This window comes from Malaclemys terrapin, chromosome 16 (genome assembly GCF_027887155.1).
Source record: "Malaclemys terrapin pileata isolate rMalTer1 chromosome 16, rMalTer1.hap1, whole genome shotgun sequence".
Lineage (NCBI taxonomy): Eukaryota > Metazoa > Chordata > Testudines > Emydidae > Malaclemys > Malaclemys terrapin.
This window is the reverse complement of record NC_071520.1, coordinates 33,278,920-33,567,277: the sequence shown is the minus strand read 5'-3', so window position 1 is coordinate 33,567,277 and position 288,358 is coordinate 33,278,920. Positions and strand designations below refer to the sequence as shown.

The 288,358-nt window shown below is 44.3% G+C and overlaps 2 protein-coding genes across 2 annotated transcripts in view; one reads left to right on the top strand and one right to left on the bottom strand.

Annotated features, from left to right (window-relative positions):
* KREMEN1 (kringle containing transmembrane protein 1) overlaps positions 1-65,653 on the top strand; it is a 74,294-nt gene extending 8,641 nt beyond the window's left edge. Inside the window, exons 2-9 of the mRNA XM_054005998.1 lie at positions 5,291-5,453; positions 27,097-27,188; positions 41,285-41,406; positions 43,604-43,757; positions 51,024-51,356; positions 53,351-53,509; positions 55,976-56,060; positions 65,127-65,653. Coding sequence (XP_053861973.1) covers positions 5,291-5,453; positions 27,097-27,188; positions 41,285-41,406; positions 43,604-43,757; positions 51,024-51,356; positions 53,351-53,509; positions 55,976-56,060; positions 65,127-65,289 — 1,271 coding nt within the window. The 3' untranslated portion in view covers positions 65,290-65,653. The remainder of the gene's footprint in view (positions 1-5,290; positions 5,454-27,096; positions 27,189-41,284; positions 41,407-43,603; positions 43,758-51,023; positions 51,357-53,350; positions 53,510-55,975; positions 56,061-65,126) is intronic.
* An 18,768-nt stretch (positions 65,654-84,421) lies between these two features.
* On the bottom strand, positions 84,422-287,945 carry ZNRF3 (zinc and ring finger 3). The gene is made up of 9 exons (XM_054005955.1): positions 287,756-287,945; positions 141,893-142,018; positions 101,332-101,406; positions 96,531-96,662; positions 95,033-95,143; positions 90,782-90,949; positions 87,820-87,922; positions 85,291-87,033; positions 84,422-84,580 (listed from the first exon to the last, which is right to left on the bottom strand). Exons 2-9 carry the CDS (start codon positions 142,016-142,018, stop codon positions 84,537-84,539), a joined length of 2,502 nt encoding a protein of 833 aa, XP_053861930.1. The 5' UTR covers positions 287,756-287,945; the 3' UTR covers positions 84,422-84,536.
* Between the last annotated feature and the right edge of the window lie 413 nt (positions 287,946-288,358).

Genomic DNA, 288,358 nt, shown 5'->3' with positions numbered 1-288,358 from the left:
CATCTTGTCTCTCTAGTTACATTTAATAAAGTTAAGTACAGTATGTAACTAAGTTTTTTGTTTTAGTTTGGTTTGGGGTTTTTGCAGGATTGGGGCTTTGATTAAAAATGTTAAAATAAGATTTGTTTGAAAAATCTGTACGATATTGCTATGGCAAAAATAGAGTTTTTCACTAGCAAAAATTAAACTCTTATTTTAGAAAGTCTCTGCTGTGCAACAAAATGAGTGTACCATTATTTTAACTTGGTAAAAAATTGCTAAATTTTATTAAATTTGTAACTTAAATTTTGCTGGAATAATCTGTTTATTGCATGCAGTTTTCCTGCCTGTAGCATTCATCATCTAGATGCTAATGAAGACCTTGAGTTGTACCAAACTGCAGATTTTCTATGAAATTGCCCCAAATCTCTTTTTAGTGTGAAACAAAAGGAGAGAATCTGTCACAGCTCTCAAGGGCATAGGCTCACATTATTTGGATAATATCTTGCTGCAGCTATAATAGCATGGAGGGATGGTGACAGTTCTGACTCTCCCTCCCCTGTAAGAGGATGTCCTGCAAATTCTGATGCAATGGAATTTAAAGCCAGGGGAGAACTAATACAGACTGAGGTGGGAAAATGTTAAAATGAAATTAGCTAATAATGTGAGTTAAAATGTGAGGCAGTTTTAGCAAATCTATGACAGGCTGGTATTTATCTTTAGTTTAATCTTTGTGTCAGTTTATAGTCAGATAGTGCTAATAGTGCAGCATTCCTTTAATTTCTGAGCAGTCTTCAGCTAATGTACCTTCTGATTTAAAACAAATGTTAAAGCACTAAATTGCAGGAAAGACCTTTCTGGGGGGGGGGTGCACATTATTCCTGGTAGTTGCCTTTATTCAACTTGCTTCTATATTATTTTGTCTGTCGTTTTTGGCTCTGCATTTTTCCTCTCTCTTTTCTGTCAAATTTATCTCCTTATCCTTCTCTAAGATTATATGGAAAAGTTATCAGTAAGATGGAAGGGGGAATTGAAGGAGAAGGCAACATTCTGGTGACCTTAAATCTATTTCACATGATTATACAAATCTTTGTGGCTTGTTTGAATGCTGGAAAAACCTGATTTGCATTTTTAGGTGTATCCAAAAGGTTCACCTGCAACACTGAAATATTCAGGTAACCTAAAATGTGCTGAGCAGGTGATATTTTGGACTGATAACCACTCTGATCTTAGAGGAGGTGTTTGTCTCCTGCTGTCCACAAAGGGACATGTAAACTAGTTTGGGGAAATGACAATTTTTGCCCATTTCTGGAACTGAACCCAAATCAAATTTTGTTGAAGGCTATGAAATGCCTGATTAACTTTTTCCATTGCTTTTAATTTGTACCAATAAAAGCTTGAAAAGATTGTCTAAATCAAATGATAAGTTACTTGGACCTGAAGTCTGGCAGTTGCCAAACTTGTAGGTGCCCTGCCACCTGGTGGAATTCACAACCCTGAGTTAGGCACTGACAGGCTCTATACAATATATAGGGAGAGCAGGGCACTTAAACAAGGGATTCACAGAAGCCAGCAAGCTGAGCAGAGAGCTGCCATAAGACAATGAAAACCCCTCTTCAGTGTGCAGTGACAATGAGAAAAGGAAATAAAGTGTCAGTCTGCATAAGGAATCAGACACAAAATAATGCTGCAAGTATTAAAAGGCCATTATAATGAAGGCAGTAGTTGTGGTTCCATATTTAAGGCCCAATTAAGATTTGCACCTAATCTGGGGATTCGCTTCTTTGTTATGTATGAAATACACCTCTACCCCGATATAACTCTGTCCTTGGGAGCCAAAATTTTTTACTGCGTTATAGGTGAAACTGTGTTATATCGAACTTGCTTTGATCCGCCGGAGTGCGCAGCTCCACCCCCCTGGAGTGCTGCTTTACCGCGTTATATCTGAATTTGTGTTATATTGTGTCGTGTTATATCGGGGTAGAGGTGTATATAGTTTATCATCCCCTGAAATTACAGCATGTACTCTAAGTATAAAATGACTTTTCTGAGAGCTAACAAGTAAAGCTGTTAATTAGTTTAGGAATTAAGAATAATTAAACATGGATCCATTAAGATATTTAACATGCAGTGCCAGAGGGTGTTTTTCCACCCTTAATGATCTCAGTAACAGAATACAGTATTACAGACTTTTCAAACTTCCTGTATAGCTAAAATGCACTAAAATCTTATGCATCAGCTAGATCTGAAGAATTTGTTTTAGGATTATTGCTCAGGTTTCTCCATTACTCTTCATAGTTTAAGTTCCTCTTCACCAGAGGCTGAAGAATAGTCTATTACAGAAGATTCTATAAAGAGCTGCCTTCTTTTAATATGTCTGCCATCTCCCATTATTCTCAGTGGGAGAGAAGCCCCAACTCCATTCAGCTGGAGGACATTTTGAGAAAGCTCTTCATATGACTGAGTGTTTCTGCCTCCTCACAGCATAGGGACCAACATCTTCCCTGAGGGCAACTGTCCATATTTTTCCATGACATTTCCATACTTTTCATAGATTCCAAGGTCGGAAGGGGCCACTTTGATCATCTAGTCTGACATCCTGTGTAGCACAGACCTCAGAACTTCCTCCAAAACTTTGACATGTTTGGATTCCTTTTATGTTTAACTCTGAATTTCCTGGGTTTTTAATTCTTCGGTTTTGGTTACTGATATATACTCTTAACATAGTTTTTCTCTGGGAATATCAAATGCTGTAATACATCACATTGAATTCAATGTACAGTTCTGGTTGCTCCATCTCTCAAAAGGAGGAAGCCAGAGATGGGCAGTGAAAATTACTAGAGGCCTGGAAAGCATATGATTGGAGACTAAGTAATCCAAAATGCTTGTGATGGGTTCGGTCACAGAAACCCCCTTGGGGCTGTCACCTGATGTGCTGAGACTACCTCTGAGCCCATTTTCTCTGCCAGTTTGGGCCTCCAGAACCCTGCCTTTTTGAGCCAGACACACCAGTCTGCTCCAACACAGACCCATGGTCTGAACCACGCACCCCAAAGCTTCAGACTTAACTGAAAACAGCTTAAGAAGTGTTCCTGTCTCTAGCACCCAGACACCCAGCTGCCAATGGAATCCAAACCCCAAATAAATCCGTTTTACTCCGTATAAAGATTATACAGGTTAAACTCATAAATTATCTGCCCCATAACACTGATAGAGAGATATGCACAGCTGTTTGCTCCCCTAGGTATTAATTACTTTGAGTTAATGTATAAGCAAAAGTGATTTTATTAAATATAAAAAGGAGGATTTAAGTGGTTCCAAGTAATAACAGACATAAGAACATAAGAAAGGCCGTACCGGGTCAGACCAAAGGTCCATCTAGCCCAGTATCCTGTCTACCGACAGTGGCCAATGCCAGGTGCCCCAGAGGGAGTGAACCTAACAGGCAATGATCAAGTGATCTCTCTCCTGCCATCCATCTCCACCCTCTAACAGACAGAGGCTAGGGACACCATTCCTTACCTGTCCTGGCTAATAGCCATTAATGGACTTAACCACCATGAATTTATCCAGTTCTCTTTTAAACTCTGTTATAGTCCTAGCCTTCACAACCTCCTCAGGTAAGGAGTTCCACAAGTTGACTGTGCGCTGCGTGAAGAAGAACTTCCTTTTATTTGTTTTAAACCTGCTGCCTATTAATTTCATTTGATGACCCCTAGTTCTTGTATTATGGGAATAAGTAAATAACTTTTCCTTATCCACTTTCTCCACATCACTCATGATTTTATATACCTCTATCATATCCCCCCTTAGTCTCCTCTTTTCCAAGCTGAAGAGTCCTGGCCTCTAATCTCTCCTCATATGGGACCCATTCCAAACCCTTAATCATTTTAGTTGCCCTTTTCTGAACCTTTTCTAGTGCCAGTATATCTTTTTTGAGATGAGGAGACCACATCTGTACGCAGTATTCGAGATGAGGGCCTACCGTCGATTTATATAAGGGCAATAATATATTCTCAGTCTTATTCTCTATCCCTATCTCTATCTCTATCTTATTCTTACAGAAAGTAAGTTACCAAGCAAAATAAAACAAAAACATGCAAGTCTAAGCCTAATACATTAAGAAACTGATTACAGATAAATCTCACCCTCAGAGATGTTCCCATAAGCTTCTTTCACAGACTAGACTCCTTTCTAGTCTGGGCCCAATCCTTTCCCCTGGTACAGTACTTGTTCCAGCTCAGGTGCTAGCTAGAGGATTTCTCATGACTGCAGCCCCTTTGTTCTGTTCCACTCCCTTATATAGCTTTGGCAAAAGGCAGGAATCTTTTGTCTCTCTGGATCCCCACCCCTCCTTCTAAATGGAAAAGCACCAGATTTAAGGTGGATTCCAGTCCCAGGTGACATGGTCACATGTACTGTGAGACCCCAAACCTTCATTCTTCCTGGCCTGACTCACTGGAAGGCTTGCAAGTAAACGGAGCCATTTACAACCAATTGTCCTAGTTGATGGGAGCCATCAAGACTCCAAACCACCATTAATGGCCCGCACTCTTTGCATAATTACAATAGGACCTCAGAGTTATATTTCATATTTCTAGTTTCAGATACAAGAATGATACATTTATACAAATCGGATGACCACACTCAGTAGATTATAAGCTTTGTAATGATATATTATATTTAACCAACAAAACAGTACAAAGGGATCCTTGAAATGATATCAACATTTGCTGGCAGCCTGACTCTTGTTCCCTCCTGCTGCCCATCCTCCACACTGCCACCCATCCCAACTCCCTGCTAATGCTCAGCCCAGCCTCCAGCATCTTCTGTGGCACTTTCCCTGGCCCCACAGAATCTTTTTCACTCACACAGTGATTAAGGATTTAAAAAAAAAAAAACCCTAATCAATTTAGTCAAAATGCAATCAAAACTCAGTAATGTGAACAGATAAGTGGGAGCCCCATAGCATCACTGAATTTCACACATTTTGCAAAAATTATCAAGTAAGGGTTTAAATTCATTTACAAAACAAGAGTACATCACAAAATGTAGCCTGGTCATTTAATTAACAAGTGTAGTTTGGTTTCAGGATACATCAGAGCATACTAACGCATAGCGTATAGAATATTTAGTAAAAGTACTTGTCATTAATATGAAAGCCAATCAAGCTAAATTTAACTCAAAGGAACACTTACATCTTGGACAGTGTCTTTAACAGCCTGAACTGATGCAAGAAAGCTTTGATTAAAAGAAAAATGGGGCAAACCTTTGCAGAAAATGACATACATGCTCTCTCTCCATTTTCTAGAATGTTACACAGCAAATGGGGCGGACTATCGGGGCACTCAGAACCAAACCTCCTTGCATGCGGGGAGACCTTGTCTCTTTTGGAATGAGACTTTTCAGCATCCTTACAATACCCTGAAATACCCCAATGGAGAGGGAGGGCTTGGAGAGCACAACTACTGCAGGTAAGGAGTGGTCTCAGTGCTACCAACGTTGTACGCCCAATGTTTCTTTAGCCCTTTGACATAAAACTTAAAAGCTGATGGAATACAATGGTGGGTGCCCTGACTGTCAAAGTAATGGCAATTAAATAGACATGTTTACATCCAGCCATCAGAATTGTTGGGGTTGGTGCTGCTTTGAGCAGGGGGGTTGGACTAGATGACCTCCTGAGGTCTCTTCCAAACCTAATCTTCTATGATTCTGTGATCAGTTCCCTTTACCCTGGCCTCAGCATGAAAGTGCAAGCAGCTTTAGCATAAAGATGCATGTCAGCATAGCTCTTCAGTCCACATCACAAACCAACTACAGTCTGGCATAAGAGAGAATGATTGGCCATCTCTTCAGAAAGGTGTCTAAAATAACAGAGCTTGCTTCATGTCCGGCATAAAGAGCATGGGGTGGATGGTTTGAACATCACTCCTGGTTCTCTTTATGCCTGGATCCCTTAGACACGATACCTCAGTCCCTTGTGTTTATGAAAACTAAATCATTCTCAATGAATTAGAATTGTGATTAAATTTCATTTTAAAATCTAAAGTCCAGTATTTAGAGTGCTGGTCTGGGGTTCAGGAGACCCACATTCAATTTCCTGCACTTCCACAGATTTCCTGAGTGCCCTTGGGCAAGTTACTTTGTGCATGTATGCCTCAGTTCCCTATCTCTAAAAGGGGGTTAATAGCACTGCCCTCCCTCACAGGAGTGGGGGTGGAGGATAAATACAGTAAAGACTGCGAGGCACTCCGAGACTATGGTAATAGGGGCCATATTAAGTGCCTTTGATATCTATAGATAAGCTAAGTATGGTGTAGTCTGAAATGTGCAAGTACCAGTACTACTGGAATGGTGTGACCACACACACACACAGTGGGTGTGAGGTCACAGACAAAGTCAGTTTGTAGTGCAAAATGCAGGGGTGAAAGTAACTTAAAGGACTTACTGGTACGCTGGAGTCCTGAGCGGGGGCGTGGCCTCAACCGGAAGAGGCACTTTAAAGGGCCTGAGGCTCTGGCTGCGGCTGGGAGCTCCGGGGCCTTTAAATCACCCCCGGAGCTACCAGCTGCAGAGGCAGCTGGGAGCCCCAGGGATCTGGCCACCACTATCGCAGCGGAGCTCTGAGCCCTTTAAATTGCTGCCCGAGCCCAGCTGCCTGAGCCCTGGGGTAGTGGCGGCAGGACTAGGGGGGTGCTTTAAAGGGCCAGGAGGAGCCCCAGGCCCTTTAGAGCGCTGCCCGAGCCCTGTTATCTGAGCCCCAGGGTAGGCGGCAGGGCTCCGGTGGCGCTTTAAAGGGCTCCCCACAGCAGCAGGAGCCTCAGGCCCTTTAAAGTGCCACCTGAGCCCGGCTGCCTGAGTCCCGGTGTAGCGGCAGCAGGGCTCGGGGGAGGGGACTTTAAAGGGCCTGGGGCTCCCCGCAGCGGCAGGAGCCCCGGGCCCTTTAAATCACTGCCCCAGCCCGGCTGCCGGAGCCCCGGGGCTCGGGAGGCAATTTAAAGTGCCCGGGGCTCCAACCACTGCAGGGAGCCCCAGGCCCTTTAAAGCGCCAGCCTGGGGAAGCCAGTCTGGTCGGGCACGGTGTACCAGCTCTTGCTGGTACGCCATACCGGACCGGACTGTCTTACTTTCACCTCTGGCAAAATGGCATCCTCCGCACAGTATGATCTTGCAAAAGTGCTGAAATGGCATTCTGGCTGCACTACACCCAATGTACTATATAGTAGAGCATACAGCTATACAAAAGCTTCCCCGTCAACACAATCCTGAAACACCTTCTGACGCCTGGTTTCAGAGACATACCAGTGGAGCAGAGCCAGTTGACTGAAAGAGAAAAAAAATATTTTTAGACTGTCTGAGACCGCTGGATGCTCAGTGAATGTAAAACATTTTTTCCAAAAATGACTAAGGTCCAAAGTCGGTGGTCCTCACTCATTAATTTAGTATGTGAGCTATAGAGCTGATGTTTAAAATGAGACTCTTGGCTAGGGATTTGGTATGTTTGTTTTTGGCTTCTTAAATGCAAAAGATATTCTTTTTATTTGTGACGCCATAGTTGTTGAGATTTTGTTTGTTTTTTAAGATTTTCAATGCTTTTAATACTGATCAGTACTGAGACAATTCCCTGCATGATGTTAGGGATCTTAGAGGTAAGATGTAAAGCCAAGAGCTTGGCTACTTGAAAGTTGTGGGGGCTGTTAGTCCCAATATCCTCACCAAATGTCACCTTGGGTAATTACATTCTGCTAACTTCAAGTCAATCCCTTTTCTAAATAGCCATTATATGTGTCTGCTGCATTCCCATCCCTCCAATAGTGATTGCATTTCAGTGGTGGGGGAAGTTACCTATATTTTTCTTACCTATCTCATATCTGCTATTTAGACTGGTGAGGCTTAATTCATTATTATTTACTATTTTGTAGCACCCTGAACACTTTTGGGGACTACACAGACAAATAGAAAGACAGTTCGCTCTCTGAAAGAGCTTATAATTTTAATAAGACCAAGTTGTGACAAGGGAACAAAAAACATAGGGAGAAGGCACATGAACAGGGTTATGAATACAGGATAGTGGCATTACTTGAGGTTGTGTATGTGTCTTTGAACAAAAAAAATTAATACAAAATGAAAAAAATTTAAATAATTTTATGTTGAATAGGGATGTGGGTAGACAAGGAGTGGATTAGACCTAGGGGAAAGAGAAAAGGTGTGGGGAGAAGAATCAGGCCTGGTCTACACTATGACTTTAATTCGGATTTAGCAGCGTTAAATTGAATTAACCCTGCACCCGTCCACACAACGAAGCCATTTATTTCGAAATAAAGGGCTCTTAAAATCAATTTCTGTACTCCACCCCAACGAGGGGAGTAGCGCCAAAATCGATATTGTCATTTCGAATTAGGGTTAGTGTGGCCGCAATTCGATGGTATTGGCCTCCAGGAGCTATCCCACAGTGCACCATTGTGACCGCTCTGGACAGCAGTCTGAACTCGGATGCACTGGCCAGGTAGACAGGAAAAGCCCCGCGAACATTTGAATTTTATTTCCTGTTTGCCCAGCGTGGAGAGCACAGGTAACCATGCAGGCCGATAATCGAAAAAGAGCACCAGCATGGACCGTGAGGGAGGTACTGGATCTGATCGCTATATGGGGAGAGGATTCAGTGCTAGCAGAACTTCGTTCGAAAAGACGAAATGCCAAAACTTTTGAAAAAATCTCCAAGGGCACGATGGAGAGAGGCCACAATAGGGACTCAGATCAGTGCCGTGTGAAAGTCAAGGAGCTCAGACAAGCCTATCAAAAAACAAAGGAGGCAAACGGTCGCTCCGGGTCAGAGCCGCGGACATGCCGCTTCTACACCGAGCTGCATGCAGATCTGGGGGGGCCACCACCACTACCCCACCTCTGACCATAGATTCCAAGGTGGGGATAATCTCATCAGCTACACCTGAGGATTCTGTGGACGGGGAAGAGGAGGAGGAGGAGGAGGACGAGCTTGCGGAGAGCATCCAGCATTCCGTTCTCCCCAACGGGCAGGATCTTTTTCTCAGCCTGACTGAAGTACCCTCCCAAGCCAGTATCCAAGACCATGACCCCATGGAAGGGACCTCAGGTGAGTTTACCTTTTAAAATATAAAACTTGTTTTAAAAGCAAGCGTTTTTTAATTATTACTTTGCCCTGAGGACTTGGGATGCATTCGCGGCCAGTACAGCTACTGGAAAAGTCTGTTAACGTGTCTGGGGATGGAGCGGAAATCCTCCAGGGACATCTCCATGAAGCTCTCCTGGAGGTACTCCAAAAGCCTTGCCACAAGGTTTCTGGGCAGTGCAGCCTTATTCCGTCCTCCATGGTAGGACACTTGACTTGCAGCAAGTAATCTGGTATCATTGCATGACAAAGCCTGGCAGCATATGGTCCCGGTGTTTGCTGGCATTCAAGCAACATCCGTTCTTTATCTTGCTGTGTAATCCTCAAGAGAGCGATATCGCTCATGGTAACCTGGTTGAAATACGGGAATTTAATTAAGGGGACAGAGGTGGCCATTCCTACTGGGCTGTTTGCCTGTGGCTGAAAAGAAATCCTTCCCTGCAGTTAGCCAAGCGCAGGGGGGGGAGGGGAAGTGAATTGGCCCAGAGCTTTTCGCGTTTGGCTAGCAGGGATCTTCCCTGATACCAGCCATGCGGTGGGGGGAGGGATAAAACAATCATCCAGAGAATTGGATGCGGGGGGGGAGGGGGTTAGTTTGTTTTGTGCTGCTGAAGGTTAACAGGAAAACCGCAGCACTCAACGGGCTTTGCTTGGTATGTGGAAAAGGAGGGCACAGAAGCCGAAAGACAATGGCTTACCATGGCCGCATGCAAGCCAAATTCTCTTGCCTGGACCTGCGTCTGTGATCTCTAGCAGCAAAGCCACAGGCACTCAATATTAAGAGGCAAAATGCGACCTTGCACAGAAATCGCACGTGCTATGTAATGTGAATAGTGTTGGTCACCGTGAAAGAGTATAAGCATTGTTCTGCAAAATGTATCTTTTTAAAAAATTCTCTCCTTTTTTCCCTCCCTCTAGCAGCTGCAAATTCTTCAAGCCTCCCTCCTCCGTCCCAAAGGCTATCTCAGATAAGGCGTCAGAAAAAGAAGGCACGAGACGAGATGTTCGCAGAAATCATGGAATCCACCCGCAGTGAAAGAGCTCATCTGAATGAGTGGAAGGACACGGTTTCAAAGTATAGGAAAGAAGCCAGTGAACGTGAGGACAGGAGGGACCAACGTGAGGACAGGAGGGATGCTCGAGATGAGAGGTGGTGGCAGGAAGATCAGAGGAGGCAGGATGCAACGCTAGGGCTGCTGCGTGAGCAAACAGACATGCTCCAGCGTCTGGTGGAGCTTCAGGAATGGCAGCAGGATAACAGAGTGCCGCTACAGCTCCTGTATTACCCCTCTCCCCCCTCACCATGTTCCATAGCCTCCTCACCCAGACGTGTAAGAACGTGTTGGGGGGGGAGGCTCCGTACACCCTCCCATTCCACCCCAGTGGACAGCCCAAGCAAAAGGCTGTCATTTTTTAAACCATTTTTTAGTGGCCTTTTCCTTCCCGCCGAGCCTCCTCCCAACCCCACCCGGGTTCTCTCCCTCTTTTTATAATCAATTAATAAAGAACAGATGATTTTTAAACAATAGTGACTTTATTTCCTTTGAAAGCAAGCTGGGGGAAGGGGGGGGGTTCCTTACAGAGAATGAGTCAATAAAGGGGGCGGGTTTTCATGAAGGAGAAACAAACAGAAATTTCACACTGTAGCCTGGCCAGTCATGAAACTGGTTTTCAAAGCGTCTCTGATGCGCAGCGCTTCCTGGTGTTCTCTTTTAATCGCCCTGGTGTCTGGCTGTGCGTAATCAGCAGCCAGGCGATTTACCTCAGCCTCCCACCCCGCCATAAAGGTCTCCCCCTTACTTTCACAGAGATTGTTATTTCTGCTTGCTGTGTGCTCCACAATGGGGATATTGGTTTGGCTGAGGTCTCAGCGAGTCAGTAACGATCGCCAGCAACCTTTTAAATGGCCAAATGCACATTCTACCACCATTCTGCATTTGCTCAGCCTGTAGTTGAAGAGCTCCTGACTCCTGTCCAGGCTTCCTGTGTATGGCTTCATGAGCCATGGCATTAAGGGGTAGGCTGGGTCCCCAAGAATAACTATTGGCGTTTCAACATCCCCAACGGTTATTTTCTGGTCCGGAAAGTAAGTCCCTTGCTGCAGCTGTTTAAACAGAGTAGTGTTCCTGAAGACGCAAGCATCATGAACCCTTCCCGGCCAGCCCACGTTGATGTTGGTGAAACGTCCCTTGTGATCCACAAGTGCTTGCAGCACCATTGAAAAGTACCCCTTGCGGTTTATGTACTGGGTACCCTGGTGCTCCGGTGCCAAAATAGGGATATGGGTTCCATCTATCGCCCCACCACAGTTAGGGAATCCCATTGCAGCAAAGCCATCCACTATGACCTGCACATTTCCCAGAGTCACTACCTTTCGTAGCAGCACCTCAGTGATTGCTTTGGCTACTTGCATCACAGCAGCCCCCACAGTAGATTTGCCCACTCCAAATTGATTCCCAACTGACCGGTAGCTGTCTGGCATTGCAAGCTTCCACAGGGCTATCGCCACTCGCTTCTCCACTGTGAGGGCTGCTCTCATCTTGGTATTCTGGCATTTCAGAGCAGGGGACAGAAAGTCACAAAGTTCCATGAAAGTGCCCTTACGCATGTGAAAGTTTCGCAGCCACTGGGAATCGTCCCACACCTGCAACACTATGTGGTCCCACCAGTCTGTGCTTGTTTCCCAGGCCCAGAATCGGCGTTCCACAGATAGAACCTGCCCCATTAACAACATGATCTCCAAAACACCGGGGCCCGCAGTTTGAGAGAATTCTGTGTCCATGTCCATGTCCTCATCACGCTTGTTGCTGCGCTGCCGTCGCCGCTGCCTCCTCGCCTCGTTTTTCTGGTCCTGGCTCAGCATAAACTGCACGAGAATGCGCAAGGTGTTTACAATGTTCATGACTGCTGTCTTGAGCTGAGCAGGCTCCATGCTTGCCGTGGTATGGAGTCTGCAGTGTTCACCCAGGAAAAAAGGCGCGAAATGGTTGTCTGCCGTTGCTTTCATGGAGGGAGGGGTGAGGCTGTACCCAGAACCACCTGCGACAATGTTTTTTGCCCCATCAGGCACTGGGATCTCAATCCAGAATTCCAATGGGTGGGGGAGACTGCAGGAACTATGGGATAGCTATGGGATAGCTACCCACAGTGCAACGCTCCGGAAATCAACGCTAGCCCCGGTACATGGACGCACACCTCCGAATTAATGTGCTTAGTGTGGCCGCATACATTCGACTTTATACAATCTGTTTCCAAAATTCGAATTATATAAATTCAGATTAATCCTGTAGTGTAGACATACCCTCAGACTGAGTGATGGGAAAGGAGAAGGGTGGGATGGGGCAGTGGGAAGCTGAGGATAGAAAGGCACAGATAAGAGAAATGGTGACACACATAGCAGAGATAAGTAAAGATTGAAGAAATAAATCCATGATATTAGGAATGGGAGTATGTGAAAGCTCAATGGGTTGTGGTTGGAGATTCCCAAGAGAGGCTGGGGAGGGGCGGTAGCCACACTCACATCCAATACCTTTGTCTAGGGCAGAGGTAGCACCACGAGGTAGGTCTTTTTTGTGTTGCCATGAGTACTTGTTTCATAGATTACAAGCCCAGACGGGACGACTGTGATCTTCTACTCTAACCAACTGTATAATACAGGCCATAGACTTCACTGAATTAATTCCTGTTTGAACTAGAGCATAGCTTTAAAAAACATCCTGTCTTGATTTTAAAATGGCCAGTGATGGAGAATCCACCACACCCTTGGTAAATCCTTCTATTGGCTAATTACCCTCACTGTTAAAAATGTGTGCCTTATTTCACATCTGAATTTGTCTAGCTTCAACTTCCAGCTGTTGGACTGTGTTATACCTTTTTCTGCTAGAGAGAAGAGCCCATTATTAAATATTTGTTCCCCATATAGGTACTTATAGACTGTAATCAAGTTTATCCGTTCACCTTCTCTTTCTTAAACTAAATAGATTGAGCTCCTTGAGTCTATCCTATAATGCAGGTTTGCTAATCCATCAATTATTCTCATGGGTCTTCTTTGAACTCTCTTCAATTTTTCAGCATCTTTCTAGAATGGTGGACACCATAACTGCACACAGTATTCCAGTAGCAGTAATACCAGTGCCCAATATAGAGGTAATATAACCTCCTTACTCCTACTTGAGATTCCCGTTTATACATTCAAGAATCACGTTACCTTCTCAGCCCCATCACTGCACTGGGAGCTCCTGTTTAGCTGGTTATCCGCAAATCTTTTTCAGCATGACTATGTCCTGTGATAGAATCCCCCACCCTGTAAGTTTGGCCTACATCCTTTGTTCCTAGATATATACATTTAAATTTAGCCGTATTAAAACACACATATTTGTTTTCACCCAGTTTAATAAGTGATGCAGATTGCTCTTTATCAGGGGCCTGTTCTCATCATTAATTACCACTCCCCCAATTTCTTTGTCATCTGCAAATTTTATCAGTGATAATTTTATGCTTTCTTCCGGGTCATTGATAAAAATGTTAAAAAGCATATCATAGGGTCAAGAACTGATCTATTCAGGACCTCTCTAGAAACATACCTGCTAAATGATGATTCCATGTTTACAATTACATTTTGAGACCTATCAGTTAGCCAGCTTTTTAATCCTTTTAATGTATACTGTTGATTTTATATCGTTCTAGATTTTAATCAGAAAGTTGTGCAGTACCAAGTCAAATGCCTTGCAGAAGTCTTAGTATGTTGCAGCAACACTATTACCTTTATCAACCAAACTGGTAATCTCATTTTGTTTGCCTTTTTAAAATATTGGCACAACATTAGAGAAGTTCCAGAAGACTGGAAGAAAGCTAATGTTCCAAGAGTTGTGGAAAATCAACATGAATGGTTCAGAGAAATCTATGGCCAACTCTTCTAAACCTCTTAAATGCAAGTCATCTGTTATCTGTGAAGTGTTCTGACCACTTCTGAGAGAAGCACTGTTGAAGTGGAAAGCATTATTGTTACATTATGCATTTACTCATTTTTATATCACCTCAGCATCTCACAAGAATTGGGGGGGGGGGGGAGAGAAATAACAAAAAGACTCCATAAAAACCTGGATGTTCTGTCCCCAAAACAGTCCAAAAACCCCTTAAACATAGGTACCGTCAAGCTCACTAATGTCAGACTAGTGTACTATCAGGGGCGTGGCCTCTAAAGGCTTTGAGTATTCACCAGAAACTCCATGTGGCATCCTCGTAGTCCTCTCCATGACATACAGGGCGAGAGGCAACTTCTCAGATTACTACACAGCCAAAAAGGGTGATAGGCTATTGAAAAATCTGCAGTGCAAAGGTTTGGTATATTGTTGGAATTGTAGGCTATCATTTTAAAAGGGGGTGGGCTCTTTGGTCTTATATGCTAGGGGGCTGTGTAATGAAGTATGCTATGGTAGTCAGTTTGCATTGGTGAGTTGTGACTCAATTTTAGGAAGCAGCCTCTCTCTCACACTCTATGTTGCATCCTTTCAGCAGGCATCATTTATGTTTTTATCTAATTTCTCTGTATGCCATGAAATATAACAGAAACAATCGGAAACTATGCCCTGGTCTACACTATGAGTTTAGGTCGAATTTAGCAGCGTTAGATCAATTGAACCCTACACCCGTCCACACGACGAAGCCATTTTTGTCGACTGAAAGGATTCTTAAAATCCATTTCTGTACTCCTCCCCGGCGAGGGGATTAGCGCTGAAATAGACATCGCCAGGTCAAATTTGGGGTAGTGTGGACGCAATTCGACAGTATTGGCCTCCGGGAGCTATCCCAGAGTGCTCCATTGTGACTGCTCTGGATAGCACTCTCAACTCAGATGCACTAGCCAGGTAGACAGGAAAAGCCCCGCGAACTTTTGAATTTCATTTCCTGTTTGGCTAGCATGGCAAGCTGATCAGCACAGGTGACCATGCAGAGCTCATCAGCGGAGGTGACCATGGAGTCCCAGAATCTCAAAAGAGCTACAGCATGGACCGACCAGAGGTACTGGATCTGATCGATGTGTGGGGAGACAAATCTGTGCTATCAGAACTCCGTTCCAAAAGACGAAATGCCAAAATATTTGAAAAAAATCTCCAAGGGCATGAAGGACAGAGGCTATAACAGGGACCTGCAGCAGTGCCGTGTGAAACTTAAGGAGCTCAGGCAAGCCTACCAAAAAAACGAAGAGGCAAACGGCTGCTCTGGATCAGACCCCCTGACATAGCGCTTCTATGATGAGCTGCATGCAATTCTAGAGGGTGCCCTCACCACTACCCCACCCCTGTTCGGGGACTCCTGCAAGTGGGGAGTCTCACACAACAGGGATGAGGATTTTGTGGACGAGGAAGATGAGGAGGAAGAGGAGGGTAGCACACAGCAGGCAAGCAGAGAAACTGTTCTCCCCGACAGCCAGGAACTGTTTATCACCCTGGAGCCAACACCCTCCCAAGGCGGGCTCCCAAACTTTGAAGGCAGAGAAGGCACCTCTGGTGAGTGTACCTTTGTAAATATAATATATGGTTTAAAAGCAAGCATGTATAATGATTAATTTGCCCTGAAGACTTGGGATGCATTTGCGGCCAGTACAGCTACTGGAATGCATTCAAGCAACATCTGTTCTTTATCTCTCTGTGTTATCCTGAGGAGAGTGCTATCATTCATGGTCACCTGGTTGAAATAGGGGAATTTTATTAAGGGGACATTCAGAGGTGGCCATTCCTGCTGGGCTGTGTGCCTGTGGCTGAAAAGAAATCATCCCTGCTGTTAGCCAAGTGGTGGGGGGGAGGGGTGAAGAGATCATCCTTGAGAATTGGGTGTGTGCGGGGGTTAGTTGGGTTTGTGCTGCACGTTAACCTGAAAACCGCAGCCCCTCCAAAAACTGGCAGGCCTTCAATATAAGAGGCAAAATGTGACCTTGTGCTGAAAGCACATGTGCTATGTAATGTTAACAGCTTGGTTCACTGTGAAAGAGTCTACCCATTGTTCTCTAAAACGTGTCTTTTTAAAGAATACTCTCCCTTTTTTTCCCTCCTGCAGCTGCAAATGTTTCAATGCTCCCCCTATCATCTCCGTCCCAGAGGCTAGCACAGATAAGAAGTAAAAAAAAAAAAAAAAAAAAAAACACGCACTCGCGCTGAAATGGTCTCTGAGCTCATGCAGTCCTCCCGCACTGAAAGAGCTCAGCAGAATGTGTGGAGGCAAACAATGGCAGAGTCCAGGAAAGCAGAAAACAAACGCGAGGACAGGAGGGATGAGCAAGAGGAGAGGTGGCGGAAGCAAGAGGAGAGGTGGCAGGATGCAATGCTGAGGCTACTGGAGGATCAAACTGATATGCTCCGGTGTATGGTTCAGCTGCAGGAAAGGCAGCAGGAGCACATACCGCCGCCGCAGCCCCTGTGTAACCGCCTGCCCTCCTCCCCAAGTTCCATAGCCTCCTCACCCAAACGCCCAAGAACGCCGTGGGGGGGCCCCTCCGGGCATCCAACCACTCCACCCCAGAGGACTGCCCAAGCAACAGAAGGCTGTCATTCAATAAGTTGTGAAGTGCAGTGTGGCCTTGTCTTTCCCTCCTCCACCACCCCACCCGCTGCTTCCCTCCTCCCCCACCCCTCCTGGGTTACCTTGGCAGTTATCCTCCTATTTGTGTGATGAATTAATAAAGAATGCATGATTTTGAAACAACAATGACTTTATTGCCTCTGCAAGCAGTGATCAAAGCGGGGAGGTTGCTTGGCTTACAGGGAAGTAGAGTGAATCAAAGGGGCGAGTTATCATCAAGGAGAAACAATCAGAACTCTCACACCGTAGCCTAGCCAGTCATGAAACTGGTTTTCAAAGCTTCTCTGATGCGCAGCATGCCCTGCTGTGCAATTCTAATCGCCCTGGTGTCTGGCTGCGCGTAATCAGCGGCTAGGCAATTTGCCTCAACCTCCCACCCCACCATAGACATTTCCCCCTTACTCTCACAGATATTGTGGAGCACATGGCAAGCAGCAATAACAATGGGAATATTGTTCTCTAACCGAGTCAGTAAACTGCGCCAGTGTGCTTTTAAATGTCCAAATGCACATTCTACCACCATTCTGCACTTGCTCAGCCTATAGTTGAACTGCTCCTTACTACTGTCCAGGGTGCCTGTGTATGGTTTCATGAGCCATGGCATTAAGGGGTAGGCTAGGTCCCCAAGGATAACTATAGGCATTTCAACATCCCCCAACAGTTATTTTCTGGTCTGGGAAGTAAGTCCCTTCCTGCAGCTGTTCAAACAGACCAGAGTTCCTGAAGATGCAAGCGTCATGTACCTTTCCCAGCCATCCCACATTGATGTCAGTGAAATGTCCCTTGTGATCCACCAGTGCTTGTAGCACCATTGAAAAGTACCCCTTGCGTTTTATGTACTGGCTGCCAAGGTGGTCCGGTCCCAAGATAGGGATATGCGTTCCGTCTATCGCCCCACCATAGTTAGGGAATCCCATTGCAGCAAAGTCATCCACTATGACCTGCACATTTCCCAGAGTCACTACCCTTGATAGCAGCAGCTCAGTGATTGCGTTGGCTACTTGGATCACAGCAGCCCCCACAGTAGATTTGCCCACTCCAAATTGATTCCCGACTGACCGGTAGCTGTCTGGCATTGCAAGCTTCCAAAGGGCTATTGCTACTTGCTTGTGAACTGTGAGGGCAGCTCTCATCTTGGTATTCTTGTGCTTCAGGGCAGGGGAAAGCAAGTCACAAAGTTCCATGAAAGTGCCCTTACGCATGCGAAAGTTTCACAGCCACTGGGAATCATCCCAGACCTGCAACACTATGCGGTCACACCAGTCTGTGCTTGTTTCCCAGGCCCAGAATCGGCGTTCCACGGCATGAGCCTGCCCCATTGCCACCAGGATGTCCAAATTGCCGGGGCCCGTACTTTGAGAGAAGTCTGGTCCATGTCCTCACCACTCCCGTCACCGCGCTGCCGTTGCCTCCTTGCCTGCTTTTGCTGGTTCTGAACATACTGCAGGATAATACACGAGGTGTTTACAATGCTCATAACTGCCACGGTGATCTGAGCAGGCTCCATGCTTTCCGTGGTATGGCGTCTGCAGGAGATCAGAGTAGCAGCAGAAGTGGTGGCTGACAATGGATGCCACGAGAATAGATATTTATAGAGAGATGCCATGAGAATAGAGAACGACGAGCGGGCCTGTGAGGTGGATTCATGAGAGCAGAGTTGCAGCGGAAGCTGGAGCCCATGACAGCCAACATGGAGAAATTCGCTATCTATTGAGACAAGAGCAGGAGAGCAGAGTGGCAGCGGAAGCAATCGTTTGATGACGAAGGTTAACAGTCCTACTGCATCGTCTGTTGAAAGCAGTATGGTGCCCTGTAGTGAGTCGGTGTGGCTCCCCGCTGCCCCGGAAGGGGAAGAGCCCATCCGGAGGCCGGAGTGGGCGGAGCTAGGGAGTTCTGAGCCCACCCCTCAGAGGGTCAGGCAGCGACCCGGAAGTATAGAGCCGGGCCCTCAGAACTCAGTCTGGCCCCAGCCGCCGGAGAGACCAGACGTCTCCAGCCTAGCTTGGGGCTGGGAAACCTCTGCGGACCGGAGTGACTGCCAGGAGCCACCGGGCCTGCCCGGCGCCTGCTACCCAGAGGAACCGCCGAGCCTGCCCGGCGCCTGCTACCCAGAGGAACCGCCGAGCCTGCCCGGCGCCTGCTACCCAGAGGAGCTCCCAGACTTGCCAAATGATCCCTGGCCAGATGAACCCATGCTCCAGGATCCCCCCCGAGGCCGACACCAGCATCCAGGTAGGCCCAGAGGGGGAGTCTGGAAGTAGCCCGGGGGCAGCTGACCCCAGTCTGGCTGCAGCACTGCCAGAGCCGACGTCAGTGTGTTGCAGCCAGGATCCCCACTGACGAAGCAGTGGGTCTTCTGCCGCTGCTAGGGCCCCCGGCTGGGACGCAGTGGAGTGGAAGGACCTGCGTCCCCCCTGCCACCCAACCTGTGGGTGGCAGTCTCCCTCTCTCCCAGGCCTGTTGAGGCTCAGGCCTATTACTGTGGCTCAGCCCTGCCTGAGGGCCTGAGCTCTGCCTCAGTGTTTGTTGCCCCGCCCTGACCCAGGGCCTGGGCTTAAGTACTTTGTTTACTGTTGCTCAACCCTGACTAAGGGTCTGAGCCCTGACCTAACGCTGGTGCCCGCCCTGAGCTGGGGTCGGGCATCCTGTATTTTTCAGGACTGCAAGGGCTGCCGGGCGAGACCCGACCACCAGACAAAGCACTCAAGCCCCAGCAGGTAGTGAGTCGGTGTGGCTCCCCGCTGCCCCAGAGCGGGTCAAGCCCTGGCCAACTTCTGTACACGCCCGCAAGGAAAAAAGGCATGAAACGATTGTCTAACGTTGTTTTCATGAGAGAAGGGCGACTGACGACATGTACCCAAAACCACCCACGACAATGTTTTTGCCCCATCAGGCATTGGGAGCTCAACCCAGAATTCCAATGGGCAGCGGAGACTGTGGGAACCGTGGGATAGCTACCCACAGTGCAATACTCCGAAAGTCGACATTAGCCTCGGTACTGTGAATGCACTCCGCCGACTTAATGCACTTAGTGGGGACACACACAATCGACTGTATAAAATTGCTTTCTAAAAAAATCGACTTCTATAAATTCAACCTAATTTCATAGTGTAGACATACCCTATGACACTGCTATAGGCCCCACTCAGTGTATTCTTATTAACAGCTTTGGCAGTCACCTTTGGCCATAGGACATGGATGCTAATGGTGAGACCTTTGTCCTGTAATGTACAAAGTAAGGTTGTGAATGTTTTAAAACCTCTCGGAGAGCTTAGAAGAGTACAGGCGATACACTGATGGGGCAAGATTCTAATAATCAATTGCTATCTCACCTTACTCACCAAAATAGCTTCTGGTGATTGTTAGAGCCCTGTGATCTCATAGACTCATAGACTTTAAGGTCAGAAGGGACCATTATGATCATCTGGTCTGACCTCCCGCATGATGCAGGCCACAAAGCCGTCCCTACCCTTTCCCTTGACTCTGCTGTTGAAGTCCCCAAATCCTGTGGCTTAGAGACTTCAATTAGCAGAGAATCCTCCTGCTAGCGATCCCTGCCCCATGCTGCGGGGGAAGGCGAAAAACCTCCAGGGCCTCTGCCAATCTACCCTGGAGGAAAATTCCTTCCCGACCCCAAATATGGCGATCAGTAAAACCCCGAGCACGTAGGCAAGATTCTCCAGCCTGACCCTCATTAGCCATTATACTATTTACCTGCCATGGCACGCTGTTCCTTTGACTAAAATCATGTTATCCCATTAAACCATTCCCTCCATAAACTTATCTAGCTTAATCTTAAAACCAGACAGGTCCTTCGCCCCCACTGTTTCCCTCGGAAGGCTGTTCCAATATTTCACCCCTCTGACGGTCAGAAACCTTCGTCTAATTTCAAGCCTAAACTTCCCCACGGCCAGTTTATATCCATTCGTTCTTGTGTCCACATTAGTACTGAGCTGGAATAATTCCTCTCCCTCCCTGGTATTTATCCCTCTGATATATTTAAAGAGAGCAATCATATCCCCCCTCAGCCTTCGTTTGGTCAGGCTAAACAACCCGAGCTCCTCTAGTCTCCTTTCATACGACAGGTTTTCCATTCCTCTGATCATCCTAGTGGCCCTTCTCTGCACCCGTTCCAGTTTGAGTTCATCTTTTTTAAACATGGGAGACCAGAACTGCACACAGTACTCCAAATGAGGTCTCACCAGCGCCTTGTACAACGGAAGCATCACCTCCTTATCCCTACTAGATATACCTCGCCTAATGCATCCCAAGACTGCATTGGCTTTTTTCACCGCCACATCACATTGTCGACTCAGTCATCCTGCGGTCTACAAGGACCCCGAGGTCTTTCTCCTCCTCCGTTACTTCTAACCGATGCGTCCCCAGCTTGTAACTAAAATTGTTGTTAGTCATCCCTAAATGCATCACCTTACACTTTTCACTATTAAATTTCATCCTATTTCTGATACTCCAATTCACAAGGTCATTCAAGTCTCCCTGCAGAATATCCCTATCCTCCTCCGAATTGGCAATACTTCCCAGCTTGGTGTCATCCGCAAACTTTATCAGCCCACTCCTACAATCGGTTCCGAGGTCAGTAATAAATAGATTAAATAAAATGGGTCCCAAAACCGAACCTTGAGGAACTCCACTGGTGACCTCCCTCCAACCTGACAGTTCACCCTTCAATACCACCCGCTGCAATCTCCCCATTAACCAGTTCCTTATCCACCTCTGGATTTTCATATCGATCCCCATCTTTTCCAGTTTAACCAGTAATTCCTTGTGTGGTACAGTATCAAACGCTTTACTGAAATCAAGGTATATTAGGTCCACCGCATTTCCCTTATCTAATAAGTCCGTTACTTTCTCGAAGAAGAAGGATCTAGAACGTGAGCCGCAGGAATTTGACTAAGTTGCCAACTACAGCCTTTTCTTATGAAAGCCTGCTCAGCTGCTGGCTTTCCTCCTCACAATGGAGTGTGACTGGAATATCAGAGCCATTTTTCTTCACTGGTTAGATCACTATGCTGAGAAATAGCCTTTCAGGTATGTTGAAGGAGGATTGATGGAATCTTTTGAAAACTATAGTCTCTTGGTAAATAGCTTTGACAATCACTGTGATGCAGGATACCTGAGTGCTCTTCCTTGCTCTGTCACTTATTTGCTGGGTGACAATGGATAAATCACTTCTCTCCCCTCCCCCCCCCCCCCCACTAACCTACCTCATGTGAGTGTTTTGAGGTTACTTTTGTTAATGTTTGGGAAGTGTTTTGAGTTCTTTGGATGGGAGATGCTGTAAAAGTGAAAAGGTTTATTATATCCTTAGTCAGAAAGATGCTAGGTCCCACAATCATACCCTAGCTGGAATATTTGTCATACTTTATTTGTATACCAAGAGAGAAGAGGTTTCATTGCACAGTATCCTTATAACATGGAAATTCTTGGATTCCAAGGCTAGAAGGGACCATTGTGGTCATCTAGTCTGACCAACTATATTGCACAGGCCACACAACTTCCCCCAAATAATTCCTAGGTCATAACTTCTGATCTGAATTTAAAAACTCATCACTGATGAAGAATCCACCATGCCCCTTAGTAGAGTGTTCCAGTGATTAATTACTCTCTGTTAAAAAAGTATCCCATATTTCCAGTCTGAATTTGTCTAGCTCAGTGGTTCTCAAACTGTGGGTCGAGACCCCTAAGGAGGTCACAACCCCATTTTAAAGGGGTCGTCAGGGCTGGGGTCAGGGGACAAAGACCAAGACCAAGCCCCACTGTCAGGGGTTGAAGACCAAGCCCCATTGCCCAGGGTCAAAGCTGAAGCCTAAATCCCATCATCTGGGTCCGAAGCCCAAGGCCTTCATCCCTTAGTGGTGGGGCTCAGATCACAGCCCCCCCACCTGGGGCTGAAGCCCTTGGGCTTGGGTCCCTCCACCTGGGGTCGTGAAGCAATTTTTGTTATCAGAAGAAGGGTCGCAGTGCAATGAAGTTTGAGAACCCCGATCTAGCTTCAACTTCCAGCCACTGGATCACATTTCTTTGCTTGACTGAAGAGCCCTCTTATCAGAGATCTGTTCTCCAGGTAGATATGAGTTCAATGGAGAGCTGGTCTGAATCAGAGCACTAAAGAGAGGCAGATGTCATCTAGAGGCCAAATTGTGTTTTATCTCAATCAGTTGGGGTAAAGTGGAAATTAGTTAAGTGATGAGTAATCACAAGCATATCAGATAGTTGTTGTAGGAGGAACTACTACTTAACCTTACTAGTTTACAGTGTAAGATTATCTACTGTATATTAACTACTATTATCCTAATTAAATTCACTTTCTAGGTAACAATTTACATGTATGAAATAAAAGTATTTTGAATTAGAAAATACAATGCACTAGAACATAAACCCTGTCATTGTATGTTCCTGTAGCGAAGTGAGACTCACTGGCGTGGCACCTCCTGCTGGTCATCCTGGGAATTAGCTCAACTCCAGCTTTGGAGCACCCTCTGCTGGCCAGTGTGTCACCTGCCACTGGCCCCATGTCCCTCCTGCATTCCAGTGCCCTTTACCTCAGGGTTCTGCCCCAGCAATACCCCCATGCTCTGGGTCTCCCCTTCCAGGGGAACCCCCAACCCTCTAAACCCATCTTACCTCAGTGGCTACTTCCAGTCATCATCTAGCCCCCGCTCTCTGGGGCAGACTGCAGTCTGTAATGGCCATTCATGATTGGCAAGGGGGTTGGACCAGATCCCTCTGCCTAAGCCCGGGCTGCACCTCTGCAACCCCTGTACTGGCTTTGGCCTTTAGCAAGGCCCACATCCTGGGGATTTGCCAGGCTGGAGCTCCCCAGCTCCTCTTGCCTTTCCCCAGCCCTGTTCTACTCAGTATCCTGAGCTCCCCGGCAGCCAGGTCCTTCTCTCTCCACAGCTAGAGAGAGACTCCCCTGCCTTCTCCCCAGGAGTTCTTCTTATACTGGCCCAGCCAGGCCCTGATTGGCTGCCTCAAGCCCGCCCATGATTGGCTCCCTGGAGCAGTCCTTTCCCAGGGTTGTTTTAACCCCTTCAGGGTCGGAGTGGGGTGACTGCCCCGCTACAGTTCCCGTTTCAGTTTCTTGGTTGCCAACCTCTGTAAGCGCAGAGTTTGGAGGGAAAGTTCTTAGGATGTTTAGTTACTCTTGAGCGACTCTGGTGCAACCTTTGTTTACTGTTTTGATTTCCAGCATAAGTACACACATCTATTCCTTGATGTGATCTGTTGGCTTCTTGACTGAACAATTATCCTTCTGCGCCTTTCTGGTTTACAGTCCCTTTGTTCTTTGGCAATTTCTCTATTCCTGTCACTTCACCTTGTATACCTTAAGATGCTGTCCAGATGTTCTTACAGATCTTACTATTTTTCTCTGAAAACATCCACTCAATGTGCAGTGGCAGTCAAAAAAGTGAACAGAATGTTGGGAATCATTAAAAGAAGAACAGGAGTACTTGTGGCACCTTAGAGACTAACAAATTTATTAGAGCATAAGCTTTCGTGGATCCGAAGAAGTGGGCTGTAGTCCACGAAAGCTTATGCTCTAATAAATTTGTTAGTCTCTAAGGTGCCACAAGTACTCCTGTTCTTCTTTTTGCGGATACAGACTAACACGGCTGTTAAAAGGGAATCATTAAGAAAGGGATAAATAATAAGACAGAAAATATCATATTGCTGCTATATAAATCCATGGTTCGCCCACATCTTGAATACCGCATGCAGATGTGGTCGCCCCATCTCAAAAAATATATTAGAATTGGAAAAAGTTCAGAAAAGGGCAACAAAAATGATTAGGGGTATGGAGCATCTGCCATGTGAGGAGAGATTAATAAGACTGGGACTTTTCAGCTTGGAGAAAAGACGACTAAGGAGGGAAACTTCTCCTTAGTGTCCGTAACTCTGTTTGCTATGGAGTTCGCCTTTTTCCCTTTGCTTTCTTTATCAATTTTCTACAATTCCTAGTTTCTGATTTATATTCATCACTTTCAATTTCCCCATCTCCCACACACAATTCCCCATTATCATTCAGATTTTTTTGATTGAATTCTTTTGCCACACTGATTTGGCTCATAGTTGTTTTGAGCTTTGTAAAATTGGAACTTTTAAAGCACCTAAGCTATGTATTATTGGTTTGGACTGTATTCTCTTTGCACATTACAAATGTGATCAAGTCATGATCATTTGTACCTAATCTACCATTAATTTTTAGTTCTGTGATCAATTCCTCTTTATCTGTCAAGACAAGGTCTAATATAGAATTCCCCTGTGTTGGTTGCAACACTTTTTGTGTTAGGAAATTGAAATATCTCATAATGCTCTAAAACCTCATTTCTGCTATAACAGAATTAGGCAGACTGTGGAGTTGAAGACCTGAGGGACACTCATTTCTTCTTTGTCTCCATGCAACCACTGGGAACCAAGGCAAGATTTCCAAAGCTATTAACAACCATCTGTCTACACTTTCCTTGCATTTTAAGATGTTTCTGCATTAAATCCTATTAGCATGATTTAATTTAAACTATTTGATGTCCAGATAGCAGGTACAACAGAAACACTTCCCAAAACTGCTAAGATGAGAAAAAGACTATTATCACAATACAAGCTTCTCTCTCACAGCTCCACCAATGGACCTCCTTTATCAACTAGAACAGCCCCTTGCTGATATATTTCCACATCCACCAGCCTCCAGCAAGCTCTGCCACCATACCTCAGTCCTGACAAAAAATAACCTCTGCTATCCTATTCTTAGGCCTTCCTTCCCCAATACCTCTACCAATGCATCTCAGATCCTGACTGGAAGCAACCCTGCTATTACTATCATGCTCCCCTAATTCTGGCAATTGTTTCTAGCTCCTCATTCTTTAGCTGCAATATCCTTTGCAGTTCTAATGCTGGATCTCCCACAAAGCTTTGCTAGTTCACCCTAACCTTACCATGCAACATATGTGCTCCTTCAGTCCAGCGTGTCTCAGACACAGAAGGCAGGTCATGGCAAATTGTAGGATAATTTTGACAGTGACAAATGTTCTCCAAGAAGAGATAAGTAGCTGGCTTTGGTTTTGGACAGAGGGCAAGTCTGAACTTAACCCTCCAGAAGTGAAAGGCTAATGCCTGATGAACTTATTCTGTTAGTCTTCTCTTATTTCATTTAGATTAAAATAATTTTTAAAATGCCCAAACAGAAAGCTAACAATTAATTAGATTTGCAATTGTAAGTGATACCATACAGCAGCAAAAATATCGTATACAAATAATTAATTAGCCCAACCAGGCAATAAATCAAAGCTGCAAAACAGACCCCTTCCCTAACCCACTCAAACATTCCCCCAAACGCTGTAAAATAAATTTATTTTGCAGCATGCCGAGAAAGTCATCAAGTTTGGGCTGTTTTATATTAATGCAGGAACCATGTTCCAGAGTCCCAGAACTCTCACAGAGGATACCCTGCTGGCAGCACCCTCTCTTTCAGTAGCATCCAGTAATAGTACTGCATCTTTAAGAGTTCAAGAATCAGTCGATCATTTTTAGGAAGTTAGCTGGACAAGTACCTTTTTTGGTGGTGTAAATTCTCAATAGTCCTACAGTCCCTTTGGACTTCCCTGCATAGTGTGTAAAAAGGCCCTTTTTGTTTTCTTTCATAAAGATTTGCCGACAGGGTTGTCCTCTCAATCACTCCTGAAGAATCTCCTGTGCTTGAGCATTATAGCTGAATTCATTAATACTTTTGACCCAACAAAGGCACAGAAACCCTCAGAAGTGTGGAATTTTACTGTATTGCCTTGGGCTATAGTGTGGTCAGTGGTTTGGCAGTGAGTGTAAAATAGTATTGAGCATTTCCATGGTTTGTACCATTAAGCTCAGACTTTACCAGGAATTTGAGGATCTTACTGTAATACTATGACTTTTTTCTGATTTACCAAAAATCAGCCAGTGCAAATTCTTTTGGTTTACCCAATACACCATTATCTCAGTAAACAACAAGGAGTCTGGTGGCACCTTAAAGACTAACAGATTTATTTGGGCATAAGCTTTCATGGGTAAAAACCTCACTTCTTCAGATGCAGATGAGGTTTTTACCCACGAAAGCTTATGTCCAAATAAATCTGTTAGTCTTTAAGGTGCCACCAGACTCCTTGTTGTTTTTGTAGATACAGACTAACACAGCTACCCCCTGATACTTGATGTTAGCTCAGTAGTTCTTACCATTCTATTTTCCACTATTTTCTTCTTGGAAAGACAGACCAGCTGAAACACTGCAGTACAAATTAAAATGATAGCAATGAAGCCTTAGATTTAAAATAAAAATGAAGGATCTGTATGTGGTTCACAAAAATGTTTGACAAATTTTTGGTGTCTCCTTCCCTTGATAGGAACCCTGATGGAGATGTCAGCCCCTGGTGCTACATTGCAGAGTGTGAGGATGGAGTGTATTGGAAATACTGTGAGATTCCGTCTTGCCGAAGTAAGAGAAAACATTTACTCTTCTGTAGAGATTGACAGTCACGTGACAGTAGGTGATGGTTTAGTAACATTCACTAATGGGAACTAGAATAAAATCAAACAGCTTTTTTTATCTACTTGTGACCTAAGCAAGATTTTCAATGCTGTGCTGCAGAGATAAAGGCAAACTCACTACATCCTCCATACCCCATCCACGGGCATAACTACTGAATTGTTATTTACAGTAAAATACAGTACAGGGATTAGCTCCAAATTTATGAAGTGCTACTAGTTTCCTATAAATGTAGAATTTATTAAAAATAAAAAGTGACTAAATAACAAATAGGAAAGTATAAAAGTTCAAAAAACAAAAAAATTAAAAAGACAGCTGTTCATTATCAGTCCTTAATGTAGTGTACTTATCTTAGAGAGAGTGTTTCCATAGTGCCTGTCAACACACGCCAACATTTTCATACCTGAGTGCCTAAAGTTATGTGCCTAAGAGCCAAATTTTCAAAACTCTCTGGCTAAATTATGAACTGAAATCCCCTAGATGCATTTATTAACAAGTACTTACAGCCAAATCCTTAAGCACCAATCCTGCGTATATGTTTTAACTTTACATGTGAGCAATCTCACTGATTTCAAGGGGACTACTTATGTGTGTATGTTAAGCATGTGCATTATGTATTTGCAGGCTCAGAGCTTTTGTCCTTACTCAGACACACTTCCAGTTTGAGACTGAGTAAAAATTGTGAGTAAACTATGATTTGGATCTTGCTCACCACTACCTCTTATAGGTACGAGAGGATAGTATATGCAGGTTAGACAACTAAATTTAAAAATTCGCCCTTAAGGTAAAAGGGCATTTTTATTTAGATGACTACGTTTGGATTTAGGAACCTAACTTCAGAAAAGTAGGAATGAAAGTTGTGTTCTTAGTTTCTAATTTAGAGTCACGATGTATGATCCATAGTGGATTTTACTCATCACCTATCCAAGATACCAGAAGCTCTTTCAGCTCAAAGTGACTCTGAATTTTAGGGTACTTTCTTGATTTAAAGTGGGACATCTGTTTTCTTTAAAGCCCATAGATCTTAGCAAATTATCTGGATTTGGCTCTAATAAAAAAAGTTGGAAAGCAAATTTTCTGCCCATTTGTTCCACACAAAGAAAGCTTTTCAGTACTAGACCTAGTCATTTTCTCTGTGGTGGGGAACAGAGGGTTTAAATTTGGACATTTTTATTTGCACAGATAATCCCAGATTTACATTTACAAAATGTCCTTTTGACCAGTAGTAGCTGCTCAAGCTTTGCATTGAAACCAGATACTAGAAAAAGGAATTGCAGCAATTTAGAACAAACCGTACATTGCAAGCCCCTCCAAGTCTTAATGCAAACCTGATGATTTGTACAGTTGTTTAAGGAGGAAGAGCTTGTTTCTTCCCTCCTTTTTCTGTTTTGAGCAGGCCTGAAGATAAGTCTCAGGCACACTGCAACTAGGTTTGAAAAATACACCGTCAGGATTTGGATACCTTGGTGGGGGGGGATAGAGAAATTGGATGTGGAAATTCTTATTGATTGATAATTCTGTTCTAAAAATTGACCAGACACATAGATGAACATGTTTTGTTGGGACACAGTCACCACAGCTATAACAGGATTCAAAAAAGAATTAAGTAAGTTCATGGATGATAGGTCCATCAGTGGCTATTAACCAATATGGTCAGGGATGCAACCCCATGCTCTGGGTGTCCCTAAGCCTCTGATTGCCAGATACTGGGACTGAATGATAGGGGACGGATCATTTGATAATTGCTCTGTTTTGTTCATTCCCTCTGAAGCATCTGGCATTGGCCACTGTCGGAAGACGAGATACGGGGCTGGATGCTCAGTTCACTCTAAGCTGCACGGCCATGCAGCTGCCTATTAAGCGCTGCACAGACGCTCAGGGCTGTGGCAGGGAGAGATGCCGCTCCCCACGCTCCAGACCTGCCATGGTGCCCCTCTCCCCATCCCCGACCTAGCTCAGCTGTGGCTGGGGGACAAGCGCCCCTACTCCGACCCAGCCCAGCACCGAACCTCCCATGGCCAGGGGCCAGGCGCCTATCCCCCAACCCAGCCTGACCTAGACCTGCCACAGCAGGGAGAGGCGCCTTACCCCTCAGGTGCTGCTGCGAGGAGAGTGAGCTGGGGAGGAGTCCTCTCTCCCCATTGTAGCCCCAGGGAGCCCCACTGCACCCCAATTCCTTCATGCCTAGCCGCACCCCCAGAGCCCACACCCCAAGCCAGAGCCCTCACCCCTCTGCACCCCAACTCTCAGTTCCAGCCCTGAGCCCCCTCCAACACTCCAAATCTCTCGGCCCCACCCCGCCACATGAATTTTGTTATGTGCACCAATATGAAAGTAATGTGTCACACATCACCTCCATATTGGTGCACATAACAAAATTCATTCTGCACATAGGTGAGAAAAATTAGAGGGACACTGGCTGGATGGACCATTGGTTTGACCCAGTATGACCATTCTTATGTTTTTAGGGGTCAGGGTAGATAGTTAATTGAACATGAGCTCCAAGTCCAATGCTGTGGCTAAAAGGATCATTGCAGTCCTGAAATCATGGAAACTAGACAAATTGAAACTAAAAATAGATGCAAATTTTTAATGGTGAGGGTAAATAACCCATGGAACCTACCTAGGAACATGATGAATTTTGTATCACTTTAAATCAAGACTGACTATCTTTCTAAAAGTTATGCTCCTGCTCTAACAGGAGTTATGGCCCTGATGCAGACTTTCTGTAGCCTGTGTTATGCAGGAGGTCACATTAGATTAGCATAATGGTCCTGTCTGGCCTTAAAAATCTATGAATCTTTATCTGATGGTCTTGTACCACCAGTAATACCTACTGTGAATGAGCCTGACCACAAATCCCAAAAGTCAAGGCTCTGTAGTCTGTATGTCATTTTATCAACCACATTTGCTTTTTAGCTAGCACTGTTTGGTTGTTGTCTGTTGTGATGTCCCAATTAATTCTTATGTAAAAGAAGTGGACCAGTTTGACCTCCCATTACATTTATTAGCTTCTCTAATTGGTAGAGACACAAATTCATGCTGGAAGAACTAAGAATGACACTTGTTTAACATCTGAAATTGAGTTGCTTTAGTCATTCAGGCCCTGTCTACACTAGGGCAATGGTGCAAAGTTTCCACCCATTCCCTAATGTAGCTAGGGCCTCACAGTGCAGGGATGGTCTTCATTAATGATGCATAACTTTACAGTGTTTCTCAATATGAGCAATTCTTTGCATTATGCTTGCAGCTGTCAGTGCATGTTAGATCATCAGAAAAACTGTCACATATTGGTGTTAAGCTTGGAGTCTCACACCACTTCATCCCAATACAATATAAACAAGTGTATATTAAAAAAGGTACTGTCAAACAATTGCAATTTGCTAAAATGGAGACACTGTACTAAGAACCACGTTCTGTGATCTGTCACTTAGCCACTACAGATTTGGTAAAAAAAACATTGTTTCCAAATCAGAGTCCCCTGGGGAAAACACACAGCCTTGTGTGTTATTTCCATATCAAACACTCTGTGGTGACCCTACCACAGCAATTCAGTGGTAGCCTATGGCTGGGGGGGAACCCCAATGACAACCATAGATTGGATGGTCATACTAAAATGATATGACACGTAGTGCTCTGTTCTTCAAAGGGCCGAGCACTGAGATCCCAAAGCATTTCAGTGTACGAGAAGCAAATGATAGTCCCAATGAATTCAGTAAGACTCCTCACATGCTTCTAGTTAAGAATATGCTTAAGTGGTTTGCTGGATTGGGGCCAGAATGCTCAGCACCTTGAGGAATTGAAGCCTCATTTAGGATTAACTGCCCAGTCCTAGACTAGATTGATGCCTCTCAATGAGCCACAGTTGGCTCCAAATCCATCACATTCCTTTTGTTTGTCAGAGATTGGAGTGCTGAGGTATGATAGGACCCTACAGAGGCTCACTAGCTATACAATGTTACCCTAGTGGCATGTTTGTTTGTTGTTTTTTAGTTAGAGAATTTAATAATTTACCAACCGGGAGGGTCCCACCATTAAAGCTAACTCAAAGCATATTTTTAATATGCTGTTTTAGGAATTCCCAAAGTCTCATGGGTGAAGTGGGCTAGGATGGTATTACAGGAAGTAGTTGTTGGACAATGTAATAATGCACCCTAAGAAATTTGAGCGGTCTCTGCAGGTGTTCTGTCAATCTGGACTCAGGTGGAGAAGAGCTCCAGGTGAAAATTACCTATGATACATTCATTCAGACAGTATCTTGAAGTCTCAGTAATTATATGTTCATTGCTGCAAGCTTGATTGGTGCATAGTACTTCATAGCCCTAGCTAGAGTACTTATCTATATACAGTATTAACACTGGAAACTTTAGCTGTATTTTAAGACTTAACAGTATTTTTTTATGAACCCTAGACCAGAGCAGCATTAGTTACTCAAACAAAACTACACATACTAGAATGTTCTCCTCCCCAAATCTCCTGTTTTCTTAATGTCTCACCTATAGTGAGATATACTAGACATAGACATAATTGTTTTTGTGAATAATATGGCAATATAAAATTCAGTATATTAATTAATCACTAATGGCTACACTAAACCAGCCCCTAAAAATTAAGAGGTGTTCATCCTTTGCCTTCTGTTTTTTACTTGTATTAATCCCTTTCTGCCTTACTGTCATGTAGCTTTGCTCTGCTTGTGTCAGCATTAAACTTATCATATACTGCCTCTTTTGTGTCTGGTGTTTGATCAGGTCCAAAAATTATAAAGTTTCAATGTTTTGTTACCTGAATCATTACTGGATTGACATGCTCTTGTAAATTTTTGTGGGACCTGGAATGTTTTAATTTTTTTTTTTTTTTTTTGCTTTTACTAATGAATATTAAAAACTCCATGAAGAAACCAGGCATCAATCTGTATTATAGCTGCATCCTAAAACTATATTGTTCCCAGTTTGGCCTGTTATAAGGGATTTGTAAAGTAGATGAATCAGTGTTTCTTTGGACTCATTGAGATGGCAACAAGAAAACTAGAATAAAAATGTCTTATTGTCTGCACATTATGCAAACAACAAACGAGGGTTCCACTCTTCAGCAGAGAGAACTCTGCACCATGGACACTGGGGCTCAGTCTAACTTATGTATCTATTTATCTCTATCAGCATCCTTAAAGCATAGAAAGCTATTGTGCAGCCCAGCACTGACATTTTTTACCATTAATCTGATAGTACTGGTAGGTCTGGGCCTTGTGTCAGGAATGTCAGACTCCTGGCATTAAGGGGTTAAACAAAAACACCTGCACTTATGAGCCCTTCAGAAAGACAAATTGAACTGACTGGTCTCCATTCTACTCCGGCTTTGTCTCTCTTTAGTATATTACTCTTGCAACACTGGCTCCAGCTGCAATGGAAACTCATGTTACCATTTCCCCAAGTCATGGAAGGGCTCAAAGGCCTCTACTCTCAGGGGCGGCACTAGGCACCGGCAAAGCAAGCAGGTGCTTGGGGCAGCCCATTTGCAGGGGCAGCTGCCGGCAGGGATCCAGCATGGGAGCGGAGAACCAGCAGGGGGCCCTCGGAGCTGTAGTTCCTTGGTTAGCTCACTGCCTATAGAGCCAGCCCTGGAGCAGGGAAAGAACTACATTTCCCAGCATTGCCTTGGCCGCTATCAACAGGAAAAGGAGGGGGAGGGAGTATTGTAGGTGAAACCTCATGCTGCAGCTTGCTGTGAATGGAGAGCTCACTGCTAGAAAGGGGTTGGACTGTCAATAGGGAACAAGTGCCAAGGAGTAGAAGGCTTTTGGCCCAGATATCCCCTTCAGAAGACATCCCCAGCCTGGATTAGGGATACTGCTGAGACCTCACCTTGCAGCCCCCAAAGAAATAATTGGGTGGACTAAATGGACAGTGCCCCTCTCTATCTGAAGCCTAGCAAGGGAGGAACATAGATCCCACTAGAATTTAAAATGAAAAGTAAGGGAGGGGAGGCTCTACTGGACCTGGGCAGCTTTAGATACAGTACCAGGCACATAGGAGGATTTCTACTTCTGAGCCATGGAAGCAGAAATTAACTTCTCCTTTCCAGATTTAGCTAATATTCAGAAAGGGAATCTAGCACCTGCCTTCCAGATTTGAACACCCTCAAAATTCAGGAGTGCTCAAACTCAGTTTGGGCAGCTGTTACCTCATTTCTCCCAAATCAAATTATGGTGACCAGATGTCCCGATTTTATAGGGACAGTCCAGATTTTTGGATCTTTTTCTTATAGGCTCCTATTACCCCTGTCCCGCTTTTTCACATTCGCTGTCTGGTCACCCTAAATCAAGTATACTGATCCATTGTAACTTGCTGTAGAGAAAGTAGGCTAAAATTGAGCAAGAAATGCTTCCCAGTGGTTATTAGGACTGGAATTGCTATTTTCAACAGCCATTGCCTTTTTCTTTTCTTTTTTTTAAGTTTTATTTGTTTAAAAGGAAGACAGTGATATTGCATTGGCAAATTCCCCATAGAAACAAAGAGTGGAACAAAAAAAAATAATAATAAAGGCACCTCAACCTTTCCTCATTTATGGAGGAGTCTTATAATATGCATCCAGATATCCTCCAATCACACAAGCTGAAAATTGTTCCACTTTACTGCAGTTCTGTAACCATATGGGAACCAATCCTGTTTGTGTTCTGTGCACATCTAAAATTCCTGCTGAATGACCTGCCCTGGGAGCGAGTTACCAGTGACCCAGGGCTGGGGTGGAAGGAGGGTGCAGTTGGCGGGGGAGAGCCCAGAGCTGGGGCAGCAGGGGTGTGTGGGTGGTATGGGGGGGGGGAAGAGGGAGCCCAGGGCTGGGGCAACATGGGGGTGCAGGTGGGGGGAGGCCCAGAGCTGGGGCAGCAGGGTGTGTGTGGGGGGGAGCCCAGGGCTGGGGTGGGGGTCAGCCAAACATTTTTTTGCATGGGGCAGCAAAAAACCTAGAGCTGGCCCTGGCTACTCTACTGTATTACTCTGCCAATACTGTGGGCGTGATTAGGTCTGAGTACTGCTGTACTCTACTGAAGTCAGTACCAGCTAAAGATTTACCTTTTGAAAAGTCACATTTAAAGATGTGGATTGAATAGAAACTATCTGGAGTAAGAGGCATTAGAATCAGGGTCAGTATAAATCAGACACTGAAATCCAGTTTGGATTCTTCTCCCAAAGGACTAATTGGCTGAAGGGAGGTGTCTTACTTGTGATGCTCCATCTCAGTTCTGTGTGAACTGTCAGAGAAAGGACATTGCTACAAAAAGAAGAACAGGAGTACTTGTGGCACCTTAGAGACTAACAAATTTATTAGAGCATAAGCTTTCGTGGACTACAGCCCACTTCTTCGGATGCATATAGAATGGAACATATATTGAGGAGATATATATACACACATACAGAGAGCATAAACAGGTGGGAGTTGTCTTACCAACTCTGAGAGGCCAATTAATTAAGAGAAAAAAAACTTTTGAAGTGATAATCAAGCTAGCCCAGTACAGACAGTTTGATAATAAGTGTGAGAGTACTTACAAGGGGAGATAGAGTCAATGTTTGTAATGGCTCAGCCATTCCCAGTCCTTATTCAAACCGGAGTTGATTGTGTCTAGTTTGCATATCAATTCTAGCTCAGCAGTCTCTCTTTGGAGTCTGTTTTTGAAGTTTTTCTGTTGTAATATAGCCACCCGCAGGTCTGTCACTGAATGACCAGACAGGTTAAAGTGTTCTCCCACTGGTTTTTGATATGTTCCATTCTATATGCATCCGAAGAAGTGGGCTGTAGTCCACGAAAGCTTATGCTCTAATAAATTTGTTAGTCTCTAAGGTGCCACAAGTACTCCTGTTCTTCTTTTTGCGGATACAGACTAACACGGCTGTTACTCTGAAACCTGTCATTATGCAAGGCACTGCATTTAGCCGTATGGAATGGAAATCCATCAACCTCATGAAAAAACTCGTACAGATACAGACAGACATCATCTTCCTTTCCAAATGCAAGCAGATGGACATCATACCAAAAGGACTAAAGGTAAAAAATCCATTACAATCTACATATCACACAGACTATGCTGAGAGACTGTGTCACACACTCTCAAAGAAACTGCGAAACCACCTGATCAGCATCCTATACAGCAAACAGGGAAAGATTAAGAATGAGCTCTCAGAACTGGATACTCTTATAAGAAACCAACCTTCCACACAAACTTCCTCATGGATAGACTTTACAAAAACTAGACAAGCCATTTACAAGACAAACTTTGCCTCTCTACAAAGGAAAAAGGACACTAAACTATCTAAACTGCTACATGCCACAAGCAGCCACAACAGTAGTTCCCTTAACCCACCCAGCAATATTGTTAATCTTTCCAGCTATACTCTTAGCCCAGCAGAAGAGTCTGTCCTATCTCGGGGCCTCTCCTTTTGTCCCTCCAGACCCATGAATATGATACAGTTCTGCGGTGACCTAGAATCCTACTTTCGACGTCTCCGACTCAAAGAATATTTCCAACATACCTCTGAACAGCATACTAACCCACAGAATCCTCCCTACCAGCACTACAAAAAAAAAGGATTCTGCATGGACTCCTCCGGACGGTCGAAACAACAGACTGGATTTCTACATAGATTGCTTCCGTCGACGTGCAAAGGCTGAAATTGTGGAAAAGCAACATCACTTGCCACATAACCTCAGCCATGCAGAACACAACGCCATCTACAGCCTCAGAAACAACCCTGACATCATAATCAAAAAGGCTGACAAAGGAGGTGCTGTCGTCATCATGAATAAATTGGAATATGACCAGGAGGCTGCTAGACAGCTCTCTAACACCACATTCTACAGGCCATTATCCTCTGATCCCACTGAGGATTACCTAAAGAAACTACACCATCTGCTAAAAAAACTCCCTGACAAAGCACAGGAACAAATCCGTACAGACACATGCCTAGAACCCCAACCTGGGGTATTCTATTTGCTACCCAAGATCCATAAACCTGGATATCCTGGACGCCCCATCATCTCAGGCATTGGCACCCTAACATCAGGCTTGTCTGGTTATGTAGACTCTGTCCTAGGACCCTACGCTACCAGCACTCCCAGCTATCTTCGAGACACCACTGACTTCCTGAGGAAACTACAATCCATCGGTGATCTTCCAGAAAACACCATCCTGGCCACTATGGACGTAGAAGCCCTCTACACCAATATTCCACACAAAGATGGACTACAAGCTATCAGGAACAGTATCCCCGATAATGTCACAGCTAACCTGGTGGCTGAACTTTGTGATTTTGTCCTCACCCACAACTATTTCACATTTGGGGACAATATATACCTTCAAGTCAGCGGCACTGCTATGGGTACCCGCATGGCCCCACAATATGCCAACATTTTTATGGCTGACTTAGAACAACGCTTCCTTAGCTCTCGTCCCCTAACGCCCCTACTCTACTTGCGCTACATTGATGACATCTTCATCATCTGGACCCATGGAAAAGAAGCCCTTGAGGAATTTCACCATGATTTCAATAATTTCCATCCCACCATCAACCTCAGCCTAGATCAATCCACACAAGCGGTCCATTTCCTGGACACTACTGTGCTAATAAGCGATGGTCACATCAATACCACCCTATACCGGAAACCTACTGACCGCTACACTTACCTACATGCCTCCAGCTTCCATCCAGGACACACCACACGATCCATTGTCTACAGCCAAGCTCTAAGATATAACCGCATTTGCTCCAATCCCTCAGATAGAGACAAGCACCTACAAGATCTCTATCAAGCATTCTTAAAACTACAATACCCACCTGCTGAAGTGAAAAAACAGATTGACAGAGCCAGACGAGTACCCAGAAGTCACCTCCTACAAGACAGGCCCAACAAAGAAAATAACAGAACACCACTAGCTGTCACCTTCAGCCCCCAACTAAAACCTCTCCAGCGTATCATCAGAGATCTACAACCTATCCTGAAAGATGATCCTTTACTCTCACAGATCTTGGGAGACAGACCTGTCCTCGCTTACAGACAACCCCCCAACCTAAAGCAAATACTCACCAGCAACCACACATCACTGAACAAAACCACTAACCCAGGAACCTATCCTTGTAACAAACCCCGATGCCAACTCTGTCCACATATCTATTCAAGTGACATCATCATAGGACCTAATCACATCAGCCATACCATCAGGGGCTCGTTCACCTGCACATCTGCCAATGTGATATATGCCATCATGTGCCAGCAATGCCCCTCTGCCATGTACATTGGCCAAACCGGACAGTCTCTACGCAAAAGAATTAATGGACACAAATCTGACATCAGGAATCAAAATACTCAAAAACCAGTGGGAGAACACTTTAACCTGTCTGGTCATTCAGTGACAGACCTGCGGGTGGCTATATTACAACAGAAAAACTTCAAAAACAGACTCCAAAGAGAGACTGCTGAGCTAGAATTGATATGCAAACTAGACACAATCAACTCCGGTTTGAATAAGGACTGGGAATGGCTGAGCCATTACAAACATTGAATCTCCCCTTGTAAGTACTCTCACACTTATTATCAAACTGTCTGTACTGGGCTAGCTTGATTATCACTTCAAAAGTTTTTTTTCCTCTTAATTAATTGGCCTCTCAGAGTTGGTAAGACAACTCCCACCTGTTTATGCTCTCTGTATGTGTGTATATATATCTCCTCAATATATGTTCCATTCTATATGCATCCGAAGAAGTGGGCTGTAGTCCACGAAAGCTTATGCTCTAATAAATTTGTTAGTCTCTAAGGTGCCACAAGTACTCCGGTTCTTCTTTTTGCGGATACAGACTAACACGGCTGTTACTCTGAGACATTGCTACATCCACTCCTGCTAGTTCCTCTATAGTGGGAGTAGCACTTCACAATAGACAGTGTTGAAGGCTGCTAAGATATCAAGGGTGTGAACATGGAGGTGTGGCCCCCAGATCAAGGCCATCAGTACAGTCATCCATCAGAGCAGAGGGCCAGCCTTTTGCCAGGTCTTGACTTCAAGCCTGACCTGAGGGGCTCAGGATGCTGGAGGAAGTTAAATGCTGCTGGAGTTTGACTGATACTACCTTTTCCATAACTTTGTTCAGGCAGGGGGCTGGAAACAGAGTGGTGGTTTGCAAGGCCCCCTGCATAAAGTGCAGACTTGTGCAGAATCAGCCAGACTATTGCAGGTTTCCAGGTGGCTAATAAGGAGCCATTGACTGAAGCATTGATGATGCCAGTTACAGGGCCCTATTGCACTTTGCTTGCCTTCATATGAGATGTGATTAGAGAACTCTCAGTTTTCCAGTGGTAGAAATAAAAGCCTGGATGGATGAAGAGCAGTGGTTGTAACGGAGTATGGGGAAAACTAGTGGTGCTGCTAGGAGAATGGAACATAATTAAAAAACTTGCAGGTGCACTGATTTTACACTTTACTGAAGACATCTGACCATTGATTGTCAAGGCAATATAAAGCCTCAGGGTCTTGTTGGACTCCTCACTGCTCCTGGACACATTTGCATCAATGATGAGGAATGATTTAGACCATCTTCAAGTGGCCAGAAAACTGCATTTTTTCTTCTCAGATGATATATCACTATGTTTATCACCTCAAGATTAGACTACTGCCACCTTTTGATTGTGTACTCTCCAGGGCAGTAACCGGGGTCAGAAAGCATCCTGCAACTATTGGGTCCTAATGCAGCACAGATAATTAATAACAGTAGACACTCTGATGTGCATAGGAATGTGGTTCAGATGAAACAAGAACAGGAAGCAACCCAGCAGTGAATGATCAGCTGGGGTTTATACCTGGGACTTCTCATAAACGTAACATACTAAGCCATCTGGCCGACTACAGACACTGCTACTTGCATTTGCTACTACAGATATCAAGCAAGTCTCTCAAAGAAGCATTTTCACAAATATGTTGTGAACCACATTAATTCTCCCTGAGCTATACGGTTTGTAAATGATGCAGGGAAGGATAGGGCTTTGAGTTAGCAGAGGGAGAGTTCTCTGCATGAGTAAGGGGAGATGGAGGAAGAGGAATTTAGGTTAGCAGAAGGCTACCTTCCAAACTACTTAGAAAACCAAGTAACTTGTTCTGTAGCTTGATACCCTTCTTAGTGCCACTCATGCAGCTTGATAAATCTTCAGAGTATTAGACAGCTACATTGCTAATTTAACAGCCAAATGGCTAGAATGGCCATGACTGTGGGCATGGATCTGTATGAAGAGGTCTTATTCAAATCTAAAGATCTTCAATATTTTGGCTATAAGACATCTTAGGCCTGATTTTCAGAGGTGGTGGACACCATTACCTCCAATTGATTTCAATGAGTGCATTCTGATAAATAGATTTTACTGTATTTTAAGCTGGATTCCCTGAAATTGAGGCAATCAAAAATAGTTAGGACCTCTGAAAATTTGGTCCAAACTAGTTATAGAAAGGAAATAATGAAGGTATAAACTGACCCCTTTAGCACCAAAGGGCACAAACAGAATGGCATTTGGAGCAGGGCACTTGGATTTACAAGCTCTATTACTATCAGCAGGGGAATGATTTATCCCACTGTGCCAGCTAGCCTTTAGCTGTTATTTTGGTATCTAGAACTGCTAATTGATGGTCATGTGCACTATGTTGAGCATGTCTTGGAAAATAAAGTATGTTCTCCCCAGACACACAAGTTGTCTGGGTTCTCTATGCCTCCTTCAGACAACTGCAAAAGGATCATACAGGGGGAATCCCAGGTGGAGGGACTCCTCTCTCTGTTGGGCACCAGCACAAACTCTTTTAGCAAATGTTACTCACCTTGAATAGATGCGAGGGAATTAAAAGGGAAACAGTGTCGCAGGGTTTGTCCCTTGTCCACCCCACGTTGACATGATCCATAATCTCAATTACTAGGATGAGTTTTGTGCTCATGCATTAGGCTCTAACTATACTGGAGCTACAGCCAGGTCTAATGCTGGCAGGTGCTATTCAGCTTTCTGCCATGTGCAACATCCCTCAATCCTGAATTCAACCAGATCTCAGACAGAATCTGGTGCTATTATTCCAGTCCTGGGCCTGCCTGGGTGAAGAGTAGTGTATAGTGCTAAGCTAACTCCAATGTGATGTTCACTATACAGTACTGCAGATAAGAATGAAATCTTTGCTGATGTTAGATGAAAAGAAGTCCCTATTAGCTTAGATCTTCTACATGGGATAGTCACACTGGAGCCACAAAAATAAAGATACATCTCATTTGCCAATGAATCACACACGTCATATGGGGAATGTAACTTTTTTCTTACAAAAACACTAGTGTCTATTATTAAACTAATATCTGTACTATTAAAGGTTTTAGTCTTTGAGTGATAAGGACTAGGAGGTTCTATCCTCTGAACCTCCCCTCCCCACCCCCCGCCAACTGCATTATAACAAGGTATCAACTTTAATTCTTTGTACTCCCAGCACCCGCTTATGATTACTGGCAATGAAGTATCCTGGCAAATAGCATAGATCCAATGGCTCCATGGACTCCACTTTGGAAGACAGCTATTTTATGTCCATACTCAATAAAATAGTTTGAATAGAAGCCATATTTCTTAACAATGCCTCATTACAACATACATCATTCATTCCAAATCCAAATTTACCCTGATCTGACTCAAACCTAGTGTAATCTTCCTGTTTATTATTGCTGACATCAGGAATGCTGAATAATGAAATTATCTATCTTAGGTACTTATGTGGCCCCATTACCATATCATCAGAACCTTATTATAAAATATGGTGTGTATGTATTCAGGAATGAAGCCGACCTCACTTCCTGCCTCCTTGTCCTCTGCTATGTTTGCTGAGTCTTTTTCATATTTTCTAAAGGCCAGTGTCGTACAGCTGGAGCTTGCTAATATGAGATCTACGCTAAAAGCTGTGCAGGGGCCTCAAGGTTACACTTGAAATTCTTTGTATCATAGTGTACACTCATGGGCACAGGTCTAGAATATTTGTTCTCCATAATTCTTTCCAGTGCCTGGGAATCTTGGCTGTTACAAGGACTATGGAGATCCACCTCTTACTGGCATCAGTGAGACCTCAAACAAACTCACTATCCAAACCTGCATCAGCTTCTGCCGAAATCAGCAGTTCAAGGTAATTTCTTTGCTCGCCATTTACAGAGAGGTGGTTTTTTTTTTTAAACGGGACAGGATGACACACACACAGATCTCTGCTGTATTTCTGGTGCCTTCTTTTCTTGCCCCAGGAAACCCAGCCTCTCACTCCCTCCCACTCTAGGGAGTCCAGCCTTTCTCCTGCTATCCAAGATAGCTTGGGTATAAGTCAAAAAAAAGTTATATTTTAACTACTAGGAGGAGGTGCCTGCAGACATGTGAATGCTTTTGTATACTTCATTAATGAAACAACCCTTCTGTAGAAGGTTGGACTCACCCTGCGGCACCTCCTGCTGGTCATCTCAGGAATTAGCTCTTCCAGCATCCGGGAGCACTCCCTGCAGGCCGGTGATCTGCCTGTCCTCTGGCCCCATGTCCCTCCCAGACCCCGGTGCCCTTTTATCTGGGATGCTGCCCCCTGGCAGTACACCCCTCAGTACTAGGGTCTCCCCTTCCCAGAGAACCCCCACCCACTATCCCTACCTTGCCTCAGAATAAGGCCACTGCCAGTCACCAACTAGCCCCCACTCCCTGGGGCAGACTGCAGTACAGGCCACTCATCACAGGCAATGTTGGGTTTGGACCTGCTGCCTTGGCCTAGCTCTGGGCTGCCCTCTGCAACCCCCAGTACCCCTTAGCCTTCTGCTAGGCCGCAGCCTCAGGCTTTCCAGGCTGGAGCTCCCCAGCTCCTCAGCCTGTCCCCAGCCCTGCTCCACTCAGGTACCCTGTCTCTAGCTTGCTACAGCCAGATCCTTCTCTCTGAACACAGAGACAGAGAGAGAGAGAGAGAGAGAGAGAGAGAGATACTGTTTGGGGTCGTGGCTCCCAGCCTTCTTATACAGGCCAGCTGTGGCCTGATTGGGGCGTGGCCCAGCTGTGGCTGCTTCCCCAATCAGCCCAGCTTTTAGAGCTGCAGCCTCCACCAGGGCTGTTTTAAGCCCTTCCAGGCAGGAGCAGGGTAACCACCCTACTACACCTTCCCTCCCTCTGCACAGGCTTTCTCACTAGCCTTAAATGGCATCCCTGCAGCTCAGTCATCTGCAGAACACCCTGCCAGCTTTCTCCTGGCCCTGCTCCTAATCATTCTCCAAATGGTTAGGGTTACCATACGTCCGGATTTTCCCGGACATGTCCAGCTTTTGGGGGCTCAAATCCCCGTCCGGGGGGAAATCCCCAAAAGCCGGGCATGTCCGGGAAAATCGGGAGGGCTCGGTGGTGCTCGGCCCGGGCTGGCGGTGCGGGGCCGGGGCCATGGTGCGGGGCCGGGAACCAGGGGCGCAGTGCCGGGCCAGGGTCACAGTGCCGGGCCGGGGATCCGGGCCGGGAGCCGGGGCCGGGGAGCCGGTCAGCCGGGCCCGCGGGGAGCCGGTCAGCCGGGGAGCCGAGCCCGCGGGGCGGGGAGCCGGGGAGCCGAGCCCGCGGGGAGCCGGTCAGCCGGTCAGCCGGGCCCGCGGGGCGGGGAGCCGGTCAGCCGGGCCCGCGGGGAGCCGGTCAGCCGGGGAGCCGGGCCCGCGGGGCGCCGGTCAGCCGGGGAGCCGAGCCCGCGGGGCGGGGAGCCGGGGAGCCGAGCCCGCGGGGAGCCGGTCAGCCGGGGAGCCGAGCCCGCGGGGCGGGGAGCCGGGCCGGCGGGGAGCCGGTCAGCCGGGGAGCCGAGCCCGCGGGGCGGGGAGCCGGGGAGCCGAGCCCGCGGGGAGCCGGTCAGCCGGGGAGCCGAGCCCGCGGGGCGGGGAGCCGGGCCGGCGGGGCCGGGAGCCAGGGGGTGCGCCGGGCCGCCGGGGGCCGGCAGTGCTGGGCGGGCCGGGGGTGGTCGGCCGGGGCCGGCACCCCAGGGCCCGAGCCGACCCAGGCTGGAAACGCCGGGGGGCCAACCTGGGCCGCGCCTCCTCCCCCCACACCTCCCTTACCTGCTTCAGGCTTCCCGCGAATCAAATATTCGCGGGAAGCAGGGGAGGGGGCGGAGACTTTGGGGAGGGGGCGGGGTTGGGGCGGGGGTGTGGGCGGGGCTGGGGACGGGGCCGGGGGCCGTGGGCCGTGGAGTGTCCTCCATTTGGAGGCACAAAATATGGTAACCCTACAAATGGTACACTCCTTTGCTGTCCTCTTTATGCCCTGACAACTTGCTATCTGTGTTCCCCCAATGTCAGCCCTTCCTGTCTAAAGTCTCTTTGTTATCACAGTTGGCAGGCATGGAGTCAGGCTATGCCTGTTTCTGTGGGAATAACCCTGACTATTGGCGCTATGGGGAGGCAGTCAGCACAGAATGCAACAGTGTCTGTTTTGGCGACCATACCCAACCCTGTGGTGGCGATGGCAGGGTTATCCTCTTTGACAGTAAGTATTGAAATGGCCTGAGCATCTCTGAAAGGGAGGCTTCAAATCAGGGGAAAGAGTCTTCAAGGAATTTGGGCACTACTGAACACAAAACAATGTAAGACTCACAATATGGCTCAACTGTAGGGCAGCTGAGGTCCTGTCTGGCTTAGAACAATGAGAACCTGAATTCAGAGTAAAATTAATTAACCTTCATTCCAATTCTGTGAATGGAGTGGCATATCTCTTCCAATAAATGATACTTGTTCAGACAACTGCTTCATGCTCCAGATACTATGGTGCCCTTTTCCACAAAGGGCTCTCAAGTGGCAGTCATCCACGACACAGCAACACAGCACTGAAGGGCACTTTCAGATCTGCTCTTAACTGATGAATGTATGTGCAACTAAGGTAAGTGATCATCTTCAGTCATCCCATCAGACATCATAATTGGTACACATCAGCTCAACTTTTAATAAATAGTGTTATGTTCAGTCTGGTAAAGGAGAAAGGGGAACCCAGCTGAGATTTACCTGGAGCTGTGGGAAGAGGAGGGAGTTCCACCTTTTACACTAAAAATAATTAGATGTAATTATAAATCTAGTTACTAATTTTTGAGTAAAGGAAAAACAGAATAGTTGACCATAGACCTTATTTTCTTACCTACATAGTAAAAGAGGATGTCAAATATACAAGACAACAAAACGTAGAAGACCTGTCAGTGGAGCAGCATGTTACATCAAAGGAATGAGTTATATTCAGGGGTGAAAGTAACTGAGGACACTTACCGGTACGGGGGGTTGGCTCTGGCCCCCGGAAGGGGCGGGGCCTCAAGCAGTAGGGGCAGGGCTGGGGGTCAGCATCCCCCAGCCAACCCTTGGACCGCGCCGCCCAGGGCTCCCATGTTGATTTAAAGGGCCCAGAGCTCCGGACACTGCTGCTGTGGTAGGAGCCCTTTTAAATCACCAGCTCCAGGGCAGCTGCTCCTTTTGCCCCCTCCCCTCTGCCCGTCAGTGGCCGGGGGAGGCAATAGGGTTTAAAGCACTGCAGGGTCCTTTGCCACAGCAGTGCTTTAACGTTGCTTCCTCCCCCCCCCCGTCCATCGGCAACCCCACCAACTGGGGGGCGCAGCAACATTAAAGCACTGCTGCAGCAACGGACCATCCTTAAAGAGTTGCCACAGCAGCGCTTTAATGTTGCTGCCCCTCCGCCCCCCCCCCTCGCACTATCGGTGGCCCTGACGGTACGGACCCTACCGGCAGGGCCCCCAACAGGGGAGGCAAAAGGGGCAGGGACATTAAAGCGCTGCCACGGCAGCAATTTAATGTGGGCTGATTATGGGCTGGTGCAGGTTCTTACCGGTACAGAGTACCGGCCTGTACCGGCTCACTTTCACCCCTGGTTATATTTCCTTAACACTCTACACACCCAGAGGACTCCTCGCTTGCACTCTCTCCCTATAAATACCAGTTCCAGTTGCGTAACCTTACAGACTAAGAGTGAAATAAAGACCTGTAGTATGTAGTGTAGTATCATTGACTTCAGTGGAGTTGCACCAATTAAACAAGGTCTGAATTCTGTCCTGAATACATGACCCTTCAATTTGTGTATAACTGCAGTATAAGGTACAACCTTTTTCTTCATCTACACACTGACACCAAACCTTAGGACAAACTTCCACACAGTTGCTTCTCTTCAGAGTATGGGTTTGAAAAATTACTAAGTCCACAGTTTGCTCTAACACTGAATGTAGGGGTGGTGTTAACTATCATAGAAGATTAGGGTTGGAAGAGACCTCAGGAGGTCATCTAGTCCAACCCCCTGCTCAAATCAGGACCAACCCCAACTAAACCAACCCTGCCAGGGCTTTGTCAAGGAGATTCCACCAACTCCCTAGGTAACCCATTCCAGTGCTTCATCACCCTCCTAGTGAAATAGTTTTTCCTAGTATCCAACCTAAACCTCCCCCACTGCAACTTGAGACCATTGCTTCTTGTTCTGTCATCTGTCACCAATGAGAACAGCTTAGCTCCATCCTCTTTGGAACTCCTCTTCAGGTAGTTGAAGGCTACTATCAAATCCCCCCTCACTCTTCTCTTCTGCAGACTAAATAAGCCCAGTTCCCTCAGCCTCTCCTCATAAATCATGTGCTCCAGCCCCCTAATCATTTTCATTGCCCTCCGCTGGACTGTTTCCAGTTTGTCCACATCCTTTCTGTAGTGGAGGGCCCAAAACTGGATGCAATACTCCAGATGTGGCCTCATCAGTGCCAAATAGAGGGGAATAATCACTTCTCTTGATCTGCTGGCAATGCTTCTACTAATGCAGCCCAATATGTCGTTAGCCTTCTTGGCAACAAAGGCACACTGTTCACTCATATTCAGCTTCTCGTCCACTGTAATTCCCAGGTCCTTTTCTGCCACTTCACCAGTCAGTCCCCAGCCTGTAGCAGTGCATGGGATTCTTCCATCCTAAGTGCAGGGCTCTGCACGTGTCCTTGTTGAACCTTGTCAGATTTATTTTGGTCCAATCCTCCAATTTGTCTAGGTCTCTCTGGACCCTATCCCTACCCTCCAGCATATCTACCTCTCCCTCCCACCCAGCTTAGTGTCATCCACAAACTTGCTGAGGGTGCAATCCATCCCATCATACAGATCATTAATGAAGAGGTTGAACAAAACCCGCCCCAGGACCGATCCCTGGGGCATTCCGTTTGATACCAGCTGCCAACTAGACATTGAGCCGTTGATCACTACCCATTGAGCCCGACAATCTAGCCAGCTTTCTATCCACCTTATAGTCCATCATCCAATCCATACTTCTTTAACTTGCTGGCAAGAATACTGCTAACATCATGGTATATCACATCCACCGCTTTCCCTTTATCCACAGAGCCAGCTATCGCATCATAGAAGGCAATCAAGTTGGTCAGACATGACTTGGCCTTGGTGAATTCATGTTGACTGTTCCTGATCACCTTCCTCTCCTCCAAGTGATTCAAAATGAATGCTATGGGAGATCTAGCTCCAGGAGGCAAAGGTGCTCAGCCATGAGTCAAATATCATGAGTCAGATGTAACCCCTCCAAAATCATGAGATTAGCTCAACTATAATGAGATCTTGTTTTTAAAATTGAATGTGTTTTTGGTTTGTCTTCTGATTTTTGAACTCCCCCCTCCCTTCAATGTGCTCATACAATTAGTGTTACCAACTCTCTTATATTTATAGTGAGTGAGACAATTTTGGCACCTGCTGCAGGAGCCTTCACTAGAGGGTCCAATGCACATTGGGACCTCTTTATGATAGACAAGCTTTAAGTGTTTAAGTCTATATGAACAGTTAGTCCAGGGGCACTTGCCAGCTGCGTATTAACTGTCCATGTGGACCTTGCGTCTGTGCACTAAAAGTTCACTAAGATGCGCTTAGACCTAACAACAATCCTGGGGTTTGCGGGACTGTCCCACTTTGAACCTCAAAAACCTCTTGTCACGATTGAGCAGAACATTTCCTGCATTCAGGACAGCCCAGGGTTTGGTCTGTCTGCCCTTCTGTCTCCAGCTATGGAGAGGCAGACAGGCCAAACCTGAGTGGCACTGTGTCCTGCTTTAGTCACTTGAAATGTTGGGAAGTATGTGCTTTGATCTACTCCCGTTTCAAAGTGGGGTAGATCGAAGTGCACTACGGAGCTTTTAGCGTGTGGAAGCAGGGTCTGGACGGACAGTTAGTGCCTGGCTGGCTAATGTGAGGTAGATTTAGACCCTATCTTGACGCACACTAACTGTTCATATAGAGAAATGCTTAGTGAGGGACAGTCTCTGCTCTGTGTAGATTACAATTAGTGCAAAGCAAGGTAGTGAGTTTGTGATGTGGGAACTGGAACTGGGAATCATACTCATCTCATACAGGGGCCATCAAACTTCCATGAGATGGGAACAAATCTTAATCCCTGTTGAGCCGGGCAAGATTCATACTGCTGCCCAACAGGGGAGAAGCTCTGTAGCTCCTTTGCAAGTCTCTGAGACAGCTAATCCTGCACAGGTGCTGATGTTACATTTTTGAAAATGAGACTGCTTTCTGGGAAGATAAATTTATTAAATCAGGTCTGACCTTTTGGAGCTTGCACAGGCATGCTCTCCCACCCTCTGGAACACAGGCAACATCTCCCACATTGCTCAGGCTGAAAACCACTCAGTCTGCTACACCTATTCTTACAAATACAAATAATAAAAATGCAATGGTAAAACAAATATTAGCACAACATCTGAATTCACTTCTAAATACAATGTTTTGCAATTTCAGATCATTCCAACTATTGCATCAAGATCTGTACATCAACTTTTATAATTTGTAAATTTTCCCACTCCCACATGGGTCATCAACCCTCAATCTTCAGCTCCACAACACAGACAGCTCTAGGAGCAACTGAGAGGACAAAAGCATGCTTTTGTCCTCTAAGTCAGTGGCTCTCAACCTTTCCAGACTACTGTACCCCTTTCAGGAGTCTGATTTGTCTTGCATACTCAAAGTTTCACCCCACTTAAAAACTACTTGCTTACAAAAATCAGACATAAAAATACAAAAGTGTCACTGCACATTATTGAAAAATTGCTTACATTCTCATTTTTACCATATAATTATAAAATACATCAATTGGAATACAAATATTGTGCTTACATTTCAGTGTATAGGCTATACAGCAATATAAACAAGTAATTGTCTGTATGAAATTTTAGTTTGTACTGACTTCGCTAGTGTTTTTTTATGGTTTTCAGAGTAGCAGCCGTGTTAGTCTGTATCCACAAAAAGAACAGGAGTTCTTTCGTGGGCTACGCATCCGAAGAAGTGGGCTGTAGCCCACGAAAGCTTATGCTCTAATAAATTTGTTAGTCTCTAAGGTGCCACAAGTACTCCTGTTCTTTTTGAGTGTTTTTTATGTATCCTGTTGTAAAACTAGGCAAATATCTAGATGAGTTGACTTACCCCCTGTGTTGAGAACCACTGCTCTAAGTGGACCAGCCTATACAGGGAGACACCATAGTTTCTGAAACAGCCATGGAACACTGGGCATCAGGACCCTTTGGTTTATACTGTACGGCGTGGGAGCACATTGTGGTTACAGCCAGCATAGCTGTATGAGACCATGTATGAGACCCTGAACCTGGGATCTCTGGATGTAAAAATGTGAAAAGCTACCACTTGAGCTAAAGAACCCTTAGAGTGTCATGGTGGGTTACAGAATCACTTAAACTGATATGTCCCTTGGAAAGAGTTTGGCAAAGTGGATGAGACTTGATGCTGTTATATCAGCAATTCTATTCTATTCCCAGTTCTACTAGTGACCATGGGTAAGTTCTTGGTTACATGTGTGAGATCTTGTTCATAATATGGGTTATGAAGGACACAGAAGTATTGTCAGTCGAAGAGCTGGGACTAGAATTCGTGGTATCTCGGCTTGTAATTCATTGGACTTTCCACTAGGCTACAGGGCATTATATGTAAACAGAGCCCTCCCCCTCCCAACACACACCAATAGAGCTTTTAGTATCATCATGAGACTCTTCGCAGCCAGAGCCAAAGTCACATTAATCTCAATAAAGCTGAATTGGCAACACTGCTCTGCAGTTTAGTGTTGAGTAGTTCTCTGTTGGGCTGTGCTAGCCAATTGTCCTTTAACATGGGAAATGCCTAATGGCCACAGACAAGAGCTGAGTTAGAGGGACCAAGGTGACAGTAAGGTTCTATTTTATTAATAGGGTGCAGTATAACACTATTTACATATCTGCCTCCCAGGGCATTTGTGCAGATTAATTGTTTATACATGGCTTTAAACATGTGAAGCAACACATACACGCACAACCATTAAAAGCATTAGTGTATCTGATTGTAATGTTACCAACAATAATGCTGGAACAGTATAGCTGAGCTATTTTGCAAATTTTATCTTCTGTTTTTTTTTTCTCCAAAGTCATTTAAGTTGTTGGCGTTAGTCTGAAAGGTCTGATTTCTACAAACTAAAAGGACTCGTGCTAGGGTTGCCAACCCTCCAGGATTGTCCTGGAGTCTCCAGGAATTGAAGATTAATTTTTCATTAAATATTGTCATGTGATTAAATCTCCAGAATTGGTCCAACCAAAGTTGGCAAACCTAGACTATGCTCAGACCTATGAGCATTCACCATCACCACTTTCTGCATAAATGTATTTTAGTCTCCTCTCCACTCCATGTTCTAAAGGGTTAAACCGTGATGTAAAATCTGATAATAATACCTGATCTTTAAGTTGGCATCAGGACACAATGGCTGAGCTGATGATAGTCTCTCAACAGCCCAAGAAAGGGCGTTTGAAATAATGCAAACCAGAAAGATAATGATTAAGCACTGATGGTAGCAGTATACATCAGAGATGCTGCATTAATGTCTTTGAAAATCAGCCAATATACTGTCCATGGACTCTTTCTGTACAAAATCACGTACCAGCAGGATGTATTAGTTTACATAAATGATAGCAGTGAGCACCAGAGCAGCACTGAACAAAAGATAATAAAGTAGCCTCAAGCATTACTGCATACAAAACATATGTTGGAAACTTTTCAGCTTGATGGATAAGGTGTTTGCAAAGGACCCTGTGATAGGGCATTATTCTTAGCCAAGTAATTCCACTTATCCATGTGTCAAACTTACTTATTAATTGTACAAAAACAAAACACTTGAAATTTTAAAACAATTACATAAAAAAGATAAAACTCTGCTAAGAATGCTTTAATTATAGGGAAGTGGAGAAATATCCCATAAGCAAGAGTCGTTATTACACGTACCGCCCTCACAGGGGTAGGAAGGGAGTTGGTGAGGCTTAGTGGTTAGCTCATTATGACCAGATTATCCCCAGCCCTGCTGCTCAAGGGAGGAGAGGGTACAAATTTCTGGCTACAATTGTGCACAAGATCTAGGCACAATTGCAGCCTAGACTGGCATTAGGCTTTCTGAAAGAAATGAGAGTGGTTGATGGCCCCTCCCACTTCTGCACCATATCAATGGAGTTGGCCTCCTGTGAAAGAAGCGCACATTGCACGCTGGAAGAGGGTAGCACAACGGCTATGCTCCCAGGTACTCACATAGGCATCTTGCTTTGGTCTGAGACATAGTACCTCCTGGATCTTCCCTGTAGCTTAAAGCCACAATTGAGCCCTTGATGTTTGTAGCGTGTGAGATTTATTCTTAGATGAAACATGCTGTGGAAGTACAGCCTATACAAATTTGATTTTCACTCCTTTTTCTTCTTTTTCCCCACAGCCCTCATTGGTGCCTGTGGAGGGAACTACACCTCCCCAACATCTGTGATCTATTCCCCAGATTTCCCTGACACGTATGCCACAGGCAGGGTCTGCTACTGGACCATACAAATTCCAGGAGCATCTCAGATCCAGTTCGACTTCACTCTCTTTGACATCAAGGACTCCACAGACATGGTGGAGGTGCTGGATGGCTACACCTATCATGTGCTGGCTCGTTTTGATGGCAGGAACCAGCCTCCCATCTCTTTTAATGTCTCTTTGGATTTTGTCATTTTGTATTTTTTCTCAGATCAAATCAATCAGGCCCAGGGATTTGCTGTCGTGTACAGAGGTAAGAGGCTAATGCTCCATACCTAGCTCCCAATGGGTCATTTTTCTAAGGTGTTTAGACCACATAAAGACTTGCCCTACAGACACAGAGAAAGCACATATTTTAACTGATGTTGTACATCTAAGGGTCCTCCATTTAGTGTAGTCTGAGTTCCGGGGGTAAGGCCTCCCACCCAAACTTCTGTCTTGATTTAGTAGTCTGCCCTTCAGCTGTTTCTCAAATAACTATGTGCTAACCCAAAAGCCCATTCCCCTTGTCCCCCTCCCCCACACCTGACATGGTGGAGCTGAAAGAAAGACTGAAGTTTAAATAAAATGGTGCCAGTAGTCTAGCTGCACCTTCTGTTTTTTCTTAGCTTTTTCCAACTCCCTGTATGTTCCACTCAGACTGAAAGTGTCCTGGGATTCTGTGACTGTACCAATTACATTCAAGTCATTTTGCTCAGATCATTTTCATCTTGTCTATGCTAGAACACTCAACATTGCTCGTGCCAGCAAAGCTGTATTGGTGTAAGAAAATTTTAGGGAAAAAGGCATAGGTGCTGGAGGCGTTGTGGTACCCGCTCGCTCAAAGTGGCTTCCATCATGTACAGTTTGGTTCAAGGGCTCTTTGCACCCCTGCTATACAAATTGTTCCAGCACCTCTGGAAAATGATAGTGTAGACACAGCCTTTGTTGTTCTGTGTATCTCTTGTATCTTCAGAGTTTCTAATTGTATGTCTTGTAGATAGAGACCTGTCCCTCTCCTCAGTAACAGCCGGTGGACAGATGGTCACTCGTACTAATTTTACCAGTCCGCAATGAAACTACCATAGAATGCTTCAACTCTTCAAGCAATGTGTTGTCCCCAAAACAGATTAACTAGAGCCATGACTAAGTTTCACTAAGCAAACTAGATTTTTTAATAGCAAGTAGGTTGTACAAAAAGAAAACACATGCTAAACAAAAGACGCTGAATATTTAACTGCAATCCTTAGCATTGTCTCCTGAGATCTGGAGAAGCCATTATGTTGTCCTAATTACAAAACAATGTATATTATCCCTCTGAGACACAGTGCAGCTGCTTTTCTCTGATCCTTCAAGATAAGCAAGGTCTCTCTCCTTTTTCTGACACTCCCACTCCCTGCTGCTTAGCCTCAGTTTATAGACCGGTAGAAGAGTCTCCTTTTCAGCATCGTAGGGAGCAAGCATGAGATAGTATTCTAACTGATATGGATCTTCCTGTCTTTTTCTGGGCCACAGCCTTTTTCTTCAAAACAATTCAATAACCCTAAGGAGGCACCTGGCGAGAGTTTGGCTTTTTCATGTACCTGTGATTATTGGAGAAACTCCCTCTGGAATTATTAGGCTAGATTTAGAGTTGTGCCTCCTGAGCAGCACAGTCTAAAAGGAGAGTCTGTCTCTGCTGGGAGCTGCTTTGGCCCCCTAGGGCTGCTCTAATGTATGGTAGCTTCCCTACAGCTGCTAATGGGCTGCTGTATAGCCCAGAAAGACTGTATCACTGAGTGCTTATTGCTACTCTCTCTCCTACTTTGGCGAGCTCCCCTACAGTTGGTGCTGCAAAGGGGATGGGCACAAGGCCGCATATGCCAGCTTCACATAGCTCCTGTGCTGGAGAAAATTGCCCCTGGGCTGTTGCAGCCCTTTTATGGCCCTTATATGCCTCCAAAGCAGAGTATATGGGTTGGGTCCAGAATCTGGCCCATTCTCCTTTATATATGTCTCTATTTATCATCTAAGATTTTAGAAGGAAAACATTTTGGTCCTTGAATAGGTCCAATAGAGTTCTTATGAACAATTAACATTCAGAAAATCCATGCTGTTTGCAGCATAGTGACTGATAAGACTTTCCTAGCATCAGCCATTAAATAATAGTATATGTTCCCAGTATAAGACAGACAGAGTCGCAGTTCTTGTGTAACAAAATACAAAGTCAAAAACTATGCCCAAATAAGTAAATTAAGGTCTTGTTTGTATAACTTCTTGTATTTTCAGCTACCAAAGAAAAGCTACACCAGAACATTACTACAGTCGATCAGAAATTTACTGAGGTGATAACTGAACAAGCAAATCTCCGCATCAATGCAGCCCAGTCTTCAAAGATACTTTATGTCATCACAACCAGCCCGAGTCATCCCCCTAGCATCATGCCTGGTAATATCCAAAGGGAATTGATGGGCAGAAACAACAGGGAAAATGCACTGATATACAGATTATGAAATGGCTTACTTTGTCTTTTCATTCTCTGTGTGCTGCATTAGCGATGTACATTTACTGTATGGGACAGTGCATTGAACAAATAAGAGTAGGCTAGATCAGAGTGACACAAAGTGGTGCTAAATGCACATGGGGAGAAGCAGAAGGTCATTAGGTGGTTTTACTCTACCTCTGTGTTACCCTGATACTTGAGACTGCTGAGAGCCTCAGAGCTTCTCTAACTTGCATTTTCAAATACAAGACCCCCCTTGGGGCTGTTCTATCAGCCATGATGGCCAGAGCATGTTGCACCATACTATCCCACCCATGACATGCTGAAGCCTGAGTGTGGAGGAGAGGCCAGGAGGCACTTGTGCTGCACTAGTTTAGAACTCTTTTGTTCTAGGAGTATCTTCAGCTGCTGCTGTTGAGCAATAGTCAACATGGTTTCTGTAAAGGGAAATCATGTCTTACTAATCTATTAGAGTTCTTTGAAGGGGTCAACAAACATGTGGACAAGGGGGATCCAGTGGACATAGTGTACTTAGATTTCCAGAAAGCCTTTGACAAGGTCCCTCACCAAAGGCTCTTATGTAAATTAAGCTGCCATGGGATAAAAGGGAAGGTCCTTTCATGGATTGAGAACTGGTTAAAAGAGAGGGAACAAAGGGTAGGAATAAATGGTAAATTCTCAGAATGGAGAGGGGTAACTAGTGGTGTTCCCCAAGGGTCAGTCCTCGGACCAATCCTATTCAACTTATTCATAAATGATCTGGAGAAAGGGGTAAACAGTGAGGTGGCAAAGTTTGCAGATGATACTAAACTGCTAAAGATAGTTAAGACCAAAGCAGACTGTGAAGAACTTCAAAAAGATCTCACAAAACTAAGTGATTGGGCAACAAAATGGCAAATGAAATTTAATGTGGATAAATGTAAAGTAATGCACATTGGAAAAAATAACCCCAACTATACATACAATATGATGGGGGCTAATTTAGCTACAACAAGTCAGGAAAAAGATCTTGGAGTCATCGTGGATAGTTCTCTGAAAATGTCCATGCAGTGTGCAGAGGCGGTCAAAAAAGCAAACAGGATGTTAGGAATCATTAAAAAGGGGATAGAGAATAAGACTGAGAATATATTATTGCCCTTATATAAATCGACGGTACGCCCTCATCTCAAATACTGCGTACACATGTGGTCTCCTCATCTCAAAAAAGATATACTGGCACTAGAAAAGGTTCAGAAAAGGGCAACTAAAATGATTAAGGGTTTGGAACGGGTCCCATATGAGGAGAGATTAAAGAGGCAAGGACTCTTCAGCTTGGAAAAGAGGAGACTAAGGCGGGATATGATAGAGGTACATAAAATCATGAGTGATGTGGAGAAAGTGGATAAGGAAAAGTTATTTACTTATTCCCATAATACAAGAACTAGGGGTCATCAAATGAAATTAATAGGCAGCAGGTTTAAAACAAATAAAAGGAAGTTCTTCTTCACGCAGCGCACAGTCAACTTGTGGAACTCCTTGCCTGAGGAGGTTGTGAAGGCTAGGACTATAACAGAGTTTAAAAGAGAACTGGATAAATTCATGGTGGTTAAGTCCATTAATGGCTATTAGCCAGGACAGGTAAGGAATGGTGTCCCTAGCCTCTGTCTGTCAGAGGATGGAGATGGATGGCAGGAGAGAGATCACTTGATCATTGCCTATTAGGTTCACTCCCTCTGGGGCACCTGGCATTGGCCACTGTCGGTAGACAGGATACTGGGCTAGATGGACCTTTGGTCTGACCCGGTACAGCCTTTCTTATGTTCTTATGCTTCAAGGCATTTTTGAATCCCCTTTGTGCTGCTGGAATGATGAAGGGAACTAAAGAGGGGTCAAGGATCTGGTGCAATGTCTAAGAGCCAACAATCTAAAGGAATGCAATGAGACCGAGCAGGACAGTACAACACAGATCAAACACTGAGCAGAATCTGCAATGGGAAAAGAACAGGGCAAATGCTAATGTGAGATCAGGCAATCTCCTTGCAAATGGAGAATTGCTTCTTATGGTACATTCCCATAAGCATTGTTCAGTTTATTTTTAAAATTCCCTAGGAATGTGCTTCCATCCTTTTCAAAGATGGACAATTGCACAGCTTTAAAATCTCTGTAAGGAAATAGTTCCTGATATTTACTCTAAAATTTCTGAAGTTTGAAATTTTATAACGAACTGTCTTGCACTAGCCAAGTGGGAATGGGCTGGTTGGAATGTAAAAGATCTCTTTCAGCTTGAATAGCTCTAATTTAAACATTGCTTGAAATGGAAGCTTTCAATTGAGTGTCCAAGAGTAAGTGTGTTAAAACGGAAAGCACATACATTATTTTAAAACTATAAGCAAATTAATGTGCTAGAAGATATGCCTTTTTCTTTTCCATAGAGTGGATAGTATATGGCCTCACAGCTCTCCTCATCCTAACTGTCTCAGCCATATTGGCAAAGATACTTCTGCATTTCATAATGAAGTAAGTATATGATTAAGGTTTACCTGTGACATATTGATTCAGGCTCATGCATTGAATTCTTTGTGTCCTGGAGGGAACCACTCTCACCTTCTTATACTGTGTGGCTAGTTATGTTCAATAACATGGGTTATATATTGTTTTCAGTGTCTCCTCAATCACTTGCCAGATAAAGCACATCTCTACCTTTCCACTCTTTGTAGAATGAAATTTGCAATTGAAGGATCCCTTTTGTTTTTATTTTATGGACATTCATGTTACCAGAGGTGAGAGGATTCTCATACAGACTAAAATTACAGAGGAGAAGAAATTAAACAAAGATTTTCAGCATTGTTGGGAGGAAGGCTGATTATTTTAATATCTAATGCAAAAAGTATTAATGAAATGTTAAAGAGCAGCCCACTCTGTCAGCGATGAATCAGCTAGTCTATATTCTCTCTCTTCTGTACCCATTCTAATTTTTCAGCAGCAAAGAGCCACAAAAGTGATTCAAAGTCTTGAAAATCTGTGTTATAGCAAGAGATTTAAGATGCTCAATCTATTTACCTAATTGACAGAGAAGGTTAAGCAGTGACTTGATTTTAGTCTACAAGTACCTACCCATGGAAGAGGTTTCTGATAGTAGACAGTTCTTTAAATCTAACAGAAAAAGGCAAACTAATTCCAATAGTTGGAAGCTGAAACTAGACACATTCAGACTAAAAATAAATTGTAATTCCGTAACAGTGAGGGTAATTAACCATTGGAATGACCTATCTAGGGACATTGTGGATTCGCCATCATTTGAAGATTTTAAATGATTTTATGTCTGTCTAAAAGATATTAATAAATGCATACTCTCAGCCAACGATTTTGAGGCTAGCAGGGCCATTGTGAGATAATCTAATCTGGCCCCCTGTATAACACAGGCCATAGAACAGGGGCAGGCAAACTTCTTGGCCTGAGGGCCGCATCGGGTTTTGTAAATTGTATGGAGGGCTGGTTAGGGGAGGGGGATCATGGCCCGGGCCCCCCCCCCCGGACTCCTGCCCCATCCAACCCCCCTGTTCCCCGACGGCCCCTCTGGGACCCGTGCCCCATCCACACACCCCCACTCCCTGTCCCCTGACTGCCCCCTGCCCAGTTGTGGCCCGTGAGCCGTAGTTTGCCCACCTCTGCCATAGAACGTCTCTGAAATAATTTGTGTATGACTTAGAGCATATCATGCTTTTAAAATTGCCAGTGAGGGAGACACCGCCACAGCTGATAAATTGTTCCAATTAATTACCTCACTGTTAAAAATGTGTGCCTTATTTCAGCCATTCATAGATTCTAAGGCCAGAAGGCACCACTATGATCATCTCATTTGACCCTAGTATAACATAGGCCAGAGAACTGCCCCAAAATAATTCCTAGAGCAGATCTTTTAGAGAAAACATCCAATCTAGATTTTAAAATTGTCAGTAAGGCAGACTCCACCATGACCTTGGTAAATTATGTCAATTAATGGTTTATTACTCTCACTGTTAAAAATATATACCTTATTTCCATTCTGAATTTGTCAAACTTGAAGCCATTGGATTGTATTACACCTTTCTCTGCTAGACTGAAGAGTCCATTATTAAATATTTGTTCCCCATGTAGGTACTTATGGACTGTAATCAAATCACCCCTTAATCTTCTCTTTGATAAACTCAATATATTGAGGTCCTTGAGTCTTTCACTTTAAGGCATGTTTTCCAATCTTTTAAGCATACTTAGGGCTCTTCTCTGAGCCCTTGTCAAGTATTTCCAACATCCTTCCTGAATGGTGGGCACCAGATCTGGACACAACATTCTAGCAGAGGTCCCACCAGTATCAAATACAGAGGTGAAATCACCTTCCTACTCCTATTTGAGGTTCCCCTATTTATGCATCCCAGGATTGCATTAGCTCTTTTGGCCACAGCATGACTTTGGAGCTCATAGAACCATAGAAATGTAGGACTGGTAATCTAGTTCAATCCCCTGCACTGAGGCAGGACTAAGTATTATCTAGACCATCCCTGACAGGTGTTTGTCCAACCTGCTCTTAAAAACCTCCAATGGTGGAGATTCCACAACGTCACTTGGTAATTTGTTCCATTGCTTAACTACCCGGACAGGTAGGACATTTTTCCTAATGTCTAAACTAAATCTCCCTTGCTGCAATTTAAACCCATTACTTGTTCTGTCCTCAGTGGCGAAGGAGAACAATTTTCACCCTCCTCTTTATGACAAGCTTTCATGTACTCGAAGACTGTAATGTCTCCTCTCAGTCCTCTCTTCTCCAGCATGTCACAAGCCCAATTTTTTCAATCTTTCCTTGTAGGTCATGTTTTCTAGACCTTTAATCATTTTTGTTGCTCTCTTCTGGACTTTCTGTAATTTGCCCACATGTTTTCCTGAAGTGTGGTGTCCAGAATTAGACACAATATTCCGGATGAGGCCTTATCAGTGCTTAGTAGAGTGAAATAATTACTTCTTGTGTCTCACTTTTTTTTTTTTTTTTTTTTGCAAGAGTCTTATGTTGTTGACCCCATATCCTTTTCTGCAGTACTCCATCATAGGCAATCAATACCTATTGTGCAGTTGATTATTCCCGACCAAGTATAGTATTTTGTATTTGTCCTTATTGAATTTCATCCTATTTAATTCAGACTATTTCTTCAGTTTGTCAAGATCATTTGGAATTTTAATCCTGTCCTCCAAAGAGCTTGCAAACCTTCCCAGATTGGTATCATTCACAAGCTTTATAAGTGTACTCTATATGCCATTATCCAAATCATTTATGAAGATATTCAATAGAACTGGACTCAGGACCGATCCCTGCAGGACCCCACTTGATGTGCCTTCTAGCTTAATTGTGAGCCAATGATAACTACTCTCTGAACAGTTTTCCAGCCAGTTGTGTACTCACCTTATTGTAGCTCCATCTAGGCTGCATTTTTCTTGTATGTTTACGAGAAGGTCATGTGAGACAGTAGTAAAAGCATTATTAAAGTCAAACTATATCACATTCACTGCTTCCCCCTATTGACAAGGCTTGTCACCCTGTCAAAGAAGGATATTAGGTTGATTCGATATGATTTGTTCTTGACAAATCCATGTTGACTGCTACTTATTATCTTCTAAGTGCTTATAAATTAATTGTTTGATTATTTTCTCCATTATCTTTCCGGTACCAAAGTTATGCTGACTGGTCTACAATTCCCTGGGTTGTCCTTATTCCCTTTTTTGTAGAAAGGTACTATGTTTGTCTCTTTTCCAGCCCTATGGTATGTCTCCCATCCTCCATACGTTCGCAAAGATAATCACTAATGGCTCAGAGATGTCTTCAGTTAGTTCTTTAAGTATTCTAGGACATATTTCATCAGGCCCTACCGATGTGAAGACATCTAACTTGTCTGAGTCATTCTTAACTTATTCTTTTCTTATTTTAGCCTCAGATTCTACCCCATTTACACTGTTCTCTATGTTAGTCGTCAGATCCCTGCAAACTTTTTGGTGAAAACTTGAAACAAAAAAGGCATTTAATACTTCGGCCATTGCTATATTATTTGGTAATGGGCCTACCTGATCCTTGGTCTGCCTCTTGCTTCCCACATATTTGTAAAATGCTCTGTTACCATTTTTTATCCCTAGGTTATGTAATCTCATTTTGTGCCTTAACCTTTCTAATTTTGTCCTTACATGCTTGTGTTGATATTTTAAATATATTCATCCTTTGTAATTTAACCTATGACTCTTTTTTGGGGTCTGGGGTCATTGAAGATCTCTTGGCAAATCCAGGGTGGCCTCTTATCATACTTTTTATCTTTCCTACACATTGGAATAATTTGCTCTTTTGCCCTTAATAATGTCTCTCTAAAAAACTGCCAGCTCTCCTGAACTCTTTTTTCCCTTAGGCTTGGTCTACACTAGGAGGGATCAATCTAAGTTACACAACTTCAGCTATGTGAATAATGTAGCTGAAGTCGACCTACTTAGAACTACTTACCGCGGTGTCTTCACTGCGGTAAGTCAACTGCTGACGCTCCCCCGTAGACTCCGCCTGCGCCTCTCGCTCCAGTGGAGTACCGGAGTCAACGGGAGAGCGCTCGGCAGTCGATTTAGTGCGTCTTCACTAGACGCGATAAATCGACCCCTGCTGGATTGATCACTCCAGAGATAAATATAAACATGCTCTTAGACTTGCTTCCCACAGGATCTTACCTACCAATTGTCTGAGTTTGCTAAAGTCTGCCTTCTTCAAGTTCATTGCCTTTACTCTGCTGTTTTCCCTCCTATTATTCCTTAGAATCATGAACTCTATCATTTCATGGTCACTTCATCCAAGCTGCCTTCCACTTTCAGATTCTTAACTAGCTCCTCCCTGTTTGTCAGAATTAAATGCAGAATACCCTCTCCTCTACTCTCTTTCTCGACCTTCTATAATAAAAGCTGTCTCCAATGCATTTCAAGAACTTGTTGGATAATCTGTGCCCTGCTGTATTATCATCATGTTCAGCTGATTATCCACCACAATCCTCATGTCTTTTTCAGAGTCACTGAAGTCTTCCTACTGGGTAGTGGTCATTAGTACAAGAAAGAGCGCTCTTCGTTTGTGTTCTCACTAGCAATAGGGGCATGAAAAGAATTAGTGCACCAGGCTGAGAACATGGTTATTATTTTTGACCACCACTCACTATTGATGCAAAGATTTTTTTTATGCCTAAAAGATACTATTATAATCATCTAGTCTGTCCTCCTGAAGAACACAAGCCATAGAATTTTGTCCATTAATTCCTGCATCAAGCTTTTAATTTATGGCTTAACTAGAATATACCTTTTAGAAAGACATCTGGTCTTGAGCTGAAGCCTTCAAGTGAGCAAGGGTTTATCACACACCTGGTTAATCTGCTGTGATTGTTAATTACCCTCTTGGTTAAAAATGTGCACCTTATTTCTAGTTTTAATTTTTCTAGACTCAAATTTCAGCCAGTGGACCTTTTTATGCTTATGTCGGCTAGATTAAAGAAGCCTCCACTGTCCGATACATTCTACATATGTAGGTAGAACTAGATTGCAATCGAGACACCTCTTAAACTTCTCTTCAGTGAGCTAAACAGATTGATCTTAAGTTTCTCACCATAATGTGTGTTTTTCCCAGAGTCAAATCAATCTTGTAGCACTTCTTTGAATCTTCTCCAATTTTTCAACATCCTTTTTCAATGTGTGGCAACCAGAACTGAACACAGAATTCCAGTTGCGGTCTTACCAAACCACGAAGCAATGTTATCCCTTCCCTACTCCCATTTGATATTCCTCTATTTATATAGTCAAAGCTCATGGTAACTTTTTTAGCAATAAGTATCACACCGAGAGTGCATTTTTAACTGATCATTTACCATAACCCCAATGTTCTTTATGGATCCACCATCCTGTAAGTATGTCCTACATCTTTGGCTATATTAAAATAGGAAAGTCCTGTGTGTCTCAGAAGCAACAAGAAAATTTTTCAGTTGCAGTTTGCTTTATGTGCTCTCATCATCACTTTGCAAAAGCAACACCTGTCCTTGTGCCAATGAGGCACAATTGTTGTAATTTACCTTCTGTTAGGGTTCACTAGCACTTGCAACTAGTACAAAAAACAGGTTGGAGCACCGAGGATCACAATGTACTACCCTTTTTACATTATCTGCCTGTAAAGTGGCAGATTGATTTTTAAGTTTGCATTGTTAGCTTTTAATGCCCTGAATATGTGACTTCCTATCTGAGCCTCATCCTGACAGGTATTAGCACTCTGACACTTTATTGATAGGTGTTCCACTTTTGCACATGGATCACTGGATGACTGCACTTTGGCTGTGGCAGCTCATGGCATGTAGAACTTATTCTACATTCCAGAAAGCATCTGTAAATACACTTTTTTTTAAAGAGGCATTTTCATTATTACCATTGATTAGCTCCTGAATAGAACCCTCTCCCCATTTTTAAATAGTCCCAAAATAGCTAGCCTTTTAGCAATTTTATAGCGTTGTTTTAATGGTGCTTTAATTATATTTCAGATCATTGTTTAGTAATAATGCAGCACGGTTGAGTGGACAAGGCAGTGGCTTTGGACTCAGAAGACCTTGGGTCTTTTCCCAGCTCTTGCTGTGACCTTTTTATGTCACTTCTTTGTGCCTTCTGTTTCTCCTCTCATCCTGTTCTGTCTAGTTTATTTAGATTGTAAACCATATGGGGCAGGGGATGGTTTCTTACTATGTGGTGTATAGTGCCTAGCATAATGCTGCCCCAGTCTCATTCTCAACATGGAATGTTGGTGTGGATGGATAGACAGGGGGAAAAGGGAGGAGGTGTTGCCTTATATATTAAAAATGTACACACTTGGACTGAGGTGGAGATAGACATAGGAGACAGAAGTGTTGAGAGTCTCTGGGTTAGGCTAAGAGGGGTAAAAAAAGAAGGGTGATGTCATGCTAGGAGTCTATTACAGGCCACCTAACCAGCTGGAAGAGGTGGATGAGGCTTTTTTTAAACAACTAACAAAATCATCTAAAGCCCAAGATTTGGTGGTGATGGGGGACTTCAACTATCCAAATATATGTTGGGAAAATAACACAGCGGGTCACAGACTATCCAACAAATTCTTGGACTGCATTGCAGACAATTTTTTATTTCAGAAGATTGAAAAAGCTACTGGGGGGAAGCTGTTTTAGACTTGATTTTAACAAATAGGGAGGAACTCATTGAGAATTTGAAAGTAGAAGGCAGCTTGAGTGAAAGTGATCATGAAATCATAGCGTTTGCAATTCTAAGGAAGGGTAGAAGGGAGTACAGCAAAATAGAGACAATGGATTTCAGGAAGGCGGATTTTGGTAAGCTCAGAGAGCTGATAGGTAAGGTCCCATGGAAATCAAGACTGAGGGGAAAAACAACTGAGGAGAGTTGGCAGTTTTTCAAAGGGACACTATTAAGGGCCCAAAAGCAAGCTATTCCGCTGGTTAGGAAAGATAGAAAATGTGGCAAAAGACCACCGTGGCTTAACCACGAGATCTTGCATGATCTAAAAAATAAAAAGGAGTCATATAAAAAATGGAAACTAGGACAGATTACAAAGGATGAATATAGGCAAACAACACAGGAATGCCGGGGCAAGATTAGAAAGGCAAAGGCACAAAATGAGCTCAAACTAGCTACAGGAATAAAGGGAAACAAGACAACTTTTTATCAATACATTAGAAGCAAGAGGAAGACCAAAGACAGGGTAGGCCCACTGCTCGGTGAAGAGGGAGAAACAGTAATAGGGAACTTGGAAATGGCAGAGATGCTTAATGACTTCTTTGTTTCGGCCTTCACCGAGAAGTTTGAAGGAATGCCTAACATAGTGAATGCTAATGGGAAGGGGGTAGGTTTAGCAGATAAAATAAAAAAAGAACAAGTTAAAAATCACTTAGAAAAGTTAGATGCCTGCAAGTCCCCAGGGCCTGATGAAATGCATCGTAGAATACTCAAGGAGCTAATAGAGGAGGTATCTGAGCCTCTAGCTATTATCTTTGGAAAATCATGGGAGACGGGAGAGATTCCAGAAGACTGGAAAAGGGCAAATATAGTGCCCATCTATAAAAAGGGAAAAACAATCCAGGAAACTACAGACCAGTTAGTTTAACTTCTGTGCCAGGGAAAATAATGGAGCAAGTAATTAAGGAAATCATCTGCAAACACTTGGAAGGTGGTAGGGTGATAGGGAATAGCCAGAATGGATTTGTAAAGAACAAATTGTGTCAAAGCAATCTGATAGCTTTCTTCGATAGGATAATGAGTCTTGTGCATAAGGGAGAAGCTGTGGATGTGGTATACCTAGACTTTAGTAAGGCATTTGATACAGTCTCGCATGATATTCTTATCGATAAACTAGGCAAATACAATTTAGATGGGGCTACTATAAGGTGGGTGCATAACTGGCTGGATAACCATACTCAGAGAGTTGTTATTAATGGTTCCCAATCCTGCTGGAAAGGCATAACGAGTGGGGTTCCGCAGGGGTCTGTTTTGGGACCGGCTCTGTTCAATATCTTCATTAACAACTTAGATATTGGCATAGAAAGTATGCTTATTAAGTTTGCAGATGATACCAAACTGGGAGGGATTGGAGGACAGAGTCATAATTCAAAATGATCTGGACAAATTGGAGAAATGATCTGAGTTAAACAGGATGAAGTTTAACAAAGACAAATGCAAAGTGCTCCACTTAGGAAGGAAAAAATCAGCTTCACACATACAGAATGGGAAGAGACTGTCTAGGAAGGAGTACGGCAGAAAGGGATCTAGGGGTTATAGTGGACCACAAGCTAAATGTGAGTCAACAGTATGATGCTGTTGCAAAAAAAGCAAACATGATTCTGGGATGTATTAACAGGTGTGTTGTGAGCAAGACATGAGAAGTCATTCTTCTGCTCTACTCTGCGCTGGTTAGGCCTCAACTGGAGTATTGTGTCCAGTTCTGGGCACCGCATTTCAAGAAAGATGTGGAGAAATTGGAGAGGGTCCAGAGAAGAGCAACAAGAATGATTAAAGGTCTTGAGAACATGACCTATGAAGGAAGGCTGAACGAATTGGGTTTGTTTAGTTTGGAAAAGAGAAGACTCGGAGGGGACAGGATAGCAGTTTTCAGGTATCTAAAAGGGTGTCATAAGGAGGAGGAAGAAAACTTGTTCACCTTAGCCTCTAAGGATAGAACAAGAAGCAATGGGCTTAAACTGCAAGGGAGGTTTAGGTTGGACATTAGGAAAAAGTTCTTAACTGTCAGGGTGGTTAAACACTGGAATAAATTGCCTAGGGAGGTTGTGGAATCTCCATCTCTGGAGATATTTAAGAGTAGGTTAGATAAATGTCTATCAGGGATGGTCTAGACAGTATTTGGTCCTGCCATGAGGGCAGGGGACTGGACTTGATGACCTCTCGAGGTCCCTTTGGGGCCTGCAGACATACTGTAATACACATAAGATAATAGTGATAATAAATAGCAGCTCGCCAAACAATTTAGCATGTTATTAAGACTATAATTGTAAAATAACTGTTTCTTAGATCTCATCAGGCACCTCCTTCAGTTGAGATAGGGGATTCTCACCAAGCAACTACTGCAGGAGAGATCTGGAGTATTTTTTACAAGCCATCCACCTCCATCTCCATCTTCAAGAAAAAATTTAAGAGCCAACAAGATGATTGCAACCTCCTTGTGGGAAACTAAAGTGCCAGTTACGCCATGAGACACAATATTCTCCTGCAATTCAAAGTGTATTGGGGATAATCCTTTTCCTCTATCTTCTCCTGGTTTTCCAAAGGATCTGGACAGACCTTTTCTGGAGTTCCATGGTGCACACCAGACATGGGAAAACCAGCTGCTATAACCATTTTGAAGTATCTGGAGCTTGTCAGCTCTCATATCCTTCTAAATATGGTCTTAAACCACTTCGCTTAAAATAGGAACAGAATCTCTAAAACAGTAGGTGTCCCGCACACCACAAAACGAGATGAATGTGGGAACCTTATGGAGATCAGGGCTTTGGGTCTGCTTTGACTGCTGTAATAGTTTAGGGCATTTTAAGCTCAAAGTTAAGCACAAATATAAATGACACCATCTTTTCAGCTGCTGCAGCAGCAGGTGCTGAGTTGCCTCTGCTGTAGATGTTTCTAGCTGGCAATGTACAAAGGTGAGGGAGTCACAGACTTTGAAAAGGTATCTGCCTAATAGCCAGTGTTCTGTTATTTTTGGATGGTCTCTTTTCAGAAGTACAAATTTGGAGAATCAATCAGGTCTCAAAGGTAAAATTAGGAGAAAAATGCTCAACAAAGCCTGCGCTACAAACAAATTAAATAGGTGGTGCTCATTGGTTCAGAGTCGACATGGGATGTTTAGAGTTTAAAGTTTGTGTGTCCGAGCCACCATGCCTACTAATTGTTTTCTAAGAGGTCACTTATAGTAGCAAGAGACATGTCATGACAAACCTATACCATTCTTATGCCCTGCATCGAGTCTGGATGTGAACATCGGGCTGCCTAACAAAGCTATGACCTTTCAGTCAAACTGTTAAGTCAGTGAGCTTCAGATGGTAAGGCTGACAATCAAGATTGCATACAACAAAAGTTAAAGATATCCCTGACAGCAGCAAAAGGTGGGGATGAAACAATGGATCTGTAATAGTTGGTAAATGACTGCATGGCATTATCAGTATCAATTGACTAGAAGGTTGGAAGGAACAGTAAGGGGCATGTGTATGTGTGAGTGAGAGAGAGGTGACCAAATAGAAATGTATCTGACAGAGAGACAAACCTGCTGTCCTCAAGATGCCTGAATATATATGTGCAGCTGTAACCTCTGGGACACTTGTACTGCAACCTGAGGGTTGGGAGGGTGTGTTTAACCTGGAGTGTTTGAGGTTTGTGGGCTTAAGCATTATAAATGCTTCAGCAACTCATCTGCCATTTAAAAATGGAGTTGCTGCAATGAGAGCAGCTGAAAAAAGCAGCAGTAGTTTCCATAGCTCAGGGCTTGAGACTCCCACACATTCCTGTGCTAGTATCTGGACAGCAGGCTCCACTTCCCTGTACAGGGGACTCCTTGATGCTTCCAGCCTTTGCACCTGTTTCTATTGTGACCTTGTCAACATCATATTTCAAGTGCACCACATAGTTCCCAGCAATCATGAGGCCAGGATTAGGATAGTGGCAGTCAATCCTTACCCCAACGCTAAATCAAGCTGCCTTGCTGTGCATTCCAGACTGCAGAACTACACAAGGAAGTGATGGGACAGCTGGATTTTGTCTCCATTAAGAGGTGACAGTGTATAAATGTGAGTAATCAAAGCAAAGAAAAGCTCCAGTTAGACAACAGAATGAGGAGGAGAAACACTGGAGACAAACACCAATCCCTCAGGAAATCTACCCCAACAAAAGCAAAACTGAGGCCAAGACAAGTGACAGCTGCTGCTTTCGGTTAAAGGTGGTTTTGAATGTTCTTGCCAACAATATCAAAGCCAAGAGTGTTCTCACTCCAATTTTTTTGATCCAGGAGAGGGGATTACACCAGTTCAGCTGTCTTCATACCCTGCAGTATTGGAGAAAGTATCTTGTTCCAGAAGCCTTTGGACTTGTATCAACATATGCTCATCCTCCACCACGGGCGGTTCGACGCTGCCATAGAATCCATGCTCTAACCTCAGAGCCAGGTGAATGACAAAGACATGGCCAAGAATAGTCTTCAGGAGAGTTACAAAAGGGACACTGGGTTTCTCACTAGAACAGCCAGAATGATGCTTTCATACAAACAAGGTTTTAGCACCAGCCACAAGAAGACCAGCCTGTGTCCTCTTGATAATGAGGCTCTTTTGTGGAATCATTTGTTACATGATTTCCTACACCATGAAAAGTCTGAACATGGCGGGGCAGAGCCTCAATAAGTGTGTTACCATAGCTTCATTGACTTTACTGGTTCTATGACAATTTACAGTAGCTGAGAGAGAGGGCTCATTTCACTAAGGCTTGGTCCACACTGGGGTGGGGGATCGAGCTAGGAAACGCAACTTCAGCTATGAGAATAGCGTAGCTGAAGTCGACGTTTCCTAGATCAAACTAAGTTTACTTACTGCGGGTCCACGCGGCGCAGGCAAGCTCCCCCGTCGACAGCACTTCCTCCTCTCGGCGAGCAGGAGTTCAGCAGTCGACAGGGGAGCGCTTCTGGGATCGATTTATCGCATCCAGATGAGATGCGATAAATCGATCCCAAAAGATAAATCTCTACCTGCTGAATCAGGCAGGTAGTGTGGACCTAGCCTAAGAGTTCTGTGCTGAGCAGCCTTGCCTTGGGTAATTAATTTTGATCTTTTGCTTCCAAACAGAGCAAAGTGGACCTAAGGACTCTAGTATATGGTGGAAACAGGCCTTTCCTGTGCATTCCCCAAAATATTTTCACACTGCAAGCCAAATAATATGACACGTCTCCTACTAAATTCAGGTACCAATCCACTTACAAGGAGGGAAAAAAACAACTCAAAATACCCCCAAAAGAAACTACGACTCACAACAGTGAAGTCTATTGAACAAACAGCAGCTCAAACCGAAACAAAATTCAGTGAGTCCCTTCTAAATTAATCTCCAGTTAGAAGAAAAGAATAATTGCTCCAGGGTTCACAAAAAGAAAATATCATAAAAATTGACATGTTCACAGATGGTCCCTTAAAAAGAATTTCTATCTGCATCAACCAACTGCTGCAAAAAGGAGGGGAAGAGGTAGTCTGCAGAGAGATATGGTGAACGGGGATGGCAAGAGATCACCTAATCAAACCAGAAGGTACCTTAATTAGAAAAAAAGCTGAAGTCCCAGACAGGCTGATGCGCTCAGGCTTGTATTTGAGGGATGGGGGAAAGAAAAGGATCAGTTATGCTACTCAGGGCTTCCTAGTGAATGTTTGGATTTTTCTTTTTTTTAATTAATGAAGCTACTGAGGAGCAGCATTTGTTCAGATCTCCAGGGACTAGGAGTGTAAGAGAATAGGGCTATAGAACTTCAGAAAGCCAGAAAAATGAGGTACACTTAAACCTGAAGTCCCAGCCCTAGCTCTTCTATATTGGCTGTTAGTTTAGGTCACTCCTTATGGGGACTGCTACCTTGGTATACTTTATGTCCTTGATGTAATCATCTGAGGAATGGAGACAATATGCTGGAGAGCCCTGTAACATCAGCCAAAAAGGAAAACAAACTGGAAGCTAAGGAGATATCAGAAATGTGGTTTTGCCAATTTCATCTACTTCACCCAACTGGCAAAGCTAAAATGGTTTCTGTCTCTGATCTGAAGCTGTTGGGCATGCACAGTCACTTTGTATCTTGGTAAATAAAGAATTTAAGATGGAAAAATCAACTAGAATAGTTGCTTTTCAGAGCATAGCAGGAGCTAGAAAACAAGAGAGAGAGAGCAACACAAAGTCTCCATTACTCAGTTGACAGTGGAGAGGAAATTCCTCTTTACTCAGTCCTAGTCGCAGTCTGTTCCCGAATCTGAGGGAGATTTACATTTCACTGTTCTGCAGGGTGGACAAAAGATATAACCTGCAGATGATGCCATAAGAGCGATGTTTATTTGCCATAGATGGATCTCAGAGGTGTCATAATAATTCTATAATAAATATACTGTGCCAAAAGACTTTCCTAAGACAGTAATTACCAGATTGTTTCTAGTAAAAGGGAAATGCAATGAGCCCAGTTGGTACCTTCTTGAGTGAGCCAGCTAGAAGGTCTCTGGAAAAGGCAGTTTAAGTACCTGAAAAATTAACGAGAGGGAGAAGGTTGGTAATTGCATCTGTTAACTCTTAAACATCAACAGCTTGGATAAAAGCAAGCATCTGTTTTCCAAATAAAATAATTTGAATAGTCAGTGCTTGTGCCTTGAGTAGAGAGGTTCCTCTTGAACAGATGCATAGCAAAACAATGGAGTTTCTCCTCATCCCTAATCCCAGCCAAGATAGGAAACAAATTATCACATTTTAGTATAGAACAATACTGGAGAGTAAAGCAGTAGGAAGTCAGAGACTGGCAGTAGAAGGTAAAGCTAGTGACCCAGATGTTACAGTGTAAGTAGGTCATGCAGAAGCTCCATTTTCTTGTCCTAGCAAATACTCTTGAGCAGTTAAACATATTGATCTATGATAATGAGTATTTCCTTCCACGTGGAAAGTGCTTCAGAGGCAAGCTTTTTCTTTTATTTTATTCTGAACAAGTGTACCAATTTCAAGTGGGTTTTTTAAACCTTGGTTTACATATTTTCCTCCCCTCCATCAGTCTAGTTTCTCATTATTAAGATGCTTCATGTACCATTCCCTTCCCCCCTCCGCTGTTTCCGTAAGGTTGCTGTCCTGATTTTCAAAGCACTGCATAAAATTTGGTCTCTCAATGGTTGAGACCATCTCTCGCTTTTTCTCCATAACCATGACTTCCCATGATAGTTTCTTCTCACTGGAACAATGAAAATCTTGACCTGGAAGGGAGGCCAGTGACTACAGGAGAAAGAACTTTCTTAGGAGCAGACCCAGAAGAAATAAGAATGGTACAGCATCCCTGTTTTCTGAGCTAACTGCAAGCCCCACTTCTTCACCCAGGATTTCCTGAAGAACACTCACTTTCATACTGACATGTTAAAAACCAACCAGCCAACCCACCCTAAGCCTGCTATGTGCCAGCAAGGGAATAAAAGCACTGTCAGCACTCAGATTCTATGGTGATGGGGGGGGGGGGTGTCACATATAAGGATAAACAGAAACAGACAAATAGCTAGCACTAGGCCAGGCACAACAAGGCAAAAGCACCATAAGAAACTGGGATGATGGATGGACAGTCTCATGACCAAAGAATCAGTGAGGATGTTCTCTTGTCCTGGCCATAAAACCTGAGGAAAATATGAAAAAAAAAAAAAAAAAAAGCATGTCAGAGCAGGGATTTAACTTGCCTCTTCTCAGGTTAAGTATAGAGTAGCTAAATCTTTCCTTGCCAGTAGTTCCCAAGCCAGAGCAGTGGATGCACTGATTCAGCAGAGAAATCAAAGGGTTTCCTAGAATCTTTAGCTTATCAAGAAGACACCAATCGAACTCCAAAGTGAGCATAAAATCCATTTTAAGACTTACTCTTGACTAGCAGATTACACAAAATGGTGCAGCCAAAGAACAACTAAAATGGTATAGCACTGAGTCTGAGGAAAGACTAAATCCCCACTCTCATGCAGCTGGTCGGGTAGAATGTATTGGCTACCATGTAGATGCCTATTATGGTAACATCGAGAACGTGTGGTCTCTTGCCACTAGAGCCTAGTTCTGGATTATTTAATGATAAATAATACTACCTCACTAGTCTCAGACATGGATCGGACACCCTCAAGCTTTTAATTCCCTTGAAGTAAGGAGAAGAACCTAACCTATATTTCCGTATCTGCTTGGACTGCAGCCACCAGAAATGCAGGTATTCCTCATTAGGCTGTGACAAAAAAAATTAGATTTTGGCCTGGTCAGTACTTAGCTGGAAAACACTAATGGAAAACCTAGCAGGCTGCAGTAAGTAGCGGTGGTGACTCTGTATGTTACACACTCTCTTTTGAATTACAGTGAAGTGCTCCCTCAGCATGGTGCAATGCTGTTTCTTTCAGAGGAAATGTAAAACTAAACTTCTGACTGCTTGTGGCCCTGAAACTTTCATAACATTGTTAGTGTTAGCTATAAATGTCCTGGTCTAACTCCAATTTGGCTAATCGCATTCTACCTATCTAAATTCCACCTGCATTCAACTGAAAATGACATTCAACTTCACTTGCTGGTTTAAACTGTTGTAGAGCATGCATGCACCACCCCAAAGCTAGCCACATTGCATTGATGGAGGGGGTGGTTTCTATATCCAGAACATGCTCAGATCTTTCATTACAACGAGCGCTAGAGAAATGGGTAGGATTTATTCATTATTAAGGGGCTATTGGTGTAGGCCCTGAAAGGATTTTTGTATTCAGCAGGCATGGATTTAGCTACATTACCTGTATTCATGCTTTGGGCCTAATGAGGTGCCAGACCCACCGCTTCCTTGGTGGATGTCCCCTTGTGTCCTGTTAACCATGCTGATGTATTGCTTCTAACCAGCCCTTAAAAAAAATCAGCTTTGGAGGGTTAGATTTTCAGAGGACTATGCAATTAAAAGAAAAAAAAATCAAAAGAAAACCAATACCAAAGCTATAAGCTGAGTTGCCACTCATGTCCAGTTGGGCATTAATTCCATCACTGTGGCTAGTTGGATGTGTGAGCAGTTTAAGGCCATGAGTTCAGTAACTACAGCTGGAATTTATTTGGTTTTAGCCATCCCTTTCTCTCTCCAACATGGGTTCTCCACACTGTGCTTCATCCATTCATTATTCTCTTTAGCTCTCTCTTTCAAGGTAGCTGTAAAGTGCTATTTCTCTGCCCATCCAAGCTTACAAGACCATAGACTGGCTAGTTCATGAAGGAAGCAGCTACTACCTCTGAACTGAAACACAGTAAGAGTGCCAGCTTACTGATTTTCACTTGCCTGTGGAGGTTGAAAATTGCATTCCTTTTTAGTCTCTTTTCTAATTTATAGAAACCTTGTTTTCTTAAAGAAACTGACACTATCAATATTAGCTCTAGTCAGTTTCCACAACTGTGTTTAAATTGTTTGTAGTGTGACACCTGTTCCTAAGCATACTTACCAATTTTTACATTTTGAAATCATGCTTCACTGTTTTGTTTTTTTAATGTTATCCCCTTTTGCTGTACAAGAGACCCAGACAAGCAACAGGCAAAACTGACTGACTGTCCAGGATAACAATGAACATGACTACACACTGTAAACACACTAATGAAAGGACGTTGCTTATTTTCTCTAATGTCTTTTAGTGATTCTAGGGTTATTGCTTGTAACAACAGTAGGTAAGATGATGTCAGATTGAAGTGAAATGGACAGTGTCCCTCTTAACCTCGCCTCTCATTTATAACTGTGAGACCATTTATATCGCATTAGCTGCCTGTGATATGGTTCTCAGGATTATGCCAGTACTTTCAGTCATTGTCCCCCAAAATGCAGGCATCCAGTGACGTGGAGGGTGTTTGATCCAACATACAAGTTATGAATGGGTATGGCACATGATGGGAATGTCCTCTGATGTATGGATTCAGTAGTAAAATGATCTGACACACTTTCTGTGACAGATTTCCACATGATGCAGCATAATAGGAGCTCCTACTGCAATGCTGGCACCTTAGCATCTGATAGGCATTCCTCCTTAGGGCAACCTTCCAAGTGTGACATTGCTAGCTGCTTAGCCATATAAGAACTAATTGCAGTGTCAGAATTTGTTTGGAATTTCCCCCACAGTGCCTTTTTGTCCTCTTTCCCTAATAACTCCTTCAAAGGGATCAGCAGCTCTTTAGGGCTCTAAGTGTGACGTACTGTGTTTGTAAAGATATGTGTAAGTTTACATTATGCTGTAGCTCATTTATTATAATCAAAGGGTCTCATATTCTAGGGGGCAAAAGTACAGGTGCCTCTTGCTTGAAAAACTAGTTTAATTTGTTAATTAAATGGTTTTAAGTACATGTTCCGACTTTGAGGAAAAATAGAGACTGTATTATTTAAAAACACGGTAGAACCTCAGAGTTACAAACATCTTGGGAATGGAGGTTGGTCGTAACTGAAATGTTTGTAACTCTCAATAAAATGTTATGGTGGTTCTTTCAAAAGTTTACAGCTGAACATTGACTTAATACAGCGTTGAAACTTTACTATGCAGAAGAAAAATGCTGCTTTTAACCATCTTAATTTAAATTAACCAAGCACTAAAAGCATTTCCTTACCTTGTCAAATCTTTTTTTAAACTGTCCCTTTATTTTTTTAATAGTTTACATTTGACACAGTACTGTATTTGTTTGTTTGGGGGAGGGGTTGGTCTCTGCTGCTGCCTGATTACGTATTTCCTGTTACAAATGAGGTGTGCATAACTCTGAGGTTCACTGTATATTAAAATATAAGAAATTGTAATATGCTATCTACAGTAATATATTTTTTAGGATGTGCGTTTTTTAAAAATAACGCACTATGCCTGTACATCATGAAGATTTCAAAGCATGAAAAGATGTTAGTTTTTATTCTGGGAAAAATAAATGTTCTTTATAGTGTAACAAAAGAACTATGTTAATTTAACCTGACCCCAGATGCTCCATGCAGGGGAAAAGAAAGTCCCATCCTCCCTCGCTCCCAGCCCAGGGACTGGCAGCTGATTCCGGCACAGGATAGACACATCCCCAGCCCCCCCACCAATTTACTTCTCTGCCAGCTGCTCTGGGCACCTGAAATGCCACGCCCATACTACAGGGGTGGGGCATGTGACTGCTCTTGAGGCTTCCTTTTGTTTCCCTATCAGGAAGTCATTTTTTTGCAGGGAAGCAAAGAAATCTGTGGGCGGCGTGAATTCTGCACATGCACAGTGGCACAGAATTCTCCCAGGAGTAAGCATTGCATATAAATGATGAGCTAAGCCTGTAAAGAAATTAGAAGTGATGGAAAGGATTACATTTAATCTGTTTGTTAGCTTTCTTCCCCAAAGTGATTTTAACCCAGAGGCTCCCCTGGAACAGTGCATGGGGTTTACAATAGATCCCCTGGATCCAATTTGGATATGGCACGAAACCTCATTAATATTTATAATAAAATTAATGCTACTGGAAATTGTGTGATTATGGGAGACTAATTTTCCAGGTATAGAATGGAGCACAACTGCTAATAATAATGGTAGGCCAACATCCTGGATGTGATAGCTGACAGATTTTTCTCACCAAATAATCAATGAACCAACAAGTACTGATGCCATTTTAGATTTGGTATTACTAAGTAGTGAGAACCTAATAGATTACCTTGTTGTAAAGGACCACCTTGGTTCACATGATGATAAATTAATTCAGGTTCACCTAAATGGAGCTAATTCAGTTTAAACTAAATGGAAGGCTAAACAAAAATAGGTCTGCAACTAGCATCCTTGATTTCAAAAGGGCAAACTTTAAAAAAATTACAGGCATTAGTTAGGGAAGTTGATAGGTCTGAGGAACTCAAGGATCTGAATGTGGAAGAGGCTTGGAATTACTTTAAGTCAAAGCTCCATACTGAGGTGGGGGGGGGGGGGAGACTCAGAAGTGTTGCAGACCAAACCAGCTGAACAAGCATCTCAAACACTTTGTAAAGAAAAAGACAGCACACAAGGAACGGAAGGAATAGCTCTGCAAGGAAAGCTACCTACCTCTTGCAGGTCAGAAAGTACAGGGATAAAGTGAGAACTTCCAAAAGCCAGGCAGAGGTGGACATTGCAAAGGAAAGTAAAACCAATAGTATAAGGTTCTTCAGCCATATAAATAAAAAGAAAACAAGGAAACAAGAAGTGAGCCCACAGAGGACCTAAGTTTCCTGTAAGCTGCACGGTTGGATGGTTGCCCAGGATAGATTCAAGTGCCGCCCACTTGATTAGCAGAGCCACACCCATCTGGCAGCATATGTTCAGCTGCCCCTCCCACTGTTTTGCAGCCGCATTGCTCCTACAGCTGCTCCCAGGACCCTCCTGCTGGCTGTGCAGAGCAGGTGTTTGTGTGTGCTGATGTCAGGGTCTCCCCCATCTCTGCAGAGCAGGGGAGAGGGGACAGACTAGCTCAGGACTCAAGAAGGAGAGAGCTGCTGCAGTCTGAAGGAGCCTCCAGGCAGTGACTGAGTGCCTTGCTCACACAATCTCTCTCTCCCCCCTCCTGCCCATGTACCCCATCTACACAGAGCAGGTGAGGGGAAACAGGGCTCAGGACACAGGAGAGCTTTTAGTGCATGCCTTAAAGAAACTTTCCCAGCAGCCAGCACACACACCCAGTCTCTCTCTCTCTCTCTCTCACTCACACTCACACACAGAGTCTGTGTCACACTCACGTCCCAACACATATTTGTGGTGGTGGTGTTACTACTTGATAGTTACTGCAATGCACATATATTCTCTGTCATTTTATTCTTTCAAAGTGTGTTATTTTAGTGTTTTGACTAGGCCATCATTTCATAATTTTTATTTCTCTTACACAAATATAATTTGAGTAGTGAGTTCTAAAATGACTAACCTGTCCCAGCTGGAGTAATTATCCCTATGGTAACTTTTTAAAGATATATATTATATCTAGGTTTTTTTGTTTCTACTGGTAGTGCACATCCACACATACCTCGGTGCACATAAAATGTATTTTGCACATGATGGAAAAAATTAGCAGGAACATTGATGAGGACATGGTGGAGATTAAAGATAATCTAGGTATGGCCCAACACTTAAACACACACTTTGCCTCCATTTTTAATGAGGAGCTGAGGGGCAGTGGCAGCATGGCTAATGGGAACAAAGCTATAGCAACAGAAATTGGCTTACACCTCAGATGTGGCAAACTCAAGCAGCTTAATGGGACCAAATGCAGGGGGAGGAAGGAGCTCAGATAATCACCAGCCAAGCATATTAAAGGAACTGGCACATTAAATTGCTAGCCCAATAGGCAGGATTTTTAATGAATCCATAAACGTGGAGATCATGCCTTATGACTGCAGAATTGCAAATTTCAGAAAGTTAAAGAAAAAAAAAAGGGATCTGGGAAACTACAGACCCGTTAGTTTAACCTCAGCTGTATGCCAGGTCTTAGAACAAATTTTGAAAGAAAGAGTAAATAAAGTCAGAGGTAAACAGTAACTGTGATAAAATACAAAATGCTTTTACAAAAGGTAGATTGTGCCAGCCCAACTTGACCTCTTTCTTTGAGATAACTGATTTTCTAGACAAAGGAGATGCATAGACCCAATCTGTCTGGATTTCAGTAAAGCTTTTGATACAGTTCCACATGGGAAATTAAAGTAGATGGGAATCAAAAGGTTGTTAACGTACTCATTAATGGAGTCATACTGAAAAGCAAACTGTCAGGCTTGTGGGAAGTTACAAGTAGAGTTCCTCAGGGATTGGTCTTGGGATCAGTCTTACTCAACATTTTAATTACTGACCTTGGCACAAAAAATGGGAGTGTGCTAATAAAATTTGTGATGACACAAAGTTGGGAGGTATTGCCAACCACAGGAGGACTGGAATATCATACATTTGGCCAACCTTGAAAACTGGGGTAATAGAAATAGGATGAAATTTAATAGTGCAAAATGCAAATTCATGCACTTAGGGACTAAGAACAAGAATTTTTGCTATAAATTGGGAGCTTACCAATTGGAAGCAACAGAGTAGGAGAAAAACTTGGGTGTACTGGTCAAACACAGGATGACTATGAGTGACTAATGTGATGTGACCAGGAAAAAGGCTAATGCAATCCTAGGATGTATTAGGCAAGGTATTTCCAGTAGAGAGGTTTACCACCATTTGTGACTAAAGGGCCAGCATTCTAGTCACTTTTAGTACTAATTAGGTTCTCCCTAGAGAAGGTCTAACTGGACAGATGTGTACCTGATTACAAGCCAGATTGGGGCTGGTGCATCAATTAAGCCCATTAACAGTGAACCTGTATAAAAGGGCACAGGAAGGAGTGTTTGGGGAAAAGGTGGCTAGAAGAGTCCTTTGAGTAGAGCCACTTGTTCCCCCCCCACCACCACCCCTTTTGGGGAATGGGTTGGAAACCTGAGACACAGTGTAAAGGTATAGAGACATTGCTATGTATTGGTGGAGGATTAAAACACTGTACATAAAATTACAGAGGGGTATTTGACAAGCAAGGTCTCAGCACGGTCTGTGTTTGTGGAAGAGCCATGCATGTGGCATGATACTCTGTCACAACTTAGGGGCTTGTCTGGAAGTTGCCTGTATCCTTGCGAATGGAGAACCTGTCAGAGAGGTTTGGCAGTCTGGATGCTGGAGGGAACGCTGCAATGGCTGGCGGAGCAGCAAAGATCTGTAGAAGATCCTGTAGCCTTCCAACAATCCCACCACGTAGAGAAAGTCTTTGCTTGCCTGGCAGGCAAAGCAGCAAAAGAGCCTGCAGGAATTTATAAAGGAGCAAGCCCAGGTTCAGCAACAACTCCAGTAAAGCTTTGAGAGTCCTGCAACTGGAAACAGAAACTGGGCACAAGGGACAGGTCTCTGCAGAATGGAACCTGTGGACGAGACTGATATGTTTTTAGTACTTTCAAAAAGGTGACAGCAGGAGCTGGTTAGGACAGAACAATGTGGGCCCTTGGGCTGGCACGCTGCTTAACTGGGGAAGCATAGGGAGCATATATGGCTCTCAGTAATGTACCAGCAAGAGACTATGATGTGATTAAGGCAGCCATTTTGGATGGGTTGGGCCTGTACATAGAAAAATACCACCAGAAATTCAGAGCAGGAAGATGGACTGCGGGATTATAGCCCTCTGCATTTGTACAAAAATTAACAGACTGGGCTGCTTGTTGGCTAAGGCAGAAACCCAGACTCTGGGGGGAGAGTATAGACTGAGTGTGGGCTAATTTCTCCAGAGTCTCCTTGGCACCAGAACAAATGGATATAAATTGGCCATCAGCAAGCTTAGGCTTGAAATTAGATGAAGATTCTGGAACAGCCTTCCAAAGGGAGTTTTGAAGGCAAAATATCTTAACTTGTTTCAGGACTGAGCTTAAGTTTTTGGAGAGGATAACATGAGGTTACCACCTCTAAAGGCATATGTCTCACCCTTTCCTTCAGTTGTTTGGGGAATCTCAAGAATTTTTTTAACCTGTGCAAAATGTATGTCTCACTGGCCTTATTCTTGAAAATGTTGGAACTGTTCTGGCTGAAGTTTTCCAAAATAAATTCAAGTTGAGGCAAACACTTCGTATTGAAAACTTCAGCCTAAACAGTTAAAGTTGGCAAAGATCAGGCCTAACATGTCTCTCTCCCTTTATCCCCACCCAAGATTATCATTGCCCTTTGATCATGGTCCAGTATAGCTAATTTAAGACTGTTTTAACCTAATTTTTATGTAGTTAGACTACAGTGAGACAAGGAGGAAAAATGAACAAAAAGGAGCTGGAAAATATCAGAAGTCAGTGAATGTTTCCAGGACAGATACACTGATAAAACGTTTTAGCTATTGTTTTTAGTTTAATTTTGGAATAACTGCTCTGTTTTCATATTGAAAGTTGGCTTTATACTGTGGGTAAGCGTGTGCCAGGGTTAAACATTAACTACTATTTTAGAGTACGCAAAAATATGCTAGGCACTTTACAGTAAGGTAGACTGACAGTTCTTGCCTCAAAGAGCTTATAAATCTAATACCAGATAAGGCCCATGAATAGGGGCACCAAACAGTGAGAGGAAGGGTTAGAGGGAGGAAGGTTGAAAAGATCACTTTTACTCTATCTAGTCATATCTACATCCTAGTGGGTCAATGAAAACAGTTTTTATTCACTTACAATAGTTCATAGTAGTTATGATCAGGTCACTTCTTACAGACATCATGAAAAGTGAGTCTAAGAAAGGAATTCGGTTAGGAGAGTTTAATGGTGGATGGACAGCTTGGAAAGAGGCATTAACACACACTTCTACTGAGATACATGCTTCTAAGTGTTGTACTACTAAACCAGTCTTCACCTGGGTCCAGCAGAACTGTCACAAGAGGCCTGTGCAAGCTGAGTTTATTTTAAAGTAATTCACCTGCAGGCCCCCAGGATTTTCTTTAGAGACACAATACTGCATCAGCTTCTTTCCCCACAAAACACGACAACTTTCAAAATATACTCGATAAAACTGTATTTTGTTTTGTTTTTGTTTTTTTTAACAGACATTTGTACACTTTGTTACAAAACTGTAGAGAACTACGACTTGCTTTAAATCATTTTTTGGTCGGCAAATATTGTAAAATCTTTGTGTGCAATTATCATGTATTTACAGGGCCTCATGTTAGTGATTTTCAATGATTATTCCAATGTCACACTCTCAACATAAGACATGGCTTAAGATAAATATATTAGTAAATAAATATTCTGAGAACATATTTCCATAAATGAAATGTGCTGCTATACATATACAGAATATACACAAGTAGTTTCCTAGCCTTTAAAACAGTAAAAAAAAATGGTAATGGAGAAAGAGCCCTTTGACTATATTATTACAAATCTTTACACCAAAGTTTATACAAAACCATTTTTAAGTGCTACAGAATAAATTTTAATTAAACATTTTAAATAGTGCCTCCTGAGCCCAACACAACGGCAACAGTTTATTTAAGCAATAGAAAGGCATTTTTGTTTTAAAATAGTCTCTATGTGGCTAATCAGCCTGTGTGTCATTTCAGACACATTAGTCCCAATGGGCTTTCCGCAGGGAAAATGAGCAAATGCAGACGGTAACAAGATCAGAAATGGGAACTAAGGAGAATGTATTTCTACAAAATGGCTTGCAGGGAGGGAGTGGCATGATTGGTTGGCATTTCCAGGTCTTCTGAGTAAGACCATATCCATATGGCTGGGAACACATGAGCCAAAACATTCAGACAGACATTTTACACCATGTTTTACCATACCTCAATCTATGCTAGTTACAGTATGCCAAGTATTTTGAGTGGCCAAAGACTTGGTGGTTCTCAAATACAAGATTATAACCATACCTCCTCTAGTGCATTTCTTTGGGGGTGGGGGAAGTAGAGTGTATTCAAAGTGGAAAATTTGATAAAATCCCACGGCTTCATTCCCACAAACATACCATGTCACTGGTACTCAGAGAAGATATTGCTTGGTTTCTGCATCTTTATATGTAGGAAATATATTTATTGTAATGGGTTTTAATTTTATAGCACAGCTCCTGTATCTTGTTGTAAGACACACCAAGTCTCTGAAATGCTTCATTCATGGTTACTCATTTAGAGAGACACATTTATCTTTAAATATATTTATCCTTCCTAGTGGGTTTTTTTGGAACACTGTAGAGTATTAGAAGTGAAAAGAAATGTAAAAATCCAAATTATTTTGTATTACTTAAGCTCTGTTCCCCCCCTCCCCCCTGCCATTCATCCAGGATATCCATCAAGACTGATTAGAATCCTTTTCCTGGTTCCCATGACTAGCCCAATGCTGTCCCATAAAGGGCAATGTTTCAGTAAAAATAAACATCACTAATTTTTTTATTTTTAATGTAATAAAAACATTTCCAATCATATTTTACAAGACCTACATTGTGGGCACAAACTAGTTCGGGTCCCTTTAAGAAAATCCCTGCTGTGTGAATACACCAGACAGACAGAAAAGTGCATACTGTGTTCTCAGTCACACAGCATGACAGCCATGGCCTCTTATCCAGAAGCCAGTTTCCACAGGAAACGATTGCTATTGGAAGGGATGATGTGCATTATCTCATGATAACAAAACTTCCCCACTATAAGAAAAACAGGAACAGATCTATGTGCCCAAACTTAAGGGTATGCAGTGCTCTCTGTACGCAAAGGCATGAACACAGGCAAGGCTGGATAGGCCAAAGAATCCTGTAAGATAGACTGATCTATGGAAGCTACATCATCCATATCTCTTCCAGCAAAGAAAAAGAGAATGACTAAAGCAAGTTTACCCAGTCTTTACTCTGGGAACTAAAACTCTATGCATGTGCATACATGCAAGATGTGCTAGTTGACGGAAAGCACTAATTCTATTATCATCCATGTGCAGTCTCCAAGGAAACAAAACAGTAACCCCCATCCAAGTGTTTTCTCAATTGACCCAAAACAAGTCACAAATATCATACAAGCAATACATCACTACATGTGCCAGTTTCTCTTGCTACAGTTTCTCCAGAAGAACTGCAGTAGGAATGCTGGGGTTCTCTATGGGTAGCTGTTATCCCCTCAGCCTTTCGATGTGGTAGCAAGTCACTTGTTCCCTATTGCTCCACAGGCCTGAAGGCGCAAAAGGTCCTAACTTTGTCAGCAGGTGACAGTGAAAGTATTCACATGAGCTCACATATGCACTCCTTCAGGAAAGCTGACCTTGTCTGCAGACCCCTAGCAACCACGCTGTTTGAGGAGTGAGAGATGGGGCAAAAATACTTCCGTATCCCAATCTTCCACCCACCCCTTAAAGATTCTAAAACCTGCTTGCCACTGAGATTTGCCACAAGGAGGACAGGGCAGCCTCCAAGAATGGATTTATCATTTGTATCCACCTGGACTAGTTTTGACTCAAGGTGCTGACTTGTTTTCTAAGGCAGGTATAGCCCTGAGCTCATCAAAGGCCTGCACTTGTTTAGGGAGAGATTAGTATCTATTAGGGCTGTCAAGCGATTAAAAAAATTAATCACAATTAATCGTACTGTTAAACAATAATAGAATACAATATAATTTAAATATTTTTGGATGTTTTCTACATTTTCAAATATATTGATTTAAATTACAAAGTGTACAGTCCTCACTTTATTTTTTATTACAAAAATATTTTCACTGTAAATAAACAGGAAATAGTATTTTTCAATTCACCTAACAAAAGTACTATAGTGCAATCTCTTTATCATGAAAGCTGAACTTACAAATGTAGAATTATGTACAAAAAACCTGCATTGAAAAATAAAACAATGTAAAACTTTAGTGCCTACAAGTCCACACAGTCCTATTTCTTACTCAGCCAATCACTCAGATAAACAAGTTTGTTTACATTTGCAGGAGATAATACTGCCCGCTTCTATTCTGTTATGTATATACATTATGATTCATATATCCATGTAATATGTTATACATCATTGAGGCCTGGTATGAATGACGTGTGCTTGACATGAATGCGTGCATTGCAAGCTGGCTTCCGAAGAAAGAACTTAAGGTCAAGAACTATTAGAACTATTTGTGCAAAAACAAATAAATTAGTAAAAACAATCTTGTTATGTTCCGAGAAAAATACGGAGAATCAGCAGAAAAGGAAACACCACCAGCCGGACTGATATAAAATTGTGTAAGAATTGGAGGAAATGGCACGTCTTGGATCATGGCAGCCCACCCAGGATTGTCTCTTTGGAACTGTGTGGGTAGAAGGCAAAGAAGACGATGACGCGATTGAATGGACTAGAAATGGTTGCCTATGATTTCTGCAAATCGGAGTCATTTATTGATCCAGAGCCCTGTGTGGATATAGATGTGGTTTTTGCCGGCTCCCCGCATCTTATGATCATATGGATGGAAGGAATCTCGATTGGCTATCGGGACCATTCTGACCTTTAGACTCTGGTATAGTATGTTTGGGATGTGAATGTGGAGTGAATAAGGTTTGTGAGCATTTAGAGTATTCTATACCAACAGTGTGTCCGGTATCTGCCTGCTCCCCATCCCATAGGGAGACCTCTATTGCGGGTCTAACACTTCTTGTTTACAGTGTCAACAGAAAGTGAGAACAGGTGTTCGCATGGCACTGTTGTAGCCGGTGTTGCAAGATATTTACATGCTAGATGAGCTAAAAATTCATGTGTCTCTTCATGCTTCAACCACCATTCTAGAGGGCATGCCTCCATGCTGCTGATGGGATCTGCTTGATAACACAAAGCAGTGCGGACCGATACATGTTCATTTTCATCATCTGAGTCAGATGCCACCAGCAAAAGGTTGATTTTCTCTTTTGGTGGTTCGGTTTCTGTAGTTTCCGCATCGGAGTGTTGCTCTTTTAAGCCTTCTGAAAGCATGCTCCACACCTCATCCCTCTGAGCTTTTGGAAGGCACTTCAGATTCTTAAACCTTGGGTTGAGTGCTGTAGCTATCTTTAGAAATCGCACATTGGTACCTTCTTTGCATTGTGTCAATTCTGCAGTGAAAGTGTTCTTAAAATGAACATGTGCTGAGTCATCATCCGAGACTACTAGAACATGAAATATATGGCAGAATGTGGGTAAAACAAAGCCGGAGAAGTACGATTCTCCTCCAAAAAGTTCAAGTTCAGTCACAAATTTAATTAACGCTTTTTTTTTTTTTTTAAATGAGCATCATCAGCATGGAAGCATGTCCTCTGGAATGGTGGCCGAGGCATGAAGGGGCATACAAATGTTTAGCATATATGGCACATAAATAGTTTGCAATGCCGGCTACAAAAGTCCCATGCGAACACCTTTTCTCACTTTCTGGTGACATTGTAAATAAGAATTGGGCAGCATTATCTCCTGTAAATGTAAACATATGTTTGTCTTAACGATTGGCTGAACAAGAAATAGGACTGAATGGACTTGTAGGCTCTAAAGTTTTGCATTGTTTTGTTTTTCAGTGCAGTTATGTAACAAACAAAAAATCTACATTTGTTAGTTGCACTTTCACAATAAAGAGATCACACTACAGTATTTATATGAGGTGAATGGAAAAATACTATTTCTTGTGGTTTTTACAGTGAAAATATTTGTAATAAAAATAAATATGAAGTGAGGACTGTACACTTCATATTCTGTGTTGTAATTGAAATCCATATATTTGAAAATGTAGAAAAACATCCAAAATATTTAATACATTTCAATAGGTATTCTATTAACAGTGTGATTAAAGCTGCAATTAATCGCGATTAATATTTTTGAGTTAATCACGTGAGTTAACTGTGATTAACTGACAGCCCTAGTATCTATACATGCTGTGCCTTGTTTAATGCAGCAGTGTCACCTGCCCCAGCAAGAGCTGGCACAATGGTTTTAAAAAAATATATATTTAAAGAACACTTTTTGTCACTAGTATAAAAATAGCACTAGAGCTCAGAGCTGCTCTGCGTGGGTTTTGTTCACTTACATAAACCCAGGACTGAAGGAGGCATCAAGCTAGCAAGGAATGGAGGGGAGGCTCGGTCCAGCTGGGGGGGGGGGGGGGGGGGGGGGGGGGGGGGGGGGCTTCTCTACATTACCACTTTTGTGTGTTTGTCAAAGCTAAAAAAGTTTGAAAGAAAGTCCAGCATAATTTGAAGCCTCCATAAAAAGCTCTCCTTGTCTATCTGTGGCAGTCTGGCCAGGTCTAGTCACCCATTTGGCTTCTTTCCAGGGGGTGAGATCCAGAGCCTGAAGGGATAAAAGAAATTATTAGACATAATGCAGGCACATCCAAGAAAGAGGTCTGGGGAAGAAGAAGGAGCAGCCCAAGTGATGATTCTTCCTCTGCCACTAATTACTTTGTCACCAGTCCAGACTCACTCCCACACACACTTCTGACGCATCAGGGGGGCCTGCACCACCCTCCCTTTCCATGCACTCTCCTCTGAGGCTATCCCAGACTTTCCATCACCCCTTTTCATCCTCCTCAGGGTCACCAGTCTCCTCACCTACACCCCATGCATGGCACTTTGGCCTTTTCTGCACTGGCCATTTTTCTTGAGTTTCCCTGCTTCTAACACTGGTTCAGCGCCACTGGCTGTGGCAATGGTGGGAGCCCAAGTTTAGATTAGGTGCCAGCAGCCACTTGTGTTTTCACCATTGGTGTCTAGAGCTGCTACGAGCATGGCTAGATGGCACATTAGCACTCCCACCAATGAAACTGCAGCAGGGGAGCAATGGAGGACATTTTCTGAGGAGAAGAGGCTAATATAGGCAGTTTTTGTAAAAATTTATATTATAGGGTGGAACCATGCGCAGTTCCACTTCTCCAGAGCATGAGCTGTAATTTTCATAATGTGTGGACCATCTCTGTGAACACTAGTGCAGCCGATATGATGCTCTCTTCACCATACTCTGAGACTGAAAGGTGCAGGGAAAAAACCATGTCTGACTCTTACCTGCAGTTTTTGTGGTTGCTACTGCCTCCTGGGAGCTCAGGGTGGGGTTGTGAAAGAGCATCCTTGTTTCTTCGTCCTGAGAGCAGTTCTGCTGCAGGAAGGACATTGCCTGGTAGCACACCTCCCTCTCTTCCTGTAGCTCTCCTAGACCTTGGCGATGTAGATGAGCGTCCATTTCAGGTGTCCCATCCCAGGAACTACAGCCTTCATGGGTCCCTCGGCACTCTATTGGCAGGACTAGCTCACAGTCTCTGTCCTCAGGAATGATAGGAATGCGTTGACTTAGGTCACGCACCCCCCTATAGCAGCTTGGCAAGGTCTCATCAGGAAGTGTGTACTGTACACTCACCGCATAGTCCTCTGTGTAGCAGCCACCACCTCCACTGCTACCAGTGCCACCACAGGCAACCTGCTTCTCTTCATAGAAGCAGCAGGGCAAGCCCTCATATTTCACCCCATCTGTCCTATGCAAGTGGTCTGAGTTAATACTGTACAAACCTGGGGAACTACCTGGCTGCTGCTCCAGCCCCGGGCCACACCCTCCCCAAAGCGGGGAGCCCAAGAAGAGTGCACCACAGTCTGTTGTCCCACTGCTGGGCTCCAGGGCAGAGTGCTGGAGCTCAAAGCAGCAAGCACATGCTTGCTCCATCAGAGGTCCTGCTACTTCTGGACCTTTCCAGTTCCTTTTAACATCCAAGGCAGCACTGGGAGTAGCCTCGAGGCCTCCCTCTGAGGTAGTGCCATTTGAATCCCTGTGCTCTAGTGAGGAATTACTGCTGTAGTTCATCTCCATGCTGCAGTTAGAAAGTTGGTCCCCTGAGGAAGAAGCTGGCACAGGTCGACAGTCAGCACCCATCAGAGCATGCCCATGTGCCAGAAGCTCGTCCTGATGGGGGCCCTCCAGGAGAACGATCGTCCCTCGATTTGTGCCACCAGCATCCCCCACTCGGCAGGGGCTCTTGCTGCGGTAAATGTAAGGGTCATAGTCACTGCTCAGAGAACTACGGAAGGTGGAACAGCTCCCATAGACCCCCTGGTTGCTGACCTCTGTACAGTCAACCATGGAATCACTGGAGGAGCAGTGGCATTGACCAGAACTACTGCTGCTGCTGTCACTGCCTGGGCAGTCAGCCAGGTAACCACTGCACACTGAGCGGTGACCATGATAGCAGCTGAAACTGGAGGTGCTGCCACTCTCCAAGCGGGAGGAGGGCATTACATGTACCACAGGAGGGAACAGCATGCTGCCACCAGGCTGGAAGGCACGGGAGGGACCCTTTGCGGCAATGCCAGCTGGAGACTGTCCATCTTGCTCAGGGTAGCTAAGGCCTTGGAAGTAGTAGTGCTGGTACATGGTCTCATACTGGGAAAAACAAGCTGCTTTGGAGAAGTTACGTCCATTGAACTTGGCCCTTCGGAAGGTATGAGCTGGAGAATAAGCTCTGTGCTCCAGGCCACAGCGATGTGTGTTCAAGGCATGATCCAAGTGAACAGGCTGGTAACTTTGGATGTAAGCAGGGGACTGTGCTGGGTACAGGCTCTGCTCACCATGCCGGTCCACTGTAAGTACCGTGATGGGATTTCCATGGGAGTCCATGCTAGTCCGGGTGGGATATGCAGTTATCTGGCTGGTCCTGTGCACTCGGCCAGGATAATGAACTGGCAGAATCACCCTCTGCTGCCGGCTGCGCACTGGGTTGGTGGATTCCAAACATACTGGGCCTGGATTTCCCTTCTTTTGTTCTGGATGGAGAGAAAAACAAACAGTGTGTTCTGGAAATGCAGCCACTCTGCTGAGGGGTTGTTACCTGGCAGACTGCAACAGTGAGTAAAAGTGCCAGCCTGCTCCAGAGAAGTGACACAACCAACACAAGCACACTTGCCCAGAAGTTCTTTGAAACACCTGGGTCTATTGACCAGGGGAGGAAGAGCAGTGACTTCAGCTCCTTCCTCTGCATAAGCAAAAGATGCTGCCTACTCAGCATTCCCAGCCCTCTGGGTTAGTAACACTCATCTCTGCCCAACTTTTTCCATTCTTCTTACAAATTATTTAGATGGAAAATGTTTTAAAAAGTCAATGAAAGAACCACATTCTATGTTGCTGCACAGAGGAATCCAGGAATTTTACAACTCCCTCCCACATACCAGCTGCTTTTAATTAATTTGCTTTTCTTTGTATTTCCCCATATAAATACAGTGAACTTGGGTGAATTTTATTTATGCTTCTTTTCTACACAGGCTGAAGATGCTGCCCTCTGGTGGGCATATGCCCAGGATAAGAGATATGGTAGGAAAGTGTTTTGCCTGTTTTAGGACATGGGGTCACTCTCAAAGAAACTTATTTAATTGACCTCTATTACCGGCTGGCATCATTGAAGGAAGTCCCAGGATTGTATTACAATACAGACCAATCACCAAAGAGATTTTCCTACGAGTGTACAGAAATATACAATTTACCCTCCATCCAGAGAGCTGAGAAGTCCAGAAATGGCACTATTTGGGTGTGTGCATTTGAGGGGCAACACTTACCTATAATGTTATGGCGGCAGTGGGGGCAAGTATGATGCTGCAGCAGCCAGGGATCCACACATTTTTTGTGGAATCTGTGAGTGCAGGGAATCACCCGCAACTCCTGTTGGGGAGAAAGAAGAAAATTAGAGGACTCTCCCTAAAAGGCGCGAATACTCGCAACCCACACTTAGCTCTTCTGGCTTAGCTACATATCAGGTCAATTCCCAGCCTCTTGCTAGAAGAGGGGTGGAAAAGCCACCAACCTCTGTTAACAAATAACTAAGAGCATAGTGGCTGGAGAGAGTTTGTGTTCATTCATATGGTGAGCATCTCTATGCTCAGCAACCCTGTTGAGCTCGTTTCCCCGTTGCATCCTGTCCTCCTCTCAAGCTACTCTTCCCTCTGAAGCCTCAGCCTACCTCCAGCAGCACCCAACAGTTCTAGCTAGTTTTGTGCTTTGTCTGGCAGTGTTCCCGAGGGCCACATTCAGTGCATTCTTGACTGTTGTGCACGTGCAGCACTGAGTTACAGCAGCAGTTATTTTATTTTTTCATGTCTGACAAAGGATGTAGTTTTTATTTGAGGGGAGGAAATTTTTAAAAAGGAAGTGTCTCTTTTTTTTTTTTTTTTTTTTTTTTTTAAATCCAGTGTCTTCTAACTTCACACTGAGATTTTAGATTGCCCCTTCCCTTGGGGCAATGCTCTTTGATTCATTCCCCTCCTTAGTTCCTCTGAGTGTTGTTGTAGGGGAGATGGCAGCCGGGCACCTTTCACTATGGCACTAACACGGATGGAGGCTGAGGTTAGAAGTCATTTTCTGGAACTTTGAGCTTCTTCCAAAGGATTTCCTCTGTAAGGAGGTGAGACAAAGGTTCACCGAATCAATCTCATGTAAAATGGTTAGGGCCTAAGTGTATTTAATGGATCATACATACACATGTTTCACATATTAGCTAGTAATATATATAAGCAAATGCATACTCAATATAAATGTGGGCCTAGTTTAGTTTGGTTCAGAAGATCTTTGAATAATCCTTTTTTGGGAAGAAGTGCAAAACAAGGTTTTTGGCTTACTAAGTATCCTGTTATTTCACTCCTTAGAATGCCTCTTATTTGGGTATGAGGTTCCAAGGATGAAGGAAGATGCAAGATTACGATGACCCAGCCAAATATAATCAGGGTAAACACAGGAAGTCCCCAAAGTCTCTATCAAACATTAAGACTGATAGTTTTGTTACTGTTAATAAATAGATAAGTTATATAATTAACGGTGTAAAGCAGAATCTTGTATTTGGTCATAAAACATCGGATCAGAGGAGAGGGGTGTTTGATACAAGCTCTCATCTTGGGTATAAAAGAATGTACTCAGACTTAAGTCTTTACCTTTGTTTGTGTACAGCCAAGGCTGTATATACTCAGTCAGTTCATTGGCTGGCCATCTTCAACTGATTACTGAGGTGTGGCACTTTGTACCTATTCTGACATAACCCTGTTCCTTGGATGGGAACTATGGAATTAGCAGTGGTTTTGCCTGCAACAGCAAGCAGTGGTTTTCTGCTTTGCTAGATTTGTAAAGTAACCTATGGATCTGAAAACATCCTTACATCCTGATCTTATTTCATATCTCACTCTTTAAAAGCAGCCCACGCATCAAGAATGCAGTTCCTAGAGCAACACTTTACTGCTTTCTGGCAAGGACTTCGCCTTTGACGGCACATTCTGAAGCAGCACAACAAGATCTTACAAACTGCTTTGCTGAGGCTGCTTATACTTTGGCCTTACCTTCAGCCAAACAAAAATTGAAGCTATGTACCAGCCAGCTCCTCAACAACTTTCCCAAGAACCATCAATAAGCTTGGAAGATACCACACTCCAAGCTGCCAAACAGTTTACTTATCTTGGCAGCATGTTAAACGATGAAGTGCAAATCAATCACAGAGTGGATATGTGAATTAAGAAAGCCAGTGCATCATGTGGTTGCCTTTATCACTGAATCTGGAAGCAACATGGAATCTGTTTACAGATGCAAATCTAAATCTATAATGCTGTTGTCCTCATGATATTGCTCTACAGGTGTGAAACATGGACCTGTTATCAACGGCACATTAAAAAGCTTGGAAGTTTCCACTTGTGACACCTACAATGACTGCTGGGCACCAAATGGCAGGACCAGGTGTCCCACACAGAAGTCTTAGTGCAAGCTGGTTTGGCTGGTATTGAGGGTCATTAGATTTTGATTTGTTGCCAACTGAGATGGACTGATTATGTAATTTGTATACCTGAGACCCATTTATCAAAACAAATTCTATATATGAATTAAGATCTAGCAACTACAGGCATGGAGTGCAGATGAAACACTTCTAAAGATACTCAAACAAAATCTGCACCCAAGAAATATTTGTGACTCGATCTTTGAGCATTACATGGTGCCATGCTGTCAGGGTGGATGTCCATGACTTTGATAAGAACTGCATTGCACAGCTGGGAGCACAGTGCCATGTACAAAAACATGCAGCTCAATCAACACAACTAGACAAATAGCTCTGTGGTCAGTGCGGTCATTGTTGTTCTTCCTGAATGAGTCTACGGAGCTATGAGATGACCCATTCATACAAAATGTAATTGCTGACATAGTTCTTGAAATCAGGGTGACCAAGGTCCAGACTCCAGAGAAAATCATAATAAAAAATAACAATAATGATAAGTAAATAAAGAGATTTCGGGGTCCACTCAAAAGCATCTAGCAGTCCACATTTGGCCCATGGTGCATCCATTAAACTACCCCTGGTCTATCAGATCCAGTTTTGGAGAGGGAGACCTCCCTACATTTTCAGCTGCATTCAACCAACACTGCCACACCTCCTACCCACTGATCCCCACTCTTAGTTCATGTGCCACCAAATACTCATCAGGTGACAACTGTGCCAAAACTGGCCCAGCAGCATCAGCCAACCAGGTTAGAGAAACTGCTTTCTTTTACCTCCCCATCAATGTATTTCTCCAGGCAGATGGCACAGTCAGAGGTTGAACTGCTGCTTAGTGTGTCCAGAGCTCCACAGCTTCCTTCACGATGACCCTTATTTTTGGACTTGAACTTCTTGGTTTCCATCTTTTCCAGTGCCTGCACTGCAAGCCTGTTCATGGAATTCTACAATATAAAACACAATGTTGCTGCTTGAGGCAATTGGAATTGCAGAAAAATAATGCTGTTCCTAACAATTAACATCTGTAACCATATCTCCTCAGACTGAGATGGGTGTCAAGTCTCATAAGCTAAGCAGATCCTGATTAGGCTTCTCTCTATGCGGGAGACCCTCTGGAAATGACATGCGCTACAGGGAGGAGTGTGTGTGATCAACTTATCACTGAACTAAACATTCTCTGTGCAAACAGAACACAGTCCTAACCAGTTAAAAAACAGAAACAAAAAACCAACTAAACAAAAGCTATGAGTGTGTGAGCACGCACACACGCGGCACTTGGAGAGAAGTAGTTTTCCAAATCTGAAAAAAAAAAAAAAAATGAGCAAAACTGATTGAGAGGAAAAATTTAAACAGAAAAATGTGAGTGATAATTGGGAATAGTTTAAGAATATTTTATTTTGCTAGATCCCCAAAACACCTACAGCTCTACAATCACAAAAGAAGACTTCTTAAATTAAAAAGCCATTCTGACTAAAAAGAGGAATGAAAGCACCGCTACAAAATAAAAAATATATTTAGCAAATGAGGAAATTGATAGCAATAACTATAAAATAGAAATTGATAAAGGAAGTCAAAAGTGCCAAGGAAAAGTCTTTGGATAGTAGGGTTAAGGACAATAAAAAAGGAATAATGAAACAGAAAAAACAACAACCCAGTAATAAGTCTGTTAGTAGAAATGGTAAAATTGTCAACAATCAATCAGAAAAGGCAAGTATTCAAGACGAACTTTTGTTCTCTATTTGGAGAAAAAGACCAATGACAAAATACTTTCTATTTCTACAGTAACTACGTAAGATGTTATACAGCATCTATTAAAAGACAGACAGACACAGGTCATTTAGACCTAGTGGTCTCAATTCCTTGGTAAGCTAGGCTGTGACCTCTGCAGCGGCCAGTGCGGCTGGCTCCGGGGCTGGGGCAGTCTCAGGCTACCACACACCCACCCCCTGCAGCAGCAGTAGTTTGGGTGTGGGAGGGGGCACAGGACTGGGTAATGGGAGCTGCGGAGCCATCGCTCATGGCAGGGGTAGCGCGCAGAGCCCCCTTAGGAGCTGCAGGGACATGCCACTTCTGAGGAGCCATGTGGAGCCGGGTAGGGAGCCTGCCAGCCCTGCCAACCCTCCCACCCCAGCACCAGCGGGGGTTCCAGGCCGCACGCCCCACCCTCCAGCACCCGTGGCCCCCCAGCCCAAGTTTTAGTTAGGGGTATATAGTACAAGTCATGAACAGGTCATGGGCAGTGAATTTTTGCTTACTGCCCATGACCTGTCTATGACTTTTACTAAAAATACCTGTGACTAAAACGTAGCCTTATTTGAAGTATATGTAGAAGTTCATATATCTAGAAAGAAATAATGTAGGTTATACACACAGGATGGAAGAATGTTTTCTGGAAAGCATGGACTCTGAGAAGAACTTAGGGGTCAAATGGACAACCAATTGAACTGTGTCCCTGTGTGATGCAGTGGCTAAGAGAGCTAAGATGATCTTTGCATGTATAAAAGCAAAGGAATGATGCCTAGGAGCAGGAAGGTGGTACCACCTGAGTATATGGAATTAGTGAAACCATTACTGAAAATGGTGTCTGGTTCCGGATCCACCTTTCAAAAAGGATGTTGAAAAACTGGAAAGCAGTCAGAAAAGAGTTTCAAGAATGATCTGCGGTCTGGAAAATCTGCCTTAGATAGTGAGAAGGTAAGAAGATCAGTCTGTTTGGTTGACCCAAGAGAAGATAAAAGCTGACATGATTGCGGTTTATAAGCACTTATGTGGGGAGAAAATTTTAGATAGTACAGGGCTTTTCAATCTCACATACAAAGGCATAACAGGATCCAATGGCTGGAAGCTGAAGCTAGAAAACAAATGTGTACCTTATTTCCAGTCTGAATTTAACTGTGAGGGTAATTACCATTAAAACATGTTAAGGGATGTGGTGGATTCTCCATCATGTGAAATATTTAAATCAAGACTGAATGTCTTTCTAAAAGACCTGCTTTAGCTCATCCAGATGATATGGCCATGATACAGGAATTAATGGGTAAAATTCTATGGCCTGTGTTGTGCAGGAAGTTGTACTAGATGATCATATGGTTCCTTATGGCTTTTAAATCTCTGAATCTGTGACCCAATATGGGATATACTCTTTTATAGGTCAGCACAGACCTAAGTTCCCACTAAGCTGCGCAGCAGGCTATCAAGGGTCACGCAGGTGGGTGGGAGTGGAACCTCTCCCCCAGCCCCAGAGCGGCTGTGGTGAGAGAGGGCTGGGGGAAACCCTCTCTCCATGTTGCAGCCCTGGGGCAGCCTGCATCCCAAATTGCTCATCCACGGCCCCACCCCAGAGCCTGCACCCCCGCTGGAGCCCTCCCCCCCCCCAACTCTGTGCCCCAGCCCTGAGCCCCCTCCAGCAACCAAAACCCCTCATCCCCAGCCCCACTCCAGAGCCTGACCCCCAGCCGGAGCCCTTCCCTTCCCCCTCCACACTCCAATCTTCTGCCCCAGCCCCTGGCCCCACCCCCACCACACATCATCTTCCTATTGGTGCACATAAAGTTCATTCCACACATGGATGTAAAAAATTAGAGGAAACATTGATGCAGACCCCAACGCCCCAACATAGTGCTAACAAGATGACTCAGCAGAGAGAACTTTCCAACGTGGGTCAGTACTGACTTTAATGGTCATCAGGGTGCTATAGGTCAACAGTTCTCAACCAGGGGTACGCATACCCCTGGGGGTACATCAACTCATCTAGATATTTGCCTAGTTTTACACAGGCTACATGAAAAGCACTAACGAAGTCAGTACAAACTAAAATTTCATACAAGGACTTATTTATACCACTCTATATACCAAGCAGTGAAATGTAAGTACAATATTTATACTCCCATCAATTTATGTTATAATTATATGGTAAAAATCAGCAAGTAAGCAATTTTTCAATAATAGTATGCTGTGACACTTTTGTATGTTTATCTCTGACTTTGTAAGCAAGTAGTTCTTAAGTGAGGTGAAACTTGGGGGTATGCAAGACAAGTCAGACTCCTGAAAAGGGAACTGTAATCTGGAAAGGTTGAGAGGCGAGCCACTGCTCTAGGCCCTGTGATCTGAAAGACTGTGCCTCGAGCATAAGATGTAAAATGAATGTGGTGATTAAATATCCTTTGGCACTCTTTATGAGGTTTGGAATGCTGGACAACGCCAACTCAGATAATTACATGCTGCTTCCCTACAATTCAAATTGTAGGTTTATTTTGAATACAGGATTTATCATTTTCCTTTCTAGTATCCCTGCTTTGCAGTGTTGTAGGTCCAGAATGCCTGGCGAGTCCCATCACAGAGGTGAGGGTTAAAGGAGTTCTATGAGTACACAATTGTTTGGCCTCCTTCCAGATGAAAGACCCTATATGCATGCAGGGGAATTACAGGACAGATGACAAATGCAAACTGCAGGGAACTTTAGCATCTGATTGTTACACTGTTCTCCTACTCAGCCTTCCCATCAGATAGCTTTAATCCTCTGAATCTCTCTGTTCCCGGGATGATTCCTAACCAGGCTTCTTTTCTTGAAATCTTTTCCCTCTAGGAATCAAGGGAAATTTTCATTAAAAGGAAGTTGCCTCTCCTTTGGATTCTCAAGATTTCCATTTGGAATTACATACTATACACCCAACAAGCTTGGAACCTGCTTTGAAGCCACTATCCCTTGTTAGAATCCATCAACACCACTCCAATCAGCTTCTCTCCCTTCTCCACTTGGGAATAACTACAGTTTCTGTAGCACTCCCAACCCAAGGATCAACTGATCGAGCACAGCAGAGTATAGCAGGTCTCTTAATAAAGTTCCACACCTTTTCAAAGTGCCGTGCATCTTTGGATAATACCTTTTTCACAAAGATTGTTTTTCCAGACAGTGAACCCTTCTCTCTCTTCAACAGCACTGACCCAACTCTCTAGAAGAAGGTAGAAGCAGCAGTCAGAGTGCAACGAAAGTATCATTATTGATCCCGAGCTCAGGCAGCTCTTACCTGACTACGTCGCTGCTTCAGTTTGATCTTGACGAGAAGAATGAGGCAAACGAGAGAGACCACCACAAAAAAGGCAAGGAAAATCCCCATGTCAAAGTACTCTGTGGGTTGCTGAAGAAGACAGAAGAAATTTAACTTATCTCCCCAGGCAGATCACATTCAAATCCATTGCTATTCCTTTCCAATCCATTTCCCCCTTCTCTAATTTCTTGATAATTATGATTCTATGAATGCCCTGTGGGCATGAACCACATTGGTGGAAAAAGCCACTGCATATGTTAGCCTCTCTCTTGACCAGTTGCTCGTGAGCCCTGATGCATGAGCCAGAATCTGAAGTCAATATCACTGAGCGAGGTCAATTAATATTATTTTATAAAATTCCATGTACTTAATAGCGAATAGTCAGGGGTGTCCTTTACACGCAGGGATATGGCAAACAATCTGAAATAAAAAAAATGGGAGGAAGTCACATTTATCACAGGAAAGTAAGTGTGTGATGGGACACAGTTATGGCCAGCCTTACAGTATAAGGTTTACAGCAGCTCCGAACTCAATGCTGGTTCTACAAGCAACAGGTTTCACCAGAGTGAATCACAGTTACCAACAGCTCCAGTGGGTTTTTGGTATAATTCTATTTTTGAAGCAAGTAAAATCAACATGTCTGAGTCCTCAGCAAAGTACTGATTGCTCAAATGAGTCATGCTTTCTAATACAGCTGGTGCTTTAGGAATACAGTAACAATGAACTAGAAATCTGGTCTACACAGATTTTTATAAAAACGAGGAGTCCGGTGGCACCTTAAAGACTAAGATTTATTTGGGCATAAACTTTCATGGATAAAAACCCACTTCTTCAGATGCATCAGGCTGTCAGATGCATTTTGTTTTTTACCCACAAAAGCTTATGCCCAAATAAATCTGTTAGTCTTTAAGGTGCCACTGGACTCCTAGTTGTTTTTGTGGATACAGACTAACACGCCTCTGATATTTGGCACTGATTTTTATGTTCGCTTTTCTCATATAAACTACATGTAGGAAGTGTTCAAGATGTCTTGGGAACATCCATTCTAGATTGGAAAGAGAATAAAGTCTCAAATTTCTTTGTTAATCCATGTGTTAAAAATGCAGTCAAGAAATGTTCACTAACATCAGACAGCCTGCTTTCCTGGGGGTAGAATACAATTAGCCGCCCGCCCCCCCCCCTTTTTTTTTAAATTTAAATGTTTTGTTTTCTTTATTAATGGACCATTATAATACAAAAAAAAAAATCCCTGTGTAATAAATATAGGGCCCAGACTGTGAACCTCCTCCTTAACACTGGTGAGATGTTACTCACTTAGGAAATCCATGGAAGTCAATGATACTTTCTGAGTGAGTAACTAACTGTTCTCCAGTCAGCACTCATGGAAAGCATCACACTACATGTTATCAATCAATGCTATTATCAGGTGCTGCATGAAGCAACAGCAACACAATCCCCACTGAACATTAAGTCTCACCCGTGGGGGCCGGTGCTGAATCCTTGCTCGTGCCACTTTCTGCTTGTTAACTATGTTCATCAGTTTGACAGCATCAGCCCCCTTCACATACACCACTGGCCTCTTCAAAGGGTCTTCTGAGCCCTGGTTCAGCTAGACAAGAACACAGTAAAATTCCATTAAATAGATTTATTTCAGATCAGCAACTCTCTTTTCAAGAGAAGGAGAGGAGACCATGGGTGAATGAAGATAGCACTAGATACACCACCACTTGTCCTTTTGTAGTGCATCCTTTCATCCGAGAATTTCAAAACACTTTACAAACATAAAATTAAGTTAAAAACTTGAGTTAAAATTAGGTCTGTCTTTTAATCACAGTTAACTCATGTGACACGGTGCGGGCTGTTTCCGGGAGCGGTGCAGGGCCAAGGTAGGCAGGGAACCTGCCTTAGCACGGGGCGCTGCTGCCACCCCAGAGCCGCTCCAGTTAAGCGGCGCTGGGCTGGAGCCTGCACCCCAACCCCCTGCCCTGAGCCCCCTCCCGCACTCTGAGCCCCCTCCCTGAACCCCAACCCCCTGCCCTGAGCCCCCTCCTGCACCCCAACCCCTTGCCCTGAGCACCTTCCTGCACACCACATCCCCTCCCGAACCCAGATGTTTTCCCCACCCAGATGTGGCCCTCGGGCCAAAAAGTTTGCCCACCACTGCTGTAGAACATTTATGCAGCACATATTTAAATCAGCAAAATTCAAGTTCCTAGCTTATGAGCCCTTTGACTTATGAGCTAATAAGTTCTTCTGTCTTCAACAGCAGAGCTTGTAAACTCACTGATAGTGTTATTTGGCTTCTAATGCTTATTTGAACCAACAGGTACACACCTGGGTCTTAATCTGCAAAGAATTATTCACGTGTGTAGTCAATTTGACAATTTGAATTTACCATAAATGTCTTCATGTAATGGAGGAATCCTCTCTAATCTAGAGACTAACTTGAAGTGTCAACCACAGCCACAAGCATAGCTGAAACTCAGAATTTTGGCACACAAACTGCTTCCCCTATAAGTGTTCTGGGACCCTTGCACAGACCTACTTGAGATCCTTTCAAAGTATTAAACCTTAGCAACCTCTAAGCATATATTATGTACCAGAGTGGGAAAAAGTCTAGACTAGAGGATTCCTCTGTTACAAGACATATATGCAGTAAATTCAAATGGTCTAATCTGACACAGAACCACCATGGGATAGGTAAAGCCACAAGGCATGACCAGAAGGGGACAGAGATGCAGCTGTCCTTGTAACTGCTACACCCTTACACACTTATTTTCCCCTCAAAGGAAATTTTCTGGGCCTGACTCACCCTGGAAATTGTCCCCTAGGAATTCAAGTATTCTCTTGAACTTTAAAGATGAGGGAACAAAATCTATAACACTGATTCTCAGCCTGAGGGTCACAACCCTCCGAGAGCCTCAAACTGGTCAAAAGGTTATAGCCATCCTCCATTTTTTTATGACTGGATGGGAGTGGGTCCCAAAATTTTCTTCTGTTGTAACAAGGGTTCACAGTCCAGATAGGTCAGGTGTTCCCAGCCTATCCACGGTCACGCAGCCTAGTGCCAGGAAGAAGCACTCATGTGACAAATCACAGGTCAAGGAGAACACTTGCTTAGCCTTGAAGGATGATAAGCAATTTGGTCTCAGAACCTGTGACTTTTGCTCATTGGTACAAAAATAACTTGGTCGTCAGGCATAAAAAGCTTGCTAATGTCTTCAAGAACTTCAGACTGCTTCTGTCCAACAATGCCTGGGACACGGGAGCTCTGGAGGTGATCACCACCTCCCATGACAGCAATCACATCGGTTTCCTAGCTATAGTAATACCAAGGAGAAAAAAAACCCATGGTCTAGAACAAAAGGAGTCTCATATACATGAAGGGTAATGCTCATGAAAGGATAGGCAAACTCAGAGTGATAACCATCCCAAAATCCCCACTTACAGGATTTTAGTTCAGGGTCTTAACCTGTGTCAAGAGGTGACACAGAAATGGCTACATGCAGAGTTGCACAGGCCAAATCGTAGTTCCCTTTAAGTGACTGCTAGGAGCAGGAGGTAAGCTTGTAACAAATAGCGGGACAGAAAAAAAATGTGGCCATTCTCTTCTATACATAATGTGCAGACTGTGACAGAATAAAATGGCTGATCAACTTAGCAGGTGTTTGTCTGCACAGCAGGATTCTTTGTTTAAAGTTTGCAGGCTCTGACATTGAGAGCTTATCCATTAAATCTAGCCTTGCAGGATATGATCAAAGGAAGCCTTAGGATAGTAAAAGAGAGACCTTTGCGGCAAGCTCTCCTTTTTCTTTTCTCTCAGGATGGGGGGATGGAAGAGGGAGTTCTCTTCCTTAGATTACTGCTGCAAACCTGGGTCATGGCTTTTAGTCAGGACAAGGAGGCTTTAGATGTGAAGGCACAGGATGCACAGGGTGTCAAAGTTCCTTTTAAGTAACCGCTGTAAATACATTCTTTCACTAAGTATCTGAGACTACTGTATGGGCAGAGCCAAATTTATCCCACTTTTCATTGATTAAAAGAGAGAGAGAGAGAGAGTGTGTAGCATATATGCTGGCATGTTTCTACCAGGCATTTTGCACTCACTACCTCGTCCTTGCTTTCCCCTTTCTTAAGAGAGGAATACTAGCAGGGAAGTCAGGGCACTGAGTTCTCTCTTAATGCCAACACCTTATCTACTTTCAGGACAAGATAATTAATATCCCTTATGCCAAGCGCTCCAGAGTATGAGCCCAAGTCTGCAGGAGAGAAGTCAGAGGAAGAAGGGGATTCGTTTTTCTACAAAGACGACTACTTATCTGGAGGCTCTCAGAAGTTTTCCTAGAGAATTTATCAGGATGTATTGGAAGTCACCTTTTTCCTAGGAGAGTAGCTCAAGGAGGACAGGGAAGAATTTGGGGGAGGGGGGGCACTTAGATCCATGCTCAGGAGCTATTCCCAGGGATCACCAGAGTGGCTTGATGAGAAAGTGGGTGGCTCAACAAAGAAGTGGCAGGTGCAGACTCACCTTATAATATCTTTAAAGCACTGACCAGGGGCTGTAACGTGACCACACATGAAGCACCACATTAAGAAAACCAGTGCCTTCAGGTGGAATAATATCCCTGAAAGGAACGATTCCAAGGCACTGGGGGGGGTCACAGTTGTCAAGGGTAGTAGTGCTGAATTTGGTGATGGGCATTTGGGACAGTGGATTTGATGGCCCAGCCATCTTGCAAGAATAGGGCAGATTCCCTTTGAGCAGATTCTGAGCACACGTCCCACAGGCCCTAGTTCTGTCCATGTCCGTACTCGATACTGTGCCATTTTCTCCTGGAACTTTGCCTGCAGTGAAGCACTGACTTCAGTCCATCATCCACCCCTGCAGGACTCTTCCTGGTCAACAGTGACCTCCCACAGGGCCATTGCTCACTATTTTTGTGCTACCATGTCTGCATCCAGGTCACACCACTGCACCTGCTGGCCCAGGAACAGACTAATGATAGGGAAAAACGAGAAGATCAGGAGGGTAGAGAAAGGAGGGCTGTCAACAGAACCCAAGGGTGGGGGGCTAAATCCTCAAGATCAGAGTGGAGCTAGTGAGAAGCTGTGTGCTGTGGCACAGAAGCAGCAGACTGGGCCTATGAGGAGGCAGTCGAAAGGTTTATTTAGGGAGAGCGGTTTAGGCATCAACATTCTGAGAGTTTCACTTGCTCCTGTAGCCAGTAAGTTTCCACACTAGAGGATTCCTTCCATGTGTGAAAAATCAAGAATTACTCACGCAAGTAAATGTTGCAGAATCAGAGCCTAAGTTACATGTAAGTGATCTGTTTTAAGATTTTACACCTCCACTTGTAGATAGTCTCTAATATACATGCTCTGTACTCAATTTTCAAACACGTTTCTTCCAGAATTGAAGCCAGTTCTTTCAAACCTAATCATGCAGGCTTTCACCCATGAGGACTACACACAGGCCCAATTTAAACTTTCATACTTGAGCTATTTTTGTCGTAGCCCTGTTCAAAAAAGCATAGTTAGAATTCTTTTCCACACTTGTGAAAGTATTTTCCTGCTCCCATAACTCAGAACTGGCTGAAGGGATTTTGCTCAAACTTCCCACAAAAACACAACCCCACTCTCCCAAAGTGAATAAAAGTGACACACACAAAACTGACTCCACTAGCAAGAGGCAAAGCCTGGAAAATGTCAGTCCAAAAAGTGAAAAAATAGGGGTGTAAAAACAGAAAACATTTTGCAACCTGAACTGCAGTGGCTGCTGCTAGTGGGCACTACACTGAAGCATCCCCTCCACTCTGTACACCAAATACTCTCCCTTTGAGATGAGGGAGGTAAAGGGAGCATCCTGGACAACACAGTGCTGGATTACAACAGGAGTGAAAAGGCTGAGGTGGAACTCAGTGCGTGTGTGTGCTGGGCAAAGGGGAGTGTTCACATCCCCCTTTTCCTGGGACCTTACCGCCGCCATCGGAAAAAGAATAAATAGAAATGCAGCAAATTAAAAAGTAGGAAACCAGACAGACTTCTCTGGCTTTACCATTCCCCATCACCCTCTGTCAGGGTACTTGTTTGAAGAGGGGGAGGGAAAAACCCAAACACCACATCCCCAGAGAGAAGAGGAGGTGTGTCTATTCTAGGACAGCTCTATTATGAGAGCAAAGAACACAGCTCACGATTCACAGAGTTTGGTGTATAGCAGCCCTCACAGTGAGGGAATAGCTCACAGAGACTGGGATAAGCCTGGGCTCCCTGCTTTGTACCTGGTCAATGGCATCTGGGTTTTCAGACACATCAAAGATGACAGCTGTGGCTCCTCGCTGCACTGCCCGCTTTGCCTGCAATGAGAAAAAGATAATGCCCCTTTAACACCTCCCAAAAGAGAAATGTCCCCCCTGCCCCTACCTCTTCCCACCCCAGCAACCAGTGCCGCTGCTAGGCATAAGCAGACTAAGGGTACGTCTACACTTACCTCCGGGTCCGGCAGCAGGCAATCGATGTTCTGGGATCGATCCCGGAAGTGCTCGCCGTCGACGCTGGTACTCCAGCTCGGCGAGAGGAGTACGCGGCATCAACGGGGGAGCCTCCCTGCCGCGTCTGGACCCGCGGTAAGTTCGGACTATGGTACTTCGAATTCAGCTACGTTATTAACGTAGCTGAATTTGCATACCTTAGTCCGAAGTGGGGGGTTAGTGTGGACCAGGCCTAAGCATGCTTAGGGCCCTGAGCAGCTCAGGGGACCCTCTATTTGTGAGTGCGCACACATCCGTGTGTTCCTGCTTTGGGCCCCGAAGGGGCTGGCACTGCCTCTGCCAGCAGCAGCCTGCTCTTTCCCACTTTCACATGCCAGGGAGGAAGTAAACAGGATTAAAATGGTTTTTATTTCCATATAATCAATACAGAAGGCAACTGCAAATGCAGGGATAACTGAATCTCTAGTGCAGAGAGGAGCCAACCGCTCCAGGGCATCCATGGTGCCCTTCCCAGCCCCACTCAGTCTCAGATGACAGTTAAACTTTTACCACTTTTTAAAACATTTCTTAGAACTGAAAGAATTAAGTAACCTGGAGAGAAAAGCCCCCTCCACAAACCACATAGGAAGGAGGGAGTGCTGTGGGGCTTCATTAGAAAACCTTTTCTGCGGCAAGGAAGAGGAAAAAGGGTTCACCTTTGGCAGATGCATAAGGAGACTCAAGGCCATTACACATGCCATCTTTAAAGTCTCCTAAATCCATTATTTCGCTGCAGTCATGACAAATTCTGTCCAGTGAGACTCAGACTGTGTTCCTCAGATGTTTTGAAAAGACATTGCTATGTCTGTCCACTAGAGGTCATTCTTACTGCATGCAGCATCTCCACTCAGAGAAGATCAATTCTATTTGATTTGTGAAGGATTTTATACTAAGGGACCATAATTCAGAACTGGAGTGACCAAGAGCCAGCCGGGGACACTGGTATGTATTAAAATCCTCTGGGATAGTGAAATGGGAGCAGCAGGCACCTTTCACTGCAGCTTCTGTAAGTGTCTCTGCAACCTCTACCAAAATGCTGTCCTGTAACTTCCTACAGCAAACAATTGTCACGGAATCATCACAACTAGCGCTACACCTCCAATTAAAAAAGAACGAGGAGTACTTGTGGCACCTTAGAGACTAACAAATGTATTTGGGCATAAGCTTTCGTGGGCTAAAACCCACTTCATCGGATGCATGCAGTGGAAAATACAATAGGAAGATATATATATACACACAGAGAACATGAAAAAATGGGTGTTGCCATACCAACTCTAACGAGACTAATCAATTAAGGTGGGCTATTATCAGCAGGAGAAAAAAAAACCTTTCGTAGTGATAATCAGGATGGCCCATTTCATATAGTTGACAAGAAGGTGTGAGTAACAGTAGGGGAAAAATCATCATGGGGAAATAGTTTTTACTTTGTGTAATGTCCCATCCACTCCCAGTCTTTATTCAAGCCTAATTTAATTGTGGACAGTTTGCAAATTAATTCTAGTTCTACAGTTTCTCATTGGAGTCTGTTTTTGAAGTTTTTTTTGCTGGAGAATTGCAACTTTTAGGTCTGTAATTGAGTGACCAGGGAGGTTGAAGTGTTCTCCGACTGGTTTTTGAATGTTATAATTCTTGACATCTGATTTGTGTCCGTTTATTCTTTTGCGTAGCGACTGTCCAGTTTGGCCAATGTACATGGCAGAGGGGCACTGCTGGCACATGATGGCGTATATCACATTGATAGATGTGCAGGTGAACGAGCCCCTGATGGCATGGCTGATGTGATTAGGTCCTATGATGGTGACCCTTAATAGCTATATGGACAGAGTTGGCAACGGGCTTTGTTGCAAGGATAGGTTCCCGGGTTAGTGTTTTTGTTGTGTGGTTGCTGGTGAATATTTGCTTCAGGTTGGGGGGCTGTCTGTAAGCAAGGACTGGCCTGTCTCCCAAGATCTGTGAGAATGAGGGATCATCCTTCAGGATAGGTTGTAGATCTTTGATGATGCGAGGGAGAGATTTTAGTTGGGGGCTGAAGATGATGGCTAGTGGCGTTCTGTTACTTTCTTTGTTGGAACTGTCATGGAGTAGGTGACTTCCGGGTATTCTTCTGGCTCTGTCAATCTGTTTCTTCACTTCAGCAGGTGGTATTGTAGTTTTAAGAACGTTTGCTAGAGATCTTGTAGGTGCTTGTCTCTATCCGAGGGATTGGAGCAAATGTGGTTATATCTTAGAGCTTGGCTGTAGACAATGGATCGTGTGGTGTGTCCTGGATGGAAGCTGGAGGCATGTAGGTAAGTATAGGGCTCAGTAGGTTTCCGGTATAGGGTGGTGTTTATGTGACCATCGCTTATTGGCACTGTAGTGTTCAGGAAATTGATTTCTTGTGTGGACTGGTCCAGGCTGAGGTTGATGGTGGGATGGAAATTGTTGAAATCATGGTGGAATTCCTCAAGGGCTTCTTTTCCCTGGGTCCAGATGATGAAGATGTCATCAATGTAGCGCAAGTAGAGTAGGGGCATTAGGGGATGCATCCATGAAGGACTAGATTTCCCCCAGCTTCCTCCAGAAAACAACAATCACTGTAACAGAGAGAAATCACAGGGCCCTGACCCTTTGTAGAGAGAACAATGGAGCATGTGGTTTAAATCCAATAGGAAATAAATAGATGGTACAAACATGCCTGTTATGGAGTAATACTGAGGTTTTACTACAAGAGAAAAATTGGCTGCAAGTGTGAAGGACTAACTGGTCATTTTCTCTGCTCCATTCTCTCTTTATTGTGTTTTCATTTAAAACCTAATAAAGCACATCAGACAGCACCTGAGGGAAAGCAGCTCCCAGAAAGGGTCTCTGCCTTAACCCAGAAAATATTTATCTCCTTTGAAGTCAGAACACCTGGCTAATCGCTAATAGCTGTTGGGAATGAAGAGCTAAAAGGAATCTGATCTAGTAAAGCTCTTCTTCTCTGCCATGGAGATGTGCCAGTGAAGTGTTGCCCAGAAGGGTTCTCTCACAGATGCCCAGCACTTGCTCAAGTGTTTCAGGCATGTAGACTTTAGAGCCTGTTAGAGAGCAGTTCTTTCTCAGTGGGCAGTGGGGTCAGATGTGAAGAGCTTTTGATCTCTGGAGATGATTATACTTTTGAAGCCTGTCTGGGTTTGGTTCATTTTGCATAGAATGGTGAACAAGCAGGTTTACAGTAGATAACCCCAAAATTACCAAAAACAAAGTTTGGACACTCATTACTACCTTGTAGCACAGAATCATAGAAGTTAGAGACCACTTTGACTCTGAAAGAGAGCATCCACACAGAGGTTCAATGCAGTTTCATTAATCCACTTTAAATTCACTGCTTTAGCTAATTTGAATTACATTTCCTGAGGTCCCTGTGTAGACAAGCTCTTATTCATAGGTTTTTCTCTATAACAATTTAGTTAAAAGGAGTATTCCGCAGACTTGAGAAATTTATAATTATTTGATCCTGAGACTCATTAGGTATAATTTTGGGTTGCCTCATCTTGACTTGTTCTCCCCCAATACATGCTAAAGAACAAAAAGGCCCAGCAGCTCTTGAATGTCAAACTCTTACACCTATATTTTCTGTAAGCTGAAGATGACAAAGAACTACAATGCCTCTAGCTACTATCATCGGGGTACCTGTGGGGTACCACACAACCTTGTGGCATATTTCCAGATAGCATGTTACAATATCCACTGCGTGTTGCAGCATTAGAGCACCACTGCAATTGCAAGCTCCTCTTCCATAGACAAATGAGAGGTTCAGCCCAGCACCCAACTGGTATTTTCTAGGCTGGCTGGCACGAGGCTTGGGGGAATCAAGGGATGTTACAGCTACATGAAGAGTAACTGTCATATTGCAAAGGAAGCTGAGAAATGCTGCTGTATTAGTCCACAAAGCAGCACCTACTGACAGAGCTGCTGAGCAATGGTACCGTAAGTCCTACCACTTTGCCAAGAACAAGATTAGAACAGCTGACATCCTGTCTTGAGTGCCCCCCACCCCAGTTCCAACTTCTCTGCATAAACTTTAATGCACTCAGCTCAGTAAAGAAAGCGGGTCCCAGAAACATATTACAATACCAGCTTTAATTCCTAACCTTAATAGTGGTATCAGGGGCATAAGTAGCATAGGACCACAGCCCTGATTCAGGAGATATTACCGCATTTTACATGCCCTAAGCATTTCACAGACTTGATAGATAACATACAACATTATGTTGCAACTACAGCAGAAGAGAGCAGGCCCACTGGTCCCAGTAAAATACAAAATGTAGGATATTATACCAGAGGGATCTGGTTGTAGACAAGCCAATCATGGAAACTGGGGTTAAAGAAATGCCATTACCTGTTTCTGCAGCAAACTTGCTTGGCTAGTTTCACTTTAGCCAATTACAACCAGGCAAGGCAGGATTTTGCTAGGCCCCAAGTAAAGGCAGAAAAGTAAACTTCACTTTTAATTCTCACTTGTCACTTTTTCCCTTTCTCCTCCCTTGTTATTCCTATTTCCATAAAACTGGCCACCCAAGCACAAGGCTAACAAGCATGCTGGTCAGCTACTGTTCCCTGAAGCATGAGTCAAAAGTATGACACAAGTAACCCTCCATCAGTCTACGGACTCAGGATTGGAAGCCCTGTCTCAAAAAGTGCCCTGTTTTCAAACTGAAACTTTTCATTCCAAAGGAAATTACCTCTCTCTCTCTCTCTCTCTCTAACTCCCCCCGCCCCCCAACACACACACATACATACACACACACAAAAGGCTGAAAAGGTGAGGGGCAGCACAGCAGTCACTTCAAAGACTGGACATTGTTTTCTTTGCCTGGGTTTAGATTCTGATCATAAGGGTGAAAACAGACCAAATGTGTAAACTAAGCTATTACAGAGTCTGACTCATTACACCTTCACAGATGCTAAAATCAAGTCTCTGACCAAGTTACCAACTTAATATAACCACAATAAGCAGATTAGAAAGGGGAGCTCTCCTCAGAGTAAATATAAAGGAAGTGTAATTCAGTTCGACAATGAAATATGAAAGCTTCAGATGTGGAGATATAAGCGGGTGTTATAGCGGACTTGGATGGGGACTGAGTGCTTTACACATACAATACACATGCATACGCTATGGATCCCATTCCAGCATTCCGCTCAGCTCCACTCTCCATAATTTAGTTGCAGCTTGGCCTGACCTTCCAGGTTTCCCTGGCAAGAGATCAAAGAGCAGAAGCCACAAACACACCACAGAATGCAGTCTCTCTCTCTCCCTCCCCCCCCCCACCCCACCGCAGCCTCTCCCCTTCTGGTCCCTCCCCCCCCAGTTTTTAAAACCACAGCACTTTGTTGAGAAGCAAGCGAGTGTGAGCAGGCTGGGGCCTGAACACAGGCATTTTCTTCATCTGATTTTCAGCTCTTTCCCTTAGCTCTGTGAAGGTAACTCAGCAAGAGAAACCTTCGCACCTGCACTGTAGGAGAGGGAGGAACAGGCAGCTGCATGTCTTCCACCCCACAATAATAAAGAGAACTCTTTAAAGTTGTGGTGCAAAGCCTCATTGCTTCCTCAAAGGCCTCTCTCCCTCCTCCTCAAAAACATCTTGTTGGATAATTAAAGTCATTAAACCTTTGAAAGTTTCCTATCTGCTGCTTACTTAGAGCCCTTCTGCTTACTGAAGATGCAATTTAAGCCTCACTTTATGAAGTAGTGTCTTCTTAAGTGCCTTTCGTCATTAAAAATAAATAAAATATCAGTTAATGTTTAAAAACTACTTGCCACTCTTAAAAAAAAAAAATGTAGCAGCCAACAAGCTCAACAGGTAGGCGGTTGGGAGGCTACTGCACAGAGGTTATAATATGCAGAGTCAAACAGCAACACATTTCCTTAAGTCTCAATTCCCACACAAATGACTTTTGGCAAAGTGAAGCTACGTTGCAGATACATAGCAATGTTTGAAACTATGCTACTTTTTAAGAGCATTAGAGTTAAAAACAAGAAAGAAATAGCCCCCCTTTCCTCCTCCCAAAAGTTAGAACCCTCAGAAACAGAACAGGTCATCATATGAATAAAATTTAGGAATTATCTACCTGGCAAAGTCAGGTCACTTGGTGTCTTGCTTGAGAAATTGAACCTTAAATTCACCATTTCCTGGGATTTGAACATGGGGGGCGGGGTGGAGAGGAGGGGAAGAGGACGTTTTTTTTTGTTTGTTTGTTTTTTTTTTTAACTCCAATATTCTTGTAAGATAATACATATTCACACAACTGGTTTGGGCTTGCAACCCTAACTCCACCACAAAACTTAGTTCTGGGTGTGGAAATTGTCTTAGTATCATTACAAAAAAAATCCACCAAGGCCCACTGGACTGGAGCCATTTCCAGCAAACCCAAGGGAGCTAACAAGAGGGGAGGCCTAACCCAGCAAAGGTCTGGGATAGGGAGGGTGAGGAAGTGGGGCAGAAGTCTCCTCTTCACCACAGTTCCTACCTTCCATTTTTTGGCAGAGTCATCTCCAGATAATCTCTGTAGGCCCTTGGATCAAAGTTGGCAGATGCTGGGATCTGTGGAAGGGCAGGGCCATCTATACAGAGGCCCTGTACTCCTGCCACTGGCTCTGGCAACTAGTCAGACTCAACTCCCTGATGGTGGCTGACTTGGGTCCCCAAAAAGGGGGAGGGTCTGCAGAACAGTTGATATAGCCTGCAAGCTGGTATTACTTTTCCCAGGAACTTCCACAGAGCTTGAATGGGGGTAATGTGCCTGCTCTCCAACCCTGTCAACCCTATCTCTCTACCCCTCCCCAGCACTGACCCCAGTCCACATTGAGGAGGGGGCCCTCTACAAGGTCTGTGCTGGAATGCTGCTGCAAAAGGAGCTGAAGACCTGCACATGGATTCAGAGGGGTGTAATGTGGCATGTGATAATTTTCTTGCTACATTCACATACAGCAAGTGCATTTCTATGCACCATCTTAGTTGAGTAGGGCACAGTCATACCTCAGGATGGGGTCCAGAAGCTTAGGGACCATTTACACAGCTGTTCCTATGCTTGTCCTATACCTGTATAAATTAAGTTGAGCATACTGTTCTCTAATTCCCTCCCCCCCCTTATTGACACCTCAATTAATTGTACGAATGCAGCCCCAGTGAGGAAGACGAAGTCAGAACCCAGACACAGAGGAAAAGCCATTAGGTCTGATTTTCAGAGATGCCAAGTACTTATGGCCACTCTCTGGCCAGTTGGTTTCAGCAGAATCCCATTTATAACTGTGTTTATTGATCACAAGTTCACACAATGAATAGGGCGGAGGTAGCAGAGAGCATCTCTGATAGTCACAGATGATATCAATCTGCCATGCAGAAATAGCTTACGCCAGGGGTAGTCAATAGGCAGACCACGGGCCAAATCCATATCGCCAGACACTGTTGAAGGACCCCGAAATCTTTTTATTTACTTATTATTGTTTTTTTTATTATTATTTTCTTGAGCAAGAAATTTGGACCTTGACAAAAAATAATTGACTATCTGTGGCCTATACTTTTCACAATCTGACTGGGAAAAGCATGGTCTTTGGGAGCGTTTAGAGTAGAGTAGGTAGAGTGCAGGTTTGAGTCCATTCACAGCACTGTAATATTACAGAGTGATTCAGGTAGCGTGAACAGCCTGCTAAGGAAGAAAAAAACCTATTTTATTAATTAGCAATAATGGCAAGGGAAATGCATATGACATTGTTCACAAGAGTTTAATGATGATTTTGTAGCAATGTTGTGAAGCTTCTGCCAGCAGCTAGTGATATAGGTTGCATTCCAACATCCTTCCTAACCCTTCTTTTTTCAGTTGCTTATAAACAGATTCAACAAATTCCATTTGGATTGAAATTTTCTCTATTCTTGCTTCCAACCACCACGAGTTTTTCTGAAAGTATGAGCAAAATCAGTGCAGCTATTCTGCACTGTGACAATGTGTAAGCCTCTCTTCCCCTACCCCCCATACTTCCCCCTTTTCTGAGAAAATATTTGTATTCCTCATGAATTAAAAAAAAAGTAAAATTAAGCTAGTTTAGTACTTTCAATATTAGGACCATTTAAAGTGGTATTTTCACATCTGTACAGTAGATTCTTTACTTTTTTTTTTTTTTTGCCTTTGTTGAAGTCCATCAACAGCTCAATGGTTAAAGATGCCTCAGATAATGCCACTCCAGTTTAGCATGAGCCTGGCAACTGTACGCTGCAATTTAGCAATACTTTTCTCCAGAAAAAGAACAAAAGAAAATTAAATGTAAAAATCCACTGTCTTGTTCGTTAATGGTACTATATAAAACACAATAATAGCTGGCAATGCTGGAAAGTTAAGGGTGAGAAATCAAGCACTCAAATGTCAAATTGTAAAATCTAAAGGTTCTACTGCAATCCATTAGAACTCATCTCATATGAAACCCAGACCAGTAAAAATGTGGCCATGTATCAATTAACTTAAAGCCAAAACATACTCCAAAATAAAACCATCTTCTAGATCAGTGATACTCAGACCCCAGTGGTTCAGGAGTCAAATTAACGATCTCCATTACCCAGAAGAGCCACAGTAGTGTGAATTAATTGTTTCATTTATTATAGTACTTTTATATATTTTAATTCCCCCATCAAATAAGTTAATAACTTAGTGCAAGATGATAACTTAATTGGTTAATAACATAGTAACAGCATCCCGATTGGTTAATAATTAAATTACACAGTGTTTTAATATTGTGCTACTAAGAGACACAGGAAACACATTAAAGAGCCACTTGCAGCTCGCAAGATGCAGTCTGAGTATCACTGCTCTAGGTCATTTAGTACATTCTTCCTGATTATTACTGTATATTTAAGGTAAGATTCGGTTTTCAACTACACTGGTGTAAATCCAGAGTAACTCCTTTGATTTCAATGGAACGACTGTGGATTTACACAAGTATATCTGAACAGACTCCATCCCTTAAAACTGTAAGATCCCGGGGACAAACTTCTTTATTCCTTTGTGTTGGGAAGAACAAACACATTGTCAGTATGTAAACAAATTACTAACAACATTAACTAAGCCACTTTACACAGCTGTATAATTTTCTATTCCTGTTTTCCATTGTAACTGAACATGTCAGCCCCTTTAAGGAGACTCACTGCTGCCGCGTCACTCTGCCCTTTAAGGAAAGGGAATTGTAGGTCATTCACTTTCCAGGCAGGGACTGATGGCAGGTGTAATCCTAGATGGGTCACACGACAGAGGTATCATTCTGCTTAGACTCAATAATAGGGAGGAACTGGCAGGCGAACTAGCTGAGAAGAACCAGAGGTATAGCTGAGAGAAATCTGCAAGGAGTGGGACGGGCTGGAAAGCTCTCCAGTCATACAGCCCTGGTCTAGGACTGACTGACCCCACAGGAAGCGGACCAGAAAAGGAAGAAAAGGGGTTTGGAGTGAAGGGGACATGTTGCTCCACCATTCACACCTGGAACCCAGAGATAAGTGACGGGCCAGAATCCCCTAAGATGGAGCAGCACCATCAAGAGGGACAAGCAGATGCCTCCAGTAGAAGGAGAAAGGGATATTGTGTCTGAGAGCCTAGTGATGGCCGACAGGTCTGAGTCCAACCAGGGCTGAAGGACCAGAGAGAGCAAAGTGAGACTGTTTTGTTTGGACTAGTGATTTTGTTGATCCCAGAAGGAGGGCAGGGGGAGCAAGCCACACGTTGTTTCATATTATTGATACAGAACAGTTCACCTCTAGACGTCTGGTTTAAATCCAGCCAAGTTTGGTAGTGAGTGAAAGTTATATCTGATGGTGGTTCAGTGTTCCATGTAAAGAGAGTTAATGAGTCTCAGTCCAGGTCCTGGTGAACAGAATTGCTGGTAGTGTGAAGACCAGACTAAAAAGACCTGATAATCAGTTCAGCATAATGTGCTAGGAAGATTTTAAGCTGATCCTTAAAGAAGTTGGTAAATGTAACAGCTGCCTAAGGCAGTGTGACATTAGTTTTGTTAGAGCTGAATATCAGTAACTATTTTTAGAGGGAACAGAAATAAAAAAGATGCCAAGGGCCAATAGAACACAAAGAGGAATTAGATAGAATCTTCTAAGCTAAACATTTAATATTCTATGTTTCGCTGAAGGATGAAAATTGGCAGTCCCAGATTCATAGACAAACATATGCAGAGGGTGCAGTGCATGTGTTGCATAAACCTTTACAGTGGTCTTAAACCTTAGCTGCAAATGAAAATCATCCTGGTCCAGTTAAGGTTTTAGAATGTTTTCATTCCCATGTAGGATCTCACACCATGGGACCTGAAGGGGACTGAAATAATGAAGGCATTTTAGAGTTCTGGGTCAGAGAGGCCTATTTGCTCCGTTGGTGATCATCACTTGAAGAATAAAAAGGAAATCATGTCACGTTAAGGTGGAAAGGCATTTACCAGCCAGCTTAATCTAGAGGAAAGGAAGAAGTTGGGGGGGGGGGGGGGAACCCACAAGACAGAAGCATAGGGAGGGTCTCAGAAATTAGATCTTCAATGTTATTGAATCTCCTCCCCAAATCTCCAATGCTTGGGAAACTTCCAGGAATATTTTTGGAAAGTAAAGGAAACCAGGGAAAGTGCTGCACACAGTGATGCAGCTGCACCGCTGTAGCATGTCTGGTGTAGACAAGTTATGCCATTGGGAGACTGCTCTCCTGTCAGCATAACTCAACCTCCGTGAGAGGCAGAAGCTACGTCAGTGGGAGAGCGTCTCCTGCCGACATAACGCCAGTGTGGACAGCACTTAAATCAATGTAACTTATGTCACTCAGGAGGGTGTCTTTTTCACACCCCTATGCGATGTAAATTACTCCAGTTTAAGCGGTAGTGTAGACCACTCCTAAATTACTAGACTTAAAGGGGGGGGAGGGTCCACAGGACATAAGAAAGCAACAAAAAGCCTGTGATTGACCAACATCAACACAGCACTCCGTACGAGGGCCCTAAAAGCTTGCAGGATATAAATAATTATATCAGAGGCAATCTCCTCCGCCTTCCACCTTCTGGCACCGCTTCACCCTGCCAAGTATGTCTTTAATTATGCAACACTGGTGAAACCAAGTTAAGAAGAAAAGTTGCCTAATGGAGTCTCCATTAGAAATTATACCAACCTTCATTCATTTGATTTAAGTCCTCAGTCAGACAAACTTTGAGAGTCAAAACTCCCTCACATTATGCAGTCATATTTGTATCAGAGCCTAGGACACCCTGATCTGGAGAGCTGTAGGGAAATAAGCATGTTACAAATTGAGAGAGGGACTGCGCCCTGGGAACAGGAGGTGGGGCAAGCAAGGCAGATAGTTAATAGCTCTGCATGTTTAGTCTTACATTCATATAGAAATAGCAACACATTTCAAATTAATAAGAGGGCAATAGTAAGACTTCGTTATTAGAAGTGGCTATTTGGTAACAGAGCGATGTAGCCAGTGGAAGAGGACCGAAGTATAGGAGTTTGCACATTATGCAATATGATTGCATTTTAAAAAATGGACTGTGTCTCCTTGAACCTGACACAGATTAGCGGAAGAAAAACTCATCCGCCATCCTTCAGTCTACCTCAACATACTGTTTTCTTTGCATTTGTTGGGTCCTATACAACTCTGACAATCAATTACCAAAAGCTCTGGTGAGCCAGAGGGTCTGCCAACATGGAGATAGATGGAATAGCAGTTTAATGCATTTGTCTTTGATGCTATCGCAGCATTTCTGGTTCAGAAGACAATTAAGGAGTGTGATGCTCTATTCCCTTGAGGACACTGCCCACAGCACAAACTCAGCCAGCTAACATCCACGCCATCAGGTACAGAGACAATAGGTCTGGATATAGAACCAGATCTTGGTTCTGTGATATGTCTGGAATGACTGGAACTAATTGATAGGTACTTCAGTTCCATGTACCAAAATTGGCATACCCATGCCAGAGCTATTAAGCCGACCTGGGACATGTTCAGTTTTATCTTTCACAGATCTCTGGTGATTAGAGGGATCAGCAGAAATGCACAGAGAACATTATTGTTCCACTGAATGAGATATGCCTCAGAGAGAGCCTGAGTTCATTCCTCTCCTGGAACAAAGTATGACTTTTGTTGTTGAGAATGGTTGTGAATAGGTCCATGGTGGGAGCATCCCACTTCTGACAAATTTCTAAAGAACAACCAGTGAGAGACCTTCCTTGTAGAGAAGAGCATTTTTTGATGAGTGGATCTACTAAGTTATTTTGAATCTCTGGCAAGTGCAGGACTACTAGAATGATGCAATGCTGTACACACCATTCCCATAGGAGAATGGCCTCTTGACCCAGATGCAATCTTGTGCTATGTAAACAGACCAAGAGGAGCATCATTATAGTATTTTCAGTTAAAATATGGATTGTTGTGCCATGAATTAGTGGTCGAAAGGACCTGAAAGCTAGAAGAATAGCTCTGCGTTCTAGTTGAAAACCCGCTGGAAGGACTTCAGACCCTGTCAGCAGATGAGCAAGATGTGCCCCCAATCCTGTTTGGAGGAGTCTGTCACAAGAATGTTTGCTGGAACTGGAGACATGGACATCACACCCTGGCAGACACTTGGCCAACCAGAGTAGGGTTGACATGGCATTTCTTGGGAACAACTACTTCCCAATTTTGCTGTGTCTGTTTGGCTGATAGAGACTGACTTCAGCCATCCCTGAAGTGGATGAGATGCAACCTGACATGGCATCACATAAGTGCAAGAGGCCATATGACCCAGGAGACAGAGGCTCTCTCTGTCCTTGGTTGAGTCTGAAAATCTGATACAAGATAACTTCTGGTGCTGAACCTGTCTTGAGGGAGATAAGCCCTTGCTAGCTTCGAAATGAGAAGTGTCCCAATAGACTATTGATTGAGGACTGATTTGTCTCAATTTATCTTGAATCCTACTAAGAAATTTGGAGAACCAACTGAACTGCCTCCCTCACCTGGTTGGCTAGAATGAGGGAAGTCACCACAGGTAAGGATACATTGTGCAAGCTTTGTCTCCGCAGATGAGCCACAACAACCGATAGGCATTTGGTGAACACCTTTCTTGCTATCAAAAGACTAAAAAACAACACTCTGAATTTGTAATGAATGTCCTTCACTATGAAATGCAGGTATTTCCTGTGAGATGCGAGGGTGAAAATGTGAAAGTTCAGTTCTTGCAAGTCGAGAGTCACAAACTAATTTACAGGATCTAGGGAGGGGATTATAGAAGCACGGGTGACTGTTCTGAACCAAAACTGATGAATGAACCTCTTCAGCCATCTGAAATCCAGGATAGGATGCCATCCTCCTTTCTTCTAGTAAAAATAATTTCAGATGAGCACCTCTAGCCTTCTGGGCACTCTTTGAAAAATATCTACAAATTGAGCATTTTTCAAGCACATATTGCTCGTCAAGGCAAAAAAATAATTGAACATACCCACTATTTAAGGACATGTCCAGCCTGTGAGGTAGCTAAGTTTTAAATCATGGAGGTGCTTAGCTTGCACCATTGGGACAGTGCCATGTTACTGAGGTAAACCTACTAAGGGAACAAAAATGTTTTTCTTTTAAAGCCAGGGTACTAAATAACTATAGGAACTAACACTAACAGGGAGAATAAAAAAAGCTATAGCTATAGGGTAGCCGAGGAAATTGTCTTGCTGCCACAGGTGGCAAGAAGGAAGTGAGTGATCTATGTGGCTGCTCCACCCTTTACACCCTTGAGTGAAGGGTGTGAGACTATGCAGGGAGCATGTGTCCTGCTCCAATGGACACTGTTGACCAAAATAATTCAAATCTCATATGCATGCGTGCTTAGAGTGGGATCCATGCAGACTTTCTCTTTCTTCTTCGTGCCTTCCTTCTGGTGAGAGAGTAGCAAGTACCACCACTAGAGAACAGTGAACAAAGAAGTTCTTTAATTAAGGACCGAAGCACTGCTTACCCAAATCAGGCATCTGAATGACAGGCAAGGTCTAATGCACACTATTCCAAGAGACTATGTTATCAGCTTGGTTGACTGATGCTGAGGTTGGAGATTTTACTGCCTCCCTGGCAAAGTGAAGTTTAATTGGCGAATGCTGGCAGGATTTGGCATGAAAGTCCAGTCAGATAGATTTGGGCCTTGTCCAAACACGCGAACCACCACACAAGTCTCCAGTTCTGCAAACATGGAAGAGCAGATCCCACATCACTTACAGCCCTTCTTAGATTGGGCTGGCCATGCCACCTGTGTAGCCTCAGCACCTGAGACTGTGAATGGGAAAGAGTTCTCTTCTGTCTTCAGAAGAAGGGAGTTACCTAAAGGAAAACACTACATTAAACTAAGTACAGGACTAAGATCTGCTAATTAGAGTGGTAGTGAGATTCCTTAAACTTTTCACTGTGAAAGAAGAGAAACGGAGGTGAGCAGGGGAAGCATACCGATTATACACTCAGATGTTGGTCATAAACATCACATGGGGCACCTGTGCATCCCCAATGATACAGATTTGGTTTGGCAGAGGTTCCATGACTAACAAGAGTTACCATATCCCACAAGTGAGAATGTACCAGAACAGAAGAAGAAAAAGAGATTCATGCTTCTGGCTTGGAATAGGGGTATCTCTTATTTCCAAGCAATATGTTCCTTTTAGGACCCAGCGTGCACATGATGACTTTAAACCGTTTTCCACAAATTAGTCTTTTGTTTTTATTCTACAGCTTGGCACCAGCGAGCTCTAGTGTGCTGTATCTACACCTGGGAAAAGAAAGAAAGATGATTTTCTCTGAGACAGTTACCAGCACCTTTCCATTAACTTGATGGTTGGTACATGTAATAGGTACCTCCTATTTGGAAAAAAACAGAAGCAGCCCAGCAAAATCTGTTTATTTGTTTAAAAAGGCATCACTGGATTGTTTGATACTGCATTTGGTTTAAAGCAAAGCAAAACTTTAAAATACATCCTATGAGCTAACTGTTTAAGTAGGCAAGAATTTATTGTCTCTATATCCCTTTCACTATCCATAATAAATACAGTTAGCAGCTGCTACTATTAGGGGAAAAACTGCACAAAGATTTGTTTAATGAACAGAAGAAATCCTATTCCCAATTCCATCAGATTTACAGTTAAATCTGTAAAAAGGGTGGTGTGTCAGCCACAGGCTAAGACATTCCAGTATAGTAACCTGCTGCATACTGTTTAGCTGTGAATCCTGCATGAAACCCACAATGTTATGTCACATATACTACATCATTAAGGGATAAACCCTGAAGCTTTTCTTGTCCCTCAAAGCTACCAAGGGTACAAGAATGTGAGAGAGATTTGGACAATATAGTCATACGTACTAATCCTGTGTTGAAATCAGTCTCCGTATCACTGAGATTTCTCTGTCCCACAATTCTCTGGCAGGATTTGAAAGCCAGACCACAGGTCAATTTTTCATCTGAAAGTGGGGAATGGAAAGGGATGATATCTAAACTGCTAATGGCTGAAGTTACAAATTAACCTGCTGACCTGAACACTCAGCTCTGCTACCCTGAGCACTAAAGATTCATCTTCTGTACATATGCTATAGATATTGTATATGTGGTGGTGATAGCCAGTACTGGGTAAATGCAGTGTACAGCAGTTTTCTATAAAAATATGAAGCCATGGACCATTTATCAGATTCACAATCTCCAAAACCAATCTTGAAACAGGCACTTAAGACATAAGTAGTCTAAAAAGGATGTTTGTTTGTAGTTCTGTCTAGATATGTAATCATGTTTACTATGGTATATACCAGTGTTTCCCAAACTTGGGACGCCGCTTGTGTAGGGAAAGCCCCTGGCGGGCCGGGTCAGTTTGTTTACCTGCCGCGTCCGCAGGTCCGGCCAATTGCGGCTCCCACTGGCCGCGGTTCACTGCTCCAGGCCAATGGGAGCTGCTGGAAGCAGCAGCCAGTATGTCCCTCGGCCTGCGCCGCTTCCAGCAGTTCCCATTGGCCAGTGGGAGCCGAGATCAGCTGGACCTGCGGACGCGGCAGGTAAACAAACCGACCCGGCCAACCAACAGCCCACCTACGATCAATACATTCACACATCAAGTAGTTCTGGACACCCTGAGGGAGTCTTGGTCCAAGACTTGTGAATTTGACCTATGCCATTCCTGGCCTGTGAAAGAGTCATGAGCAACTGGTGCCACTCCTCACTGAAACAGCCAGCACCTCATTCAAAGAAAGAGCTCTCCGTTCGTCCTTCAAAACACATATGAAACCCACCTTGGATACATCTGGCCAGCTATCACCCGGTGTTAACCTCTCCCCCTTCCTGAGCACACTCAAAGAAAGTAGCCAAAGGCCAACTGCAAGCTCATTTAATTGAAGGCAACATTCTAAGCCCAGCACAATCTGAATTCAGCCCATGGCATGTAACTGAAACCACTTCAGTGGCACTGATGGATGATATCCCGCTGTCAGTGGACAGAAGCCAGACACCTATTCTCGTCCTCCTGGACTTCTGTGCAGCCATCAACAACACTGTTGACCATGAGATACAGCTGTTTTGTCTGAGAAGGGTGACAGGGGTCCAAGGGAATGTGCTAAAATGATGCGAGTCTTTCCTAGATGGACTCACCCCATGAGTAGTAATGGGACACAGCACCTCCGCTACTAGACCTCGCACTGGTGAGGCTCCACAAGGATCAATTCTCCCCCCAGTCCTTTTCAATATTTACATGCAGCCACTAGGTAAACTGGTCAGACAACATGAACTTAAGCATCAGCAATATGCAGGGAAGCACTCTACCTACCCTTTACCACACACAACCACACCACTACCACCAGGACAGCCCAGTGCTTGGATGAGATCGGCTCATGGATGAAGAATAGCTGGTTGAAGCTGAACCTGAGCAAAACAGAGGTGATACAGTTGGGCACAAGAAAGCATTTTGAAGAGTTTGCTGTGACAGTGACAGCTCCTTTTGTGGAAGGTTCACAACCACAATTAGTCAATTCAGTCCGTAGTTTAGGAGTACTCATGGATTCCTTGATGATGGCAATCTCTCATGTAGAAGAATCCATGCATAATGCTTCCTGTCATCTCTAGCCAGCTAGAAGACCTTGTCCTATCCTGGCAGAGAATGACCTAACCTCAGTTATTCACGTCATCATCACTTCTCAGTTGGCCTAAAGCCGTCAGCTCTTAGGAACTTCAACTAATACAGAGTGCTGCAGCTCCTCAACAACACAGGCTACTGTGAGCAAACAAATCCTCTTTTCCCTGCACTGTATTTCAAGTTACGTTTACGGTCTAGCCTGATATCGTCATCGTCTCCATGGCCCAGTCCTGGGATACCTAAAAGACCCCCTAAAGATTCAGGATGAAGTCCAGGATAAAAACTACACTCATTTGGCACAGAAGAACTCTCTACAATAAAAGTAAAGTTCACTTGTGTAGGAAACAAATTTCTGAGGGGTCAGTTGGAGACTGTGGTATGAATTCCCTGAGGAACTAAGGATATCACAAACCTCACCACCTTCTGCAGCAAGCGAAAGATGCATTTCTTTGAAAAATGGTTACCTATCTTTCGTAACTGTTGTTCTTCGAGATGTGTTGTTCACATCCATTACACATTAGGTGTGCGCGCGTTGCGTGCACAGACGTTGGAAACTTTTTCCCCTCAGCTCCCGTCGGGCCGGCAGGGGTCCCCCCCCACCAGAGCGGCACCCCACTCCAGCATATATATATCCCTGCGGGCCCGACCCTCCCTCGGTTCCTTCTTGCCGGTGACTCCGACAGAGGGGAAGGAGGGTGGGAAGTGTAATGGACGTGAACACATCTCGAAGAACAACAGTTATGAAAGGTAGGTAACCCTTTTTTCTTCTTCGAGTGATTGTTCACGTCTATTACACATTAGGTGATTCACAAGCTTACCGTTGGAGGAGGGTAGGAGTCAAGTAACAATTGATTGGAGCACAGCCCTGCCGACCACCGCGTCTTCCCTGGTCTGATGATAGACTGCATAATTGGCTGTGAATGTATGTACCGATGACCAGGTGGCCGCTTTACAGATTTCCTGGAGTGGAACCTGCGCCAAGAAAGCCGCCGAGGATGCTTGGGCCCTAGTTGAGTGAGCCCTGATCGCCGGGGCTGGCACTTTGGGGAGCTCATAACATGTGTGGATGCAAAGCACAATCCATGCTGATAATCGTTGAGCCGAAATAGGCTGGCCTTTCATTCTTTCCGCAATGGCAATGAACAGCTGTGTCGACTTGCGGAATGGCCTGGTCCGTTCCAGATAGAATGCCAACGCTCTACGGCCATCAAGGGTATGCAGGCTGTGGTGGCTTGGGTCCGTATGGGGTTTGGGGAAGAACACCAGTAAACAAACGTCCTGCCCCATATGAAATTGTGTGACCACCTTAGGGAGGAATTTGGGGTGCGGTCTCAGCTGCACCTTGTCCTTATAAAAAAACTGTATAAGGGGGTTCCGAAGTGAGGGCTCTCAATTCCGATACCCTCCTAGCCGATGTAATGGCCACTAGAAACGCTACCTTCCATGAGAGGTGCATGAGAGAGCACGAGGCTAGGGGTTCAAAGGGTGGTCCCATGAGTTTAGTTAGAACCAGGTTAAGGTTCCATGTAGGGACCGGCGCGCGTGAGTAGAGAAACACCCTTTCCAGCCCCTTGAGGAATCGGAGTACCGTGGGGTTGGAAAATACCGAAAACCCCAACTCTCCCGGGTGGAACGCCGATATGGCGGCCAAATGCACTTTAATTAAGGAGGAAGCAAGCCCTTGATGCTTGAGGTGCAGCAAGTAGTCCAGTATTGATGGGATGGAGGCCTGCAGAGGCTGTATGTGATTAGGCTCGCACCAGTGGGAAAACCTCTTCCCTCTTAGGTCTGAAAGGGACCTCTTCCACCGCCCTTACTGTGAGGAGGGCCTGCACCTCCTGTATAAGGAATTGCTCATGAGAGGGGTCCCTGAAGAGGGACGGGGCGAGGAGAACTGAGATCCCATCTCCACTGTGCGAAGGACACAACGGTCCGATGTTATACGGGACCAAGCACGGTAGAAATGGGACAAGCGGTCCCTGAAACATAGGGGAGGGTCCGGCATGAGGGTCGGTACGCTGTCCTCGATCGCAACTTCAAAATCCTTCCTTGTTGCCGGGCTGCGGCTTGCCTTGGCCTTGGTTAGGCGTGTTGTTTCACCTACACCTGTTGTCCCTGCCCCTTCTGCGGTACGGTTCCTGCCTGGGGCGAGGGTGGTACTGTCTCTGCTGCGGCGGTTGGGGCTAAAAGGTTTCCTCTGTGTTGCTGGGGTGTGCATTCCCAACGACTTGAGGGTTGCTCGGGAGTCTTTGAGGCTATGTAGTCTGGCATCCGTTTGGTCCAAGAACAAGCCTGACCCTTCGAACGGGAGGTCTTGCAAGGTGTTTTGCACCTCTGGTGGAAGGCCTGAAGCCTGCAGTGATGCCGAGCGCCTCATCACCACTCCTGACGCGATTGTCCTGGCAGCTGCGTCCGCGGAGTCAAGGGAGGCCTGCAGAGAGGTTTTGGCTACCGCCTTCCCTTCGTCCACTATGGCTACGAACTTGGGTTATGAACCCTGGGGAAGGGAATCCTTGAACTTGGAGACTGATGCCCAAGAATTGAAATTGTGCCTGCAAGCGATTCTGAACTGGAGGCCACCGGACGATTAGACCTTTCTACCGAACAAGTACAAGTGCTTTGCCTCCTTGGGCTTGGAGGCCGGGGCTTGCTGGCCATGTCGCTCTCATTCGCTGACCGCAGATACGACCAGCGAACAGGGTGTCGGATGACAAAAGAGGATGTCGAATCCCTTGGAGGGGGCGAAGTACTTCCTCTCTATGCCCTTCACAGTTGGTGCACTGGAGGCCGGTGTTTGCCATACTGTCTTATAGTTAGACTGCACCGTTTTTATGAGCAGGAGCGCGATTCTGGAGGGCCCTTCAGGGCTTAGGATGTCCACCATGGGATCCTCCTGCTCTACCGTCTCTTCCGCCTGCAACCCCAAATTGAGGACTACTCAGCAGAGTAGTTCCTGGTGCGCCCGATGGTCAATCGGGGGAGGGCCTGACACTGTCGTGCCTGCCACGGCTTCATCAGGCGAGGAGGAAGAGGTGAAGGCCTTTTGTGCTTCCTCCAACCCTTCCTGCAACTCCTCGCCAGCTGCGAGCTCCTCTGGAGTCTGTCCAGTTTAGTGGGCCTGAGACAATACCGGGCTCGGTGCCGTGTCGGCTCTCTTGCTTCGGTGGTCTGGAGACCGTGGCCTCCTTACGAGAGGAGCAAAATCGTAATGTGTAATGGACGTGAACAATCACTTGAAGAACCACCTTGCCTTCTCTAACAAATACACAGAAATATGCAGATTTCAAAAAACCCTACCAAAACAAGACACTCCAGTGCATATGTGCTCCAGACTCTGTTTACCTCTCTCCATTATGAAAACTGACCCTTTATTCCTACTCTGTTTCCTTTACTGATCCAAAGGTGGGGCTTCCCTCTTATCACATGACCACATAGCTTCCTTAAGAGCTTTTGGTGATGGACCTTGTCAAAGGCTTTCTGAAAGTCCAAGTACACTATATATCCACTGGATCACCTTTATCTGGGATGGGAGGGTTGTAGAATCCCTGGCATTGAAGGTTTTTAAAGAACAAATTAGATAAACACTTGTCAGAGATGGTCTAGGTATTCTTGGTTCTGCCTCAGCACAGGCAACTATATTAGATGACCTCTTGAGGTTCCTTCCAGCCCTACATTTCTATGATTCTATGGTGAATGCGTGTTACCACTCTATACAGACACAGAGTTAGCAGCAGTATTGCGGTCCAGTTTTGAAGTACAAGTACCTTCAGCTATGTGATTAACATCTGTCATATGTGGTTCATTCTTGCACATGGGGGGAAAATGTTATGTGCAGTGTTTTGTAGGGGTTTGTTTAATATATACAAGCTGATCTATGTTTATATTAGAGAAAAGCAAGAGAAACGGAAGTACGCTTTCCACTGGGACTGGAAGGTGGAGAGGTTTATTATGGTCCTTAATTCCTGAGACAGAGTTCATTCCACAGACTGAGACTGGCCCCCTTAGAAAAAACTGTCTCCCGCATAGATGAGCTTTAACCTTGTGATAGAGAGTTCCATAGTACCCAAGAAGCACAGTCATGAACCATGGGTCCCATCCCAGAGTTTTAGGTGATCTTTTAGATATAATGGGCCCGGGGTCTTAAATATAAAAGACAAAGAGCTTAAACTGGACTCAATATTCTATGGAAAACGAGTGCAGAGAGCAGAGGACAGGCCTGATATGTTCATGGTAGCCCAGGTTGCTGAGAAGGCATGCTGCTGCACTCTGTACTAGCTGAAGTTTCCCAAGGGCTGATGGTTCATGACCAGCATGACCAGCATTACTGTAGTCAAGCTGGAAGTTAACCAATCATGTTCAACTGAGGCCAGGTCAACACCTCACAGGATGGGATGGAGTCTCTTAGTCTAAGGGATCTGGGGGGAGGAAGCACAAGCAGCAGCCACGAGTATGGCAGAGCTTAGCATCAGTGAGGCCCACAGGAAACTGTGGACTGATTTGACCAATTTTGGACGTGTACCTTCAACACAAGGAGGCTCATCCATCGCTGCAAATTCCTCAATGTGCTTTTTTCTAACTACCACCACAGCTTCCATCTTACTTGGGTTTAGGTTCAATCAGCTGATCTTCATACAGGAGCTGATCTTGTTCAAGCACGGGTCATCTTTGTAGTATTGGTATGGTCATATCAGGTGAAAGATAGACATAACTGTATGTTGTCTGCATATTGCTGGCATTCGAGCCCATGTCATTTCACCAGTTCTAATGGCTGAATGTAGAAGTGTAATTTCTCCAAGATTAATCTTTGGACTTCTCTATTTTAGTGCATGCTCTTGGCACTCTGCCACCTTCTTCAGGTGGGACAGCAGTATCTCATGGTCGACAGCACTAAATGCAGCAGAGCGAACCAGGAGGATGAGAATACATGTCAGATGAGACATTTCTTCATAGAAAAAAGAGACGAATAATTTCCATGGGCTACACTAGCAATGCCAGAATTCAAACTCCTAGTTTGCTCATAACTTATGCTTTGTTCTCTCCCATTTTTCTTTTGGATTTGGCAAACTATCTACCAGGCAGCACCTGTTCGGGTGATAAGTTCCCTGGGTGTACTAAGGATAAAGATGCACTGCCTATACTGGGTCCAGGAAGTACTCTCATTTGGTCAGCAACTTTGCATTAGTGGCTAATGAAAGATGACATGATCATCTTTGCAAAACATAATGGTGCTTGGTTTTGGATTAGGATAGTTTCAGGGACCCAAAGGATGGTGGGCCCATGTTGTTAGTTTGTTGCTTTTTCCCCCCCCAGAAAAAGGGTTCTTGTTACAAAGGGAAACTGGAAACTTCTTTCCACACAAGCAGAGACATGGCTGTATTGCAAAGGCCTCAGGGTAAGGATTAAAGAAAAACAAAATAGAAACCCGTCCTTCTCTAATTAGGGTCTTCATTTGCCAAAGAGCCATTCCACAGCGGGAGGAATTACATTCAGGCCGTTGCTTGGATAACGTCTCCCAGCAGGTTGGCTCCTCAGAGCCAACAATTTCTGGTTACTTGGAGGCAAGCTGCCTATATACTGTTTTAACTGGCCTGGCTTTTGCAGCCGATTTTGCTGAGGAACAGTTTTCTGTTCAGAATGCAGAGATAAAAGCTTGGTTTGGTTTGAAATTCTCCCCACTTTCTTTCTCCCTTTCCTTTTTTAAACTTGGGAATTACAGGTTTGGAGTTTGTGTTATTTCTCTTGTAGACATCAGTGTTTTCCCCCTTAGCCACTTGATTCTCTGCCAGTGAAGGCTGCTGTCTGGAGTCCAGCCATTCAATCAGCCCCTACCTCATCATTAACACTGTGGTGCTGGCGGTCACTGTCCATTGCTGGTGACAGGAAATCCTAACTTGCAAGAGGTTAACCACAGCCCATAAACAGCCAGGCTGGCTCATTAGTCCCTTAGAGTCGGCCCAAAGGAGCTTTTGGTTGTTTCAACACTGTTCATGGGCTTAAAAGTCTATGTCTTTGGAGCTCTGAGGAACCAACTTGTCTTCCCCAAAAACAGTAAGAAAAAAAAAAGGTAACTATCTGTCCCATCAGCCAAGCACATGTCTCCCTGTTCAAATGCCTGGAGACTAAGGTCAGTTCTCTCCAAGTCTTTTGGCACTCTCCTCAAGTATCCAGGGCTTGGCAGCTAGAAAATCTCTGGGGTATTTTTAAAGATTTGTTGGGAATCAAACTTCCAGATACAGACCTATTCACCAGAAAAACCTGCGTACCCATGTCCAGATGCTTGCCGACGCACCAGAAGATGCACATGCATTCTTTTTACTTTCATTAAATGTCTCAGTGTGAATCTCGTGCTGGTAACTTAGCACAGCTCACCGCTCACAAACACACCTCAGTCCTGAGCTAGTGGGACCATCCTATAGGATAATAAGGGAAGTTCAATCCATGCTCTCTGCTGACGAAGGGGACATCTTAGTGCTAATTTTTCTTCATTTGGGAAATGGATACCTATCCCACTTGGAATTAGACCTTTGAACTACACAAAACACAAAATTGTCACATGCTACAGATGCAGATACCCTTAAGTACATCTGTGCAGCCATTGAGAAGACATTCAGAGATGACGTTCAGAGGGGAGCAATAGCTTCTAGAAAGTCATCTTTCTGGGAGTGGAAAGGGAGGTTCAACCTCATAATTTTTGAGTTGTATTAAACTCCTCTTCCGCCAAGCCCTATGTCCCTGAAGTTTCTTGCAAAATGCTCCTAACTTCTTTCTTTGCAACATCTCTAAAAATCTATTTCTTTTTCATCACTACTGCTAAAACTTGTCTGTCTCTTACTGTGAATACTGGAACCCCTCCCCCTCTAATCTCCCTGCCAATCTATCCAAAACTCCACTGCACTTCTGATTATATCACCCCATTCTCATTTTTAGTGCACTGAATTCTGGGTCTTCACTCGCCTCTGCAAAACCCTGAACAATCCTATTCCCTGCCTCCACGTCTGCTTCCTGCTCTCTTCATCTTACTGCTCCTTTATCTCACTCTGCTTGCCAGCTTTCCTTTGTTATCATTCCTGTGCTTCATGCAACCTCATTTCTTAGCCAACCACTTCTTGTTGCCTCCAAATCCATTCTTTCATGTAGCCTTCCAACTGTAGCTGTTTCAGTTATCACATGTATTGATTTGGTCTATAAGCTCTTTGTGACATGAAATCCATATCATGGACTTGTAAATGAGTCACAAACCATGTACAATTATGGAGTTCTAAAATCTTACCCAACTGAAAAACAGGCCAAGTTCTGAAGTCCTCCTCAGTCCTAACTCAGCCAGAACTTCCAGTCACTTCAGTGGGAGTTCTGCCTGAGTAAAGACACCAGTAACAAGTGTCAGAAAATAACAGTGGTTTCTTTAGCTCCACGTTTGTTTGGTGGGATTGTGGAGGACTCAGTCCTAAAAGGAACATTTATGCAGAGCTGATCCACTGTTAGCAAATCTGTGGAGAGGCCAAAGGGAAAAGCATAAGATGTGTCCTTATTTGCATGCTGCTGCCGCTCTTTCCATGTTATAAAAATACACAGTGAAAGTCTGAGGATGTCAATGTAATAGTGAAAGCCTAATATCTCTGACTTTTGACCCTGGCTGTTATTCTGTAGTCCCTGCTGTTCTCCTCACACCTCTTGTATCTGGTTGATATCTCTACACCAGTTGTTCCCAAACTTTAACAACCTGTGAACCCCTTTCACTAAAATGTCAAGTCTCACGAACCCCCTCTTAAAATTAATATTTCCAGGGATTTTCTCCTTTACCGGAGTATAAATTATAAAAGCAGTGATCTTGGAAATACACAATTTGTTTTTATGACATGCTTATTACACACTATTATTTATTATTTATCATTACAGTATTTTGATTACATTATGAAAATGGCAACACTCTTCCAAGATCTCTTTCGTAGCTTGTATCACTTTGAATAAGCCTGTTGTAAGACAAGGCTCCTATGTTTCATCAAGGAATACCAAATGTGAAACAGCATGAAGGTATTGAAGAAGCCAACTCAAAGAGTTCCTCCTATACAAGCGTTCAGGTCTTGAGCAGTCCACGCAAACAATGCACGTTACAACAAAGCTTAAACTTGTTCTTCATAATCATTTTAAAAACAAGACTAGCTGCCTATTTAATTTTAAAAAACAGCAAAAAACATCCACCTCCCTTTCCATTTCTTATAAGGAGTCTTGAAGTTTAAATCTCCTCAGTGTGATAGATAGGCTTGCTTTGATCGGCTTAGCTCTTGGAAGTCCAGGGGCTCTGGGCTGCTGGCCCTGTGCTGCCCGGGGTCCCTAGGGACAGCTCTGTCCGCCATTAGGGATTTTTTTCCTGAGAACCCCCTGTAACATTTCGTGAACCCCAGGGGTTCACGAACCCCAGTTTGGGAACCACTGCTCTACACTGACAACATACGCATCTACTTCTCCATAAGTAGGGGTCTCTGTCCAGCCCCATGTCAGCCTCTCTGATATTTCTTTCTGTATGGCACTTAACATGGCTGAGATCAAATTCCTTATCTTACACCCTCTCCTCCTGATGCACTCCTGGATTGCCATCCACAATTAGCTTCCTCACCTGTCAATTGAACATTGTCTTTCCCCTTCTCACATCCTTCCACTTACTCTTCCTTAAAGAGACTGCTGAAATCAAGACATGAAATAATTATGGAGCCAAAGAAAGGGTTAGGAGGAAAGACGAGAGAAAAGGTGCATCTCAAGTTTAAAACCTTGTCCTCACCTTCATGGTCCTTCACAATGCTAGCTTAACCTACATCTCAGACCTTGTTTTATGTTTCCCCACACATCCCCTGCATTCCACCAATGATAATTATCTCCGATACCTGTTTCTATGCATGCAGTGCCCACCTGAACCAGTTTGCCAAGTCACTTCCATCTCCTCATTCAAGTCCCTCTTAAATCTGTTAAATAGGCTTGCAGTTGGAAAGTAGCATGGTCTGGAGGATTGAGCAGGGAGCTGGGAAGCAGGAGGTACATAGTTCTCATCATGCCTTTGCTGAGGAATCACTTGGTGGCTGTGGGCAAATAATTTCCTCTCTTTCCCTCCATTTATATCCATCCCATAATACCTGCTTACCCCACAGGGACATGAAGATTAGACTTTAACTAGTCAATGTACTTCAAACTAGTCAAGCACAACAAATGCTATTATGGAAACCTCACATCTTCCTAGATGCAAACAGAATTTAAAAACAGAACAAGTGTTATCGTCTCTGGATCTCCCTGTGCATCTCTGTTAGCATCTCAGGATAAAGCGACAAGGAGTCCTGTGGCACCTTATAGACTAACAGACGTATTGGAGTATAAGCTTTCGTGGGTGAATACCTACTTCGTCAGACGTATTCACCCACGAAAGCTTATGCTCCAATACGTCTGTTAGTCTATAAGGTGCCACAGGATTCTGTCACTTTTTACAGATCCAGACTAACACGGCTACCCCTCTGATACTTGACATCTCAGGATAGTGATTGACTTAATTTTGGGGCTTTGTACTGCACCAAGCTGTATACGATTGGCACTAAGTAAATAAGAATATGGGTGCCTGAGATAGATAGACGTAAAAATACAATGTGAAAATACCAGCACAATTACCAAGATCCCTTCTGAGACATGAGTTAAGGAAGCTGCTCCTGCCATAGGACGCACAGTAGACAGATTTGTATCTAATGCTCTCCTTGCTAGTTTATTCTACACATTAGAGCTCTTCTCACCCTCAAACACTTACACTCTTTTCCTTGCATCTTCATGCTCTTTACTGCTGTTGAACTGGTTCTCTCTCTCTCTCTTTTTTGGGTACCCTTCATTTTTAGCAACTAGTCTTGAAGTGGCAGCCCCTTTCAACTGTATCTTTTAACAGAATAAAGCGGTCTGTTCCCTTGGCTCCCATTAAGGCATTGCAGAGTCCCTGGTTCTTCCTCAGTTATCTGTGTATAGCCTTAGTTAAATGAAGCATTTGTCCCCATAATAATTTATTTTTATTATATATAAAAAAGAATATAAAGCATATATATGCTCTAGACTTGAGAATAGTGTATAATCATCTAGTAAGTAACTCTGAATTTAAGGGCTGCTTAAAGATAGCAGAAAATCCATAACAAGTCCCATTGACTGGAAGTTGAAATTAGAAAATTTCAAACTAGAAACAAGGAGCTACTTTGTTTTAAATCCATAAGGGTAATAAACTATTGGAGCATCTTAACGAGGAATGTGATGGATTCATCATCCCTTGAAGTCTTTAAATCAAGATTGGGTTTTTTCCTAAATTACATGTGCTGGTTTAGCCTTAAGTAACTGGGATTGAAAATGTTCACTTACACAGTAGGGAAAAAATTCCCTCCAATGCAAGAATTACTGGGTGACGTCCTATGGGCACAGTTGTTGCTCTTGCCTTTTAGATCTATGATCTAACGCCTGCTAAACAACCAGTGGGGCCCCTGGACAATCGAGATAAAAAAAAAAAAAAAGAGTACTTAAAAAGACAAAGTAATTGCGGAGAAATTAAATGAATTCTTTGCTTCAGTCTTCACGGCTGAGGATGTTAGGGAGATTACCAAACCTGAGCTTTCCTTTGTAGGTGACAAATCTGAGGAATTGTCACAGATTGAAGTGTCATTAGAGGAGGTTTTGGAATTAATTGATAAACTTAACAGTAACAAGTCACCGGGACCAGATGGCATTCACCCATGAGTTCTGAAAGAACTCAAATGTGAAATTGCAGAACTATGGGCAGCAGGTTTAAAACAAATAAAAGGAAGTTCTTCTTCACAGAGCACACAGTCAACCTGTGGAACTCCTTGCCTGAAGAGGTTGTGAAGGCTAGGACTGTAACAGGGTTTAAAAGAGAACTAGATAAATTCATGGAGGTTAAGTCCATTAATGACTATTAGCCAGGATGGGTAAGGAATGGTGTACCTAGCCTCTGTTTGTCAGAGTGGAGATGTATGGCAGGAGAGAGATCACTTGATCATTACCTGTTAGGTTCACTCCCTCTGGGGCACCTGGCATTGGCCACTGTCGGCAGACAGGATACTGGGTTGGATGGACAGTTGCATGCCTGTCCATGTTCTTATGAGCTAGCATTGGAAATGTATGCCAGGCCAACCTAATCTCATTCGAAAGAGCTCTTCCATTTTGGACTCAGAATGGTTTCCCCTCTTTTCACAGAAAGTGATAGGCCTTGTAGTAGGGCTACTACAAACTTTCAACGTCTGAATTACTTCTCTCAAAGAATGTTAAATATTAAAGTTAAATATTGTTTAAATATTAGGGACCTGAGTTGAGTTTTAAGCCTAAGGGATTTAAACACATCTTCACTGAATTTTAGTTCCACAAAATACTATGTAGCTCATCCATGATTTTTAAGCAAGATAGGCATGCAACTGTACCCTACTTTGCATATGCAATTCCTACAACTGGAACAGATTTAATTGTTTCTACATTCAACTACCCAATTTGTGCATGCATCATAGTAATTACATATGCAGGTTAGGAAAGCAACTGCACTCTCTTTTAGTGCACATAATTACATGCCTGACTTTAATTTTAAAATCCTAGATACAAACCAGTTTACCATCTGCTTTATTTCTGTTTCAGCAGCTCGCAAATACCATTTGTGAACAAAATGGCTAACACCTGGCTCAAAAATACGAAATGTAATGTAAAACTATTTTCAAATGCAAATGAATTTACTGCTGGGGAGAAGTGTGTCCGATTCTGAATTTTCTTGCAGCAAGCTGGATGGAGCCACAGATTTGTAGGAAGTCAGAGGCTCACACGGGAAAAGTGACTAGTAAGAGAGAAACAACTTAGTACTTAAAATTCTGTCTTCAAGTACTGTACAAGTATTAACCAGTATATGGTAATAGACTTGTAACTGTACAATGTCCCAGGAGCCCTCCCTAAAAAGGGCCCCTATTAGGTACGAGTCCTACAAAATAGGGTCCCCTACCTGACAAATGAATTGGTAATAAAATCTGAAATTGGGGGGGGGGGGGGGGAGGAGGAGGGTTCTTATCAGACTGTCTTCTCTGGCATGTGCCCTACCTCAGGGGTACCAGAAGCTTCTGCAAGCAGAACTGATGGAGCATCAACATTTCAACTGAGTTTCCAGGAGCTGGTTTCTTGAGAGGCATTTTGTAGATGGCAGTTTTTTAAAGTGCTTTATGGACTCTTCTGTGGATTAACTGGTGAGTTAAGTTCCTAGTGTCTATTTTAAAACATGCTCCTTGAGGCAAAACTTTACCCTCTATTTTCTGCACAGTGCCAAAGCACACTGTTGATGCTCTAATATTAAATACACACTGCACTTCTGGCCTAAAAATGTTATCCTTCCTAAATGCTTGGTTAAGAATTTGAACAGCTCTGCCCGCAAAGGCTTATAGGTACACCTTACGTAGATACCATTTGGAAACAAAGACTCTGAGTAAGACCTAGAACTGGACAAGAAAAGCAGCCAACCTCACAAAGTGAAGGAACTCAGGTCAGGGTCACAACATTCTGGGACATAACTCCAATACAATGAGTGGACAAATGAAAGGTAAGCCAGATTTATAACTATTGTTCAATTTTATTTCCAGATTATTAAATATTCCACTAAAACCAAACTAAAACCCATTCCTGTTAGAACGGCCCACTCCATAAATTGGCCTTAGGGCTGCACCTGTAGATCTGCAGTTTAAGTGTACCTGGTAAGAATGTTTGAATTAAAAAACCCATTAGAAAACCAAACAATTAAAAGCCATGGCTACACTTCCCAAACAAGATGCTGACTCTCACTCCAACAGCAACCACAACCTTAACTCTGACCCATGGCAAGTGCAATAAAATATTATCATTATGACATAACACAAGAGGTTCTTCTAGTCAGTCTTAATGTAGATATGCTCTGATTCAAGTTCAAGGGCAATAAATAAAGCAATAAATGGGTTCATTGGGGGAGGAGAGTATACTTAGCTTTTTAAGGAATCCTAACACTGGACTGAGGAAAGCCAGCCAGTTTAGAGGTGGGTGCATTCTCCCTCTTGCTGAGATCCATGGAAGTGAAGCCATGCTATTGCTCACCTCCTAAGAGCCACAGAAGGTAAATCCCTCTTCGGTGGACCTTAGGAGGGGCACAGAAAAATAAATCCCTTCCCGAGGACTTTGAGACTTGTATGAGAGGGCAGGTTTTGTGGCTTAAAGCTGGTCTTCAGTATAGTCTCTTGCTAGCCATTGACTCTGGTCCTGCCCTGGTATCAGAGAAAAAGGCAGGGCACTAGTAATTCTAGGTTCCACCAGTTTAACTTCTTTAAAATCAGTCAGCCAGCACTGGTAATTCACCAGTGAAAGAACCACACACAAGTTTGCATGCATCACACAGGCAGGCACTCCCTGCCTGCAGCCATGCAGCATGTGCAGGCACTTTCATTGTAACTTCAGACAACTACTCTGGAAAACAGGGAAAGGCAAGGTTGTGCTGTTGCAGCGTGTGGGGGAGAGGCCTGGCCAACGGAGAACGAGTTTCATTGTGCTGCCTGCATTGAGAAGGCAGGAATTCTAGAAGGGGAAAAGGTTCCCTTTGAAGCACATGGCACTAAGAGCTTCCCAGTGACCATGGAAACAGGCTCAGTGGGTTCCCAGCCTGAGAACCAAGGAGCAACAGCCATGATTCAAAAACAAAACAAAAAAAACAACAGTCTGAAAGAAGAGGGAGGAAGGAGGGGCAGGGGGAATGAAGCAGAATTAGCTTGGCAGAAACTGAGCGGCTCCCTGGTAGGCAAATCCAGCCAATAATGCTTGTTGGGTTCATGGGGTTTCCTTTTCATTTTCAAAGCTTTCTTCTTCCTTCTTCATTCCCCTTCCAGCCCTATTCAGGAGCTCATCAGATCAGTAAAGCCCAGGCCTTTGCTTCGCCTGCATGCAGCAGTGCCTTAAACAGGACTGCACTGTGATCAAAGGAGATGCTAAATCAAGACTGCCACACACACCCCTTGCCCAACCAGGACCCAGTTTTCACTGGTGCTGAAATGGGAGCTGTTTTTAAGAGGGGGAGCAAAGAGAATGACACTCTTGTGATTGTCCTTCCATTATATCATATAATGCTCATTCTTGCTGGACAGATTTCTTGTGATGCAAAGATCTCTCTAGAATTAAATTCTTGTTCTTAAATACTGGGCCTATTTGATGAGCGGATAGAGAACTGGTGTAAAGCTACTGAAAACACAGACTATTGTTCTGCCCTGAGAAGAATCCTTGTACCAAACAGATAGATCACTGTGTTATGGATAGATAACACTGTTATATTTCAGATTGTGACTTTTTTCCTTTATTTAAATTCATCCTCAGTTCTCTCCCTCTTGCTTTCTAATGTAAGAAAGCTTAGCACTCCTCACCCACCTGACACACTCTCATTCTGACACTTTCCCTGTTATTCCTAATGGCACCTTTCTACACAGCTCCTGATGTTCCTTGATCTTCTGAGTCATCTTCAAGCCTGGTCCACACAAAGTTGCATAAATATAACTGAAGGTGTGATTTTAAACCAATTCTGTTAAACTGTGGCAGCTCTGTATATAGCCACTCTTATATCTGTTTATATTGGTTCAATTTGCAGTCTGTAATTCATAGATGCAAGGTAAACAGATACAATTTTTTTTTAAACTGATAAATATGTACAATGTTCTGTGTGGATGTTAATTATTTTTTAAATCAATTTAAGTTAAACTTCTGTGCAAACCCTTTTCTTTATTTCCACAGTACCAATTTTCTTCCTACCAACAAACTGCCAGATTAAATAATCCAACTTTTTATACATCACTTTCCACATTAAAAAAAAAAAAAAAAAAAAAAAAAAAAATTAGTTCTCACAGTTAACAGAATGGCTTCCAATGGAATTAAGGATGAAGGAGTTACTGGCAGATTCCAACCTGACTTCAGAGTTAGAAAATCCATGGGGATCTGGGAAAGGAGTAGAAACTCCAGCTGCAAGTATGTTGCTGCGTTCGTCAGAAGGCAAAGACAAAGCAGAATCTCTCCCAGTGGCCTATGGCTCATTATGGAATTAAAGTTCAACAGCCCTGCATCTTGGGTTTTTACACAGACTAGTTCATCTATTCTACAAAAATGTCTTTTGAAAGAGGAACTATTTGCATCTGCAAGTAAAAAAAATTCAGTAGACAGATCTTAACTTTCATATCTTTCAGAGTAGCAGCCGTGTTAGTCTGTATCCGCAAAAAGAAGAACAGGAGTACTTGTGGCACCTTAGAGACTAACAAATTTATTAGAGCATAAGCTTTCGTGGAAGTGGGCTGTAGTCCACGAAAGCTTATGCTCTAATAAATTTGTTAGTCTCTAAGGTGCCACAAGTACTCCTGTTCTTTTTTCATATCTTTGTTGAGGTTTCAAAATATTTACTTGATTTGTTAACTCAAACTATTTCCATTATACCTGGGTCTACTGGAAAAATAGGCAGGTTTGCTATTTTCCTCCATTCTATGGAAACAACCCAGACAAAGAAGATGATCACAAAGTTTATAATCTCAGCCATGGACACACTAGTGGAGATAATCAGCCAGACTGTCCCAGTGGACTATATCCCAAGTATCTAAAGCCCGGCTTGACAAAGCCATGGCTGGGATGATTTAGTTGGGAATCGGTCCTGCTTTGAGCAGGGGATTGGACTAGATGACCTCCTGAGGTCCCTTCCAACCCTGATATTCTATGATTCTATGTTAAAACCATTATTTGACACTTTTTGGGGGGAAAGGAGAAAGACAAAGGTGTTCAGTCTTCTCTAATGGTTCTGCCATGAGAGCAGGGGACTGGACTCGATGACCTCTCGAGGTCCCTTCCAGTCCTAGAATCTATGAATAGCAGAGGAAGTGAAAAATAATTAAGACTTTTTTCTTTCAAGAAACTTTTGGCAACACCAACATGTATTTCACTTAAAATCCTTGTGTTGCTATGAACTCCACTTCCCAACAGGCTTTCCCTTCTTCCACAAAGGCTGCAACAATCTGCCAGAAATCTTTCTACACTGGGCATTTTCTTAAAAGGGACACAAGAGAGAGAATACAAAGTTTATTACCCTTGTTTACAGCTAGACCTTGCAGATGCACTTTTGTTTGAGGGTAGCACTTGTACTGTATTTATACCCTATTAATTTTTTCTATCCTTGTTTGCCTGGAGTCCAAATTGCTAGGAGGACTCTTAACAATAGCAGCTAGAAGTCAAATGCAGCCAGTCTCCCATCACCTCCTGCTACATTATATTCATGTTCTTAGCCTTGACAGATACTATAGTCACACTGGTTTCTACAGTTAGGTTGATTAGATGCTTAACACACATTATTCCCGCAGATTGGCTTTTGAGAATCATAGTATGTGTGTCCACATCTGTCCATATGTTCAGTGATCATGAAAATTACTGGTTTGAAAGCCCTGGAGACTAGAATTCTCTGTTTATACACAGAACCAGAACAGCTAAGGCTGTGGCAATGCAAGCTTCCACCATGCACCATCTGCCAACATGCCTCAGTCCTGATGTGGCGGGATTAGCAAGAAGGGTGAAAAAAAATAGTTTCCAGGGCTCTTTAGTGTCTTATTTAAGATTACCAACAGCAGGAAGCAATTAATGACAAGTTATGGTGGTAGGTCTGTGGTGGGTTCACCTTTCTACTGGGAACTGGACTGAACCCACAGTCATTCCATACAGGCCAAAGAGCGATCAGATGGTAATTGTCTGTCACAACCAACCTGCTCAGGATTCACGGTGGTCACTGGTGACATGCAGGTGAAATACTGTCTGCCATTCCCAATCCTGGCCACTAGCTAGTTATGCAAGGGTTGCCAGCTACATTGCATCTGAGTTTCCCACTCATGACTTGAGCCCTACAATTGCTCAAAGATTATTCTATTGTGTAGCTGATGGCAAAAAACTCATATGAATCTTTTGATCTTCTGATGGAATGTTCCACAGACCTCTTCTTAAGCTACTGCTTTTTTCCTCTGTATCTGCAGACACTTGATGCTTTAATTGTCAGGGGTCTAATTACTTTCTGCATGCAGAAGATGTAGAGACAGGTTCTTTTTGGTTTATCCTGAGGATGTGTGTCTCCTAATTTCATGCTCTCTGGCTGAGATCATTAGTTAGGGATTCAAGAATTTTTTAGCATTTAACATAAGTGAAAAACCAGAAGTTTATGTTTTTAGGACCTATTGCCTCTTCCTATATACACAAGTATTAGGAAGACAAGGCAGGTAAGGGAATATTTTTTAATTGGACCAACTTTTGTTGGTGAGAGAGACAAGCTTTCGAGCCACACAGGGCTATTCTTCAGGTCTGGGCACTGAGGTCTGTGCGTCTCAAGAGCTTGTCTCTCTCACCAACAGAAGTTGGTCCAATGAAAGCTATTAGCTCACCCACCTTCTCTTTCTAATATCCTGGGACCGACACGGCTACAACTACACTGCATATATAAAAGTATGTTAAGATTTACTTCTCCCATATCACTTTAGACTGAGCCTGATGAATATCACTTCATTCCGATCTCTCTCACTGTTTATGTAGATGCCATCTGGTAGCTATTTCCACATTCTGGACCATGCTTTGCTTTTTTCTTGCCTCAATCACTAATGATCCCCTGTTGGTCTTCTTGCCTGATCCCTTTTTGGCTTACATTCTGTCCAAATTCCATGGGTCAGTTGATTTTTTCATTGTTCCTTTTCTCATCTCCTGCTCCTTTATTCAGACATCAGCAAATGCATACCTGTGAAGTTGCAAAATTATCTTTTTGACCCTTACAGCTGTTCATACTGTTCCATGCACATGTTTACAGAACCTAAGTCATTTATCCTTCCCAGGAAACTGACCACTATGACCTAGTTTGTTTAAATCTAAACTTTGTTTCTTTTAATCTGCTGTATTCTGGTTTGTACTATCTTTTATGCCCTGTACAGAACCTTAGAATTCATGAAAGCTGCTATACAAACTATTAGACAGCACAAGCCTTGTTCCAAAACCTTGCAATGCAGAACCCCCAACTGAGTTTGCAACAAGACTCTCAGGCTTGTGTCTGCCCTTTGCACACTTAACTTTTGAATCTATACTGGAAATTGTATTATGAGAATTGTGTGTAAGATGAAGAGTAAAGAGACTTAATCTGCCAGCACTCAATAAAAAAGAAGGAATCCTTTAAATCCTGGTTTATGGGAGATCCACTGCATTTCAGATAATGTGCTGTGGAAGTGACTTTGTGACTCCATAGCCAAAAAACAAAGCCTTTGAACACTCCTTCCTTGCTGTCTCAGCGTCCAGTGAAAAGCAAGCTTGAACAGCAGGGCAATAAAACAATTACTTTTAGTGGATGCCATCTGCAAGATGTTTGTGGGAAGGTGTGACATCAATTGTGAGAAATGAGGATGGGGAGGATCCTCAAATGGCTTAACAAAACACAGTGAACAAGTTGCTTTGGCACAGCTGAAATCAAAGGTATCTGAAGCTTGGAAGGCATATTCAGGCCCCCACACTTTCTCTCACTCCCTGAAAGAAGGGTGGCTTTACTAGGGCTATCTCCCACACTAAAGCAATTAGTCAGGGGAAAGGCCATGATAGCAAGTTGGAGCAAAGCTTCTGAAATTATTTCAGTCACAGGAATGTCAAGCATGCTCCATCACTGCATCTGCCCAATTCCAGCATCAACCCTTCAGCATAATGAGAAATAACAATTCACCACAAATCCTAAAAATGTAACGGGCTATAAATGTCAGATGTAGAATGGAGAAATAACTGACTCTGCAAACCAACGTCATTCTATAGCAGGGGTAGGCAACCTATGGCACGCGTGCCGAAGGTGCCACACGAGAGGGTTTTCAGTGGCACTCACACTGCCCGGGTCCTGGCCACCGGTCCAGGGGGCTCTGCATTTTAATTTAATTTTAAATGAAGCTTCTTAAACATTTTAAAAACCTTATTTACTTTACATACAATAGAAAGAGACCTTCTAAAAACGTTAAAATGTATTACCAGCACATGAAACCTTAAATTAGAGTGAATAAATGAAGAGTCGGCACACCACTTCGGAAAGGTTGCCGACCCCGTTCTATAGTTTAGTTACATACATAAATGCACACAGCAAGAGCATTAAGGTCGCGAAGTCAAGGACTCAAAAGTTAGAAAATGCCAGAATTAAGGTTTTCCATGAAAATCTTAATTCAGCCTCCTTGTGTGTATACATTATTATATCTTCAAGTATATGTTTCCCCCCTTCCCCCACAAGAGGACTCCTGCTTCATTCAGAGCATAGTCTGGATGGTGTTGACTCATTATTCAATTTTTTTTAATCCTTATTCGTTATATGGCTTCAGGCCTTATTTACTGCACACAGGTCAAACCCTGAACTGAATACAGAATTATTAATATCCTCACAGGCTTTTCTATAATGCCTGTCACCACAGTGTCTTCACAAACAACGAATTTATCTTCACAACACTCCTGTAAGGTAAAGTGATATTATTCCCAATTTGCAGATAAGGAATGGAGGCACAGAGATTAAAGCCAAAATTGCCTAAAATGTCTATTATTTGGGTTCCCAACTTAAGATGCCTAGGGGGCCAGATTTTTTAGTTGATTCTTCCTTTTTTAGAGCATTTTTATTGTACTTTATATGGTCAAAGCACAGTTGTAGTTATGAGCACTCAGCACTTCCAGAAATCAGACCTCAGCTATCTCGAGTCAGACACCCAGAAAATGAGGCCATCTGTGAAAAGTTTGATTTAAATAACTTTAAGCATGACATAGGAACTCTGTGGCACAGACACAGATAGAATTCAGTGTTCAAGGGTGGCATTAAATTAACTCAGCCACAAGATCATCTTTTCCTCTTTCTCGAATACCATCTCCTTCCCAATACACCTTTCAATTCAACATATGAGGCGGGGGTTCTATAACCTCATCCACTACACAACCCAGATTCATTTCCAGAGCACCATCTACCCTATAAACTGAGGGAGGGAGGGATGCTGTGGCAAAAATAGTTTTTAATCACATGATCACAATCACAATTTATACATACAAGGAGCTGAATTAAGATTGCACAGACAACCTTAATATTGGCATTTTTTAAAAGTTTGAGTGCTTGACTTTTCAACCTTAATATAGTTTCATTGTATATAAACTTCTTAAATTTTTATTAAAAAAAAAAAAAAAAAAAAAAAAAATCAAACAAAGCTCAAAATTCCATGACATGGAGCAATACAGATCTCCACATGGGTCATCAGCAGGGTAGGAACCTTTTAATCCATAGCACAAGCCAACGATGACTGGTAGCAGTAGAAGGCTGTTATCCTCTAATGAGGCCCTGACACCAGAGGGGGATGAGATTCACACTTTGCCAGTAATTTTCACAGCTATTTGCTAGACAGCAGAGGAATGTTGGGGGCTCCGAAATCCTGGTTTTAGTTTCAAGTTCTGGAAAAGTTTTTCTCTAGGGGTTACAACCTCTTGTGCTCCCATCCCTCAGAGACTGTCCCCAACCAAACCTACTCCTCAACACTCTGCATTTGAGTCAGGATGCTTTCCCTTTCTCCTCCATGCTGCCTGGACACCTGTAGAGGGTGCACTGAGAGCACAAAAAAGTCTCTCTGTTCTTACTTCTGGTATCTTGCACCACATGATCCCAGCACTGCTGGCAGAATCAATGCAAGGAAAGTCCTGCTTGGCATCTACAATCCTGGACTGGAGCATGCTCAGTGCAGACAGAATGTTCAGAGAACTTTGCTCCCAACCTCTAACAAATCTCTACAGATCATGTAGAAATGGTGATTTTCAGAAGCATATAACCTAGCTAAATTTGGTTGTATTTTCACAGGGATGACAAAGGCATCTCTCTGACACCATGGCACCCTCCACACATCAGATTTCAAGTCCTTGATCCAATGCATGGAGGCACTAGAAGTTCTCAATGAAAAGATTGCAAGAACTTTTTTAAAATGGGCTAAGTTTTTTTTTCCCCCCTAACCTTGTTCTTGGAAATGCTAATCAGTTTTTGCTGAAGCTTTTAAAAAAACATTTAGTCTCAAGACAGCCAGGGCTGTAAAACAAGGTCTTATAATGGAAAGCATTAAGCAACCTCAACTAGGTGTCACTTCCAACTGCATCTATCATGTCATCTCTTGTTTAAATATTAATCTTTGAAAAACACTAATCCTAGAATATAAATGGTCAAGCAGGACTTTGGCTGGAAGATCAAGAGAGCTAGACACTGAACCAGGATAGCAGAACTGAGGACACAGTTTGGAGTCTTCTAGTCTAAAGTTACCGTCAGAGTAATTCTAGTGCCCCAGCTGCTGCTCAGAGCCTTGTCCAGTGGCAACATGAAGTTAACAGGACTGATAAATGTTATGGCTCCTATTCAGAATCCTGTGGTCTGTAGTGACACTGCCAAGAACCCAGTCCGTTCTATAGTACCGTTGTTGCTGGATTGCTATAGCCCTGAGCTACAGCTGAGTCACTGGAGCTATCCTCTGGAAAGGAGAACTCACAAAAAGGAAATGGTGCAGGGTACAATAGCTCAGACACCCTCACAGAAACAGAGAAATTGGGGATGGAAGAATAGCAAAAGACTCTCCTGCTTTTCTAGTAGCCAGGAGGGTGGAGAAGAAGCAAAGAAACTCCCTACTCTGGTGAAGTCATAAAGATATGACTTTATATCCCGGGGGGAGGGATAGCTCAGTTGTTTGAGCATTGGCCTGCTAAACCCAGGGTTGTGAGTTCAATCCTTGAGGGGGCCACTTGGGGATCTGGGGCAAAAACAGTACTTGGTCCTGCTAGTGAAGGCAGGGGGCTGGACTCTATGACCTTGCAAGGTCTCTTCCAGTTCTAGGAGATAGGATATCTCCATTAATTATTATATATCCTCCCTCCACAACCCAAATAATCCAAAGGCAGGAAGGGTTCTCCCGCTTTCCATCTGCCAGAGGAGGCTGGGAAAGCAGCTAGTAGCCAAAGACTGGTACAAGAGATTGAGTCCCTGAGCAGGGCCCAGGGACATACACCTCCCAGTACCCTACCCACTCCCCAGCAGTAAAGTGCTGGACTTTTCACCAGGACATTGCCCCAGGTCTTTTCTGGTCCTTCCATCTTTCATATTAACCCCCAGCTAGTACATATCTGCTAATTTTTTCCATGCCTTATTTCTTCACCAGGGCCGGCTCCAGGGTTTTGGCCACGCCAAGCAGCCAAAAAAAAAAAAAAAAAAAAAAAAAAAGCCAAATCGCGATCTGCGGCGGGAGGTCCTTTGCTCCCAGCGGGAGTGAGGGACCGTCCGCTGAATACCTGGACATGCCGCCCCTCTCCGGAGCGGCCGCCCCTCTCCGGAGCGGCCACCCCAAGCACCTGCTTGCCAGGCTGGTGCCTGGAGCCAGCTCTGTTCTTCACAAAACTCCCAGAAAAGAGCTCAATATATTTAGTTTAACAAAGAGAAGGGTAAGTGGTGATTTGATTACAGTCTATAAGATCCTACATGGGGAAGAAATATTTAATAAGCTCTTCAGTCTAGCAGAGAAAGCTCTAACATGATCCAATGGCTGGAAGTTGAAGCTAGACAAATTCAGACTGGAAATAAGGCATAATTTTTTGACAGTGAGAGTAATTAACCATTGGAACAATTTACCAAGGGTCATGGTGGATTCTCCAAAACTGACGATTTTTGAAATAAAATTGGATATTTTTCTAAAAGATCTGCTCCAGGAATTATTTTGGGAAAGTTTTATGATCTGTGTTATACAACAGGTCAGACTAAGTGATCACAATAGTCCCTTCTGGCCTTGGAGTCCATGAATCTCCCTATTTTGCCCTGTTTTATGCACCCCCTGCATAACTGCAATGAGACCACCACCAGCAGAGCACAATACTTTGCTGAAACTCCTCCTTGAGCTAAATGGCCTTCTTTGCCCAAATCTTTCCTCTCCCCCAGCCATTTTTCATACCCGAGATGCCCTTTTTCAAGCTTGGTACAAGTGCCATATCCCATGGGAGACATTAGAAAGGATCTGTTTGGGGGAAAAAGTTTCCTCCAGTTTTTCTCATTTGTCACAAGAGGGAACTATCCCCTTTTAGAAACAGAGTTGCAAGCTCCATTTATCCAAAATATTGGTGGTCATTTTTTCCCTTACCTTGCCCAGAACAGTGAGGCATGGTTTAGGCTCCAACTCCGGCTGTTCCAGTTTCACAACTCCTACCCAGCCATATTCATACAAGTCCTCTTCATCATTGCTATTACACAGTCCCAGTGGATGCATCTGAAACAAAACAAGGGGAGACACGAGAAGTTGGTAAAGGCGTTAACCAAAACATTAACATGAAAACAAGACAGTGTTCATTATGATCGAAGTAACAAAATATTCTACTGGTGGCCTAAATACAGAGTATAGTATAGTATATCAGTCAAATACACACTAAACAGAGAAATATCTGCTTGCTGTTCAGACAGTGGCACGTCAGAAGGTGAGAGAAGTTCCATAATAATGCTAAATATTTTTATTGTAGTCCTTACACTTCTGATCTCAATTGTGATTTGACAGAGCTCAGATTTGCCAGTAACAGATGGATTGGAAACCAGTGATGCAAAATGGTTAGGAAGCCAAAAGCAGCAAAACGCTCCAAATGAAGATTGATCGTGTCAGACAAATCAGCAATTACTTTGATCTTAAAATGTTATTCCAGTCTAGAGTTTTCCTCAAACAGGAAGCAGCCCAGCACACTCCTCTCCTTGAGAAAGGGCAATGAATGAATATACCCATGGGGCACTGCAACAGTAACCCAGAGTATCCGCATTCTCAAACATACAGTAGAATACTCCCAGACCAAAAAAACAAAAACAAAAAAAACCCTAACATTGCCATAGTGCCCAAAGCCCTCAGCTAGGATTGGGGCCCATTGTACTAGGTATGGTACCGAGATACTGTCTCTGCCCCCAAACAATTAATTACCTAATTTGAAAAGAGACCCAGCTAGACAGTGTAAACCAGATCAAAAAAATAAAATCCCTGCAGTTAACACAGGTCAGATAATACACAAGCTGATGGTTCCAGGTCATCTGAAAGAGATAGCTCCTGTAACGCAAAAGCAGGTGCAAATAAATGTGTGTATTGGGGGGGGTCACCCACAGAAGGCAGAGTTAAGGTTGCATGGCATGTACCTGAACTCCTCCCCAGAACTGCACATAAGCCTGTCTTGATGTCTTGTGAGATCTGCAACCTTCACACCCTGCAATTTACCACATGGTTCTCCCAGTCATCACAAACCCAACTATCTATATTCTAATAATCAAATCCCCATCACTATTACCTGGCTCTTCCTAACAATGGGTTCCCATGCCAGGAGGAGAATCCTCAGTGTGAGAGGATATCATGACATCATTTGGAGGGCGGATCTCAGCTATAGGATTGTTTCCCTCCACTCCAGCTTGATAGTCTTCTTCCCCGAGACTTTCGTCCTCCTTAACAGCACAGAGGCTGTCAGACTGGATGTGGGACCATTCTACCATGTCCCTGAAAGTCTCAGCTAAGTACCTCACATAAGGGCTGTTATAAAGAAGATGGTGATCTATTATTCTCCACGTCCACCAGACTAGGACAAGTAGTAATAGGCTTCATCTTCAACAAGGAAAATTTAGAAAGTTTTTCCTAATAGCTAAACTAACTATAAAGAAAGTTAAGCTCTGGAACACGCTTACAAGGGAGGTTGTGGAATCCCCATCACTGTAAGTTTTTAAGAAGAAGTTGGACAAACATGTCAGGGATGGTCTAGGTCAGGGGTCCCCAACGTGGTGCCCGCAGGTGCCATGGCACCCGCCAGGGCATCTAAGTGCGCCCGCGTACTGGCCGGCAGACGAGCATCCACCAAAATGCCGTCGAAAAGCAGCAGCATCCAGAGGTGTCACCGCCGAAATGCTGCTGATTTTCGGCGGCATTTCAGTGGCGACGCCTATTGACGTTGCTGCTTGTCTGCGGCATTTCAGTGGATGCTCATCCGCCGCCACGGTCCTCAGTGGCTCGTTATCTGGTGCCTGCCAGACGAAAAAGATTGGGGACCACTGGTCTAGGTTTATCTGGTCCTGCCTGAGTGCAGGGGGCTGGACTTAATGACTTCTCAAGGCCCCTTCCAGCCCAATGACTCTATGCATCTTTCCTTTGATCACACACATGGGAGTCAGGGACAGGGGCTCACACACACTCCTAGAGGAGCACAGCCCCTGAGATCACCTCATATCACAAAATCACAGCTCTGACAAGCTGCTCCAACTAATCCCTCCACTTCATACAGCTACATATAATATAGTAATTGCAATTGGAGTGCATGCAGATAATCCCCAGAGGCTCCAGCAGGGCAGAGTTAAGGTTGCATGGGTGTGTATCGTAACTCTGTATTTCCTAGTTTTTAAAAAATCTGTTTTGATTGACTTAATGTTCTGGAAGGGCACAAAATACCACTGGACTACCTTAACTCTGCATTAAAGTTTTTGTGAGTGAATATAGTGCTATAGTTACACCCTCTTCCTGTATAGCAAAACAAACACTATAGCTATTTAACACTACCAATGACTTGGAAGAATAGTGTAGGGCCATGATCTGATCCTTGCAGGACACCACTAGAAATGCACCCATTCAGTGATGATCCCCAGTTAACAAGTTACATTTTGAGGCCTGTCAGTTAGCCAGTTCGAAGCAAGTCTACCCCAAACAGTAGCTGGAACATCTGTGCACTGCTGGGAGCTGCGAGCCCTAGTGCATGAGGTGTGTTATTGGTGTGACAGAGCGACCACCCAGGAACTCAAGCACCAAATTTTTCAGCATAGAATAGACTTTTAGTGGGATGGTGAATATTCTCATTTTCTGAAGAGTAAAATATTCAAGGAGTGTCTCCCTAACAAAAACATTTACAACAGGAGGAGGAAAAGAAAGAGGCAAATCCATCAAACAAAGGAACATGGTTATTAATAAACTCTTGTATGTAGTGGTGCAAGAGGGCCCGGTCACAGAGCTACAAGATCGGTGCTACATCTCCAGCTTTGGAGCAGTCTGTTGGAGGAACCTCTTTGCTGTGCCAGGCCCCCAAGGCACCTCACTCTTCCTACAGGGTAGGCCACGCAGCCTCACCATCATCTCAGACTGAACCTCTGGGCTTCAGCACTCCTGCTTCACACGGTGAGCTCTGTTCAGCATGTCCAACTGAGAGAGTTTCCTGGTAGAGACTTGTACACTCTTTAATGCACCTTCCCAAATATTTACAGTGAGACTCTGGCAGTGATGTCAAAACAGTTGGGTTTACTAATCTGCTAGAACACAGCACAGGAAGTCCACAGGTTAGCACAGAGAAATGAAGGTTAAAGCATAGCTCATTTTGGTCAGCCCTGAGCCCCAGCCAAGCTGTAATGCAACTGCATTTTCAGTCTCTGGCTCTCTGGCTTTATCTGACCTCCTTAGTCAGTTCCCAGGTGAGAGGCCCCCAGTCAGATTCCTCCAGAAGCCAACACTATCTCCCCACCCCCCATACATTCCAGTTCTTTGTTCTTGAGCTGGGGTCTTTCCTCGGGTTCCCTGATGCGGGGTGGGGAAAATTCATCTCCCTCTAGGTTGTTGGTTGCTAGGTGTTAATGTCCTGGTGACTGGGTTTTCCAGTGTCTTCTCAGATTTTCCACTAATACGGAGTCGACCTCAGCCAGTCCTTTATGATGACCTGTTCAGGCTCAGACCTCTCCCTTCCCCATGTCTCTGAGACCAAACATAGAATTCCCACTTCGTCACAACATGGTACTTAATGAGTATCAGGGAATGGAAAAATTTTGAATCTTATGCCGAACTAGTGTAAGAAGAGCAGCTGTCCTGCTCATTACCTGACTACCTGAGTCTAGATAGGGTCTCAGGATATTTTTTGATATGAAACAGAATTTGGTATTAGCAAGGTAAAAGCTATGGTGAAAAATTCTCAGTTTTTATATGTAAAAGAGAAGCACGCTGACAAGTTAACTACAACTCCAAGATGAAACTGTTACCATACTGTACAAAAATCATGGGTCTTCGAGGGGGCAGATTCTGATTCCGAACTGAGCTCAAAAACCAGAACATCCCAAATGCTACACACTTATAAGAACAGCAGCATGTTGAATTTACTCTGAATAGGGCATGTAACAGGGACTCCTAGTAAACATGTTCATACAGCTAGGAGATATTTTCAGTAGAAGACATGAGAACTTCTGAACCCCAGAACTAGAATATGTCTGGGAGTGACAAAGTCCCAACACAGTTTTGGGGGGACAAAGGGATTACACAGAAGATAGAAAACAGTTTACCAGAAGATGAATACAGCAAATCAGTGCTTTCATGTAGCAGGAATCCAGGGGAACCTGCATGGAAGACTACTGATGTTCCATCAGCCAAAGGTGCAGACATTGGAGGGATGAAAGGGAGCGTTTCCCCAAATTTTACCCTCCTATGCAGCAGGGCTAATGCAAATGGCTCTGTGGATAAGGGGAAAGCAGTGGTCATGTTATTCCTTGACTTTATCAAAGCTTTTGATACGGTCTCCCACAGTATTCTTGCAGGCAAGTTAAAGAAGTATGGGCTGAATGAATAGACTATAAGGTGGATAGAAAGCTGGCTAGATCGGGCTCAACAGGTAGTGATCAATGGCTCCATTTCTAGTTGGCAGCCATTATCAAGCAGAGTGCCCCAACGGTTGGTCCTGGGGCCGGTTTTGTTCAATATCTTCATTAATGATCTGGAGGATGGCGTGGACTGCACCCTCAGCAAGTTTGCAGATGACACTAAACTAGGAGGAGTGGTAGATACACTGGAGGATAGGGATAGGATACAGCGGGACCTAGACAAATTAGAGGATTGGGCCAAAAGAAATCTGATGAGATTCAACAAGGACAAGTGCAGATTCCTGCACTTAGGACGGAAGAATCCCATGCACTGCTACAGACTAGGGACTGAATGGCTAGGCAGCAGTTCTGCAGAAAAGGACCGAAGGGTTGCAGTGGATGAGAAGCTGGATATGAGTCGACAGTGTGCCCTTGTTGCCAAGAAGGCTAACGGGCTGTATAAGTAGGGGCATTGCCAGCAGATTGAGGGATGTGATCATTCCCCTCTATTCGGCATCGGTGAGGCCTCATCTGGAGTGCAGTGTCCAGTTTTGGGCCACACACTACAAGAAGGATGTGGAAAAATTGGAAAGAGTCCAGCGACGGGCAACAAAAATGATTAGGGGGCTGAAGCACATGATTTATGAGGAAAGGCTGAGGGAACTGGGATTGTTTAGTCTGCAGAAGAGTAGAATGAGGGGGGATTTGATAGCTGCTTTCAACTACCTGAAAGGGGGTTCCAAAGAGGATGGATCTAGACTGTTCTCAGTGGTACCTGATGACAGAACAAGGAGTAATGGTCTCAAGTTGCAGTGGGGGACGTTTAGGTTGGATATTAGGAAAAACTTTTTCACTAGAAGGGTGGTGAAGCACTGGAATGGGTTACCTAGGCAGGTAGTGAAAAGAACAGGAGTACTTGTGGCACCTTAGAGACTAACAAATTTATTAGAGCATAAGCTTTCGTGGGCTACTGCCCACTTCTTCGGATGCATATAGAGTAGAACATATATTGAGGAGATATATATACACACATACAGAGAGCATGAACAGGTGGGAGTTGTCTTACCAACTCTGAGAGGCCAATTAAGTAAGAGAAAAAAATTTTTTTTGAAGTGATAATCAAGCTAGCCCAGTACAGACCGTTTGATAAGAAGTGTGAATACTTACAAGGGGAGATAGATTCAATGTTTGTAATGCCTCAGCCATTCCCAGTCCTTATTCAATCCTGAGTTGATTGTATCTAGTTTGCACATCAATTCCAGCTCAGCAGTCTCTCGGAGTCTGTTTTTGAAGTTTTTCTGTTGTAAGATAGCCACCCGCAGGTCTGTCATTGAATGGCCAGACAGGTTAAAAGTGTTCTCCCACTGGTTTTTGAGTATTATGATTCCTGATGTCAGATTTGTGTCCATTAATTCTTTTGCGGAAAGACTGTCCAGTTTGGCCAACGTACATGGCAGAGGGGCATTGCTGGCACATAATGGCATATATCACATTGGTAGATGTGCAGGTGAACGAGCCCCTGATGGTATGGCTGATGTGATTAGGTCCTATAATGATGTCACTTGAATAGATATGTGGACAGAGTTGGCATCGGGCTTTGTTACAAGGATAGGTTCCTGGGTCAGTGTTTTTGTTCAGTGATGTGTGGTTGCTGGTGAGTATTTGCTTTAGGTTGGGGGGTTGTCTGTAAGCGAGGACAGGTCTGTCTCCCAAGATCTGTGAGAGTAAAGGATCATCTTTCAGGATAGGTTGTAGATCTCTGATGATGCGCTGGAGAGGTTTTAGTTGGGGGCTGAAGGTGACAGCTAGTGGTGTTCTGTTATTTTTTTTGTTGGGCCTGTCTTGTAGGAGGTGACTTCTGGGTACTCGTCTGGCTCTGTCAATCTGTTTTTTCACTTCAGCAGCTGGGTATTGTAGTTTTAAGAATGCTTGATAGAGATCTTGTAGGTGCTTGTCTCTATCTGAGGGCAGGTAGTGGAATCTCCTTCCTTCGAGGTTTTTAAGATCAGGCTTGACGAAGCCCTGGCTAGGATGATTTAATTGGGGATTGGTCCTGCTTTGAGCAAGGGGGTTGGACTAGATGACCTCCTGAGGTCTCTTCCAACCCTGATATTCTATGATTCTTAATTCCTGGTTGCCTCCCTGCTGCACAGAGTTTTTAAATGTGTTTGCATCACTGGTGGCATCTTACAGAGATTTAGAAACCACAGCGTGAATCATAAATATTAAGGCAGCTAAAAACCTAAAAAAAAGTTAACTGCATCTATACCAGTGATAATATCTATAGAAACAAAGTGAGGGTATTTTTATTTGTAGGGTTTTATATGGTGATCACCCTACTATCTTACTGTAAGTTTTAACCTTAATGATTTTTTTTTTTTTTAATTTCAATGTACTTCATGATTGGGAATCTCTAACTTTCCCTCACTTCTCCACCATCCTCTTTGCCTCCTGCTTTTGAGTCCTCAGATGCATCCAACATCCCTTTGCCACATCTTTCAGCTCCTGCTTTCACTCAACCGTCATTTGAGCATCTCATAACTATCCTTCACCATGGTCACTCACCTCTCATTTGACTGCTCAACTAATTTCCATTGATTTTATCAGTTCCCATTTATGTTGTCTAAATCTTGTTCCATCTGCCACTCAGTCATAGATCTCCCCAAACCCCTGTTCTGCATTGTAGTGTGTACTGTTCTCCTCCCTCCATCCCCCCCTTGGCTCCAGTTCCATTTGCTTAACAGTTTCCACCAGCTCTACCTAGTGCTCTTCCCTTCTCCACCCCAATCGCCTTCCCACCAACACAAGCACAAATCCAGATCCCATATCTGCATCTCCCTCTGCCTTCTCCTAGCATCTAGGTGACAACTGGCCCAACCCTGGCCTCCCCTCCATCTGCATCCTCTACACCTCCCATATCTGCCCGTCACCCCTCATGCCAAGATTCCTAACCTCATGCCCATCTCCTTCTGTGATGTGGTGTACTTACCCCGCACTGTCCTTGTGGGGTTAACCATACCCTGTGGGCCAAGGAGCATTGCACCCTCTTGCCCTTGCTGGGCATGCTCCAACTGGAGGCAGACCATAAAAGAGAGTAGCCCAACTCAGACTGGGCTGACTGGGAAGGAGAGCGGAAATGTGTTGCAGGCACCTGCCCAGAAGCTATCAGAGCCCCATGCCACAGAGATCCATCCGCAAGTGGATCGCCAGTTATGCAGCTTCAGTGGTGGATCCAGCAGAGCTGAAGGCTGAAGTGGACACCTTCATGCAAACCTATGATAAGCCACGCCAAGACCCCAGCGAGTACCCAGCTCTGAGGCCCACGGGGCAAAGGAGTCACTGGAAATCTCACCTGCCTAGCACCCCAAGGAGACTGAGGACCTGCACACTATGGAGCGGGAAGACAGGATAAGAAGTAGTCCAGTGGAACCAGACATTGATCCAAGGGGGTACCGGGAGCGGACTCAGTGTGTTTTGGTATGATCCCACTCACCCAGTGGTGTGACCACTCACCACTGATAGAGCCCTTGGCTGGGACATGGTGGAGTAGGGTGACTGGTTCCCCTACCCCTGGCCGCCAGCTCCACCACTGGGTGGTGGCGTGCTCCCATTTGGCCACAAGACCTGAACTTGTTGCTGACTTGCCCCAGCCAGGAGGCTGTGGGACCCTAAACAGTGAGGGTTCCCTGGCCAGCCCTACCGACTCTGGACACTAGGCCACACTGCCCTGCGCTGAAAGGCAGCCACCTTGACCCCGACACCAACACCCCATGCCTGTGGTCTCTGCCAGTTGTCAACAATCAGAACCTGCTGAAAGTTCCACACCAAGGAGGGCCAGAGAAAACCTTCCCACCCCCCATTCTGGTCTGTTAAAGATAGAGACAGAAAAGGTTTTGAAATGGCTACTGGAAAGTCAGCAACAACAGGCAGTGCAGCAGCAGCAGCAGACGCAGACGCAGCTGCTACAACAGATGGCCATGCAGGAGCAGCTGGTCCAGAGCAACAAGAGCAGTGGCAGCAGCTGGTATGGGAGATGGCCGCCCAGCAGCAGGCGCAGCAGGAATGCCTGGTACAGAAGATGGCGACGCTGCTGCGACCAACCACCTCACCTGCCCCGGGGCAATGAGCTGATCGGGGCCCAAGTGGAGGAAATGGTCACACTGGAGCAGTTCACCCAGATCCTTCCTGGTGGGGGGGAAGGAGTGGGTCCAGGGACATTGCCTAACTACCCTCGCAGAGGCCATTTCCTTAATGGAGGAATACCTGAATGCTGAAGCGTCTGAGACGGGAGCCCATAATCTGAAGAGCCTGGGGAGCTGGGATCAGCTGATGGATCGGGGGGCACGCAGTCCCAAGATAGGGAGCCCTCGGCACCAACCCAGGCCATCAGCAACTGTATGAACACCAGCAAGAAGGCGTCCCATCGACCAGTCACCCCCGGATAGATGGGGGAGAGAAGATTTGCCTGGAGGGACCTGCAGTCTTGAGATCAGAACCACCAGCCGGGGGGGCCCTGGCCATCATACCCTGTTTCCCCGAAAATAAGACAGTGTCTTATATTAATTTTTGCTCCCAAAGATGCGCTAGGTCTTATTTTCAGGGGATGTCTTATTTTTCAGAAATGAAAAATGCCTTATTATCGGTGGATGCCTTATTATCGGGGAGGTCTTATTATCGGGGGGATGCCTTATATTACAACGAGAGGCAAAACTGTAAGTAGGCCTTATTTTCGGAGGATGTCTTATTTTCGGGGAAACAGGGTAGCTATGACCAAGTGTAGGTGGCCAGCCTCCAGGCAAGAAAAAGGGGCCCAGCTACGCTCCTGGTATCTCTGTGGGTGAATGGCAGGGAACTACTGCGTAACAAGGGCCCGGACGGCTCGGGAAAAGGCCCCTCCATCCAGCCAGACACCCCAATATACACCCCCACACAGGCAGAGGTGCCAGCGGAGGCTGACTGGACATTGACTGAGACTTCCTAAGGAAGCAGAGGGACCTGAGTCTGAGCTGAGCTGGGGAACACATGGCGGATCTCAAGCAGGAGGATGGTGGTGGCAAATGACAACCTCAAGCACCCCAATTCGAGGTGCATGATGACTGCCTCTGCTAGCTGGGTAAGGAACCTCAAACTCAGGAAGAATTCCAGCAATTGCTGGTCCTGCAGAGGTCCCAGCACCTAATGCACTCAATGCCCTGGGCGGGACACTTGGGGAGTGAGAAGACCCTGCAAGAGGTGGCAGGGAGGATTTCTGGCCAGGTGTCTACAGCGAAGTTTGGGACTTCTGCACCTCCTGCCCTGAGCGCCAACATACCAACCCAAAGGGGACACCTAAGGTGCCCCCAATACCACTCCCTGTAGTTGGGGTCCTTTGAGTGGATAGGTATGGACCTGATAGGGCCTCTGGAGAAGAGTGGATCGGGTGCCAGTATATCCTCATAGTGGTGGACTATGTGCCCCGGTACCCCGAGGCCATGCCGTTGCAGATGGCCATGGCCCCCACAATAGCTGCCGAGCTTCTAAAAATCTTCACCTGAGTAGGAATACCCCGGAAGATACTAACTGACCAGGGGACCAATGTCTCATAGAAATTAATGGCAGAGCTGTCCCAGTTATTAAACATTCTGGATCACTAGGTCATACTGTCCTGCATAGAAGGGCAGCCCTATTGACTCTGGCCATTAGGCCATGCTGCCCTGCACAAGAGAGTAGCTACCTTGACCCTGACCTAACACTCCATGACAGGGTGTATTTACCCTACGACACCCTCCCTTTGTCTTGCTGCCTCTGGAATATGCACTTCATCTCTAAAAGGGCCACAGCCTTTTAGGCCGGCTGCCGGGACCCTGGCTGGCAGGGGCTGGCGGACGGAACCCCAGACCGGCAGCAGGCTGAGTGGCTCAGCCCGCTGACTGTCTGGGGTTCCGTCTGCCACCCACTCTGCCGGTCCGGCACGCGAAACCTTTTACTGGCATGTGAAACCTTAAATTAATGGAAGACTTGGCACACCACTTCTCAAAGGTTACTGACCCCTGTCATGTCATATAACAATTTTTTTTTTTTTTTTTTAAACTTGGGCTTAGGATATCTCCATTAATTAAAAAAAAAAAAAAAAACCTATCTCCTAGAACTGGAAGGGACCTTGAAAGGTCATCGAGTCCAGCCCCCTGCCTTCACTAGCAGGACCAAGTACTGATTTTGCCCCAGATCCCTAAGTGGACTCACAACCTGCGTTTAGCAGGCCAATGCTCAAACCACTGAGCTATCCCTCCCCCCCGCAGCCGGCCCCACTCAGCCCGCTGCCGGCCAGGTTCTGTCCATACAGTTTCTTTAGTATATTAACCTTAGATTCTGTGTTTGTTTTATTTGCTAGGTAATCTGCTTTGATCTGTTTGCTGTCCCTTATAATCACTTAAAATGATTATATTCTCTTTGAAGAATATGGGGGCATAGTCTCACAGTGGACACCAGAATTGGACATAGTATTCCAGCAGTGGTCACACCAGTGCCAAATACAGAGGGAATATAACCTCCCTATCCTTACTCAAGATTCCAGTTTATGCATCTAAAGACTGTATTAGCCCTTTTGGCCACATCAACACACTGAGCTCATGTTCAGCTGATTATCCACCATGACCCTCAAATGTTTTTCAGAGTCACTGCTTACAGTTCCCCATCCTGTAAGTATGGCCTACATTCTTGTTCCTACATGCATACATTTACATTCAGCCATACTGAAACACATACTGTTTGCTTGCACCAGTTTCCCAAACAATCTAGATCACTCTGTATCATTGACCTAGCCTATTCATTATTTACCACTCCTCCACTCTTCAGTCATCTGCCAACTTTATCAATGATGATTTTATGTTTTCTTTCAGGGCATTAATAAAAAAGTGTTACAAAGCATCGGGTTCCTGTAGGACCCAACTAGAAAAACACCAGCTGAACGATGAGTCCCTGTTTACAATTACATTTTGAGACCTGTCAGTTAGCCAGTTTTCAATCCATTTAACATTTTCTGTGTTAATTTTGTATTATTCTAGTTTTTAAATCAAAATGTTGTGTGGTATCAAGTCAAATGCCTTACAGAAGTCTTAGTATATTACATCAACTTTTATTGACCAAACCTGTAACCTCAAAGAAAGTGAAAGTTAAATTGACAGGATCTATTATCCATACACCCATACTGATTGGCATTAATTATATTACCGCACTAGATTAATAAAGAAAGGTATCAGCCACTTCATTATTTTGCTTGGGATCGAGGTCAGGCTGACAGGCCTTTAATTATATCTGGATTGTCCTGTTTACCCTTTAAAATATTGGCACACCATTAGCTTTCTTCCAGTCTTCAGCAACCTCCCCAGAGTTCTAAGAGTTATTGAAAAGTCAACATTAACAGTTTAGAGAGCCCTTGACCAGCTCTTTTGAAATTCTTGGATGGAAGTTATCTGGACTTGGTGATTTAAAAGTGTTTAACTTTAGTAGCTGCAGGGTAACATCCTCCCTCCAAGATGACTATTGGAAGTTTTTCCTCATCATCATATGTTGTAACTGCATCTTTTTTCCTCCAAATACAAAGCAGAAATACTTTTGAATGCTTCTACTTTTTTCTGCATTATTGGATATTCTTCCATTTCCATCTAGTAATACCATTGTTAGGATTAATTTCGTTCCCAATATACTTAAGCTGTGCTGCCCATAGATCTTTCCTTCTGTCCTTTTCCTCCATCATAAATTTTCTATGATTCTGAACTTCAGATTTATATTAATTGTCAACATCCCCTTTCTTGTGTGTGTGTGTGTTTTAATATTTAATTTATTTATTTTAACCTGCCTTCACTTCAAAGTGTGGCTTTCCCTCAATTGTGACTTTTTGGGCATCTACTAATATATTCTGAAACAGCTCCCAATCATCATTTCAATATTTGTTTAAATTATTTCTCCCAGTTGACTGAGGTTCAGTTTGCTTTCAACTTTAGGAAATTGTCTATATATATGCATGCTTAGACTTTATTCTGTTTGCATATAACAAATGTAATCAAGTTATGATCACTTGTACCTAAGCTAGTACAAATTTTTAGTTTTGTGGTCAATTCCTATTCGTGCTGTCTACACAGAGCAGTACTAGAGGAATGTGATATCTAAAGCACACCAATGTGTTGCATGCTAACTGGCCTGTATAGACCCTTCTAGTGCAAGTTAAAAGGTCCCTAATACACATTTACATCGTAAACAGCACTACATTAATGCAACTAGGGACCCATTAAGTTCACAGCTTCAGGGGTATCTACGTTGGCCAATGCAAAACACAGGTGTGCTTTAAGAAATCAGATTTCTCTAGCGTGCATTACTGCTCTGTGTAGACAAGCCATTTGTCAAGCCTACTTGTTGGCTGTAATGCTTTCTGAGTTAGGAAACTCATCTATAATATTTAGAAATTCTGAGGATGTTTTAGTACTGACAGCATGACGCCACCAGCCTGTGTCACTCAGACTGACGTCCTCCCATCATAACTCAGCTTTCCCCTCACCACTAGACATTATAAATAGGTGCATAAATGGGTACATTATAAATGGTGATCCTGTTCCCTTGGTGTGATCTAGGGTCAATAGCAGACACCAACTAGAACCCCATCTTGTGATTTATCTGTTAGAACCCTGATCCATAAGAATTCAAAATCATCTTTTTCTGAGATATCAGTAACTAGAAACAGGTAATATCTAATACCCATCTTTAAAAGAGCCTTCAACTACTGACAATAGGCCTGAAGAAATGTACCTTAGCTCTGGACTTAGTAAATTCTCTGAATAGGGACATGTTTTGGGGCATGAAGGGTCCAAAAAAGGAAGTTTAGGCAAAAATCAAGAAGTTCCATTGATATTCCATTTTTTTTTTTTTTTTTTTAAACAGTGGGATGGTTCACAGCTGTCAAAGCCTTCTGGGGAGAGGATAGTGATACTAATACGCAATATACAGTAGCCTGATTTTCAGAAGGGCAGAACACACAAAACACTAACAAAAGTCAATGGGAACTACCGGTTCTCAGAACATCACGTCAATAAAAGCAGGCTATTGGATTTCTGAGGCACCACATTCTAGAAGATTCTCCTACCACACACACTACATCATGATGTGGCAGAATGAATACTTTGTAGTGTGTCGAACGTGCGGATGATCAAGTGACCTCCTTGCACAGTTCTTCATACAAAGTATCTAATTCTCTTTGTCCACTTGGTGGATTGAGCAGTAATGCTCTTAGGTGAAGTGGCTCATCTGGCCTTGAAGATTTAGAAACCATGGCCCTGGCCCTAGCAGCTGCTGCAGTTGTGGTGCAGTGACAGAGAATGCTGTCCTGGGGAGAGACATGGCCAATGAGGGCAGCTCAAGCTGGGGAGGGGGCTTGGAATCTGCCCAAAGGGCCAGTTGGAAGACTATTAGAGAAGAGGGCAGCAAAAAGACTCTGCTTGGGTGAAAAGGGGCTTGGACAGAGAAAGCGGTGTTAGAGGAACCTGGTCTGTGAAAGGCTATGTGCAAGGAGCCTGGTGGTGAGGGGCACAGAACTTATGACTGGTGAGAGTGACCACTGAAACATGGACAGAGGGAATAGAGTTTGGGCACCTGAGGAATGGGTGTGGCCCTCCAGGTGAGGAGCTGTTTGCCAGTGGACCTGTTGGAAAGAGGTGCAGTCATTGAAGTGTTGAAGCAAAGGAACATTGCAAGACGGAGAGACACAAAAGCAGGACAGCAGGGGTGAAGCTAGACTTTGGAGCCAGGGAGAGGAGGACCTAATTCCCTCTTGAGGTGATGCACCGCTGTTGAAACACTTTTGTGATTGTAATTTACAGTTTATTTTCCTAAACAAGTATTTGATGTCACTTTATTTTATTGTACCTGCCAAATGTCTGGGTTTTTCCTTTATAAAGTTTAAAATTTAAGGTTAAAGGTTGAGTTTGTTTGCCTCTGACTCTCCCCATAGTAGGCACAGCCTAGCTGAGGCTGGGTCACTGCACAGGCTTCCACTATGTATGTGTTGAACCATCTTGCTGTGAGGGCCTTGGAGGCATGCTTGCTTGATTGCTGGCTGGTAAAGTACTATGAGTGCAATTAACTTTTCTGTAGTGTTCAGTCCTCTTGAGGCAAGTTGTTCTCCTGACATGCCAAGTGTACCACTCCATCAATAAGGATACTTCAGATTCTAACAGAAAGATACACTAATTACTTCTGATGAGTTAACTGATCTTTGGCATGAAGGTGTGGGTCTGGCCTCAGAACTACTTTCTATCCTAATCTGACTCTATTAAGAGTGTTCCTATTGACAATACTCTCTGAGCTGGCATTAGAGCAAAGCACCTTAAAAGTGAGAAAGTGAAGAGACTGAGCACAGAGTTACAAAAGATTGGTGCCCCACACCCTTACAAAATTTGAGCCGTAACGAGGTATTTTAGTGCCTGGGCAAGCAAGCATCTTTACACGCCCTACTGTATTTTTTGTTCCTGTCATTTTTCCATCCCTGCAGCTTTGCGCCTTGGGCAGCTGCCCTGCTCGCACACGCTAGTTACAGCCCTGTGGTGCACACAGGTCTAGCATCTTGCAAGGAATCTGAATCACTGGTAGGCGTAACGGCTGTATGACTCTGAGGAATCTGGTAACATAATGGAGTTTCATTATCAACCTGGCCTTCTGCAGTAGATAACACACTTCACATTCACAGCTCTATAGCTAATTTTTGTCTATACCGCCCCAAAGGCAATATTGGTGGGCTCTTTACTGAATGAGAGTAGAATGTCTACCTCGAATTATCCCAAGGAGCGCATGTCCCTTCCTTGGAATTTCCAAGCTGTTAAGTAGTCAGCCACCTCCTGAGTGCCCCCTGTTGGGCCGCGGTCACTCTGCAGCACCCTGCCTCCCTTTCCCCCACCTTAGGGCCCCTTAAGAACTGCACAGTCCACAATATTTCAAACAAAATTAACCCTTCTGGGTGGGGTCTAGTTATTTAATATTACATGCAGTCTTCAGTGACCTTCTAGGCCCAACCCTCTTCCATCTTGACTAAGGGAACTCCACAGCCCTCCTTCTGGGGCTTGGGCTGCTCTTCTCCCTGGTCCTTTCTGATTTACATATTGCTCCTCCTTCCTAGGGCATCTGTCTTCCCTCTCTGCTTCAACTGCCACTCTCAGGGGTTGCCTGGCTGGGGCTCAACCTTCTGACTCTGTCATCCAAACTCTCTCCGTGCCAGCATCTTCCCTGCATGCTCACTCTCTACTCTTTTCCTATGCTACCTCTCCCGGTTTCCTGTTCCCCTTTGGCTCTTTATTGAGGACACCTATCCTCGGTCAGGCTCCATCAAGGCTGTTAACAAATCAGAGGTGTGCTGGAGCAATTCCCTCTTAAAGGGCCCAGTACATTCTGTGACGGGAATCTTGATGCACAACTAGTCACTGAGTGACGTGGTCAGGAATCTATCAATTTGACTGGGGTGCACCAGTCTTCATCTGATCTCCGTGGCCTCTGCCAATAATATTCCTATTAATCTTTGCCAAGAATGGAATACATAGAAAGCTTTTTAAAAGGTCATTTGTGGGGTAGTATATATTGCCTTCACTTCTGAATTTTTGCCTTACAAAAATTTCTCAGTCTCCCTATTAGGTCTCAACATGGAAGTCCTTCAAAAGGATTACATTTCCTACAGTATAGAGCCTTTATCTTCCCTGGACATGGGGGGTCCAGATAGAACGATGTGATTTTCCACCTAGTTAAGCAGCTTGTGGGACTCCTTTTTGAGAGGAATAAGCCTACTCCCGCCCTTTATTCAAGTATGCAATCACCATGCTGTTGTCATAAGGACTAAAACATGCTTAGGCTGCACTACTAGTTGGAAGAGCAGTGGAGCAAGCATTCTTACCCTGAGCTCCAAACAGTTGGACTTACTTTTCCCTTGTTCCTATTTCGACAGAACACCCTGTGTCAACTGGTTTTCTAGTACTGCTGGTAATGAGGATCCTTTCCAGTTTTAAACATGGGATATCCCAGTTCAAACTTGCTGAGGCAAGTCCACAGCTCCATCGATTGAATTAAGTCTGGTACCCTCAGTTTGAAGCAGAGGAAGAAAGAGTTGAAAGGGGAATAGGAATCTTTGCAGTCCTCCTGTGGAAGCAGAATCACTGATGTGTTTTCACAATACCACCACATGAGTCATCTAGCACAAGTCAAAAACATTACTGATATTATTTTAACTTCTCAGGTGAGGATTCTGACCTGGTCTGGGACTGGAATCAGGAGACTTTCATAAATGCATGTTCCTGTAGAAAGACAGCCATCTAGGACAAGGCAGAGAGACTGCAATCTCCATGCACTGGAGGTGCCTCCTCTTGCAACAGGAATGCAGAGAAGACATCTGACAGGGATATGGAACTGTGTATTACAGGTCATCATGAGGGGATAGAATTTCACTTTCAGAACCAAGAGGCTTGCATGACCACCACCTTTGTACTCCACACTATTGCACTTCCCATCACTAAAGAGATATTCCCATTTGAAGTCAGTATCAGGCCTAGGGTCATATTTCCCCTTTAGGTTCCCTTGGCATCACTGGTTAGGCTTTAATGTCAGGGAAGGATGGATTCAGTGCGATGGAAAAAAGAGGGACTCCTGGGCATGAAGTTTCTTTGTCTGCTTCCTTGAGACAGGCCAAAGCTCCTGTTTTCTAAGGACCCCGAGAGTGTATCACAGCCCTTTAACAATCCATTCTGACTAAATGGAGGGAGGCGGAGAACACGGATTGCCTGTTTCACCATGGAAGCATCCAGCTACCGCATTACTTCTGGAGGAACCCTTGCAGTTGCGTTGATGGACGGGGAATTCAGTCACTCACTCCATGCAGCGGTAGTGTTATCTAACGCAAGGCTCGTCTTGGTTGGGGCTGTAGCAGCAGGATCTCTGTTGCTGGAGCAAGAAGCTGTTCCAACACAGGAATCATCAGTATATGTCAGTGAGGCGTGAGGTTGTAGTCTCCACCTTCATAGTCTGCAACCAACTGCCTTGGAGGATGTACATCACCAGGATAGCCTCCCCTTCCACAGAAGCAGGGTCATTACTGCTGCATGCAGTGACTACAACCCTGTGTTTGCCCTTCCCCTCACCCACAGTGGACAATTAAGAAATAACAGTCTTTGGGTTAAATCTTGAAGCAGAGTTTAAATTCCTTCTGAATTTTGATACCCTACCCAATGTAAGTATCAATAGTCTTGTTGTTCATATAAAGTATCTAATCATTTTTCCAATCCTATGTTCATTACCTCTGTTGTGGCAATGAGTTCCACAGGTTAATTCATGCACTGATTTTAAGAGTATTTCCTTTCCTTCAATCAGTTTTAAATATGCTCCATTTAACGTCTCTTTTTCTACTATTATGAGATAGGAAGTCAGAATGCCTTAGTTTATAAACGTTTTGAGGCAGGGATGATAATTTACAATGATGTACACAGTGGGGCCCTGGCTTACTGGAGGACTCACTTCTGCAGTATAAGTGTTAAACAATAGCAATCTCCAACACAGAAGTTTTCCCAGGTCTCTATTTTCATTAGCCCATCTCTGAATCACCTAGAAGGTTGTCTCAAAAATAGAGATATTGGGTAATCAGTACTGAACCCTATTCCATTTTGTTCATTTTAACATTGTTTACTTGTTGGCTTACCTCAGTCCACAATGATGCCTAGTTCATATGGATGAGCAGGTCAAATTACTCCCTTTAAGGGGCTGGGATATCAATTTCTGCAGGAGAAACCAAGCCTTAAACTCAGCATCGCACCCACAGAAAGCCACTCCGTTCAGATATAAAGCTAGGAAAGGGAGCTGGGGGAAAGATAGAGGAAACACCCCTCTCCCCCCCCCCCCCGAATCTGACCAAAAAACCTTGAAAACAAACTCAGCTACCTCGACATACTCAAAGCTCATCAACCCCAAAAGGTTCAGCTTACAGTTTTTGTCTTTCCAATATGAATAAAAATGGAGTTTGCAAACTGCTCCAAATCCACCAAACTTGGCTATAATAGCTGCTTTCTCTGGTTAGTGGAAAAGAATCTATGTTAAATATCTAGAGAAATAGAGAAACAGTCCCCTGGTATACACTGTATCAAATCGAGCTTTGAAATCATAGCCCATCTCTTTAAGAAGTATACAGCACAAAATCCTTGAAATATACTGGGGCACTTTCCACACGTCTAAAAGGGCAAAACTGAAACCACAGCTGGGTGGTGCTTTTATCCAAGGTTACAATATCAGTATACACTGTTGAGGGTTTAAATTAACTTCAAAGGAGCCGTGCAGTTTTAAGTGGGTTACTGTTACACAGCAGACAAACAGTGAACTGGGAAGGAGGGAGGGACTTTTTACTCTGTAACTTTATCTCCTCAGAAAGTCCTGGAGATTAAAAGGGAAAACTTCCGTCCTTTTGTCCTTTCCCCCTGTTTGCTAGGGTAGGATGTCATGGTATTACCAGCCTCCAAATGAACAAACTCAGGATCTTCTCTTAAAGACATTGTTACTAGATTAAAGGCTTGAATTTTCTATCCATCCATAGAAAACGGTCTCTACCCAAACTGTCTCCACCTACTTTTCATAGACCAGAAAAAGATTCTTGTAGTGGGGCTGAGAAGAATAGAAAATTCTTCCCATTTATGTACTGAGTCACTTTGTTCTAAATACCATTATACTTCTTTAGCACAGTGTTTCTTCTTCTCAACCAGATTTAAAACTTTCCCAAGAGGCCACAGCCACAAGCTGACAAACAGATCCTTCAACGCTAATAGTCCCTGGCAGGTGACAGACCACTGGAATCAAAGTGTTTAACCAACCATTTTTTTTCTTAGAGGCTCTAGGTCTGTCTTCAGCAATCAGAGCAGAGAAGTTCACTGCAGAACACTTTGCTGCACTCTCCAGGTGGTCCCCAGGCTGTTGGGGTGAGGGCAGCACCACCTGAAATTTATTCTTTGATATTCCACACTTGCCACTCACTTCAAATTCTCGTGTAACTTATTTCCCCTCTTGCCCATTTTGTGCAAAACCTTTCCTAAGGTTCTGTAAAGAATTTATACTCTGGAAAGTAGAAAGTGGCTAGAGCCCTCCACACTACCTCCTTTCTCCATCATTGCAACCACCACCACCATCCTGCCTGTGATTCAGGCCCGTAACCTGGTTGTCAACTTTCTCTAGATCCTCACAACCAGCCTCAATCTAAATCTTGCTGGTTTTTCCTACAAAACTTCTCTAGGTTATGGCCTTTCCCAGCCATCCACACAGCTAAAATTCTGATCCAAGCTTTCATCTCACATCGATTACTGCAACATCCTTCTCTTGGTCCTTGAAATGCAGTCTTGCCCCACCCATATCCATTCAAAATGCTACTGTAAAGACTGTCAAAGCAGCAGGCTAAGAAAACTATGTCACCCCATCCACTGGCTCCACCTTGTCTATCGAATCAAACATAAGCTACTTGTATACAGTTTCAAGGCCCTCTACAGTCAGTCCCCACCCAGCCTATCATCATCTCTCATTGTTGATGCTCACATACAATCAGCTCACCAGGCCAGCCTTCACTACCCATGCTCACCATAAACATCTGCAAAGCTGCCTCATTACCCACATTCAAATCCCTCTTCAAATCTCTTCTTTGCCATAATACCTACAAAACCTTAATGGTTAAAACCTCCGAGGATGCAGTGACCACTACTTAACATCCTGACCAGTCTTACTGCTTACTTGTACTCTGTCTATATCCATTTGTTGTCTCTTGTCTTTGACTGTAAGCACCTTGGGGCAGGAACAGTCGTCGTTCCATATTTGTACAGCACCTAGCACAACAGGGTCCTGGTCCATGACTAGGGCTCCTATACACCAATAATATAAACAAACAACAGTAGCAGCAGTTAGGACATAAAAGTATGGGGGAGACTCAAGACTTATCTACTCATGGAAATTTACCAATAACTTTCAAAATATCCCCATGGGGGCTTATACTGAAATAATCATTCCTGAATAGCTATTTTGGTAAGTTTCCATATGTAGATAAGCCTTTAGAGCGTATTCAGGAAGAATTAAACTTCAGAGAAACACATTCCACAATACATCACTAGATAGACTGGTTGATGAGCCTAAATAAATTATAAAATCGCCTCTTGACTAAACTGTACTTTCCACTGTCATTTTGGATTGGACATGTGATCCGTCTAGTCCAATCATATCTCCAACAGTGGCCAGCACTAGATGTCTAGTACATGCTCCCATTCAGGAACAGAAAATTGGAAAAGAGAAGTATGCTATTATAAACTACATAAAATTTCAAGAAAGAAAGTATTGAGTGTGTCAGTGACCCTTTGGGGTTCCTTACTATCTACACAAGTCCACTCAGTGTCACCCAAAAGTTGCCAAAGCATGCCAGCATGTACTCCTCTCCGCTCACAATATTATGTTTTGTGCAGTGCTGAACTACAGACTTTAGCAAGATGAGCACACATAAATGAGCAAAGAACAGGAGCAGATTTCTCCACTAGATCCATCTCTTACAGCCCTCAGTAAAGGGTTAGGAAAAGCGGAAGCATGTAATTCAGAGGACAAAGAGCAAAAAGGCCTTGTTAAATAAGAAAGCAGAATCTTCATGATTCCAGACAAGCTGGACTTGAGAAATTAATTTGCCAGTAGAAAGTAAAAAACTTGTCCGGGCTAACGGGGAGGCCTCAACCATCTATTTATTTACTTAAATAATTAAATCCTGAAGAAAGCTTTCCAAATATGATGTGAGCACTGACCGTTACAGTGCATCTCTAGGAACTCTGCTCAAAGCTCTCCATGGCAGTAGCAGCAGCAAAGTGAAGTTAACAAGACTGGTCAGTTTCCTGGCTACAATTCAGAACCCTATGGGCAGCAGTGAAACTAAAGAATCATCAGTTCTGCTCCTTAGAGAAGAGCTATGACAAGCAGACACAGGCACTGGAACTAGTCATAGAGAAAGATGTATAGCAGCAGCCAGCAAGGACAGTGAGGGTAGATTAGCCCCTTTCCCCACCTCCTCCCGACTGAAAGGTCAGGAGGCTTGGGGAAGATGGGAAGCAAGGATAGGAAGCTCCTTCTCCCTTCCAGCAGCAGGCAGCTGGGTTAAAAGCTCTGAGGGGTTCTGTCCAGTGGACACATACTACCTAGAGAGGCTGACGCTTTGTCTACACTACACAGCTTTTAGCAACATGGCCGTGTCAACACAGCAATGTCACTAAAAGTCAGGCAGTGTAGCTGCTGTTTGTCGGCACTTTTTCCGACAAAATACTTCCACCCTCAATGAGTGGCATTCACTGTTCACACAAACTTGCTGCGGCAAAACTTTTTTCTTTGGGGGGGGAGGGGCATGGAGAGGTTTAGCACCTCTGAACAACAAAAGCTTTATTGCTCAATTGCCAGTGTAGACATAGCCTGACAGAAAGCCCTCGTGCAGCGTCCTCTAACTGGCTCCTACCAGCTTAGCCAAGAAAGGCATCTCACAGGTGAGATGAATGGAGAACAAATATGTCGAGGAGCAGGACTAGGAAAGCGGTATGGGCTGTCGCTAATAGTGTGCATCACTATGCCTCCTAACACTAGCTGCAGCATGGGGCGCCTGCAACAAGGATCCATCAACTACATCTGCAAGATGTGGATCCAATAGCAAAACAGACTATTGTGCAGAGAGACAACTCATCTAGCTATAAAGAAAAATGCACTATGTACATGTAAACAGTACTATGAAGCAAGGGTGGAGAATGGATGAATGAAAGAGCCTGGGATCTGGGAAACAACAGGCTCACTCCACCAGAGAGACTTGGGCTGTGCACTTACTGAACATTGCATTACATTTCACAACTTGTTTGTCAGAAGAGCATCCATTACTCCTGGAAATGGCAGTCATCAGTACCAAGCTTCCTGAGACGCATACACCCACTCCAATGCAAGAGGCAACCTGGCAGAATGCAAGGGAATCTCCTGAGATTCAGAAGAACAGGAGTACTTGTGGCACCTTAGAGACTAACAAATTTATTAGAGCATAAGCTTTCGTGGACTACAGCCCACTTCTTCGGATGCATATAGAATGGAACATATAATGAGGAGATATATATACACACATACAGAGAGCATAAACAGGTGGGAGTTGTCTTACCAACTCTGAGAGGCCAATTAATTAAGAGAAAAAAAAAAACTTTTGAAGTGATAATCAAGCTAGCCGAGTACAGACAGTGTGATAAGAAGTGTGAGAGTACTTACAAGGGGAGATAGAGTCAACGTTTGTAATGGCTCAGCCATTCCCAGTCCTTATTCAAACCGGAGTTGATTGTGTCTAGTTTGCATATCAATTCTAGCTCTGCAGTCTCTCTTTGGAGTCTGTTTTTGAAGTTTTTCTGTTGTAATATAGCCACCCGCAGGTCTGTCACTGAATGACCAGACAGGTTAAAGTGTTCTCCCACTGGTTTTTGAGTATTTTGATTCCTGATGTCAGATTTGTGTCCATTAATTCTTTTGCGTAGAGACTGTCCGGTTTGGCCAATGTACATGGCAGAGGGGCATTGCTGGCACATGATGGCATATATCACATTGGTAGATGTGCAGGTGAACGAGCCCCTGATGGTATGGCTGATGTGATTAGGTCCTATGATGATGTCACTTGAATAGATATGTGGACAGAGTTGGCATCGGGGTTTGTTACAAGGATAGGTTCCTGGGTTAGTGGTTTTGTTCAGTGATGTGTGGTTGCTGGTGAGTATTTGCTTTAGGTTGGGGGGTTGTCTGTAAGCGAGGACAGGTCTGTCTCCCAAGATCTGTGAGAGTAAAGGATCATCTTTCAGGATAGGTTGTAGATCTCTGATGATGCGCTGGAGAGGTTTTAGTTGGGGGCTGAAGGTGACAGCTAGTGGTGTTCTGTTATTTTCTTTGTTGGGCCTGTCTTGTAGGAGGTGACTTCTGGGTACTCGTCTGGCTCTGTCAATCTGTTTTTTCACTTCAGCAGGTGGGTATTGTAGTTTTAAGAATGCTTGATAGAGATCTTGTAGGTGCTTGTCTCTATCTGAGGGATTGGAGCAAATGCGGTTATATCTTAGAGCTTGGCTGTAGACAATGGATCGTGTGGTGTGTCCTGGATGGAAGCTGGAGGCATGTAGGTAAGTGTAGCGGTCAGTAGATTTCCGGTATAGGGTGGTATTGATGTGACCATCGCTTATTAGCACAGTAGTGTCCAGGAAATGGACCGCTTGTGTGGATTGATCTAGGCTGAGGTTGATGGTGGGATGGAAATTATTGAAATCATGGTGAAATTCCTCAAGGGCTTCTTTTCCATGGGTCCAGATGATGAAGATGTCATCAATGTAGCGCAAGTAGAGTAGGGGCGTTAGGGGACGAGAGCTAAGGAAGCGTTGTTCTAAGTCAGCCATAAAAATGTTGGCATATTGTGGGGCCATGCGGGTACCCATAGCAGTGCCGCTGACTTGAAGGTATATATTGTCCCCAAATGTGAAATAGTTGTGGGTGAGGACAAAATCACAAAGTTCAGCCACCAGGTTAGCTGTGACATTATCGGGGATACTGTTCCTGATAGCTTGTAGTCCATCTTTGTGTGGAATATTGGTGTAGAGGGCTTCTACGTCCATAGTGGCCAGGATGGTGTTTTCTGGAAGATCACCGATGGATTGTAGTTTCCTCAGGAAGTCAGTGGTGTCTCGAAGATAGCTGGGAGTGCTGGTAGCGTAGGGTCTTAGGACAGAGTCTACATAACCAGACAAGCCTGATGTTAGGGTGCCAATGCCTGAGATGATGGGGCATCCAGGATATCCAGGTTTATGGATCTTGGGTAGCAAACAGATTCAGGAATGTGCTCTGACAGAGCGGTTTCTCAAAGAAATGTGATTAGCAAAGTCTGGTGGAATTTGGAACACTGAAGCAAAGAACCCACCTCCTAAGAACAAGATTCAGACCAATAACAGTGCACACATCTTTGACTCACCCTGAAGGACAGATGTTCATATATTCCAGATCAGACCCAGGAACTCCATCTGAATAGAAAACCCAGCATTACACACAGGCAACTGCAAGGTTCTACAATTATCTTATTGTAACTCCTTGCTTAGGACAAAGCTATGGTTGGGGCAACTACAAAATGAAGAAGCTGGCAGAAAGGGAAGCTTCTCCCTAACATGGCATGGCTCCCTACTGACAAATAATGCTGTGAGAGCAAGAATGTCACAAATGGTAAATAAAAGCTTCACGTTGCAGTCTAATAGACAGGTGAGGTCTTACACCTTATACACTCCTACAGGGGGCACAAACAAGAGGGTTCAAAGAAGAGTCATTAGAACGATAAAAGATGAGAAAACATGCCTTACAGTCTGGAAATAAGGCATAATTTTTTAATGGGAAGAATATCATCACTGGAAAAATGTACCAAGGGCTGTGGTGGATTCGCCACCAGTAACAATTTTTAAAACAAGATCGGATGCTTTCCCAACAGCTCTGTTCTAGGAATCATTTTAGGGATGTTCTCTGGCCCATGTTCAGTGGTGAGCTGGAGCCAGTTCGCACCAGTTTGCGGGAACCAGTTGTTAAATTTAGAAGCCCTTTTAGAACCGGTTGTCCCGCGGGACAACTGGTTCTAAAAGGGCTTTTAAATTTAACAATCGGTAAAGCTCCTGCAGCGCCCCGCCCCCGGCCCCAATTCACCTCCGCTCTGCCTCCTCCCCTGAACGCTCCGTCCTGCTTCTCCTCCCCCCTTGCTTCCCAGGAATCAGCTGTTCACGCAGAAAGCCTGGGAGGGCTGAGAAGCAAGCCCGGCCCAGCTCCAGGCGCTGCGAGGCAGCAGCCCAGCCCGGCCCCAGCTGTGCGGCCCGGCTCCAGGCACTGCAAGGCGGCGGCGCGGCCAGCCTCAGCTCCAACCGAGCGGCGTGGTAAGGGGGCAGGGAGGGGGTGTTGGATAGAGGGCAGAGGAGTTCGGGTGGGTGGGAGGAGGTGGATAGGGGTCAGGGCAGGGAACAGGGGTATTGAATGGGGGCAAGGGTCCTGGGGGAGGCAGTCAGGAAGGAGCAGGGGTTGGAATGGGTGGTGGGAGGCAGTCAGAGGCAGGGGTTCCAGGGGCAGTCAGGGGACAGAGAGAAGGGGTGGTTGGATGGGGCAGGAGTCCTGGGGGGTGGGCCACAACCCCCTCGTGGGGTGAGGAGGGAACCGGTTGTTAAGATTTTGGCAGCTCATCACTGCCCATGTTATACATGAGGTCAGATAACAATGGTCCTTACTGGCCTTATAAGTTATAAACTTTATTAAGTCGCCATCCATAGGCAAAATAATCCTGTACCCAGAAAACCCCCAAAGCCAAACATGAAACTCACTGTAAGCAGCAAGTGAACGTAAAAAAGATGCCCCAGGCTCTGTGCTGGCAGATGTAGAGGACTCATTAGCTACACCTGCAGGCTACAAATTCACAAGGATTTTGTTGCATCACATTCATTAATTTCCCTGGTGAGATTCCAAACAAATTAGATAATCCTGGTGATGTTCTCTCATAGTCCATGTGCTTCAGGGAAGGACAAATGACGAAAACATTCCAATGACCAATTAAAAACCATGTTCATTATGAAACCAAATGACTGAAATAAAAATCCAACAACAAACATGGGTGAGGATGATAGGAGAAACTGCAAAACTCAACCAGGAGACAGAAATTAAACACCTAGTCATATTGTTACCCAACATTACAAAGTGAACATGGGGGAATCAAGCTCACAACCACACACCATTGCTTTGTAAAGCCATAAAGATAATAAAATAGCAACAGTGTCGGCCATAACATCTGCCTCTTTCACCAAGGTCCTAATGATCTTTCTCTAGCTACATCTTGGGGCCTATACTCCATCCTCATCCTCCTGGACACCAGTGTGACCCATCTCCTTGGCATCCCTGGGGTTCCATGACAACGTGCTCTCTGACCACTTCTTCAGTATTTCCTCTGGTGGGCCTTTTTCCTGCCCCCTCTCTCTCGCTTTTCCCAGGACTCTGATCTTGGTCCCTCCTTCCTTTCTCTATAAATCTCTCTAGGTGATCTCTGCACACAGAGTTTCAACTGCTATCCTTATACTATGACTCACAGGTCCACCTGAACCACTTCCCGCAATCTAACATATTGGCCTAATTCTCTTAACACCTCCTCCTGAAGAGGTTGCCAACAATAAATTTGTTAAAACTGAGCTCATCTTTCCTCTCAAACACACTCACTCTCAGTCCAATTCTCTGTCACTACTGAGCATACCACCATTCTTCCTGTCACCTGGACCAGTAACAAAGACATCTGACTCCTCCCTCTCCTTCATCACACAGGTGGTGTCCAAATCCTTCCACTGTCCCCTTAATCCAAGTTGTGACCTCTTTTTTGCCCACGTTACCAAAATACTCTCATTCATGCCCCTACCATCTCCCAACTTGCTTACGAGAGTGAGTGTGTTTGAGAGGAAAAATGCAAACTCCTTATCCCTGGCCTCACCTACCCCCACTGCTCCCTCTGATAGGCACAAAATACAGTTACTAAAAATCACTGATGTCACCTCCCTGTATGAATCCCACCTCTCTTCTGCCATGCCAAATTTAAAGCGGATTGTCCTGTCCTTCAAGACCTGCATAACTCCTCATCTAACTATCTGATCTAACGTCCACTGCTCTGCCAGTGACACCAGCCACACTGATCCATTCGTCTGCTTCCCCCACAACTGTGTTTATGTGGGAAATTTTCAAAAGCATTTAAGAGCCCAAGACAATTTTGAAAATGGGACTTGAGCTCCTAGGAGCCATAAGTCCTATTGACTGTCAATGAGTAGGGCACTACCAAATTCACGGCCATGAAAAACGCATCACGGACCGTGAAATCTGGTCTTGTGTTCTTCTACCCTATACTATACAGATTTCACGAGTGAGACCAGCATTTCTCAAACTGGGGGTCCTGACCCAAAAGGGAGTTGCAAGGTTATTTTAGGGGCGGGGGTCACAGTATTGTAACACTTACTTTTGCACTGCCTTCAGAACTGGGCAGCCACAGAGCAGCAGCTGTTGGCCGGTCGCCCAGCTCTGAAGGCAGCGCCCCGCCAACAGCAGTACAGAAGTTAAGGGTGGCAATACCATACTATGCCATCCTTATTTCTGTACTGCGGCTGGCGGCATCTCTGCCTTCAGAGCTGGGATCCCGGCCAGCAGCCGTGGTTCTCCAGCAGCAGCACAAAGGGTAGCGGTACCACAACCCCCCCTCCAATAACTTTGCAAACCCGCCCCCCCCCCAAACCTCCTTTTTGGGTCAGGAACCCTACAATTACAAACCCTACAATTACAAACCCTACAGTGAAATTTTAGATTTAAATAGCTGAAATCATAACATTTATTATTTTTAAAATCCCATGACTGTGAAATTGACCCTAATGGACCATGAATTTGGTAGGGCCCTATCAATGAGACTTCAGCTTCTAAGGACCACAGTCAGTTCTGAAAAACGAGACTTGGGGCCCTTTTGAAAATTTTACTCCATGCCTTTTTCTACACTACCTCCTACACCTGGCATACCATACCTGAGCTCATTAAATTCCTCTCAAAAGTTCACTTCTGCTGTAATGCCTGCAAGCAGCAAGCCAAAGGTATATCTCATAACTACACCAAACAGCTTGCTCATGATATGCAAATGCCTTCACTGAGCAGCCGTGCAATTTTACTGATCTGACATCTTTGCATTCCTCCTCTCATTGTGCCATATCTAAGTTACCATGTAAGTTCTTTGCTGGGTGTGTCACAGGGAAGATGAGACATGGTCACTCCTCCAAAGTATTATGTGTTGTAAAATAAATTCAGTATACAGGTCTACTAAACATTTCAGCCAGACTTTCTAAGATTTGGGGTCATCGAAATAAATAATGCAGGACAATCTAAAATATTGCCAGAATTTCAGCTCCTTCTACACTGAAAAGGCCTCTTAAAGATTAAAAATGCCTTACAGCGACACAACACAATTTTCTTTCCAAAGTCTGCATTTGGTACCCGCAATTTAATGGACTTGTTTCAGAAAGTGATACAATTGTAATAAGCACTAGGTGAAAATGAACATTGATATTCGCAGATTTTAAAGGACAGACGGACCATTATGAGTGTCTAGTTTGGTCACCTACATAGCACAAGCCAAAGAATTGATCCAGTAATTTCTGTTCTAAGCCCATGTTTTATTTTAGCTATAGCAGATCCTTTGGAAAAGGCACCCACTCGTGATTTAGAGACTTCAAGTGAAGGAGAATCCAACACGCCACTAGGGAAACTGTTCCAACCCTCACTGTTGAAAACAAACAATTTCTAGCTTGAATTTGTCTAGTTTAATCTTCCAAACACTGGATCTCATTATGCCTTTTCCTGCTATACTAAGCGCCGTCTTGCATCAGAAATCTCTTCCCCATGTAAATACTTGCAGACCATGATCAAGTTGCCTTCTTGATGATAAACTAAATACATTGAGCTGCTTAAGTGTCTCATTCTAAGGCAGGTTTTCTAGACCTGAAATCATTCTTGCAGCTGTTTTCTGAACCCTTTCCAATTTTTCTATATTTTTTTTGAAGTGTTGACACCAGAAATAGACATAGTATCCAGCAATGTCTCACTAATGCTGTACTCAGAGGTAATACTTCCTCCCTACTCCTGCCGGATATTCCCATTTATACATCCAAGAGTCACATTCCCCTCCTAGCTACAGCATCACACCAGGAACTCCGATTCAGCTGGTTATCTAACAAAAAAGTTAGAAAGTCTATTTTTGAGTTTGGGAGGAGGTCACAATTTTCTGCTGTGTACCTTGGCCCAGAATGTGACCAATACCACCAAAACATAGTCCATTCTTTACCAGCTAAAAACAAGGAACATTAGGAATAACTCTAGACTCTTGATTGGAAGTCTTCCTTATTGTTATGCTAAATACCCAAACGTCCAATTTATAAACTACAAACTGAATCCATATTGCAACTCATTATTGATATACACAGATGTACAGAGTCCTCTATTAAAGATTCAACCAAATACCAATAAAATTGGCATTTTCCTGGCCAAATGTGTCAGTATTTTAAGACAGAAGCTTCAATACACCGAACAATAAACAATTGAGTATGTGATGTAAAATGTCCAGTCCTCTCTTGGTCACAGCATGTTCACACCATCTAAGGCCCAAATGGCATACGATCTACTTAACTAATCCTCTGAAAAACTTTGGGATTTCACACACTGCAGAGAAAAAAAATCCTGAGCAATGAAACTCTGAACGCCAGTTTGGAGTAAATTTGGGTATTATCCTCAATATCATATTTAGCCTATGAACCTAGAAAGAGCCCACACCTCATTGTCTGTCTTGCCAAACACATGGCCATAAAGAACACTGTTTAACTTTTAAAACATCATACAATTTAAGAAAATGGCACCCCACTACAGCCTACAATACTAACATTAGCGTCCATGGACATACCATAGACACCTTTTGGTCTCTGGGGACTCCACTAGTTTCCAGGATTTAAGGATAACCAGGATCACAAATTCATACACAACATGCCAGCACTGGAGGTAGAGAAGAGTCTTCCTCTACCACAGACTGATGAGTCTCATAGACTCATAGACTTTAAGGTCAGAAGGGACCATTATGATCATCTGGTCTGACCCCCTGCATGCTGCAGGCCACAAAACCGTACCTACCCCTTCCCTGGGCTCTGCTTTTGAAGTCCCCAATCCTGTGTTTTAGTGACTTCAATTGGCAGAGACCCTCCTGCTAGTGATCCCTGCCCCATGCTGCGGAGGAAGGCGAAAAACCTCCAGAGGCTCAGCCAATCTACCCTGGAGGAAAATTCCTTCCCGACCCCAAATATGGCGATCAGTAAGACCCCGAGCATGTAGGCAAGAGTCTCTAGCCTGACCCCTGTTAGCCATTATACTATTTACCTACCATTGCTTGGTATTCCTTGGCTACTATGTTTTACCATTAAACCATTCCCTCCCTCCTGATTGGAGAAAATGTTGTGGATATTGGCCAGCCTAGTCAGGCTCAGCTGCCCTAACCCAGGGGCAAGTATTTCTCAAGGGAGTCTGCTGCCATTTTGGGGCTAACTGAACCCTAACCATTCAACATTTTTAAAGAATTGCTGGTTCATTGCCTGTAGGTCATACGGCAGAAGTTTTCAGGAAAACTCTGAATAAGGAATGAGAAATTTCTGTTGCGCAGCTTCTTTCCAAATTCGTTACTCATGGGGTAATGCCCCCCATGTGCAAAATACAAAGGCTGTTTCTGGTGACTCCAGGACTAGACTCTGGCCTTCTGCTCAGGACAGCAGAAAAGTTCTTCCACAGCTGTAGAAACATTCCAGCAGCCACTTTATATCAACTGTCTTGATGCTAATGTGTGTTAAATTAACCTTAAGACAATGTGTTTAATTCCATGTTTACACTACACAACCACCGCCGTAATTACTGCCATTGTCGGTGGTATGCGTCCTCACCAGGAACTCATGCACTGACTTAAGAAAGTGGGGGGGGCTGAGAGCCTCTCAACTCCCCGCTCTGTGTGGAGTTCCCAGCGGGGAGCCCAGCTGTCACCCAGGCTCCAGCTGGAAGCTCTGCAGGGAGCCCACAACCGGGGCTCTCAGCACTGGGCAGCAAGGCACCAGGTGTCAGCACTGCTGTGGCTGACAGCTGGAACACACACACCCCACTCGATTTCAAAACAGGGACACTACCAGCAGAGAAATTGACATTCTTGTCAATGTCATGGCTCCGGCTGTCAGCCCCCCTGACAGCCAACAGGCGATGCAAGTAACTCAGGTTCTATACAGACACTGCATCACCCAAACTACTTTGACCTAAGCATTACACCCACTCTTCGAGGTGAATATATTAGGTTGGCTTAGCAGGAGAGTCACAAAGGCAGGAGGAACGCTGTAGTGTGTGCACTTACATGGTTAGGTAGACGTAAACTGAAAAAGCACAGGAACAGATCTGTACAGACACATGCCTAGAACCCCGACCAGGGATATTCTATTTGCTATCCAAAATCCATAAACCTGGAAATCCTGGACGCCCCATCATCTCAGGCATTGGCACCCTAACATAAGGATTGTCTGGTTATGTGGATTCTCTCCTCAGGCCCTACGCTACCAGCACTCACAGCTATCTTCGAGACACCACTGACTTCCTGAGGAAACTACAATCCATCGGTGATCTTCCAGAAAACACCATCCTGGCCACTATGGACGTAGAAGCCCTCTACACCAACATTCCACACAAAGATGGACTACAAGCCATCAGGAACTTTATCCCTGATAGGTTTCAGAGTAGCAGCCATGTTAGTCTGTATCCGCAAAAAGAACAGGAGTACTTGTGGCACCTTAGAGACTAACACATTTATTAGAGCATAAGCTTTCGTGGACTACAGCCCACTTCTTCAGATGCATACAGAGTGGAATAAATATTGAGGTGTGTATATACACACACATACAGAGAGCATAAACAGGTGGGAGTTGTCTTACCAACTCTGAGAGGCCAATTAAGTAAGAGAAAGAAAAAAAAAAAAGAAAAAACTTTTGAAGTGATAATCAAGCTAGCCCAGTACAGACAGTTTGATAAGAAGTGTGAGAATACTTACAAGGGGAGGTAGATTCAATGTTTGTAATGGCTCAGCCATTCCCAGTCCTTATTCAATCCTGAGTTGATTGTGTCTAGTTTGCATATCAATTCCAGCTCAGCAGTCTCTCATTGGAGTCTGTTTTTGAAGTTTTTCTGTTGTAATATAGCCACCCGCAGGTCTGTCATTGAATGACTAGACAGATTAAAGTATTCTCCCACTGGTTTTTGAGTATTATGATTCCTGATGTCAGATTTGTGTCCGTTAATTCTTTTGCGTAGAGACTGTCCGGTTTGGCCAATGTACATGGCAGAGGGGCATTGCTGGCACATGATGGCATATATCACATTGGTAGATGTGCAGGTGAACGAGCCCCTGATGGTATGGCTGATGTGATTAGGTCCTATGATGATGTCACTTGAATAGATATGTGGACAGAGCTGGCATCGGGCTTTGTTACAGGTTCCTGGGTCAGTGTTTTTGTTCAGTGAGGTGTGGTTGCTGGTGAGTATTTGCTTTAGGTTGGGGGGTTGTCTGTAAGCGAGGACAGGTCTGTCTCCCAAGATCTGTGAGAATAAAGGATCATCTTTCAGGATAGGTTGTAGATCTCTGATGATGCGCTGGAGAGGTTTTAGTTGGGGGCTGAAGGTGACTGCTAGTGGCATTCTGTTGTTTTCTTTGTTGGGCCTGTCCTGGAGTAGGTGACTTCTGGGTACTCTTCTGGCTCTGTCAATCTGTTTTTTTCACTTCAGCAGGTCGGTATTGTAGTTTTAAGAATGATTCATAGAGATCTTATAGGTGTTTGTCTCTGTCTGAGGGATTGGAGCAAATGCGGTTATATCTTAGAGCTTGGCTGTAGACAATGGATCGCGTGGTGTGTCCTGGATGGAAGCTGGAGGCATGTAGGTAAGTGTAGCGGTCAGTAGGTTTCCGGTATAGGGTGGTATTTATGTGACCATCGCTTATTAGCACAGTAGTGTCCAGGAAATAGACCGCTTGTGTGGATTGATCTAGACTGAGGTTGGTGGTGGGATGGAAATTATTGAAATCTACTTGCGCTACATTGATGACATCTTCATCATCTGAACCCATGGAAAAGAAGTCCTTGAGAAATTCCACCATGATTTCAATAATCAAGAACAACATTTTCTGCATGACAAAGGCAGGTGTGATTCTTGTATGGACATGGGAACTAATTCCAAAATTTTCCTTTCAGAGATAATGGTGACTAGGCCAGCCACAGGTTTATCTAAACTGTCCTGATTAAAGTCAAATGGAGAATCTGATGCACCTGTCTACAAAATTGTTGATTGTTGACCCCAGACCTGATATTGGAGGGTTTATAGTTTCGGGTAAAATTAAATCTATCTGCTAAGCATGTTTATAGAAATAATAATGGAAGTTATTGAAGCTATAATGGCAAGTAGAAGAACCAAAATAATGTATTAAAAATAGGCTTAGCTATAGGTCTTAATCGTTAAAATATTAAGGGCTTAGAGTGAGGCCTACTAGCAGTTGGTATAAGATAGGATGAGTATTATGCATCTGACCAAAGGTTATGCAACAATACATTTTTTAATCTTAGATCAAGCTTGTAGCAATGTCCCTTGTGATAGTTTTCCAATTCATTTGGTGATAAACAAATAAACTGCAAACGAATAGATGGTAGCCTCTTGAGGCTTTTTGCAATACGAGCTAATTGCCCTGATATTACAAAACTATTGGGAAGGGGCTCATGCAAATAGTTGGGTTAACTGTCATAAATGTCATTATGGTCAACCAGAATACTAGGTATGAACAACCAGGCACTGGTCTACTGGAAAACCAAATGTGAATGGAGGCTGAGGTTATGGAAGTATCTTGCTAGATGTCCTGGGAGCCTGAAAGTCTGCCTGCCAGCTCCCCCAGGCTAGTTAGCACCAAGTAAGTACTGTAGGAGCAACCTAGTTCCACCTGGGGCTTATTCAGGAAATCGGGATTATTTTTTGAACATGGGAAGGGTTTTCTCACTTAACTCTCTGTAACCCCATGACGGTGCAGCTACGTAGGGGGTGTGGGGGTGGGAAATGGACTCCTCATGTGCATCTGTTCTGGTCACAGACTGCCAAAAGTGCTCCTTGGGCCTGTAGGGACGAGAGGGATGGGGAGAGAGAGACCCTTTCCCACCTTCTAGCCCCTGGGAACATTTCCCTGGCAGAGCAAAGGACCTTGTCTGCAGCCTGAAACCCAGACATGCACAATTTCCATTAGGCTGCAGCCTGAGGCAGGGCTGCACAGGAAGAACAGGCTTCTCTGCATGCCCAGATGCTGCAGGGTAGGGGAGGAGTAGGGACCATGATGCAGAGCACTGCAAAAGCCTCTGTACATGAAGAGAAGGGGTTTAACCCCCGATCTTCACCCCTCTTGTTCACTGACCATATTAATTACTGCCTTGGGAAGGCAACACTTGCTTTTGCCTTTTGGGACCTGGAGTCTCTGGGGTTTGCAAATCTGCTCCAGAGCATCATAAGAATCCCTGATTCAAAGTGGGAGGAAGGAGGGCTGTGCAGGAGCCCTGCTTCTTTCCCCAAGGAGCTGAGGTGCCATACAGTATCATTAGGGGGTTCGGGACTCAGGATCCTTTCAGGTGTTTTTCCCCCTCGATTCCAGGTCTGTTGCAGGACCTACCTCCATGAGCTAGCCAGATAGCTTCCGCCTCAGCCCTTAGACTCTCCCTCCAAAGTTCAGAAGCTCCTGGTTGGGCTTTACTCAGTTCAAGTCAGCTCCTCAGGGACAGATGGGGACCTGACATGCCAGTTTGATTCTGAGCCCTGTATGCTGGGAGCGTGAGGGTCAGTTGATTGGCGACAGGCAAGGCATAATTCACCCTCTGTAGAGCCTATCAGTGCTGTCTCACGCAGGGAGAACAGGTGTGACGTTATCTGATTAAAATATCACCATATAGATCGTTTGTTGCAACCACTGTTCTATATTTGCAGCAAATCTTGTGCAAAATGTGGCATGTAAGACATCAATGAAAAGGTTATGATTTTCTGGTTATGATTTGCTATCTGTATGCATGTATCATTTTTGTATTTGATGTTATGAGTATTCTTTGCTCCTAGGGTAATGCCCACAAGGTAGTTAGTCAGCACATCTTGGAGGGACTATTCAAATTGAGTGGCCCATCAAAAAGACACTTAACTCACAATGGACCACGGGAGACGTCCATCTAAACTGAATGGACTTTCCTGTGGACTTTCCATCTGAAGTATCGGTAATGGCTTCCTGCTATGACTAAGTGAAATAGGGCATGGACAGGTGACTTGCACATGCGACTCCAAATTTCCATCTTTTACCTGTAATTTTTCACTAGCTGTGCTGAGAGCTTTGTTTGAAACAATGGGTTTCCCTCCACATGGCAAAAGCTATAAAAGGCTCTGGAAACCCCTCCATTTTGCCTCTCTCCTGCTCAAGCCTCTGGACTATTGACTTGTACTAATGGGAGCATCTAACCAAGGGACTGAGGTCCCTCCAATGATTTAGAAGCAACCAGAGACTTGACTTAAACCTGCAGTTTATTCCATCCTTGCTACAAGCCTGAACTAAGAACTTTACAATTACTGTATGTATTTGATTCCTCTCACCATTTTCTTTCTTTTTATGAATAAACCTTTAGATTTTAGATACTAAAAGATTGGCAACAGCGTGTTTTTTGGGTAATATCTGAGTTGTATATTGACCTGGGTGTGTATCTGGTCCTTTGGGATCAGAAGAAACTTTTATTTGATGATACTGGTCGTAAAAGAACCACTCATCTTCAAATCCAGTGTTTTTGTTGGTGATACAAGGACTGGAATGCCTAAGGAAACCACTTTTATGACTTCCTGTTTCACCACATGGTTAACAAAAGTTTACTGTTGTTGCTGATTTGGTATATCTCATGGGAGAATAACCTCCAGTTTTGGGGGCTGTCTGCCCTACTTCTCAGCAGTTTGTCCTGAATTTGGTATTCTCAGTTGTGTGCCACAGAGGCACGGTTACAGTCTGGTTAGATCTAAACCTGGGATTTGCAGGGCAGTTCTGCTATACCTGAGTGGGGGCAGAGGAGCCTGGCAGGGAGGTGCCACAGCAGCAAATCTAGAGGTTTAAACCATTACCCTGCTATTTTCCTGATCAAGGGAAAGAAGAAGAAGGAGAAAGGATTAGAAACTAAGGTTTAAAACCTTAATGTGATCAGGAGATATTTATCAGGCAACTTGTTCCACTGCCAGAGGCAGAAGATCTGGTGGCCTGAACTCAAAGGCAAAGTCTAGTCCTGGAGCCTCCAGCAACAACACTGGACCACCTCCCACTTTCACAGTGGGGGGCATTAGTGCATGAGTAAAGAATGAGGAGAGAGGCTGCAAACAGAAAAGAAGGTGGCTGTGAATAGCCCAGTTGTGTAATACCTACCATATCACATGGATGGAAGTTGTGCAAATCTACATCCAGGTATTTTCCACACTGCATTCAAAATAAGTTTCATGCCTCTAAGGGTGTACGACTCAGTCTTTACTATTTATACCAGGGGTGGGCAAACTTTTTGGGCCGAGGGCCACATCTGGGTGGGGAAATTGTATGCAGGGCCATGAATGTAGGGCTGGGGCAGGGGGCTGGAGTGCAGAAGGGGTACGGCAGGGAGTTAGGGGGCTCAGAACAGGGGGTTAGGGTGCAGAAGGGGGTGAGGAGTGAGGGAGGGGGCTCAGGGCAGGGGTGCAGCAGGGGGTGAGGAGTGCAGAAGGGGGCTCAGGGCAGGGGGCTGGGGTGCAGGAGGGATGCAGCAGGGGGCTCAAAGCAAGGAGTTAGGTGGCTCAGGGTAGGGAGTTGGGGTGTGGGGTGCAGGAGGAGCTTGGGGGTGCAGGCTCCCACCCGGCACTGCTTACCTCAAGCAGCTCCAAGATGGCAGCAGCATGCAGCGATACTAAGGCAGGCTCCCTGCCTGCCCTAGCCCCATGCCTCTCCAGGAAGTGGCCAGCATGTCCAGCAGTGGCTCCTGGAGGGTGGGGTGGGGTGGGGCGGGGCAGGCCCGCTGCATGCTGCCCTCGCCTGCAGGTACCACCCCCAAAGCTCCCATTGGCCACGGTTCCCGTTCCCAGCCAATGGGAGCTGTGGGGGGTAGTGCCTGCAGGTAAGGGCAGTGCACGGAGCCCTCTGCCCCCTCTCCCCCAGGGGCCGCAGGGACATGGTGCTGGCTGCTTCTGGGAGCAGTGCGGGGTCAGGACAGGCAGGGAGCCTACCTTAGCCCCGCTGCACCATGGGGCTGGCAATCCTACGGGCTGGATTGAAAGCCCTGATGGGCCAGATCCGGCCTGCAGTTTGCCCTCCCCTGACTTATACCCTTGCCTATACTAGAAAAAGTCAGGACCTGTAATTCCAAATGGATACAGCATTTCTGGTGATAACAGCAGTGGAAATAGTATGATAAAACTACCTGCAGATGGTCTACTATGTCAGTGGTTCTCAAACTAGGGCCACCGCTTGTTCAGGGAAAGCCCTGGCGGGCTGGGCCGGTTTGTTTACCTGCCGCATCCGCAGGTTCAGCCGATCGCGGCTCCCACTGGCCGCAGTTCACCACTCCAGGCCAATGGGGGCTGCAGGAAGAGACACGGGCCAAGGGACATGCTGGCCGCCCTTCCTGCAGCCATTGTCCTGGAGCGGCGAACCGCGGCCAGTGGGAGCCGCCATCAGCCAAACCTGCGGACACGGCAGGTAAACAAACCGGCCCGGCCCGGCCCAGCCCGCCGGGGCTTTCCCTGAACAAGCGGCAGTCCTAGTTCAAGAACCACTGGATTATGTCATCTAATTCCAGCACTGACATAGGCTACATGAATCACATGGCCAAGAGTAGCCCCCAACCTCTCCTCCTCAGTTTCACTTCTTATGGTCTGCAGCATCCCCCTTCACCACTTTAAACCTGGCTATACTTCAGGGGTTCCCAAACTTGGTTCATGGCTTGTTCAGAGTAAGCCCCTGGTGGACTGCGAGATGCTTTGTTTACCTGTTCTCAGGTAGCAGGATGCTGGGAAAGGAGAATGTACAGCATGCTCTCTAAGCCATTCCCAAAAGCCTTTTGTTCTGTAGTGGTAAGTCTCTAGCTCTTGATACAGCAGCAGAAGGCACTATATGTTTCCTTTATAGCCCCAACTCCCCTCAGCTACATCTGAACACACAAATACAGGATACATTTAACACTGTCTGGAACACGTGCCAAAAGTTGGGGGAGCGCTCAGAGGAATCTCTGCAACTCTCCCTCCCCCCTTACCCATTGTTACAATATCAAACCTCACTTCAGACCTCACCAACCTGCATATACAACTTGTTCATTTTTGTATTATAGCAAAAAACAAAAAACAAACCCTACACAAACACAAAGACCGTCTATAGAGAGCAATGTGCTGATTCAGAGGAGCTGTGTGCAGAAAGGGGAGATTTCCCAAGACAGAGGGTGAATGCACACCATAGTGAAGTTACAAAAGGGTTAAAAGGGATCTAAGCTTCTACACCTACATGCCTGTGGGTTATGCCTTCCCCCAGTTAACTTGAGTTAGGCAGTTGGAAGGTGGAGTGCTGCCAATGCCAACTCTGGTGCCAGATCCAAGCGCCAATTCTGTGACAAGAGATCACTTGAAGCTCCTCCCTGCAAGTATCTATACCTCTCTTGCCCCTCACAAACAATAAAGGTCCCCTCTCCTGATGCACAGTTCTTGCTTGCCATATCAAAAACAGAACGAGCATGAACAAAAACCTCCCTCATCACTGCAACAGTCAGCGCATCATCTTCTCCGATCTCCCACAGGAGAGACACACTGGGTGCATGACTTGGTACAGTTTAAAAATTAAACAGTGAAGCTTGAAACATATTGGCTGAATCTGTTAATTAAAAAGCGACAGAGGCATCGTACAGGCACACTGATCGGTTCCCAATACAGTTCGAAAAGCCCCTCCATCCTGACCGTAAGCCCAGTTCTGGACTCCCCAAACAGCTTGGCTGAGAAACTTCAGTCCTATCCTGCAACACTCCTACATCCCAACCCTATGCCTCTCACAGACCGAGATAGCAACCATGCAGAGTTATGTTGGGGGTTTTGTGATGCTGTCATAGGCCTTGGCTACATTTGGAGATTCACAGCACTGCCGTGGCAGTGTTGTGAAGCGCGAGTGTAGTCGCGCCCCCAGCATTGAAAGAGCTCTCTCGCGGAGCTGCAAGTACTCCACCTCTCCAAGGGGAATAGCGTGCAGCGCTGCAGGCGCTGAGTACACTGGCGCTTTGCAGCGCGGTGCTCGCTGCGCTCGGGGGGGGGGGGGGGGGGGGAGGCGTTTTCACACCCCTGAGCGCAGCAAGTTGCAGCGCTGTACAGCGCCAGTGTAGCCAAGGCCCAAGGAATCGTATTCTGTTTTAAACATAGGGGATGGAGGACTGCAGTATGTGGAAGTGTGGGGGGTCCATGAAGAGATAAGGAACAACAATATAAAACAAATTCTAACTCTCTCCCCATTCATCATTACTAGGCTAATGTCCCCCAGCTATGAAATTCAGAAATGGTCTAACATCATAGCTGGAGTCTCAAGGACTAAACCCCACCCTTCAACTCAGACCCCAGGAAGAGTTTTTCCAAAAGCTGCAGAAACACTACATCCACCAATTATTAGCATTAAGATACATTTTATCAAGTTATTAGACATATAATTCTTTTAAGGTTAACTAAGAGTCCCTGATAGAAAAACTTCAAATTTCTATTCTGACCACCAGGGTGGATTAATTTACCTACCCACCAGGGAGGGTTAAATGAAGAGAGGCTACTAACTGAAAGCAGATTATTAGGTAGGAAATTTCTCTCCTACTGTTGTACAGATTTGCCTCATGACAACAGTAGTGTTTCTCTTGTACAGAAAGGGGAACTAATTAAAAAACCTGCCTTTCCAATCTAATGGGAACTAGAAAGGCCAGCCAGAGATTTGTCTAGTCCAGGGGTGGGTAAACTATGGCCCACTGGCCAGATCCAGCCCGCCAGCCGTTTTAAGCCGGCCCTTGAGCTCCCACTGGGGAGCAGGGTCTGGTGCTTGCCCTGCTCCACTCCAGGAGGGGAGCAGGGTCAAAGACTGCTCCACACCACTTCCGGAAACAGCAGCATGGCCCCACTCCGGCTCCTATGTGTAGGGGCAGCCAATGGGAGCTGCAGGGGCAGCGCCTGCGCATGGGGCAGTACACAGAGCTGCCTGGCCACGGCTCCATGTAGGAGACAGAATGGGGACATGATGGCTGCTTCTGAGAGCCATTTAAGGTAAGCACTGCCTGGAGCCTACACCCCTGAGCCTCTCCCCGTGCTCCAACCCCCTGTCCCAGCCCTGATCCCCTCGATCCCAGCTCGAAGCACCCTCCTGCACCCCAAATCCCTCATCTGCAGCCCCATTCCAGAGCCCTCATCCCCCCCACCCTGCATCCTATTCCCCTGACCCAGCCCGGAGCCCCCTCCCGTACCCTGAACTCCTCATGTCTGGCCCCACCCCAGAGCCCACACCCCCGACCAGAGCCCTCATTCCCTCCTGCACCCCAACCCCAATTTTGTGAGCATTCATGGCCCACCATACATTTTCTATTCCCAGATGTGGCCCTCGGACCAAAAAGTTTGCCCACCCCTGGTCTAGTTACATTTTGATAGTCTTGGCCACTGATACTCAGATGGAGTGTTCAATGTAGCTACCCCTCTGGAATGCCACTAGGGCTGGTCCCATGTATTTATGGTACTTGGTTGTAGGACTCCAATGAACCTTTCTGAAGAAACTAATGTAGCTGAGATTTCCAGAGCTTTGTGATTATTATGGTCAAGACCCCATTGTACTGGGACTGTACAAACAAAAGGCAGTCTTCATCCCAAAGAGTTTTCTGTTTCCCTTCACACCAGAAACAGAAGTTTGGCCAGATCAATAAATAAAATTTCTTGGCCGAGTTCTTCCTAGATTTCCAAAGCTTATCAGAGGCTAATAGAGAATCCATGCAGAATGACATTTCTCTTCTGATGTCCTGGCAGTTTACTGTGGATGTTCCCAGTCTGAATTGAAGCACGGACTACTGCAAGAGTTCTGGTCTTTTCTGTGGGTACAGTGTAGGTTTCTTAGTTATCTAGCAAGTCCAAAGTGCCTTCTGGGCCAGTGAAGGACTTCACTCACATTTTCTTTTTTCCTATATCCTTTACATAAATTGTTTGGAAACTACCCAAAACATGATTCCATTGTCAGAGAAATTTTGACTTCTGGTTACTCCCTGGTTTTGGAAGGGATATAAACGCTCTTGCCTCAGGTCATAAGCCAGCCACTCATTTGAGGTAGGAGACTTCCCCTGTGAACTCCATGATTGCCTGATACATGGTTTCTTACTCCTTCTTCCAAAGCAGCTTATACTGTTGTGCTGGCCACTCAGGAGGTGGACCAATGATCTGATCCCAGATGGCTGTTTCTTGGCAAGGGAGTTGGATTCTGACAAGCCACTAATATAGTTATCAAACTGAACTAAAAGGATGTTTATTCAGATTTTGGAAATGTGTCTTCCAGGTATGCTCCCCACCCTGTGCAGGATGCTTCCTCAGAGTAAATTGGGTTGGAGGTCAGCATGTTGCTAAACAGACCCACACACAAAAAAGCGACATTCAGACATGATCTGAGAATTACACCTAATTTTGCACTGCATCAAGTGCACGGTTCCACATCCTCTAAAGAAATTTCTGCAGGCACATTTTTAAAACCCCACTCGGAGAACGAAGCCGATATATGGCACCAGCAATCGTAGCCATTGCAGATAATTGGCTAATGGTGCCCACTGCCAAGAAATACTTGATGCAATGAAGTTTTGGATCTCTTTGCAAGTCTTTACCCATGATGGTAAAATTATGGCTAGAGCCGTGTCTACTTTGACCCCTAGATGAGCAATTCGCTGCATTGGGTTCAAAAAAGTTCTTGGTTTTGAAAAAGTGGTGGCTAAGAATCCTTTCCAGCAGTCATCCAGTTATCAATGGGTCTGTTTCTCTGGACAGAACACTGATTGGCATGTTGTCTAAGCAGGTAACTCGCATCCTGTGCCTTGCTGGGATGCCACCAGCTGTGAGGGGAGGGAGGGCGCAGTGGTTTGAGCACTGGCCTACTAAACCCAGGGTTGTGAGTTTAATCCTTGAAGGGTCCATTTAGGGATCTGGGGCAAAAATCTGTCAGTGACAGTACTTGGTCCTGCTGTGAAGACAGGGGACTGGACTCGATAACCTTTCAAGGTCTCTTCCAGTTCTATGAGATAGGTATATCTCCATATAATTAAAAAAAATTTATTACTCTGATGCAAGGGGGTGAATCAGGAGGAAGAGTATTGTACAGGGACTGAGAGCTCTTATAGACCATTTCTCTTTTTACTTTAGTCATGCTGAGGATTTTGTTTGGAGGAAAAATTACCTAGGTTTCCTTGGAAGCTTCTGCTCTAGACTTTTCCCTCTTCCAGGGTAACAGTCCCTTCTTGTATACCCTGCACATTGGTGGCAACCAACAGATTGCTATGCAGACTCTGATAGCAGAGAGGCCTCAACCCTCACTATCTCAGCTACTAATTTCTCAAAATGTTTCCCCAAACAGCTTCTCACCCGCACAAGATATCGATTTAGGATAACTGATGGTTATTCATGGGTATTACATGGTTTCCTTGAAGTCAAACAAGTTAGAAGCCATTGCTTATTACAAGTCACATGAAGGGTTTGAGCAGGGATGGCTCACTCCAAGCAAATATCATAACTCTTGACAGCAAGCCACTTGCTTGCCACCTTTCATCTGAATGGCAATCACTGAGACTTTGAAATTGCTGTGCACTGTGCCATCACTCTTATGGCCTCTGGGGCATTCTGGAAATCCCCTTCTGAAGGAGCAGCTGTCTCAATTTGGTTTGAAACAAAAAAAGTTTTCATTTGGATCTTATGATGTCTCCAAAGAAGGCTTCTACAGGAAACTATATGTCCTAACAACACTTCAAAGAAAAGGTATTTTATTTATATTAATGAGTTCCTTGCAAGCCACTGACATCCTGTCCTGGAAAAGGCCTACAAGGTTTTGGTGATGGCACATGTGTGGTACTTCCCCTGGCTGTTCAGAGCAGGAAGGCAGCATGCGATTCACGCTGGGGACCACTCAATCTAGGAAGGGCATTGTTACAAAGACTCCTCAATTATGGAATTATCTTGCTTTTCTGCATGCCCAGACTTGCTGCAGAGTAGGGGAGGAGTAGGGACCATGATATAGAGCACAACAAAAGCATCTGTACAGGAGAAACACCCCAGCAGACACTCTCTTGGGGGGAGAAGGGATTTAACCCCCTGATATTCACCCCTCTTGTTCATTAACAATATTAATTACTGCCTTGAGAAGGCAACACTTGCTTTTGCCTTTTGGAACCTGGAGTCTCTGGGGTTTGCAAACCTGCATCATAAGAATCCCTGATTCAAAGTGGGATGAAGAAGAGCTGCATAGGAGCCCTGCTTCCATACAGTACTGGGGGGAGAATGTGAAACCATTCAGAGGGTTTTCACCCTCCAACCCGGATCTGTTGTGGGCCTTACCTTGAGCCGGCTGACAGTGTCTTCCTCATCCTGAAACTCTCCCCCATATACTCAGAAGCTCCTGATCAGGCTTTCCTGCACTGGAGTCCTGGCTCAATGGGATAGAGTGAGCCAACATGCCAGTCAGACTCAGACTCTCATACCCTGGCAGGGGGAGGGTCAGCTGGCTGTGATTTGCCCTTTGAATAACCTGTAAATGCTGCCTGATCTCGGAGAAGAGATGCTGCAGCAGTGGCTCTGAATCGTTGAAACCACCACACTGTCAAACGGCAGATCCGGAGGAGGAATATAGATTAAGTTGCTACAGCACAAAAGCAAGTTAGACAATAAAATGGTCAGGAGAAACACAAACACCAACTTCTTCTACCACTGGCAGCAGAATATCTGGTGACCTGAGCAGAAGGACATGGCTTAGGCCATGTCTATACTTGCTGGGGATCGACACTGCTGCGATCAATGCAGCGGGAGTCGATTTAGCAGGTCTAGTGAAAACCTGCCAAAATCGACCACAGAGTGCTCTCCAGTCGACTCTGGTATTCCACCAGAACGGGAAGATTAAGGTAAGTCGACCGGAGACCATCTCCCATCGACACAGCATGGCGTAGACACTGCAGGAAGTCGACCTAAGCTATGTCTACTCCAGCTACATTAGTCACGTAGTTGGAGTACCATAACTTAGGTCAACTTACTGCGGTAATGTAGACATGGCCTGAGTCCTGTAGCCTTCAGCAACAACACTGGACCACCTCTGAATTCCATGGGGGGACATTAGCCCATTAGTGATGAATGAGGAAAAAAAGCTGTGCAACAAAAAAACCCTCCTTATTTCTATTTCCTGACAAGTGCTAAACCAAGAAACTGCTTAAAAAGAATAGACATTTGGCTTTTAACACAGTTTGAATAAGTTTGTCTCACCAGTTGAGTTATGGGACAATAAAAATACACTATACCATTGTAAATAATATTAGCCACCTTTAGAAAAATAAAAAAGGTTAAAGGAAAGATAGCTTAAGTTTGAAATACAGCAGGGACACAGCCCAGTCATGATGGGGGAGGCAAGCTCTGGGAAGAGAACTAAAAAATAAAGTGGAAAGCAACTGAAAACAAACCCATCAACTTCCAGGCATGTTGAGTGTGCATCAATGGTTTGAAAGCATAGCACAATGCAGCATCAACCCCTTGGAAACACCACTGAACATTCTCCTTGCCTGGATTCACCAGCCCAGCAGCTGCTACAGCAACAATTTGCATGAGGGAAACTTCAAGTGGTGCATTGCAACATTGTGTAACACAAAAGAAAGCCGACTAGCCTTAACATCTGGTACAGGAAAAAATCATGAGCACGGGTTGCAGGAAATCACAAATTGTGCTAGTCTCTGTAATTTTTGGTTTATTCCATAATATTCTGCTAATCCTAAGGGTTTTTTTTGTTTTGTTTTTTAAAGAGTTATGTTGCTAGAAATCCAAATACTAAGATGAGTGAACCTGAGTGCCTGGTATTAAATGAGGATATAGATATAATAGGCATCACAGAAACTTGGTGGAACGATGATAATCAATGGGACACTAATACCAGGGTCTAAAATACATAGGTTTGACAGAGCAAGCCATGCTGGAGGGTGAGAAAGCAGGGTCAAATATAGTAAAATATTTAAATGACTCAAACTGTGCCATAGAATCTCTATGGACAGAAATCCCATGCTTGAACAGTAAGAATATAGCAATAGGAATATATTAACAACCACCTGACCAGGATGGTGATGGTGATTGTGAAATACTCAGGGAGATTAGAGAGACTATAAAAACAGAAAACCCAATAATAATAGGGGTTTTCAACTAGCCCCAAAATGACTGGGAACATGTCACTTCAGGACAGGATGCAGAGATAAAATTTCTAGACACATTAATGACTGCTGCTTAGAGCAGCTAGTCCTGGAACTCACAAGAGGAGAGACAATTCTTGAGATAGTCCTAAATGGCACACAGGAACTGGAACAAAAGGTGAATATAGCTGAACAGCTCAGTAATAGTTACCATAATGTAATTCAACTTAACATCCTTGGAGGAAGGGGCTGGAGATTCTAAAGAAGCCCACCACAGTAGCACTTAACTTCAAAAAGGGGAACTACACAAAAATGAGGAAGCTAGTTAAATGGAAAATAAAAAGGAAAAAAGTCACAATAGTGAAATTCCTGCAAGCTGCATATAAACTTTAAAAAAAAAAACACACTATAATAGAGCCACAAATTAAATAAAATACCCAAAATTAAAAAAAAATAGTAAGACCACCAAAAAATGCCACCATGGACTAAACAGAGTAAAAGAGACAGAGGCAAAAAGGCATCCTTTAAAAACTGGAAGTAAAATCCTACTGAGAAAAGTAGAAAGGAACAAACTCTGGCAAGCCAAGTGCAAATATGTAATTAGGCAGGTCAAAAAAGAATCTGAAGAGCAACTAGCAAAGGAAAAGAAAAAAACTAAAATTAAGTACATCAGAAGCAGGAAGTCTGCCAAACTATCAGTGAGGCCATTGGACAATCAAGGTGCTAAAGGAGCACTCAAGGAAACTAGGCCATTGTGGAGAAGCTATATGAATTCTTCGCTGAAGAGGCTGTGCGGAAGATTCCCACACCTGAGCCACTCTTTTTAGGTAACAAATCTGAGAAACTGTCCCAGATTGTTCCAAAACCTCTGCTATTGAAACCTCAAATTGATAAATTAAACAGTAATAAGTCATGAGGACTAGATGGTATTCATTCAGGAGCTTTGAAGGAACTCAAATATGAAAATGCAGAACTAACTGTGGTATGTAACCTATCGCACAAATCAGCCTCTATACCAGATGACTGAAAGATAGCTAACATAATGCCCATTTAAAAAAAAAAAGGCTCCAGAGGCAATCCTGACAATTACAAGCCAGTAAGCCTAACTTTAGTACTAAGACAATTGTTTGAAACGATAGTAAAGAACAGAATTATCAGACATAGAAGAACATGATAATAGCGAATAGTTTTCTTTGACAGGGTAATAAGCCTTGTTTATGGGGGAGGGGGGAAGGAAAGCAGTAGATATGGTATATCTTGACTTTAGTACAGCTTTTGATACTGTCTCATGACTTTCTCATAAACTAGGGAAATACAACCTAGATGGAGCTACCATAAGTTGGACACACAACTGGTTGGAAAACCATTTTCAGAGAATAGTTATCAGTGGTTCACAGTCTAGCTGGAAGAACATATTGAGTGGATTCATGGAGGGATCAGCTCTGGATCTGGTTCTCTTCAATAGCTTAAACGGTGATTCGACAGTGGCAGAGAGATTATCACACTTCTAAAATTTGCAGACGATACCAAGCTGGGAGGAGTTGAAAGTAGTTTGGAGGATTGGATTATAATTCAAAATGATCTCGACAAACCGGAGAAATGGTCTGAAGTAAATAGGATGAAATTCAATAGGGACAAATGCAAAGTACTCCACTTAGGAAGCAACAATCCGTTGCACACATACAGAATGGGAAATGACTGCCTAGGGAGGAGTACTGGAGAACGGGATCTGGGGGTCACAGTGGATCACAAACTCAATACGAGTCAAGAGTGTAACACTGTTACAAAAGAGCAAATGTCATTCTGGGATGTATTAGCAGGAGTGTTGTAACTAAGACACAAGAAATAATTCTTACACTCTACTCCACTCTGATTAGGCCTCAACTGCAGTATTGTGTCCAGTTCTGGGCACCACATTTCAGGAAAGATGTGAACAAGTTGGAGAAAGTCCAGAGAAGAGCAACAAAAATGATTAAAGGTCTAGAAAACATGACCTATGAAGGAGGATTAAAAAATTGGATTTGTTTAGTCTGGAGAAGAAAAGACTGAGGGGAACATAACAGTTTTCAAGTACATAAAAAGTTGTTACAAGGAGGAGGGAGAAAATTTGTTCTCGTTAACCTATAAGGATAAGACAAGAAACAATGGGCTTAAATTGCTGCAAGGGCAATTTAGGTTGGACATTAAGAAAAACTTTCTAACTGCCAGGGTAGTTAAACACTGGAATAAATTGCCCAGGGACGTTGTGCAATCGCCACCATTATAGATTTTTAAGAGCAGGTTAGACAAACATGTCAGGGATGGTCTAGATCAGGGGTAGGCAACCTATGGCACGTGTGCCGAAGGCGGCACACAAGCTGATTTTCAGTGGCACTCACACTGCCCAGGTCCTGACCACCGGTCCGGGGGGCTCTGCATTTTAATTTAATTTTAAATGAAGCTTCTTAAACATTTTATAAACCTTATTTACTTTACATACAACAATAGTTTAGTTATATATTATAGACTTATGGAAAGAGACCTTCTAAAAACGTTAAAATGTATTACTGGCACGCAAAACCTTAAATTAGAGTGAATAAATGAAGACCCGGCACACCACTTCTGAAAGGTTGCTGACCCCTGGTCTAAATGATACATGAGTGCAGGGGACTGGACTAGATGACCTCTCTAGGTCCCGTCCCATCCAATCCTATGATATGTTGGGGAAGAGTCACAGTTTTTGTAAAGTTTCAGAGTAACAGCCGTGTTAGTCTGTATCCGCAAAAAGAAGAACAGGAGTACTTGTGGCACCTTAGAGACTAACAAATTTGTTAGTCTCTAAGGTGCCACAAGTACTCCTGTTCTAGTTTTTGTAAAGGAAAATCATGCCTCACCAATCTATTAGCATTCTTTAAGGAGGTCAAACACACACGTGTGCAAGGGTGACCCAATGGATATAGTGTACTTGGACTTTCAGATAGCCTTTGACAAGATCCCATACCAAAATGTCTTAGGCAAAGTAAGCAGTTGGGGGATAAGAGGAAAGGGTCCTCTCATGGATCAGTAACCAGTTAAAAGGTAGAAATAAGTGGTTAGTTTTCACACTGGAGAGAGGTAAATAGTAGGGTCCCCCCCCCCCCCCAAAAAAAATCAGTCTTGGGACCTTTGCTGTTCAATATATTCATCAATGATCAGGAAAAGGGAGTGAACAGCGAGGTGGCAAAATTTGCAGATGATACAAAATAACTCAGGATAGTTAAGTCAAAAGCTGACTAGGAAGAGTGAAAAGGGATTTCACAAAACTGGGTGACAAAATAGAAGATGAAATTCAATGTGGATAAGTGCAAAGTAATGCACATTTGAAAACAATCACAACTATACATACACAGGAGTGAAATTTTAATGTAGACACTTCCATAGTTCAATCGATTCAAGGCAGCTTACATCAACCTAACTGTAGTGTAGACCAGGCCTCAGTCATAGCCCTGTTCTGTTCATTCCCTCTGAAGCATTTGACAGTGGCCACTGTGGGAAGACAGGATACTGGGGTAGATGGACCATTGGTCTGACCCTGTATGGCCAGTCTTATGTTTCTATCTTTCCATAATGGTGACTAAATCTTCATATTATCCATTTGTTTTTACTTTATAGTAGGGTTACCATACGTCTGGTTTTTCCCGGACATGTCCGGCTTTTCGGCAACCAAACCCCCATCCGGGGGGAACTGCCAAAAAGCCAAACATGTCCGGGAAAATGCCGGCCGGGTACTTCCCCTCCCGCAGCTGCTCTGCTCCTCCCCTGACTCTTCGGCTCTGTTTAAGAGCCAAGCTGCCCGAGCGCTAAGGGCTTCGGGCAGCCCCCTTGCCTCTGGACCCTAGCCGACGGCCAGGCACTTCCCCTCCCGGGCTCCGGCGGCACAGGGTCCGGAGGCATGGGGGCTGCCCGAAGCCGGTAGCGCTCGGGCAGCTCGGCTCTTAAACCAAGACGAAGAGTCAGGGGAGGAGCAGAGCCTCCGGACGCGGCGGCTCTGCTCCTCCCGACTCTTCGGCTCTGTTTAAGAGCTGAGCGCTACGGGCTTTGGGCAGCCCCCATGCCTCCGGACCCTGCGCCCCTGGCCAGGCATTTCCCCTCCTGGGCTCCGGCGGCGCAGGGTCCGGAGGCATGGGGGCTGCCCGAAGCCCAAGCGCTACCGGCTTCACGGTTTGCCAGGCAGCCTCCAGACCCTGCGCCCCCGGCTAGGCGCTTCCCCTCCCGGGCTCCAGCTGCGCTGGGGAAGCGCCGGCCGGGGCGCAGGGTCTGGGGGCTGCCCGGCAAACCGTGAAGCCGGTAGCGCTCGGGCAGCCCTTTTCGCGTGGCTGGGAGTGGGAGGGAGCGGAGTTAGGGCGGGGTTGGGGCGGAGCTAGGGTGGGAAATGGGCAGGGCCAGGGCCCCATGGAGGGTCCTCTTTTTTTATTTGTGAAATATGGTAACCCTACTTTATAGTACCCAAAAATGCACTAGAAGACAAGGCCCTAACCAGAAAAGGTTTGCAATCTAATTTCAGATGCGACAACAGCTGTGTCACATGTAGTCTAAATTCACCACCTTGGCCCTCCATCTACAGCTTCCTCTTGAGGCGAATTAAGTCTGCTAACTTTACTAGTGTGGACACAGCCAACATCTCTGTCTGCACTGGGTAAGTTTACCAAAAAATTCAAAACCTGATTAGCTGACTCCCACCATCAGTACTAGTGGAAGCTGCCACATAAACACTGCTCCAGCACTTAGAACAGTTTTCAGCCACACTTTTAGGTAAACCTAAGCAAGTCTAGCCTAAACTGTTGTAAAACTAGAATCAGCCACCACGGCACTTCCCACCAATGCTAATACTGCTTCAGCTGAAATCAGGGGGATGATTTTTTTTTATTATTATTATTTTTTTCTTTTTGGTAATTTACCCAGTGTAGACAGGGCCACTGTGTGCGGGTGCTAATAAGGAGGACATAAGAAGAGCTAAATAGCATTAGTGAAAATACCCCACTTCCCAGTCCATCCATTTCAAAGCCTGACTGGCTCCAATTATAAGCTGCCATTATTAGAATAGAATAGAATATATGGAGATAGATATATCTCATAGAACTGGAAGGGACCTTGAAAGGTCATCAAGTCCAGTCCCCTGCCTTCACTAGCAGGACCATTTTTTTTCCCCCAGATCCGTAAATGGCCCCTTCAAGGATTGAACTCACAACCCTGGGTTTAGCGGGCCGATGCTCAAACCACTGAGCTATCCCTCTCCCAAACATAAACACTTCCTCCTGTCTCTAACAAATGAAAAAGAAAAAAAAATGTTAATGCAACTTTAAATTCAGTTAAAAAAAAAATCAGTCATGAAATGCAAACCTAAAGCTCCACTGCCATTAACTACTGCACTGAAATGCACATCCCCAGTACTGTCTAGTCTTGATTTCCTAGTGAACCATGTAATGTATTCCATTTGTTTGTTTCTTAATATTCACTATCAGATATACAAGGCAAGTAATGCAGCAAAGTTAATATTACAAACTAAAGGTATTGCATTTCCTGTGATTTTAACTATTTTGTTTTAAAATTCTCATTCACTAAGCACCCACTATTTTTATAGGGCCTACAGAAACAACGTTTTGTTCTTGTGTATCCTACAAGATCTGCAGGACAACAAACAGAAGACAGCGGACTTCTATTCCCAATTTTGCCCCTGGATCACCATGTGATCTTGGACAAGTCAGTCTAGGTATTTATATGGCTGCATCACCATAGCATTTGAGCACCTCCCTAATTATTTATAAAATGTAAGTATTTACCCACAGTGCAGTATCTTAAAATAGAAAAGGCTCTCAAAGCTCTTTTGCAGATGAGAGGCCTTAGGTGCAAGGCTCTACCTAAGTGTAGGTATTGTTAGCAACAAATCATTGCCATAACCCACTGGAGAGAAAAGAGCACAAAACAGTAACACTGCTTTGTTTACATGAAGGTGCCATTAAAAATAGGAAAAACAGTGTTTTACAAACGGGAAATAAACTGAAGAAAATCTTTCATGATCTAGGAGGTAGACTAACAAAAGCATATTAAAGAAGTATTGCCTGTGTCCTTTCAATCCAATGAAGTGGATGAACTTTCCATGTTAGCAGCAGCTAGAGTAGAGCAGCTCTTCTAAAGGTGAAAGCCAGAAGTTTTTCCTCAACATTCTGCACAAATCAGACATGGAACTCAGCAAGGTTAAGAGCAACATACAGCCTCAAATGCAAGTACAACAGGCCCATTAGAGGGTTTTAAAAAACAAACAAGGATACCATATCCAGCTAGAAACCAAACCACCATGAAATGTAACATTTCAGGACTTGAATAATCCAGAAAGTTTGCTTTTCTTGGCCATCAGTTGTGACTATACGGTTCAAACCAGCAGTGAACCTACAAGAGAGTCCCACTGAAAATGACCCTCAGAACCAGAAGCTTCAAGCACTCTAGAAGTGCGCTCCTATTCCCCAAGAAAGGGGATGGCCTGAGGGACAGGATTACAGCAAGGATTGGAGTTCTGATTTCATGTGAAACCAGGGCAGGGCAGCTGAGCACATCCATTATGCAGAAAAACCCAGCATGGAGGCTATAGATAGGATGGAACTACAAACTACCCAGGAGGCCCTGTGAACACTAATGGTCATCTTTGACCATTAGATTGCATTTCAGCCAAGGCTAACTTTTATTAAGTAAGGATCCAGGACTTGATACTGCTATCAGTGAAGTGACACAGGCAGGCATCTCCAAACGGATCATTCACTGCAATTCATAACTTTGCAAAACACTAAAAATCATGTTCTTGTAGCAAGACATTAATTTTGTCCTATGACCGCAGAGGGGTTTACAGGCCACTTCACCTTGAATGGTCTCTTCGGATAGGTGTTAACCACTTATGCTAAACAGTCTGTTCCACTGTACATTCAACTGTGACACTCGGAGTACCTTTCCCAGACCTGAGGAAGAGCTCTGCATCAGGGCCGGCTCCAGCATTTCTGCCGCCCCCCCAAAAAAAAAAAAAAAGCCGCGATCGGCGGCGGCAATTGGAAAAAAAAAAAAGCAGCGATCAGCGGCAGCAGTTCAGCGGCAGGTCCTTCGCTCCTAGAGGGAGTGAGAGACCTGCCACCCCTGAATTGCCGCAGGTGCCGCCCCTCTCCCTTGGCCGCCCGAAGCACCTGCTTGTTAAGCTGGTGCCTGGAGCCGGCCCTGCTCTGCATAACTCGAAAGCTCATCTCTCTCACCAACAGAAGTTGGTCCAATGAGATATATTACCTCACCCACCTTGTCTCTCATTCACTATAAAGCAAACCGTGCCACACAGACTCAGTGTGCAGTCCACTGAGGCAAGCTGCTTGTACTCCAATCCCAGGTATTCCTTTAAAGAGAGTCTCTGCACTCTGCAGGGGAAGCTCTGCATCAAATTTCAGCCTTTTCATTCCCTCAAAGGGTCTCGTTAAAACACAGCCCCACAAAGATGCGAATATCTAAGATTAATTCCTTGAGGTCTCTTCAAAATGTAAGTGTTTTAATTACATCAACAAAATACTAGTGCTCCTTCAGAACAAAAGTCACATTTATAGGTTTTTTTTTGTGTGTGTGGAGGTGGTATTTACTGGGTGGAAAGAAGCTGGTGAGATGTGAGCATAATGCCACTGACAGAAGGGAGGGAAAATTATGTGAAAAATGATACATTTGTAGCCTCTTTTGGCAGAAGAGTGTTGCCACTAGCTATACAGTAAAAATCTAAGAGTTCTGGCACTATATAAAAGGAGAATGGCCCAAAATACCCTAATGGCCTTGCAAGGGCTTTAGATAAAGTCAGAACTGGCTGGGAAAATAGGGATTATCTTGCACTTCATAAACTACTAAATTTGTCCTGTACTAATCAGTGGAGGATTTACCCTGCAAGTATCAGATCAATGTCAAACAACAGCCTGGACTTAAAGTGAGATGCACCGAACAGCCTTACAAGTGCTTTCTGAGCAAGTTTTCCACTGGAAGACTAAGGTGGGAGCGTGAGGAGGGCCCTAATCCAAGCTTTCTAGAATATACTGGAAGCTACTCATTTCATAGAATATCAGGGCTGGAAGGGACCTCAGGAGGTATCTAGTCCAACCCCCTCCTCAAAGCAGGAGCAATTCCCAACTAAATCATCCCAGCCAGGGCTTTGTCAAGCCTGACCTTAAAAACCTCTAAGGAAGGAGATTCCACCACCTCCCTAGGTAATCGATTCCAGTGCCACAGGGAACTTTTAGGGTTGGAAAGAATAAGGCCTGGTCTATACTACACGGTTAGGTAGATGTAAGCAGCTTAGATCGAGCTAGCTGTGGTTCCCGCTGACGTAAGTGCCCTACTACATTTCTGTAATGACACCATCTCCCCAAGTGGTGTAGAGTCATGGTCAGTGTAGTTAGATTGACACAGTGATAGCATAGACACTGCATTACTTACGTCAACTGTTTCTGGCTACCAAAAGCTGTCCCCCATTGCCCATGCTGACTGCTCTGGTCCCCAGTGTGAACTCCGCTGCTCAGGGGTCAGGAAGCCACCCCTTCCTTTTAAAGCCCTGCAAATTTTTGAAGTTCCTCTTCTTGGTTGCCCAGCTTGGCAAGCACACCTAGCAGCTCTCCATTGTTGAGTGTAGCTGCCCAGCAGACCATGCCAGGTACGCTGCAGACGTACTCTTGCCTGGAGTACACAGGAAGGGGCGGATCACCTGGGCTTATGTGGAGAAGAGGCGATGAAAATACAGCTCAAGGACATCAAGGAGCAGAGTGCTCGGGAGATGCAGGAAAAAGATTACAACATGGACAAGCAGCAGTGCCACATGAAAGTCAAGGAGCTGCAGCAGGCCTAGCAGAAGGGCAGAGAGGCCAACAGGCGATCTGGTGGAGAGCTGCAAACCTGCTGCTTTTACAAAGAGTTGCATGCCATCTTCGGCAAACCCCACGAGCACTGTGGATGCTTCAGAGAAGCCAAAGTCACAGGCCCCTGAACAGTGAGCGGGGAAAGGCAACCAGTGGATCCAGCTGCACAGTGAGCCAGAAGCTGTTTTTGACTCCCCACAGTCCAGCCAATCCTGACAGTCAAGCACAGGTGAGCCTGATGCGGGGGAAGGAACCTCAGGTAAGTAAGCAGTTTGCTTAGAAATTATAGGGTTGGAACCCCCAATGTGTCCGGACACATCTGTTAATTAACTCTTAGTTGTGCTAGAAGTAATAGTGGAACCACCAAGAGTGACAGAGTTGCTATCTACTTTTCATTCCCCTCTAGAGTTAGGCAAAGAGAGCCGTGAGGAGCAAGACGGCCTGTCGAAAACAGTGCCAGTATTCAGTTCCATTGCCCTATAAAGCTATAATCATGCCAGCGAGCTATTCCCCCCCTCATTTCCCCAACACCCGCCCCTAGGGCCATACTCACATGGCTGGTGCTGCGACTGGTGCCATGTTCTATAAATCCCAAGAGAGGTGAGAATGTAGTGCTTACAAGTTTTGGGATGCAAGGGGAGTGAGTTCAGTATCTTAAGTTTTGAATTTCATCGTGAATCCACTGACAATGGTACCTGTGTGTTGTATGTGCAGCTGCTGCCACTGTGGCCTTCAGAGTCTCCCTCTCCACACCCACAGAACACCTGAGCCAGATACAGAAGAGAAAGAGGACGACTCAGGATGACATGGTCCAGGAGATCCTGCAAGCCAGTGCTGCATCAGAGAACGAGACCAGGGCCTGGAGGATCACCCTTGCAGATAGCACAGAGAAGGATAGAGTGAAGAGGAGAAAGGTGCTGGAAAAGGAAACCGAAAGTGCAGCAGAAGGTGCTTGAGCTTCCCAAACAGCAAATGGAAATGCTGCACACTCTGGCAGAGCTGCAGGTTCAAAACCCTGTGATAGTTTCCCTCTGTAGCCCATAGAGAACTCAATATCGGGACCTCGGATATTGAGTTTTGATTGTGGGGTTCATGTTACAGAATAAAATATGCTTTTTGGAACAAAACTAATTTATTAGATCACAACATATGCGGTCTCATGCTAAGTAGGTCTGACAGCAACCAATTTCTTGCTACTTCACTTTTTCACAGAACACGTATCGTTCACAAACAATATCAATAGTTGTACTGGCAATTTTATATTCCTATACACACAGCCCTCACTACCACCTTTGTACCAGGCCCTCACTACAACCTTTGTACCAGGCTCCATAAGAGCAAGGCCAGGAAGAGCACACTACAGCAACGCACACTACTCTGGCTCACCATTACAATGGTCTTTTCAAAGCCTCCTTGAGCCATACAGCTCTGCATTGAGCTCTAATAGCCCCCATTTCTAGATGTTCAAGTTCAACAACCACTCCACCTCCGCCCTGGACCCTGGCAAAAACTTTTCCCCCTTTGCTTCACAGGTATTAGGCAGGACACAGCAGGCAGCTATAACCATGGGATATTTTTCTCACTGAGGTCCAATCTTCTAAGTAAGCAACGCCAGCGACCCTTCAAAATGACCAAAGATACATTCAACTGTCTTTCTGCAACTGCTGATAATGTAGTTGAAGCGCTCCTTCGTGCTGCTGGGTTGACTGGTGTACAGCTTCATGAGCCATGAGAGCAAGAGATAGGCTTGGCCTCCCAGAATCACTACTGGCATTTCAATATTCCCAATGGTAATCCGTCAGTTGGGAAAGAAAGTCCCTGCTTGCAGTTTTCTGAATAGTCCTCGGTTGTTAAAGATGTGTACGCCATGCACCTTTCCTGACCAGCCCACACTTATGTCAGTAAAGCATCCCTAGTTTCTGGGGTCCACTGGATCCACCAGTGCTTGCACTGCCCTTTCTGTTGATGTACATGGTAAGGTGATCTGGTGCTAAAATAGGTATATGCATGCCATCTATTGCCCCACTGCAGTTCAAGAATCCCATTGCAGCAAAACAATTCACTATGTCCTGCACATTGCCCAGAGTCATAGTCCTGCATAGCAGGAGGTGATTAAATGGACTTGCACCACAACGGCCCCTGCAGTGGATTTCCCACCTCCAAATTGATTCTCAACTGACCAGTAACAATCTGGCATTGCACATTTCCACAATGCATGTCGCCACTCGATTCTCAACTGTCAGCGCAGCTCTCATTTTGGTATCCCTGGCTGGAGGGCTGGGGCGAGTTCGGCACATAGATCCAGGAATGTGGCCATGTATGACCAAAAGTTCTGCAGCCACAGCTTATCATCCCAAACCTACATGATAATGTGATCCCACCAGTCAGTGTTTGCTTCTCAGGCCCAGCACCAGTGCTCCACTATCTCCAGCTCCTCCATGAATGCCTCCAACAGCCTTGAATTGTTTCTTTTTATGTCCCACAGCAATCTAGCCTCCAAAAAAATCATCATGTTCCCCATGGCTCCTTTTGCGGTTCTGCAAATACTGGAGGATCCTGTGCCCTGTGCTTGCAACACTCGTTACAATAGAGCAGAGCTGTGCAGGCTCTATGCTTCTGTCATAAAAACAGCCATACTGGGTCAGACCAAAGTTCCATCTAGCCCAGTATCCTGTCTTCCAACAGTGGTCAATGCCAGGTGCCCCAGAGGGAATGAATTGAACAGGTAATCAAGTGATCCATCCCGTCACCCATTCCCAGCTTCTGGCAAACAGAGGCTAGGGACACCATCCGTGCCCAGCCTGGCTAGTAGCCATTCATGGACCTATCCTCCATGAACTTATCTAGTTCTTTTCTGAATCTGGTCACAGTCTTGGCCTTCACAACATCCTCTGGCAAGGAGTTACAAGAGTTGACTGTGCATGGTGTGAAAAAAAAATACTTCCTTTTGTTTTAAACCTGCTGTCAGAGATAATGGACAGGGAGATGGGATATGCAGATTTTGAACAGAAGGTGTGGATTATTATTGGATGCAAATGAAATTATGGGATGGAGAACATTGCGTTATGGGAAGTTGACCCCATATTCCCAGTCACCCCTGGATGACTGGTTTCAGCCCCATCAGGCATTGTAAAGACTTTCCAAAATAGCTTGTCCTGGATAGTGGTGAATTGCACGGTGGGTAGCTACCCACAGTACCCTGCATTCTGCATTGTTACAAGTGATCCTGTTGAGGACATGCACTGCCGACATAAGGAGCAAAGTGTAGACACACACAAGTGATGTAGTAACTGCGATGGCTGAATACCAATGTAACTTAGATTGAGAAAAATTTTATAATGTAGACATGGCCAAAACTTCATATCACTCAACAGCAACATCTACAGGCTTACTCAAGGTGCTAAAGCAACTGGCTCTAAAAGAAATTTCCCTGTGCAATCCACAGATATCATTCAACATCACTTCTCCTACAAATTCCTATTCTGGAAGTTATTTAATGAGTGATATGGAAAATACTGAAGTTGTAGCTCATAGATCCTAATGTTTTGGGGATTTTGACCATTGCTGCATACTGAAAAGTTTTCATTGAGCTGTCCATAAGGATGCCCATCTTTTCATATTCAGTGGTTACAATTAATATAGTACCGAGTGTACAATTCTACCTGCCAATGCACACTTCTCTGCATTTGTTGTTAATTTAATCTGCCATTGTGCTGTCCATTCTGTCCATGACAGAAGTTTACCTCTAATGTTATGGCTACTTGTTTTCCTTAGTAGCCTCTTGTAAGGTATTTTGTCAGATTTTTTTTTTTTTTTTTTTTTTTTAAAGTCCAGGATAGCATGCTTCAATTAACAGAGTCCATGGCTACACAAAATGAGATTATAAGTTTGGTTGATAAAGGTAACAGTGTTTATGTACAGTAATATATTTAGAATTCTGGAAGGCATTTGACTTGGTACCGCAGAACATTTTAATTAAAAAAAACTAGAATGGCTACCTAGTACCGGTAGGTCTCAAACGTAATTGAATGGGCTTTCTGTGGGGGGGGGGGGTTTCTACAGGGATTGGTTCTTGGCCCTATGCTATTTAACATTTTTATCAATGACCTGGAAGAAAACATAGAATCATCACTGATAGAGTTCGCAGATGATGCAAAAATTGGGGGAGCGGTAAATAATGAAGAGAACAGGTCACTCATTAAGGGCACTCTCAATCACATGGTAAACTGGACACAAGCAAACAATATGCGTTTTAAAAACAACTACGAATAAAGAATACTTACAGGATAGGGGACTATCTGGGGAGCAGTGACTTTGAAAAAGACTTGAGGGCTGTTGGGGATAACCAGATGAACATAAGCTCCCAATATGATGTGGCCAAAAGAGCTAATGCAATCCTGGTATGCATAAATAAAGGAATCTCGAGTAGAAATAGATTGGTTCTCTAACCTCTGTATTTGGCACAGGTGTAACCATTGCTGGAATTGTGTCCCCATTTCTGGTGCCCACAATTCAAGAAGGATGTTCATAAATTGGAGAGGATTCAGAGAAGAGCCACAAGAGCAATTGAAGGATTAGAAAACACCCTCTTTAACTTACCAAAGAGAAGGCTAAGGGGTGACTTGATTACAGGCTGTAAGTACCTACACAGGGAACAAATATTTAATAATGAACTCTTCAATCTATCAGAGAGAGGTTTAACATGATCCAATGGCTGGAAGTTGAAGCTATAGATGTAGAGTTGAAATAAAGCATAAATTTTCGACAGGGAGTAACTAACCATTTGAACAATTTACCAAGGTTTGTGGTGGAGTCTTCATCACTGAAACTTTAAATCAAGATTGGATGTTGTTATACAGGTCAGACTAGGTGATCACAATGGTATCTCCAGGCCTTGGTATCTATGAAAATAAAGCCTAGTTGCAGGGCTCTGTCTCCTTCCCTGACACTTCACATCAGTGCCTTTGCTAATCATCTAGAGTGGTTGTGTTGCACCAGAGAGGCCAGGGTAGGGGCAGAGGAGCGAGAAGAGTATATGGGGAGTGGGGGGCGCTACAGTGGTTGCCCATGACAGCTAAGAACAATGTGTAGGCACCCTTTATCAGAGGAGCCTCTGAACTTTTTGGGGGGAATGTTCCAAGGGAAAAGCCTGTGTGCTGCAATCTAACCTTAGAGACCTGAACTCCCATGATGCCTTGTGGAAAGGGGGAGAGACTTCCTCATGCAGGTAGAGCACAGGGTGGACTGCATTTTGGGAAAAGGATTGAGATCGCTGCTGTGGAGCTCTGTCCATAGCAGGAGCTGCTGCTAGGAAGCCAGAAGCTGTTGCTGGGCCTGCAGGGGCTTGGATCGAGCAGGGAGCCTCAGAGGCTGTTGATGGTTTCACTGGGGCCAGGGCAGAGACTGTTGCTGTGCCTAGAGCTGAATGAGGTGGGCCTGCAGTGAAGGAACTGTGAGTAACCCCAGCTCTGGTTTGGGAAAGTGCTTGCAAGGGAAGAGACACAGCAGAGGGACTGAGTGATCTTCCCACCAAACCAGCACCCAGAGGGGCTGACATTTGGTAGGGCCAGCTCCAATCATCAGTGGGGTTGTTGCCTGGGCGGGACTGACACACAGAACCACCAGGGTGCTGTCTCCAGCTGCAGATCTCCAAGCACGCCCATGCAAGCGTCTAAGACTCTGAAATCCAGGGGAGTGTTCACTGCGGGCTGGAATAAATGGTGGCAGTGTAAATGCCAGTTACATACGTTTCATTTTACACTGTATAATATATTTGTTAATTGATTTTATTCAACTGCCCCCTGTGGATTTAAATTAATAGTGACATATAGTCTTAGACAGTTATACCCTTATTTTTTAAGTTGTTAAATAAAGGTGTGTTCACTCTAATTTAAGTATATTGGGTATGTATTATTTATAATTGGTATTTTTAAGTTATATTATTATTATTTATTATTAGAATAGCTTTATTCCTGCAGGTTCCCAAGGCACACCATTGAGTGTGTACAGGGGCCAGCCAGGTGGAGGCACCACCAATTTTAAATTCCTTTAGGAGTAAAGGGATTGCAGCAGAGGGGTGAATAGAGGATTCCCACCTATTCAACAGCACCACTGGAATACTCAGGATCTTCTTTAATGTCCACATCTGGCACTCAGGTGAGTGTTGCCTTCTCCTGAGTAACCCAGGGAGGAAAGGGGGGTTACAAATGTATTATGAAAGAGGAATAAATTAAGTGGATTTCTACTGGCCGAAGGGCAACACCGTCACTGCAAACCAAACTGACTCTCAGGCCTATGGAGCCAACATCAAGTAGAGGCAGAAATACTGAGCGCTCCCACCAAGAAAAACATTTTCCATGTGCCCATTTCTGCATGATAATGTTTCAGCTACATACAGAGAGGTGAAAGCCCGAGAGGAGGGGAGCTGGGAATCTCAAAGGAAATGAGCTAAAAATCAACACTCCACCCCACCCCCCACCTCTCATCTATAATCCAACACGAAAGAGACAACAGGCAAACAGCAAGAGGTCATCTTCAAAGGGCTGGTTGCCAAGGGAAGCAAGTGCAAAGGCAGAAGGCATGTCCCCATCAAAGTCCAGCAGCTGCCAAAGAACCACAAAGGTACAGCTTCCCTGGGGGTTGGAGGGAAATTTAGACATGGAGAACACAGTGCTAGGGAGCAGCTGGCTCCTGGAATATAAAAATTGGTGATTTTGTGCTTCTCAGCAGGGAGAGGGCAAGACAGAAAAGGTCTAAAATATCATTTCCCTCCCCCAACCAATTTTTGCCTACTGAATACCTAAACCATTATCTAGATACACCAGAAAGAAAGTGCCCCACTGAGCCAGTACAACAACAACTAGAAGAGGCCCAAGGATGGCCCTTTCCTTCATTTAAACAGCAGATTTTCAAAGTACAACTCACAACCCAGTATAAAGGGGGCAAAAAGAGGTGGTGGAGGAATGACTATTAGGTATTTACATTAGGAACATTCCTGAGCAAAGTCAAACACACTCCTCCTCCCCACCCAACACGCATCAGAAATCAGAGCCCGCAGAGATTAGTCCCACAATAGGAAGGGCTATGTGATTTTTATCTGACACCATAGGGACAAAACAAATGGAATCATCCACAAAATGCAAAGTCGTGGAATAATGCTTACACCTTTTGTAGCAAACAAAAACAAAAAACAGTCAGTCAGTCACCTTAAAACCAGACTCAATCTCATCTGCTCACACTACCCATTTCAAACGGTTTGATTATTGGTTTTCTCCAGTGTTGCCACCTTGCTGTACAGCAGAACATATTCAAATTAATCTGTGAAGTCAGCTGTGCAAAATCCCACCATCTGCTCTTTCATGCCACAGACAAAACTTGCCACTGCTCTCCAGGTCAGGACAACACCTACACTTCAGTCATGTTTCTGAAACCTTATTTATTTGTAAGCTTGCTATGAAAATTGACAGATGAGAGATCAGAAGCTCTATATTTTGTTTACATGATTCTGCCTGTAACAAATCAAGATAGTTATAACTAAGCAACTATACTGAGATTACATTAAATTGGACACATCCTGTACTGAAAGATGTGGTGTTACTAAAGGCAGCATAAATGGCATCTTATTAGCAGCCCTCATTAACTTCAAAACCAGGATGTTGTCAACTCACATGATTTTACTGTGTGCTTCTAAATATTTGGTGGCATTTTTTAAGCTCCGACTCTTGAAAAGATGAGAATACATGAATGCGAATTTCAGCTTTCATTAAAAAAAAAGTTTAGCCCTAATGATTGCAGAGAAAAATGTGATCCAAGTGAACCCTGAAATAAATAAAAAGCCTCAAACTTGCATGTAAAAAAAACCAAAACAAAACAAAAACCACATAACCTTTATTTATGAACATTTTGTGTTGTTAACACTGAAATCAGGAGTTGGAGAGAGGGAATTTACTCAGAACTCTAAACCTACAAACCCTGATCACTGGAGCTGATAAACCAACCACTGGGGAAATGTAAGTTTATTTTGGGGGGGAGAAAACCAAAAAGCCTGCCTTGCCTAGCTTCTCAAACCTCACTGTGTCCCTTGTAGGCATGACCCTTCCACATGGCAAAGCAATCCACCCAGCCAGCTCACAAACCTCTGAAATGCAGCTCTTTAATTACCATGCAAGAACAGAACAAAAGTTATTTGCCTCAATTTATTCCCCTTCCAAAGCACAAAAATCCTTCCCAGAGGCCTAAAGACTTCAAAATGTTATGGTCTAGCTGACACACAGGAGATGCCCCCATTTCTCCTCCTCTGGTTTGGGGTTAGGAAAAATGCAGGGAAGCACAAAGTTTCAGTTTACACTGAAGTATGATGGTATCTTCGAGTATGAACACTAACAGCTCTCACAACTACACCTCTACCTCGATATAATGCTGTCCTCAGGAGCCAAAATAAATAAATAAATAAATAAATAAATCTTACTCCGTTATAGGTGAAACCGCGTTATATTGAACTTGCTTTGATCCACCGGAGTGTGCAGCCCCGCCCCCCCGGAGCACTGCTTTACCGCGTTATATCTGAATTAGTGTTATATTGGGTCGCGTTATATCGAGGTAGCGGTGTATTTGGTCTGAATAGAAAACTATGAGCCAGCTGTACCATACACTTCTCCCATTCTCTCACACAGAAAAACCTGCAGCAGAGGACTCAAGGAGTAGGGTGACCAGATGTCCTGATTTTATAGGGACAGTCCTGATATCTGGGGCTCTTTCTTATCTAGGTGCCTATTACCCCACATCCCCGTCCTGATTTTTCACATTTGCTATCTGGTCACCCTACCCAGGAGGAAAGAAAGAATTTTTATTTATTTATTTATTTTTAAGTACTAAATTTATTGCCCCAAGTCTGACTCAAAGAAAATCTTAAAGCCTACCAGGAGAGTAAGTAGCACAGTTTCTCACTGGGGCACCAATAAGATTTTACAAAACCTATACCTATTATATCGTAGAGGAAAATTTTCCATGAGGTGAAGGTCTTGGGATCAAGATATTCTCTGCGAGGCTCTGAATGGCTTACTGTGGCTAGACATGCATAATTTGCCACGGCCGGAAGATGAATCCTATTTCATAGATCAGCATGTAGAAGAAGCCCGGATGAACCTTTGAGTACTTAAACATGGGGTTCAGAAAGGTGTCACAGGGCCAGAGAAGGAGCACATATTAAAAAGAGTTCTGATTTTCCCTTCATTTGTCTGCTAATAGGTACTATTAGAACCACAAAGTATTTTTACTGATTCTCTGAATAAGATGAAGTACAGATGCCTTGACTAAGGCAAAAACAGATCTGCATAAATCTAAATAGGTCTTAAATCTCCAAGTGATAAGAAATGTTTGTAAAGACATTATTTCCAGGAGCACACAGCTCAGCCCCCCTCCACCTTGCCCACACAACCTGGTTTTGGACATCTGAGTGCAGACCTTTTATATTAAGTCTACAGCATACTCATAGCTGGTATTTCCCCTGAGGGAGGATTTTCTCTGAGAATTTTAACACCATATTTTGCCCAGCTTGGTGTTTCTCCTTGAGCAGTAGATGGCACGGAAGATGAGTAGGCATTACCCAACTCTTGCGCTCTGGAAGATTACTTCCTTGTGAGGGAATTTTAAATGAGATGGTCAGATGGCAAGTGTCTCTCATTCCCATCCCCTATAACATGTCCCTGAGAGACTTCAGGAGTGTTTTGGCTTCCAAAATGTGCCCTTCCCACTAGCTAGCCTGTTAGAATCAGACGGTCTGGGGCTGTACCCTTTCACTCTTCTTTCTTTTCCTTCTACATTGTTTTTAGACAACCTCATCCATTCTCATGGCTTTAACTAACAGCTCTATGCAGACTCGCCCTGGACTTCCATCTCCATCCTTGACCTCGCCCCTCCATCATGAAATATTTCCATTTGTCTCTGACTTGTCCTCCTTCAAACTCAGCATGTCAGAAACTGAACTCTTAATTCTTCCCCCAAATCCTCAGTAGTGACACCATGTGCAGAAAAGAAAAAAAATCCCACATCATTAAAATTCATTTTTAAATATATGTAGAATTTCCATCCCCATCACAGTACTGCTATAGGACAGAGTTAAGGTTGTTTGGGTGCCCTGACTGCGCATTTCTTATTTGACAGTTAAGATTAACAAAATCCAAGCATATTAACTCTGAATTTTCTTAGTTTATAATGGTTGGCTTTGGGACAATTACAACAACATCTTACAATTACCTATATTAGTGATAAATACGCAACTTTTTCTCCAGTTTGATGTAGTTGTGTCTAAAAAAGGAAATTCTCAACTAAAAATTTCATACATGAACATTAAACAAGAAATTCAAAAGAATGCTGTCACAGTTCAGGCAACTGCACCTGTATTTCTCCCTCATGGTCCATCCAGGGCACCCACTCTAGGCTCCCAGCTCCTCAGCAGTCACATCTCTTGGGTAAAATCAACGAGGAGTACTTGTGGCACCTTAAAGACTAACAAATTTATTTGGGCATAAGCAACCCCCATCATTTCATGTACTACGTATATACATCTTCCTACTATATTTTCCACTTCATGCATCTGATGAAGTGGGTTTTAGCCCACAAAAGCTTATGCCCAAATAAATGTGTTAGTCTCTAATGTGCCACAAGTACTCCTCATTGGTTTTTGCTGATACAGACTAACACGGCTACCACTCTGAAACCCATCTCTTGGGTAGAGACCCACACCTCTCTCCTTCCTAACTGGGTGTTTTCCAGGCTGCACAAGCAAGCCAGACTGTCTAAACAGGCCAGCACTTGCACTTTGCTTTCTCTCCAGAGGCTATAATTAGCGTAATGGCCTGCAGTTATAAGTTACCACACCATTCTCTATATGGAAGCACATTTATTTTTGAGGTGAAAGCATTACACAGAAGATGTACTAAAAACAATGAAAACGTACAAGCATGCCAAAAACCTTACCAGAGGTCACCCCAACGCCAACTTTGGGGTTTGGTAGGTGTCAGTCATTCAAAACCCACAACTGGGTTTCCCTGCCCCAAAGAGCTTACAATCTAAATAGACCGGTCACAAACAGGATGGGGGAGGGAGTACAACACTCAAGCAGAATGAGCAATGTGATGGTGTCAAACGTCATGTTAGTTCCACAATATAGATTTGAGTGGGTTTACTTAGGAGGGGATCAGCTAACTTAAAAGAAGTTGGCAAGGTTGGGGGGTGAAGGGTCAGGCCGGGGAATAGAAGCTAAGGAGGGGCAGGTGTGAAGTGAAGCTGAGGTGAAGAGACTGAGGGAGGAGAAGAGTTGAAGCAAAACAGCCAAACAGCACAAGACAGAGAAAGTCAGAACTGTGTACAGTTTTGACTAGAATGTCTGAAAGTGAAAAAGGTCCCTGCTCTGGCTGCTGCTATTGCTACTGGCACCTTCAGTCAGAATAGCACCCCCATCTTCCATTGTGCCCAATGAAAATGAAGCAAGAGAAAATAGTGGCTCCCCAGGCTGCAAAGAGAGGGAGAGGAACACAGAGTCCCACTGAGGCCAAGAGAAGAGAGATGCCCTTCTCAAAATGGCCACCTGACAGTCTGACTTCAATCCCATTGTTCCAAATGGAAATCAACAGCCATTATGAAAGAGGTCACTTCAGTATTATCAATAGTCAAACATTCTTCAGTCCCTGTTGGCTTAGAATGAAAAAATGTGCATTATTCCTAAATTTTTCAAATGTGGCCAACGCACGGTATTTCACTCACTTTTCTGAGAGTTTAAACTCTCAGAATTTGAGTACAGGTGTTATTCGGGTTTTTTTTTTTTTTTTTTTTTTAAGGGAAATAAACTTAACAAAAAACACATCTGACACAAAGTGCTAAGCTTCTTAGAGGACCCATTTTAAAATAAATTTTAAATCCTGAACTATTACAGATTTACTTGTAAATTCTCAAAATCAATTCTGTACTGAAAGAGTTACTGCTGTAAGCTTGAGGATAAATTTGCTGTATTTTTAATGTAACAAAGCAACTGAATCCAAGCTTGAAAAAGTAAAATTCAACTAACCTTAACTATAGAGCTGCAGCTGGTGCCTTCATAATAATCAAGTTCCTCTCATTGAGGGCTTTCCCTGGCACCATACCAAGGTGCATTCTTGTCATATTCCAGCATCTCAACATAAGGAAAAACAATGTCCCAATAGTCCCTAAAACCTTTCAAGTGAATGTTAATAACATGATTCTAGAGAATGCGTTTTAGTTAATGTTTAAACATGTAGGAAGTAATAAGAAACCTTTATTCAAGATTCTAGTCACTGGTTAGTTAATGGTAGCTGCTTAGTTTGCAATGCTACTTAAGACAACATGCACTCAAATCCAAAAACAGAGACAGATTTTTAATAATGAAACTCTTAGAACAAGTAGTGCCCTGAATTTGACAGGTTTTTGCAATAGACAAACCTGGGAATAGGAATGATTCAGATTCAGAGAATTCCTGTACTCAATTTGAAAGGGATGTGGCCAGGTGCCACAGATGCTAAATTACAGGTGGAACTAGCAATGCTGCCTAAACCTAAGGTTGCATGACACTTCCATTAGAAGACCCAGTTGTCAGTTGTTTGTAACCTTGCCCAAGTTTAGCCATGCGGGCTGAAATTTTCCATGTCAGGTGTCTGCTTCAGGCTGATTTGTTGGAAAAGTTTTAGCAAAAAATGGTTCTGCCACTACTGAGAACAAAATTAAGGAGAAATAAATTGTTTTGCCCACCTTAAAAAAATGGTCACAAATGTTTCATTAAGAAGCTCTAATGCCTCCATACTTTGGAACAGGGACTTCAAATTCGCCCTGGTGTTAAGGATGTGCCTCTTTTGCTGTTCTGGGTCGGTGGAAGTGAGTGACAAGTTGGAAGCCTTTGAAAATTCTCAGTTTAAACATGCTCAGTAGAGACTTGTTTGGCATCTAATTCCTCCAAATATTCAGTCCATGGTGAGCGGGTTCCTTCCCTTCATAGCTCCTACACACCACTGGGCTGGGCATGTAGCGTCTCTACACAGCAGCTGGGCATGCTCCATTCCCAAGAATGCAGGAGATGAGTAAGACTTTCCTCACAATGGCTGTTGCTCCACCTGCCTGCCAGGATGCCACTGCAGAAGAAATACTGTATTAAGAGCAGGGATATTATCTCTCCTGTGCTCTGAATGCTCTTGTTGGCACCCAGGCATCATGGAGGGGAAGGAGGAAATGGCCTGATTCAAATGCAGATGGGAGAAGGGCAGGAAGCATGGGCCTGGAGAAACTGAACTGGACAGGGGCAGAAAGGTCTGTATAACCACTACAGCATATTCCCCTCCAGAAGCTGGAATTGAAACCCTTATTCCTGATTCTCAGGGCTTGTCTACTACCCACTGGACTGGCGGGCAGCAATCCAGTGGGGGTCGACTAGACACAATAAAATCGACCACTGAATGCTCTCCCATCAACTCCTCGTTCTGGTAGAGTAGTGGAGTCGACGGGAGAGCATCAGCGCAGTGAAGACACGTAGCTATTCACGTAGCTTAAGTTGCGTATCTTAGATCAACCCCACGTGGTAGTGTAGACAAGACCTCAGTGTTCCTCTGCTCTGAAACCCACTGGCCAAGGGTGCATCTCCATACCCCTCTAGTGGCAGGTCTCTATAGAGAATAACAGCCTTGTACGGATACCAGTTACTCCATTACCTCAGTGATAAAGAATTGCTGTAGGTCTAATTATCCAAACCGTGCTGGTGAATCAGAGCTGTGTAGCAAAGGAGACAGTTGTCTATAGGACCCCTGCCTCATTTGTTGCAGAAGTTGAAAGATGTGTAGTAGAGCTGTTTAAAATAATTCGTGTGTAGATGGAATGTTTTTGAACTGTTTGTTAGCAAAGCACTACATTTAACATGTCATCAGCTTTCTAGTATGGTCTTAAGTCACAAGGGAGCATTCCCTCTTGTTCAGAGCAATCTCCCAGTCTAAAGGTAACTTAGTGCTTTTACAGTTACTATCATATAATGCAATAAAATGTGACTGATCTCAATTCTATCCCCTCCTCTCAGAGAGGGAGGGAGGTACAGGCCAGGTCCAGTTCCCTTGCATGGTGGGAGTCCTCTTAACACTAACATGGCTCAGGTTTTCTCTTTTTTAAAAAAAATTACTTTTTTGTATATAAAATAAATGGCACTGAAAGTCCTGGAGACCGTTCTTCTGCTATTCCCAGAACCTGCTTCTATTCCCCATGAATGGGACTTACCGTGGACAGTCCTTTCTATTCTATGTCCAAGAAAGGAGTTCAATCCCCATGGCCCATTCAGTATTCAGCCTCTCTGAAGACTCTCAGTAATGTAGACTAGGGTGGCCTGTGAGTTGTGGACACCTGTATACCAACAACCAGAGCCGCCCGAGGGGGCGGAAAGGGCGGGTGTGCAAGTGGGGCAATTTGCCCCAGGCCCTGGGCCCCGCAAGCCCTGGGCCAGCGGCGGTCCGGGTCTTCGGCAGCGGGTCCTTCAGTGCTGCCGAAGATGTGGAGCGACTGAAGGGCCCCCTGCCGCCGAAATGCCGCCAAAGACCCGGACCGCCGCCAGGCGAGTACAAGCACCGCCACTCCCCCGCTTTGCCCCAGACCCCCTGAATCCTCTGGGCGGCCCTGCCAGCAACTGGGCTGAGATACACACCTCCAAACTCATTTCACACATGCCATTAAGCATTCATACAACAGTTTGACTCGCAACCTGGCCTGGATTCCTTCTAGCACCTTATTATTATAATTAAGCATTTCTCTTTAGCACCATATTTGCACAGGTTTTACAGGTAGAGGAAATAAGATACTCCCTCTCCCCCAAACAGCTTTTAAACATAGAACATGAGGATAATCAAAGGATGGGAATATATAAAAAGGAGGGATGAGATTTAAAACAAAAAGTGAGTTGTGTTGTGAACAAGTCTTGTAAATTCTAATATTTTTTACACAGAGCCTACATCTACACTCTGCCGCAATCTGGACCATCGGGGTTGTGAATTGCACACTGCATCAAAGTGCTTGCGTGGATACTGCTAACACAAACAAGAGGTACCTAGTACATGTTAATACAGTACTTTTTCAAACAAGACTGTGTTAACATAAAATAAGGTCCCTTTTAGTTTGCACCAGCAGCATCCATACAGGGCAGTTAGAGCACAACACTTCGGTGCAGTCTGCAATTCACATCCTCGTGGCTCACACTGCAGCTCAGCATAGACAAGGCAGCACACAGAGGGTTGGGCAGGAAAAGTCATGCCAGGAGTTGAGGCCACTGATGGTGCAAAGCACTGAAGGAGGATTTGAAGGAAGACAGGATACTCATAGCTCACAGGAGGAGGAAAAAGGCCAACAAAAGGCATGAAATGAGGAGATGAAGAGACAAAGATAGGGCAGATGAGCAATGAAATGTCCATAGAGTCAGAGTCTTGGCAACACATGCCAGGAGTTAAGTCTTCATACAGAAAGCCAGTGAAGGGAGCTGAGGAGTGAGGAATGAAGAAGACATTAGCTGCAGCGTGCTAGAGAGGGTGGAGAGAGAAGAGGTTAGGAGTTTACAGGAGTCCACATGAGAAACCCATGCTGTGAACCAGGGCTTTTGCAGTGGAGACAGAGAGGAATGACAAATTTTAAATGGGATGGTGGGAAAAGGGATGAGGTTCAGCAAGAGACAGGAAGTGAGAAGCCAAAGATAAACTGAGGTTGGGAGTTTGACTGATGGGGAGGACCCAGTCCCCATGAACTTTTCACTCCCTCACAGTCTTTTGCATGTCCCTCAACAGATACAATGGTAGTGAAAAGTCAATTGCTAATACTGTTTACTCATGCCAGACTGTCTTCTCCCAGCAGCTCAGAGTTGTATGCTGTTCCCCCCTCCTCTCACACACACACACACACACAATATCCCTTCAAGATGTTGCATCCTTCTTGCCCGAGAGCTGTAGGCAATTCCCAACAGAGGTCAGAGCAGCCAGAGGGGGCACTCACAGAGTAACCATACTCCTCACCAGGGGAGACATGAATTGCTTTCGTAGGACTCAGAGATCTGTCTAGTCCAGGAGCACAATACCCAGCTACAGAAGGACAAATACTAATCTCCCCTCACACACCCTAATACTGCCCCCAGCTTGGTAGCCCAAAAACTTTCATTTCTCAGTTGCAAAGCAGCTCATAACCCCAACACCAGCAGGAAACAAACTCACTCAAGAAAAGCGAAATCCAACTTAAAACTAAGTCAACCCCTGGCATGAAAGCATGCAATAGGAATGGCATCAAGAATGAGGTGCCTTGGCAGAGTTGTTAGGGATCTGGATTGAACAGCAGGGAGTGCTGCAGGGTAGCACAGATGCATCACAAGCTGGGCAGGTGCCCAGGATAGCAATGCCAGGGCTAAGGTGGTTTAGCAGAGCAACGTGTGGGAGTGGCAGCAGAGGAAATTTGCACTGCACATGCTGCGTCCAGCCAGTCAGAACCATAGAAGACTGTGAGGAATTACAAAGGGACCCAGCAACTCTGTGTGAATGGGCAACACAGTGGAAGATGAAATTTAGTGTTGACAAATGCAAAGAGTGATTTGAGCTAGTCAGCACATTGTTGAATCCAAAAACTAAACTATTACCACTCAGGAAAAAGACCTGTGGTCAACGTTGACAGCTTAACAAAAGCCTGTGATTCAACCCACTGTAGCTGCCATCAAAACAGTAATGTTATGGGGCCACATCCGGAGTCCCACACCAACGATGCAAAAAGGAATGGTAAGCAACCCACCAGCTGTGGACTCACCCTGACAGAAGAATTGATGGATACTATAAAGCTAGCATTCGCATCTCTATGCCACTTTCCCAGCATAGAGGCATTCCTTGAATAGAAAGAGGCATGACAAGCACACACTTTGCTTCAGCAAGCTGGGGCCATCAGTGATTATGCTGGAGCAGCCTTGACACTGCTTCTACTTATGCTGGGAGCCAAAGGGGTCCCATTTAGAATGGTATGTGCAGAAAGGCAGTAGACAACCACCCAACACTTTCCCCTTTTCCTCAGGAGCGCCAACCACTATTCTGGCCCACCTGAGCATCTGGCTCAAGGTTTATGAAGGAGATGGAAACAGCACTGAAAATAGGCCATACAATACAATGGTTTGCAACCCAATTTCAAAGGAGATCTGCAGAAACATGAGTCTAGCGAACAACAAAGCTGACAATTAAGAGACCTGGGAAGGTTTTTATATGACCATACTTTGAAAATATGGTGACCGTTTAAACTGAGATAAGGCAAATAAGAGATATGCCAAAGAATAAGTGGAATGGAAAAAGTAAAATCAGACACTCCTAATAAAAGAACAAAGCATCATTTGATAAAATGGAAAGGCAACTGATAAAAGGAAATATTCACGTCATAGACATTAACCTGTGGAACTCTAGGTCACTCGATAGTGAGGTTGAATGCTTAGCAGGATTAATGAAGCTTAGAAGGCCCTAAACAGGACAGGCATCCTCCCACACAAACTCCTCACGTGCAGGAAGCTCAGAGAGCCCCAGAGTCTAAGGCTTTGTCTACACTACACACCTTTTAGCGACACTGCCATGTCACTAAAAATCGGGCAGCGTGGCCACTGTTTGTCGGCACTTTTGCCAACAAAAAGACTTCCACCACCAACAAGCAGCGTTTGTTGTTGTCAACAGTAGAGTGCTCCTGCTGACAACGCTGATACTTGTCTTGGCAAAACTTTTGTCTTTGGGGGCTGGATTAGCATCTCTGAACAACAAAAGTTGTGTCATTCAATTGCCAGTGTAGATTGCCTAAGAATGCACTTCCCCATTTATTTCAATGGGTTGTGACCTACCTCAACATTAGCTAGTTAGTTGCTGATCATGCCAACACACACCAAACTGACCACCACTCTCCCCCCTACCCTACTTGATTTCTGGAGCCAAAGTAAAGGTTAACAATTGTAAGGGTTAATAATGTGGCCTTTTACTCAAGGCTAGTAAAAGGCCTTTCTAAGAACAGAGCACCTTTCACTGCAGCCCTTCCAGATTCAGGCAAGATGCTGAGGTGAATTATTCCTTTATTCAATTCATGTCTCCCCTGTCATAAACCCACAAGACCTTACCAGCAACAGGAACTGCTCACAGGAAACCCAGTGAGCAGCTTCTTCACTGTGTTCTCCACAAACACGAACACAATGTCCCTGCCCAAAACACAGCTGCAAGAGAGGAGTGAGCTGCTATCTCCCACACTCAGGGCTGCCACAGTGAGGTTATGCTAGTAGCAATGGCACTCTTATACACAGTTTTCCCTCTGGTATAGAAGGTCAAACAAGTCCAGGGAAAATGGGGAAAAAAGTGTTTGCTTCGCATAAGGCTGACCACAAGAAATGCCTACAAGCCTAGCACTGACGTACTACTGACAAAAAGCTTTTATTTACATGTCAAAAATGCACCTTTCTCCAGGCCAAATGAAACTCCAAATGCTTTGCCACCTCTCCCCCTCCCTCTCAGCACTGATTCTATAGGGGGAATGTTTATGGGAGGTGCATTATGACAGTTTGGGACACCCTGTTCTATAAAAATCCAGATGCATGTTCCGAAAGGAGATATTTGGAAGGGGATCCAAGTCCCAGAAAATGGTTATAGCTGCCTTTCCCCTCTCTCCTTTCCTTGTTTCACATATCAGAAATCCAGCCTGTTTACTTTGTAGTAATTTAACAGAATAAGGGGGAAAATGCCTGTAGCAGTAGCAAAATACATGTCATGGCCCATCTCAGAGCTTTGCAAGATGTGCAAATTCCCTAATGCCTGCAGGTTGAGTAACTAGAAACCTAATCAGCATATTCCAGTTGTATTTGAATCAGGATATATTGGGGATGGGGGGCCAAGGCAGCAAAAGAGACTCAAAAGAAGGAAATAGTAGTAGTTCTGGTGTCAGTGAACGGACCAGAGAGAGTCTCCAAAAGAACACGCAATTCAAAAATCCCACCCAAGCCCCAGTATAGTCTGTGGGAAAGTGGTCCTGAAATTCCGGGCCAAGACCACCTATTTAGTCAACATTACTGAAGCAGCAGACAGGAAATTTTATGGCAGCTTCGGCTGAATTCAACAATTTATTTTTTTACTGAAATGAACATGAAAATGAATAGCAATCAGTGCAGCCTCCCTTCCCTTGTACAGCATAGTTTATGCTGTCACTACATTTTCAGTTTTCAAAGTCCAACAACTTGTTTGTATTGACAACACAACTATAAAAAGAGGTCAGGGAGGACATGGAAGAGAAGCCCCCAAGGTTTTGCCAGCCAGCTGGATAGGGACAGTCATGGTTTTTGAGACCTTGGAAAGCAGATTGGGATTGTGGAAATAAACCTATTCATTGTATCTTTCTACTAAAATGTTCAGCAGTGAAATGATGCTAACATATTAACTGTCAGCTTTATGCTTTGGAGTTAACAACCCACTGTAAGTTAATGAGAGCAGCTCACCCCGTTCACAACTGTTTCAGGTTGTCTGCACACTCAGGCAGACAACTCTACATTATTTGTATCCAGTTCACATTTTTTAAAGTTCTTTGTAATGGAGAAGGCTAGAAATTATTTTGTTTTTAAATGAAAAACCAAAAACCTGGAGCATACCGTAATTCTGATGCAGTCTCCACCCCGGCCTCAAATTCTGCAGCTGCGGAACACATTTAGTCAACTGAAGGGCCCCCAATCTACATCTCCCAGAAAAGTCACCCCTCCTCCCCGCTTTCCTTTCCCGCTTCATGAAAATAGGAATCAAGTCTGAAGCAATTTCACTGTTTCTCCCCTGCTCTTTTGGAGGGGGGGAGGGGGAATTACTACACACTCTGGATTGAGCAGAAGTAGGGGCTTCCTTAAAAGAAATGGGCTGACTACAACTCCTTCCCCTACACCTTGTGTATCCTCAACTTGCTCCACACAAGCCCCATAAATCCTTACCTGAGGTGCAGGGTTGGGGGGGGGGGGGGGGGGGAGGGGGAGATTCAGTTAGGAAAGAACAGTGGGTGGAGGGCTGAGAGACCAGATGTTCTTGCTCCCATCTTTAATCTATTCCCTCCCACAAAAAAACCTCAAAACATTTATATAAAAAAAGAAATTACTTCCATTCACAGCAATTTTGAAGTCTAAGGTAAGGAAACTAACAAGCCTGCAACATTGACAAAGCCCTGGCTGGGATGATTTAGTTGGGGAATGGTCCTGCTTTGAGCAGGGGGTTGGACTAGATTACCTCCTGAGGTCCCTTCCAACCCTAATCTTCTAGGATTTCAAAGTGCTGGGGCTCAACATTCTAGCACAACTGCTGAAGCCCTCCAAACATCCAGGTATCCCTCCCAGCCTCTGTGGTACACGCTTCACCTCTCTAAACATACAAGGGACGTCTTTGTGTCTTTGTTTAAGTTAAAATAAAAAAAAAAAAAAAAAAACCTGTCTCACAGGCTGTGATTACATCAGCAAGAGCCTTCTCATTTTCTGTATCAATCCTGCCTTACTCAGGCTTTGAAGAGCCTCTGTGCGCTACTGCTCTGCGCTTTGATCTTTCTATTTCATCACCCCAGGCCCAAAGCTGATAATATCAGCTTTGCCTGCACAGTTTTAGCCAATGCAGCAGCACCCATTCCTGCCCGAGTGAATCTTTTCTAAATACACTAAAATGGTACATACACCCCTATGCAAGGAGACTCATGAACACGTGCCGCATGTGTGCACACAACCGTAACATTTAGACAGGCCCGATTTTTCCTTCTGTTAGATTGCAAGCAAACTGCCACACCTATTCAACTGTTTAAAGACACAAAAGGCAACAAGTGCATTGTGCACCAGCACATGGCATCCAATAACCTTAGCACTTCTGGGTTCCCAGCTCACTGTTCTGAACCCACTTAGTTGAGGGCTTTTTTAAAAAATGCACTGTTTACTCAGTTGGGTTTTTCAAAACCAGACCTAAGGATCATCATTTACATGAAGTTATAATGTTTCCGCTACCGTAACACCTCCCAAATACCAAATCCAGCAGAACTTTTCAGAATTCCTAAACCCTCGAAAGCTGCACAACAGAATCAAAGGACCATAATGATCATGAGGAGCCAGCCAACTCCCCTTTCCACCAGAGTTCTAAAACTTGTAGCAGCTTCTTTGACCAAGAGCATGAACAAGTCCCTGTAATTTATGTAATTTAGAGCCCTTTTAGTATCTCTCCCGCCTACTCTCCCTGTTTCAATACAAAATGATGCATCTACCAGGTGCAGGTTGAAGATGCGTTATTATAACGGGAGCTCAGTGGTGCTGCAATGGAGCCAGATCTCTGTTATGAAGCGGTCTCTTAAAACTACAGTTACACATGTTCATGTGCACTGAAAGTGTTAAATGGGAAAGCAAAGAGGTTCACATATTGCTAGGTGATCATTTCATACACAGGAGAAAATCCAACAGATGACTTGGAGGAGGAAGAAAGAGTCTCTCTCTCACACACACACACACACAGTCTGTTCCGGTCACTTCCGCACCTGAAAGTTTGACAACTGGGACCCAATAGAGCAACAAAGATGATCAAGAGGCTGGAGGTTCCATTTGTGAGAAAATACTCCAACTAGATACCTAGAGTTTGGCCACTGGGAAAGCGCCAATAACCACCTACAAATATTTGAAGGCTGTAAATAAAACAAAAAGAACAGAGAATTAAGGGTTGTTTGAGAGGAATAAATAGTCATAATGCTACTGTCAAATGCATCAGATTAAATGCTGCCCCCCAAGTGCCTGACCAGGTTGGGACTTGATGGAGAGTGATCTGGTTGGAACTTAATCCAAGAAAGACTAAATAAATGCTAGTGAGTGGGGAGGAAGTTGAGGATACAGTATTGATACACTCAGTTTTACCTAATAGTGAGGAAAATTGTCCACCATTTGCTGAAGAGGCTCACAAACATATTGCTTTTGGAGCTACGTTTGCTACTGGAATCTTCAGTGGTCTTGGCAGCCAAGAGTGCCTCTCTAACATGTTTCCAGGAGGTAGAAACAGAGATCTGAGCTTTGCCTCAATCACGCATGTGTGTGACTTCTAGACACTATTAATGAAATGCACAAGGCTACACTTGAAGACCACTCTGAATTTTCAGCTAGTCCAGTGCAGCTGCTGTTAGTGGCAGGAAGCAGCAACTGCACTAGATCCCTATTTCACTTATGCATGCGGAATTCAAGGTGTTTCAACAATACGGCTTTATATGGCTGTGCATAAGCAACATAGTTGTGTATGGCACTGTACACCACAGATGCTATTGGGATATCTATTGCACACATATTTGATTGTGTACCAAAAGGAATAAGTGATCACCTGATGGTCCTTTGCCTTAACTTGACATCTGCCCGTCACGTAACAGTCATTAGTGTACATGCACCCACAACGACATCTTCTGGTAATGCAAATCAAAATTCCATGAAGACTTCTACAATGCCATACAGTCAGCTCATCGGCACAATAAATTAATCATCCTAGGCAACTTTAATGCCAGAGTTGGTTGTAATCACAAAGCTTGGCCTAAAAAGTAATTTGTAAACATGGTGTGGGGACAAGAACTCAAACGGCACACTACTCCTTACAAAGTGTAAGGACAATTAGCTAGTCGTCAAACACAGTATTTCAACAAGCAACGTGCAAAACAACGTGGATAAATCTCTGCTCTGGTCACTGACATTTAACTGACATGACCATCGGAAGATCAGAATCATGCATGCAGCGCAGGGAGCATGATGTGGTCTGATCACTGGCTTGTGAGAAGTAAGAGGACAACGATTCTCTACTTAGAACAGTGCAGATGTCATCAATCTCCAATAGCCAAGCTCAATGTGCATACCTTGAACCTGAGCTCACTTATGTTAAAAAGCTTGATGAAGTTCCCTAGTCAGACATAATAAACACTGACTCAGCCTGGTCAGATTTTAAGGCAGTGGGGTTCTCAACCAGGAGTCTGGGGCCCCCTGAGGGGCCACCAGCAGGTTTCAGGGGGTCCACCAAGCATGACTGGCATTAGACTCACTCGTCCCCAGTGCAAAAAGCTGAAGCCCCACCTTACGGTACTGCACCCTGGGGCCCTGAGCCTGACCACCTGGCGCTGAAGCCTGAGCAGCTTAGCTTCGCTGTGCCCCGTGGTGTGGGGGCCCAGGCAATTGTCCCGCTTGCTACCCTTTAACCCCGACCCTGGCTTTTAGATGCAGAAAAACAGTTGTGGCACAGCTGGGCCATGGAGTTTTTATAGCATAATGGGTGGGGAAAAGGGGGAGGGGCTGTGTCTCAAAGAAAAAGGTTGAGAATCCCTATTTTAAGGAAACCGTGTTCAATGTGTCTAATGAAGTTCTCAGCTCTATGAAGAGCAAGCATCAGGATTGGTTTGACAAAAAAAGACGCTAAGATAAAGCAACTTCTGACATCCATGCATGCTCTTTACCCATTATGGATAAATGATAAAAACTCCTCTATTTACATGGCACAGTCAGGTATAAAGTGTAATCGGCAAGCTAAACTTGAGCACATGAAGGATAGCTGGTGGAAAATGAAAGCTGAGCGGCTTCAGTCAGTGGCAGACCAAAAAGACTCCAATTGGTTTTTGATGAGCTGAAGACCATTTACACCCGAAATCGAATAGTATCACTCCTATATCAAATGCAGATGAGTCACTGCTGCTGACTGATCATGGACAGATTCTGCAAAGATAGGCTGTGCACTTTAATAAGGTTCCAAACTGCCTGATCACCATGTCAGTATCAGCACTTGAGAGTTGGTCTTGAATAGGAAGTTGTTCAGGATCCTCAATTCCACCAATGTAACTGAAGCTATCAAAGAAATGTCAAATGGGAAAGTAGTGGGTCCAGATGTTATTCCTGCAGAGATCTTCAAAGGTGGGGGCCAGGAGCCAATCAAGCAGCTCATTGGCCTCTACTTAAGGTTTTGGGAACAGGATGCTGTCCCCCAGGTACTTAAAGATGCCAACGTTATTCACCTTTACAAAAGGAAAGGCAATCGTGCTTCTTGCGATAACAAGGGAGGTATCACACACCTTGCCACTGCAGGAAAGGTACTCATCCAAGCCGTGCTAAACCAACTAAGTGATCAACTTGCAGAAAAGATACTGCCTGGAAGCCAATGTGTCTTCCATTCTGGGCACAATACTTCTGACTTGATCTTTGCACTCTGTCAAATTCAGAAGTGTCATGAGCAGAATTAAGCCCTACGTGTAGTTTGTGTTGATCTAAGTAAGGCCTTTGACTCTAAATCAAGATGGCCTGAGGACAGCCCTCTGAAAGTTCAGTGGCTCCCATAAGTTTATCAACATTATTAAATCTTTTCAAGCAGGAATGTAGGTTCATGTCCTTCTCATCACCAATGGAGTAAAACAATGCTGTGTTCTTGCTCCAACATTATTTAGCACAGGGGTGGCCAACCTGAACTGGAGAAGGAGTCAGAATTTACCAATGTACATTGCCAAAGAGCCACAGTAATACATCAGCAGCTCCCCCATCAGCTCTCCCCACTCCCCCCCACCCCCACAGGCAGCCCCACTGATCAGTGTCTCCCCCTTCCTCCCCAAATCTCCCGATCAGCTGTTTTGGGGTGTGCAGGAGGCTTGGGGTGGGGGGAGAAGGGGAAATCGAAGAGGAGTGAGGGCACGGCAGGCTCGGGGAGGGTGCAGGAAGGGGTGGAGTGGGGGCAAGGCCTGTGGCAGAGCCAGAGGTTGAGCAGTGAGCACCCCCCAGCACACCAGAAAGTTGGCGCCTGTAGCTCCAGCCCCGGAGTCGGTGCCTATTCAAGGAGCCGCATATTAAACTTCTGAAGAGTCACATGTGGCTCTGGAGCCACAGATTGGCCACCCCTGATTTAGCATCATGTTTGCAGCTGTTCTGGATGCATCTATTGGAACATTGATTGTGGCATTTATATGAATTGCCATATGGATGGCAGTGTCTTGAATCTGCATCATGTGCATGAAAGAGACAAAAGTTAACACAATTATTCACAAATTACTGTTCGCGGATGATGATGCTTTATTTACCCACAATCTTCTGGACAGTCAGTTGCTCACCGACTGCTTTGTGTGTGCACCAAAATGTTTTGGCTTACTCATCAGCCTAAAGAAGACATGTCATGGCCCAGGCTCAATTAGGAAGTACTGCAACTACTCCACTTGCATCCATCAAAGATGTACCACTCAAGATTGCTGACAAATTTTGCTACCCAGCGTGTGTGTCATTTCACAAGATGCAGTAATGGACTATAACATTATGAAATGCATTGGCGTGTCCAGCAATGCATGTGGAAAAATTCAATGTCATCTCTGGAATGACCACGTTGTCGGAATTCAAACAAAAATTGATGTTTTCTGAGCCATCGTCACCACCACATCCCTCTGTGACTGCATGGTCCTCTACGCGCATGTAAAACGTTTGGATCTATTCCACCTGCAATGGCTATGGTGGATAACGGGAATTAAATGGCAAGATTTGGTTCCAAACAGCAAGATCCCTGAGTGCTGCAACATCACAGACACTGAACCTTTTATTGTCGGAGCACAGCTGAGATGGTAGAGTCATGTGACCTGTATGTCTGATAGAAGAACACTGAACCCCATCTTTTATGGAGAACTGCAGACAAACTCGTTTTAGGGGCAAGACCAAGAAAACGTTATGAAGACATTGGAGGCCAACCTTCAAGCTTGCATTGTTGACCTAAACACTTGGGAGCTCTTAAACTATGACAAGATCTCATGGTGGCAGGTGCGCCACCTCAGACGGAAAGATTTTGAGAGCTCACAGATTGTTGCAATCAGGGACAGACATATGAGGCATAAAGCTAAAAGCAATACACATTCATCTACCATTGTCTTTACTTGTGGCACTTGCAGACAGGGCTGCAGGTCCGAAACTAGTCTGTGGTCTCATCTCAGGACACAAAATAAGTGACTGTAGCTCATCCGTCAAACTCGACAGGAGACACCCATCAGTTGTGAATAGCACTATACGCCACACATGGAAAGACTCCCTGCACTCAACAGCACATCTAAGTTGGTTCCCTTGAGCAGTGGTCCACAAACCTTTTACCTCACTCCCTCCTCACCCTGTCCGCCCGGAGATGGGGTGGCGCTTTCTCCCCACCCCACAGTTTGGAGACCTCTGCCCTAGAACAAATCGAAGCTGTTCCATTCAAAGCCCCAGGTTTAAATAGCTAGAGTGCTGGTGGCAGAGCACTGAAGGAACATCTACTTTGGAAGTCACTTGCTGCTGGTCTGACTGTTGGCTGACTCCAGGGCATGCAATTTCCTCAGCTTCTCCAGGTTCTATCAATCTTGTTTTAAAGCTCTGAAAAGGTATGTTGCCCATTAAGAGTGGGCTTGCATCCTGGGATTACACCTTCTTGCCACAGCTCATTGTGGAGAACTCTTATCTGTTCTAGACAGAAAGATGAAGTATACATCCTTCATCAGCACACAGACCAGATCCAGTCAAATTTATCCTCAGAGCTGATGGCCCTAAATTTGGTGCACTCTTTATGCCACCCCACCCACCTGCCATTAGCATTTGGAGAAGTCTATGAAAGGTTCCCAAAACACAGCTACAACAACCTTTTCCTTTACAAATACCATAGTGCTGTTCCCCCCCCCCCCCAACTCCCCTCAGCCCCCCACCTTCCCCATTACCAGTAACTCCATACCAGCTGCCCAACACTTATTCTTCAAGAGTTATTCACTTTTGGGGAAATCCTTTACAATTTAAATTGGAATGAGGCCTACAAAATTCTATAAAAAAATAAATACCTTTAAAATACTCATAGACTCAGACTCAGACTCATAGACATTAAGGTCAGAAGGGACCATTATGATCATCTGGTCTGACCCCCTGCATGCTGCAGGCCGCAAGACCCTTCCCTGGACTCTACCGTTGAAGTCCCCAATCCTGTGTTTTAGTGACTTCAATCGGCTGAGACCCTCCTGCTAGTGATCCCTGCCCCATGCTGCGGAGGAAGGCGAAAATCCTCCAGAGGCTCAGCCAATCTACCCTGGAGGAAAATTCCTTCCCGACCCCAAATATGGCGATCAGTAATACCCCGAGCATATAGGCAAGAGTCTCTAGCCTGACCCTTGTTGGCCATTATGCTGTTCATGTACCATTGCTTGGTTTTCCTTGGCTACTATGTTTTATCATTAAACCATTCCCTCCATAAACTCATCCAACTTAATCTTAAAACCAGACAGGTCCGTCGCCCCCACCGTTTCCCTCGGAAGGCCGTTCCAATATTTCACCCCTCTGATGGTCAGAAACCTTCGTCTAATTTCAAGCCTAAACTTCCCCCCGGCCAGTTTGTATCCATTCGTTCTCGTGTCCACATTAGTACTAAACTGGAATAATTCCTCTCCCTCCCTTGTATTAACCCCTCTGATATATTTAAACATAGCAATCATATCCCCCCTCAGCCTTCGCTTTGTCAGACTAAACAACCCAAGCTCCTCTAATCTCTTTTCATACGACAGGTTTTCCATTCCTCTGATCATCTTAGTCGCCCTTCTCTGCACCCGTTCCAGTTTGAGTTCATCTTTTTTAAACATGGGAGACCAGAACTGCACACAGTACTCCAAATGAGGTCTCACCAGCGCCTTATACAACGGAAGCAGGACCTCCCTATCTCTACTAGATATACCTCGCCTAATACATCCCAAGACCGCATTGGCTTTTTTCACCGCCACGTCACATTGCCGACTCATAGTCATCCTGCGGTCCACAAGGACCCCTAGGTCCTTCTCCTCTTCCGTTACTTCTAACCAATGCGTCCCCATTTACAACAGAGAATGAAATGCTATAGAATGTTTAGATCAACCTACAGAATTCTACAATACATATTTCTCCATCACACTCTATACCATTATTTAAAATGTCTACAGAAATACTGTAATCCACTTTTGAGGTCTATAGGTCTTTTCCATGAGGGTTATAAACATATGAACAGTGAAGATTAGACTCGTGTCCATTAAGTATCATAAGTGGCAGGCTGTTGGTATTTCAATTAGGGCTCTCTATGCATGAATGTCTTTACAGATTTCCTACCAAACTAGCAGTCTTTCCAAGCTATAGATAGTGAGCACAGAGGAGTATGTGTGTTCTAACACTGCAGGGGGGGGGGGAAGGAAGGACAGAAAATCCCACTTCTTATGGTTATTAATCTGTTTTGTGTTAATACCTACAAGCCCAATTCAGTTTTGCTAGGCCCTGTACTTGCATGTAACAAGCCAGTCCCAGCTCCTCTGTTTACACTCCACATAAGTTCACTCCAGTGTTGAACGATGGAGGGCAGGCAGCACCCCTTTATCACAGGGGTAAGCAGGGTTGCCAATTTCTCCCTATTAGCCAGTACAATATAGGATCCTTCCCTGGAGCTGAGAGGAGACTGCTTTCTCTCTGCTACCCCTTCCTCCCCTGTACTACTCAAGACCCCACGAGGTAACAAGCAGGATGCAGTTTCATCTCATTTTACTGCCTGCAACAAGCTCCCTAGAGTTTTTAAGCCTTAGAAAACATATACGCCTCTACCCAGATAGAACGCGGTCCTCGAGAGCCAAAACAATCTTACCGCGTTATATCGAACTTGCTTTGATCCGCCGGAGTGCGCAGCCCCTCCCCACCCCCCCGAGCACTGCTTTACCACGTTATATCCGGATTCATGTTCTATTGGGTCGCGTTAAATCGGGGTAGAGGTGTACTAGAAATTCCCTCTAAGAGGGCCACATCTTCCTCCCATTTAATATACTGGGACAGGGACAGGTCCTCCCCTACCAAAGTGTTAGAAATTTTCCTTCCCACAACTCCTCCTCCTATGGCCCATGGGTTACACCTAATCACTGCCCCAAGGTTCAGCGGGATTGGGCAGACGAGATGGGCTTTTGATGGGTAATTTGCTTTTCAAGGACCGGCCCCACATGGCTATTTTCAGAATTCCAAACTCCTTCCCCATTTAGGTCATTTTATTCAGCCCTGTCTCTTCTGCACAAAAGTGGGGAGGAGTTGCTGTCAAGAGTCTGCAGATCAGGTAATGATTTTTAAGCAGAGTGGATGTTTTGTGTTTGCACCCAGGTATCTTTTTGGGCACTTACTTACTTAAACTTATAAACACTGGGACCAGCCCTAAATCAAGAGTTGGCCAGAAATTAAAGATCATTTTAAGGGTCTCAAAACAAAAAAGACCCCAAGCCAAAAAAACAAGAGGCGACAGCAGACTCTGGTCCCACACTGCCACCTCACAGCGTGACAGCACGCAGCAGGCAGCAGGCTGACTGCCAGGCAAGCACACTGGAAACAGCTCCACTGCATCCTAGCTCCAGGTTTTACCCTGAGCCGCTCTTCCCCGCACTTCAAAGGAGAAGTATTTTTGTACAGCCCAACAAGGAGTGTAAACTGGCCAGCTGCTGCCAAAGCAAGATCAGTTAACCCTTGAGCAACCAGCATACTCCCCCTACAGCAGGGGAGATGGCAAAGAAAGGAGAAATAGAAGATAGCAGGAACCTATTGTGCCACGCTGGCTGCTGCAGGAGACCATCTGGAACAGTCTTTCCCCTCTTTTTTGAGGGGTAGAATTCCTACTAAAAACAAAAACAAAAACCCTACACAATTTAGGAAGGACACTTTAGGCAGTGCTTTAGAATTTCATTTAAAATTACTAAGGCCTGGTCTACACTAGGGGGGAAATCTACGTTACGCAATTTCAGCTACGTGAATAACATAGCTGAAGTCAAGTATCAGAAGGGTAGCCATGTTAGTCTCAATCTGTAAAAAGCAACAGAGGGTCCTGTGGCACCTTTAAGATTAACAGAAGTATTGGAGCATAAGCTTTCGTGGGTGAATGCCCACTTCATCAGACGCAAGTAATGGAAATTTCCAGAGGCAGGTATAAATCAGTATGGAGATAACTAGGTTAGTTCTGCCCACATATCTACACCAGCAACACCATCACAGGACCTAACCAGATCAGCTACATCATCACCGGCTCATTCACCTGCACATCCACCAATGTTATATATGCCATCATGTGCCAGCAATGCCCCTCTGCTATGTACATTGGCCAAACTGGACAGTCACTGCGCAAGAGGATAAATGGACACAAAAGTCAGATATCAGGAATGGCAATATACAAAAACCTGTAGAAGAACACTTCAACCTCCCTGGCCACACAATAGCAGATGTAAAGGTAGCCATCTAACAGCAAAAAAACTTCAGGAACAGACTCCAAAGAAAAAAACTGCTGAGCTCCAGTTCATTTGCAAATTTGACACCATCAGATCAGGATTAAACAAAGACTGTGAATGGCTATCCAACTACAGAAGCAGTTTCTCCTCCCTTGGTGTTCACACCTCAACTGCTAGCAGAGCACCTCACCCTCCCTGATTGAACTAACCTCGTTATCTCCAGACTGATTTATACCTGTCTCTGGAAATTTCCATTACTTGCGTCTGATGAAGTGGGCATTCACCCACGAAAGCTTATGCTCCAATACTTCTGTTAGTCTTAAAGGTGCCACAGGACCTGTTGCTTGTAGCTGAAGTCGACATACTTAGATCAACTTACTGCAGTGAGTCAACTGCTGCCGCTCCCGTCGACTCCGCTTGCGCCTCTCGCAGCGGTGGAGTACAGGAGTCGACAGGAGAGTGCTCGGGGGTCGATTTATCGCATCTAGACTAGACACGATAAATTGACCCCCCCCCCCCCCCCCCCGCTGGATCAATCACTACCCACCGATCCAGTGGCTAGTATAGACATACCCTCAGAGGCAAATCCTCAGTTCCTCCAATGATGCAAACATTAGACTATAAATATTCTCCCAGACTGGAGGTTCAAAAGGATCCTAGCAATTCAGCACTTCAGTGGAAACTCCAGCTAACAGAATGCCTCTCTACCTCCTACTCCCCCCGCCCCCGGCTTTGCTCTCATACATACGTAGTGGCAGGAGAGCTGGCTTCAGCACAAAAAGCAACTGAAATAATTCCAGCCGCACCATGTCACTACAGTGAAGTGTTAAACTTCCCTGCATGTCTTCATACCCTGAGACAACCAGGAAGTTAGACAGTGAACACATCCCAACCTTCCCCATAGTTTTGTTCTTTCCAGAATGGGACAGCAACCATTCCGGATGGACCACCACTGCAGACATGTTCTGTCCTTGTGCCAACAGGCAGGGGGTGTGCTCATCACAAAAGGGTGCCTTTACTGAGATCCTTCAAACATACAGATCGTTCAAAGCATCCTTGCACCAACAGCCCCATCCCTACCGCCAGGAGAGAAAGAAGCAACGGAAGGCAAAATATCTCCCGCTTGCCAGCCTTGTCCCCCAAATAAGCACATTCCCCCTCACCCTTCCTACTCTATCTGGGGTTCTGATTTTCCCAAGATTTACAAATACTTCTGGAGCTTGTGAGCTCTGCATTCTTTGGCCAGGTCACTTGGTTTTATTGCAGGGGACTCCTCAAAGTGAATGCTGCAGAGGTTTCATGTCTCTATGCCATATGGATCAGGTGAAGGTGCGTTCCCCATGCCTACAGAGCTTCTGGCACGCCCTCCAAAGAGAAGGCTTTGGACGTTTGTGGTGGGCAAGACTGGCATTGCTGTTAGCGCCCATTTAGGAGCTGAGACTGTTTTAGGCTGAGACTGTAGAGATAGCTGTATATAAACAATCAAGCAATTCTGGAAGAGAGAGAGAGAGCGCGAGCGCGCGCACTAGGCTACTTTTTACAGCAGCACAAGTAACTGAGCTTTCATCAATATAAAGGAGCCCTAGAGCTGTCCAGTTCCTTCTTCCCATTCAAGCATGCTGGAGTGGTGTTGTTGGACAAACTATATTCTCAGAGAATGGACACTCTTTCCTATGGGGTTAGAAACCCACTCAGGAAGCTGTGGGGCCCTTTAGAATGAATTATGCTAAACAGCCATCCTATGCAAAGCATGCCAGCGAAGCCCTGGAGAGCACTGCACCTAGTGACATTTCACGGCCAGCTTGTCATTTACTGAAACCAAAACTATTTCTTTGTAAATACAGTGGGGCCCTTCAACTGAGAGCCTAGGATATGAAAGTTTTGTCAGGGTCCAAAAAGAAAACTATTCTCCATGACAGTCCAAAGAGTTTCACAAGGCTAGCTCCTGAGGAAGGAGTGTGTAAATCCAAAATAGTAAAGCTGACCTTAACTAACTGCAAGGACTGAACTCCCCGGAACCATTATACAGCACATACAAAACCCTACGGCAGATGGGTCTAGACTGCTAGCAGACATTCAGAAACCCATTCAATAAAACCAAAAAGGTAACTACATGAGCCCAGCCCAACCCTATGTGACCCTAGCACAGCAGCCATGGTTGTAACCAAACTCACCACCTTTCAGAGGGCCCTTAATACATTAGCCAGCACTCATGGTGGCTTTATCCTTTTAGAGAATTTACACATGTAAAGTTGTGTAGTGACTGGGACATTTTAGCTCAGGACTGGAGAAAGAGGCAGGGTCAAATATGAAGTTTGAAGCTGCATGAAGCAAGAGGTTTCAATTGCCTTCTACCAAACAGTCTTTTTTTTTTTTTTTTTTCCCCTCCTCTCCTTTCCCCCAAACAAAGTCACATGAACTTGCCTAGCAACTTCTGGCACCCACATCTATTGACCAGCCAGAGCTCAAGTTATTTGTGTGGTTCAAGCCCAACCTCAGCCAACGGGATTGCATTTAACAAAGGGGAGGAAGGAGGGAGAGGAGAAGTGCAATTTGACTGAAGTGAGATCATAAGCCATTTAATGTACAACCAATGAACACAGGTCTGGAGTAGAAAGCCACTTACTGGGGAAAGGGATGCCACTAGCAGAAACACCACAAGCCCATGGAGGAGAGGACTCATGGCACCACTCCATAAAAACTACAGCATTGCTAAAGAGCTATTTTATATTAAGAGCGGTTAAATTATGTACGAGTATAAAATACCTGACAGCCGTTTATCTCAGAGCTGCTGGTATTGCTACTTTGGGAAACAAAAGGGTATGGAAGAAGGCTGTTTGACACAGCCTGCTAATTAAGCCTGGGGAGCTGTTTTCAGCCAAGGTTGCCTGCCCTCTGGTTTCTCTGCCCTTACTAGCCCCACCTGTATATGCAGCGTTAGGAAAGCAGCCCCATTCCTGAAGAGTTACCCAGTTTTAACTGGTCAGTGCCAACATACCACCCCAGGCCAAATCGAGCCTTTCACCCCTCAACATGCTTCTTCCCTGGCAATGAAGATAATAAGCTGCCACTTGCTATTTTAGCTAGGGAGCACCTCATAGCTAGGCTTGGAAAGGGGAGATTTTTATCACTAAATGTCAGAAAACGTCTATTTCCCCATAAACACACAACCTGAGGAAAATGCATCTCCACCAATAATAATCAAAATTTACAGATACGTAAAAACAGAAAAATTCTGCTTGAGAACTTACAGCTTCATTTAAGGATGTTTATGTTGTATATTTTGACATGGGATGCAGAGAATTGGTTTTTTCCACAGTTATGAAGCTTTAACTTTTTGATCTCAACATCTACTGGTATTTGATAATTGCTGTCTGACCCCTCCTCCATAGTCTACTGCAACTGTGAAAACTGATAAAAATAGGGAAAAAATGCTTAATATCAAATATCTGCAAAAATTATAAAAATTAAAAATAATTCTGCTAAGTCTCATAGCTGAACGTCTAGTTTCCTGTGGCTCTGAGTTATAGGAAGGAGGACGACGACCAGTGGTAGGGAGGAAGAATTTAGAATTAAACCCCTAATGTCAATGAGATACATCAGAGACGGCTACACACACAAAAGCAGTTCAGGCACTGGCTGCAGGAAGACCAATATGTGAAACAATTCATTTTACATATGTCTAAAATAAAATTTAGTGTGAAGTTAAAACTGGATGTAAATTTAGCAAGACAAGTAAGGATGATTAAAAATAGCAAATTTTTAGGAATCAACATATTCCAGTCTACTCATGTCAGTCAATAGATGCAGGTCTGATGCTGAGGCACTTTGCTACACCTCATTCCTTAGCGCGCATGCGTACACACACACACACACACACAGAGTGGTGTTTTATTGCTTATGCTTTCACAAACATATATTCATGGACTTCCCCACCAACCAAATAGCAACTTGTGCTAACAAAATTTTGGGGACCTGAACACCAGCTGGCTAGGGGCAGAAACATGTCCTACAGCTACACTGGACTATGAAATGCAAGGTCACATGTAATGAGTAGGAGTGGCAGCATCTGAGACATTAGAACTAGAATCCTTTGTTGTTCTCACATCTAGACCCTGTATGCGCAGAGTCACTGTATATTATGAACAAGAATAAAACAGTTACCTTTCCATAACTACTGTTCTTTGATATGCATTGCACATGTCCATTCCCCTACAGGTGTGTGCATGCCTCAGGCACGGTTGTTGGCACTATCAATCAGGGCATTGTGAGCACCCTCAGGTATGAAGGGACGCACTGACCTGACCCTCCCTTAGGTCCTTCTTGACAGAAAGACTCCAACAGAGAAGGGAAGGAGGGCAGGTCATGTAATGGATATGTGCAACATCTCAAAGAACAGTTATAGAAAGGTAGGTAACCATTTTTTCTTCAAGAAACTGCACATATCCATTCCACTGTAGGTAATGAACAAGCAGTTTGAACTGGAGGCAGCTCAGAGCCTATTTGAACAGGGATTGTAGGACCACCCATCCAAATTTTGCATCACCTCTAGATTGATGAGAGGTGATCCAGTGAGAGTTAAATATGCGGACTGACAGCCAGGTTGCCTCCCTACAAGCGTCCAGTATAGATACACAAGCCTGAAAGACCCCGGAAGTAGTCCGTGACCTAGTTGAGTGAGCCACCCCTTTACTTGGAGGTGCAATATCAGCCAATTGGTAGCATAAATGAATAGAGAGAGAAATCCAGGAAAAGTTCCTCTGGGTGTCCCTTTACTCTGTCTGAAAATGCAAACAAAAGAGCTGAGATGAAGACCTGAAAGGCCCAGTCCAATGCAGGTAAAAAGCCAAAACTCTAACATCTAGAGTATGGAGCTTTTCTTCCCCTTTACTTGAATGAGGCTTTGGAAAGAAAGTTGTGAATAAATTCATTGATTAAAGTGAAAATTGGAAACCACTTTAGATTGGAATTTTGGGTAAGGCTGAAACAAAAACCTTCTCCCTAAAGAAAACTGAACAGGGACCCTCTGATACTAAAGGTTGCAACTCCCCTACTCTCCCAGTTGAGGTTATAGCAACCAAGAAACTCACCTGCATATAGATAAGTGTAACAGAACAAGTCGCTAGCAGCTCATGGGGGGGGGGGGAGGGAGGGGCATGCATCAACTTCACAATGGATACAACTGAGCAAACCCTTTAGAATCAGATGGGCATAGGGTTTGAAGAAAAAAAAAAAAAGAAAAAAAAAAGGAAAAATGATCCTTTTTTTTTTTTTATCCACAGGAGGGTGGAAAGCCGAGACAGCCACCAAATGGACTCTGATGGAACTAAAGTGCTAACCCTTGCTGTTTCAGAAACAAAAGATAGTCCAAGACATGGCAAAAGTCACAGCTTGAGCTGGGGGTGGACAGCTCTTTGAATGACCAAAACATAGAATCTCTTCCACTTAGCCAGGTAAGCAATCCTAATTGATGGATTCATACTATTTAGCAGAATTTCCACACCTTATTAGAGCAAACCCATTCCAAGGTTGTCCGCCATGAAGCATCCATGCTCTCAGGTGGAAGGCCTGAAGGTTGGGATAAAGGAGGCAACTGAAGTCCTGAGAGATCACATCCATATCTCTTGGGAGTGGCAGTGGAGGTCTGACCAATAGGGTTAGTAGAATTAAAATCCAATGTTGACATGGCCACACTGGGATGTGAATAAGATAAGCAAAAATTTAGCTTGACTTAGGATAAGACTTTGGGCAGGAGCAGAACTGGTGGGAAGGCATACAGCAGGCCTCTTGACCAGGGTAGGAGAAAAGTATCTGTCAGTGAACCTGGGCTGTGACACTCTTGGGAACAAAAAAGATTAAATATTTTGTTTGCTCTTGTTGCAAACAGGTCCACTTGGGGAGTTGGGCCTGGACACATCTGGGTGAAGAGACCACTCCTGATCACCTACAAACAACCTGCTCCGGTGGTCTGCTAGAGAGTTTTGAACTCCCAAAAAGTAAACCATTCTCCAGTTGATGGAGCTGGCAATACAGAAATTCCAAAAAGGGGATTGCCTCCTTGCACAACTTTGTCAAATGCCCCCCTGCCTTGTTCACTTACACAGAACATGGCTACTACGTTATCTGAGTGTACCAACAAATTCTACCTCTTGACATGCAGAAGGAATGCCACACAAGCCGCCTGATATTTATATGGAGACTTAGATCTGGAGGAGACCAAAAGACCCTGAGACTGAAGGGGAAAATAAGTGAGCTCTCCAACCTAGATCTGACACATCTCTGACTAGAATGAGTGATTGTTGTGGAGGGGCAAAGGGAGTCCCTCACAAAAACATTTGCAGGTTCTCCCACGAGTCCAGGGAGGACAAGACCTAAGGAAGTATATGAACCACCATGCCCACATGATGATGGGCTAGTGAATATACCAAGGTTAGCCAACCCTGCAGTTCTGAGGTGTATGTAGCCTGGCATGCTGCACCATATAAGTGCACACCTCCATGTGTCCTAGAAGTGTAAGGAAGTTCCGAACCATAGTGACAGAATACTATTTTAGATCTAGAGCAATGACCCCCATTGTTTGGAACCTCTGTTCCAGCAGGAAAGCCCTGGCCTTTAGAGTCCAGGACTACCCCCAATGAATTCTATTCTTTGAACAGACATCAGGATAGATTTTGCTGTATTGATCAGGAGCCTCAGTGCATCAAAAGTGAACTGAATGGTGGCTATGCTGGAGAGTACCTGAGACCTGACTGGCCTCTCACTAGAGAGTTGTCCAGGTAGGGGAATACATGGACTCCCAATCTTCCCAGGAACACCGTTACTACAGTCATGTATTTCATGAATACGCAATGGTTGCTGACAGGATGAAAGGCAGTACTGCAAATCTGCAGTGGGAGCGGTTAATCATGTATCTGAGAAAGTGTCTGTGATGCTGGTGAATCACAACATAAAACACAAGTTTTAAGTCAAGGGCAGCAGACCAGTCCTCAAGATCTAGGGAAGGGATAACAGGCGCTAGAATAACCACCTGGAATTTTGTTTTCTTTAGGAACCTGTTCAGCTGCCTTATATCTAAAATAGGCCTCCGATCTCTTTGCCTTAAGGATTAGGAAGTAACGGGAATAAAGTCCCTTCCCTCTGAATGACACAGGAACTTCCATGGAGAAAGACGAGTCTGGATCTCCTGAAGTAGCACTCTTGTAAGAGTGGTCCCTGAAGGAGGACAGGGAAGGGGAGGAGGGAGGACATAAATGTAAGGGTATATACCAGTTCCACCATGCTTAAGACCTACTGATCCATGGTGATGCAGGTCCAAGCACTTAGGAAGTGGGATAGCCTGTTGGCAAAAATAGTACTCTGGTAACTGATAGACTGCTCTTGACCAACAGGTCAAAATGATTGTTTAGAAGACCCAGTTTGCCTAGAACTGGCAGCTGCGGAAGATGTCAGGGAAGAGGTGGCTTCTTGTAACTTCTGCTCCTTTTTATGCACAGGTCCTGGGTACACAGCAAAAAGGGCTGAAATTGCTGGCACTGTTGTGGGAGGCATGGTTTTCTTTTTGCCACTGGTGTATAAATCCCCAGAAACGTGAAGGTCTCTCTTGAATCTTTATGACTGTGAACCCTCTCATCAGTCTTATTGGAAAAGAACGAGGGGCCTTCAAATGGAAGGCCCTGAATGGTTAGTTCCACCTCCAGGGGAAGACCTGACAGCTGCAGCCAAAATGAACACTGCACTGTGATGGCAGAAGCTATAGCTCAAGCCACATAGTTCATCACATCCCAGCTCACTTGCAATGCTGTTTGGGCAACTAATTTGATCTCCTCCACCATAGCAATGAACTTCTCCTTTGCCTCATCAGGGAGCTTGTCTTTGAACTTCAGGATATTATCCCACAGGTTGCAATCATATTGGCCCAGCAGAGCCTGTTGGTTCACGATCCCAAGCTATAAACCTTTTGTGGAATAAAAAAACTTCCTGCTGAACAGGTCTTGCTTTTTTTTTTTTTTTTTTTTTGGGGGGGGGGGGGGGAGGCTTTTTTGCCTTTCAGGCCTGGTTTACTGGTCTTTTTTGTTAGCAGCAGCTACTACCTGGGAGCCTGGAGGAGGGTAGTTCTAGAAATGTTCAAATCCCCGTGAAGGGACAGAATCTCTCTTCTCCATCCTTTTAGCAGTGGGAGGCAGGGGTAACATGTGTCAGTCCTTCCAGGACTGATCTCAACAGACCCTTCCTGGGCTACGGAGTCAACAATCTCTCCTAGCATATGGACTGTGTCCAGGAAGGTGTTGGAGGTGCGCTCAAATAAGACACACACACACACCCCCCCCCCCCCAGTGCTTGCCTCTAACCGTAGACGCCATCTTTGGAAGACTCAACGTTATCTTTTTAGGTACCAGCAATGAGGATCTGCCTCCGGACTCTGTCCAAACAGGGGAAGCACTCCTAAATGACTAAGGCATGCTCGATACCTGTACGGAGAGGGAAGGTTCTACAGCAGCTGAAGCACAGACTCCATATGCAGGTAGTTGAGTCTGACAGCCTTGTCCTTTTTAATTGGGGTTTGAATCCTCTACAAGTGTGACATATGTCAATCTCAGATGATTCACCCAGACACTTAAAGGAACTGGATGTGGGTCACTCACTGGCACAGACTTGATACATAAGCAACAGGACTTGAAGCCAGGAGAACAAGGCTTTAGTCCAGTATTGAGCCCAGTACCCAACCGAGAATTGGGAACCCTACTCTAGAAAATTACTATCCTAAACTTATTCTTGTATCTAAATATGCACACACACACCTACCTTAAAACTTAGTCTATAGGTAATATATACACTAAAAGAAGGAAGACTTGCAAATACAAAGATCAAAGTTCCAACAACCATCACTGGCAGTAGAAAGGAATTGAGGGGAGACCAAGGGTAGTGCAGCCCTTTCCATGCAGTGGCATGAGGCACCAGAGGGTACTCACACTGCCCCAATGGGTACTGCTGGGGGAGGGGGGGAGGGAGAATCTCCAACCTACAGTGGAATGGAGATGTGCAATTACTCTAAGAACCACCTTACATCTTCCTTAAGCTGGTGATGTGAGAGCGGAAACTAGCAGCAAATAGTTCTTGCCTCATATCATTCCAGTTTAAGACGGAGAACAGAGTTTTAACAGGTGAAAGTTCATCACATTCAGACTTCTATTTGCAAGCAGTGTTTGGTTGTCCTTCAGTTTTCTCTAGAGCATTATGGAATACAAGACTCTAGGACTTATAGCTTCAGGTCGTGATATTGCACTTTTACTTTGACTCCTGACTAAAAGCATTCAATGCGTGTGAAGCAGTCCAGCACTGACCTCATTAACCACCTCTCTGTGGCTGGAATATCTTAACAGAAGAATGCGCAATGACAAGTTACTAGGGTTTCGTTCAGTATATGGAGTCCATTCTTGCCATTCGATTGTAAATGGGGGGAGGGCTTTTGTTTGGCATATTTTTACCTATTGCACATACTTTAAAGGGTAATATTTATGGATTGGTATACTCCATACTACAGATGTGAGAAAAACATAGGACACGGACTGGTCAGGACTTCCTGGGTCATTAAATCCAGTCCCCCTGCTATCTCAGGGAACCCTGTCTTATAATTAAGTTTGGAAGGATTTTACTGGCAAATATTGGCAAACATGGATTTCACTGTACACGCACAACCCAACAAAAGAGTATTTCCAGCAATAATATTCAAAATTTACAGATAGGCAAAGAAATAAAAATGCTGCTGCAGAGCTAGAGTTTGATATAAGGATATTTACTTTGATGTGATGTTGAAAATCTGCTTCAATATTTATAAAGCTTTAATGTTTGAATCACAAAATCTACAGTAATTAATTTCTAAATTTCCAGAATTGTGAAAAGCTAAATTAATAAAATTTTATTACAAATGCTTAAAGCCCATAATTGAGCAACCCTGATAATTAAAAATGCTTAAAAATATTAAATATCCAATCAAAAGGATATAAAAATAAATAATTCTATCAAGCCTACTTATAATCAAACAACTAAAAAATAGCAAGGAACAATTTGGACACTCAGCACCATAATTTAAAATGATAAAATAAGAACTTTATATCTATTGCTTGAAGTATTACACAAACATGCAACCGCAAGAAACTACTCTAGCTTTGCCTTCCTCTGCAGCATGGGGTACAGGTCACCTGCAGATTTAAACTGAGTTTAGGCTTGAAATTAGACAAAGGTTTCTAACCCTCAGAGGAGTGAAGATCTGGAACAGCCTTCCAAGGGAGCAGTGGGGGCAAAAACTTAACAGGCTTCGAGACAGAGCTTGATAAGTTTACGGAGGGGATAGTATGATGAAACTGCCTACCATTGCCTGTAGCCAAGCTGTGACTGCTAGTAAAAAATATCCCCAACGGCTGGTGATGGGACATTAGATAGGAGGGCTCTGAGTTACTAGAGAGAATTCTTGGCCAGCTGTCTGGCTGGCGGGTCTTGCCAAAATGATTAAGGTCCAACTGACCATCATATTTGGGGTCAGGAAGGAATTGCCCCCCGCCCCCAAGGTCAAACTGGCAGGGACTCTGGGTTTTTTGTTTTGTAACCTTACTCTGCAGCATGGGGCATGGACCACCTGCAGGTTTAAACTAGTGTAAAATGGTGAATTCTCTGTAACTTAAAGTCTTTAAAATCATGATTTGAGGACTTCAGTAACTCAGCCTGAGTTTGGGGTCTATTACAGGAGTGGGTGGGCGATGTTCTGTGGCCAGCAATGTGCTGGTCATCAGACTAGATGATCATGATGGCCCCTTCTGGCCTTAAAGTCTATCAGACTTCAAGTAATGCCAGGTGAGTCACTTAAACCAAAATTTTAGCAGGTGACCACTAATTGTGTGTTTCATTTTCTGGGCACTCAACTTGAGACACAGAGTGGAGCCTGAGTTCCTGAAATGTCAAGCACTCATGACCACAACTGAAGTAAATGGGACTGTAGATACCCAGTACCTTTTGCATAGTAGTATGGTCTGAAGGAATGAATACAGGGCTTGGTTGGAGTCAGGATGCACTACATTCTAATATTGGTTCCATCACTCTCTTCCGCTGTGTGACCTTAGGCAAATCACTGTCTTTCTGTCCTAGTGTCCCCATAAAATACGGAGCCTATTCACTCTTGCATTTTCATAACTCTGTAGCATTTGCTATTGTCTGTGAGTCAGATACTGTAATAATGAGCATCATAGAAAAGCCCATGCATAAATTAGTAATTCCACACTCCCTGCAGGTGTGTTGTAAATAAGGACTGGGGTTACATGTTGAATATTTATGTCAGACATTTAGCAGAAAAAATTAGTATTTGATCATAACACAAACACAGGGGCAGACTTAAGGTTGCACAGGATACCTTCGTTATGGCATTTCTTAAAATTCAGGACACAAGTCAAGCACTCATTCTTTTATACACTTTTATAGGTTTTCACAGCTTTCCATATATAATTGTACAGTAACTACAATGTTACGCTAGGAGTTATGTTCTTGAAAAATGCAACTTGAAGTGAAACGATGTTAAGCAAATCCAATTTCACCATAAAAACTAATTGTAAAATGGGGGGGTGGGGGGGTGGGGAGAGGAGATGTAGGTTCCAGGGAATTTTTTTCTGCCAGTCAAAAGACATTATATACATATACAGGTATAAGTTGTAAACAATCTTAAAAAATGTAATACTGTACTCAGCAATGATGATTGTGAAGCTTGGTTGAGGTAGTGGAGTCCGAGGGTGAATTGTCCGGCTGCTCCTCTTGCTGTTCTTTCCAAAGTGTGGGAGGGTGCTCAACCCTCGGCTCTGCCCCAGGCCCACCCCCAATCCACCTCTTCCCCCTAGACCTCACCCCCATCCCGCCTCTTCCCATCCCCACTCCCTCGCTCCTCCCCACATCTCCCAGCCTCCTCAATACCACAAAACAGCTGACTGCTGCGGGCAGGAGATGTGGGGAGTTGCTGATCCACAGGCTACTGGTAGGCGAGAGGCGCTGGGTCGGGTGGAGGGGAGCTGATATGGGGCTGCCAGCCCAGCCTGGTTCCAAGCCCCTACAACCAAAACAACATTATAAGCAAATATTGCACAAACTTTAAATGAGTATGTTCTCCAATAGATCAGCAACGTAACAATGAAACAACATTAACCAGAACGACATTAAGTGAGAAGTTACTGTAGACATAAAGGAGAAAGGGTTTAAAAAAATAAAAAATAAAAATCTGCTATGCACTACTTAACCACACACTCAGCCGTCATACATCAGCAAGACTTGAACCCTGAACCTCAGCAGTACTGCCAACCCCAAAATCATGAGTCAAGCCTCAAAACATCATGAGACTGGCTTTTAAAAAAAAAAAAAGGAAAAAAAAAAAACACCCCAACAGATTTTAAAAATCTAAGTTTGGTTGTTCTTTCTATTTGCTTTCTGGTTTTGGAAGCTTTAGGGTTCATATTGTAAATGTTTCCCTCACAACCACAAACTTCACTTTTTATTTAAATGAAAGCGGAGGTTCTCATGGGCTTAAAGAAAATACCCACCAAATATCACAAAACAAGCAATAAAAACAGTAGGAATTGGCAACATTGCTGTCTCTTGAGCTACAGGACCATTAGCCCACAGAAATAAAAAGGTGGCTATCCTATAGGAAGAAAAAGAATTCTATGTACAGTAAAAGATGTGTTTTCTGGCACTTGATAAGCCAGAGAACTCTAGAAACCGGCATTTCGGGGTGCCGGATAAGGGCAGCGCTCACCTTGGCTCCACACAAGCGGTGACATATCCCTGCTGCTCCTAGGTAGAGCGCGGCCAGGGGCTCTGTGTGCTGCCCCCGCTGCTCCCATTGGCCACTATCCCCGGCCAATGGGCGCTATGGAGCTAGTGCTCAGGGTGAGGCAGGAGCAGTGCACAGATTCACCAGTCAAAACCTCCACCTAGGAGCAGCAGGGATATGTTGCCGCTGGCAGGGAGCCACCTGAGATGAGTACCGCCTGGATCCAGCACCCCAAACCCCCAGCCCTAAACTATCTGGATTTTTTGCTTAACTGGCAACCCCCCCCCCCATTCCCTCAACATGCCAGAAAACACGGCTTTTACTGCAATATTAAAAATGGTTTACATGCGTACGAGTAGCCCATTCTACAGACCACATAAACACATGGCAAGTTCTTTATGAAACCATGTGTCTAAAAAGCTGAGACTGTCTGCTCTATTTGAGATTTGAGTTCTAGTCCCACATATGTAACCCCTTCAGGAAGTTAACTCTGTACTTTACACAACTTTTCAGGAAAAAAGAAAAAGAAAAAGAAAAAAAAGTCTAGAGCTCATGGTCTTTTGGTTCCCAACCCAGTGCACATTCCCTTAGGCCAAGTAGTATTTTAATGTGGCTAACAGTGGCCAAAGCCTTTTTTTTCCGCCCCTGGGTGACTGTGTGAAACACTAAAGAAAGACACAGGGATGAGATACACTGCTATAGAAGTTTGAGAGCATACCAAGGACAAGTTGTACTATGCAAACCACAAATAGTGGGATTTTCAAATCAGCCAAATCTGAATAGATTTTCATGGTGTCAGTTAAAAGGCATCCCTGTCCCCACATCCCCTTGTCAAAAATTTCAGAGTTCTCTACACACCATGGAAGTGTTACAAGTCTTTCCCATAAAAAGTCAAAAAAGTTGTTTATAATGGAAAAGATCAGGCAACCACAATATAAGAGTCACTACCTCTCGCGCTATAAATTACATGCGCCAAACATGCAGATATGTATTAGTGTCAATTTTTTATACTCTATCAAGCCATCATAACAGAATATATGCTACAAGCCAGCCACAAAAGGGTTCTATAAGCAACAATGCCTAGGCACAAAATTATTGGACTAAGAGTGCCATGAGTTCGAATCCCTGCTGTGGAGCTGAAGGGAAACATTACGGAATTGTACATAGGGGGGAAAAAAAACCTATAGATAATGTAACATTTCAGTAAAAATGCTGTTTAAAGTCAGCCTTGTATGAGACTTCTGCATTAAGACAGTTTCCACGGAGGGACAGCATAATGGAGTAGAATCGAATAGTACCAGCTTATGACAAAAGTACTTCCTGCCACCATGTGAACACAAGACCAAAATGGACATTCCCTCTGACTACAAGCAAAAGAGCTTGATTATGCACAGGTGAGTTCAGAACTAGCTAGAAATCTATTTTTCTGTTTTCTACTCCATTGTCCGCCAAGAGAAAAAAGTTTGCTCCCATTCTGCTAGAGAACCATGGAAATTAGGCTCTCATCTCTATTAACTCCTTGGTCCAATGCAGGATTGCGCTCTATAGAGAGAGCACTAATAAGTGTGCCAATCTCCTTTCCTTGGGTGTCTATTCAGTCTATTCTGGGCTACATGAACCATTGGATCAGACCAAAATGGCTGTTCTTATGCAAGTGTACTTTGCAGGACTGATGCTTCTTTGCAAAACCAACCACCTGGCATACTTCTCTTGGCCTATCACATCAGAATATCTTTCTTCCTTACCCACTATGGTATCTACCCCTCATTGCATGATAAATACTGAAGATTAGAAGTCCTGCTTAAATTAAGATCAGAACTCATCCATAGACCTGCCCAAATGAGATCTCTGGCCCAGGTTCTCCTCACTTGTATATCCCCATTGAGCACATTTCCAGAAGAAATTGCTGGAGTTATCCCAGTCTCCATACTGTTTCCATGGTGGAGGAAAATGAGCCAAAATCCCCTGATGAAAGGATTTGGTTTTGGCTTGGCTTGTTAATGTATGCCTTAGTTTGATTATGTTGAAGAGTAGTTGGAATTCTGGCTCACTCAAAGTGGATGGTGGAAATTCTTACATTATAAACAGAATGTAAGAACAACCAGTGAGTGTCTATAAAGGGTCCATCTAGCCCAGTTTCTGGTCTTCCAACAGTGACCAGAACCAGATGCTTCAGACGGAATGAACAGAACAGATGATCATCAAGTGATCCATCCCCAGCTTCTGGCAAACAGAGGCTAGGGACACCATCCCTGCCCATCCTGACTAATAGCCATTGATGGACCTATCCTCCATGAACTTTTCAAATTCTTTTTTGAACCCTGTTATAGCCTTGGCCTTCACAACATCCTCTAGCTAAGAGTTCCACAGGTTGACAGTACACTATATGAAGAAGTACTTCCTTTTGTTTGTTATAAACCGGCTGCCTATTCATTTCACCAGGTTACCCCTGGTTCTCGTATTATGGGGAGGAGTAAGTAACACTTCCTTATTTACTTTCTCCACACCAGGCATGATTTTATAGACCTCTATCATATCCCCCCTTAATAGTTTCTTTCTTAAAAGGAACAGTCCAAGTCGTTTAAATCTCTCCTCATACAGAAACTGTTCCATACGCTTAATCATTTTTATTGCCTCTCTCTGTACTTCTTCCCAATTCTATCTTTTTTGAGATGGGGCAACCAGAACTGTATGCAGTATTAAAGATGTGGACATACCATGGATTTATATAGTGGCATTATGATATTTTCTATCCTTTTCCTAATGGTTCCTGTCATTAGGTAAAACAGCTGCATATTGAGTGGATGTTTTCAAAGAACTATCCACAATTACTCCAAGATCTCTTTCTTGAGTGGTAACAGCTAATTTAGACCCCATCATTTTGTATGTATAGTTGGGATTATGTTTTCCAATGTGCACTACTTTGCATTTATCAACACCGCATTTCATCTGCCACTTTGTCACCCAGTCACCCAATTTAGTGAGATCCCTTTGTAACTCTTTGCAGTCAGCTTTGGACTTAACTGTCTTGAGTAATTTTGTATATCCTGCAAATTTTGCCACCTCACTATTCACCTCCTTTTTCCAGATCATTTATGAATATGTTGAACAGCACAGGTACCCCAGTACAGATCCTGGGGGGCGGGGGGGGGGGGGGAGAAAATGCTGCTATTTACCTCTCTCCACTGTGAAAAATGACCATTTATTCCTACCCTTTGTTTCCTATCTTTTAACCAGTTACTGTTCCATGAGAAGACCTTCCTTCTTATCCCCCAACTGCTTACTTTGCTTAAGATGCTTTAGTGTGAGACCTTGTCAAAGGCTCTCTTATATGTCCAAGTACACTATATCGAGTGCATCACCCCTGCCCACATTTTTATTGACTTCCTGAAAGAATTCTAATAGATTAGCGAGGCATGATTTCCCTTTACAAAAGCCATGTTGACTCTTCCAACAGATCATGTTCCTCTATGTCTGATAATTCTGTTCTTTACTATAGTTTCAGTCAATTTTCCAGTACCAAAGTTAGGCTTACTGGCCTGTAATTGCCAGGATTGCCTCTGGAGGCTTTTTTAAAGATTGGTGTTACATGAACTGTTCTCCAGGCATCTGGTAGAGAGGCTGATTTATCTGATAAGTCACCAGGAACAAATACATTCACCCAAGAATTCTGAAGGAAATTAAATATGAAATTGTAGAACTAACTATGGTATGTAACCTATTACAGTTTCGTTTATTGATTTGTTCCAAACCTCCTCTACTGACACATCAATCTGGGACAGTTCCTCATATTTGTCACCTAAAAAGACTAGTTCAGGTGCAAGAATCTCCCTCACAGCCTCAGGAGAGAAGACAGATGCCAAGAATTTATTTAGCTCCTCCACAACTGCCTTCTCTTCTTTTAGTGCTCCATTAGCACCTTGATCCACTAGCCCAAACTGACTGTCTGGCAGGCTTCTTATGTACTTATTCATTTGCTGTTATGACTTGAAAATAAAAAAAAAAAAGACTCCTACAAGAAGTGGGAAACATGAACAAATTACTAAGGAGGAGTACAAAATAATAGTACAAGCATGCAAGTACAAAATCTGGAAGGCTAAAGCACAAAATGAGTTACACCTAGCAAGGGACATAAAAGGCAATAGGAAGAGGTTCTATAAATATATTAGGAGCAACAGAAAGATGAAGCAAAGTGTAGGTCCTCCACTTAGTGGGGAAGGAGAATTCATAACTGATGACATAAGGAAAGCTGAGGTATTTAATACCGGTTTTCCTTCACCCTTCACTAAACTCAACACAACTAATATTAACAAGGGGAAAGGAACCCAAGTCAAAACAGTGAAACAACAGATTAAAGAATATTTACATAAATTAGATGTATTGAAGTTGTCAGGGCCTGATGAAACTCATCTACAATACTTAAGGAACTAGCTGAAGAAATTTCAGAACCGTTAGCGATTAACTTCAAGAACTCATGGAGGATGGATGAGGTCCCAGAGGAACAGAGAAGGGCAAACAGATTACCCATCTTTAAAAAGAAAGAACAAAGGTGACCTAGGGAATTATAGATCATTCAGTCTAACTTCAATACCTGTAAAGATATCAGAACAAATTATTAAACCATGAGTTTGTAAACACCTAAGAGATAAAACAGGTTTATAAGAAATAGCCAGCATGGATCGGACAAGATCAAATCATACCAAACCAACCTAATCCCCTTCCACAGGGTTATTGGCCTAGTGGATGGAGGGAAGAAGTAGATGTGCTATATCTTGATTTTAGAAAGGCTTTTGACACAGTTGCACATGACAGTCTCAAACTAAGGAAATACGGTCTAGATTAAGTTACTATAAAGTTGGTGCACAACTGATTGGAAGACCATACTCAGAGCATTTATCAATGGGAAAGTGCATCTAGTGGAGTCCCACAGGTGTCTGTCCTGGATCCAGTGCTACTAAATATTTTCATTAATGACTTGGATAATGGAGTGGAGAGTACACTTATAAAATTTTCAGATGACACTAATCTGCCAACACTTTGGAAGAGAGGGTTAGAATTCAAAACAACCTTGACAAATTTGAGAATTGGTCTGAAAGCAACAAAATGAAATTCAATAAAGACAAGAGCATAATATTTCACTTAGGGAATAACTGGCTACGTGGTAGTACTACTGAAGAGGATCTGGGGGTTAGACTGGATCACAAGTTGAATGAGTCAACGAAGGGTATGTCTACACTACGGGATTAATCAGAATTTATATAATTCGGATTTGAAAAACAGGTTGTATAAAGTCGAAATGTATGCGGCCACACTAAGCACATTAATTCGGTGGTGTGCGTCCAAGTACCAGGGCTAGCGTCGATTTCTGCACCATTGCACTGTGGGTAGCTATCCCATAGTTCCCGCAGTCTCCCGCGCCCATTGGGATTGTGGGTTAAGATCCCAGTGCCTGATGGGACAAAAAACATCGTCGCAGGTGGTTCTGGGTACAGCCTCACCTCCTCCCTCCCTCCCTGCATGAAAGCAACGGACGGCAGACAACCATTTTCGCACCTTTTTTCCTGGTTGGGTGAACACTGCAGACTCCATACCACGGCAAGCATGGAGCCCGCTGAGCTCAAGACAGCAGTCATGAACATTGTAAACACCTCACGCGTTCTCGTGGAGTTTATGCTCAGCCAGGACCAGAAAAACGAGGCGAGGAGGCAGCGGCAGCGCAGCGACAAGCATGATGAGGACATTGACATGGAAATGGACACGGACACAGAATTCTGTGAAACCACGGGCCCCGGTGCTTTGGAGATCATGTTGTTAATGGGGCAGATTCTATCCATGGAACGCCGATTCTGGGCAAGGGAAACAAGCACAGACTGGTGGGACTGCATAGTGTTGCGGGTCTGGGACGATTCCCAGTGGCTGCGGAACTTTCGCATGCGTAAGGGCACTTTCATGGAACTTTGTGACTTGCTGTCCCCTGCCCTGAAACGCCAGAATACCAAGATGAGAGCAGCCCTCACAGTTGAGAAGTGCGTGGCGATAGTCCTGTGGAAGCTTGCAACGCCAGACAGCTACCGGTCAGTCGGGAATCAATTTGGCGTGGGCAAATCTACTGTGGGGGCTGCTGTGATGCAAGTAGCCAAAGCAATCACTCAGGTGCTGCTACGAAAGTTAGTGACTCTGGGAGATGTGCAGGCCATAGTGGATGGTTTTGCTGAAATGGGATTCCCTAACTGTGGTGGGGCGATAGACGGAACCCATATCCCTATCTTGGCACCGGAGCACCAAGCCACCGAGTACATAAACCGCAAGGGGTACTTTTCAATGGTGCTGCAAGCACTTGTGGATCACAAGGGACGTTTCACTAACATCAACGCGGGCTGGGCGGGAAGGGTTCATGACGCTCGCGTTTTCAGGAACACTACTCTGTTTAAAGGGCTGCAGCAAGGGACTTACTTTCCAGACCAGAAAATAACCGTTGGGGATGTTGAAATGCCAATAGTTATTCTTGGGGACCCAGCCTACCCCTTAATGCCATGGCTTATGAAGCCGTACACAGGCAGCCTGGACAGGAGTCAGGAGCGGTTTAACTACAGGCTAAGCAAGTGCAGAATGGTGGTAGAATGTGCATTTGGCCGTTTAAAAGGTCGCTGGCGATCATTATTGATTCGCTCTGACCTCAGCCAAAGAAATCTCCCCATTGTTATTTCTGCTTGCTGTGTGCTCCACAATCTCTGTGAAAGTAAGGGGGAGACCTTTATGGCGGGGTGGGAGGCTGAGGCAAATCGCCTGGCTGCTGATTACGTGCAGCCAGACACCAGGGCGATTAGAAGAGCACACCAGGAAGCGCTGTGCATCAGAGAAGCTTTAAAAACCAGTTTCATGACTGGCCAGGCTACAGTGTAAAATATCTGTTTGTTTCTCCTTCATGAAAACCCGCCCCCTTTATTGACTCATTCTCTGTAAGGAACCCCCCTCCCCTTCCCCCAGCTTTCTTTCAAACCAAATAAAGTCACTATAATTTAAAAAATCATTTATTCTTTATTAATAGATTAGAAAAAGAGGGAGGGAACCCGGGTGGTATTTGGGAGGAGAATTGTTGGGAAGGAAAAAGCCACAAAGAAAAGGTTAAAAAAAATGACAGCCTTTTGCTTGGGCTGTCTACTGGGGTGGAATGGGAAGGTGTACGGAGCCTCCCCCACCCGTGTTCTTACACGTCTGGGTGAGGAGGATACGGAACATGGGGAGGGGGGAGGGTGGAACAGGGGCTGAAGCGGCAGTCTGTTTTCCAGCATCTGTTCCTGAAGCTCCACCAGACGCCGGAGCATGTCTGTTTGCTCACGCAGCAGCCCCAGCGTTGCATCCTGCCTCCTCTGGTCTTCCTGCCGCCACCTCTCATCTCGAGCGTCTCTCCTCTCCTCACGTTGGTCCCTCCTGTCCTCACGTTGGTCCCTCCTGTCCTCACGTTCACTGGCTTCTTTCCTATACTTTGAAACTGTTTCCTTCCACTCATTCAGATGAGCTCTGTCAGTGCGGCTGGATTCCATAATTTCAGAAAACATCTCGTCTCGCGTTCTCTTCTTACGACGCCTTATCTGTGATAACCTTCGGGATGGAGGAGGGAGGCTTGAGGAATTTGCAGCTGCTGTAGGGAGGGGAAAAGAGAGAATTGTTTAAAAAGATACATTTTGCAGAACAATGCTTATACTCTTTCACGGTGACCAACACTATTCACATTACATAGCACATGTGATTTCTGTGCAAGGTCGCATTTTGCCTCTTAATGCTGAGTGCCTGTGGCTTTGCTGCTAGAGAGCACAGGTCTGGGCAACAGAATTCGGCTTGCATGCGGCCATGGTAAGCCATTGTTTTACAGCTTCTGCGCCCTCCTTTCCCACATACCAAGCATAGCCTGTAGAGTGCTGCGGTTTTTCTGTTAACATTCAGCAGCAGAAAAACTAACCCCCCCCCCCCCCCTCGCCATGAATTCTCTGGGATGATCGCTTTACCCCTCCCCTCCCCCCCACCCACCGCGTGGCTGGTATCAGGGAAGATCCCTGCAGGCACCAAACTAACCACCACCCCCCGCCGCCGCCCTCCTCCCGCCATGAATTCTCTGGGATGATCACGGTAGCCCTCCCCCCACCGCGTGGCTGGTAACAGGGAAGATCCCTGCTAGCCAAACGCGAAAAACTCAGGGCCAATTTCCCATCTGCGCTTGGCTAACTACAGGGAAGGATTTATTTTCCGCCACAGGCAAACAGCCCAGTAGGAACGGCCACCTCTGTCCCCTTAATTAAGTTCCCGTATTTCAACCAGGTTACCAGGAGTGATATCACTCTCCTGAGGATTACACAACAAGATAAAGAACGGATGTTGCTTGAATGCCAGCAAACACCGGGACCATACGCTGCCAGGCTTTGTCAGGCAATGATACCAGATTACTTGCTGCAAGCATGGCGTGGTCAAGTGTCCTACCATGGAGGAGGGAATAAGGATGCACGGCCCAGAAACCTTCTGGCAAGGCTTTCGGAGTACCTCCAGGAGAGCTTCATGGAGATGTCCCTGGAGGATTTCCGCTCCATCCCCAGACACGTTAACAGACTTTTCCAGTAGCTGAACTGACCGCGAATGCATCCCAAGTCCTCAGGGCAAAGTAATCATTAAAAACCGTTTGCTTTTAAAACAAGTTTTATATTTTAAAAGGTAAACTCACCTGAGGTCCCTTCCATGGGGTCAGAGTCTTGGGTACTGGCTTGGGAGGGTACTTCAGTCAGGGTGAGAAAAAGATCCTGGCTGTTGGGGAGAACGGAGTGCTGTGTGCTCTCTGCAAGCTCATTCTCATCCTCCTCCTCCTCTCCCCCATCGGCAGAATCCTCAGGTGTCGCTGATGAGACTATCCCTGACCCAGAATCCACGATCACAGGTGGGGTAGTGGTGGCAGCCCCCCCTAGAATTGCATGCAGCTCGGCGTAGAAGCGGCATGTCCGCGGCTCTGACCCGGAGCAACCTTTTGCCTCCTTTGTTTTTTGATAGGCTTGTCTGAGCTCCTTGACTTTCATGCGGCACTGCTCAGAGTCCCTATTGTGGCCTCTCTCCATCATGCCCTTGGAGATTTTCTCAAAAGTTTTTGCATTTCGTCTTTTAGAACGAAGTTCTGCAAGCACTGAATCCTCTCCCCATACAGCGATCAGATCCAGTACCTCCCTCACGGTCCATGCTGGTGCTCTTTTTCGATTATCAGCCTGCATGGTTACCTGTGCTGATGAGCTATCTGTGGTCACCTGTGCTCTCCACGCTGGGCAAACAGGAAATGAAATTCAAATGTTCACGGGGCTTTTCCTGTCTACCTGGCCAGTGCATCCGAGTTTAGATTGCTGTCCAGAGCGGTCACAATGATGCACTGTGGGATAGCTCCCAGAGGCCAATACCATCGAATTGCGGCCACACTAACCCTAATTCGAAATGACAATATCGATTTTGGCGCTACTCCACTCGTCGGGGTGGAGTACAGAAATCGATTTAAAGGGCCCTTTACATCGAAATAAATAGCGTCGTTGTGTGGACGGTTACAGGGTTAATTCGAATTAAAGCTGATAAATCCGAATTAAAGTCGTAGTGTAGACCAGGCCTAAGTGATGCAGTTGCAAAAAAAGGCTAATATTCTGGTGTGTATTAATAGAGCATCTCATAGAAGCCATGGGAGGTCATTGTCCTGATCTACTCAATACTGGCGAGTCCTCAGCTGGAGTATTGTGATCAATTCTGGGAGGTGCCACACTTCAGGAAAGATGTGGATAAACTGGTGAGTCCCCAAAAGGAGAGCACCAAAAAGAACAAAAACCCATTTAGAAAATCTGACCTATGAGGAAAGGTTAAAAAAAGAACCTTGGCATGTTTAGTCTTGGGTGGGGAGGGACCTGATAGCCTTCAAATATGTTAAGGGCTGTTACAAAGAGAACAGCAATCAATTGTTCTCCATGTCCACTGAAGGTTGGACAAGTAGTAATGGGCTTAATCTGCCAGAAGGGAAATTTAGGTTAGGTATTAGGGAAAACTTTGTAACTATACAGGTAGTTAAATTCTGGAATAGGGAGATTGGGGAATCCCCGTTGAACAAATATCTGTCAGTGATTGTCTCGGTTTATTTGGTCTTGCTCAACACAGGGTTTTGGATTCATAACCTCTTGAGAAGCTCTTCCAGACCCACATCATTTCTATGACTATTGACAATTTAAGAAAGATTTTTAAAAATTTCACTAAGCATGACACTGGCCTGCAGGCCCACAACTTGTCCCTACAGAGCCCCACAGAGCCTTAGAAGTCTCCTCAGCACCCAATCAGTCAGAATTATCTTCTGAACCCCTGAGCCAGGTCCCTGAAGAGCCGATAGTCTGATAAAGCTAATGGGTGGTCCTAATGAGCCTTCTTAAGCTCAGACTCATTGTGGACCTACCACAATGGGGCACTGATCTATCATTTACATAGCTTCACTATCACAACATCCAAGCTGCTCACACATTAATGTATTTAGCATGTTTTTATGGAAGCATTATTCCATTTTATAGATACGAAAATGGAGGCACAGAGAAATGAATGGAGTTGGCCAAGATGCCAAACTGACAGAGCAAAGAACGGAATCCTTGGTTTGCAGAATTCCAGTTTAGTGCCTTAACCCCAAGACCATGCTTCTTTCTAAAGTTCATCCAGGGTAACCTACACAGACCTCAGAAAGGCAGACCCAGCCTCATCCAGACCATCAGTTCCATTTCTTCCCCTGCATAGCAGAAATGCAAGGGCCTCCCATAATTATCCCTACCCCAAGCTCAAGTCCAACATTCCCACCACTACTGAAATTTATATAGAATACATAAATAAAAACATACTCCAGTCCCTACATTTCTCCCTGCATAACAGCTAACTCTCTCACCCCACAAATATTACTGAATTTATCAATCCTTATGAGACACGGAGGCCTTGTTGAGCCCCACTTTCTAAAATGCACAGAAAAATAAAGGCCAAAATTAGGTGACACCTCCAAAACATCTTAAAATGACACAGGAAGTCTGTTTCAGAGCCAGAAATGGAACCCAGTGATCATTAGTTCCAGACCACTGCCACAGCCACAGGACAGTCCATTTTGTTCCAGTAGCTGCCTTCCTCATTCACTACATGGAAATTTCATCACGTGCAAGTATTTGCTATAGAGGTTAATCGGTTTCTCAAGTGCTGTGTAAAAGTGGGTTTGCAGGAATAATTCTATTGGATAAAGAGTATAGTCATGCATATAGATTTAGCCTGCTCTTTCCAACAGTCAGTATGGTTAAATGAGTAAGAACTGGTTCTACTACACGAGGGACACTGATTCTATTCCTAGCTCTACTAGAAGTCACTCTGTGGCACTTCTGTCAGGCTCAAACTATTAATTTTCAGACTAATCTGTCTTAGATTTTAGAGAGGATGCAGAATTTGGCTTTAAGCAGAAGTTTAGCTGCAACTTTAAACAAATAACAAAGCTCCAGTGTCACCTTATTCTTCCTTCTCCCAAATGGCCCAGTACTAGGGCTTGACCAGGTGACTTTCAAATTTTACACCACAGATTTCTACTATTTGAGCCAACACATGTACAGCACAATCATTCAAAAAGGCAGTGTAAGTAGCTGAGCCTGCATCTAGAATACAGCACACCCAAATCTCTATTCTCAGCTTTATTTAATTACTCCTGGTGGAATTTTGTGCCACTGCACATGTGCAGAGTTTACGTCCCTCGCAGATTTCTTTGCTTCCCTGCAGAAAAATGGACTTTGATGGGGAAGCAAAGGGAAGCCACAAGAGCAGTCATATGACCCTCCCCAGTAGTATGTTTCAGGTGTCCAGGGCAGCTGGCAGACAAGTAAGTCACTGTGGGGCAGGAATAGAGAAGACCCAGCTGGTAGCTCCTGCACTGGGTTCAGCTGCTAGTCCTGGCTGGGGTGGGGAAGACTAGCACAACCTCTGGGGCCATGTTAGACACCCTCAGATTTCTCCCCTTGCTGTAGGAAGCTCTACAAACTCTCGCCCCCCCCCCGCCCCCGGCCTCTCCCCCATCCGTGCTTCCTGCACCATCGCTCCTCAGCTGCAGGGGGAGGGATCACTGTACAGGGAAGCTGCTTCTCCATCCACCCAACCCCCATGCATCTAGACCCCCTCATATCCAGGCCCTCCCACCAAGCCTCACCCCCCAATACACCCAGAACACCCCACCCCGACGAGCCCCACTCCCCCTGCAGCTGGACCATGACAACAAGCCACCCACACCTGAATCCCCACCCTACCAAGCATCAGTCAGCTGCACAAGAATCCCCACCCCACTGAGCCCCACTCTCCCAGCATCTGGAACCTTCCCCTTTGCCCCCATACCCAGACCCCCCTGAACCTCCCCCTGCAGAGTCCCATTGCCATTATACCCAGAACCCCCCCACACCCAGATCCCCCACTGAGCCACCTACACCCAGATAGTCCCGCACCGAGCCCTCTCAACCCATATCTCGATCCCCCCCATGCCTGGATCCTGCATTGCTGAGCCTGCCTACCCACACCTGATATGGTGGGGCAGGGCCCTGGGATGTTTCTGGTGCAGGCCCAGTCCTTGCATTGTGTCAGGGTTGGGTGCAGCCTTACTGCTGAGTCCATGTCCCAGGGGGGAGCTGCACAGTGATCTCCCACCTCTGTGCAGCCAGTGGCCTGTGCTTCCCAATGCCATGCTGGAGTCTCCACATTTGACAAAAAATTTACATAATTTTAAAATATTGTGCACAGAATTTATTTTTTGGCACAGCATGCCCTCAGGAGTAAAAATTTAAAGTGACATCCTGCAACCTCCCCCTTATTTTACCTGAGAAGTAAGGGGAATGTTAGGTACCTGCCCCTAAGCAACTGCAGTCAGTAATAAGGATTGTGAAGTGCACAGAAATATTAACTGCAGCCACTGGAAAGGGAGGGGAGATGAACTCAGACCCCTGCTCCTAACTCAGTGCATCTTCCCCTATGTTTTAACGTATTTTGTAGCTGAGCATCTTTCTCTGACAACAGTGAGCTAAAAAGAGCTTGCAGCAGTTGGACAGCTCACTGAGCAGAGTCAAACACAAATTCATCTATTCTGATTTTTTTTTTTTTTTTTTTTATTAAAGAGCTTGATCTTCATGCTGGACACTCAATCTCACTAGAACGCCTATGCTGAGAAGTAATGTGGATCCATCCTTCCTCCTTGTCCCTTCTACCCTCCATCGTTGCAAAGAAGCGTTTGAGTTGAAGTTCTACGAACAGGTCATTAGGGGGCTTGTATCTCAGGAAACCCCAGATTTTTACTACATGTTCTACTGGGGGCACTGAATTGGCATGCCAGTTTTCAAATTGGCCTAACTACATATATATTAGCTTTAGAGAGGTTTAAAATTAGGATTTTAATATTACAAAGAGTTTCTGTTTAAACTTCGGTGTTGCTAGTGCTCCATCATAATTCTCATAACAGAGATGTGGTGCTAATCCAGGCAGATCTTTAATGTAAGTCTCTTTGCATATAATTATATTTTCTGTTCACATCTTTGAGGCTCAATGTTTTAAGCACGTTACTAAATTTAGCCTTACAGCATACATGCAGTTTGGAAGTATTCTAAATCCTCAGAAAGTGAGGCTCAGAGAAAAGTAACTTACCCAAGGCCATGCAAGAAGCAATGGCAGAGAGTCAGGAATCGTGACTCTTGGCCCTATGGTTTAGTCACAAGACTAACCTTCCTTGCCTCTTAGGTTTAGTTCTTGATATTGCTCACAAAAACCACTAAGCCATATGTACAAGTCACTTTGCATGTGTGAAATGTTGACCTGCTCTAGTTGCTTCCTCTAGTTTTGTTCATGTATTTCACATGACATACCTGTCCAAGGCCAGCATCTCCAGTGGGGTATCAGGCGCTCACCGAAGACTGAAAGAGAAATAATAATTACTCCAGTAGCACCAAAGGTACAAGCTGGTGGCCTTGCCAAGCATAAGTACTTCCTGTTGGCCACAGATGTCTGGAAAGACAGTCCAAACAATCAGAGTGCTGAAGCACATTTGAAGGTTCAAGTCTTCCTCTGAATAAGGCATAGGAGTACACAGGCAGTACCTTATTCTTCTGGGCTAGTGATTTTATGGTGCCCTCTGTATAATACGGAAGACTGGGATTATGCTCGAAGCACCACACTGGGTGTGAAGGACCAGGATCTTGTTTCAGCCCTGCCAAAGAGACTTTTCACGTAGCCTGCGGCAAACCCCCCTACAGACTGTGTTCCCTCATATTTCCCCTGTATGGAAATTTCCCTACCACAGAGATTGTGACACAAAGACCATTTACATCAGAGAAAAGGAGAGTAAAAAAAGAGCTTGACATGAAACCGTGAGCTTGCCTTCCATCCATACAATTTGGACTACAGCTTCACTTCAGGGCTAGCTGAACTGATACAGCCTACATAGCTTTACTTGCCTTGTTATCTATGCTACAATCATACCTTTACTTGCACATGCCCAAATAGGACAAATGGGCTATTTGGGCATGTGCAAGTAAAGGTATGATTGTAGCATAGATAACAACAAGTGTTTAGATGTGGTGGCATAGATTACGCCATCCAAGTACATGCTTGCCAGGGAGCCTGGGTACGTTCTCTGGAGGATAGCCAGTGCTGAAGCCTGTGCCACCAGGCTTACACTACTAGTGTTACCCATCATACAATCACACCTTCATTTGCAGTCAGGGCCAGCCCACAACATTTTGGAATCCTGAGGCAGGGAGCTCAAAGGACACCCCCATGCCTCCTTGCTTGGGCCAAAACTTTGCAAGGTCTTAATTCTGCCTTCTTCCTGTTCTTCTCCTCCTCTCATAGTACTGCTCTGCTACCTACCCAAATAAAGGAGAACTAACAACTTAAAATGCCTTGTTCAAAAATGTTAAGTAACACTTAACTTTCAAAACACCTGAATAGCAAAATGTAACTTTTCTTGTCTACATAGTAAACACTGGCATTTTAGCTATTTGAATAACACTGCTCTACAGCCAAAATGCTTCTGAAATAAATGTAGTCAAACTTTACTAATTCTGGGTCACTGAGAACGAAAATGATGCTTAAAATTGTTGATTGGCTCTAGTTTTCAAGATATGCTATTGGGTCAGTATATACGACCCTTGACTTGGGAATGGCAGAGGATAAGTGAGTTATAAAGGGAAGGGATTTCAATTTAAACCAGAAATGACTAAAATACATCTTTGACTGGATCTATGAATAAATCTATGACTGGGTTTGAACAGTACTTGCTTTTTAGGCAAAACAATGAATGATGCAATCTGAAGCTGGTATTGCGTCATACATTATATGAATTGCATCATGTTATTCCTAGAAGTCACGGATGATGCAATCATAACGAAGCTTACATCACTCTGCTGAACAAATTGCCCTATTTCAACTCTAGAAATCATACAGTGTCCTGCTCTTATTTGTCAATGTTTGATTTTGCAAAGGGACACATTTCTGTTTAGCCAAAGTGAGCAGAGATGCCTCGTACTTGTGTGAACAGTGCAGATAACTTCTGCTAGGTTTGTGGTGAAGTGACTTTTGCATCACAAAAGCGCAGTATAACCACTATGGTTAAGAAAGCCTATCACCTTTATTTTGGCTGCAAAATCGGAGATCGGGACAAGAGGTGGGACCCACACATATGCTGCAACACTTGTGCAACAAATCTTCGCCAGTGGTTGAACAGGAAAAGGAAATCTATGCCTTTTGCAGTGCCAATGATTTGGAGAGAGCCAACAGATCATACCAGCAATTGTTACTTCTGCATGGTGCCTCCAGTTGGGAAAGGTGTGTCAAAGTGGACTGTGCATTATCCAAACATTCCATCAGCCATACGCCCAGTACCCCACGGAGAAGGACTGCCGGTTCCTGATGCACCAGAATCATTCTCACTTGAATCAGACAAGGAAGAGGATGAAACTTCTGGTCCTGAACCATCAAGGTCACAGGACCCACATTTCCTCCCATCTGCCTTCTCTGACCCACACCTCATAACACAAGGTGAACTGAATGACCTTGTCAGGGATTTTGAACTACTCAAGAGTAAGGCAGAGCTGTTGAGCTCCAGACTACAGCAGTGGAATCTCCTGGCAGGTGATGTTAGGGTTTCCATGTTCCGTGACCGTCAAAAGGATCTTGTCCCATTCTTCTTCATGGAAGCTGATCTTGTAGACTGCAACAAGATCGATGGTGTGATGGCAGCCCTCAACATCGTTCACGATCCAGATGAGTGGAGACTGTTCATTGATTCATCGAAGACGAGTCTTAAAGCTGTTTTACTGCATAATGGCAATGTTTTGCCATCAATTCCAGTTGGTCATGCACTCCATATGAAGGAAACCTATGACAACATGAAACAACTTTTGAGGTGCATGAACTATGACCAACATCAGTGGCAGCTTTGTGGCGATTTGAAGGTTGTTGCTCTCTTGCTTGGTCTGCAGACTGGATACACAAAGTACTGCTGTTTTCTCTGCGAATGGGATAGTCGTGCAAGAGATTCCCACTACATCAAGAAAGATTGGCTACTCCGACAGTCATTGGAGCCTGGGAGGAAAAGTATTCAGCATCCACCACTTGTTGAATCAAGGAAGATTTTGTTACCACCCTTACACATCAAGCTGGGTCTGATGAAGATCTTTGTCAAGGCCATTGACAAAACACAAGCAGCTTTCAAGTACCTCCGTGGAAAATTTCCAGGTTAAGTGAAGCTAAGATAAAGGAAGGTGTCTTCGTTGGTCCTCAGATTCGTGAGCTTCGAGATGATGCATTTGACCATGCACTGCATGGCAAGGAAAAGACTGCATAGAAAGCCTTCCAGTTAGTGGCAATAATTTTTCTTGGAAACAACAAGGCAGACAACTACAGGTTGTTGGTGGAAAACCTCCTCAAGGCATACAAAAGCCTTGGTTGCAACATGTCACTAAAGATACATTTTTTTTCCACTGAACTGCGGAGCAGTGAGCAACGAGCACGGCGAGCGATTTCACCACCAGGACGTTGCAACAATGGAGAAACGCTATCAGGGCAAATGGAGCCCATCAATACTTGCAGACTATTGCTGGACAGTGACAAGAGATGCTCCATTTAATGAATACAAGAGACAAGCCAAGAAGCGCCGAGTAGACACTGAATAGGACTAAACTATGTACATAATATTTTTTTGCCTTTTGTTTCATAATAAATTTTATTTATATAACCCTTTTGCTGATTTTTAAAGTGTTACATAAACGGGACAGGTGAAATATGTAAAAGCAACCATAAACACATGGAAAGACCTAGGTTTACAATTTATGATTAAAACTCTACTATCTACACAATATACATAGACATAAAATGTAAAAGCTTAAATATCTTAGAAACAGTAGCCCATCAGTTGTTTTAATTGTCATATTTGAATTCAGCACATCAAAATACATAATAAATAGCACATTTTATCTCTGAAGCAGGCGACTTCTCAAAAATTGTAGACCAGTGTAATCAAAGTGGTGCTTTCTGTGCCTTCTTGGTTGCAAAGATTTGAACTGCTTCCTGCTGAAGGTCCATGGTCTGGGCCAGCCCATGCTCTATTGAGATGGTTGCAAGGCCGACCAGCCTCTCCTGTGTCATTCTGGAGCATAGATGTGTTTTTATTAACTTCAGCTTGGAGAAGCTGCATTCTCCACTGCCAACTGTTACAGCAAGTGTTAAAAGTAGGTGCAGAACAATAAAAGCATTTGGAAAGAGGGTGGTCATCTTATTTGTGCACATATATTCCAGAACAGCCTTTGGAGTTGATCCTGCTGAAATAGATCTTGAAAGGATTTTCAGTTCATCACCTAAGTCACTCGCATCAATATCACACATGTCATCATGTGTCAACACTGTCTCTAGTGCCCTGCATTGCTGGTGTAGGTCTTCAGGTATAGGGAGGAGTTTTGGAATATCATACAACATCCCAAATATACTGCTGTGTTCCTAGAGCCACATGAAACGTTCAACTGAGTATCACACAATCTAGCACCTGGTTAAAGAATTCAACTTTGAATTGTTGTTTGGGGTCTCCTATGTAATGTATAATAATGGATAATCCTGTGTCTCGTAATCAAAAGGTCTTCTTCACTGACTCTTGTATTCTTGAATGGGTGGGAAAATAGCTTCAGTGTGAAGTTCTTCTGCCAACTTCTGTTCAGTCTTCAGAATGTTCTGAAATCGCTCGTCTGACTGGTAAGACTGTAGGTATGACTTTGCTTTGTCCAGTTGTTCCATTGCTCCAGATATATCAATATCAACACCTTGGAGTCTCTTGCTTACAACATTTATTTCAAACAGTATGTCATGCCACAACACTAAGCCACACAGAAATTTGAAGTTATGTATGTTTCTGAAGATTCCATTTCCCTCTGCCACTGTTCTCCCACAAACAGTTCCTGTCATAGCATTATCCTCCATAATGGCAACTATGGCATAATTTATCTTCCCAATTTGATGTTTGATAGGCTTTATCACCTCCACTCAACTTTCCCATCGTGTGGCACTCAGTGGTTTCAGTGTCAGAGAGGATGTTCCCAGACGTTGCTTCAAAATTTGCCATCGATGAGTTGATGCAGAGAAAGATACATAGATGCTTTGAATTACATTAAAAAATTCAGCAGCCTCACTAGAAACTGATGCTGCATCACTGACCACCAAGTTCAATGAATGAGAACTGCATGGGACAAAAAAAAAAAAAAAAAAAAAAAGCTCAAGGGTTTAAACTCTCAGATCCGTGTCTGCACTCCTGTTCTTTCCTCTCATGTTGGCACCATTATCGTAGCCCTGACCTCTCACGTCAGCTATCACAATTCCCGTATCTTCCAGCGTTTTAAGAAGCACATTTGTCATACCAGCTCCTGTAGTATCAATGTCAATAAATTCTAGAAAATGATCTGACAGTCACCTTTGCTGGGACATTTTCACTAGGTTCTGTTGTTACAAAACGCACCATTAAAGTTATTCGTTCCATATGGCTGATGTCAGGTGTGCAGTCCAGAATAACAGAGTAATATCTTACTAACTTCAGATCTGCCACGATCTTCTGTTTGACTTTTGTTGCCTGTAACTGTATGATCTCATTAGGAATTCTTTTTCCAAGGTAGTAGTGTGTGTACATTTCTTGGGTGGTGATTCTTCTTAGATGCTCCTGGAGTACAGCATCAAACTCAGCCATCAGCACCACAATTTTAAGGAAGTTTCCATTGTTTGGCGCACACAGCTGATCTGAAATGCCATGCAGTGCTAGGTTTTGGGTAGCAAGCAATGAGCCTTTTCAGAACATTTTGCCGGTAAAGAGACACTGATGCAATCTTCTCTTGATGCTGATCATCTATGGTGCCCTTTAACCTTAGTCTCATCTCAAGCTCTTTCCACCTATGGAGTGTTTTCTGGTGATTTGCTGCCTTCTCATGGCATGCCAGATTTCTAGCCTAATTTTTCCAGTCCTTTGTTCCCGTAGAACCCAATGTGGCTGGAACATTAGACTGGAAGAGTTTGCAATACACACAGTATGCAGCATTCTGGGTTTTTGAATACCTAAGCCATGGCCTCGCCACTTTGTCACCATTGGGGATTTTATGTCAGTAATGCGTTGTATGGAAACTTCTATTTTCATGTCTTTGGGAAACGTGACGTTTTTCACTTGCTGTGGCCCATGCAGTACAAGGAAGTTCCTAAGGCTACTGCTCAAGTGGGTCCAGTGTCTCCTTGCGCCTCCACCACACTCTTCTCCGATCTACACTTTTCTTCAGGAATGTGCCTGGTTACATCCATTTGAGATGGAGATATGGATGCTGCAGTAGCTGCCAGGTCACCTGCACTCTGACTAACTGGAAGATCAGTCATCTCCTCACTACTCACATCCTCACTGGGGCCGGAAGGCTCACCATGAACATTTGTGTCTATGACAAGTTTCAGAGTAACAGCCGTGTTAGTCTGTATCCGCAAAAAGAAGAACAGGAGTACTTGTGGCACCTTAGAGACTAACAAATTTATTAGAGCATAAGCTTTCGTGGACTACAGCCCACTTCTTCGGATGCATATAGAATGGAACATATAATGAGGAGATATATATACACACATACAGAGAGCATAAACAGGTGGGAGTTGTCTTACCAACTCTGAGAGGCCAATTAATTAAGAGAAAAAAAAAAAAAAAAAAAAAAAAAACTTTTGAAGTGATAATCAAGCTAGCCGAGTACAGACAGTGTGATAAGAAGTGTGAGAGTACTTACAAGGGGAGATAGTCAACGTTTGTAATGGCTCAGCCATTCCCAGTCCTTATTCAAACCGGAGTTGATTGTGTCTAGTTTGCATATCAATTCTAGCTCTGCAGTCTCTCTTTGGAGTCTGTTTTTGAAGTTTTTCTGTTGTAATATAGCCACCCGCAGGTCTGTCACTGAATGACCAGACAGGTTAAAGTGTTCTCCCACTGGTTTCTGAGTATTTTGATTCCTGATGTCAGATTTGTGTCCATTAATTCTTTTGCGTAGAGACTGTCCGGTTTGGCCAATGTACATGGCAGAGGGGCATTGCTGGCACATGATGGCATAGATCACATTGGTAGATGTGCAGGTGAACGAGCCCCTGATGGTATGGCTGATGTGATTAGGTCCTATGATGATGTCACTTGAATAGATATGTGGACAGAGTTGGCATCGGGGTTTGTTACAAGGATAGGTTCCTGGGTTAGTGGTTTTGTTCAGTGATGTGTGGTTGCTGGTGAGTATTTGCTTTAGGTTGGGGGGTTGTCTGTAAGCGAGGACAGGTCTGTCTCCCAAGATCTGTGTCTATTTGTGTCTATGTATCTCAGGAGAGCTCCTTCCTGCTTAGATAGAAGAACTTCCTTTGCTTTCTTTCTTTTTCTGAATGCTGCCCAGAGGAGCGTTTTCTTCTTTCACTCATGACTGCTGTTCTGTGCCAGCTATAGTGGCTCTCAACACTCAATTGAAGGGGACAAATAAGCAGGCTGGTAGCAGGGCTTGAGTGAGGGAAGCTATCAGCATCTTAAGGGCCTAACTGGCTCTTACTACTTCAGTTGACTGCCTGCTCTCCTCAAGGGGGTTCAGGGAAGCAGCAGGAAATAGGAAACTCCCTGAGAAGCTGGTGTAAAAATCAGTCCAGGCTCCTGGAGGTGCTAGAGAAGTACATAAGAGGCGGCTCCTCCTCCCTCTCCCTGCAGCTCCTGCTGCTTTCTGTTATTCCCTCTCACCTTTTCTCCTGCCTGTTATGTCTCTTGTGCCCTCCGTCCTCCAGCACAGCACTCCACCATCTCTGTGCATCTAGAGCAAAGAATATATATGCACCAGCAACAAATTTCTACACTCTGGGTCCTAGTGGTGCCACACACACACACACACAGTCTGGCACCTGAGGTGGCCACCTCAGTTCGCTTCATGGTAAGGCCAGCCCTGTTTGTAGTGTAGGCACATCCTTAGGCTGCACATCTACACTAAACTAGGGGTCTGATTCACCTACTCACATAAAAACATACCTGCTCTAGCTCTCCCTGGAGCTAGCCCAAGTACAAGTAGCAGAGTAGCTGCAGTAGCAGAGGCATGGCTCAGCCGGGCTGAGCACAAATGTCCCTGAAACCAGTGGGTACATACTTGATGTGGCTAAGCTGTGCTTCCACTGCCGCTATTTGTGCTACTGCAGCTACACTGCTATTTATACTTGCTCTAGCTCACGAGAGCTAGCGCAAGTATGCATACATGAGCAGGGGAACTACACCCCAACGTCATAATTCAGATGCGGATTTAGTGTGAAAAAAACAAAGTGTTGCTGCTACACTTCTGAAACAGGTCCTCTTAAAAGACATTGCTATCGTGAGACGGTGTTTGGTAGAAACCTACAAGCCCCTGCTTCTAGTAACAGTGTTTAGATACAGCAGTCCTGGACACTGTCAAATCACAGAATGCGTTAGTCAAAACTACAGCTGAAAGCTGTGCTGCAAGGAAGAATTTTTGAAAGGGGTTACATGAGGCTAAATTCAGCCCAATCAATGGGATTCATGTATACATAGTTCCTGGAGTAATCCTTGTGTATTTCTTCAGTAAGACATTAACGCTGTTTGGCCTTTTCACTGTTGTACCTGAAAGGCTGCTTGGGGTGTTTTCAACCTCACGTTTCAGTGACACACAATCACAGAACTGGAAGGGACCTCGAGAGGTCATCTAGTCCAGTCCCCTGCACTCAAGGCAGGACTAAGTACAGTAACTCCTTGCTTAATAGTGTAGTTATGTTCCTGAAAAATGCAACTAAGCGAAACAATGTTAAGCGAATCCAATTTCCCCATAAGAATGAATGTAAATGGGAGCGGGGGGTTAGGTTCCAAGGAAATTTTTTTCACCAGACAAAAATACTATATTTTATATATTAATATCTCTAGATCTCTCTCCACACACACTATAAGTTTTAAACAAACAATTTAATACTGTACACAGCAATGAGGATTGTGAAGCTTGCTTGAGGTGGTGGAATCAGAGGGTGGGATATTTCCCAGGGAACGCCTTACTGCTATATGATGAACTAGCACTCGGCTGAGCCCTCAAGGGTTAACACATTGTTGTTAATGTAGCCTCACGCCTCTACAAGGCAACAAGAATGGAGGGAGGGGAGACTGCATGGCAGACAAAGAGACAGACAGTGAGTGAGTGTCATTGCCCTTCAATGTACTTAGAGTGGGGTCAGTGTACTTATCTTTTAAAGATGATCAGCAAGTTGAGATGGCAGTTGCTGCCGGGGGGGGGGGCGGCGCAGGGTGGACACCCTGACATTAGCTCTCCCTTCTCCCCCCCCCCACCCCTTGCACAGCAAGCAGGGGGCTCGGGGAGCAGCTCCAAGGCAGAGGACAGGAACAGCACATGGCAGTGGGGGGAGGGACAGCTGAACTGCCCAGCAATTGATAGCCTGCTGGGCAGCCGCTACACAGGGAACTTAGGGAGCTGATGGGGGGCTGCTGGTCCACCCTGGTTCCAAGCTCCCTCACCAGCTAGCTCCAACAGGCTGCTCTTTCTGCAAGCAGTGGACAAAGCAGGAGGCTGCCAAACAACGTTATAAGGAAGCATTGCGCAACTTTAAATGAGCATGTTCCCCAATTGATCAGCAATGTAACAACGAAACAACGTTAACCAGGACGACTTTAAGTGAGGAGTTACTGTATTATCTAGACCATCCCTGACAGGTGTGTGTCTAACCCGGACTTAAAATTCCCCAATGATAGGCATTCCACGACCTCCCTAGGCAATTTATTCTAGTGCTTAACCTGTCTGGACATTACAAAAACACACCTTCCTGTCAACCTAAACCGCCCTTGCTGCAATTTAAGCCCATTGCTTCTTGTACTATCCCCAGAGGTTAACAACAACAATTTTTCTCCCTCCTCCTTGCAACAACCTTTTATGTCACCTCTGTTTCTTCTGGAAAAGAGAAGACTAACCCAATTTTTTCCAATCTGCCCTCACAGCTCATGATTTCTAGACCTTTAATCATTTTTGTTGCTCTTCTCTGGACTCTCTCCAGTTTGTCCACATCTTTATTGAAGCGTGGCGCCCAGAACTGGACACAATACTCCAGTTGAGGCCTAATCAGTGCAGAGTAGAGTGGAAGAATTACTTCGTGTCTTGCTTACAATACTGCCGCTAATACATCCCAAAATGATAGTTTTTTGCAACAGCGTTACACTGTTGACTCATATTTAGCTTGTGATCCACTATGACCCTCAGATCCCTTTCTGCAGTACTCCTTCCTAAGCAGTCATTTCCCATTTTGTAAGTGTGCAACTGATTGTTCCTTCCTAAGTGGAGGACTTTGCATTTGTCGTTATTGAATTTCATCCTATACTTCAGACCATTTCTCCAGATCATTTTGAATTTTAATCCTATCATCCAAAGCACTTGCAACCCCTCCCAGCTTGGTATCATCCACAAACTTTGTAAGTGTACTCTCTACGCCATTATCTAAATCATTGATAAAAGATATTCAATAGAACCGGATCCATAACAGATCCCTGCGGGATCCCACTCGTTATGCCCTTCCAGCATGACTGAACCACTGAACTACTCTCTAGGAACAATTTTGCAACCAATTATGCATCCATTTCATAGTAGCTCCATCTAGGTTGTACTTACTTAGTTTGTTTATTAGAAGGTCATGTGAGACAGTATCAAAAAGCCTAACTAAAGTCAAGATATACCACATCTACCACTTCCCCCTTATCCACAAGGCTTGTTACCCTGTCAAAGAAAGCTATCAGGTTGGTTTAACACAATTTGTTCTTGACAAATCCATGCCAACTTATTTATCACCTTATCTTCTAGGTGCTTGCAACCTGATTGCTTAATTATTTGCTCCATTATCTTTATGGGTACAGAAGTTAAGGTCTGTAATTCCCCAGTTTGTCCTTATTTCCCTTTTTAAGGATGGGCGCTCTATTTGCCCTTTTCCAGTCTTCTGGAATCTCACCCGTCTTCCATGAGTTTTCAAAGATAATTGCTAATGGCTCAAATATCTCCTCAGTCAGCTCCTTGAGTATTCTAGGATGCATTTCATCAGGCCCTGGTGATTTGAAGACCTCTATCTTGTCTATGTACTTTTTGACTTGTTCTTTCCCTATTTTAGGCTCTGATCCTACCTCATTTTCACTAGCATTCACTATGTTAAACCTCCAATCGCCACCAACCTTCGTGGTGAAAACCGAAATAAAGTAATTAAGCACCTCTGCCATTTCCACATTTCCTGTTATTGTCTTTCCCCTTACATACATAGCCAAACTTCATACACGACCATAGCACATACAATCCAATGAGATATTAATGTGTAGCAGATCAAGACTTTTAGAAGGATACCTTACAAAGCATATTTTGTTTTTGTTTTTGTAAAAAAAAAAAAAAAAAAAAAAAAACCAAACACAACACATCCTAATTACTTGACAGTGGTGAATATTGGGGTCCCAGGGTGTCACATGTCACTTAAAAAGAGACATCCTTGTTCTTCTGTTTTTTTAAGCTTAAAAACTAAAGTTTGGGACCTTGTTTTGCACAGCAAAATATGAAGACTGAACACACAAGCATTAAATGCCATGTAGGACCCCCACCACTTCTCCACACCACCTAATAGGACAGCTGAACTGCCAACTAACTGAGAATTTGTCTTGACAAGGGTTGTGTGTAACTACAAAAAAAAGTCAGTAACTCAAGTTAGCTATCAAGGTAAAATCCTAGTGAAGACAAGGCAGCTTGTAATTTCCACACAAATCAGCAAGCTGAATTAACCCACTGCTAGCTTGTATGAAAAATACACAGTGCCTTGTCTTCACTAGACTTGATGTTCAGTTAGCTAACTCAAGTTAAGAACTCTTTTGTACTGAGAACAAGGCCTTCCATTCAAAGATGTGGCAGTAGCACATTTTAGCTAATATTCTAAAAGTCTAGTATAGACAAGGAAGCATCAACTTTAATGAGTGCTAGCTGGCCAAGCTGAAACCTAAAAGTGTGCCGCCAAGGCTTCAGCTTGACCTGTTAGTACATGTAAAACTAGACTGGAGAACATTTAGAAGCTTGCCAGTATAATGTCAGTTAGGGATGTGATTTTCTTTTTGTAAAATTTCAACACCAACAAAAGCCCTAGTGTAGACTCCGTTACAGTGCTTTTGCCAGTATAGATTTCACTTGCCAAAACGCAATAAATTATGCTCACAAAACTATCTTATACAGGCAAAAAAGTACACTTCCTATACCAGCCAACTGTCCCTCGTATAATACTTGCAAACATAAGGCCTAGTCTATACTACAAAAGTAGTGAGCAAACAACCTTGCACAAACTATCACCACCTGATAACACTTTGCATGGGTGGAATGGGGGGGGGGGGGGAGAAGAAGAGAAAGCGAATAACTTTGTGAAGTCACAAACTAGTGCATGAGATATCCAATACTTAGATACTGACTGTCTTAAAACCCTTTTTGTCGTCAGTGGAAGAATAAAAGCTAAGGGAGACAGGTTAATATTATGCAAGAAGAGGTCTTCACTGGAAGTGAATCATTCCGCCCTACACTACAAAAAAAAAAAAACTGGCACGCAAAAGATTAACTGAAATATTTGGCGTTCATACGGACAATACTAAAGATGAAGAGAGCTTTGCTGTTTCTGCTGATTAGGACAGATGGTTCTATGAGGAACTGAATAATAGTGATAAGTCAGACTGCAATAAAATCCAAATAGAGCAGAGAGAATAATACAACTTAAGCAACTCAGCAGAACAGAGAAAACTAGCATTCAGTGTCAAAACTGACAAAAGAAAAAATACTTTTTCACACAATATTTAATCAATCTGTGGAACTCACTGCCACAGGAAGTAATTGGGTATGTCTACACAGCCACTGAACACCCAGGGTTGGCCCATGCTAGCCGAGTAAGGCTCACTGGCTGTTTCATTGCTGTGTAAACTTCCAGGCTCAGGCTGGAGCCCCAGCCTTCCAGGGTGGAAGGGTCACAGACAAGGGTTTTTGTTTGCTGTGTAGATAAAATTTAACAAGACTCAAAACAGAGCTGAACATTTATATGAATAAAGTATATTCAGAATTATAATTAATGAACTTTTTGTGAAAGGCATATTGAAACCAGAGCTGTGCTAAAAACGCCAATTCAATTTCACAGAGGACTTCAATATTTCAATTTGATTTTGTTCGGAATCCGAACACAATTTTTTTTTTTTTGAAGTCTCACAAAAGAGACTGGCGCCTGGGGCTGTGGGGCAGTGCATCAGGTGGGCTGCCCCAGACCCAGAAGCTCTGAAATTCCTGACTCTGAAGTAGTCCAGCAGGTGGTTTACTGAGGAGCGATGCTGCCATAGCGGGAAACCATGTTCCTACCTGGGTACGGTCAGAACTTCACTGAAATCAAAGCCATCCCAGTGGAACATTCCAATCTTGATGAATCAGAAAACTACAATGAAAAATGAGGAGATTTTTTCTAACCAACTCTTAAACTCATACTCAGGATTTACACCCATCTTTAGCTACTAGAGATCAGGATAAGACTTAAAGAAGGGGGCAGATTACCCCAAGTCTGCCTCCTGTGGGGCTCTTATACCTTTCTCTGAAGTGTCGGATGCTGGCCACTGTCAGAGACAAGGCATTACATAAGAACAGTCACACTGGGTCAGACCAAAGGCCCATCTAGCCCAGTATCCTGTCTGACAGTGGCCAATGCCAGGTGCTCCAGAGGGAATTAACAGAACAGGTAATCATGTGATCCATCCCCTGTTGCCTATTCCCAAGTCTGGCAAACAGAGGCTAGGGACACTATCCCTGCCCATCCTGGCTAAAAGCCATTGATGGACCTATCCTCCATGAACTTATCTAGTTCTTTTTTGAACTCTGTTGTAGCCTTGGCGTTCACAATATCCTCTGGCAAAGAGTGCCACAGGTTGACTGTGTGTTGTATGAAGAAATACTGTGTTTGTTTTAAACTGCTCCTATTAATTTCATTTGGTGACCCACCCCCACCGCAGGACCTTGAAGAGAACAAGTGGTTTTTTTTCATAATTTTGTTGTTTTGCATTTTCTACTGCATTCATATATTCTGCAAATTCACAATGGACAAAAGGTAAAAAAGTTTCTTGCATGTGGAGGAACTTTTGCTCCAGTTAAAAATGTGCACACTGAAGTGATTGTAGCTGCCTATAAATATTGAAGAACATCAAAGCTGGTCCTGGTAAATTAAAAATGCTGTCACACAGATAGGAACTAGCCTCTAGCACTGCCAGCTTCGACATGTGAGCCTCTGATCTGAGAGGCAGAAGCTCAGTTCCTCAAGAAATTTTATTCACTATAAGAAAAAAAATTTTTTTTTTTTTTTTTTTTTTTTTTTTTTTTTTACCAGCAGTTGGATTTAATAAGGATATTAAATACCTTGTGAGTGAGCTAATTAAAGCTTAACCCTTTCGAGACACTGTCAAAACGCTTCAGCGCTTTAACTGACAAAGGTACCTTAATTTTTCCCCCCATATTATTTTCAGTTGGAATTTTTCTAGGTTCCAGGACCACTGGCATCCAAGACCCAAAAACAAATGTTGGCAGGCTTCAAAAAATTAGAATAGCTACTCTTAAATTAGCCTTGGTATGAATTTGATTTAATCTGATCACACAGAACAGATACTTCAGGAAATCAGTGGGTATGTTCCCTATCTGATTAAATATTCAAACACTACTGAGGCTGTCTGATCAAATACTTAGGGGAAATTCAGAGCACAAATCATACTTTCTTAACAGACTAACGCAGTAGAAAGTACTTTTGATCTCATCGTTATCAGCCACTGGTAGCGGAGTCTTCCCAACTCAACACATTTAAGACAAGCCTATTGGAGAAACTATTGTAATCTGTCAATATATTCCTGTAATGATGAAATACTAAGAGAAGTGCTTAGCTATCTAATTAAAGATAACTGCAAGAATACTGAAAGTTAGAAATTTAGGAAAAAGTCTGTTGCATTTATGATTGATATGCAATTAAGTCAAGTAAGGTAACGCAAAAGTTACATTTCTCATAGCAACATTAACTCTCACATTTAACAACTTCAAAATGTATGCAAGGTTCTTATAATAATGGTAATCTTTTGCACTGCCAGACTTTGTTTGCAACTGTTACATTAATGTAGGTTTCCCTGCCTCACAACCAGGGCCAGGGCCAGGGCCAGCTCCAGCATTTCCGTCACCGTAAGCGGCGGGGGAGAAAAAGCCACGATCGGTGGCACTTCAGCAGCAGCTCTACCGTACTACTTCATTCTTCGGCGGCAATTCGGCAGTGGGTTCTTCCCTCCGAGAGGGACTGAGGGACCCACTGCCAAAGAGCCGGACGTGCCACCTCAAGCACCTGCTTGCTGCGCTGGTGCCTGGCACCTGCTTGCTGCGCTGGTGCCTGGCACCGGCCCTGCTCACAACAAATTCCTTATTTTTAAGAAGCGGTACTTAAGAATTATGGAGTCAAGAAATTCTGTAAAGTGTAGCACTGACAAAGATACACACTCAGTACTTATTCCTGTTACTACATAGTTAATTATAAAGAAGTGTGGTTTAAAACCTATGTTACAGTAAATACCAAGAGACCCAAATCAGAGTCATGGCCCCACAATACTAGATGATGTACAAACACAGTGAGGCAGTTCCTTCCTCGAAGAGCTTAGGAAATACGGGAGACAAACCAAATGTGGGATAAAAGATAGCACACAAGCAAAATGACTAGGGTTACCATATGTCCGTATTTTCCCAGACATGTCCGGCTTTTTGGTTCTTAAATTGCTTTCCGGGAGGAATTTTTAAATATCTAAAAACATCCAGGATTTTGCCATTATTATTTTTCCCCAAAGAAGAGTTGATCATTCAAGAAAGAGAAAGGATGTTGATCACTCGAGAGAGTGCCTGCTTTCCCCCCCAGCTCCCAGCACTTGCGCTGAGAAACAGCTATTTCACATGGCTGGGTGGGGGGTGGGAGGAAGAATGCGGCGCACTCTGGGGAGAAGGCGGGGCCGGGCATTTGGGGAACGGGTTGGAATGGGGGCGGGGCCAAGGCCCCCCGTGGAGTGTCCTCTTTTTTCAATGTTCAAATATGGTAACCCTAAAAGTAACCAAAGTAATGGAAGCGACACAGCAGGTTAGGACCATGTCCTTTTAGAAGATACATTACTACATGAATTAATGTTGGGGGTTGGGGGAGTGCACAGGGGTGAAGCAAGGGAGAGGAAAGGATTGCTGGAGAATGAGGAGTGGATAAAGGAAGAGGGAGGTAGAGCAGCAACGAGCTGTGGGAGCGAGACTGGGTAGCTGAAGAGCTGCATTCACAGAAGGCTGGAGATGAAGTTGACTAAACCACCAATGGCAATAAAGCAAATGAGAAAAATCAGAGGGGAGAAACTCACTCTGGTTCAGAGGAAAGGCAGCAGTTACTCCATGAGGGAGGCTGGCCTCTATTCCCACCTCCACACCCACATTCTAGCCGGGGGAGGGGCAACACTTTAGGGTAGGAGGAACAAGTCACCAAGGTTAGTATGTGCAACAGCTGGTTTGGGCTTTTTAAATACCATTGGTGAGGTGTTGAAATGTTTTGTTTTAGATAAAACCTACTAGATTTCAGCTGTTTGTGCCATACATTTAAATAGGCCCAAGCTATAACAGGAGAGAATCCACTAAACCTTCAATGCCACTTTCCTTAAGATGAACTCACAGCCTGGAAGGCAAATTCCCCTGGACAACTGCATAGATTCTTCAAGTACTGCACTAATGCACAAACAAGAATGTAGCAGTTTTCAGAACACTAACGCAGTCACATAATTATAATCCTGCATGTCCACATGCCCCTAGCTTTCCTAAGCATTTCATTTTGGAACTGAAAGTTTCCACCCTTACTGTTTTTCCAAAGGTTAATTTATACGAAGGATTTGAGGAAAAAAAAAAAGTCTCAAGCATTTGAGTTTTGGGAGAGGGAGAAAAAACCACACACGCACACACACTTCAAATTCATTTTAGCCACATTTTTGAACAGGCCCACATTAAAAGGCTCAATTTTGGAAGGTGAATCTGGCACAGAGTGCAATCAGTAGGGACTAGTGCCTTTGCTAAATTAGGAGCAATTTTTTCAAACACTGTAAAATCAGAAGCATTTAGAAGTTGCTTACCAAGCACACGCAATAAATTCACAGTAGGAGGTGCGTACTTGTAATGTGCATGCCTGTGCAGCTAATTAAACGGCAGCACTCAAAGCGTGACTACTCCATTTGAAATATGCCCCCTAGCACTCCCCTGCAACCTCCTTATTGACCCTGCAACTTGTTTTGCTACTCAGAATGATGCAAGGCTATACTGTAGCTTAAGCACTGTAAAACCTAATCTAAAGCTACAGTCAGTTTAACCTTTTTAAAACAAAAAGAGCATAAAGGGGATGTTAACTGAATGCAAACAGATTTAATTGTCAACACTACCACCACCTTATTCTAGAGCTCCTACCAATAACCACACAGGTGCATTTCAGACAATAGGACCACTGGGGGGAAAGAATTTTTTTGATAAAATTCCTCAGTGCAGACAAGGCCAGAGACTCCCAAGTTAAACAGGGCCTGAATTTCTTAAAACAATATTTTTTGTTTTTAAATAATGCCACCTTTCAGGTCTTTGTACATCAGAAAACACCAAAAGATTCAAGCTAAATTTTCTTTTTTCCTTTACAAGTTAAATAAGTACCCTTTAGAGTAAAAATAAACAGATAGGAACAGAGTGGACTTTTTTAATCTGCGAGCATTAATATGGTCAAACCAGGACTACTGTTAGACAATAATGCAAATATACCAGGTCAGAATTAATATCACACATTAAACCTCCATATTTCCTGAATTCAGCACTTACATTTTTTGTCATAGTCTTTTAATATACCTTAAATGCAGAATACATACAACTCACAGAACTGTGTACACAGATCTAACAACCCCCCCACCCCCACACAATGGGTCACCGCCTCCACCTTCTACTTTCCTTACCTACCAGATGTAGGTCTCCCAGACTTCACACTTAGTAGTTTGTACTTATGAAGACTATTTTGGTCTAAAGAGGGCCTCACTTTGAAATCTCAGAAGAAAAAAAAGTCTAGAAGACTAATAAAAAGGGAGCATTTTTAAATATATGTTACACAGCAAAATGGTCTAAACTGGAGGAAAATTACTATGCATGTTAATCAGTGGTTGTATACAACTGCTTGAGGATTTTCTTTAACACTGTCTTGCAGTGGAGCAGTCTGTCTCTTTTCCAGCAAGAAGTGCAACATCAAATCATGTTCTCTTCTTGATGCTTCACCTGGTACCATTTTAGGAGCCCTTTACTTTCATTGCTATAGTGGAGTCACCCTGTCCCATAACCACATCTGCCAGGCTTGGCGCACTGAGGACATGTGCCAATTCGGTCACAGGACCAGACTCCAAAGAAAAACTGCTGAGCTCCAGTTCATTTGCAAGTTTGACACCATCAGATCAGGATTAAACAAAGACTGTGAATGGCTATCCAACTACAGAAGCAGTTTCTCCTCCCTTGGTGTTCACACCTCAACTGCTAGCAGAGGACCTCACCCTCCCTGATTGAACTAACCTTGTTATCTCCAGACTGATTTATACCTGCCTCTGGAAAATTCCATTACTTGCATCTGAAGAAGTGAGGTTCTTACCCACGAAAGCTTATGCTCCCAATACTTCTGTTAGTCTTAAAGGTGCCACAGGACCCTCTGTTGCAAATTGTCTTTGTGGCACTACTGGCAATACTATGTGCAGGCTGTAATTACATTTAATCCATCCTACTCTTACAGATCCAGCCTTGATGTACACAAGTGAGAAAACTGAACATGCAACCAGTTGGAGAAATTTGCGTTTTAGCATGCCTCTAAATCTTTGGGATTTTTAAATTCGACCCCTGAGAGCCAGTTTTACTCTCCTCAATTTCAGCATAAAAAAAGGGAGGAAATGGTCACGGTTTGTCAACGTCCTGGCAGGGTAAGGTCTTCAGTACAGGCTCCAAACTTTCAGGTAGTGATTGAAGTGTTTACCTGTCAACTACTAGCTTAAAGACAGTGATCGCTACTTGCGCCCCCAGAAAGCCACTCTTTGACCAACCCTTTTAAAGGAATAGATTTGGGCTCTGTATCAAGATTTTGGAAGGTCACTTCAGAGCTTTGCCAAACAGTAGTGAGGCTCCAGGGGCCATCTGCAGACATCACTGCACTGGTTCCCAGCCAATGGGAGTGCAATGCCAGTGCTCGGGACACTGAACAGAGCCCCAGGGCCCGCCCTGCCTAGGAGACAGACCTGTTGCTAGCCTCGGGTTACCATACGTCCGGATTTTCCCGGACATGTCCGGCTTTTGGGGGCTCAAATCCCCGTCCGGGGGGAAATCCCCAAAAGCCGGGCATGTCCGGGGAAATCGGGAGGGAGGGCTCGGCCGGGGCCTCTTTGGCCGGGGCCGGGTGGGGAGCCGGGGCCTCTTTGGCCGGGGGCGCGGGGGGGTGCGCTGGGCCGCGGGGGGGGGGCCAGTCCGGGGTAGCGGGGGGGGGGTGCGCTGGGCCGGGAGCCGGTCCGGGGTCGCAGGGCCGGGCCGCCGGGGGCCAGCAGTGCTGGGCGGGCCGGGGGTGGTCGGCCGGGGCCGGCACCCCAGGGCCCAAGCCGACCCAGGCTGGAGCCGCCGGGGGGCCAGCCTGGGCCACGCCTCCTCCCCCCACACTCCCCCTTACCTGCTTCAGGCTTCCCGCAAATTAAATGTTCGCGGGAAGCAGGGGAGGGGGCGGAGACTTTGGGGAGGGGGCGGAGTTGGGGCAGGGGGCATGGGCGGGGCTGGGGCCCCGTGGAGTGTCCTCCATTTGGAGGCACAAAATATGGTAACCCTATGCTAGCCACTTCCAGGGCGCAGCACAGTGTCAGAATAGGTAGGGACTAGCCTGCCTTAGCCAGGCAGCACTGCTGACAGGACTTTTAACAGCCCGATCGGCGGTTTAAACAAATAAAAGGAAGTTATTCTTCACACAGCGCACAGTCAACCTGTGAAACTCCTTGCCTGAGGAAGTTGTGAAGGCTAGGACTACAACAGGGTTTAAAAGAGAACTAGATAAATTCATGGAGGTTAAGTCCATTAACGGCTATTAGCCAGGATGGGTAAGGAACAGTGTCCCTAGCCTCTGTTTGTCAGTGGGTGGAGATGGATGGCAGGAGAGAGATCACTTGATCATTACCTGTTAGTTCACTCCCTCTGGGGCACCTGGCATTGGCCACTGTCGGTAGACGGGATACTGGGCTGGATGGACCTTTGGTCTGACCCAGTATGGCTGCTCTTATGACCTAGTGCCTTACATTCCGCAACCCAGTACTGGGTCACAACCCACAGTTTGAAAGCCACTGCTCTACAGCACTCCCACACCAACATCAGCTTCCTGGACACCAGAACTGCATGATTATTGCACGGCCTAGGTTGTTAGAGTGCCTTTACTGCACATTTCCGTATCTTAAGATGTTTGGATCTCAAATGTAACTCTGAATTTCCTTGGTTTGTAATGCTTGGTTATAGGATGGTGTGGCGGGGGTCAGGCCACCCCGCCTTAACCTGGACAGAGTTAAGCCCCAGGGACTGGCAGAGGAAGTCCCGCCACCCTGGGAAGGCTGGGCATGCTCCAAGTGCTACAGGAGTATAAAGGGAGGGAGACCAGCTCATTCTGGGCTGGAGTCCATATGAGAAGGACCTGCCGGGGAGCTCCTGTGGACGGCCAGCCACAGCCACTGACTGCACTGGGAAGCGACGCTGTCCACAGCCCACCTGCACCCCGGCGATTGGAGTAGACCCGGGGGACGACCGGATCCGCAGAGCGCTGAGGACCCAACGACTCCTGGGAAATCCCATCGGAGAGCCTGATAGGAAGTGACCCTGAGAGGGTGACAGAGTGGTACCACTCCCCCAGGGGAAACTCAGGATGTTTAGGTTGGAACCCCCCCCCCCCCCCCCGCTGAGTTGGTGGTGAGCCACTATACCACTGTTTGACCCAGGGCCCTAGGTCCCTCCCCCCCACCGGGGCTGTTACACCCCAACGATAAAGATTCTGGCCGCTACGCCACACTACCCTGTAGCCAGGGGCAGTATTATAGACTCCGGCAGTCAGGCCATGTCTCCCTGCATTAAAGGGGACACCATAGACTCTGGCAGCTAGGCCAGGCTACCCTCCACCTGAGTGTTGCTTCATGGACTCCGGCCGCTAAGCCACACTGCCATGAACCAAAGGGCTATTTTATGGACGGTGGCGGATAGTCCATGCCGCTCGTACCCTTGGGGGGCATGGACCGCCACAGATGGTTATAACACGCCTGTGACTTTTTTTTTACCCTTATGTTACTATTATGTACTCTCAGCATTAAGTAGTTTGTCTTGCAATTTAAAAAATTATTTTGGACCCCAGGTTAGCAAACTTTATCTTTCCCAACACGGTCCATTTTAGTGCCATCTTCCTGAGTCCACTGACAGCTGTTTCGTTTTTTTTACTTTGCACTATTAAAACGGTGTCAGAGCCCTATAGCTACATCTACACTGCAATTAGAGACCTGGAACTGGCCCAAGTCAGCTAACTCAAGCTCACGGAGCTTCAGCTAAGGGGCTGTTTAACTGTGGTGTAAATGTTTGGGCTCAGGCTCAAGCCTGAAAGTCTACATTGCAATTAAACAGCCCCTTAGCCCAAGCCCCATTAGTCAGGGCCAGCCGCAGATACCAAATTGCAGTGTAGATATACCCTTAGCACCTTGTTCATAGTTTTAATTTACTGGGGCTTGGGAACAATCAGGACTCTACTCAGAACAATAGTCACCAGCAAAACTTGTGACTCCAGTCAATTTCAAACTGCTCAGCTCTCAGCATCAGAAGAGACAGCCATTGGTACTATTCACAATGAGAATGCCTCCCCTTCACGCCAGCCAGGAGGTAGTGGAGATGGATGGAGTATCAGGCTTCTACTACTAAAGCACTAAGGAGGTTGTGGGCAGAAACGGATAATGGATGGAGCCCCTGAACAAGCTACAGGCACAGCACCTTGGTAAGAAATCCCAGCAGTCTGGGGTGAGGACTGGCAAAGTGCTAATATAATGCAGACATATCCAACCTCCTACTTACATCAGACAACACTAACAGGTCCTGCCAGCTCACAGGACATTTTAAAACCACTGGTTCGTGTCTCAGTGCTTGGCATGTAGCCTAAATAAAGAAATAATTCATAAGAGTGTCTGGTTGAAACTTACAGTTGTACGTGCTACGCTATAACACATGTGAGGGGTGCAGTACTGTGGGGATTTAGTTTGCTTAAGCCAGAGCAGATCCCCACAGGCAAGTCTCAATGCCACAATATCTAGAACAGGGTAGAAACAAAAAGGAATTGGAGGCTGAACAAACAAAATATTGCACCAAGCTTGGTTTAGTAAAGGAGAGATATGAGTAACTAGTCCAAGTGTGAAACAATTCCTGTTTGCCCTGATGACACTGTCTAGAACACAGCACTTGAATTTTGGCTCACCAGGTACTAAATTGATGAGGCACTGATACTATTAGGTTCCCCTGCTGATAGAAGAAACGTGTGAACCCTGATTTTCTTCAGAGAGCATCCATGAAAAATAAACATCTTCGATTTTTCACTCAACCACCTTAACTGATAGAACAGGGGTTCTCAGACTTTTGTACTGGTGACCCCTTTCATATAGCAAGCCTCTGCGTGCGCCCCCCCCCCCCCATTATAAATATATAAAAGTGTTTTTAATGTAACACCATTATAAATGCTGGAGGCAAAGCGGGGTTTGGGGTGGAGGCTGGCAGCTCGCAACCCCTCAGGGGTCGTGACCCCCAGTTTGAGATCCCCTGTGATAGAACATTAAATGGGGCAAGGATTGGTGAGAGAATCCAAATCAGGTTTAGGCTGAGTTCAGGAGCAGTGTTCAGATTCAGTGGCTGAAAATGGAAGTTTAAATGCAAGATTCAGAAGCATACCTTGACTACTTTGTATCCAACATGGAAGCAAGCAGATCAAAACATTCTTCTCCATCTCCCCCCCCCCCCCCCTTTGCTATTCAAAGGCCACAAGTTTAGAGGTTTATCCAATCTCTACTAAAATAAGTAGTAATTTGAAACTTCTGTATTCATCTCCAAGAACCCAAATTCCAAAGACAGGAAAACAAAGCAATTCTGAGTACAGATCACTGCTGCTGAACATGCTAATCTTTAGGCCTAGGGTCTCAAGCAATTTACCAGAGGACTATACTTCAGCTGATGTCTGGAGCGGTGGGTAGCAGTGGCACTCCAGCAATGCCTTACAATTAAGACATCTGGCAGCGATGTGGAACAAAACCCAACTATCTTCACGTTAAAAAGATAACTGCCAAAAAAAAAATCCAACATGCTTGTAATTCAAAGCCATGAATAATTCCACTTCCTGATTTTGATTAGCCTATAGGCTCTCAATTTGAGCAAGACAAAAAATTCACTAGCATTTTAACTATGGATGAATGAAAAGACAAGAAATGAAACTTTGCATTAACAAACTTTTGCTTAACCTGGTCTCCTCCAATCATTGCCACACTTCTCTCCTAGCTGCAGCTTTCATTCCAGCTCCCTTCTTGATAAGAGTCAGAACCCTATCCCCATTATGTTTCAGTATTTAAAGGTGACCTGTCAAAGAATACCCATGGAATTTGCCCACCCCCCGCTTTAGGATGCACAGGGAACACCTGAGGAGGATTATCCAGAGGAAAAAGCAGCACAGGAAAAAAGGAAGGCCTTCTAAACATTTGAAATTTTCTTAATCTTTTTTCCTGAGAGACTAAAGGCAACTCGACAAATAAGTAGACTAACATCACATGACCCAAGAAGTGAGACACAAGCAACTAAGAAGTTGTTTTTATTCAGACCACTTAAAGCTCTGGATTTTGTTTCTAAACTATTTAAACAAATTATACTCTAGTACCAAGTATTTGTTACACTCTATATGCTTCCACTTTCATTTAAGAGCTGGGTAAAGCACATTCTCTGCTCCTACAGTGAGACAATGAGAAGAAAAAAAAAAAAAAAACAGGGAAGAGTAGACAACATTCCTGGCCCTTGTCTACACTAGGCTTCTTTTCCTAGAGTTTTCCATGCTGCAGCCAGTCTACAGTACTTCTTCCACCAGCAGAGTTGCACTAGGGGTAGCAATGGAGCAAAGGTTTAGGAAAAGGGTTAGTGATGATGCCCTGCTATGCTTAAACAAGTAGATATATTTAAAAACCTTGCTGGATTTTATTTTGTTTGCTTGTTCATTTACTCCGTATTTTAGAGAGAGAGAGAGAGAGAGAGAGAGAACGAACGAACACGAACGAACTCTGCTCTCCCTTTCCTCTACCTTGACCAGCTAGGAGACTACATAATTACAATGTGCAGGTAACATCCATCTCAGCAAATGCAGCACCATGACGCATCAAGTTCTGGTCATCAGTCAGCACAAAGAGCTGAACTTAACACAATGTTTTGTCAAACGCTGGCAGAAATAACTCAACTCTCCTACAACCTCCAGAGGATATTTCTGATAAAAATCCAAGATGCTTATTACTGGAGCACCATAAGTGAGTACTCTACCAATAAATAAATTTTTAACATTTATTTACTTTTAAACACCCAGGTAAGAGACTGGTTTGACATAACTAGAACAAAACCCACAAACAGTAATTCAAACACAGAAGGACAAAATATCAGGCCAGATACAACAGCCTTTGCCAGCATAACAACCCAAGAAGCAGCTCCCGAGCAATGGGTTTAAGAGAAGATGAAACTTGTGACAGCATACATGAAATACTTCACATCCACCCAGGGAAGCCACAGTCAGAAACGTCAAGCAAAGCCTCAAAAACAGGTAATATTGATCAGCAACAACATGATAGGTGTGGCCAATAGATAAGGAATAGCAGCAGTGCAAACATTATTTGCATTCCCTTCAAGAGTGATTCCCCCACAGGGGTACAGTTGACTCTGCTGCCCTGGGGAGGTGTTATTTATGCCTCCCTGTGCCAGCAAAGAGAATCAAGCTCACTAGCAACAGAATGTACTGCTCTGTTTTAAGGCAGAGAGATATTCCAGATTTTGTAGATTCACATATTCCAAGGCCAGAATGGACCACTATGATCTTCTAGTCAGACCGCCAACAAAAGCCAGAGAACTTCCCTAAATTAATTCCTAGAGCAGAGCTGTTGGAAAAACATCTCATCTTGATTTTAAAGTTGTCAGCGATTGAGAATTCACCATGACCTTTGATGAATTGCCCCAATGATTAATAAGGCATGCATTTTTAACAGTGAGGTTATTTCCAGTTTGAATGTCTAGCTTCAGTTTCCCACCACTGGCTCAGCTAGACTGAAGAGTCCCATTATTAAATATTTGTTCCTCACACAGGTCCTTCTAGACTAAGAGAAGGTTAAGGGGCAACTTGATCAAACTAAATCAACTGAGTTCCTTGAGTCTCACTATAAAGACATGTTTTCTAATCCTTTACTCATTCTTATGATTCTTCACTGAACCCTCTCCAATCTATCAACATCCTTCTTCAGTGGGTGAACACCAGAACTGGACACAGTATTCCAGCACTGGTCACACCAGTAACCACTACAGAGGTAAAATAATCTCTACTCCTACCTCAAGATCCCCCTCTTTATGCACCCAAGAACTGTATTAGCCCTTTAGGCCACAGCTGAAGCGGAGTTCCCTGTGTGATGCCGATTATCTGCCATGACTTCCAAATATTTTTCAGAGTCACTGCTTCCCAGATGGAGTCCTCCATCCTGTAAATATGGCCTACATTCTCTGTTCCTAGATGCATACATTTAGTCACATTAAAATGCATATTGTTCATTCGCACCCAAATTACCAAGCAATCCAGATCGCTCTGTATGAGTGGACTAGTCCTCTTCATTATTGAGCATTCCCAAGATTTGGGTCACCTGAAAACTATCAGTAATGATTTTCTTTTCTTCCAGGTCATTAATAAAACTGTTAAACAATGTATGTCCCGGAACCTATCCCCACAGGACCCCACTAGAAACACACCCATTCGACCATCATTCCCTGTTTATAATTACATTTTGAAGTCTATCAGCCAGTTTTTAATCAATTTAGTGTTTACCATGTTAAATTTATTTCCTTCTAGTTTTTTTAATCATAATGCTGTGTGGTACCAAGGCAAATACCTTACAAAAGTCTAAGTATATTACAATCAACACTATTATATTTATCAAACTTATAATCTCATAAAAAAACATCTAGTTTAAAATGATCTATTTTCTATAAACCCATGTTGATTGGATTCATTATATTAACTCCCCCTTAATTCTCAGCCACTCTATTGGTTCCAGATAATGTCAGACTGATAGGCCTATAATTACCCAGGTCATCCCATTTCCCTTTTTTAAATATTAGCTTTCTTCCAGACTTCTGGAACTTCCCTGGTGTTCCAAGACTTACTGAAAATCCACATTAACAGTCAGGCAGGCTCCTCAGCCAGCTCTTTTAAAGTTCTTGGATGTAAGTTATCTGGGGCACCTGATTTAAGAATGTCCAACTTTAATAGCTGCTGTTTAACATCCTACTGAGATACTATTGGAATGGAATGAGTGCATTTATGTGATGTGACTATCATCTCTTTTTCCCCCCCAAATACAGAACAGAAATATTTATTGAACACTTCTGCCTCTTCTGCTTTATTATTGATAATTCTATCATTTCCATCTAATGGACAATTCCATTGTTAGGGTTCTTTTTTCTTCCCAATATGCTTTAAGAACAGCAAGAACCTGTTATTTACTCTGCTGGTAATGGATTTCTCCTTGTGTTCCTTGGCTTCCCTTAGAAACTGTAGAAAATTGATCACTTCTGATTTCTATTTATTACTTTCAGCTTCCCCTTTCTTCCTTTTTTTTTTTTTTTAATAAACATTTTTATAGCTGTCTTCACTTCCTGTATAAATCAGGTCGGTTTTTAAACTATACAGCCTTCTTCCTTGATTGTGGCTTTTGGGGCCTCTAGAAAAACATTAGAAAAATATGAATAATTGGGAATTGTTTACAATTAAATTCCTCCTTACAACCGATTTGGCTCATAATTGTTTTCACCTTTGTGGAACTGGCCCTTTTAAAGCACCTACTATATGTACCATTGGTCTGCTCTTCATTCTGTTTGAACATTATAAATGGGATCATAGAATATCAGGGTTGGAAGGGACCTCGGGAGGTCATCTAGTCCTATCCTCTGCTCAAAGCAAGGCCAACACCAACTAAATCATCCCAGCCAGGGTTTTGTTAAGCCTGACCTTACAAACCTCTAAGGAAGGAGATTCCACCACCTCCCTAGGTAACCCATTCCAGTGCTTCACCACCCTCCTAGTAAAAAAGTTTTTCCTAATATCCACCTCTAAACCTCCCCCACTGCAACTTGAGACCATTACTCCTTGTTCTGTCATCTGCTACCACTGAGAACAGTCTAAATCCATCCTCTTTGGAACCCCCTTCAGGTAGTTGAAAGCAGCTATCAAATCCCCACCTCATTCTTCTCTTCTGCAGACTAAACAATCCCAGTTCCCTCAGCCTCTCCTCATAAGTCATGTGCTCCAGGCCCCTAATCATTTCTGTTCCCTCTGTGGGACTCCTTCCAATTTTTCCACATCCTTCTTGTAGTGTGGGGCCCAAAACTGGACACAGTACTCCAGATGAGGCCTCACCAATGCCGAATAGAGGGGAATGATCACATCCCTGGATCTGCTGGCAATGCCCCTACTTATACAGCCCAAAATGCTGTAAGCCTTCTTGGCAACAAGGGCACACTGACTCATATCCAGCTTCTCATCCACTGTAACCCCTAGGTCCTTTTCTGCAGAACTGCTTCCTAGCCATTCAGTCCCTAGTCTGTAGCAGTGAATGGGATTCTTCCATCCTAAGTGCAGGACTCCGCACTTGTCCTTGTTGAACCTCATCAGGTTTCTTTTGGCTCAATCCTCTAATTTGTCTAGGTCCCTCTGTATCCTATCCCTACCCTCCAGTGTATCTACCACTCCTCCCAGTTTAGTGTCATCTGCAAACTTGCTGCGAGTGCAGTCCACACCATCCTCCAGATCATTAATGAAGATATTGAACAAAACCGGTCCCAAGACCAACCCTTGGGGCACTCCGCTTGATACTGGCTGCCAACTAGACATGGAGTTATTGATCACTACCCGTTGAGCCCGACGATCTAGCCAGCTTTCTATCCACCTTATAGTCCACAAGTTATGATCACTTGTACCTAAGTTATCACAGAACTAAATAAGGGGAAGTTACTCTTCATCTGTCAAGATGAAGCCTAATATAGAATGCCTTCATTTTGGATGCAACACATTTTGAGTTAGAAACAGTCATCTATCTTTAGAATTTCCAAAGCGGTTTTAAATACTGGCAGCCTGGGACTTCCAGCATACCTCACTCAAATTGAGCTATTCCCTAGTCACACAGCCTCTTTTCCCATACATTATAGATTGGCACCTTACACACCTAGCAGCCTGTTTCCCTGTCTGCAGTAGACACCAACTAAGACCTCATCTTGTACTTTCTCTGTTAGGACATTCATCCATAACCATTCACAATCACTTCCTTTCACTTTATCAGTGACTTGGAAATTTTATTTTATTTTTTTAACACATACATTTTTCCCCTTTTGCCAATTTTATCCTTCCTAAATAGGTTATAACCATTGATTTGTAATGCTCCAATAACAGGATTCATCCCACCAGGTTTTGGTAATACCAACTAGATTAAATTTAAAATTTATAAATGAGTAATTCCAACTCCTTATTTGTTACCAAGGCTCCTAGCATTGGTGTATAGGCAATTAAATAATTTCTGCTCTTCATGTCCTTTGGTTCCTTGATTTTCTTCTAAACTTCTCTATTTTGTGCTGAGGGCTCATATCTTCCTTCTTTTTATGCTCCCCTTTTGTTATTAATTTAATCCCCTCTTGCCTACTCTAGCCAGCCTGTCCCTGAGAAAACTGGTCCCCCTTTTGCTGATGCGGAGCCCATCCAAACTGTACAGGCCCCTCCCCAGATGGAGGCCATCCAAACTGTACACCCCTTCCCCCCCCCCCCCCCCAGAAGATGACCCAGTGTTCCACAAAAACCTTACACCACTTATTTAGCCAGTGGTTCACTTAAGGAATCTTCTACCTTCTGTCTTCCTTTGCTCATGGGACAAGAAGAATCTCCAAGAAGATCACTTGGTTATTCTTCACACTTCTGAGTCATCAATTATCTGTGAGATATCCTGCAACACAGCATCATTAGTGCCAATATGTACCACCACCACTGGATCTTTTCCCCATGGACTTCAAAAGCTATCCAATCTTAGAGTGCCATCTTGGGTCTTGACTCCAGGAAAGTAGCATACTGTTGTGTTATCCACCTGTCCCTTGCAGAATGTTCTTTCTATTCTCAAAGAATAGAAAGTCCCCAACAAGGATCATCGGTCTTCCTTGGAGGGCGGAAGAACTCTTTGTGGACAAGCTTGATTTTCTTACAGGTAGGGCAGAAGTGCCATTCACAGCTGTCTTGTACATCTCTTCATTCCCTTGGACTAGCTGAACCTTAAGAAGTATCTTTACAAGCAAACAGTTTCTACACTTGAGAACTTGGTATCGACTGGAGACTCCTAGCCACACAGAACTCCTCTTCTCTCTGCTGGTCACAGCCTGCCCATCCATGTCTACCTTCAGTCCTATGCAGTGGAGATGTGATCACTTGACTCTGGTGGTTACCTACTGAGAAGCCTCCTCTATGACCTCCTCACTCTCCAACTCGATCAACATTCTTAGCATCCATCCCCACCCCACTCCTCAAAAAAAAAAAAAAAAAAAAAAAAAAAAAACCACCATACACAGGATTTTGTTCTGAGGCATATAGAATATTCTGATCATTTGTTGCCAATACACAACTGCTGGATCAGACCGTTAGTCAGTTTAAGGGGTACCAGAGGCACAAAGACCTGAAGGACATGCTTTACCAAACTCTTAAGAATTCACCTCTTTATAGTTGGAGTTAACACTTCAGAAAAGCTACCCCAGACACACCTGACCCCAGCCAGACTCAGTCCCAGTAACAGGAGAAACACCATTAGTGTATTGCTTTTAGATATCAAATGGTTACTGATCAGTTTTCTAAGTCATACATTTAAAAGATAATGCACATTTAAGCTTTTATTTCTGATGGTTTTGTTCTAATGCTTTCAAGACCAGTGAGCAAATGAAAATTAAAAACAAATATGGTCATGAGGTTGCACAAACACCCACATTTCCTTGTATTCATTCCTTAAACATTTCTAAATTTAGAGTGGAAATGTATTTCTCATTCAAAAGAGAGTTCTCTTCAGTGAGTATTTTTCATTTGTTTAAAACAAAGGATATACCACTCACTACAGTTAAATATATCTTTAACATCACTAGGCAGGTGACCTGTATTTCCAAGTTTTGCAGAATTTCAGATAATGATCCAAAGCTGGAGTACGTATCTATGAAATTTGTTTCATATTAGAAATTTTCAATTTAAGTTATGAAAGTGTACAAACAAGTTTAGACACCATACAGCTCACTCACCAGAAGGGACAGGAAAGAGCAAGGAATCCACACTACAGGTAAGACATGTTCTACGTGCGCTAGTGCCTGAGCACACAGAGGAAGTGATTTTGATGGTGCTAGTTTTACCTGCTTTGGAGCGACATCTGGCATATTTCACCCTCTGGTGGCTGAAATACCTTAATACGAGTTATTTACGAGCATAAATTAAAGTCTCATTTGAAATCTAAAACACAGTATAGCTTGGGAGGTAAGTAGTGGCTGCATACATGCATGCACAAAACCACTAGCAAAAAAATTGTGAGCAGTGTAAAAAGCAAAAATTTGCTTCATTAATTCCCAACCCCCATCCCATGTTTTTAAGTATAGGCAAATCAGCTGGTCCATATAATAAAAGGCCAGCCCCCCCATCCACACACACACAAAAATCACTTAACACATTTGCTTCTAGTTATGCCAGTTCAAGTCTTAAAAATGTATTTTTACTTTACATTTATATTTTAAAAGCTTGACAGTCTCTAAAGTTTTCAATACCGTGCCTCCTCTGGACAACGGATTCAAAGTTTCATCTCATGGCAAGAATAAAATCCTGTTTTTCAAAGTTTTACCATGCTAAAATTAACAAAGTTGATTTTTCCAGTAATGTATATATTTCAGCCCCTGAAAGCAATTTAAAAAAAAAGTTTACTTTAAACTGAATTGCTTCATTGCTCTACTGGGTTTCCCCCCCCCCCTCCATCAGCAATCTGATTTCACAACTCTTCTTCTTGTGACAAAGTTTTGTAATTTAGAAAATTTAAAGTTTCACAGTAAATTCCATAACAAAGCCAAGAGGGGAACAGGGAAGAATAGTCTCTGAACTACAGAAAAGAAAAGAAAAAAAAAAAATCCACACACACACACCCCTTACTATGCAGTATTTTTATATAGAGCTCATGCTCAAACAAACCAACTCCACAGCTGTTTTAAGTGAAATAAGGACAGCTATTAGTGATTACTTAACAAGTAAACTTATTAAAATACCATTTAAGTACAATTTTCTTTACTTAGCCTAGCCAAAAGAAAAAAATTAAGTCAACAATTGCTAATGACTACAAAGGAATTAGATAAGCACTTCAAAAGTTCCAGATAGAATAGGGACTAGCCTGGTTCTGCTAAACTCTGACATTATCTACCTGCTTAGAAGAATAAAGATAGTTTTAAGTGATGTGTTTAAACTTAATTTTGTATTAAATAGCTAACTGGAGATTAGCTCTGGAGTGAAGGACTAGTGAATACACTGAACAAAGTGACCCACAGAAAGCCAAATACACAGAAAGAACAAGGTAGCTAAAACCAAACATTTTAGCATCAGAAACGGCATAAATTGCTAGAGATATTTTAATACTATGTTTTGTAAGTATCAAAACAGCAAGTTCAACAGTTCTTTGAGTCTCAAATCAAAAATTTCAAACACTGACCATATATTAAAAAGGCCCAATCAACCAGGGTGAGCAGGAACATTCAACAAAAATCCAAGCTTTAGAGAAAGCTAAATACTTTTGCAAAGAACCTACAGTACATGTATGGGTAATCACCACAAGAACTGATAAATCGGCAAAATCCAGAACCATAACTTCTTGATTGCTTTCTCCAACAAACTGAACATGTTACACTTGAATATTTTCTCCTTCACTTTCTACAAGAATTGTGTATGTGAATCATATGGGACAACAGTTCCCAACTGGGCCTGTCAAGGGGCCACTGTTGAAACCCCAAGGCCCGGCACCCCCCCACAGGTTGGACACCATGGGTAGCGCAAGGCTGACACCCCATCCCTTGCACCCCCTCCTCCCCCCACAGGGCTGAAACCCTGAGCTCCCCTGTCTACCCCTCCGAAGCCAGGGGCAGTCCATGGCTAAAACTCCAAGCTCTTCCCCCCACCCCACCCCACCCACCCCTGCTGAAGCCCTGAGCCCATGGGCAGAGTTCAGGGGGCACAAGGGTGTCACCCCCCCTAAAACTGCAGTGCCTTACCCAGAGTGGGGTAGTCCTGCAGGCAGCTCCATATACCCTCCACCTCCTCCTCTCCCTCAGCCCCCCTCAAGCCTCACCCTCTGGCCAGATCCTAGGTGGGAAGCCAGAGCCAGGCAGAGCGGGGCAGCTGCTCCTCTGGCTAATGGTGCCATGGAGTGGGCAGCCCTGGCATTCCCCGTCTGTTGCTGGTGCCTGGGGTTGCAGCTGCTCCTCCACTCCCAGCCCCCTTTGACTGCTCACGCAGCCGGTCAGAACCTGGCTCTGCGGCCAGCACCAGCACACAGTCCCACACAGGTGGGTGGCCTACTGAGTGAGATGGGGGTGGAGGTGGAAAAAGGTTGAGAACCCCTGGCATAGGCTATCACACAGCATACTGAAGTTTTAATCTTCTGTTTTACAGCCTGGAGTGGTCAACCATTTCTACTCATGCAAAAACCACCTAGCCAGACAAAGTTGCAGTACTTTACAGTGTGGTACAAAGATCACTTATAAATCCATTCCATGCAAGCTTTGCCTACTGTGACATGTTTTGAAAAGACTCTCACCATTGCATTACCATGAATGCAGTTCCCCAGGAGTAGCATTAATGTAAGCTGGGCACAGGCACTTTTACCTCTGTATCTAACTTGGCTCAGAACAGCTAGACACAGGACAGCAGTATAATCACTTGCACCCTGTGCACGCTCATCATTGCTGTCCCTGGTGGAAGTGCAAAGGCCATTTCCCAAAACGTGCTAGAGTAGAAACGCCATAGCATGTTTCAAGAACGCAGGAAAGTTTCAACTGTTGACGCTATGCAGTCAGTAATTATTAATAGCAAATAAGATTCACTCAGAACCTGAAGAAAATAAATCTCAATGCATTTTCTTTGCAGAAACATTCTCTAGTATATAAAATCAAAACACCAAACCAATTCAAATCACTGTTATTCTTACGGGAAGGGGAAGTGAGTGAGAGGTTAGCAATACCCAGATGTGTACAAAGCTTTAGTAGGTTCAAAGAGATACCAAACCCTTTTAAAAAACTCTTCCCACCACCAGCAGCCTTGGCAATATAATTTATGCCCACAGACCTACTAGAGTTTCTCCAAAGCCTTTGCAAAGCGAGACAAAAAAGAAACAGCATCCAGTTACAACAATCATAAGCAGTAGGTCAGCACCACGGCCTTCCTTCACATCTCAGACAAAGTAAGCCCTGCAAATAGAGTATTTTTTAATCCCTCCATATCAAGCTTCCTCTGGAATGCAGATTTCTTTCATTTAGTAACAAGGTGCCTCGAGGCCCTGTCAGAAAGGGTGAAATCTCCAGGTTACTGCAGCCTCAGAGTTCCTGGTTCTCCCATTCCTATTTAAGTACTTAAACCAAGTGAGAGGGAAACTATCCCCCAGTTCCCAGTCAGGAGTCCAAACTGCAGAGGCATAAGCAACAAGAGCAGTCAGGGGGCTGTTTAAATCAACATTACACCACAACAAATTGGCCCTTTGTAGCATGACTACTGTCACCTCCCTCCACTGAGGGGCACTCCATGAGACAGGGGCAGCCCAGTACCCAGGGGATCCCACGGGCAAGTCCTGCAGCCCCCTTTTCAGGCAAGTGCCCTGCCCACGTGGGACACCAGGGCTCGGTCCCCAGAGCCGGGGCCAGGCCCAGCGCGGACAGAAGGGCTGGGGCCACATGCGGGGCACGTTCTGCACCGCGCACGGCCGGCGCTTTGGGCGCCCCTGTCGCCCCCGGGTCCCCCGCAGCCTTGGCGCCGAGACCAGGCCGAGCCGCCCCGGCCGCTCGCAACCCCAGGGACAGCAGGTGAGGGGCGCCGACCCCCGGCCAGGATGCAGGCAGGGGGCAGCGGGGAGCCTCCCGCACGCAGGGGCAGCGCGTCCCGGCTCCGCCCCGGTGCCCTTCAAGCCCCCCCATGCCCAAGGCAGCCGCCCCGACGAGCCGAGAGCAGCCCGCAGCCCGAGCTCCGGGCCCTGCCCGCCCGCAGCCCGCACGGTGCAGCCGCCGCTCCCGGCCGAGCGGAGCCATCTTGGGAGCAGGGAGCCGCTGGCCGCCCGGCCCGGCCCGGCGCGGCGCAGCCCCGCCGCTCACCTGCACGATCTCGCCCTCGGCGCTGAGGGTGGCCCCGGCCCGCGAGAAGCGCCCCTGCAGCCCCGTGGTGTAGGTGGTGTAGTCGCCGCTGGGGCTGGACTCGAAGAGCACCACCTCCACGAACGCCGTCTCCTTGGCCAGCGCGGCGCCCGGGGCCGCGGCCAGCAGCAACCCGAGCAGCAGCGGCGGCGGCACGGCCGGGCCGGCGCCGGCCCCGCAGCCCCTCATCGCGCGGCGGGATGGGGCAGCGCCCAGCCGCCGCGCATCGCTCGCCAGCGGCTCCAGCTCCGGGGGCCCGGGGGGATCCGGGCGGGTCAGCGCCCCATGGCGGCAGCAGCAGCGGCGGCTCCTCTGCCCCGCGGCGCCCAGCCCCGCGCCTCCGCCTGCCCCTCGCTCCGGCTCCTGGCCTGCCTGCCAAGCCGCGTCCCTTTCATCTGCTCCACGTGACAGCTACCGCGGGGTTATCCCCGCCCCCGCGCGCTGACCCGCGCCCGCCCGCCGCGCAGCCGGACGGGGCCGCGGGAGCCGCCGCGCCGCGCCGCACCTGGGCGGGTCACGGGTCACGGGCCGGGGCCGCCGGGGCCGGGGCGCAGCACCTGGCCG

What these genes read in the sequence shown, in the direction of transcription:
- ZNRF3 (XM_054005955.1), bottom strand. Translation starts at nt 142,018, where the DNA reads ATGCATCCACTGGGACTGTGTAATAGCAATGATGAAGAGGACTTGTAT. An exon ending in TTCAGCACCGGCCCCCACGG is followed by an intron (nt 95,144 to 96,530) that starts GTGAGACTTAAT and finishes TGTCTTCTTCAG; the next exon opens with CAACCCACAGAGTACTTTGA. An exon ending in AGCAACCACAAAAACTGCAG is followed by an intron (nt 84,581 to 85,290) that starts GTAAGAGTCAGA and finishes TTATCCCTTCAG; the next exon opens with GCTCTGGATCTCACCCCCTG.